Here is a 279,768-nt window from a genome sequence, read left to right on the forward strand (position 1 = left end):
TGACCCATTGCTCTTAATAGAGTCAGGTGCTTGGCAGCCTCTGGTCACAATATTTTTATCAACTGATCGCTATCTAACCTTGTTTATGTGTGTTTTCTGTTCAGGGACACCTTATTGAATACACACGGTTGCTTCATTAGCATTGAACTAACGGCCAACAGCACTATCATTCACACCTGAATGAAGTTAATCTAACACCTATATATTTTTCCCCCCTGGGCTCATCATGGCCTTCTTGCACTCAGGAACACGAGACAGCATTTCAGCGTTAAACTTGGGGGCACTTTCGACAGTGCCATCACTCAACAAAAAATGCAAAAACATGACGCTAAATAGATCCTCAGAAGGACGTGCATTTACAGCATGAGCTGAAGCAAGAAGGCAGGCCAGCACTGTGTTTGACCTCAGCTGGGATTCAGATTTTTCACCACTCTGTGCATGTCCACAGACGACCACAGATGTTCCAGGGGCATTGATTTGGGGTTACAAATAAGTGTTAGAGAGCAGGCAAACTTGCAAATACAGACTCTGGGAAAAAAATTAAAAGGAGGATAGACTGTATTTACATTAAAAAAAAAAACCCTAAAAGCCTACCGGGTAGATAAGGGCATCAAAAATGACATTAGCCTTGTGCATTGCTTTAGTGTTTTTTTGCAAGGAGAATGTCTTCGTACATTTCCAATCTATTTATAATTTTATATTTTAAAAAGAAAAGGGGGCCTGGGGCGCCTGGGTGGCTCAGTTGGTTAAGCGACTGCCTTCGGCTCAGGTCATGATCCTGGAGTCCTGGGATCGAGTCCCGCATCGGGCTCCCTGCTCAGCAGGGAGTCTGCTTCTCCCTCTGACCCTCCCCCCCGTCTCATGTGCTCTCTCTCTCTCTCTCTCAAATAAATAAATAAAATCTTAAAAAAAAAAAAGAAAAGGGGGCCTGGACTGCCTCTGGGTATCTAGAGATAACCTTAAAAGACTGGAAATGTTCTTTCTCCTGTCCTCATAGGCTGTCCTCCTCTGGCCTGGGGAGTGTGCTTTCCACTGATCTTTCAGGAACCAGCACTATGGATTTGCCGTATCAGTGTTGGTCTGCCTGTGCATGGACTTTTGGATGAAAGAGGAACGAACTTCTGTCTTTAAGTTGCTGTTATTATGGGCCTTACGACAACAGCGAAACTCATCTGCACAGATGGGGTTTATCTAGAACCATAGCTGTTAACCAAGACTGATGGGGGCTTTGATGGAAACAGTTTACCTGTAATGAGGGCTTTTGGACCTCAGACGCAGCACGCCGTTTGCCTTCTCAGTGCCCCTTTCTCTGGGAAGGTGTGAGTCTTCAACAGCTGTTGAACAGGGGGTCTGTTTTTATACATTCCCACCCCCCTCCAGACACAGAAGGTCGAACTCACATAACTAGTCAGAATTTGAACCCAGAACTGATTTCAGAGCCTGAACTTCTCCACAAAGGACAAAATGTTTGAATCTGCGGCCAAAAATCAGGACATGGGATGCTGAAGTGCTTTATTATCAGAACTTGTTGGGAGAGTTTCCAAGTTGCTTCCAGGAAGACCAGTTGGTTTGGGGACCCACTTCTTCAAACTTGTGAAGGCTTTTCTTTCTGATATCTCAGTCAGTCCTCTGGGGAGAAAAAAAATCTAATTGGAACCCACAAGATGAGATCTTTCTTCCAAAACAAGCAGTTCTTTATAGACCTCCCCAAAAGCTTCCCTGGGATCATGTCTTGAAGGTTCATAGGAATTCAGAGATCTGTGATGATCCAGTACGACTGGGGTCCTTGTTAAAAAAAAGGGGGCAATATGGACACAGGCAGGGCATCTACAAGCCAAGGAGAGAGGCCTCAGAAGAAGCCAACCAGCCAGTACCTTGCTCTTGGACTTGCAGAAAATAAAGTCCTGTGGTGGAAGCGGGTGAATCTGTGGTACTTTGTAGCTGCAGCCCTAGCAAGCTAATGTGAGTGAGTTGGCTGGGGGCCTCAGAAGACAATGATTTGACCACAAAAGGATTACCAGGGGCCTTTGGGACAACTGAAAATTTATTCTACTATCCACCTGCTCTTGCATCTAGCTGGATTCCCCCAAACCTATCAGTGACCCTGAGTTAGGGGGACTCCTCTGGATGAGACTTGGGGAGAGGAGAGGAACAGGGGTGGGTGGGTGGGAGTTGTTCAAATCCCCATCCCTTGCCCTCTGTGATGGGCCAACACACCTCATTCCTTGGGTCCCTGGCAAGTAGCACTTTTCCCCACCGAAGTGTCTGACAAAGGCCTGCTCCAGAGAAGCTACAGTATACCATGTGGGCATTTTTCTGGTAGAGAAAGCATGAGTTGAGACCAGGCCTAGAATCCCTGGCAACCAAATGTGCATTTGTGTGCAGTCTCTGCAGCTCTGCTCACAGACCCGCCTGCCACACAGGGGAGACCACCTCTGTTGGACTCGTTCAAGGCCCGGCCCAGCAAAGCCAATCTCACCGTTGGGACAGCCAAGAGCAGCTCCACCAGGGAAGTCAGTGGTAGAATTTTTCAATTTGCTTTTTGTATTTCTGGGTGACAAAATGTCTCCGAATCTTTGTCGCCGGACCTATCGAGAAAGAAGAGACCAGTTCAGATGTGGGGATGAAATAAAAGTCCACGTGTCCCGTGTGTGGGCAACAGGGTCCCGTGACTGGGGCAGCCCGGGGCTGGCTGGGGCTGGCTCTGCCATCGACTTCGTGGGTGCACTGCCTTCACCATCAGTGTGGGGATGATGGAACCCTCCCCTCGCCCCGGGCTGTGGGGTGAGGACTGTGTGAGCCGGCAGGCAGACAGCATGCCAAACTCTGTGCCTCATGTGGACAGTGCACCCCACAAAGGGGGCACACCACCCCCTGATTTTACAGGTGAGGAAACGGGCTCAGAGAGGGCCAGTTGCTCTGAGCTGACCCAGAACATGCAGGCAGGGGCAAGACTTGAACTCAGGCCCTGATCCATGCCCCAGGCTGCTCACAGGATCTGGGTCACCATGGGGTTCAGGCTTCCCCAGCTGTGTCCTGAGCAGCCCCACGAGGACTGCATTTTCAACTTGTGGTTGAAAGAACCAAGGATCGGAGGGACAAGTCGACTTGGAGGGGACAGGATTTGAGCCCAAGTTGTTGGAGGCTGTGTGCTTGCCGCCACTCTTAACTGCAATCCATGCCATCAGATTACAGCTGAGTGCAGAGAGCAAGCCCCAGAAAGGACATTGAGGGAAAGCAAGACCCCCACCCACCCTGGAGTGAGCCCTCCCCTCATGGGGCAGACAGACAAAGATCAGTTAATACGTAGGGTAATTTCAGACTATGATGTGTTACGGGGCAAGATGGCGGCAGTATAGGAGGTGGGATGGTGAGCTGCAGGGCTGCTCTCTTAAGGGCAATGGTGAGTCGCATTAGCCAGGATGGGCAGAGAAGGCCACTTGAGGAAGTGGCCTTTAGGGTGAGAAGGAGCCAAAGAATTGAGGGGGGAGGGCATTCCAGGCAAAGGGAGCAGCAGGTGCAAAGGCCTGAGGCGGAGCTGTGCCTGGAGAGTTGTGAGAACAGCACAGAAGCCTGTGGAGTTGGGGCAGAGTAAGTGAAAAGGAGAGGTCAACAGGAGAAAGATCATGCAGAGCCATAGTGAGGATTTTGGCTTTTATTCCTAGAGCAGGGGATGTGCTGCCCTGGGGAGAAGGGACGTGTGTGTGTGTGGGCGGGGGAGCTGTGCACCAATGAGCTGGAAGTGGACCCTCAGACCCCCAGAAAAGGGCACATCTCCTCAGTTCCCATGTGGCCCTGGACACTAGCAAGGGACCAGCCTCCAAGTGCCAAGGCCACCTGCTCTCCAGGCTGCTCACCCATCTCTCCATTTTGGACAGAAAAGTCCTTCTCCAGGATGACCCACTTATGGATCCTCTGCGCATTGGAAATGGCTTCCTGATTCACAGCATCTATGCCTTGCTGGATGGCCCTATAGACCAGGGGGTCCTGCAGCTCCAAAATCTCAGAGACGGTGGACACATGGCTTCCCAGGTTCCGGCAGAAGTGGATGGCCTCCAAGCTTAACTTGTCCAGTGGCTCTCCGTTCATCTCGTCGACCTCACACTGCCCAAGACACCCTCGTCACCACACCCAATGACCACACACGCTCCCCGGCCACACCTGAGGACCAGGAAGTGGGTCTCGAACCCACAGGGGTGCACCCTCTGGAGCCTGGGGCAGAGACCCCCCAGCAGGACAGCAAACCCTCCTTACCTTCAGCGTCAGCAGGATGCTCAGAAACTTTGCCCTATCTCCCACTAACAGGGCATTACTGATTATGGGAATCTTCTCTTTAACCAAGTTCTCAATGGGAATAGGGGCCACGTTCTCACCTCCGGCTGTGATAAGGATTTCTGGAACAAAGCATGGCTCAGTGAAGGTTCAACCGTGACAGTACAAAAGCCTTATCCCCTCAAGGATCAGAGGGGACAGATGCTGACACAGATGACTGCTCACTTAGAAAAACCCAGAAGCAGAGGAGGCCCCCTGCCCATGGCCAGAACTCCCACCATGCCCTTCTCCAAGCCACAGACCAAGCATCACTCTGCTCCTCCTCCCCTGTCTCCTTAAAATTCCCGTCAGATATCCAAAGTCCTATGCATCTCACTTGGACAGCACTGTATTAATCCTCTGCCTGTTTCTTGGTCCTCTGCACCCTGTTCCAAGCCCTCAAAAATCTTGCTTGGAAGATAGTGCAGTGCTTCTGGCCATGCCCCGTCTCTGTCTCCTGATTTTTCTACCACTTGGCAACCCCAGAAGAACCTTTAAGAGAATTGTGTCACTTTCCCCCCCAGCCTCTCAAATGCTCCAAGAGCTCCTCCTCCTACCCCAGATCTGTTCACTTGCTCTTTCATCTAAGGATGCTGGCTGCCTCCTATCCCATCCACCCAAACTCTCTGTGTCTTATCCCATGATCTTTCAACCATCCCTACTGTGGTGGGAAGGCAGTGGTAATTATATGATTGTGATGGACACCTGTGGTGGTGTCCGCCAGTGACTCAGGTATCCAGCCCTGCTGTTTGTTGGGGAACTCTTCCCTCCATCTCAAACGCTTGTGGTTTGGGCAAGGACTGCAAGGATGAGCATGTGACCAGGTCCGACCAGCCAGCACACTCCGTCTCTGCAGAGATTCATCTTGAGATGGGATCCAGTGAGATCCAGACCTAAAACTTTGGCTGTCCCTTGGTGGTTAGGGTGAGCCTGGGCTGTTGGCAGCCATCTTGTCACCAAATGGGAAAAGCCTCTCCAAGAACGGCCCCAACACCAAGGACAGCTCAGTAAGGGAAGGATAAAGCAATTCCTTTGATGTTAATTGGGCACCTGGGTCCAGCCGAGCCTGAAGTGAGACCTCTTGGACTTCTCCATTTTTGAGCCAATAGTTTCTCTTTTTCACTCACACCTATTTCAGAAGGCTTTTCTGTCACTTATCACGGAAAGGATACTAACCTAGCCCGCTTACTGAATAAGTTACTGCCTATGTCGGGCTCACTGCTGAATGCTTTGTCTACACGAGAGGTTGGCAAACTGCAGCCTGTAAATCAAATCCAACCTTCCATGGGTTTGTGTGGCCATGAGCTAGAAATGGTTTTTATATTTTTACATGGTTGGAAGGAAATCCCAAACATAATAGTATTTGGGACACGTGAGAATTATATGACATCAGTGTGGGCACATGGCCAGGTCCATTTGTCTATTAGGTGTCTATGGCTGCTTCTGTGCCACCCTGGCTGGGCTGAGCAGCAGTGACACGGACCGTATGTCCTGCAGATCCCCAAAATATTTACTCTCAGGCCCTCCGCAGGAAGAGTCGGCTATCCCTGTTCTATAGCATCTCATTGAATCCTTACTTGTTATAGTGCTGTGGATTATTATGCTCCCCGAGCTACAGGGGAGGAGACAGGTTTCAGGACTCGCGTGGGTATCTTCCCTAGGGCCCTTCTGCTGGGGGGCCAAATGCCGGGCCCAGGGGAAGAGCTGGATTCCCCGGAGGGCAGTGTCTCCGTGTATCTGTGTGGGGGCCCCCCGTGGAAGGTGGGGGGCCGGGAGCCTCAGTGCTGGTGCACCAGGCCCTTCAGCGTTCGGGGTGGGCCTGCCCGCAGGAAGCGCCTGAAGAGCCAGCCCCAGTACCTTTGATGCGGCCTGTGATGTAGAGGAAACCCTGGTTGTCCATGCGGCCCAGGTCCCCGGTGTGTAGCCAGCCTTCCTCATCGATGACCTCCGTGGTCTCGTCTTCCATTTCCAGATAGCCCATGAAGACGTGCCGACCCCAGATGCAGATCTCCCCGATGCCTTCCTTGCTCTGCTGGTACAGCATGTTCTTACAGCCAGCCATGATTCTGCCACAGCTGCCAGGGAGTGGGAGGGGGAAGCCAGGGCTCAGGAAGACAAGGTCACCCACCCAGGTCAGCCTGGGTCCGCAGCCTGGGCTCCCCCGCGGGATCTGCTGCTCTCACCCTCTCCAGGACCCGGTGGGCATGAGGAGGTGTACACGTAGTTCCAAGAAAAGGAAATACAAATGGGTTTGAAATGAATGCAAAGAGTTTTTTTCAACTTCACTCGTGACAAAAGGAACGTATGTGAAAGTTGTGTTGAGGTACCATTTTGTTTTACCAACTGGTTTAGCACCATGGATGGTGTGCATGCAAAGTGTTTGTTTTGGCGTTGTTTGTGGTGACCCATGATGGAGAATAAGCCATAAGTATCACCAGTAAGAGGACCAGTTAAGTAAATGATGGTGCGTGCACCCAGGGGGACACACTGCTGCTTTTAAAGGTGGGGCAGGCGCTTCCTATAGGGAACATTCTCTACAAGATAGGAATCTCTCGCCAGCCAAATGCATTTGATTCCTGAGCTTGGATGATGTGAATCAAGACCGATTGGAAGTTCGTATTACGAACCCGGATAATGAAGGACACGGGGTTATCTGACCTCATTTGGTTCCCGAGCTCCAGAGAGCAAGTAATAGTTCAGAGAGGATGAGTTCTGTGTTCGTTTTAACATGGAAAACGCTTTTATTGGGGAGAAAAGCATGTATGTCCATGCACCGCTTATGCCCCCTTAGCTCAAGAGCAATGGTGTGGTGGTTTGGCCTCTGGGAGGGTGTTAGGGGTTGAGTTGTGCCCCTCCCTCCCATCATATATGGTACTGCGAATCCCCAGCACCTCAGAATGTGACCAGATCTGGAAACAGGATCATTGCAGATATAATGAGTTAAATTAAGATGAGGTCATACTGGAGAAGGGTAGCCCCAAATCCAGGCTGCCTGGTGTCCTTACAAAAAGGGGAAGTTTTTATTTCAGACACACACACGGGGAGAACCATGTGAAGATGAAGGCGGAGATACGGGGGATGCGTCTACAAGGCCAGGAACACCAGAGATGGCCAGCAACGGCCACACGCCAGGGGAGAACTCGGGACAGATTCTCCCTCACCCTCTCATTGAACCAGCCTGCCCACACCTTGATCTCGGACCTGTGTTCTCCAGAATTGTAAGAAAAATTTTTTTGTTTAAGTTTTGGGGAACTTTGTTAGGGTGGCCTTAGCAGGCTCCCTGGAGGTTTGGGGTGGGAGGGAGGACGCTTTTCACTCTGTCATTTTATGCCTTCTGAGTTTTTGGACATGGACATGTATTCCTCGTTGAAAAACACTATTTAAAGTTGGAGGCTGGAGCTTATACCTTTCCTCCAGGGTTGGAGCAAGGTCACTTCTCTTTAGGAATTCTTTGGTTTTGGAAAAACTGCAGTGGGCATTTGGGTTATGCAAAAAATAGACCTCAGATGGGATGATGGAGTGGGGACGGGGGGACGCTGAGGTGTAAATCTCCCCCACAAGGCAAAGTAAAAGGCAGGAGATGGTTTTGCCATATTAGGAAGACTGAACTTAGTTTTCGCCAAGTTCAAAGGCGGTTGGAACCTGACCAAGCATGAGAGGAGAGCTGGACTTGGAATGTGCCAGCAGGGAGGGGGTCAGGGAGAGACAGTGGGAGGCCCTGTGGCTGTCAGACCCAAAGAGTGGAGCTCGTCTTTGGTATTCTTCCTGCTTCTGTGTCACTGGGCTCACTGCTTGCAGCCTGGAGCCAGGTGAGTTTGGGAGAAAGCTAGAAAGGGCCCGTGAATGTGTTTCAGATGGAGCATGGTGGAGATGAAGGGTCTCAGGAGGTGAACCTGGGGTAGGTGAGCCTGGGGGGGCCATCTGGAGGCAAAACTCACAGGTGACAATTGGGGAGACCCTGGAACATTCTAAGAGCCCTTGTCCATGGGCTCTTGGACAAATGGGGGCTTCCCTCGTTGTGAAGATTTAGGGCTTGGAGGCTGGAGAACAGGGGTCATTCTGGAGACTCAGGTCAGGCTTCACCTTAGCCCCGTGACTCGCCCACCCTCCCACCTTAAACCCCAGTACCCCATGTTGCTGGAGGGCTGGGGGTCTTTCCAGGAGGCTGGTACCTGTGAATCTTATAGTTATTCTGGCTGGGTATGGTGTGGGGTCCTGTGCTTTCAGTCATCCCATATATCTCGCTTATCGGCAAGTCCAGGCTTAGGAAGAACTCAGACGTCTCTTGGTCAAGAGGCGCAGCCCCGCTGATAGAAAAGTGGCAGTAATCAAGGCCAAGGTCACTCCTGACTTTGCTGAACACGAGGGCCTTCGCCATGCGGTAGCTCACGGGAGTGTCATGTATCCTGTGAAAAAGAATGCCAAGGGCAGCTCAGCAACCATGGAGCTGAACGGGGGTTGGTGGGCACCAGCTGGAGAAGGCTGAGCCCCCTTCCCCATGGCCCTCTCCCTGCCTATCCCCGCTGGACCCTCCACCTACCCCGACGTCCTTTTTGTATTGACCTTTAAGCCAATAACTCTTCCCCATGAAAACACCTTCTTCCTCAAGCTTGAGAATTTGATACCATTTTCTTTGATCATCTCCTGCATCTTCTCCCAAATTCGGGGTACCCCCAAGAAGGTGGTAGGCTTTACTTCCTGCAGAGTGTTGATCAGGGTACCCTGCAAGGGACCGAGCTGGGTTAGTCACACCTGTACCCTGCCTGGAACCCAGATGTCCGTCTCTCCCCAGCCTGCCAGCTCAGCCCCGGAGAAGCTTCTCTCGGCTGATGGGACCAGGGCGAGCGCCCCACCCAAGGGAGCCAACCCGCTGGTGGGCTGGTGGCCAATCAGATTTCACTCTCTGGGTGAAATCTAGGGATTTGGTGGAGAACACCCAACTGGTAACAAAGGCTGACCCAAGGACGCAGTGGACTATTGCACAACTGTTAAAAAGGATGTAAGATTTGTTCCCAGACAGATCTGTAGGTTCAGTGCAATCCCTTTCAAAATCCAGGCAGACTTTTCCATGGATTGACAAGGCCATCTCAACATTTATATGGAAATGCGGAGGACCTAGAATGACCCAAGCAGTTTTGGAAGAGAAGAACAAAGTGGGAAGAATTACTATCCGATTTTGAAATTTATTCTAAAATAGGGTGATTGGCCATCCTGGTTTGCTCAGAACCCGGGGAGTTCCTAGAAGGTGGGATTTTCAGTCATAAAACTGGGAATGTCTCAGGCAAACCAGGGCAAGGTGGGCATCGTGCCAGCAAGCCAGAGAAGTCCCACCAGTGCGGTTTGGATGTAAGGCTTGACATACGGTTCAACGGGACAGAATAGAAAATCCAAACATGAATCTCTACATTTATGAGCAATTCACAGTCAGTGAGAGTGCCCATGAAACTCAGCGGAGGGAAGGCTAGTCCTGTCCTGAAAAATAAAAGCAAGAACTCTGTTTAGTGTCTTCTCACTACAGGCAAAAGTGAACTCAGGATGGAGCCCAGACCCAGGCGTGAGAGCTAAAACCAGAGGCTCTGTGGGGCACATGACAGAGACCTCTGTGGCCCCGGGGCGGACAAGGGCCTCTTGCATATGGCACCACACTCATGAAAGAAAAGAGAAAGACTTCATCAGAGTTAAAAATGAAAAGACACGCCACTGGGAGAAGGTGTTGGCAAACGGATATTTGGTCAAGAGCAACCATAAGAAGAGATGCAGCCACATTGTGAAATGAACAAAAGGTTGGCACAAACACTTTTCTCCCAAAGAAGGTCAACAGCCGGCCACCAAGCCCATGAGGAGGCGCTCGCCACCGTTCGTCATGAGGGGTGGTGCCTCCCACCCACTTTGAGAAGCAGTGGCGTGGGCAGCAGCCCCGTGTCAATGAAGATGGGGAGGAGCCGGGCCTCTTACAGGCTCTGGAGGGGGAGGGGGGCATGAAATGGGGCAGCCACTTTGGAAACAGTCTGGCAGTTTCTTAAAACGTTAAAAGATACCTTTATCACCCGCTGCGTGTTCTGTTGGTCGTTTGGAAACTGTTGATGGTTTTTGGAGATGATAAGGGTATGGGGGGGGGAACTTCTCAGTCCCGAAGGTGCGTGGGTGCATGTTACACAATCAGCCAGAGAAGAACGTATTTATCGAGTGGCTACAACATCCCAGACACTGAGCACTGGGGTGGAGTGGGGGGGTGGGGAGAGGGTCCAAGGAGATACTGAAGCAGAAAACAAAATGACAAGGAGGAGATGTGGTTAAGGGCCTTGAGATGGGTTTGGTTTTTGGAGCTTTTTGGGTGCTGGGAATGCTGACTTAAGAAAAAAAAAACAAAAAACCCCCCACACACATTCTGCTTTCAATACCAGTCACATCTTAGTTTTGGATTGTTCAGTGCACAATCCATACACCCATATGTGGATGCCCTGACTTGGGTAAAGATAAAAACTAAAAGCATGTGGTCAGCTGTTTTCATTGCTCCTAAATGGAGCATAAGATGAGGAGAGAGAAGGAACCCCTGGATCAAGGGGCTTAACGGAACTATCCACTGACCCCAGGCTGCCCTCAGCCTTACTTTGAGAGCATCTGATTGAGCAAAGTAGGTGAAAGCTCCGATCTTCATGGGTATCCAGATATCCATCATTTGAGCTGCAATGTGGCTGAGGGGAAGGTAGCTGACCACCACCTCCTGCTTTTCTGAGGCGCAAGACAGGCCACTGTTCCTTGCCACTGTGCTCGCTGTCCACGTGATCTAGAACACAAGTCAGGCTTATGATCCAGGGGGGCCCCCCCATCTCGTCCTCGCTGGAGGGCCATTTAAATGCAATTACTTAACAAACACTTACAACACACCTACTGTGTGCTGGGCCCTGCTCTCATGATTTCCAAACATGAAGTCATCACATGCTGGGTCGGTAACTACGATCCTTTATACTTTACGGATGGAGAAACAAAAGCCCAGAGTGGTTAACGAACTTGCCTAAGGCCAGGAGGAACTGTAAAAGGTAGTGGGCAGCTTTGGGGGTTGAACTGACCCCCTTGGATCCAACAACAGAGCCTAGAATCGCAACGTCTATATGCACAGTCAGAAATCTAACGGATTCAGTAAGTGGCCCAGGATCCAATCCTGGCTCCACCGTTTGCTAGCTCAGTGACTGTGGGCTCTTTGCTCACCTGTAAAATGGGCACAGGGGCTTCTCGGGTCCGACAAACCAAAAGGCCACCCATAATCCCATCACACAAACACCCAACAATTAGCATATGCATGTTTTTCCTTCTCCAGCGCATGCCTCGATGTGTCGTTTTAGCAGCGGTATAATTTTGCAGTCTGTATTTCTCACTGATGTCATCCATCTTGGGCAAACGGTTACCTCATTAACCCAGCCACACAGGCCTCCACACTGTTCCTCTCACACACAAGGCATGGTCCTGCCTCAGGGCCTTTGCACAGGCTGTTGCCTCTGCTTGGACAATGCTCTTCCTCCAGCTTGCCCCGCGACTGAGTCTTTCTCGAAAGAACATTTCTGCTTGAATGCCATGCCACCTCCAAGAGGCTGTGTCACATCTCACAAACTGAAGTTGCCGTCGTCTAAGTCTCTAGGTGCCGTCGCCGCAACCCGCGTGGTTTTATTTGCTCGCTCCCTGTCTTTCCGAGGGCCCTGATTGGGCCTGTTTGGTTCAGTGCTGTGTCCCCAGCACGAAGTAGGGACTCGGACACGTTTTTGTTGACTGAGCGAGGAGACAGAAGGGCTATGTAAGTAGGGTGGAGTCTGCAAAGCGCCGGCCCAGAGCGAGCCCTCGGGACCAGAGTCACTTCTCCCTCTGGGCCTCAGGAGGGAGGGATTTTACTTCTCTCCCCGTAGCCCTGTCACTGACAACCAGTGCTCTGAGGCACCCAGCACCCGTTTGTTGAGGGAAGGGGCTTGGCGTGTGTAGACTGTGATGCATCCAGGGCTGTTGACGCTCCCGGGTTCGGGTCCTGGCTCGTGGACATGGAGCACGTCATTTTCCCTCTCTGAGCCTCAGTTTCCCTGTCTGTGACCGGGGTTAGTGACACCTGACCTCCTGGCGAGGGGTTTAGCGAGGGTAAACAGGTGCCTAGCTCAGCGTGGCGCAAAGCGCCCTGGGAACGGGAGCAACTTTGAACTGTTGATGCGCGTGGAGAGTATTGGGCTGGCTTTGACTTCCTGTCTAAAGATGGTGGTGCCTTACAAACACGAACAGCCAGCCCTGCGTGGCTCACTGCGCGCCGGGCGTTCCTGCTTATGCTGCGGGGTCCCCGCGACGCCGCCCCCCGGAGCTGGAGTCTGCTGTCCTCTCCCTCCATGGGGCTGTTTTGAAGGTGTGAGCCTTCAAAAGAAGGAGCAGGAGTGACCCTGGGTAGCTTCAGACATCGAGCCTCCACCTTTGTCTCGGGGGTGCTCGCTCTGGGCGGGGGGCGGGGGGCAGCCACCACATGAAGTTCCACAGCCCTGGAGCCCCCGCCCCGTGGGGGACCCTGGGCCACGTGAGACAGGTGAGTGCCGCCCTTCCGCTGGCCCAGCCCTGGCACCAGCTGGGATGGGAGAAACTCCCTGCTGAGCCCAGGCCTCTGCCTCAGCCCCAGACCCAGAAGTCACCCGCCCCCGGGCTTTAAGTCTTTGAGTCGTAGGACAGCTTCTTACGTGGCATCCATTAACCGACACAGGATGTGGGATCATTCACTCTGTGAGGCGGCTCTGAGAGGGCAGAAGCCATTCTCGTCTCCATCTTACAGATGGGGAGACGGAGGCCCAGAGAAGATGAGGAACTTGTCCTAGGTCACGCGGCTGGCAGGTGGGAGAGCTGGGATTCGGAGCCAGGCAGCCTTGCTCCAGGGCATGTGCCCGTCACCCTGACGGCAGGAGACTCTCTTACCGCCCATGAAGTCACTAGGAGGAGAGACGCCAGCCAGGGCAGGCTGAGGGTCTGATGAGATTCCTGTCATTCGTTTACTCGCTCAGCCGATAGAAGCGGATAGCGTCCTCCTGCGCATCAGGTGCTGGAGACACGGCCGTGACGGGAGCGACAAGCCCTGTCCTTGAGGAGCTGATGTGCTCGAGAAACAGGTGACTCTATAATATTGTCACGGTGAGAAAAGCAGCAGCCAGAGGGGGTTTAGAAGCGAACAGAGTGGTTTGTTCTTGTTTGCCCTTTTAAACATGGGAGTCCAGGAGGGCTTCATGGAGGAGGTAACATGTGAGCGGGGATCTGAAGGAGGAGAAGCAACAAGCCGGGCGGCTCTCTGGCAAAGGGAGCATGCAGAGGGAACAGCCAGTGCAAAGGCTAGTGTGTCCGATAACTATTAATCCAGGCTGGGAGGAGACTCCTCGTTGAAAAGCCAGCTATCTTTCTGAAGGAAAACCACTGTTGCCAGTCGGGTGCATGTCCTGCCGGACACTTTCCTGCTCTTAAAAAGTACGCATGTGCGCATTGCTTGCTGCCGCTTCTTAGTTTTTAATGAAAAGCATATTTTGCTGTGCGTATACTCCTCTGCAACTGACTTTAAAATGTTTGCATCGCATTGCCAGACAGTTTGACACATCAGCTGCGCAGAGCTACGGTGTCTTTAAAAATGTGCACTGTGAGGGGCACCCAGGGGGCTCAGCCGGTTACGCGTCCGACTCTCAGTTTCGGCTCAGGTCATGATCTCATGGGTCGTGGGATCGAGCCCTGCATCGGGCTCCACGCCCAGCGGGGAGTCTGCTTGAGGTTCGCTCATGCTCTGCCCCTCCCCCCACTCTCTCAAATGAATCAATAAATCTTTTAAGAAAGAATGTGTGCCGTGAAGCCAGCCTGCCTGCGTAGGTTCAGTCTCCAGCACGTTGCTCTCTCTGTGAGCGGGGCCAAGTTATAGAACCTCTCTGGACTCCAGTTTTTCCACCTGTAAAAGGAGCCTGGTAGAATCGGGAGGCTTGCCATGAGGATTTACTAAGTGTAAAGCTCTCGGAACAGTGCCTGGCATGTACTGAGCTGTGACTGTCTCTCCTGCTCTTTTTTTTTGTTTTTAACAGCTTTATTGAGGTGTAACTGACATACAGAGAGTTTGACACCCCCTGACATTTGTCTCCACCCGTGAAACCATCACCAGCCTCCAGATAGTGAACATGATGTCACCCCTCTGTCATGCCTCCCTTTGCCACCCTCCCCCCACCCAGGCAGCTCCGGGTCTGCTTTCTGTCCCTACGGATAAGTTTGCATTTTTTAGAGTTTTATAGAAATGGAATCTTTTAGGATCTGTTCCCTTATTTTTCTATAACAGTGGTCTAAAGTACTATCACCTGTGGACTCCATCCAAACATATATATGTCTTTCCCAGACATGCAGCCCTTCTTGAGTAACCAAAACATCAACTTCTGCTTTACTTCCAAAACACAGAATGTATATTCTGCTCTTTCACCTGCTTGTTTTATTATTGAACACTGTTCTGTGCTCTCTACAAATATATTAACTCTTTATTTTCAAAGCAGCCCAGGGGCAGGGACTGTCCCATTTTACAGATGTGCAAATGGAGGTTTGGAGAGGTTAGGTGTCTGGCCCAAGAACACAAGGCAGGATTTGAACACAGGTCTGCTCTCAAGTCCCTAATCTCCGCCCCTGCACTGTGCTGCCCTCTTGGAAGTTTTTGCATGACTCTCCGTGCTTTGCTGGCTAGGGAGCCATGGTGTGCCAGACCCCTGAACGCCACCCTGCCCACTGTGGGTCACGAATAGAAAGAGCCGGAGGGCCGCTGGCCCATGTGCAGGGACTCTGGGTGCTGCGAGGTTCATCACCATGGGCAGAGACAGCACTTACGTTGTCATGGCTAAGCATTACTCCCTTGGGATTGCCTAAGGTCCCAGAAGTGTAGATGATCATAGCGCACTGATTAGCCCTCTGGCTTTCCATGATCTCGTCCAGCTGGGAATCGGGGATGCTGTTGCCAAGTTCCATGAAATCATTCCACTGTGGAAAGAAAAGACAGGCAGAGGATGGGGACTTGGGAAGTGAGGGTAAGCCTCAACACGCCAGGAGTCCCCTTCCCTAGTCAGGTCTTGCACCATCAGCTTCTCTAAAGCATGATTGCCAGCAAGAGGGAAGGCTTAGGGTCACCAGTCCTGATACCTCTTACAAAAGCCTTAAAATGTTTGCTTCTCCTCCTTCACTTCCTGGCAGGCTACTGGGTCTGGACATGTGACCGCAGCTGGTCCAGTCATAGTGAAGGTCAGGGCTTTTGCTAGAAGTGCTGGGACTGGAATGAGTCATCTGGACATGAATGAGTCAAGATGTAGCCCCAGGAGTTGCCTGAGGTCACACAGCAAGTAAACAGGAACTAGCAGTCTAAACCAATATGGTCACACTCCGAAGCCTGTGCTCTTATTGACCTTCCAATACGACGCCTCAAAAGGAACTGTTGGGTTGTATGAACTGAGAATCACACAGGACCTGCGAAAATTCTACCACTGAGCCCCCAGCAAGTCTCTGGATGAGGGCAGTGCCCTGAATTCAAGATGGAGGGCACACAGCATCCTCCAGAAGTGGAACCGGGGTGATGCTGGCCCTGTGACATCAGGTCATGTCCGAGGGCATTTCTGGTTGGTTCAGCAGGGAGGGTGTTGCTGGCATCTAGTGGGTGGAGGCCAGGGGCGCCGCTCGGCATCCTGCAATGCACGTGACGGCCCCACAACAAAGAATTATCCACCCCAAATGTCCATCGCAATGAGGTTGAGAAATCCTACTCTAAGTAGTGTTGCTAACAAAGGAGTTCTTTTGAGGTATCCAAAAGACTTCAAAAAAGTCTTTGATTCTGATCAGTTTTCTTCCTTAATTATTCATCATCCTGGTTTTAATATTTGAGTGTTTTCTGGTAGGTACGAAAGCTGTCAAGGGTTTTGGTCGGCCAGAAAGGATCATGGGCACCTTTTGTCCCACCTGCATGGAGGGCAAACCAAATAAACTCTGTGACATTGCGGGACTTTTGATTTGAGTCGTGAGTTTGAGGGTCTCATCTCATGGACATTAACAGGAACTTGTCCTTGTCCCTCACAAGCCTTCCCTGGCTTCTGTGAGTTAATGCAGTGTATCCTTACACACAGAACCCCTATTCTGGCTAAAGTGGGTCTCTGTTGCTTGTACCGAAACATTTCCTGACTAAAACACCCTGAGGCAGGGGCGCCTGGGCGGCTCAGTTGGTTAAGCGTCTGCCTTCGGCTCAGGTCATGATCCCAGGGTCCTGGGATCGAGCCCCGCATCGGGCTCCCTGCTTAGTGGGAAGCCTGCTTCTCCCTCTCCCACTCCTCCTGCTTGTGTTCCCTCTCTCGCTGTGTCTCTGTCAAATAAATAAATAAATAAATAATATTTTAGGGGCGCCTGGGTGGCTCAGTCATTAAACGTCTGCCTTTGGCTCAGGTCATGATCCTGGGGTCCTGGGATCGAGCCCCACATTGGGCTCTCCACTCAGCGGGGAGCCTGCTTCTCCCTCTTGTGTGCGCTCTCTCTCTCTCAAGTAAATAAATAAAAAATCTTTAAAAAATAAAAAATAGAACACCCTGAGGCAGAGTGCCTTTTCAAAACATGATTGTGACAGCATTTATGGTGTCACACACTCTTCAGTGGCCTTGCCCATCCTTCAGTAAGAGGCGGTCTAGGTCCCCACCCCAGACCCTCCATTTCCCAGCAGAGCTTCCGGTCAGCCTTGATGGGCACAGTATGTCGGAAGCGATGGTGTGTGATTTCCAAGAGTAGCTTGTTAAAGGCAAGACACCTTCCACCTGGCCTCTCTCTCTCTCTCTCTCTCGATGTTCTCTGTAGAGATCTGAGCCAGGAGTAAGTCCAGAGAGCTCGAGGTCACCATGCTGGAGAGGCCACAAAGAGGGAGGGACAGGAGGAGCCCCAGCCGCAGGGTCCGGACCAAAGTGAGGACTAGGGACTTAGCTTCCGGTGCAAAATTCAAGGAAATGCAAACAACAAGATAAAACAAAAGGACAACAAACCTTTGGCAATCAAGAGAAAAAATATTTTAATGCAATATATTTTAAGTCACTAACCACGCCAAAAGAAAAAATCTATGATGAATGAAATATCAAAAAAAATTTTTTTTGAAATATCAAAAATTTAAATAAAGACAGGCTCTACCAGGGCAGCTGGTCTGAGCCATGGCAGAAATGCTCAGCCCCGTATTCATATTTGTTCATATTAAACAATGGTTCATGGTTTTAGTGACACTGTTATTGATGACATGGCACATATTAAAGCCAAAGGAAAATTATAACAAATTCTGGTTTGGATATCAAGTAAATATTTAAACCTAATGCTGTGGGTTTTCACACACCTAATTTTCAGTGATGTAGTATTTTTTCAGTTGCCTTAATGTTCTAAAAAAAAAAAATGATTTTTGTTGTCTTAGGCCACCAATTTTGGGGGAGATTTGTTTCACAGCAATAAATAACCAGAACAGACATCTTCCCATAAATCAGACCTTTCACGTCAGGAAGAAAAAGGAAGGCCCTAAAGGCCCCATCTGCCTGCCTTGTGGGGACCACCTTCCCCTTGACTCAGTGGCCCCCTCCCACACTTACAGAGTACAGGTTATTATTGCTCTCCTTCATTGGCAGCTTGTACTGGATGATCACCTTTAGGGTCTCCATTCTGCTCTGCGGAATCTGAAAGAAAGTTCCATGTGGGCCTCATGGCCTTGGGAGAGACTGAGGGTGGATGCCCTTCCTAAGCAATCTCCTACAGTGACCCCAGCCTCTTTTCTTTCCCCTGCCCAGGCCATACAACACTGTTCTTTGTCCTGACAGGACACGACCTAATTTTAGGATGGGGTTCTTTGTGCTCCGTATCAGTAGCCTCCAACACTTCAAGGCCTATGAAGACAATAGCCTCCTGAGTCTTGCTACCCTCACAGAGTCGTGGTTGTTGGTCCGTGAGCCTGCCCCTTGCACTGTGCACCCAGGATCCAGCTAACCTCCTAGCTAGAGTTAGGCAACAAAAATCCTCTGTGAAGGTGACTGGAACCTGGACAAGGTCAGGACTTTCTACCTATACTGAGGGCTCTAAGGTTCAGTTGACCACACCTGCAGGATTCTGGTACCCTGTTGATGCAAAGGAAGAGGGGTGCCTCTACAACATGTCTAGCCAATCCAATGACAAAGTCACTTCCAACATCCGGTATGGTAATTATAATTATAACCAAGTCTCCAGCGTGGCTTGAGAGAAGAGGACAGAAGCTCTAGTAATATTTGGACAGGAGGTTTCTAGAGAGAGAGGGAACCGACATCCAGAAAGCTTGGAGCAGGCAATGGCGAGGGATGTTTGAGGAATATATAAAGTCTCGGATGGCTAGGATGAGGATGGAAGGAGAGGATTAGGGATGGAGGCAGGAAAGGATGGTGAGGGCCAGGTTGGCCACACCTTGAAGGCAGTGGCAAGGAGTCTGGAGTTTATTCTAAGGAGGCAGGGAATCACTGAAGAGTGGAGGGCTGTAAGCCATGGGTATTGCCTAGAATAAAAGATTTCCAAGCAGAACTAAATATCCAGTTTGGGAGGAGCGTGTCAGAAGCCTGGCTTTGAATCTTGCATACAAAGTGTATGCGGTATTTTCCAATGGTGGAAAAACCCAAACTGTAAGCCAATATTTGGCAAAAAGGACCCACTCTTCACCCACCACCCATCCCACAGTTTGTCCTCCTATGAGCAGAAAAAATAGGGAATGACATGAGTATGGGGAACCGTAGAGGCTTCACTTAAGAAAGCACTTTCAGAAAGCTCAAGGCTGGAGGGAGAAGTCTCTTCTTCCTGAACCAGGACAGGAATTAGGTGTCCAAGTAGGCTTGGTGGCAGAGTGTTCTATTTCATTGAGTCTAGCTGGATTTCACGGGTCTGGAAAGTCTACCCTAACTTCAGAGATATTAAAATGTCGGAAAACATGACCAATGATGATTGGAGGATGCCATTGACAGCAAGACACATCTCAACTCCAGAGACATTAAAAAGTAGAGAAGTGTGTAACTCAGAAATACGATATTGATGCAACAGCCACAGGGCCCTTGGGCTGAATGGTGAATCTGGCCACCTAGGCTCACCCTCCTGAGGACTCCTCTCCCCATGGGATCCTCCTGCCAAAAGCTGGGTCAGGAAATTGCAGCTCATTCAAACACTAGTAACTGAAAAACTTTCTACAACATCCATATGAAGATACTACAAGAAAAAAAAAGGGAGTAAGAAGGGAGCCAAATTTTGTACGTAAAGAAAAGTCACCACAAAGCAAAGGAAAATTGCCACCCAACATTCCAACATAAGATTTAAAACATAACAAAGTAAACACAGCTGAAAAGGAAGAACACAAAGCAACATACAAGCACTGAGGGAAGAGAGAGCCATACCAGAAAGAGGTGAAACAGGAAGTAGTAGAACTTAGGAAAGAAATAGAAGAGAAAGCCAGAAGCATTTCAGAAATGATGACAGTTATTTTAAAAATGACAATTACAAGGGGGTGTAAGCCTCAAAATAATTACATTTCTAAAAGAAAATAAACAGTGGGCTATATATAAAATAATACATAAACACATTTTAAAAATAGAAGCTTACATGCTGGGCAGGGAGCCTACTTAAAAAAATTTTTTTAAATAAAAAATAAAATAAATAAAGAGCATTTTAAAAAAATAGAAGCTTAGGAGGAAATGAACTTAATACAAATTGGAAATTAGATCCCTGCCACTCCACCCTGCTCCCCCTAGTTATACCAAAGTAGCCGTGGAGGACAGACACTTACTGAACCCAAGAATGGAGCCAGCCCCACCACCCCACCTATCATTAGCATCCACCTGGGAGCAACAGGACAGGTAGTCAGAGCCCTGCAATCCCCCTGGGTGACTGGTGGGCAGTGTTTAGGTTTGGGCTTTACCGAAAGGATTTTCTTTAACTGTAGGTCATTCTCAACCAGCAGGACGTTCACTTTGGCATGAGTAATGACGTACTGACAAGCCTCCGCAGAGTTGGTGGCATAAATACCAACACAAAGACCCCTGGGAAAAGAAAACACATGTGCGTGTGCATGTGCACACACACCCACATCTTAAGGTGGGAATGTCCTGGAAGGTGGGGGGAGGGGAAAGCTCTATAGACAAGTTCTGAGTTTGCAGCCTTGGTACCAGCTTCCCTCCCTCCACAACTTAACCATGATGAAATGAAGCCACAAAATAAGGGTGATGAAAGCAGCAAGTCCTATAATGCCATTGTGATGGCCGATCACAGAGCCCTCACAGCATCCCATTTTAAAGATGAGGAAAGTGAGCCTCAGGGCAGTGAAGTCACTGGTTCAGGGTCCCATGGCAATAGATGCTAGAGGTGGGATTTGGACCCCCGCTCGGCCCTGTTCCCTTCATTTTGCTGCCTTTTGTTCTTGCCTTTAACCATTCTGTTTTTCAAATTTGCATTTCCCTGATGGTTAATGATGTCCAGCATCTCTTCTAGCGCTTGTTGGCTACTTCCCTTTGTGAGCTTTCTGTTCAAGTCATTTGCTTATTTAAAATCTTTCTTTTTTTTCTTTAAAGATTTTTTAAAGTAATCTCTACGCCCAACATGGGGCTCAAACTCATGACCCTGAGATCAAGAGTCACATGCTCTACTGACAGCCAGCCAGCTGCCCCTCCTTTTGTCTTTTTATTACTCAGTTATAGAAGCACCTTATATACCTGAGATGCTAGTCCTTTATCAGATTGATTGGTTGGTGTGTCTGTCTTGCCTTCTAACCTGGGGTTGCACCCGAAATCCCCGATCACATCTCAGTCAGAGCCAGCCCAGGGCTGCTAGCCCAGAGTAGCGGCTTGCCCACATTTAGAGTCAACCAAGCCCACAGTCTTACCCTGCTAAGATGGAACCAAGAGAAGCAATAAACCACTCAATGGAGTTAAACCCCAGGATGCCAACTCCGTGGAAACGCTGCAGGCCCAGCTGGGAAGGCAAAAACAAACAGAAAGCAGAAATACAAAGATGTTTTATTTCTGGGTGGAATCTGCTCACTGGGATGTGTGAAAGCAGACTCCAAAGCCCATGAGGTCACATTGGGAAAAGCCAGTGTTGAACCTAAAATTGGGGGTGTGATATTTTTGTGACTGTTGGGAGGCTGGTTTGCCTCCCTCTACACAACGTACCATTTATTTTTTCTTGTTTGTATGTATTTTTTTTTTATTGTGGTAAACTATACATAGCAATTTTTAGTGCACAGCTCAGTGGCATGAAGCACACTTACACTGTTGTGCAATTGTCACCACCATCTATCTCCAGAACTTTCCATCTCCCCAAACTGAGACTCTGCCCCTATGAAGCATGGACTCCCCACCCCCTGACCCAGCCCTGGCTCCCACCATCTCCTCTCTGTCTCTGTGGATGGGACTCCTCTGGGGACATCCTGGGACTGGGGTCCTGCAGCATATGTCCTTCTAGGTCTAGCTCCTCTCACTGAGCAGAGTGTCCTCAAGGTCCATCCACATTGTGGCAGGTGTCAGAATGTCCTTCCGTTGTTAGACCGAATAATAATTTGTTGTATGGATGGACCACACTGTCTTATCCATTCATCCACCAGTGGACACTTGATTGCCTCCACATTTTGACTGTAGTTAATAATGCTGCTGTGAACATTGTGTACAAGTATCTATTTGAGTCCTTGCTTTGAATTTTTTTGGGGAATTTTTGGGTCATATGGTAATTCTGTGTTTAATCTTTTAAGAAACCACCACACTGTCTTCCATAATGGCCGCACCATTCTACATTCCCACCAGCAATGCACAAGGGCCCTGGTTTCTTCATATCCTCACTGATACTTATTATTTTGTTCTTTTTTTTTAAGATAATGGCCATCTTAATAGGTGTGAATTTATTTTTATTTGTAATAACAAAAGTACTCCAAGAGTGAAAGCCTGAAGTGGTGATAAATTGCACTTTTAAAGGTGTAGCCTTGGGGCAACTGGGTGGCTCAGTGGGTTAAGCATCTGCCTTTGGCTCAGGTCATGATCCCTGGGTTCTGAGATCAAGCCCCACGTCAGACTCCCTGCTCCACAGGGAGCCTACTTCTCCCTCTCCCTCTGCCTGCTACTCTCCCTGCTTGTGCTCTCTCTGTGTCAAATAAATAAATCTTTAAAAAGAAATAAAGGTGTAGCCTTGATCTGAATGTATTTGAGGATGAACCAGGAAACCCAGACATGAAGGTGATCCTCCTTGGGGGAAGCCCAGGTTTTGACACACCCCAGATTTTAGGCTCAATGCTGGCTTTTCCCAATGTGACTACATGGAGTTTTGGGAAACTCTAACTTTGTTGGCTCTTTTAGTCATATGGGGCAAGGCTGGCAATGACCCACTGTTCTTGGGGAAAATGTAAGCATTTGGAAGATATTCAGAACATGATAACAAGTATTACGGCTTAGTAACAAACAGGCTATCTTCTTTGCAGGTAGACAGTCTCTATTAATATGTAGATAAATGGATTTATTACTGTTTAGATCCTTGAGGATTAGAAGAGCAGGGATCTTTGAATCCCCAGATCTAAGGACAGCCAAAGAGGATCATCTCTCAGGAGAGGTGAACTAATCACAGCACTGTAGTGGGGCAGACAAGCAGAAACTCAGTCCTAACAGTTCTGATGACAGTTCTCACCATCTCTCGGTGAAGACACATGGGTGTCAGGGGGAGAGGAGAGAGGAACTCAGGTCTGGGTCAAAATGTGACAGCATTTCCTATAAATCAAAACCACCAGGTATTCCCTTTTATAATAGGAGATACCTATCATATTCATTATCTATTGCTGCATAACATAGCACCACAAACTTAACAGCTTAAAACAACACACATTTATTATTGCAGTTTCCATAGGTCAGGAGTCTGGGGACAGCTTAACTGGGTCCTCTGCTTAGGATCTCCTGAATCTGCAGTTAAGATATCTGCAGGGAATCAGGCTCCCTGCTCGTCAGGGAGTCTGCTTCTCCCTCTCACCCTCCCCCCTCTCATGTGCTCTCTGTCTCTCTCATTCTCTCTCTCTCAAATAAATAAATAAAATCTTAAAAAAAAAAAAAGATATCTGCAGGGAGTGCTCACTTCGGCAGCACATATACTAAGATATCTGCAGGGACTGTGGTCTCCTCTGAAGCTTGAGGATCTTCTCCCACACTTTTGTGTGGGATTGTTTGGATTATTCATTTCCTTGTGGTTTAAATGGTCCTGTTTTCTTCCTAGCTGTCAGCTGAGGACTACTTTCCTAGAGGTGGTCTGTTGTGCCCTGCCACATAGCCCTGTCCACCACATGGCAATGTGCTTCCTCAATGCCAGCAGAAAAATCTTTCTTTTAATGGTTTTCCTGATTGGGTCAGGCCCACCAGAGTATTTGCTGTTTTGATGAACTCAAAGTCAGCTTATCAGGGAACTTAATTTCATCTGCAAAATCTCTTCACCTTTGCCACCACAGGAGGAAAATCCCATCATAGTCACAAGTCCTGCCCATACTCAAAGGGGGGACTCTGTCTATACAGTGTGAATATGCCAGGGGTTGGGAATCTGGTGGGGGGGTCATTGTAGAATTCTGCCTAACATACCTATCAAAGTAGACAATATGAACATTTTTTATAATATGATGTTGGCAAGAATAATAGGTAAGCAGATTCTCTCACACACTGTGGGCATATAGAGGCACTATTTCTATAAGAATTCATTGTTCAAAGAAGGTTCTCTGTGGCTCCGTATATGGTAGCAAAGCCTGGAAACACCATCAGTACCCACCAGTAGGGGGCTGGTTATGCCAATATTGTTACATATATATTTGCAGTCATTGAAAAGAGTTTGGATTTGTTTTTAGTGAATCAATGTGGAAGGATCTCAGAGTGTGGTAGCCAGCCTCCAAGATGGTCCCCAATGATTCTCACCTCTTGGGGTTTGTGTTCCTGTATAATCCCCTCCCACATTGTGTCAAGGCTGGTCTGTGTAACCAGTAGACTATGGAAGAAGGGATAGTATGTCACCACTGAGATTGAGTTATGGAAGCTATCAGAAGATATGGTTCCCATTTTGTTCATGCTCTCTTTTGGATCACTCATTCTGGGCTGCCATAGTCTGAGGACACTCAGCCCAATGGAGAAGGCCAGGGAACAAGGAACCAAGGCCTCCTGCCAATAGTGAGCCATGTAAGGAAGCTTACAAGTGGACCCTCTGGCCCTAGTCAAGCCTTCAGATGGACAGCTTGACTACAGCCTCGTGAGAGACCCTGCAACTAAATTTTGGAGTAATTTGTTATGCAGCAGTAGCTAACTAACACATAGAGATTTTAAAAAGCAAGATGTGGGGTGCCTGGGTGGCTCAGTTAGTTAAGCATCTAACTTCGGCTCAGGTCATGATCTCTGGGTCCTGGGATCAAGCCCTGAGTTGAGCTCCGTGCTCAGCAGGGAGTCTGCTTGTCCCTCTGCCCCTCCCCCTGCTTGTGTTCTCTTTCTCTCTTTCTCAAATAAATAGGTAAAATCTTAAAAAAAAAAAAAGGCAAAAAAATAGCAAGATGCAGAATCATGGGTAGAGTAGGCTACCATGTGTGTAAAAATTTGCATGTAGAGAAATTTTATAATATATACACACAATTTATTCCCCAAAAGGATTTACAAAAAACTGGCAACGTGGCTGCCTCCATAAGGGAAGGGGTCAAGGATTAAAGGGAAAATTCTCACTGGTTAACCTTCATGTCTTATGGTGTCTCGTGCATTTTATACCATAGGTATGTGTATGTAGAATGAATGATTGACTAAGTGATGAATGAATGAATGAACAACTCATTTACCTTGATCATGGCTCTTGCAGCCTTCCGACAAGCCTCATAGTACTGGTTGAAATTCAGAACTTCCCACTGCTCACTGTTCTTTGTTGCAAGGGCTGGATATGTCCCAAATCGGCTGACTGACTCCCGAAAAAATTCAGGGATGGTTACTGGGGTCTCGTGGCCTGGCCCATGTTTTGATAGTCTCAGAAGGACTTCTCCATCTCGATGAATGGTCCACAGTCCAGGAGTAACTGCAAACAGCCACCAGAGTTTGTGGCAAATGTCTTTATTAACTTTGGGGGAGGAGTGTCCTCTTTGGGCTTGAATGGCTGAGGTTGAATTAATCCCACTCGTCAGGTAAAGTCACATGGCCAACACCAGCCCATTCATGCTTTCTCTTTCTTACTTTTCCTTACCCACCCCCAACAATTTACTATGAAAAATTTCACACATACAAGAAACTTGAATGGCCTGTATAGCCAACATCCTCTGACTCACCATGTGGTTTCCACAGCGCTAGCATTTGCTCCATTTGCTTTATCACATCTCTGTCCAGCCAGCTCTCTACATCCATTCATCACTCCATCTATTTCAAAGTAAGCTGTGGCTATCTATCCATTTCACCCTTAAACACTTTAGCATGTGAATCATTAACTAGAGTTCCATATTACTTACAGATTTTTTTAAAGGTAAAATTTACATGCAGCAGACTACATATACTTTGGTCAGTGGAATGTGAGAAGTGGCTATTTTGTGTCTCTCCCAGGTGGAAGGTTTAAGAGCCAGTGTGTGACTCGCCGTACCCTATTCTCCTCACAAAAATGGTGCAAGCACATGTCAGGGAGGAACCCTAGTGCCAGATACACATAATGCAATCAAGAAACAAGCATGTGTTGTGTTAAGCTGTTGAGCTTTGGGGTTGGATGTTACAGCAGCATCACCCAGACCACCCTGGATACCACCACTTACGTGGAACTGGCAAAGGGGCTGACTCAAAACCAGTTTGTTTCCCTTCATCCCTCACCTTCTTTAAGGGTGTGAAATGGTTTACCCCTGGAAAGAAGAGAAGAGGGTTTCCTCTGGAGAGAGCTGGTGTGCAGTGTGTTGCTCATCACCCCCCAACCATGGGCCAAGTGAGAGAAGATTCTGGAAACCCTCTTGGGGAACTGAGGATGTGAATCTTGACTTTGTTGGACTGAAACTTATCCACTGGAGAGGTGGTGGCTGGAAATGGCCGAGTAGACAGCAGGGTTGGGAGAACACTGCACGTCTACCTGCTGTGGGACGTGGATTTTTCCCTGTGACTGACATGGACCTCAGGGAGGGGCTCCTAAAGGCTTTTGCCTGGAAGCCAGTAGAAAGAACCTGGAGATCTGTGTTCTGAGGCAGACACTGAGGAAAGTCACCAGTGGGCGCTGAGAAAAGAGCATGAACTATGTATTAGCTAGGGCTGCCGTGACAAAGTTCCCCAGACTGAGTGGCCAGAACAACAGAAACCTATTCTCTCAGTTCTGGAGATGTAAGTTTGAGATCAAGATGTGGGCAGAGTTGGCTCCTTTGGAGGCCATGATGGAGAATGGGTTCCATGTGTCTCTCCTAGTTCCTGGTGATTTGCTGGCCATCTTTGGAGTTCCTTGGCTTACAGAAGCATCACCCCAGTCTCTGCCCTCAGCTTCACGTGGCATTCCTCCTGTGTGTCTCTCTCTGTCCAACTCGACCCTTTTCATATGGACACCAGTCATATTGAGTTAGGACCCATGCGAATGACCACATCTACAATGAGCCCTCTTTCCAAATAAGTCACATCCTGAGGTGCTCATGTTGGGGCGTGTCTTCGTTCATGTGACTCTGCTCTAGCACAAGACAAGACATGTATAAATAACAGACACCTTTTTCTCATAGTTGTGGGGGCTGGAAGTCCCCACAGATTCAGTGTCTGGTGAGAACCTGCTTTCTGGTTCATAGTGGCTTCTCACTGCATCCTAACTTGGCAGAAGGGGTGAGGGAGCTGTCTGGGGCCTCTTCTATAAGGACATTGATCCAGTTCACGTGGGCTTCACCCTCATGACCTGATCCCCTCCCAAAGGCCCCACCTTCTAATATAATCACGTTGGGGTAAGTTTTAACATGAGTTTTGGAGGGATGTAAGTTTTCAGACCATAACAGGGGGAAACAGTTCAACCCATGACAGCCTACATCAAGGCAAGGATAGTTCAGAGGTTCCCCCTCACACCCCCCCAAGGAGAATTAGCAGTAGGCAGCATGCCAGCTTACAATGGGCAACAGGGGAAAACATCATGGAGGAGATGACAGAGCAGCACATCGGGCCTCCCCGCCCCCACTGCTCCAGGCATCCAGCCCGAAGCCCAGGGGAAGGGAGAAGCTTTAAATGGGACAAAAATGTGAAGGGGTGTCCCCTGCATCCTGGTTAGGGATATTTTATTGGCTATATTGGGTTGAATGATGCTCCCCCAAAATTCATGTCAGAATCTCAGAATATGACCTTATTTGGAAATAGGGCCTTGGCAGTGGAATCAGTTGAGGATCCCAAGATGAAATTCTGGATGTAGGGTTGGCCCTAAATCTAATGACTGGTGTCCTTATAGGAAAAGGAGAGAACACCAAGACACCCAGAGAAAAAGGCCATGTAATGGTAGAGGCAGAGATTGCCGTGATGAGTTTGTAAACCAGGGACCACCAAGGATTGCCCAGAGCCACCAGGAGCCCAGTGAGCATGGAACACATTGTCCATCACAGCCTCCAGGAAGAGCCAACCCAGCCAACACCTGGATATCAGACTTCCAGCCTCCAGAAGGAGTTGCTGTTGTTTCCACCACCCGTCCTGGGATACTTTGTTACGGCAGCCCTAGGAATCTGACCCAGTGACCAAAATGAGATTCTGAAGATTATTGTCACTTGAGAATGATTGTAGAAGCTGTCTTTCTTGCCAACATTTTATGCACTTGGAAGAGGGCAGCTGTGAAAGATAATGAAGACGCTCTATCTCGTGGTGCTCCCAGAGCTTTGTTCCAGCGGCAAAGTGGTTACAACATACAGATGAAAATCATTATCACACACCTGCACTATATGTATTTATTATATATAGATAATATAAATGTTAATATATAGTAGCATTTAATTACAATATATCTGTACTATATTATATATATTCGTGTCTGTACTATAGAAATATTATATCTGCATTATATACATTTTCAGTTGCATCTGCATTACGTATAATTGCATCTGCATTATATATATATGAGTACATCTGCTATATTATTACATCTGCACTGTATTATTACATCTGGCCTATATTACATCTGGACTATATATACATATATATATACACACAATTGCCTCTTGTATTGCATATATAATACACATATATATTGCATATATGCAATTGCATATAAAATACATATATATATATATACAATTGCATCTGTACTTTATGTATATATACACAATTATACCGACTACATGTATTATATATTATTACATCGGCACTATGTACATTATTACATCTGGCCTGTATTACATCTGGACTATATATATTACTACATCTGTACTATATATATACAATTGCATCTGTACTTGATATATATACACACCCACTATATGTATTATTATATCTATACTATATTTTATTACATTTGCACTATACATATTATTACATTGTATATACACACACACATATATATTTATAATTTTATCTATACTATATTTAATGGTTCCTTGGTGCTTTACCCACGTGGTTGTCCTAATAGGGAGGTGTTATGATCAATGTCCTGTGGTACAAATGATCCAAATGAGGTTTCCAAAGAGCAAGGCCCTCACCCACTGTCACAGGACTGGTCGAGCTCTGCTCAGACAGCAGCTTGTCTGTGCTGCCTGCATTCCCTATCCAGTGTAGGTAGGAGTCGCCTGTCCCTCCACCCCCATTTCAGGCACCTCAGCCAAAGCCAGGGGCCCAGGCAAGGAACAAGTGTGCCCTGACTCTCGGGGTGGGGGGTGCTCCTTTATGAAAAGGCTTGGCTGAATCCGTGCCCCTTTCTCTTTCCCATGTGCACTCTAGCACAACATACCTTTGTTTTTACTCATGTCTCCTTCAGGGTCCTTAATCTCCACTTCACGAGTCATGGGGTTTTCAGCCCTTTCAGGTCCAGAGACACCATGCTTCACAGCACTGCAAGGCACAAAGCAGGGAACTTAGCAGGACCGGCAAAGGGGCTGCAGGTCTGAGGCCAACTTCTGTCCACTGGTCACATCTGCCTAAAATCCTGGGATTGATTAGTCATGCTTGTCCCAGGCCTAAGAGGGGAGGAGAGTGGTGTGTGTGCCAGATCATAGAGCAGTTGTAAGTCCAGAGGGCATTCAATCTGTGAGTTTCCAGAAGAGTCTCTTAAACGGTTGGAGTGTAGCAACCAAGTCTATATGTGGTCCTGTGGGTGAGAAAACATTTTGAACTCTCCCAAGGGAAAGAAACCCACAAGAGAATTCTGTTCTGGTTGGTTGCCTTAAAGATTGTATGACATGAAAACCCAAAGGACGTAAAGGAAAAACAGAAAATCTTGCTACATTAAGAAGTTTTAATTTCCCACATGGCAAAAGGATACCATAAACAATCAAAAGATTCACAACAAACTGAGAAAAAATATGGGTAACATGTCTAATAGATAAAGGCCTGATTTCCTTTATATGTGAAGAACTCCAGTGGATCAATAAGAAAAAGTCCCCGTACCCCACAGGGGATAAATAGAAAGTTCCCAGAAAACAAATTTAAAATGACTTTCTCAGTCATGAGAGAATGCAATAGAAAATATTATGATGTATTTCACCTGCCAGATTAAGCTCAAAAAGGCTGAAAAATATATTAGTGAAGATGTGGGGAGACACACTTCCATACATTGTGAGACTGATGCAGCCCCCTTGGAAGACAGTGGCCAGTGGTCAGACTTCAGATCATGTGGTCGCTAACCCATCCTTGGAGGACAGTGATGATTCTGGCTGCTGCAGTCCTTACATGCTCATTAACTGGACTCCGTTGTTTGAAGCCTTTCGTGTAGGATGGGGTCAACCACCACTCCTTACCCTTGTCTGACTTTCAGTGTGTTAATCCTTAAATCTATTAAGCAACATTCTTTTATTTTTTTTTTTAAGATTTTATTTATATATTTGAGAGAGCATGAGAGCAAGATTGAGAGAACGAGTTGGGGGAGAGGCAGAGGGAGAAGCAGGCTCCCCACTGAGCGGGGAGCCTGACTCAGGACTCGATCCCAGGACCCTGAGATCATGACCTGAGCCGAAGGCAGCCACTTAACCGACTGAGCCACCCAGGCGCCCCTAAGCAACACTCTTTTAAACATTTACTTAACAAAAATTAATAGTTGTTTTCCTAGACAAAATTGTGTTGCCCCAAATTCATATGTTGAGGCCCTAACCCCCCAGTATGATTGTATTTGGAGATGGAACCTTTAGGGAAGTAATTCCGGTTAAAGGAAGTCATAATAGTGGGGCCCTGATCCAATAGGATTAGTATCTTTATAAGAGGAAAGGAAACTAGCTCTTGCTCTCACTCCGCCTTGTGAAGACACGGCTGTCTGCAAGCTATGAAGAGGGCTGTCCCTAGAAACCAGCCCCGCTGACACCTTGATCTTGGACTTCCAGCCTCGAGAACAGAGAGAAAATACATTTCTGCAAAGTAACCCATTCTGCAGTACTTTGTTATGGCAGCCCTAGGGAGCTAATCCAGTTGCATAAATATTTAGAAGATACTAAATCTTAAATGCCATTTAATGAACTTAGGAATTTAGCAAATCAAAATTTCTAAAGCATTTGAACATTGGCCACATGTTTCATTAATCAGATTTCCCTAAGCATGTAATTAAAACCACAAATCCAGTATGTTATTTTGTTCCAGTGCAAGATGTCTGCAGACAACATCAGCCTTAGAGGCCAGAATTGCTGGCTGACATTTGAAAACAGTGTGTCAGTGGTTTCTGTGAAGGAAAATCGTCTTTTCTTGCTCATGACAAACATTATACTTGATACAAGATTCAGGCAGTCCTAAATTCTAGATTTGCAGTTCACGTCCTGCAAGAACCTGATGATACACAGTCTGGCGAATGTAACCCCATAACCTGTGCACAGTTCTACGCTAGCAGATACTGGCTGTGTATTTCAGCGAAAATGAGTAGCTAGAAAGGCACATTATAATAGGAACTTAAGTGAGTCTCTGTGGCATTTATACACACAGGGTAGACCAATCAGTGGAGCAAAGCAAATAGCCAAACATAGCCGATCTGAATGAAGCTAGGAACATGCATGCAAAGACATTCATAAAGTGTGCCACAAAAGAAGAAACCAGGAAGTCCAAGGTCCTCCTAGAGCAGCTGGATCTGGCTCAGAACCTTGGTGTCCCACCTGATCTACCCTTTCACCTCCACTGCTCCCTCTCCCTCCCTTCCTTCATTCCATCACCCTTCCACACACCCATCCATCCAACTTTCCATCCTTCCCCCATCATCCATCCTTCCATCCACTCATCCACTCATCCATCTATCTACCCATCACCTAACCAACTTCCTTCCCTCCCTCCTTTATCTCTCTCCTCTCTTCTCTCCCTTATCTGTTTCCATTCTTCCTTCCTTGCTTCCTTCTGTCTCCTTCTGCTCTCCTCCCTCCCTCTCCCCCCTCCCTCCCCTTCTCCCTCTCTCCTTCTTCTCCCTCTTTCCCCCACATCTGGCCCATCCACAAATTCCATCAGCTAAGTCTTCAAAATAGGTCCACAAACAACTGCTCCCCTGGACAGGCACAGCTACCTGTAACCTGGGCTCCCTCCCATGAGCCAGAGGGACCCCACAGAAGGGTGGATCCCATCAACCACATTCAGTGCTTGGATTCCAGCCAGATCCCAACCCCAACAAGGCATCTGTGATCAATGAGGACTTGAACACTGACTGGATGTCAAATGACACGAAGAAAGGATGGTCACTTTTTAAAGTGTGATCATGGCTTTGGGACTAAGTTAAAGAATCTCTGTTGCTAAAGGATTCACACGTGAAATAACACGCTGTCTGGAGTTTGCCTTAAAACAGTCCAGCAGGAGCATGGCTACATGGAGAGAAACAAGGCCAGCTCCACATCGATAATTATCAGAGCAAAGTAATGGGCACAGTTGTTTCTGTCGTTGAGGGGGTGGGTCATGACACTACCAGCTCTATTTGTGTGTGTGTTTGAAATGTTCCATCATAAAAACTGTAAAAAACAAAACAAAACAAAACAAAACAAAAAAAACGAATAAAATAAAATGTTGGTCTGACCCTGTCCCTCCTCTGCCTGCAGCCCTCCAGGGCTCCCACCTCCCTCAGGATAATAAGCCCACATCCTCCCTCTGCCCACAAGGTCCTGCGCAGCTGCCTGCCCCTCTCTCCCCTCCTTTCCCCTCCCATCTCTGTGGTACATCCATACCATGGAATACCACACCTCAGAGGATGGAACTGTGGATGCAACAGTTTGAGCAAGTCTCAGAGGCCTGAGGGAAAGAAGCCAGATTCAAAAGGCCATGTGCTCTGTGATTCCATTTATGTGACTTTCTGGAAAAGGCAAAACCGTAGTGACAGAGAACAAATTGGAGGTTGCCAGGAGTTGGGGTACGAAGTGGGGTTGACGGTGAAGGGGAAACAGAAGGGAATTTGGGGGTGTGGTGGCAACAGTGACTGTGCTGTTGGTTATACGACTCCAAGTATTTGCCAGAACTCTAGAACTCTGCACCAAAAACATGAAGTCTACAATGTGCGAAGAAAGTATGCTGTGCACCTTAAAATGGACAACTGAAAAATGTTCTGTAGCTAATTCATTGGGTTTTCCAGTATCACTAAAGATAAAATGTAAGGAGCAAATAGCCTATTAGTAACCACTTCCCATTTCCCATCAAGACTTAGTTCTTGCCCATAGTATGCCAATTCTGTATTAATTGTTTAAAAGCCTAATCATGGGGCGCCTGGGTGGCTCAGTCAGTTAAGCATCTGCCTTCAGTTCAGGTCATGATCCCAGGGATTGATCCCTGTGTAGGGCTCCCTGCTCAGCGGGGAGCCTGCCTCTCCCTCTGCCCCAACCCCTCCCCCCACTCATGCTCTCTCTCTCTCAAATAAATAAAATCTTAAAAAAATAAAATAAAAGCCTAATCACTTTTCCAAGTATGTGTTACATGGTGGTAGCATTCTTTCAAGTTAGCTATGTTTTTATTCTATCAGTCTAAAGAGAAAAATTTCCTCCAACCAGTTAGTGTTTTATTAAAAAAAATATGTTATATAAAAAAGGGCTTCCTTTGGCAAAGTAAAAAAGAAAAGGTGTACTATACAACAAAATTATGTATCCCCCTTAAAAGTAAGACTTGGGATAAAATATAAAAATGAATAAGATCATAATAAAATATCTACCTCATGCAGGGCACCGTGACAAACATTTTGGGGTTACCATAAAGGACCTTGAGGACAGATCTGCCCAGAGTTCCAACCGGGAGTAGGACCCATATGAAGACAAACCAAAGGAGACTGGAGACACCAAAGAATTACCCACCAAGGGATGGGGATGGAAGGTGATAGCTTGATGTGTACAGAGTTTCCTTTTGGGGCAATGAACAATTTTTGGAACTAAACAGAAGTGATAGTTGCACAAGACTGTGAATGCACTAAATGCTGCTGAGCCAACCACTGGAAAAAGGTTAATTTTGTGTTATGTGAATCTCACCTTGATGAAAGACACACCCCAGAGAGGTTGGTTCATGGTTACTGAATTTGAATGTTCTTCAAAACAAGATATTAAATCGGAAAAGCAAGATTCAGGACAACATACAAAGAGGTGGCTGTTTGTGTAGGTGAATGGGTTTGTATACGTGTTTGTGACTTAGGAAAACACTGTTGTGTCTCTGGTCTAAGGAGTTGTGGGCTCCTTGGCAGTCATAAAGCAAAATGCAAGCAATCTGACCCCACCAGTGAAGCCTTGAGAAGGGGAAGATGATAGGTCTCAAGTCATAAAGTCCCCAGTACCCATGGCCGGGGGGCATGCCCTGGTTTCTTTCAAGCTTAACCATTATCAAGAATCTTTCCTACACACTCAGTGAGGGAGAAGGGCAGAGGTCGATCGTGGGATCCTACTGTTCTCTTCTCCCTGTATCTCCTGAGCATCTACTGTGTGCCAGGCAGAGCTCTAGGCAGTGGGCAACCTAATGGACAAAAATCCCTCCTTGAGCTGACATTCTAGTTGGAAAAAACAGCCAGGAAATGAACAGAGATCCATTTGGATAGTAACAGGATGAGCCGCAAAAACATCATGCTGAGTGAGAGAAGCCAGATGTCAAAGGACAGAGCATATGATTCTATTTATAGGAAATGTCCAAAACAGGCAAATCCATAGGGACAGAAAGCAGATGAGTGGGTGCCTGGAGCCAGGGACAGGGGTATGAGGAGTGACTGCTAATGGGCATACGGTTTCCTTTGGGGGTGATGAAAATGTTTTGGAACCAGGTAAAGATGGTGGTTGCACATCAGTGTGAATGTACTGAATGCCACTGAATTGTGCACCTTAAAGTGGTGAATCTTGTGATGTGTGGGTATCCCTTCAATTAAAAAAAATTCAGGTTGGTAGTGATCATAATGGGAACAACAGAACAGGGTGTTGTAATAGAGAATGCTAGGGTGGTCAAGGAGGCCTCTCTGAGGAGGTGTCATTGGAGTTGAGGAGACCTGAAGGAAGTGGAGTTCAACTGGGGTGCATGTTCCAGATAGAGCAGACTGTGGGAGCAGAGGCCGTGAGGTGGGAACTAGCTTGGCTGTTCCAGGTGCAGAAGTATGCAACTGGACTCTGGGAGCAAGGGGTGCATGGAAATAAATACGAAAATAGCCCTACCTCCTGCCATACCCCTCACCTCCTTAGCTCCAGCTACTTGGACCTTGTCTCCATCCCCACACACTCCAAGCTCCCTCTCACCTCAGGGCCTTTGCACATGCTGTCCTTTATGCTCAAAACACTGTTCTCCCTAATCTTCATCTATTGATCCCTCCCCAAACTCAGTCTCTGCTTGCAAGTCTGTTCTTCACAGGAATATCCCCTGTTATCCCAGGCTGAGCTAGACCTACCTCCTCTTATTCCACCCTTTCTTTCCCTTTATTGCATGATCTAGCTTTGTAACTAGGGGTGTGTGTGTGTGTGTGTGTGTGTGTGTGTGTGTGTGAGAGAGAGAGAGAGAGAGAGAGAGAGAGAGAGAGAGACTATCTTGTTGATCATTATATCCCTAACACATAGTATGGTGCCTGGCACATGAAAGGGGTTCAATCAATATTAGGTGAATGAGTATATATCTAAATATATTGACTCAGTAGACCTGTGGGTATCAACCAGGGGCCATTCTGGCCCCCAGGGGACATTTGGCAGTGTCTGGAGACATTTTGGTTGCCACAAGTTGGGGCATGCTACTGGCATCTAGCGGGTAGAGGCCAGAGACATTTCAATGCCCTGCAATGCCTAAGGTAGCTCCTCACAACTAAGAATTATCCGATCCCAAATGTCAATAGTGCCAACACTGAGAAACTCTGGACTAGACAAGGCAGTTACAAGATGCAGATGGCTAGCACTTAGAGAAGAGCTCCCATATTACTTTTCTGTGTAGAAAAGTAATATGGGAGCTCTACCCAGAGACATTTCCTTGTGATCTTGGACTGAAAGGATCCTGGTAAAACCAGCAGTCCTGTCAAGACCAAGACTGTTTAGGGGCACCCGGGTGGCTCAGTCGGTTAAGTGTCTGCTTTTGGCTCAGGTCGTGATCCCAGGGTCCCGGGATCAAGTCCTGCCTTGGGCTCCCTGCTCAGCGGGAAGTCTGCTTCTCCCTCTCCCTCTGCCTGCCACTCCCCCTGCTGTGTACTCTCTCTTTCTCTGTCAAATAAATAAATAAAATCTTTTTTTAAAAAAAAAGACCAAGACTGTTTAATACAGAACAGCAACAGCAAGCAAAGCAAGTAACAGATGGGTCTTTCCTATGCACCAAGCACTGTGCTGAAAGTTTTATGTGCATTAAGTCATTTAATCTTCACAATAACCCTAGGAGGTAGATACTATTAATCCCCATTTTACAAATGAAACTAGAACACAACAAGGTTAGTTTGCCTATGGTTACTGCATAATTTTTTCTTCTCAGTCTTGGGATCATTCATTCATTCATAAATAGCTGTAAGTAGAGATGGTATGACTCTTCAACCAAGTGAAGGTCAAATCCAACCATGTGTTTAAAGAATCTTTACCAGATGAAGAATGTCTGTGTATTGAGACATCAGAAAAGAGCAAATCAAGACAAGTCACTGACTGGGAGAAGATATTTGCTCTGTTCATATCCCAAGAAAGAATTTATATCCAGAATATGAAAAGAGCTGCTCTGGATTAAAAAGGCATAAGTAAATAATCCAACCGGAGATGGGCAAAAACATGAACAAGCAGTTCACAGGAAACATGAAAGGGCTATAAACCAGGACAAGAAGCTCAGGTTCTTTGTAATCAGGGAAATGAACATTAAATGAGATATTGTTTCATTCCTAGTAGATACAAAAATGCATACAAGTGCTGGAGAGGAAAGAGAATGGGGGCTCTCCTCCACTAAGGGTGGGAGCTAAAGATGGCACGCCCAATTGGCAAAGCCCTGGTGTTAACCATTAACAGTGAACATGTACATATCCCTGAGCTGGCATTTTCATTCCCAGGTATATATACACAAGAGAAACTTGCACATCTGCCCCAGGAGACATGGATAAGAATGTTCGCAGCAGCAGTATCCCTAAGAATCCCATACTGGAAAACCCCAAATATCCATCAACAGAAGAGTGGACATATCCATTATGTTATACTACACTGTGAAGAAAAATGCAGGAATATACGCAAAAATTTGGATGCATTTCCCAGCCATGATGCTGATAAAGAAGCAGGTTGCAGTATGATTCTATTTATATAAAGTTCACAAACAGGCAACATTAATTAGTATTTGTTTGGGGGCTAAAACTAAGGGAAAGTTTCTGCAGGCAATTCAGGGTAGTGGTTACTGCTTTCATGAGAGGGAGGAATATAAGAAAAAGTAGGACACACAGAGGACTTCCAAGTTACTAGTAACATTTTATTCCATAAAGTTAAGTAGGTATATAAACATTTATTGCTATTCATTAAATTTTCAGATGTTTTTGTATTATTTTATATGCAAGATGTTTAATAACTTTATTTTAAAGATTTACTTATTTTAGAGAGAGAGAGAGCATGGAGAGGGTGGCAGAGGGAGAGGGACAGATAGAACCTCAAGCAGACTCCCCACTGAGCATGGAGCCTGACACAGAGCTCGATCCCTCGATCCCAAGATCATGACCTGAGCCAAAATCAAAAGTCAGACACCTAACCGAGTCACCCAGGCACCCCATTTCACCATTTTAAAAGGCCATATAGGGTTTATTGTAACTGCAAAAATTATTCAACACTAAACATCTCATCAATATGAGTTACTGCATTTAAGGGACAAAGGGTGAAAAAACATATGATCCCTTCAAGATAGAATTTGATGAAATATCCACTGTTTATGAAAATCCTTAGCAAATAAGAAATGGAAGACATTTCCTTAACTTGATAAAGTATATCTAGCAGAAATATTCAATAAATATTATACTTAATAATAGCAACAAAATCACTGGAAGAATTTCTAAGAAATCAGGAATAAGACAAAGATGTCAGCTGTCACTGCTACTATTCAGCAAAGATGAAGGTTCTTAGCCAATGCAATAACCTAAGAAAAATAAATGAAGGGAATACGGATTGGAAACAGACAATGTTGTCATTTTGCAGATAATATGATTGACTACCTAGACTATCCAATAAACTGAGAAGCTATTATAAATAAAAATTTCTGTAAGGTGATTAGGCAATAGCTCTTTTGTACACCAGCAGCAATCAGTGAGAAAATGCAACAGAAAAAGATACTAAGGGTTTAGCTCCAGGCCAAAATGTGTGCCTGCGGTAGGACTAAGTCCTAGTGAAATATACTGCTGAATGACAGCCAGACACTGAATCCCAGAGGACCCCCACATGCCCCTCTCCCATACCACTGTCACTTGTCATGAGTCCTGGCCATCATGGCACGGCATTGGTTGCTGAGACATCTGGGCACTCAGAGTGTTTTCTTCTTCCACAAAGATGGTAAGCAAGTTGCCTCTTCTGGAAGTCTGGACATGTGCTGCAGCTTCCCAGACCTTGTCACCGTCAGGATCCAACCAGGATAGTAGTGGTGACAAGAGGCAGAAAGGTAGGCGCAGTATTCCTCCCCAACAGCCCTTCTACCCCATTCAACCTTCCAGAACCTTCCATCCCAGACACCTCTTGTGACATCACTGGCTGTCCCTGCCTCCCCACCCCACCCCCACCCCTGGAGGAAACTGCTTCTGGGGCAGGAGGATTGCTGTTCTCTTTTCACTCATTCATTTGTTCATGCATACATAAGTGCACGCATTGCACTCCTGCAATGGAATTTGTGAAATTTACATGGAGCCACCACACTTATGTCGGGCATTGTGCTAGATGCTGGGGACACAAAGAGGAGCAAAACCAGATGAGGTCTGTTCAGAAACCCAGCAGGAAAACCTAGAATCATACAAACGAATGCAAACTTACAATTGTGCGGAGAGACCCAAGTCAAGTGGGTTTGATGAAGGACCTGACACAGGGAGGTCAAGAGAGCTTCCCTGAGCAGAGACAGCAAGGATCCCATCACTTCCGATTCACTGCCCTATGTTATGTATCTTCAGTCTGCCTCTTCTTCTCTATGTCTGTTTTGCTCATTGCTGTATCCCTGGCAGGGCACAGAGTAGGTGCTCAACACATAAAGATCTTTTTACTCTTTTTATTTTTATTTGCATTTATTCTGCAGAATTTACTCCTGGGCCATAAGTTTTTGTTTCTTCAGTTTCTTCTGGGATATCTTTTTCTTCTGTGCAACCTCCTCTTCTGGTTTAGGAACAATCTGCTCTTTTTCGGTAAGGATCATCTCAATGTGGCAGGGAGAGCTCATGTATGGGTTAATCCGACTATGAGCCCTGAACGTTCTACGCTGCATCTTGGGGGCTTTGTTCATCTGGATGTGCTCAATGACCAGAGAATCAACAGCTAAACCCTTAAGTTCAGCATTATTCTCTGCATTTTTAAGCATGTGCAGTAAAAATTCAGCACTCTTCTTGGGCCTCCGACCCTGTGTCCAGCCCCATTGTTTGGCCTGGGCACACCTACCAACTCCACCATTGTAGCGACGGAATGGCACACACTGCTTCTGTAAAGTGACGTCTTTCAGATACTTGGTGGCTTTTCGGATATGCATACCCTTGATGGCCTGGGCAGTTTCACATGTATTCTTAAAGTGAACACAAAGATTTGAACCTCTTGATTTACATGATTTCATAGGGTTTTTTGGATCAAGCAAATAGCGAACCATTTTCAGAGGTCACCTCAGGCCGCTTAGGGGAAGAGCTCAATACATAAAGATTTATCAACCAAATATTCTGCCCTGCTGAGAGAAAACAACAAGGAGGTTCCATTGTCTCTGGAGACTTCTGGGTGGTCAGGTCCATGGCTGACCAGTGTTCACGTCACAGAGTACAGAGGTGGCTATGGCTGGGAGAGCCAGTATCCACCAATATCCATTTGGCTCCTTCTCTAGACCCCTTGCCTAATGACTGTGTTTCCCAGGCCCCTTGTTGCTACATGTGGTCATCTGGCTAAATCCTGACCCATGGGAAAGAAGTGATGGAGGCAACTTTGGGGTCATGCCTTTAATGGACGGGAGATGGTGTTCATGGGTAGGTAAATTCACAGAGACAGAAAGTAGAATAGAGGTTGCAAGGGGCTGGGGGAGGGGGATGGGGAATGATTGCTGATAGGTATAGAGTCTATCTTTGGGGTGATGGAAATATCTTGGAACTAGACAGAGGTGGTGGGTGCACAATATCATGAATGTACTAAATGCCACTAAGTTGTCCGCTTTAAACTGATCAATGGTTAATGTGAATTTTTCCTCAAAATTGTTTAAATAAATACATTATTCTGACCCTGTGACATGATTTAATATTCAGAATGCACTCCATTAGAGCAACTAAAGATCAGAGAGGCCAAGCCACTTGGCTGAGGTCACACAGGAAGCAAGTGGCAGAGGGGCAGAAGTCATGCCTGGCTCTGTAACTCTACTCTGTCCTAGCTCTTCACAGAACATGGCTGTGTGACCATTCCGACCAATACAACATAAGGGCAAGTCAGCTTCTGGAAAGAAATCTGCTTTAAAGGACAAGCAGGAAAGGAAAGATCACTGCAGTTTCCCCTCCCCCTCTCTTCCTGCCTGGAATGGGGATGTGCTGTGTGGAGCCACTGCAGCTATTTTGTAATCATGAAGCAACAGTAAGGGGCACAAGAAGCCAGCAGCTTAGGATATTAAGATCCTGGGCCCTTGATGGCAACAGTGAGTAGCTGAATCAAAGCCAGCATCCATTTACATGTAGATTTCCCATCTGCTGAGAATAAATAAGCCCTGTTTAAAAAAAAAAATTATTTATTTATTTATTTTGTAGAGCGTGAGCATGTGTGTGAGTCAGGGGTGGGGGGCAGAGGGAAAGAGAGAGAGAATCCTCAAGCCAACTTCCTGCTGAGTGCAGAGCCTGACACATGGTTTGATCCCAAGACCCTGAGATCATGACCTGAGCCAAAATCAAGAATCTGGACACTTAACCGACTGAGCCACCCAGGTGCCCCAAGCCCAGTTTTTAAAAAATATTTTATTTTTTTTAAAGATTTTATTTATTTGAGATAGCGAGAGCATGAGCAGGGGGAGTAGCAGAGGGAGAGGAAGAAGCAGGCTCCCCACTGAGCAGGGAGGCCAATGTGGGGCTCGATCCCAGGAGCCTGAGATCATGACCAGAGCCGAAGGCAGACACTTAACCGACTGAGCCACCCAGGCACCCCCCAAAATATTTTATATTTAGGTAATCCCTGTGCCCGACGTGGGGCTTGAACTCCTAACCCTGAGATCAAGAGTGGCATGCTCTACTGACTGAGCCAGCTAGATGCCCCAAGCCCCTATTTCAAAACCTGCTTTGGTTAGATTTTCTTTTAGATGAAGTCAAATGCTAACTGCTATAACCTTCAAGTGATATTTCTGGGCTGACTTGGAGTTAACAGTTTATGATGGACATAGGTTATCTAGCTAAGTAATTAGCCCCAAATTTCTCAAGACAAAAGTCTTAAACTCATTCATGGTGCTCCCATATACTTGGTAGCAATGCATCAGTGCAGCTCTGTTGAAGAACAATTTGGCTGTATTTGTCAAAAATTTAAAACATGTATCCTTTTTTCCCTGTCTCTGTATTGTGTCAATTTGGTATTCTATGGGTCTGACTCATTACTTTTTTATATTTAAATTAATTTTTTTAAAGATTTTATTTATTTATTTGACAGAGAGAGACCCAGCAAGAGAGGGAACACAAGCAGGGGGAGTGGGAGAGGGAGAAGCAGGCTTCCTGCGGAGCAGAGAGCCCAGTGCGGGGCTCGATCCCAGGATCCTGGGATCATGACCTGAGCCAAAGGCAGACCCTTAACGACTGAGCCACCCAGGTGCCCCTTAAATTAATTTCTAAAAATATTATGAAAGTAATACACATATATATTTTTTTAATTTCAAAATCTGATTAAAAAGTGGGCAGAGGAAATGAATAGACATTTTCCCAAAGAAGACAGGCAAATGGCCAGCAGGTACATGAAAGATGCTTAACATCACTCATCCTGAGGGAAATGAAAATTAAAGCCACAATGACCTATCACCTCATACCTGTTAGAATGGTCGTTGTCAAAAAATACAAGATAACAAGCATTGGCGAGGATGTGGAGAAAAGAGAACCCTTGTGCACTGTTGGTAGGAATGTAAGTTGGTGCAGCCACTGTGGGAAACAGTATGGACGTTCCTCAAATTAAACCATTATACTATATGATCCAGTGATTTTACTTCTGGGTATATACCCAAAGGAAGTGAAAATAGGATCTCAAATTGAGATCTGCACCCTCATGTTCATCACAGCATTTTTTACAATAGCCAAGATATGGAAACAACCTAAGTGTTGGTCAATAGATGGATGGATAAAGGAAATGTGAGATGTACACACGCACGCACACACACACACACACACGACTACTATTCAGCCTTACAAAGGAAGGAAATCCTGCCATTTGCAACAACATAGATGGACTTTGAGGACATTATGCTAAGTGAAATAAATCAGAGACAAATACCATATGGTCTCACTTGTATGTGGAATCTAAAAACAAGACAAAAGAAAAAAACCGAACTTAAGGATACAGAGAATAGACTGGCAGTTGCAGGGGTGGGGCAGTGAGCATGGGCAAAATAAGTGAAGGGGGTCAAGGGGTACAAACTTTCAGTTATAAAATAAGTAAGTCCCGGGGATGCAATGTGTAGCTCGGTGGCTGTAGTTAATGATACTGTATTGCGTATTTGAAAGTTGCTAAGAGAGTAGATCTTAAAAGTTCTCATCACAAGAAAAAAATTGTAAGTACATTTGCTGGCGGTAACAAGATTTATTGCGATCATTTTGCAACATATCCAAATAGAATTATGTGGTACACCTGAAACTCATGTTATATGTCAGTTATATCTCAATAAAAAATAGTAGTAAAATAAGATAACGAAGCCCCCCAAACACCCCCTCAGGTAGAGGGCCACATTTGGCCCACGGGATGGTGGTTTGGCATTCCCGCTGTAGACCAGCCCTGGTGATGTTCCATTTTATTTTTCTAGAGAAAATCTGTAAGTTTTCCCAGAGCTCCCCCTGGTGGGAGCTTCCATCTCTCTCTGCACCCCCTCCCGGCCGCCCCCTCTCCCACCCCACCGCTCCCTGGGGAGCATGAAGCCCTGCATCTGGGGTCTCTACCTACAGGTAACAGAGATGGACTGCCCTGACAGTAGGCTGCTGTGGTTTTTTTCTTTTTTCTTGAGTTTTTTTTTTTTAATTATTTATTTGAGCTAGAATGAGAGTGAGAGAGTAAGAAAGCACAAGCGGGGGGGGGGGGAGGAGGAGCAGAGGGAGAGGGATGAGCAGGCTCCCCACTGAGCAAGAGAGCCCGACATGGGGTTTGATCCCAGAATCCTGGGATCGTGACCTGAGCAGAAGGCAGACGCTTAACTGACTGAGCCATCCACGCGCCCCCCAGCTGCTGTGTTTTTTAAGTTTTAATTTTTTATTAAGGTAATACATATACATTGTTTCACCGTTGTTGTGAGTATCTGAAAGATCAGAAAGATTTATAACAAAGTAACAGACCCCTGTTCCACGTCAGCCTGCTTAAATCCCTTCCTCTAGTAACCAAACATTTTCAACACTGACTCTTTCCTCTTGTATTTTTTTTTTTAAGATTTTATTTATTTATTTGAGAGAGAGAATGAGAGACAGAGAGCACGAGAGGGAAGAGGGTCAGAGGGAGAAGCAGACCCCCCGCCAAGTGGGGAGCCCGATGCGGGATTCGATCCCGGGACTCCAGGATCATGACCTGAGCCGAAGGCAGTCGCCTAACCAACTGAGCCACCCAGGTGCCCCTCTTTCCTCTTGTATTAACCTCGCTTTCAGACATTATCTTCTTTAACTTCCTGTTATGGCCTTGCTCTCTGATGATGTCCTACATGCTTTAATATTTTTTTCCCATTATGTTAGCCTTAGGCCTACCAGTGGCTTTTTGTTTTGTTTTGTCTTTTTGTTTTGCCACGGGCTTAAACATCCAGGACAAAGACTGGCAAACTGCAAGGCTTATGCCAATCTGGCCTTCCGCCTGTTCATATAAATCAAGTTTTATTGGCACACAGCCATGCCCATTCATGTATTTCTTGTCTCTGGCTACTTTTGTGCTTTAACAGCACAGTGGCGAAGTTGTGACAGAGACCATATGACCCACCAAGCCAAAAATGTTGTTATCTGGCCCGGACAGATAAAGGTTGCCACCCCCTGATATAGGATAATCCATCTTTCTTTCCCTTCTTGGGAATCTTGGACTCTGAGCCCACTCTCCCCTTAGTTCCCGTCTTCCAGTCTGGTTGTTCATATGTGGGATGAAGTCATGCAGGATTTGGGTGAGTCCTAAATTCAATGACTAGCATCTTTATAGGACACGGACACACACACACACACACACACACACACACACACACATGGAGCCAGAAGGGGGCTCCGGGTGGAGATAGCTCCCGGCAAAGGCCCCAGTTCCCATATTCATGTGTATCACGTTCTTCTTCAAATATAATTTCACTTTTTGTAATTTGTGAATGGCTTGTAAAAAGTGGCTTATAATTTCCTATCACCTGTCAACTATAATTTCACCTGTTGCACGATTTGCAAAAGTTGTTTTTCATTTCTTATCAACTGTGCACACAAAGTTTTTTGCCAATTGTGTCTATCAAAATTGGAAACCAACCAAATGTCTGTCAACCCAACAAATGGGTAGCTAAATCCTGGTGTTTTCATACATTAGAATACTACTAACAGGGTGCCTGGGTGGCTCAGTTGGTTAAGCAACTGCCTTCGGCTCAGGTCATGATCCTGGAGTCCCAGGATCAAGTCCCGCATCGGGCTCCCTGCTCAGCGAGGAGCCTGCTTCTCCCTCTGACCGTCCCCCCTCTCATGTACTCTCTCTCATTCTCGCTCTCTCAAATGAATAAATAAATCTTTTTTTAAAAAAAGAATACTACTAACAATGTTTTTAAAAAGGTGAATGAGTGATGCACTCAACAATAGGGATGATGAATCTCTCAGACATAATTTTACGCAAAGAAGTCAGACCCAAGAGAGTACATTCACAAAAGATTGAGATACCTAAGGTATAACAAAAGGGAGTTCTTTTACAATTTGGGGTTTTTCAAGAGTTGCACATTTTTGTCTGTATCTTTACATTTCTTAATATCATTTTGGCCTGTGCTCACAACAAGATAAAATAAATATATCCTGATATGAATCAACAGAACAGCTTCTTTCCCCCGCTACCCGCCACTTCATATACCAAAAATGTACGATAAGACCAGACTCCACCGTAACTTTAACAATGTAAGGAGCTTTGTTCCATCTGTGCTTAAAGCCCAATGCCTGTGTTCAAAGTCCCTAAAATGGGTCTGTGAAACTTATGGTGGCCAGGCAGTGGGGTGTGGGGGGGAAGAAGTGTGTCTCAGCTTCTCCCCTGCAGGGCAGACTACTCTTCAAGTGAAAAGTAAATATTCAGGGGCGCCTGGGTGGCTCAGTCGTTAGGCGTCTGCCTTCGGCTCAGGTCATGATCCCAGGGTCCTGGGATCAAGCCCTGCATCAGGCTCCCTGCTCCATGGGAAGCCTGCTTCTCCCTCTCCCACTCCCCCTGCTTGTGTCCCTCTCTGGCTGTGTCTCTCTGTCAAATAAATAAATAAAATCTTAAAAAAAAAAAAAAGTAAATATTCAGAAACAATAGTGGTCTGGAAACAAAACAAAACAAAACATGAAGACGTCCACAAGAAAATGCAGGGGAATGCCAAATCCGAACATTTAACTCTGTCCGTGAATCCACTGGCATGGTTTATGATATTCCGTATTCTTTCCATATGGTTTCTTCGGGTTACTGATGAGCGGGCAGAGTTCATGCAGCGGTACCCCCAGTAACATGGAGAACCAGTGTCCTCTGTGCACGGGTGAATACGCTGTGAAGCTCACTGCCCACCCCCTTAGACTGCCATGCCAAAGTGTTAGCTCCTTATATCATTTCTTTTTTAAGATTTTATTTATTTGTTTGTCAGGGAGAGAGAACGTGAGCACAAGCAGGAGGAGCGGCAGGTAGAAGGAGAAGCAGACTTCCTGCTGAGCAGGGAGCCTGATGTGGGACTTGATCCTAGGACCCGGGGATCATGACCTGAGCCCAAGGCAGACGCTTAACAACTGAGCCACCCAGGTGCCCCCCTTATAGCATTTCTTTTTTTTAAAAAAATATTTTTTTTTCAAGATTTTATTTATTTGCGAGAGAGAGAATGAGAGACAGAGAGCATGAGAGGGAGGAGGGTCAGAGGGAGAAGCAGACTCCCCGCCGAGCAGGGAGCCCGATGCGGGACTCGATCCCGGGACTCCAGGATCATGACCTGAGCCGAAGGCAGTCGCTTAACCAACTGAGCCACCCAGGCGCCCCCCCTTATAGCATTTCTTAAAAGTCACTGATTTCCGTGCATGGAAGCTAGAGGAGTCACCCCACTGTTAACATCACAACTGGTGAGGTCACAAGTAAGCCAAGAGGCAAACATTCTTCGTTTCATGTTTCCAAAGCGGGCAGTAAGAATTCTCGACAGCTTTGGTCATTGAATTGTTTTAATTACCCTCCTTTTTAAAACCGCTCCCATGTTTTTTTCCTCTCTCCTCGCCTTGCCCCTCTGATTGGCGGGCCATGTGGAACCTTGGGTGGCATGGCCATCCTATACCCCTGCCCCCCTCCCCCGTTGCCTAGAAGTGGTTAAGACAGTTGGCTGGAAAAAAAAAATGGGACTGAAGAAAAAAATGTGGTTGAAGTGTATTCTGCCCGCCCTTTCGAAGGCTGTTCGAGGTCACAGCAGTTTGCTATGGAAATGATTCAGTATCGCGGAGAAATGTGACGGCCGACAGCCAAAAAGCCCTGAGAAAAATAAAGATCTTGGTGGCACACAGGTGCTCTCCACACAAAATCCACTCTTCTGAAGCTGCGTGATTATGGAAATTGTCCCTTTATGGCACCCTTGAAAGGATCAGATGCTCACGCTCAGGTCTGCGCCAAAAAAAGTGGCCCTTAAAACCACCTCCCCCGATGCATAAATAGCCTTTAAAGTTCTAATGGCGCTGGTTAATTAACAGTCATTAGTTAAATTAAAAACAGTCAATTAGGAAGAAGTCCGTCTGGGAGAAAAAGAAGTTTTAACAACCACCGAAGGGAAATCCTTTCAAGGAGATTTGGAAAGCTCCCAGAGAGATGTGTTTCGTACCATTCTGTACTCGAACTCATTTTTAGTGGTCCTGTGGTTTTATTGGCTAATTCTTTGCTTGTAAACATGTGGTTAAACCTTTTGTGTTGTCTGATTTTTATTTTGTATTTTAGCAGAAAATATCTTTTCATTTTATTATGCCTCTGGGGTTTTTTGACACCCCCGCACCCCAGAATCTGATGGGAGAAGTAATGCTTGGGCTTGGTAAATACAAAGACACACAGACATGCAGACAGACAGCGTCGACAGTACAACAGGATCTATAGAGAAAAGCTTAACCTTTCTCCTGGTGTGTCTATTCCCAGTTTATGTTTACTCCTTTCCAGGGATATTCTCTCCATACGCAAGCATGCTGTAGAGGAGCAGCGGGGAGAGGTAGTCCTGGGTAGAGGTCAGGTGCATGCTTGGTTCACACCCCAGCTCTGCAGCTCATTAGATAGCTCTGTGAGCTTTCTGCAAGGAACATCTGGCTGCAGTCAGCAAGACTGTGGGTCCGCAAAGGTAGCAGGGACTCAGTATCCATATCAGTCTACAACCCAGCCCATGAGTTGCAGTAGCCGGAGCGTTCCCTGGGACATGGAACTTTCAGGGTTTAAAAAAAAAATTTAGAGATTATTATTCAGATATAATTCACATAACATAAACTTCATCGTATCAAAGCATGTAATTCGGTGGTTTTAGTATATTTAAAGTGTTGTGTGGGGGCGTCTGGGTGGCTCAGTCGGTTGAGCATCTGCCTTCGGCTCAGGTCATGATCCCAGAATCCTGGGATCGAGCCCCTCAGTGGGTTTCCTGCTCGGTGGGGAGTCTGCTTCTCCCTCTCCCTCTGCCTGCCGCTCTGCCTGCTGTTCTCTCTCTGTGTGTCAAATAAACAAACAAACAAATAAATAAAATCTTTAAAAAAAGAAGTATTGTGCGACCATCCCCATTATTTAATTCCAGAACATTTTCACTACCCCAGAAAGAAAACCCAGCCTCTGTCCCCATTAAACAGGCCCCTCTCAATTCCCCCGGCCCCCTGACAGCCACTAATCCACTTCCTGTCTGTGGACTTCCCTGTTCCAGACGTTTCACTGACATGGAATCCCACACCACGTGACCCTTTCAGTCCAGTTCCTGTCACTGAGCATCATGCATGTCAGGTTCATCTGTGCTGTGGCAGGTGTCCATGCTTCATTCTTGATGGCTGCCTAATAGTCCATTCTGTAACCCTATCACATGTCGCTTATCCATGCAGCCCTTGATGGACATTTGGGTCCTTTCCACATTTTGGTTATTGTGACTAATGCTGCCGCAGACCTTCGTAGACAGGTTTTTGTGTGGACGAATGTTCCCAGTCCCTCTGGATGTTTACCTAGTTGGATTGCTGGGTCATACAATAACTCTGTTTCACTTTTTGAGGAACTAGGGGTTTTCAGTTCACATGGCAAAGTCCCAGGGAAGCCTGGATGCATTGGCCACACCATGTGAATGATTCCTCCTTGATGTCACGGGCCTGGAGCCTTAGTTAAGAGGGCGAAGCCAGCAAAATGCTGCCTTCCATACACCCCATTCCCTCCACCACTACCAACGTTTTTGCTCCTATGGCTTCCTGTACCATAGACCCTAGCTCTGCCATTTTCCCTAAACTGTTCCCTTATGTGATCCTCGAGAGCAGCGTGTGGTTCGAGTAGCTTCTTTAAGCAGGCAAAACTCTTTTGGGAACAGACTGTAAGCAGAGGGCACTAGGGGAAATGTCAGCCTCTCCTCAGTCCACTGAGGAGCAGAGGTTCATCCCTCTCCTTCCTGGCTGCCCCGAGCCCAGGACCAACAGGGACCTGGTGCTTCTTTGATGAGGGATTACTTGGACCTGGACTTGCATTGGGATCCTGGGAAGCAAAGAGTGACAAACAGAAGGTAAGTCCTGAGCTGAATTTTCCTGCAGGAAATTCACACCCGTCCCCTGCCCTAATGTGATCTATAACCACTTCTTGAGCCGGAGATTGTGGGATCGCGATGGAAAGCTGCAGATGATCTTGGAGCAAATCTTGTCTGTCTTTCGTGGTCTTGTCTGTCTTTTCGTGGATTCGAGTCAGAGGCTTAAAACCCTTCTGATAAACACAGAATTGCATTCTCTTCCTCTTCGTTCCCCTCGTGGACAAGCTTCCTCAAAGTTTCTGCCCATCTAACCTTGAGGGATTTGGGCAACAAAAATTTGAAAGCAGGGTCTCTGGGAGATGTTTCCACACCCACTTTGCTAGCAGCATTATTCACAATGGCAAGGAAGTGGAAACAATGCAAGTGTCTATTGATGGATGAACGGATAAACACAATGCAGTCCATCCACATGCAGGAATACGATCCAGCCTTAGGAAGGAAGGGACCCTGACACCTGCCATGATGTGGAGGGACCCTGAGGACACTGTGCTCAGCAAGAGGAGCCAGACACAGAAGGACACATCCCGCAGGATCCCACTCCCTGGAGGTCCTTGGGGGAGTCCCGTCCACAGAGCCAGAGAGGAGAGGGTGGGAGCCAGGGCTGGGGCAGGGTTGGGGAGTCTGTGCTTCATGGGGACAGAGTCTCCGTGTGAGGAGATGAAAAGTTCTGGAGATGGAGGGTGGGGGTGGCTGCACGACAGTGGGAGTGTGCTTCATGCCACTGAGTTTTGCACAAAAATGGTTAAACTAGAAAATTTTATGTATATTTTATCTCAGATTTTAAAAACTTTTAAAAAAGATAGATTTGAGCAAGTTTGCACCTGCAGGCTTGGTGACCTAACAACCATTTATTCAACAGTGATTTAGTGAGGAACAGCTGAGCTTCAAGCTTGATTCTAGACCAGGGTTTCTTAGCCTTGACACTTGACATTAGGGCTGGATTATTCTCTGGGTTGGGACCATCCTGTGCGTTGTAGGGTATTGTGCAACATCCCTGGTCTCTCCCCACTCCATGCCAGGAGCCCCTCTTGGTTGTGACAATCACAAATGTCCCCAGACATTGCCAGGTGTCCCCTGTGGGGCAGAATTGCTCTTGGTTAAGAACCTCTGCTCTAGGTGATGAGGATCCCGGAGAGGAGGTGGAAAAGGTCCCTGCCCTAATGGAACCTACTTAGCCTGGATGGGGTGGGGGAGAGGCAGTCCTCAGAAAAGCAGATGGAAACAGGGTGTGAAACTGGAATTTCCACCGGTGACAAGACACAAAGATCATGAACTCCCCAGTGAGATGCTAGCCGGACTTCAGGTTTTCAGAGGAAATCGCTGAGAAAGAGGGTCCCAACCCTTTGTCTGCACACCTACGCTGAGGGTGCAGAAGGGTGAGGGCAGGAGGGAACTTGTTCAAAGGGCATCTGGGCAGGGAGCTTCCGGGGTGCTGAGTGCTGGGTCCGGGGAGGGCCTGGTGAGGGCACCCCAAGGGCACACCTAGGGCGGGGTCTGTGTGCTGTAGCCACTGCGGGGAGGCATGCCAGAAACTGAAGGTCCAGTGATGTCTGTTTGGGCAGCCGAGGGAGGCAACCTGCTGCTAAATCAGGATGGGTCTGTCTGGGAAGAGGTGCTCATGAACAAGAGAGCTGGCGTGGAGGCATCTTCGATGTTCTCCTGAAACCTGTGCTGACTTCCTTCCGCAGATGAGCCAGCGGTCATTCCCGAATTCCTAGGGGCCAGGGAGAGAGTGAGATGGGCCAGGTAAAAGGAGCTGCAGGTGACAGCCCGCCGAGGTGGTGGTTGGGGGAGGAGGTTGTGTATCCAGGGCCAACCCCACGAGATCCCCCGTGCTTCATTTCATACTCTGCTGTCGCAGTCTTGAAACCCTAAATAATTGTCAAACAAGGAGCCCTTTTCTCCCCAGGCTGACACAGGCAGGGTGCAACTCAGCATTTCGTCTCCAGGGACTTTAGTTTTCTCCTTCTTCCGGGGGAGAAGCAAGAAGAGGAATGTGTGGTAGAGTTAGACATCAGCGAAGTGCAGACCTTTGCGTGGGACAGCCATGACATTGCAGGTTGCTGCTCAACTTCTGAGGATGTTCTCCTTCACCGCAGGGCCAAGGGCAATTAATTGGATTTTCTTGAAATGTGATGGGGCAGGATCCCCACTTTGTCCCATCTCTATGGAGGACAGCTGTCATGTGGCAAGCCTAAACCTCCTGCTTCCTCACATCAGACTGAAGTAACTTACTACGTACAGCCGGTTCTGCTATAAGGCAATATAGACCTTCCTAAAAATCATTGCCCTGGGCAGAATCGCCCAGCAAAAACCACAGGTCCGTGGTAAAATTGGATAAGGACATCAATACCCAAACACTTCGTCATTGAGTTACACGCTTAAAAAAGAATTAATCAATATGGTAGCCGAATTTTACAATAACTTTATTGAGCTACAACTCATATACCATAAAATTCGTCTTTTTAAAGCATGTAATTTGGGGGCTTGAGAATATGCACAGAGTTGTACAGCCATCACCACAATCAATTTTAGAACATTTTTGTCACTCCAAAAAAACCGCATCCCAATTAGCAGTTACTCCCCCATCCCCCTCCCCCAGCCCGTGACAACCTCTAACCCTGGTTTCTGTCTCTGTAGATTTGCTTATTCTGGAAATTTCATACAAATGGAGGCACACTTTAGTGTCTGACTTTTCTCACTGAGCATCATGTTTTCAAGGTTCATCCACGTGGTAGCATGAGTCCGTGCTTCACTCCTTTTTATAGCAGAATAATATTCCATTGTATGGGTTTACCATATTTCATTTATTTGTCCATCCATTGATGGTTACTTGGATTATCTTTGCTTTTGCCTGTTTTGGATAATGGCACTATGAAAATCCATGTACAAGTTTTTGTGTGGACATATGTTTTCATTTCTGTTGGGTATATATACTTAGGAGTGAAATTGCTAGCTTGTATGGCAATTCTATGTTTAACCTTTTAAGGAATCAACATACTGTTTTCCCAAGTGGCTGTATCATTTTACATTTCTGCTAGCATTGTATGAGTGTTATGATTTCTCCACGTACTTGCCAATGCTTGTTATTATCTGTTTTTTTTTTTATTATTGCCATCTTATTGGATATGAAGCAGTATTTCATTGTGGTTTTGATTTGTATTTCCCTGATGACTAACGGTTTTGAGCATCTTTTCATGGCTTATTGACCATTTGTATATCTTCTTTGAAGAAATATTTGCCCATTTTTAAATTGGGTTATTTGTCTTTTTATTGTTGAGCTGTAAGAGCTCTTTATATATTTTAGATACAAGTCCCTTATCAGATATATGATGAGCAAATATTTTCTCCCATTCTGTGGGTTGTCTTTTCACTTTAGTGATGGTGTCTTTTGAAGCACAAAAGTTTTTAATTTTGATGAAGTTTAATTAATTAATTTTCTTTTTTTCACTTGTACTTTTATGATCACATATAAGAAACCATTGCCAAACCAAGGTCATGAAGACTTACTCCTATATTTTTTCCCAAGAGCTTTATGTTTTAGTTCTCACATTGAAGTCTATGATCTATTTTTTTTTTTGAGTGATAGTACGGAGTTTATTGAGTGATAGAGTACAAAGCTCCAGAAGAGGGAAGGGACCTGAGAGGGTTGCCCAAGTCTATGATCTATTCTAAGTTAATTTTGTATATGGTGTGAGGTAGGGGTCAATGTTTATCCTTTTGCATGTGGCTATCCAGTTGTCCCAGCACCGTTTGTTTAAGAGACTGTTTTTTTCTCATTGAGTGGTCTTGACACCCTTGTCAAAAATTGACTGTAAATATGCAGATTTATTTCTGGGTTCTCAACACTATTCCATTTATCTGTATGTCTAGCCTTATGCCATTACCACAATATAGTTTTGTGGTATGTTTTAAAATCTGGTAGTGTGGGTCTTCCAATTTTGTTCTTCTTTTGCAGTATTCTGTTTGGGCTATTCTGGTTCATTGAGTTTCTGTGTGAAGTTTATAGTCAATTTCTGTGACATTGTCAATTTCTGTGGGAAAAAACAGCTGGATTTTGATAGAAATAGTCTATAAATCAGTTTGGGGAGGATTATCTTAATAATGTTAAATCTGATCCATGAACATGGGATATCTTTCAATTTACTTGGGTCTTCTCTAATTTCTTTCAATGATGTTTTTTAGTTTTCATTGTACAAATCTTGGCTTCTTTTATTAAATTCATTTCTCTGTCTTTTATTCTTTTTGGTGTTATTGTAAATGGAATTCTTTTTTAAATTTCATTTTCAGATTGTTCATTGCTAATGTATAGAAAAACAATTGAATTTTGCATATTGATCTTGTACTCTGCAACCTTGCTGAACTCATTTATTAGTTCTAATAGCTTTTTAATGGGTTCCTTAGGATTTTTGACATACAAGATCATGTCATCTGCAAACATAGTTTTCCTGCTTCCTTTCCAATCTGGGTGCCTTTTATTTATTTTTTATATCTAATTACCCTGGCTAGAACATCTAGTACAATGCTAAATAGAAGTGGCAAGAGCAGACATCTCTGCCTTGTATATATATACACTACATCTTCTTCATCCATTCATCTGTCTATGGACATCCGACTTTTTCCATAGTTTGGCTATTGTGAACATTGCTGTTATAAACACTGGGGTGCAGGTGCCCTTTTGATCACTGCATTTGTATTTTTGAGGTAAATATCCAGTAGTGCAATTTCTGGGTCATAGGGTAGCTCTATTTTCAACTTTCTTAGGAACCTACATATTGGGGAACCTACATAGGGGGAAAGCATTCAGTTTTTCACCATTAAGTATCATTGTCTTTGGTGCATTTGTAGATACCCTTTATCAGGCTGGGGAAGTCCTCTATTCCTAGTTAGTTGAGTGTTGCTTTGTTTCAATCATGAAAGAGTTTTGAATTTTATCAAATGCTTTTTTTCTGTTAAGATGATCATATAGCTTTTGTCCTCTGTTCTATTAAAATGATTAAACTTTTTTTTTTTTAAGTCCAAACAACCAACTTTGCATTCCTGGATAAATTCCACTTGGCCATGGTGGGTAAATCTTTTTATATATTGCTAGATTTGGTTTGCTACTATTTTGCTGAGAATTTTTGCATTTGTCTTCATAAGGGATAATGGTCTGTAGTTTTCTCTTTTTGTGATGTCTTTGTCTGGTTTTGGTATCAGGATAGGATAATATTGGTTTCATAGAATGTTAGAATGGCCGCACAGAGTATTCCCTACTCTTCTATCTTTAAGAATAGTCTGAGGGATTTGTGTTAGTTCTTCTTTAAACATTTGGTAGAATTCACCAGTGATGCCATCTGGTCCTAGGCTTTTCTTTGTGGGACGTTTTTGGATTACTAATGCAGTTTTTCTCCTTTCATGGGTTCACTCAGATTTTCTGTTTCTTCTTGAGTCATTTTCTAGGAATTTGCCCATTTCATCTGGGATATCTGATTTATTGGCATATAATTGTTCATAGCATTGCTTTACCATCTTTTCTATTTATGTAAAGTTGTTTGTGATGTCCCCTCTTTGATTCCTGATTTGAGTCTTTTCTCTTTTTATCCTGGTCAGTCTAGTTAAAGATTTCTCAGCTTTCCTGATCTTTTCAAGGAACTAACTTGTGATCTTCTTAATTCTCTTTATTGATTTTCTAATCTCTATTTCATTTATTCCCACTCTAATCTTTATTATTTCCTTCCTTCTGCCAGCTCTGGGTTTGGTTTACTTTTATTTTCCAGATCTTAAGGTGGAAGATTCAATTATTGAATTGAGGTCTTTCTTTCTTTTTTAACACAGGTGATTACAGCTATAAATATTCCTCCACTTTAGCTGAACCCCACAAATTCTGGTATGTTGTGTTTCATTTTCATTCATCTCCAAGTATTTTCTAATTTCTAATTTCTTTTTAAAAATATTTTATTTGTTTCTTTATTTGAGAGAGTGAGAGAGCAAGAACAGGGGTGGGAGCAGAGAGAGAGGGATAAGTAGACTCTGCGCTGAGTGCAGAGCCCAACTCAGGGCTTGATCCCAGGACCCTGAGATCATGACCTGAGCCGAAATCAAGAGTCAGGTGCTTAACTGACTGAGCCATCCGGGTGCCCTTCTTAATTTTCTAATTTCAAATATATATTTTTAAGATTTTATTTATTTATTTGTCAGAGAGAGAGAGAGAGAGAGAGAGAGCACAAGGAGGGGGAGCAGAAGGCTCCTTGCCGAGGAAGGAGCCCGATGTGGGACTCGATCCCAGGACCCTGGGATCATGACCTGAGCCAAAGGCAGTTGCTTCACGGACTGAGCCACCCAGGTGTCCCTAATTTTGAATATTTCTAATTCCAAAGTATTTTCTATTTTCTCACCATTTCTTCTTTGAGATAGCAGAGTTTTACATGTGTTAAAGGGTTAAGAAATACATAAAGATTACTGTAAATATGGCATCAAGTTGGGACAAATTTGCATTTTCAAAACAAGAGTTACAGCAGAATGGGCTATACAACATGGCCACAAGTCACCTCCCATCATGCCCTAAAATTTTATCACTCAACTCCCTACATCCTGTCCATCAGAATGTTCTTCAAGATGTACCTTCAGGCCACCCGCTCATCCCCACCCCCAGGTCCCTAAACCAAGCCACTATACTTGTCAGTCCAGGAGAATTGTAAAAGTCTCCTGAGTTCTCGCTCTGTCTTTCTTGCCTCCTACAGTCTGTTCCCCATGCAATGAGCTTCTTGAAAAACACAAATCACCAATCTGATTATATCTCCCTCCTGTTTAAAACCCTCCAATGGCTTCCCAATCTGATGAGAAACCCTTCCCATGGCTTATCAGACTTGAAATGAAATGATCCCCTCCATCCCCTGACTCACTACCCCCCACTGATTTATGACCTCCCCATTCTTTCTGCTCCAGCCATATCCAGTGACCCTGCTGTTTCTTTAAAATGAGTTTCCATCAAAATAAATAAAAAAATAAATAAATAAAATGAGTTTCCATCCCAGAGATTTTGAATTCTTGATATTTTCTTCCCTGTCCTCATTATTCCAACGTTGGCCCAAATGTCACCCTCTCAGAGAGGCCTCGAGTGACCAGCTCTTCCTCCGTGGTCCAGAAACTTCCCATATATAGCACTGAAAGCCTCAAGTCCTGGGAAACCCCATAATATCAAGCCACTGAGGGTGGTTGGTCACCCTTGAGAGACCATCCCTGGCTACTCTATCCAAAATAAGTCCAACCCAGTCATCCCCGAGTTGCTATTATATCACTTTTCCTATAAGCGTGTGAATTGTGTCCCTAGCACCTAGAATGGTGTCTGACAAATAGTAGGCACTTGATAAATATTTTTGACTAAATTAATAATTGAAGGAAAGGAACTGATTCCTGCAGTCCTAAGCTTAAGACTCCATCACACAAAAATCTGAAAGAAGCAACCTGTTAGAAAGTTGCAAAATCAATTCAGCAGATGACCATCAGCATTTTCATTAAAATGAATAGAATAGAAAAGATCAAGCATACTTGCCTAAAGTATCATGTTATGAAAATTTTATTTTAGTTATTTTGTGTTTGTGTGGACTGGGCCTTTGTTTGGGTCAAATGTATTTTTTGCTGTGGTGTTGTGGTCAAAAATGTTTGAAAACCACTCATCTACTTACTGGTCAAATGCACAGGCTTTGGCCCCCAGACTGCTGGGGTAGCCCTTACAAACTCTTTGGCACTGTGCAAACTCACTCATTCTTTCCAGACCTCAGTTTCTTGATCTGTTATATAGGGATACTGCATAGCACATTTCTCAGGATATGAGTGTGAGATTCAACTGAGTTAGCATACAAAAAAATGCTTAGATCAGTTTCTGGCACCTAAGAACAATTTAATCGGTGCTTACTAATATGATTACTTGTTGAGTGAATGAATGAATGGATGACTGACTGACTGACTGAATGAATAGGGCTGAGGTCTAATCTTCCGTGAAACTGCCCTGCCTGTTTCTTCCCAGAACAAGTTTTCTCTCCAGCCCCTTCTCCTGAATAACTATATATGTTATTTATTCTGTTTATTGTCAGTGTCCCGGCATTAGAATAAAAGCTCCAGGAGAGTGTGGGTTGTTTGTCCTACCTATAGTTGAACCTACCATCTGGGGATGGGGGGAGGGAAGAGGGTTGGCAAACATTTTCTGTGAAAGTCTGGATAGTAAATATTCTAGGCCCTGTTTATGCCATTCCATCTTTGTGCAACGAATTAACCCTTCACTACTCAACTCTGCCTGTGTAGTGTGAAAACAGCCCTCCACAATCTCTTACAGGATGGGCCTGGCTGTGTTCCAATAAAACTTTATTTACAAACACAGGCAGACATAATTTGGCCCAAGGGTGTAGTCGGCCAACCTTTAAAGATACTGAAAATACTGGATTCAGTAATACAAGAGTTTCACATAGTTTTCACATGCCACTGAAGAGTCTTCTTTTGCTTGTTTTAAACCACTTAAAAGATATTTTAAAACTCTCAGCTTGTGGTCCATGAAAAACAGGAAGCGGGCAGGACTGGGCCCGCAGGTCGGGGTTTGCTGACCCCAGACTCAGACTACGCCTGGACGTCCGGTAATCGTTCGCGGAATAAACGAAGGCCCCATAGAGTCGCCGAAATTTAGCCTTCCCGGAGCAGCGCCACCCACCGGGAGCCGCGCGCGCTTCCCGCTCGCCAACCCTCCGAGCCGCGAGCGCCTCCCGTCAAGCCACGCCCTCCTTCGCGGCGATTGGTCAAGCCTCTCCCTCATCCTCGCCAGGGACGCCCCCTCTGACGGACGCTGCGGGCAGCCAATGGAGTATCGCAGGGCCTTACACCCGGCCCTCCTCGCGCCCGTTGGAGGCGGGCGTAGGCGGGCCGTTGAGGGGTGGGGCGTGGAGCCTGGTAACCGTTGCCGGTAACAACGCCCCGCCCCATCGCGGCGGGTGGGCGAGCGAGCGGGCGGGCGCGCGAGGCGGGCGCGCGAGGCAGGCGGGCGGGCGGGCGGCGGGAGCGGGAGGAGGAGCGGCCGCCGCCGCCACCGCCGCCGCCATAGAGACTGTAGCCGTGGAGACTGTTACTTACCAACGGGGACCAACACGCAGCAGCCGCTGCTGCCGCCGCGGGAGCCGCTGCCCGAACTCCCGGCCCGAACTCCAGGTGACCGATGCGACCGCCCCGGGCCCGGCCCGACCCGGGAGTGCGGGGGGCGGCGGGGATCCGGATCGGGGGGTCGGGAGGCGGGCGGCACAGCCCTCGCCGGTCACCCCAAACGTCCGGGATGGCGCGCCCGCGGGACCCGTCTCTTCACCCCAGTTCCGCAGGCGCGGCCGAGTTTGGGGGAGTCTGGGAACCACCCCCCGACCCTTTACCCAAACTCGGGGGCAGGTGGGAACCCATCGCCTCACTTTTCAGAAAACTTCCTGAGTTGGGGGCCCCCGAGATCCCTGTCTCACTCTTACGCTAAAAGCCCCCGAATTGGGTGTGCCCGGGACCCCTCAAACTTTTATCTTCAAACTCCCTGAACTGGGGCTCCTGGGAACCTCTTTTACTTCCCCCCTAAACCTTAAGTTGGGGCGCCCAGAGACCCCTCTCTCACTTTCTCTCAACTTCTTGAAACCATCTCAAACCCTTGCCTTAAACTCCCAGAATTGGGGGCTCCTGCGAACCCCTCTTCTCTTTTACTCCCCAAATCTCTGCAACTGGGGTTCCCGGGGGCTCTACTCTCACTCCTAACCTCAGACTTCGGAATCAGGAGGGCCTGGAAGACTCGTTTTCACCTTTGCCCCAATTTCCTGGATTTGGGGTGTCTTGGGGACCGTCTTCTCTTTCTGACCCCCCAGAATTGTGAGTTTGAGGGCTCCCCTGGAACCCTTTTCTCACTGTTTACCCGAAAGTCGATGCGCTTGTCTTGGGAAAAACACCCCCCCCCCCCCGCACACTTTTTCGCCACAAACTCACCGAGAATCGGACTTCCCAGGGACCCGTTTCTCACCTCTTTACCAAAAATCCTCGCGGTTAAGGCTCTTCGGACACTCCTCCCCTCGCTCCCTTTGAACCCCACATTCCTGAGTTTGGGGGATCCTGGGTCCGCCAGTGTTTCCTCCCCGCTCAGGAAGCCCCTTCGCACAGCCGCAGCTCCCCCATTTGGACTGATCTCCAAGCGAGAAGAGTTTCACCAGAAGTTGTGTTTTTGGTTTTTTTTTTAATGTTATTTATTTTGTTTAAAGAGCCTAACTTGTGGCCCAAAACTGCTCGGTGACATTTTCTCCTGAGATTGTGTGAGTGCGTGTATGTGAATGTAAACCCCACCCCTGAACCCCAGCCCCCTCCAAAGCGCACTCCGGCGCACACACACACATACACACACACACAGATCCCCCCCCCCCCCCCCATACTCTGTTTCTTTCCTGTCCTGAGAAGCCAGGGGCTCCCTCCGGCTCGGTCCCCGTTGGCTGTTCTCACTGCTGCACTAGGAAAGTTAGGTTTCCCGATCCTAGTGGCTATTTCAAGGGCCCCTGGGGCCAAGTGCCCCTGCCATTCCAGCGGAGGCGGGGGTGGTTCACCGTCCTAATTTTAACCTCCTGGTTGCCCTGCAGGAATGAGGGAGGGAGTCCAGGTCTGCGTTCCCCATAGACCTCCTGCCTGCTTCTGGGTGTTTTCATTATGCGGCCCCCCAACACACACGCCTGTATTCAACTGTTTCTTGCCGTGTGCAATTGACCAGCAGTGCAGACTTTCCTGAGTTTTTTCCCCTCCCAGTCAGCTTTATCTCTGCAAATCTAAAATATCAAACCTTATACAAGACTCTCGGTTTCAACTAAGACTCCCCCAACTAAATAATTATGCTAATAATAATGACCCAAACAGCAACAACAGAACCTTAACTTTTTTCCTGCACATATTGTCAGCATGTTTTTATCCTTTGGCTTCATGCTCTGAAACATTATTTGTGTGCTTCTATAAAGACCCTTACCCTGCGTCCTGGGAGTATCAGACCTGGCTACCTGTTCTTTCTCCCACTCAAGTTTAAAAACGTGAACCCACTCCAGAATAACCTTAGAGATGGCTTCTCACCTACCCTTGCCAGAGAAGTGAGAGTGTATGGTGAGCACCTTCCCCTCCTTCTCCCCTCCCCGCCCCCCAACCCCCCGGAATCCATTTTCCTTAGTCACTGATCACTGCTAACTTCGCCACCCAAAGGGCCTGGTAAAGTGTCAGAGGGGAATTGGTCATTTTTAAAAAAGATTTCCTATACACGATGGACAAGCTGACAGCTTCTGTGATCCTGTGATATTTGGCTGATTTAGGCTGGGAATGAGTTCAGAAACAGTTTGCTTCTGCAGTAAAAGCAAAACTGAATTATTTAGCCTTTAGGTACATTCCTCTTTTGTGCCAGATAAACTGCCCAGACACTCCAAAGGGGCATCTGGGAGCAGGGGGACAGAGTTATTAATTACACCAAGGCAACAGAATGAGTTCTTTGAAATTCTGTTGATATTTGCATTCTGGGTGAAGGACATACATTACCTTTTTTTTTTTTTTTTTAAGATTTTATTTATTTATTTGAGAGAGAGCATAGAGCAAGGGAGGGACAGAGGGAGAGGGAGAAGCAAACTCCCCGCTGAGTGAGGAGCCCGCCACGGGGCTAGATCCCAGGACCCTGAGATCATGACCTGAGCCGAAGGCAGCCACTTCACCTACTGAGCCACCCAGGTGCCCCAGGACATACATTACCTTAATATTCGTCTTTTAGCCATGTTTATCACCGAAGCATGGCTGGGATGGAGCCATTCACCAGAAATGCAGATGCTGGGAAATTGTTTATCTGGATCTCATTCCTTTGAGCTAATTTGTAGTTCCAGATTTGAGTTACAGTTAATTTTTATTTGTCAATATTTAATTAATTGAACTTTAGTTATTATTACAGAGTCAAAATCTTGAATGTACCGGTGGGATTTTTATAGGCACTTGTGGTTGTTTTGCTCGTAAAATTCCAAGGCCAGTAGGAACCATATCTTACCATAATCTATTTGACTCTTTTTAATTAACTGCAAGGTGACCACTTATTTAAATAATGTGCCCCCCTCCCCCGACACCTACTTACTTGTAAAATGTGAACTATTTAAAAGGCAAGGAAAGTTCCCAGAGAAATCATCTTGCTAGTTGGGACCCTCGCCAAACTTGGGGGCAGGAAGGTGTAAATCCTGACCCTGTGGCTGAAGCCAGGGGTTTCAGATGCACCCAGCAAAGACATCCATATTTCCTCACCAGGCTGCATGAGTATTCCCACCAAATGGGTAGATAAGGACCAGAAACAACCTCAAGCCAGTTCAGGTCAGATTTTGTCTGTGCCACATTTACAAAAAAATTTCCAGTTTTCAGAGCTTTTTTGGATATCAGCATTGTTATAAGGGATCGTGGACTTCCGTATTTAAAAAGGCCTTTTGACTCTTTCTGTTATTTAAAGGATGAGTAGCTCCGTCACAGACCAAGTTCTCTAGACACGTGCCTGGCACAGAGGGTGTACTTAATTTGCTGAATGGATGAATGAGTGGAATATGCATTGGGAATTAGAGAGGAAACTGAAAACCACCTACATGCTTCTTGGAGACCACAAGAGCAGCAGAGGAATTCTTATGGGGTGGAGGGTGGGAGGGAGAAGAGAAGGAAGACCCAGACTCTTCCTTGAAGAGAGGAAGACCCAGAATCAAGGGTGTGTGGGATAAGGAGTAGGTGACGGAGGATGGGGAGAAGAGACAGGGAGAGAGCCTGACAGGTCTGGGGGGATCACTGGGGCCTGGGAGGTGTGGGCCTGCCCAAGAGGATGAGGAAGGTCTTTCTAGCAGAGAAATCTGTATGGCTACTCGCTGGACGCATCCAGGTGGACTCTGACAGGCAACCTAAACACAAAGTGGCCAAACTGAGCTCCCCGTGGGCCCCACAGTCTGCTCCTCCAGGCCCTGCACCCCCTTTGTGAGTATCAGCTGGCTTCTCCTTGTTGATCAGGCCAGAACTTTCTTGCAAGCCATGGGCAGAAGCTCCAACTCCACCGCATCAGTGGAGACGTAGGCTCTGACCATGCCTCATCCACCACCTCCACGGCCAGCCCCCGCTCCAGGCCACCAGCCCCTCTTGCCGGGATGATCCCAGCCTGTTTGTTAACCTGGCGGGGGTGGGGGTGGGGGGCATAATACCTTCTGTCGTGTCTCCCTCAGCTCAGAACCCCCCACGGCTCCCATCTTGCCTGGAACAAAGGCGAAAGCCTCTTCCCACCCTGGGCCTCTCCACCCCAATACTCTTTGGCCTCATCTCTGCCGCTGATCTTGTTCCTCACTCCACGTCAAGCCTGCAGGCCTTTTGGGAGTTCCTCAAGGTTTCTGCCTAGAAATCTCTTCACCCAAGTAATGGGGGGCTGGTCCCGCTCTGTCTTCAGGCCTTTCCTCAGATGTCACCTTCCCAGGCCTCCCACTCAAAAGTGACACACACACAGCCTCCTTCCCCACTCTTTCCTCTGCATTTATCACTCACATGCGCACATAATGACATAATGCGCGTTTACTTTATTACCACCATCCGGCCCCTCATTAGAAGGTCAGCTCCTTAAGGGGAGGAAGCACTGTGTGTTTTATTAACTTCTCTTTCCTCTGGGCTGAGCACAATTCTGACGCTGAGGAGGCTCTCAATCAGTATTTGTTAAATGAATAAATAAACCGTTTCCTGCCCACCTATGGGGGAGGCCCATCTAGAAATGGAGAGTCGCTGCTTACCTGCCATATGTCGCCGCCCATGTGTCTTGGGACAGCTTCGGTTGGACAGAGAAGGGCTCGCGTGCCGTGTCTCTGCTGCTTAGCTCGGGGGGCTCCAGGTAAGGTGTGGTGTCCGTGTACTAGGTAATCATACTGGCATGGCTGCTGTATTAAGAAATACTATTTTTTTTAAAGATTTTATTTATTTATTTGACAGAGAGAGAGAGAGAGAGAGAGCACAGGTAGGCAGAACAGCAGGCAGAGGGAGAGGGAGAAGCAGACTCCCCGCTGAACAAGGAGCCCAATGTGGGGCTCCATCCCAGGACCCTGGGATCATGACCTGAGCCGAAGGCAGACGCTTAACGACTGAGCCACCCAGGCGCCCCAAGAAATACTATTTATCATCGTGTGGCACTGGGCCTGGCCCAGAGTCGGTGCTCCACAAAGACTGGCTGTTTACTCTTCTATCACCATTGTTACTATTCGGGAGCAAATGAGCAGTAGCGGCCTGGGATCGTGTTCTTACTTGGGTTTTCCAACCCATGCAAGCATCGAGGAGGCATTCGGGAACTGTGTTTTGCCTGATGGAGCCGATGAGCCTCCACTGTCTGTCTGAGGCGGGGGAAATGCCCTTCCGTGAGTGTAGAAATTCCCTGGGACAAAGATATCATTCCTCAAGGGTAAGCGCTCGGCAAAAACACCAAGTGGCTGGAAGTCCCCCGTGTTGGTTGTGGCCAGGGCCCGTCTGCACCCAGTCCCCACACATCACCTCCTCGGGTGGGCTCTGGCAAGTGGCCAGCTCTGCCGGCAGGACTGACACACGAGAACACTTAGAAACTGGTTTCCCTTCTCTGTTATCACTGGCTCGTGGGTGCCTTCCTGGTCGGAGTCTGGAAATCGGCCACTCAGAGGTGAGACCCAGCCCACTCTTCGTGCCAGGACTCGAGTCAGGCCCTCAGGAGCCTATAGGCTGGCCCGGCTCCTGGCTGAGCTTCCCTTCGCTCTCCCCGAAACGCATTCCTGCCTTATGATACACAGGTTTCATGTGTTTGAAAACCTTGCTGTACGGCCTGGCAGCTCCTTTTTCTTATTTTCAGTTTTCTTGAATCTGAAGACTTTCTGGGAAGTGGAGTTGACTTCCCAAACCTGTAGGTGGTACACACAGCAAGGGGGTATCAGATGCTGTGAATCAGACCACACCTGCCATAGTCCGCGTTGAAAAAAAAATGAATCATACAGCCATTAAAAATATGTCGTACTTCATGGAAGGCCTGGTACAGTGGTTATTTTCACTTACTGTGTAATGCAGCCCAGACATGCTATCGGCAGTAAGCCTGTAAGACTAAGGTCTCTGTAGGTACTTTGAGCATGTGCGTGTGTGTAAGAACTAGGCCATTGGGCCCAGGATTGCCCTGCAGGAGGTGACATTTGCGCTGAGACTGAAATGAGAAGGAAGAGCAGCCCTGTGGAGGTCAGAGGGAAGAACCTTCCAGGCATGGGGTGGGGGTCAGGTGCAAAGGCCCTGTGGCTGGAGAACACAGCTGGGCCTGGTCAAGGCAGACAAAGGCAGCCATGAGGTTGATGCCTGGTGAGCAAAAGGAGGGAGGCAGAGGTCCCCAAAGGCCATGGGGGAAGAGTATGGATGCTATTCTGATTATTTAGATGATCTAAGTACAAATCAGATCGGTGGTGGCCAGCTGTTTACTGGACCTCTGACATCTGTTCATTCATTCATTCATTCATTCATTCATTCATTCCTTCTTTGGAGTCAAGCATGAACCTCTGAGGCTACAAAGACCAAGAGCAACTAGGAGAGGGGGACAGTCTCAAAAGTGGTTGTGCTAGACTGGGGCAGACAGTTGGGTGGGGACAGTGGTGGCGTGGCTGTGTTTTCAGGAACCTGCAAACAGCTCCTCCCAGCCGGGGAACAGGGTACAGGGAGATTAGGTGAGAGAGAAGAGCAAGTGTCAGCAGACTATGGCCCTCAGGTCAGTTCTAGCCTGTGCTGCGGCCTGTGTCTGTGGGTAAAGCTTTATTGGAACTCAGCCATGCTCGTTCATTTCCATACCACCTCTGGCTGCTTCTGCAAGACAACCGCAGAGTCGAGTATTTGTGACCGAAGCAAAAGGTGACCAGCAAAACCTAAAATATTTACTGTCTGGGCCTTTATAGGAAAAGTGTGCTGAGCTCTGGCTAAGCCGAGTAGGGCTTGTCTCTGGTGCTGGGCTGAGACAGTGGGGAAGTGGCTCTGTGATCGGGCATGATTTTGGAGGGTGTGTCAGAAGGCTTGGAGTCGAGTCTGGAGTCATAGTCCAGGTGAAGGGCGACAGGGGCCTGCCCGACAGCACGGGCCATGCGGGGACTTATGGACTCGCTGGGCCAAGGGGCGGGGAGGGTGATTCCCAGGTGCCTGACGTTGGGGAGCCGGCGGAATGTGTCACTGCGGTGAGTCAGGGACCACGGGAGAAGCTGGTGTCGGGCAGGGGAAGTAATGAGTTCAGCTGTGGCCTTGGCTGCCTTGAGGTGTCTGTGGGACATCCGGGTGGGGACTGCTTTCCAGTGGGCAGCTGGATTGCAGGGTCGGGAGCCGCCCGGCGCCCCTCCAGGCTAAGGGTTAGCCTCTAGGAGCCGTCAGCATATAGGTGGTCATTTCGTGGATGGAGCAGATGGAGGAGACCATCCAGGGAGACAGTGCAGAGTGAGAACAGAAGCAGGAGCCAACAAAGAGTCAGCAGAGGAAAGTGGTTTTTTTAAATTGTGGCAACATACTGTGACGGGCAATTTGCCATTTCACCCAGTTAGGTGTGCAATTCGGCGGTATTGAGTGCATTCCGATGGCGTGCGGCCATCCCCACTCGTTCCAAAACTTCTTTGTCACCCCACATAGAAGCTCTGGTCCCAATAGCAGAAACCCCCAGCTCCCTCTCCCACTCTCCCAGGCCCCTAGTAATCTTTGATCTACTTTCTCTCCCTCTGAATTTACCTCTTCTAGATGTTTCGCCGAATCATATAGAACTTGGGTCCTTTTGTGTCTGGCTTTTCTCGCTGCACACAACGCCCGCCAGGCTTATCCACATTGCAGTGTGTGCTAGATGGTGTTCCTCCTTATGGATGAGTGATATTCCAGGGTGTGGATGGGCCACACCGTGTCCCCCCACTTGTCCATCAGCGGACACTGTGACATTTGGCTACTGTGACAAATGCCAGACAGAGGAGATTTTGAAGGGATTCTGAGGCGGAACGGGGAGCAAGGCAAGGACCGCGCGCTCCAGGGAGAGCAAGGCTCATGGAGACCAGGAGGATTAGACAAGGACAGCCCGTGGAAAGAAAGGAAAAGGGCCAGTCCCCAGCAACAGACAGAAGGCCCGGCTCACGAGCGCCTGTCTCCCCGACACACTGTTGAAATCGTACTAGTGATAGAGAGTCCACTCCTAAAGTTGCGGTCACACCTAATTATGCTTATATTTTTACAGTGCAAAGTGTTTATCTTTTAGAAACGGGGCCATGTTTCCAGGATACGTTTCTGTCCAAAGGGTGGTCCGTGGGGTAAGGCAGCAGCCCCCAGCATTACCAGCCCCCAGATGGGTGCTCCTGCTCTACCCCAGCCAGTGAGAACTCAAGGACAGGGCCAGGTTGTGCTGCCCCCCCCATCCTCAGAACACACACAGATGTAGCCTGCTTTGAGGAAAAAATAGATTTGGAACCCCAGACTCAATGGAAAATAGCGTCAAGTATGTGCTTCTGATTTTTAAAAGGATTTTTCATTTTCTAGATGAATTCACTTTTGTGGGGACTTCTGTACGTGAGTTGATCTCTGGGGGTCTCGGTTCATTCAGCAAATATGTGCGGGCCCCCACATAGCAAGCATCTGAGGAGCTCGTGCTCGGTTGAGTACTTAAGCGTGTTAACGTAGCCTCCCAGGCGAAGTTAAGACAGCTGAAGATGCTACAGAAATTTGAAATGGTCAGCAGCCATTGGCAGCTGAGCTGTGGTTGAAGCATGAAGGGGAGACCTTTCAGGAGCTTCTCCGTTGTGTGAATCATGGCCTGGTTGTACTGGTAGCTCTTAAAATGCCCCACAGGAGTACATAGGAAGTATTTCTGGAAGCTCCGGGTGACTTGGTTCTTGCTGGTCTTTTTTTTTTTTTTTTTTAAGATTTTATTTATTTATTTGACAGAGACACAGCGAGAGAGGGAACACAAGCAGGCGGAGTGGGAGAGGGAGAGGCAGGCTTCCCACGGAGCAGGGAGCCCGATGCGGGGCTCGATCCCAGGACCCTGGGATCGTGACCCGAGCCGAAGGCAGACGCTTAACGACTGAGCCACCCAGGCACCCCGGTTCTTGCTGGTCTTACTTCACACCTGGGCTTGCATCTGTCAGCCTGACGGTGCCCTTCGGGGACACTGGGGGGTGGGGAGGGGGAAAGCAAAGGTTCCTTAATTGGCGGTGATTTAACGTAACAGACTGCAGGATGGGGGGTTAGAAGCGTGGCAGGGCAGCGACATGGCACCCCCCTCCTCCCCCAGTGGGGGCAGGCGCCCACCTTCCTCCCGCCTAGGTGGTCTGCACAAGCCTGGTGTCTGTCCTCCTCCTAGCTGCAGGGGTGACCGGAGTCCTCGTCCCTCCCCTTGCCATGGGCAGCACCCCCGTCCCCCCACAGCTCTGGAAGCAGTATTGCTCCAGCACCAAGGAGCAAGGCGCGCACTCCGCTGTCACTCCTGTCCGTGCACACAGCCGGGCTCCCCGGCCTCCGATTCTCCCAGCCTGGTCTCTCCTCCCACCTGCCTTCCCGGCTGCGTGGGAAGGTCGCATGGGCACGTTCTGCTCCCAAAGGCCAAACCCCCTGGCCTTTGCTGTAACCACGTGGTGCTCAGGTCTGCGTTCAAGGCCGTTTCCGGCCTCAGCTCCTTTTTGTCGCCTCGTCTTTCAGTCCTCAGAAGGGACTCGCCACGGCTTAACACGGGCCTCACGCTTCTGTCTGCCCTCTCTCTGAACTGTCATTTCTACTCATGAAAATCTTTTCTCTCAGGACCCTTCTCCGGGGCTCTCTTACCAGGGGAGCCCAAGACCTGGCATAGCAAGCCGAGGGGGCAAATGTTAGGACTAGGGCTAGGTTTCTCCAATCTCACCACTGTTGCCTTTGCACATTGCAGGATGCTGAGCGTCCACTGGCCTCCGTCTGCTGGTGGCGCTCACCCCTTCCCCCCAGGTCATGACAACAGCTGTGTCTTCAGGCATGTCCTCGAATGTCCCCTCCGGGGGCAGAGTTATCCCCTAGTTCAGGACCATGGGATTCATCGGCCAGAAGGGGCATGACTGCTGAATTGCCACAGCCCAAGTCTCCTTGGACACGTAGTAGTGATTTATGGAATGTTCTCGGCCGTAAGCTCCTGGAGGACAGGGGCAGTGGTGCCTGCCACACTTCCCACGGGGCTTCACATTCAGTGCGTGAGTGACTCAGACGCCGGAGCCCAGAGCGTTCTTCTGAGAGTGAGGCCTACATCAAGTAATGGCAGCCTTTGGTTTTAGCCAAAAGCAAACATCATGAAACCCTTGCCTGAGATCCGATAGCCTTAAAAATGCCATGTTTTTGATTCAGTTGAGATTAACATTCCAGTCCTTTCGACACGTAGCTTTCCTTTACCAAATCCCCAAAGAAATATATATATATATTTTTTAATTTGACAGAGAGAGAGACAGCGAGAGAGGGAACACAAGCAGGGGGAGTGGAGGAGGGAGAAGCAGGCTCCCCGCGGAGCAGGGAGCCCGATGTGGGGCTCGATCCCAGGACCCTGGGGTCATGACCTGAGCCTAAGGCAGATGCTTAATGACTAAACCACCCAGGCGCCCCTCCCCACAGAAATCTTAATCGAAGGCCCCTACCATTCATTGACTCCCCTCTTTGCTCAGCTAAAATTGCAAGTCACGTTCTTTTCCAGAAAGTGCAGGGGTCTTAGGAGGAAATGGAGCCCTAGAACCCAACCACAGCTGGGTCCGCTTGCCAGGAGCCATGTACACAGTGGAGAATATTAAATGTCTCATTCTGCATCTAAGCCGATCACAGCATCTTGATTCATACTTGTTTTGCTTTGGAACTTTTCAAAGATTTCACTTGGTTAAAAAGTTGATGTGAAACAAATCTGGTCATTATGCCCATCAGAATTGTTTCATCCACAAAAGGTGGCACTCACAATTTGTGCAGGTTTGAAAGCCTGCCCTGCTCTGCTAGAGGAAGTACTTACTGAGGATCAGTAGGGTTGCATAAAGTTGACTCACTTTGTAGGTAAATATGTCTTACCCTGGCTCGCTTCTTGAAAGATCCATTTCACCAGCGCTGTTCCCCAGCTCAGGAGCTGTTCCCATCAGGAGGTGCTGGTTCAAGGTCATGGCCCCCGGTGGCCGTGGCCGCAGTGGTGGACATGTGTGGGGTGAGTGTGACCGAAGGCACTCCCTTTCCTGTGGCCCCCTTTCCCTTTTCTCTTTTGAAAGGGTGAACATGAGCCAAGTACCCACCACACTGCCCAGGCTGGGGAGAGCCCCCGCTTCTAAATTTCTGCCGCGGAGCTCCAGATTCTAGTTAGATCGTCACCTTTCTTGCTGGGAAGAGAAGTAATTATTAACGCTGGTCAAAATAGAAACCAGTTACCAGACTGGGATGCACTTCACGGAGAGCAAGGTCCCCTTGTTGTTTGCCGGTAGAGACCCCCAGATAACTGTACGTTCACTTGTCCTGTTCCAAAGCTCTTAGCTAAAATGACACATGCCATCCTTTAGCGTGCCTTTCACCCTCTCAGAGACGTGTGAGACCTTCCAGTGCTGTAGGGGTTCTTGTCCGAGGGCGTTGGAGACCTTTGGATGCGGGAACATATTTTCAAGCGGCCATGGTTCGTGTGCTTCCGTGGATCCTGAGAGTTTCGAGTGAAGAGACTGTCTTCTGCAGCGGGGGTGGGGGGCCGGGCAGCCCAGCACTTCTGACAAATGCCTGTGCTTCAGCCCCAGGAAGGAGGGCTTTTCGAGAAAGGCAGAGGGTGGTGGTTGGGGCAGGGAAGAGAGAGCAGCCCTCCGGAGTGAGCAGCCAGGCTTCAGAAGTCGTAACCGTTAGATCCCAGGGTTATGTTTTAAAAAATAAAGGGTTGCCACGGCCTCACGCCCTGAGCACCTACCATATGCTTGGCGTTTTACACACATTCCTTCTAACCCTGGCACGGCCCCAGCAGGGTCAGTCGGATCAGCAGGCCCGGACAAGGGGAGAAATGCCTCCTGTGCTCCCCGGTCCCTTGGGCGGGTAGCGGAGGAATCCTTCCTCCTGCTAAACCCAGCTCCACTTGCTTTTCGGCCGCAGTGTGAGCTCCGTTGAGCTCAGTCAAGACTCCTCTTCTTTGTAGCTTTAGAGAGGCCTGGGTCCAGGGCCGGTGAGGACAGCAAGGCTGCGAGTGAAGGAGAAATGATTATCCTGGTACCGTCACCTCAGGGGTCAGCTTTGAAGGCTGGGGTCCCCCTGCCTTCTCCCCCTCTCCCGCACCCCACTAACCACTGCCCGCGTGTCTCCTTTAGCTCGCGTCCTTCCCATTCCTGCTCAGGCTGTTCTAGTTCAGATCCTCTAGTGGAGCTTCCGACTGCTGCCCTCGTCCGGGGTGTGGCGCAGACCCACTGTTCTGCCTTCTTCCCAACCTTCGATGCTCCCACTGCCCTCAGCAGTGGCCTTAAGCTGCTGGTGGTGGTGGTGGTGGTGATGGGGGGGTGACGCGTGACGTCTTTGTGTGACACCATGGAACATCAGTGCATTAAATTGACATACACTTGCAATATTTTTGTTAAATAAAACGTGATTAAATTATAAAATAGGATAGTGGTGCACAGGACCTGCCAAAGACATATGTCCTTTAAAACTTCTGTTGCCAAGTCTGGCACAACAGGCTGACCCTGTTCTACTTGTAGAGAATTTGTTGTGTTGTCTCCTGCGGGTCACTAGCAGATAAGAGCAAACCTGTACCAAGGGCTCAAGAAATATTTGGAAGGCAAACTGTCTTTAATTGGAGAAATATATCCATTACATATTTTTCTGCAAATCAGCAAAAGTGCCCTTACTTTATTTGAGCAGAGGAAGCCCACAGAATCTTGTAGGATTCCAAGAAGAGTGGGGCGGAGGAGGGGTTCGGCAAACATTCTCTATAAAGGACCAGATAGTAAATATGTTAGGCTTTGTGGGCCAGCCGGGTCTCTATTTACAGCTACTCACTCTGCTGACGACAACATGTAAATGAACGGGTGTGGTCACGTGCCAATAAAACTTTATTTACGGGCACTGAAATGTGAATTGCATACAATTTTCACATGTCACAAAATATTTTGACTCTGATTTTTTTTTTTTTTTCATAGCCATTTACGCATATAAAGACCATTCTTAGCTTGTGGACCATGCAAAAGCAGGCTCTGGACTGGGCGGGACTTGGCTGGGGCGTGGGCCGTGGTTTGCTGACCTCTGCCCCGTGGGATGGAGTCCAGGAGCTCCACCATTCTCAGCCTTTGGCTGGGTGGCCCAGCCTGTTTCCCCAAGAGCCCCCAGCCTGTGCCCTCTGCTCCAACCAGCTCAGTGTCTTTGCCCTTCTCCCGTCCCTGCGGGGGCACACACCCTGCTGTGCCCAGCTCCTGTTCTTTTTTTTTTTTTTTTAAGATTTTATTTATTTATTTGAGAGAGAGAGAATGAGAGACAGAGAGCATGAGAGGTACGAGGGTCAGAGGGAGAAGCAGACTCCCTGCCGAGCAGGGAGCCCGATGCGGGACTCGATCCCGGGACTCCAGGATCATGACCTGAGCCGAAGGCAGTCGCTTAACCAACTGAGCCACCCAGGCGCCCCCAGCTCCTGTTCTTGAACTAGTCCCTTCTCCCTCCTCCGTTTGCCCCACCCCACCGCTGCCAGGGTAGGTCCTGCCCCTCCCGCTGTAGCCACAGTGAAAAGGTAAGAACAGGTGAAGTTAATTGGAATAACGTATTTTATTTAATGCAGTATATCCAACAAAATACTGTTATTTTAACATGGGATCTATGGGAACACAGTTTTATTGAGACGTTTCGCAGTCTTGCGTGCCAAGTCTTTGAAATCCAGTGTCTGTGTTGCACTCACAGCACATCTCAGTTTGGACGAGCTACATGTCAGGTGCACAGTGGCCACAGATGGCCCGAGGTGTCGAAACGAAGACCGGCACAACGCTCGGGTCATCACTGTTCTTTTTAAAAGGTGCCCGCTGTTTGAGCTACAAACCGGCACTCGGATCCTTCCCAGCTCCCTCAGTCTTAGGTCACTCCCAAGGCGTGAGGAGCACAGGTCCACCTGACTCCAGAGTTTTCCATTTTGTAAAGTGGTTGCGGTTGGGCTTTGCACGCGGGTGTCCCCTCCAGGCCACTGAGCGGTTTGACCCCAGAATTCTGCAGTGACCCTCTCAGGACTTTGGGATCCTTCTGGCAGTCCCCAATAAGTCTGTTTCCTTCCTCTTTTACGTCAGGGAAATCTTTTCATTGTAAAGCCTCCAAAGAGTACCCAAAAATATAAAGGAAAAAAAGAGTCCCTGGCTTCCTTCTCCTCTCTTCCTCTGCCCCTCCCACCACTAACACAGTTCGGTGTGGATTCTTTCAGATATTTTGTATGCATATGAAATGTACACACTGACGCTTTATTATTTTTTAATTGAGATGTAATTCATATGCCATAAAACTCCCCCTTTTATAGTGTATAGTTTAGTGGTTTTTAGTATATTCACGAGGTTATACAATCAGTACCACTCTCCAGTTCCAAAACATTCCATCACCCCAAAACGAAACGCTTTCCCCATCAACAGTCCTCCCCCATTCCCTCCCCAGCCCCCCGCACCCACGAGCCCCCTTTCCATGCATGGATGAGCCTATTCCGGACGTTTCGCACACGTGGAATCACATACCATGTGGCCTTCTGTGTCTGGTTCCCGCCCTGAGCGTCGTGGGCTCAGGCTCCCTCCACGGGGCTGCGAGTGTTGGCACCTCGCTCCTTTTATGGCTGATATTTTTTCTTTTTATAAAAAAAAGGATCACATTATGCCCACTTTTCTGCACCTTCTCTCTCATCTAATACTTAGTCTATATCTTTCCTTATCACTCTCCATGTGTCGGCTTCATTCCTTCTGTAACTGCGTGAGATCCCACTGTACCGCTCTGCCCCGAGGTGCTTATTTAGTGCCTTATGAAGGGGCATCGGCTTTATCCTTTTTCACTTTACCAACAATGCTGCAGTAAACATCCTTGTCCAATGTATTTGTGCACATGTGTGGGATGTTTGCAAATTCCCGGAAGGCGACTTGCTGGGTGGAAGGGACTTCCTTCCCTTTGCATTAGATCTCTTTCACTCACGTTCATGCGCCACCCCTGCAGGGACGGTTACTTTGCACTGTGTCCTTGCCTCGCGACACGGTCCCCAGCATGTCCACTGCACCACCTCCTCCTGCTGCCACCCACGCCGTGGGCGCCTCGACAAGATGCCTGTCCTTTCCCCGCAACTCCCCGTCCCATCCGGAGAATAGCAGGTCACAGAACTTGTGGCAATCCAGTGGAGACGTGTGCCCCCCCACCCCCGGCACATGCACAGTGAACACACCCATCGTATTCTGTCTGCCATTTGGGAGGTCCTCACACCCCTTGTTGCCTCTCTCTGGACCAGCCCCTACTTCCGAAACTTGTTGTGCATCAGTTCAGCTCTGCCCAGTTCCCAGCCCACAGGTGGCTGACTCAGCCCCAGCCTGGCACCATGAGCTGCACATGCCCGCGTGTGCCTCTGCGGGAGGCCCAGCTGCCCGGCCGGTTTGTGCCCACACAAGTTCACGCTTGTTGCCCTGGCTCTGAGCTGTCTCTCCCACAGCAACGGCACTTCCCGGCGCCTTTGAGTTCCCCGCTGACCCACGGTTCCAAGTCCTTGCCACCTTGATACTCCAGCGAAGCGTTCATTCTGCTGCCCTCCCAGCAGACCTGTCCCCGAGGTCCAGCGCCGCCCCCCCGGCCCCCCTCCATCCATGACCTGCACATCGGGTCCTGCCCTCCGCATGCCAGCCGGGATCGAGCCCTGCTGCGGTGCTGCTCTTCCAGCTCAAGTGGGAAGCTGGCGCCTGCAGCCTCCGGAGCCTGTGCTCACACCTCGCGCTTTTTGCTGTGGTGCGGACACTTCCTCCTTGATGCCGTGCAGCTTGGAACCAGAAATCCAACGCCCTAATCACGGAGGTTATCCATCCTTCATCTGAGCTTTCCTCCCACTTGAAAGGCGATGGGTCATATTTTTCTTTTTACCTACCTTCCTGCCTGCCTGCCTGCCTTATATATTTTTTAAGTATGCTCCACACCCAGTGTGGAGCCCAATGCAGGGCTTGAACTCACAACCCTGAGATCAAGACCTGAGCTGAGACCAAGAGTCAGACACTTGACCGACTGAGCCACCCAGGCGCCCCATCTTTTTAAAAAAACATCCTTTAAGATTCTGAGACACTAACCTAATCTGATTTCTCTTTCTTCATGCTTCATGAGTGTAGAATGTTCTAGAAACTACTCGCCCTTTCTCCAGTGGTAATGTTCACATAGGGCCTGGCCAGAAATCTGTAATTCTCTCCACTCCAAAACTGGGCCCTATTCTCACTTCGAGTCCTGGTGGCGAAGCGCCTGCCTCCAGCTGCCCATTTCTCCCTTGTGCCCCTCCGCTGGGTCTGTGTATGCCACCTGTCTAACCAAATGTTTTGGCATTTCCAAAACAGACTTCCTTACACCTTTGGCTCCCTGTCACTGGAGGTTTCCAGACAGAAAGTCTCTTAGGGATTGCGTGCAAGAGGTGTTTTGCTTGTTAACAAAGTTTGTTTCTGAAAATTTTAAGAAGGATTTTGACCTGGGGCACCTGGCGGGCTCATTCTTGATCTTGGGGTCGTGAGCTCGAGCCCCACGTTGGGTGTAGAGATTACTTAAAAATAAAGTCTTTAATTAAAAAAAAGGGATTTTGAACTTATAAGTTCTCGGGCCTAATTTTCTTGTTGTTTTGAGTTGTATCACATTTCACTTCTTCTAAAGTAAAGAATATAGGGACAGTTTTAGTTTATATATCTTCTGTTTTTCTGCTTGTCTGGCATTTGCCAACCCATTTGCTGTGTCACCTTTCTTTAAAATTCACGTAACATAAAATCAACCTTTCTTGGGGGGCACCTGGGTGGCTTAGTCGGTTAAGCGCCTGACTCTTGATTTCAGTTCAGGTCATGATCTAGGGGTGGTGAGATCGAGCCCCTCATTCAGGCTCTGCACACAGCGGGGAGTCTGCTTCAGAGTCTCTCTCTCCCTCTCCCTTCACCCTTCCCCCCAGCTTTGCGCTCTCTTTCTCTTTCTCTAAAATAAATAAATAAATCTTTTTAAAAATTTGACCTTTTTAGAGGACAATTCAGTGGTTTTTAAGATACCTGAAATGTTACACAACCATCCTCACACCACCCTCTAACTCTAGAACATTTCCATGACCCCCCAAAAAAACCTATTCCATTAAGCAGTCACCCCCCCCCCCAGATCCTGGCCCCCACGGACCCCCTTCCTGTCCATGGATGAGCCTGTTTTGGATTTGTCATCACACACATGGACTCACACCCCGTGTGGCCTTCTCTGTCTGGTTCCCTCCCTGAGCATCGTGGGCTCAGGGTCCGTCCCTGGGGCAGCACGTGTGGGCACCTCGCTCCTGCTCAGGGCTGAATAGTATTCCAGTGTATGGATTGGCCACAGTCCTCCATTGATTGCTTCTACTTTCTGGCTATTACAAGTGATGCTGTGGTGAACATGTGTGGACAAGCTTTTGTGTGAACATAGGTTTTCGTTTCTCTTGGGTGGATACTCAGGAGTGGAGATGCTGAGTCATATGGTCACTCGTATTCAACTTCTTGAGGAACTGCCAAGTGTTTTCCGTGGTGCTGCACCATTTCCATTCCCACCAGCCATGTAAGCGGGTTCCAGTTCCTCCTCACCAACACACGTCACTTTCCCTTGTTTTTATTACAGCCAACCTAGTAGGTGTGCAGTGGTGCCGTGGTTTTTTACTTTCATTTTCCAAATGCCTGATGGTGTTGAGCATCTTTTCATGTGCTCAGTGGCCCTTTGTATATCTTCTTTGGAGAAGTGTCTCTTCAAAGGTGTCATCGCTCACAGTTTTCTGGCATCCACACATTTCTCTTCCTCTGTGAAATGCCCAAAGACCCTGAATCATGAAGGTGCAGGGCACATGTCAGAACTATAGCAGACAGCGGAGGGGAGGTGGGTCAGAATCGACAGGACGTGAGGGCTGTCCTCTCGCACACTCGAGCCGTGGCTCCAGCTCTCACCTGTGGACGTGCCCTTTTCAGAGACTTCCCACGCTCCTGCATCCTCATGCTTTAGGAGGGAGACATGACAAGGATGTCAGCTGTTACCCTCCGAGTGTCCCTGACCATTTGGGCACTGAGATTTCTAGAATGTTATTTGTAAATTAAATGTGCTGTTTGATACCTGTCTGTTTATCCAGAATTATTTTAGGCTCTCTTTTGGAGACACGAGTCGAAACATTTGAGTCTGGGACAGGTTCAAAAAACCAGCTCATGGGCTAAATCCAACCCACCACCTGATTTTGGATGGCCAAGAGCTAATAATGAATTCTTATGTTTAGATGGTTGCAAAAAATAAACCTCCAGAAGAGTAATATATTTTGGAACACATGACGTTATGTGAAATTTACTTTTCAGTATCCATAAATGGAGTTCTGTCGGCAGATGGCCATGCTCATTAGGGTACATATTGTTGGTGGCGGCCTTTACCCTACAATGGAGGCGTTGAGCAAGTCTCAACAGAGACCATCTGACCTGCAAAGCCTAAAATATTTGCTATTGGGCCCTTTATAGAAAAAGTTTACCAAGAGCTGGTCTAACAAACAGTCTGGTTATATTTGACTAGAACTAGTACTAGTATAACATCATGCGTATGTAAAGACGATGGTGATTTGGAGATACACGAACACCTTAGACTCTTCAGTAGTGATTAACATTATTATTATTATTTTTTTTTGCTTCCTCTAATGGCAAGAGGAATGATATTTACTTTATTATCTTCTCCTGTTTGCTGTAATTAAGAAGAGTCTTCGTCTGGCCACATCCATCTTACAGGCTGTGTCCCCTTTGCCTTTTTATGTCTCTGAGGCTGTGCCTTTTTTTTTTTTTAATTCCACAGCACCCTGGCCTTTTTCTCCATGGCATTCCTCCTTGTCTTTCAGGCCCCGGAGAGCCTGGGTCAGGTTTAGACCAACGCTTCAGAGTGGGAAGGTGCTCAACAGTTGGGAAGCATCAGTTTCTCTTCCAGTCTTTGGGCTCTCCAACACTCGAATGCTCTCTTTCCGCAGGTCGCCCCACCTCAGGGGGAATTTGGTGTGCAATCATGGCACCCAGGAGTGATTTCTGAAATGAGTTACTGCTGCAGGTGCAAGGAGGTGGGCTCCCGTGTGGGAGAAACTGATGTCTAAGCAGTTGTCTTTGTATTGGAACGCACTGTAACAGTGACTCATAAGAATAAAAATGTGTGGTGGCTCATCAGTAAGGAAGAAAATCAGTGTTTAGAGATCAACAAAAGCTATTTCCGCATTTCAGCCATTTCAGATTGAGCTAAAATCCCACCTAAAATGGATCCTGCATGATCTCGAAATCTTCTGTTGTAGCCGAGTTTTTAAGAATTGAGACATTCTAGAAATCACTGCGAGAGCCAGGACTGGTGTCAGGCTTCTCTGGGATAAGAGTAAGGGGGACCCTCGCCTTATTCTCCTTGCCGCGGGGCTGGTCAATGTTGGCTAGCAAAGACGGTAAATTAGGTCCGTTTCCTTGGTTCAGCTGGGGTAGACACTGTCAAAAACTGTGACTTCTTCCTTCCCTTCTCTATTCCCCGGTGGCAGATGTTTCTCTCTCAGGTTCCAAATCTGTGGCACTCCTGGGCTTGGTGGCCTGTGGGTTAATTATTGCCAAGGTGGTCATTGAAGCTATAGCTACTTATCAGCACAACCCATTCCTGGACTGTTTGAGTTCCTAAATGTGGGGTGGTAGGAAAGAAGACTAGCTGCCTTCAGACTGCGGCTTCCCGCTAGAGACCGGGCGTGTGACTCACTCGGCTCCTGTGGCGGTCACCTGGCCCCATGTTTCTGCTGTACGTGATTGGGACCCAGGGGCACCATCGCGCCCCTCCTCCAGGAAGAGAATTGTGTCACTTTCTTCTAAAGACCACCAACCTGCCTGGATTATACAACGAGGCTCGTCTAAACTGGAGTCCTCGAGTTTATAAACTTAAGTTAAAAAAAAAGACAAATCCACGTATCATGACAGCCCAGTCTTTCCTCAGTCTGGACCTCTTTCGGAGTCTGCTGAAAGTTGGGGATTTCTCCCCAGGAGAACAGGTATAAACACACGTGCCAGCACTTCAATTTCATATTCAAGTTCAAGTTCATGGACTCTCCGAAGTGTGATCCTTGTGAATCCACAGACGGAATTGTAAGATCCTGCTGTAGCTCTTTGAACGGGCACATTGCAGAGTTTAAGCCACTTCCAAAAGGGAAAAAATAAATAGGGATTCATGAAACTTAAAAACTTTTGTGCATCAGAGGGCACTATTAGAGTGAAAAGGCAACCCACAGAATGGGAAAAAATATTTGCAAATTGTATATCTGATAAGGGGTTAATATTCAGAATATATAAAGAACTCCTACAATTTCACAACAACAAAGAAACAAACAACCCAATTAAAAAGTGGGCAAAGGACTTGAGTAGACATCTCTCCAAAGAAGGCATAGAAATGGCCAACAATCACATGAAAGGATGTTCAACATCACTCGTCATTAGGGAAACACAAATCAAAACCACAAGGAGACCACTTTGTACCCTTAGGACAGCTATCATTTTAAAAACCCCAAACAAACAGAAAATTACAAGTGTTGGCAAAGATTTGGAGAAATCGAAACCCTTGTGAACTGCTAGCAGGAACGTCAACTATGCAACTGCTGTGGAAAACAGTAAGGCGGCTCCTCAAAAAAATTAAACATAGAATTACCATGTAACCCAGCAATTCCACTTCTGGGTGTATATACCCAAAGAATTGAAAACAGAGGCTTGAACAGATATTTGTACACCCACATTCAGAGCAGCAGGCTTCCCGATTAGCCCAGAGGTGGAAACCTCCCAGGCATCCATCCACAGGTGAATGGACAAACACAGTGTGGTTGGGTGGATACTATTCAGCGTAAAAAGGAAGGAAATCCAACACCTGCTACAATGTGGATGAACCTTGAGGACATTATGCTCAGTGAATTAAGCCAGTCACAAAAGGACCAAACACTGTATGATTCTCCCTCTGTGGGGGCCCTAGAGAAGCCAGATTCATAGAGACAGAAAGTAGATGGTGGGAGTCAGGGGGATAGGGGGCCTACTGTTTAATGGGGACAGAGTCTCAGTTTTTGCAAGGTGATGGTGGGGATGTTTGCACAACAACGTGAATGTGCCTAGTGCCACCGAACTGCGCACTTACAAAACGGTTCAAAGGATGAATTTTGTTCTCTATTTTACCACAATTAAAAAGAATAATAGTAGACACTCCAGTTGTATTTTCCGGGATTATGTTAAAGGAGGCACATTCTTCCATAGTTCATATTGCGGGAGTCCCACCTCACCTGCTGAATCCTAGGATCATAGCTTTAGTAAAGACCCTACGAATTTATCTTGTGCTTGTATACTCGTTGGACGATGAATACATAGTTAACTCCTTTGACTCGCGCACCCTCACTTGGGAGAATTACACTTCTGAGTCAGTGGTCCTAACTAGAAAGGAAAGCCCGAGGACCGATTCTGTAGCACACTCAGATGGGTTCTGCCCCAGATACGGATGTCTGGTGTTCTGGGTCTGGGTGCTGATGTGTCTGGGGCACCTGGTGGGTGAGAAGAGAATGATAAGTAACCTAAGCAGGAACTTCAGAAGGGAGAGAATAGGGCTCATTTGTTCAGAGTCATCTGAGTGCCAACTGGATAGCAGGTATTTTTCTAAGAATAGGAGGCTGAACAGACATGCTTTATAAACCGGCCTTCCAAACAGAGGTCAGCACACTATGCCCCCAGGGCAACATGGGACACGCTACCTTTTTTTTTTTTTTTCCTAAGTCCTGCAAGCTGAGAATATCATCTGCATTTTCAAATGGTTGAAGAAAAATCAAAAGAATATTTCATGACCCGTGACAATTACATGAAAATCAAATTTCAATGTCCATAAATAAAGTTTTATCGGACCAGACCGAGCGCCAGGACTAGGGTGAGGCAAGGGGGGCACTCACCTTGGGCACAAAATTTCAGGCACCCCAAAAACTCAGTCATCAAGATAGGTAATATTTTAATGGGGTATTTAAAAAATCAAAACAAATGCCACACACACAGAAAAATCCCTGATGAGCAAAATATCAACATTTTAAAAACAGGATCAGGATTGCTGATTTCCTTTGCCCCCGGCTCCAGTAAGGCGCTGAATGCAACCATGCTCATTCCTTTCGTAAGGGCACTGGCAGCTTTCTAGAAACCGTGAGGGTTGAGTAGTTTTGACAGAGACCTTATGGCCTGCGAAGCCAAAAACGTTCTCTGGCCCTTTAAAGAAAAAGTTGGTCAACGCTGATTGAAATCAGTGTACTGTATTAATCCCTACCAGTGCGTAACTATAACCAAACTATAAACTCAACGCCTTTCCATGTCCTCCGTCTATTTTTTATGTGCCTTTTTAAAAAATGAGTGTACACTTGTAAATTATTTAATTTTTGGATAATGGCATCCATAAGTCAATAGGGACAATTAACACTGAATTAATAAGCAAGCTGATGCTTGTGGGCTGTGATGATTGACTAAGTGTATAATTACCTGCATTAAAATTGTAGAGGCCATCATTTCCTTTCGTGGTGACTAAATAATTAGTTAACCCTTCATTTACTGGGCTATAATGTTACTTGGCTTCTTTATAAAATGATGTATTTCCTGTCCAGCTTCCATATATAGGTCTTAATAAGCTCAATTAAGAACTTAAGCATTAATTATTATTAAAATCTTAAAATAGTAAATGCCATGGGAGCTTCCTCCCTGGTTTTCCTGCTTTCAGTCCTTCTCCTAGTAGTCTAAGAAGAGTGCTCTTTGAAGAACATAAACCAGAATGTATTGCTCTGGGGCTTCTCTTGGGAACTGGAATAAAATCCAGACTTTTGACTAGGCCCTCAGGGTCTCTGCTGCTGCCTCCCGCCCCCTGCCCTCCCCTGCCACAGGGCCTTTGCACTGACTATTCCCTGTGCTGGGAATGCTCTCTTCCATCTTCCCATGTCTGGCCAGGTCTCAGCTCAGTGCCATCCTTCACAACACCCTTAACTGGCCTGGCGAAAGCTTGGGAGCCCCTTTCCATCACCTCTCCCCACCAGCTCTGTCCCTCTGCTGTGTCCTTTTGTCCTGGCCCAGATCTCTCTGAAATAACCTTGTATATCTGGTGATTGGCTTCCTGTCTGACTCCCCTGCATGAGGATGTCAGCACCCCAAGATCTGGCTTGTTCACAGAACCTGGAATAGTGCCTGGTACACTTTGTTCCTTTTTGTGTATTTATAGTTAACATTTACATACAGTCATATTTACCTTTTGGGGTGTACTGCTCTGTAAGTCTTCACACACACATAGATATCTATGTAACCACCACCCACCACCAAGAGGGCACAGAGCAGTTCCAACACCCCAGTGAATTCTCTTGAGCTGTCCCTCCGCAGCTGGACCCTCATTCCACCCTTGACCCCTAGCCACCATGCTCCGCTCCCCATCCCGTCACTCAGCCTGATGCCTTTGAGATTCATCGTGCTGTTGCATGATCGATAGCTTGTTCTTTGTATCTCTGCGTTGTAGTCCATTGTACGAATGCACCACTGTTGGTTTGTCCAGGAAATTTCCTCTTGGTGTTCAGTGTTGAATTCATATTAAAGCCTCTGGTCATAAGAATGGCAGCAGAGTGTATATAGATCAAGTGAGTTGAACAACAGTGGTATTCCCTGTACACACTGCATTCACTAGGTACAGTGTGCAAATTTATAAGAACTGATCTGCTCTCCAGTGCTTACAAATGTTACCACAATTTTTAAAATGATACGTAAGTAATATGAGTTGTATTCCTAAAAAGGACCATCATCTACAGAAGTCAATTAAGAAATGAAAAATTTTTTTAAATATTATATTTATTTATTTATTTATTTGAGAGAGAGAGAGCGTGAGCAGGGAGAGTGGCAGAGGGAGAGGGAGAAGCAGACTCCTCGCTGAGTGCAGAGCCCTGTGCAGGCTCGATGCAGGGCTCAGTCTCACTTCCCTGAGATCATGACCTGAGCCAAAAAATCAAGAGTCAGACGCTTAACTGACTGAGCCACCCAGGCGCCCCAAAAGCTCTTCTTTCATCTTCCTGTCTCCTTCACCTCCCATGAGGAAAGCACTGTTAGTAATATGATTTGTGTCCTTCTAGACCTTTTTAATGAATTTACCTATTTTATAACATGTATAGCTGTGTCTTTTTTACATAAATTTATTCTTGAAGTATTTGAGAGCCTGCTGTGTGCCAGGCATTACATATCTTGGAGATCTTCCTTAGAGAATGCACTTCATTCTTTCTGATGGCATGATGGCCTCATAGCAAGGATTACCATAATTTATTTAACAATATCACTGTTGATGAACATTGAAGTGATTTGCAGTTTTTTGTGACTTCAAGTGATACCACCAGGGATATGTTACCTGTATATCTTATTTTTACAGCTTTATTGAGATATATTTTACTTACCATAAAGTTGGCCCATTCAAAGTGTACAAGTCAGGGCGCCTGGGTGGCTCAGTCGGTTAAGTGTCTGCCTTCGGCTCGGGTCATGATCTGGGAGTCCCAGGTTCGAGTCCCACATCGGGCTCCCTGCTCAGTGCGGAGTCTGCTTCTCCCTCTGGCCCTCCCCCATCTTCATGCTTTCTCTCTCAAATAAATAAATAAAGTCTTAACAAAAAATAAAGTGTGTAAGTCAGTGGGTTTTAGCATATCTTCAGGGTTATGTAACCATCACAACTGTCTAACTCCAGAACATTTCCATCATTCCAAAAAGAAGCCCCATCCCCATTAGCAGTCACCCCACGGCCCCCTGCCCCAGGCCCTGGTACCCGCTAACCCACTTTCTGTCTGTGGATTTTCCTGTTCTGGACATTTCACATGAATGCAATCATACGCTATGTGGCCTTTTGTGTCTGGATCTCTCACTGAGCATCATGTTTTCAAGGTCCACACACTATGGTGTGAGTCAGAGCTTCACCCCTTACGGCTGAATAATATTCTATTATGTGGCTAGACCACATTTTGTTTAACCAGCTGATGGACATTTGCGTTGTTTCTACTTTGGGACTACCACGCATGCTGCTGTTAGGAACATTGGCGTATGCCAACGTGCTTGGCCAGTCGCCCCTTTGGACATGTGTGTTTCTCCAAGATAAATTCTGAGGGAGAAATGAAACACGGCTTCCAGCTAGCTCCTCATCCTCTGACTACGCAGGCTCAGACGTGACCTAGGCTTTGCGGGGTGCTCGGAGGCCGACCCTGCTTTGGGGCAGGAACCCTCCGCGTCCCCTGCAGCCAGTCTGAGGTCTGCACGGCAGGACGGGATCCCTGAGAAGGGAAAGGGGGCAATGATAAAATGTAATTTTTATAACTGTAAGGCAACGATATTAAGTTGGAAGGAGAGCTGCTCCATTGGCTTGATGTTGGGACAGAAAGGAGTATGAAGTATTGGCCAAAATGACGAACCCTACAAATATGCCCTGGAATGAACGTAGCGCACAGCACGAGGCATTCCCTGAGGAGTTTATCACGCTTGTTTGTTTTTGAAATCGCAAATAGCAAAGCGCATCACTGCTTTTAGAGTTTCAGACATTTAAATAGGCACAAATCGGCAGATGCTCTCCGTCACCTTAAAATGGAGCGAATTACAGCAACGGCATTAACAGGCGTTGGCTGACGTTTATCGAGCACTTACTGTGTGTGCAGTGAAACTCCACGCTTTGTCGGCTTCATTTTCTTTAGCACAGTGACCCACAGAGGCAGGCCGACTTTATTTTCTCCATTTACCAATAAAGAAATGGAAGCTCTGAAAGCCTTAAGCCACTGGCTGCCTGTGGCCAGCTAGAAAGGGGGAGGGTGTGGGAGTGTAGAAGACACGCAGGCCCTGGACGGTTTCCCCTGTTGCGCACTCAAGGGGAGGAAGGTGCTGGTCCGGGAGGAGAGGAGGAGTGAGGGGAGCTGCGTCAGGGAGGGCCCTGGCCCCTCGATGCTTCTCTCTCTCAGCAAGCACCCCTGCCCTAGGTGCATCCTGCCCTGCCCCCAGCTCCGCAGCTGCTCCCACCTGGGCCCAGCAGTCCCTGTTTTGGGGGGCCTGCTTTGGGCGGGGCTGCCCCTCCTCCATCTTCTGTCTGCTGGAGTGTTGACCTTGACTGGGGCGCTGCGCAGAGCCCCCCACGGCCTGGGGAGGTCCGTCTCACAGCCACAGGAAGTCCTCGTGTGGTTGGCCACGGTCACGCACAAGTGAGGACAAAATGCACACTTGGTGTCTGCTAGAGAGAAGCATCTGGCAGCTCTGCTGGTGTCCTGCATCCCCACAGATGCTCTCCTCATCAACCCGCGCTGAGCGAGACTGGGTAGATGCCTCAGATCCCCAGAGAGGGCCACTCAGCCCACACCACTGAGGTCAGCCATCCACATTTAACTGCATCTGAAGCATGAAATTTGCGTCGTGAGAGAGATTTGACTTTCCCAGGATGCCACTGCGTCTTTGTTCTTCCAGTCGGTAGTAAGCCTTTAGAGGGCTTTTTATTGGTTCAACCTGACTTTTTTCTTTATCCCAATAGTTTCAGATTTCATCTGGATGAAAATCTCTCAAATACATGTATCTTTTAAAAACTCACGCTGAAGTAGTAGTGAATGCTTCTCAAAAGCAGCGACGGTCAGGATCACCCAGCAGTTGGGTGACCTTAACCCCTGAGACTTTTAGAAAGAAGCAAGGAGGACTGGAAGCAGTGTTGGACCTGGGAAGGCTTGAGAGGGGGCTGGCGGTGGCAGGCAGGAGTGGCCAGGGGAGGCCGCTCACCGTTACTTGAGGTCCGTCTCCGAGGACTCCTCCCTGTGTCGCTCTTGCCACCGTCCAAGCAGAGCTAGAACATTTTATTCCCCTTTTTTCCAAAATTATCTTTTGCTCTGCTTCGGGAACTGACTTAATACAGAGCTAGGAATGGAGATCCAAAACCAGCAGCTCACGAAGTCGGGCATTTGTGCGGGACAGTGTGAGCGGCTCCCTCGTCTCCTGCCCCCCAGTCCTCCCCAGCCTCGCACCAGCCCAGAGCGTCTCCTGAGGAAGACGAGGGCCCGTCGCAAATCTTTATGCAATAGAAAAGCCAGTTAAAATATTTTCAAGGTTTTATGGCACCTTTTTAAATTAAAAAAAAAAAAATTTCCCCCAAACTTATCATTAGAATGTCTTTCTAAAATGGAATCAATTTTAGTGTATCTTCTTAGAATTAATTAGGTTTAAAAACCTGAAATATCTCCAAGATTTCTCTCTTTGGATTTAATTAGAATAATGAGTTTAACAATTTTTTTTAAGTTGTTTTGCATTGGGGTTGATACTTCCACGGCGACAGAAATAGAATGTCCTTTTGTTCTCATAGGATTGGATGGCAGAGACTAGATGAGGAGGGAGATGACAGGTTGGATAAACATTTCCAATTCTGCCTTTCGTTGCTTCATTTTCATTTCCTCAGTGATCCCTGGGTCCTGCTGATGGGATCTCGGACTAGATTCTCGGTCCCAGGCCCCTCGAGGAGCAGCTGTTTCCAGAGACCTAGGGCCCCTACCAGCATCAGGCAGTGCCCCCAAGCAGGCGAGAGCGCACCGTGTCACCGGCCCAGTGCTGCGAGCGCTCGTGGCCCCAGCTGCAGGCCTCTGCTTTTGCAACTCCCACGGCAGGATTCCTGGCCGCGCTTGTTTATCTTACATTAAATTTTTGGGTAATCTTGCATAGTTCAAGCATGACTTAGCAAGAAATACACTTTTGCTTTTCAGTGTGACTCTAGGACTTTTTCTTACTTAAACTTGCATGTTTGTACGTCGACATGGCAGAAAAATTTGGTGTATTAGAACTAATCTCTAGTAATGGTGGGGCATGGAAAGATCAGACGTTTTGGTGGATTTGAAAAGAGGTGTATAGTCATCCTAAAGGAAGCAATGAAAAGAGCCAATTGTGTGGGGGGCGCAACGTCAAGGGTGGGTTCTATAAGGCTGTTTGGGGAGTAGTCTCAGGGTGGGGGGGTGAGCATGGGGCTGGCCCAGTCCATTGTAACAATACCACAGACTGGCTGGCTTCTAAACCACAGAAATGTACTGTTCCCAGTTGGGAGATGAGGTGCCGGCATGATCAGTGAGGACCCTCTTCTGGGTCACAGACTTCTCGCTGTGGCCTCGCGGGGCGGAAGGGCGGTGGGGGTCGAGGGGGCTCCCTGGGACCTCTGTTATAAGGGCACTAACCCCTCCTCCTAACACCTTGGGCTTTAGGTGTTCCCACATATGAATTTGGGGGGAACACAAACTTTGAGACCCATGCATGGTCAGACGGGCTCATCCCCATGTCCAGCTTGCCCTTGTCAGCCTGGGCTCTGCTGGAGGCTCTGATGTGAGATCTGCAGACCCGAATCATCTTGCACGATGTCCAGTTCCCACTCCAAGGCTTCCAGCCTTCCTCCTCGCTGAGGTTAGAGGCCTCCCAGCAGCCTTGCAGGGGCCGGTGCTCTGGCTCTCCAGGGGAGGGCCCTGGCATCATCCCATGGGGATCCCTCGGCTGAGGGATGGGATTGGGGACTGAGAGCTCCTGAAGATGACTTGGTGGCACCGCACCTCCATGCATCTGGGTTGAGGCTCTGCCTTCTGTTCTGGGTTGATGGACCAATGTCCGTGTGCAAGTTCTGGCCAACCCCTCCTCTCTGCAAGATCTCTCCATCCCCTCTCTCTCGGGCACCCAGTCCCTCCCACTGGGTCCTGTCCATCTCAATGCACACCTGCTCTTACTTCTTCCATTTCAGAAATTCTCTCAACTGTCTCAAGAGCTGTGTGTGCCTGGGGTCTCCAGTTCCACAACTCTTGGTCACTCTTGAATCCATGTCAATCTCTGCGGACTTTGCCTATAGGGCTCCCCTGGGACTGCTCTATCATGCCACAGTGGTCCACCCAGTGGTCGATTCTCAGCCCCCAATTCAGTCAACGCTCATGACACCACTTGCTCGTACTTCTTTTTAGTCTCATTTGCTGGATTTCCTCGTCTTGAGGATCTCTAAATTGTGGGGAGCCAAAGAGCCCAGCCCTGGGCCTCTTCTTTGCTCTCCTTTGATGAGCTCAGCCAGGCTCATGGCCTTAACTAGGCCATCTATACACTGATGGCTCCAGCCCTTGTCACCTATACACTGCTGGCTCCAGTCCACATCCTGAGACCCTACACATCTACACATCTATATAGGAATACTCTAGCCCGGGTCATCTGTACACTGCTGGCTCCAGCCTTGCCCCTCAGGCCCTCACGTATGTTTCTGCTGACTTTTTCAGCATCCCAACTTAGTGTCTTAGAGCCTCTCACACCTCACACCTTTAAAACTCCACTTCTGAGTGCTCCCCAGGCCTGCTTCTCCTGCAAGTTTCCTGCTCTCATCCTTTCACTTGCCAAAAATCTTTGAGCCACTCTTGACTCCTTTCTCTCCCGCTCCACATCCAACCCATTAGTAACTCCTACTGACTCCACCCCCAGTATTTATCCAGATTCTGACTGCTCTGCACCCCTCCGCTGCTGTCATCCAGGCTTGGCCACGTCACCATCTCTCACCTGATCATCACATTACCCTCTTAACTGCTCTCTCTATTTCCGTCCTTTTCCTTCTTTGCCTCTCCTCAACCCAGCAGCCAGAGGGACCTGGTTAAAACCAAGTCAGTTCAGGTCATCCCCAGGCTGAAACCCTCTGATCCCTTCCACTTAACCCCAAGCAAAAGCTGAAGCCTGTATGATTGGGTGGGCCTTTTCCCCTCCTCCTTGTCTCCTGGCTCGCTCAGCTCGGGTCACCAGCCAGGCACGGTCCCACCTCAGGGCCTTTGCACTGGCTCTTCCCTCCACAGGAATGCTCTTTCCCCAGATATCTGAATGGCTTGTCCCTCACTTTCCTTGTGTCCTTCATGAGTCTTCTCGGGGAGGCATTCAGCAATCCTTTAAATATTGCAACCCCACCTCACCCCAATACTCCCTGCCTCTGCTTTGTTTCCCCCCCGGCATCTGGCGCCATCTGACATACTATAGATTTTCTTATTTTATTTACGGTTTCTATCACTCCCCACCCACCCCCACCACCTTCTAGAATATAAGTTCCATAAGGGAAGGGAATTTTGTCTGTTTTGATTACTGGGCAAGCCTGGCCCATGCTAGGCACTCAATATTTTTTACTGAGATCAATGAATAATGCACATAGGACTGCCTTCCGAGTCAATCCTCTTTCCAGAAGTGGCATTTGGGACCCTTACAGCTGTGTGTCAGAGCCTCCCTTCAGACAGGGTGTCCAGGCCGAATTGACAGTGTTCCCTAGGCGGTGGGAGCAGGGCTACTGGTGGTCTCATCTCCAGGCTGGAGATCACCATTACCACTTTGCCACACATTAATGGCCCAAGAGTCTGGCTTAAAATCCCACATCTCACTGGAGCCCAGGTTCAGATTTTAACAGTGTGGAATCTGCCTCCTCTTATTCTTAAGGAGACACATCCATTCCAACCTGCTTATTCTAAGAGCATCTCCTAGATGCTGTCTTATGAAAACAAGGTTTCTTTGTGTCAGTCGTGTCTGTCTCAAAGGCCGGGTTTTGTTATAAGGTATGCCTTAATCACGCACAAACCTGTTAGTGCTGGGTGCCTTTATAATAAAACCTGAAATGTGGACCCACTGTGGCTAGAGCCACGTGCTTCCCATTCTTCCAACATGTTTTAAGATCCTTGGCCATGCTCCCCTCCCCCAAATAAGACCATCCCCTTTGAACTCTGCCCTCCCCTTGTAAGATGGAGTGCTGTCCTCTTCCCTTCTAAGTTCCAAAGCCCAAACTGCTCTGGACACAGCCAAGGCTGGGTTGGCTTTGAGGTTAGCTTGTTTTTTTTTTTCCTCTGTGGGACAAGATTGGCCGACACTAGGGACCTCCCTGTCACCTCTTTGCGGGGATGTATGTCCCTGTGCTTCCCAGGCCTGGCTTCCTCTTCCTCTTCCTCTTCCTCTTGCTGAGTGGGCAGGAAGAGTAGGCACAGGGACGCCAGATGCTCTGGGTTCCTTCCCGCAAAGTCCCAGGAGGCATTTCTAACGATTTGGTTTGCAACCTATTTATCTGCACATATGACATTCTCAAAAGTCTTTTAACCTAGGTATCTACTCCTCTGTTCTTACATCTTTTTCAAATAGCTCAATCCCCAGTTTGTTTTAGTTTGTATAATCCCTGCCCAGAAAACCCGTGTGCAGCTATGAATATCCCACATTGTTTGCCCGATGATAAATAAATTCTTTCCTCTTGGAGAAAAAGGCACTTTCTCCTCCCGGCACCAGGAAGGACTGTAGAAGTCCCTGCTATGATGCTGACCGTGGGTAGAGTTGGTCCTTCTTGGGTTTTGTTATTTCAGAACAAATATGGTAAACTGTTTCCCCGTTGGTTACTATAGAGAAGAGATTATTTGCCTTTCTCTTAGGGCTTCTGAAAATAATAGATTACATATTTGGGAGGGTTTTTTTTAGATCTGGTTAATGTGAGATAGAGGGGATTGCTCCGGGGATGACATTGTTTGGTTTGGGAAGTATTCTTGTTGTTGCCCAGCAACAGGCTCTTAGAGACGGGAGTGGACTGCGTTGTCCCTGGCAACCGTTGTTACTCAGCAAACAATGAGGGCCTGCAAAGAGCGCCAGGACTGCGGGCTCCAGGTTTTAATTGAACATCTGCATATATTTTTCTCTGATGAAATTATGTTTGAGTTTGCTTTGCCACGACAGGTAGACCTGGGTCCACCTGGGATCTCCTTGGCAGAAAGCATGCTGTCATTTTGACATCTCATCCTGTATAAAGCAAGAGGAGCTGATGGAAGGGGAAAAAAAAAAACAACTTTCAGCCGTTTGACTATATCGTAGACTGCTCTCCGCTGGAGACTTATTCCAATCTTAAGTGGAATTTCTTTTTTGATCGAATTCCTCTTGTTTGTAAAATCATTACCTGGCCAGCCTCCTCTTGAGTGCCTTCCCGCATGACGTTTTCTTGCGGCGGCTGGAGAATATCAGAAAAGCCGGGACTTGACCCCAGTGGGCCACACGTGAAAACAGCATCCACGCATGAGCTTGGCTGGCGATGGAGACGGGACCCAGAGCCTTCTGGTTCTTTAATGTTCCTTGCTATTCCTGTTAAGAAGTTGGGAATGCAGGTGACCCTCAGGGGAAGCGTGCATATTACGCTTCTGCATATTACCGCCAGGAGTGGGACACCCTCACCCTGACGACGGGCACTTTGCAGCCACTGGGAGGATTCTGGCAAAACAGTGTCACTCCCCACCTCCTCCTCAGCGGGCCACAGATAGCGATTGTTTACCAGGGCTGGTTGCTTGGGTAAACACTGCCCCTGAACTTCATTCAAAGCCAGTGACACATTTCTTTCCCCGCGCTCTCTGCCCCGCCCTCCGTGCCCCGCCCACCCGCCAGGGCTATAAACCGGGCGTGTTACTCAGTGCAGGTTTTTGGCGGGGACTTGATCCTGCCTTGTTCGTCTCTCTCGAATGCAGTCTGACTAAGGCAGCAGCACCTGTATGGCCTGTATCAGAACACAGCTCCGTGGTGAGATTCGCTTTAGTCGCGCCGATTGGGTGTTTTTTGGTTTTTGTTTTTTCCAGCGCAGTTCACTCTGTAGCCGAATGCCCCACGAAAATGTCCGTGGCACTTTCGTGCCTGCATTCCAGCTAATGGCTCAGGACGGTGTTAAGTATCTGAACAAGCTTCCCAACTTTCTTTTGCAGCCAGAACGTGTAATGAGATGTCATTTGTGTTCTAGAGCAAATAAAAGCCAGTCATATATATATATGTGTATATATTATATATATACATATATATAATATATATACATATATGGCAAGCTTGTCAGCCACCAGCCCTATGAGGTATAATAACTAAGCTTCAGTTACGTCAAGTGTTCGTGGAATCAAAATGAGTAAGTTCTGACTTACACAAGGATTCCCCAGAAGATTAAGGAGAACACAGGATTCTTCCTGTAACCTGGAATAGCAGCAGGAAGGAGATCAGTTTTGTGCCGAGAAAGATCAGTCCCTCCAAAGAAATGCTACTCTGCATTCCAGGAAATGAGTTTATACCCAGTTCCAGTTTAGGCAAGTCATTTTTCAGGAATTGTAGCCTCATTTAGACATTTTCTTTAAGGGGATCATTTAAAAAATGTCCCCACAGAGATACCCCCCCCCCCATCAGGCCTTGCAGCTTGAACAAAGCGCTTAACATCTTTGGGTCCCAGCGGGCCTGGCTGGTCCGCAAGGGCCCCTTCAGTGCTGCTATGTTAGGTGAAGCTCCTGATTTCAGCTCGGCCCTTTCTCTGCTTTTGAAACTCCAGAGTAAGGGGTGACCAGAGAGGAACGGGGGGTCAGTTGGAAAGGCCCGGGGCATGATGTTGGCAGCAGGAGAAAAGCCAGCCTAATTTGCCTGAGTCAGCCGTGGAGGTCCTGCCCATTGCTTGTGCTTATTGGCCATTCCTGGGAACGGAAGTGCCCTTGTCACAAGGCAGGACCGCCCAGTGCAGGGTGGGGTCAGCAGGCTCAAAATCCGGCAGATGCCCTGGAGGAGGGAGCTCCTGGCTGGCCCCGGGGCCCCGCCTTGCTCCTTCTCCCTCAGGTTGTAGGGGGAGCTCCGAAGGCTTGGTTTTCTTGAGGACTGGCTGGCCCAGGAGCCAAATGTGCACAGCGGGGAGAGAGGAAGCAGAACCCAGAGCAGCGAGCGTGGAGAATGGCTTGGTTAGTTTAGAAATACCAGGTTTAGCGAGGACGTGGCGTTAGACCAGTGGTTCTCAAAGGGGGTGATTCTGACCCTCAGGGAACACTGGGGGATGTCATGTTTGGTTGTTGTGACTGAGGAGCGGGTGCTCCAGGCATGGAGTAGGTGGGGCCAGGGATGCTGCTCCCCCCTCCCCACAGTGCCCTGGGACACCCCACAGAGAACAGTCGGGCCCCAAATGTCTGGACTGGGGAGGGGGAGAAATGGTGGTTCAGAGCAGGGCTTCTTAAACTTTAGTGTGCATACAAATCTCCTGGGAATTTGGGTTGAAATGCAGGTTATAGTTTATGAGCAGTTCCAGAAAAGGCAAAGCCATGCATCTCACCCCCTGCTGACTTTGTCCCTTTGGGGGCATTTGGTTTTCACAACTGGGGGTGCTCCTGGCATCAAGCAGGTGGAAGCCAGGATGCTGCTCAGCCCCCCACAGGGCCCTGGACAGCCCCCCACAGCCAAAAATGACCCAGCTTCAGTGACCACAGGGCCGAGACCGGGGAGCCTGCACGAGATGCCGGGGGACTGGATGGCAGGGGGATGGCAGGTTTTAATCGCTGTGCACAGTGCTACTTGGGTCCAGTCTGAAGCTGCTGGTGGCGGCCCCGTGCTCCCTAACCCAGCCGTCCTCCTGCTCTAGCTATCATGGGGGGGGTGGTTCTCTGAGGGCCTCGGCCCTCTCCAGGCTAGCCTCAGCCGCCCTGTTCTGCAGCGTCACATCCACCCCATCCTGGCAGGCGCCCCCGGCCCTGTCCTCACCATCGCGGGAACACCAGTCCCAGCCTCCGGTGGCCCTCTATGCCAGAATGGCCGCCAGCCACCTTCTCACTGCCGGTCGGGACCACTGTAACCACGCCGGCCACCCTCGATTCTGCAGAGACGTGTATTTGGCACGGCCTGCACAGCCCCGTGGCCCGCACTCAGGCCCTCGGTCCCGCAGGCCTGGGCTCGGAGCCCGGCACATAGCGTTCCACTTGGATCGAACTGGGGGTGCCCGAGGGCTTGGGTAACCATCCCATTTAAACACTGCCCCCAAAGTGAGAGGAAGCCTGGCTTTCTCCATGGAGTGCCTGCGGAAGTGTATACAAAGCAGAGGCAGGGTGGGGAGGGCTCAGAGGACTGAGCGTGCCCAAGGGGACCGGGCGCGTGGACAGAGGAGCGTGTGAGGTTGGAAGAGGGCTGAGAGGCACGCGGACAGCAAGATGGACAGCAGATGGCCTCGGTCTCCAGGGGCAGGGAACATGCCCAGCTGGGTAGCGGGGCTAGATGGAGGGAAGAGTGTCGACGGGGCCATTATCGACAAGTCCCTTCCGGTTAGTGAGTGGCATAAACTTTGATCTCTCTGAGTCTCAGTCTGTCTGCTGTTGTTTCTAAAATGAGGGTGGTAGGCTCAGTCGGTGGAGTGTGGGACTCTTGATCTCGGGGTTGTGAGTTCGAGCCCCATGTTGGAGGTAGAGATGACCTAAATAAAAACATTTTTAAAAATAAAAATAAAATGAGGCTGATAACGGACTTGCTTCCTGAAGAGTTAAGAAGGGTCCCACGTGTAGCCTGCTTTGCCCAGAGTCTGGGGTACAATTAATGCTGAATTGCATTGCTGGCTTCTGCCACTGCAGATGTCCTTGGTGTTCTTGCTCCTCTCACTCCTTCCCACTAGGTCGTATTTTATTTATCAGGCACGAGCCGGGGTCCAACCCATCACTGCACTTCATCCTCCCCACCCCTTTGTCAAATAAGGAAACTGAGGCCACAGCCACGGCCACAGCGAGTGACAGAACTGAACTCAGTTGTGTCCGAGTCCACAGTCTGTGCCCGTTCGGTGTGCCGGCCACCGTAGTATCTGTTCCGAACTTGTGTCTGCTGTATTTATGTGATGAAGGCTGCTGGGTCTTTTCCGTGATGGAGTGGAGACGCAATGGCAGGCAGGGAAATAGGAAGGGAGCCAGGTGGCGGTTCCTGGGATGTGCTCCACAGAGCAGGGCTCTCAGACTAGCTCTGAGTAGACAGCCTTCATGTCAGAAGGTCTGAATCATCCAGAGCAGGCTGAGCTGCCTCGTGAGTGTGGAGGGCACGCCTGGAACCATCTGATGCACCATACTCAACCTTCTCAAGGACCCCAGACCCTTGTCACCGGAATGTTCCGCATACCACCCACCCTCTCAGTAGTGAGACTCCTGGTAGTCCTTGATTTAGAACATGCAGTGCTCCAGAATGCGAGGAGGAGGCAGGGGTCGCCCTGGGTCACTGGGAGGTGGTCCTCAGAGGAGACATCAGGGCTGGGTCACCACTTAGACGTGGCCTGGCAGCCAAGGGAGATGCCCAATGACTTGAACTAGTCCAGTGGCTTAGGAAACACAGAAGAAGCAGCAAGTTTGAGGGAAAGAAGTTGCCGTTTGGATTTGTTAGAGACTAAGTCTGGTGGCGTTTAAGTGATTACAGATAAGCAGTGGAATGGGGTTGCCTGCCAAAAGCATATTCGCTGGGTGAAAATGTTGGTGAAGGCTGGGTGGTTTTTTAATTCACGTTTCCCTCCTGAATCCATGACATTGGTTTTTTTTGTTTGTTTGTTTGTTTTTTAAAGATTTTATTTATTTATTTGAGAGAAAGAGAATGAGAGAGAGCACATGAGAGGGGGGAGGGTCAGAGGGAGAAGCAGACTCCCCGCCAAGCAGGGAGCCCGATGCGGGACTCGATCCAGGGACTCCAGGATCATGACCTGAGCCGAAGGCAGTTGCTTAACCAGCTGAGCCACCCAGGCGCCCCTGAATCCATGACATTGTAAGTGGCAACTAAAATCAGACCACATGTGAGCCGAGGTAACCATACCTTTGTTTGGACAGTTTTTTAAAGTAATAGTCAAATCATGTCTCTTTAAGAGGAAAGTAAGTGGGCGTTGCCCCATTACGATGGGGCGAAAGGCCGCTGTCCTTTGAGATCAGAGTAGCCTGTCCCACCGAGGAGACAGGAGGAGGACAGGAGCCTGCAGCTTCAGGGGACCTCACCCCCCACGTCCTGGCTGGAGCCCTGCAGACGGCCAACTTCCAGGGCTCAGGCCTGCTCCTCTGCTGGAGAGCAAGTGAACACTTGGCCACTGAGAACAAAACAGGAACGGAAGCCCAGTTCTTACCAACAGAAAAAGGAATTTGAATTCTGTAGATACTTTATTCCAGAGTAGCTCGGATCCAGCTCCGATCCTTCCAAGTCCATTGCTGCAAAAGAAAAAAAAAAAGTGAAAAATTAAGGAATGACAGGGCACCCAGATGGCTTCGGCAAAGAGGGAATAATGGGCCGCCCTTGCTGGAAGTTGAGACTTGATGGTCCTAGAGACGGTGGGTAGGCTTTCCAGGGCCCGGCCTTTTCAGCCTCTAATTCCAGCTCCCGTTGGGCAGACTGCAATGCCCTCTGTTATCCTTCCTGTTCCTCACCTGCCTGCACGTCCCTTTCACTCAAGGCCCGTCTGTCCAGCTCATTTCTCAGACATTGCACCCCAGTCAGAGCGGGGGCTCTCAGTTGGGGCAGTCTTGTCCCCCGGGGGACATTCACCAATGTCTGGAGACTCCGGGCAAAGGGAGGTTCCTGGCGTGCGGTGGGTGGGGGCAAGGAGGAGATGGACATTAAGTTCTCCAAACATACGAGTCTCCTCTCAGTGCCTGGTGCTGAGCAGGGCTATCCTGAGGGCCAAGCCCCAGCCCCAGGCCAGCAGGCACAGTGCGGACAGAATCTAAAGCTCACATCACCTGCTCCGTAGACCTTGCACTCAAAGGGAAGGGTATCCAAGAGAAGCAAATGGACATGATTTTTCTGGTCACCTTAATGCCACTTGGAATGTCAGTGCAAGTATCCGGGCAGACGCCGGGGTTTGGGACAACGGGTACTCTCTGAACGCATTCTGGACTTGTCCCTTCTTGTTCATGGGGAAAATAGGAATTGCTTTCTCGGAGGCCAAGGGAGCCTGGTGCCATCCAGGTGCTGCCCTGCGCCAGGAGAACATGAACCACTAGCTTTGAGGAGGCCATGCGTCTCTCCCCAAAGGAAAAGGAAAAGGCCAGGTGTCTCCCCAAAGCGGAAGTTAACTGGCCAATCAGAACGAAGGGAACTAAAACCCGCTGTGCTTGCTCTTTGCTCCTTACAGAGAAGATGACAAGATGCTTTCTAAATACCATGAGACCTATGTAAGGCAGGTGACCCCTCCGCTTGGCATATGGAAGAACAGGAATAGAAATGAGATTGCTTCAGGTCGCGGTGAGTCAGCGCCCGGCCAGGAGCAGGGCCCAGAACTGCCCTCAGCTTTTTCTGCGTTTCCTTTCCTGTCATTACTGGTTACTAGGCAACCGGAGTATTTTCCTGTAAACAGAAGCCTCTTCCCTTTGTGCCCGGGGCAGATCCATTCATCGGGTGTGATCCCCGCCCGTTGCCCCTCACTTACACTGGGGGAGGGGGGAATCTCGCACAGGCTCCCCCTGCTGAGTGTCCCGAGCAGCGTCCCCGGGTCCACTGTGCCTTCTCCACGATCCAGTGAGGCCTCGCTTGCCCACTTTATTCCTCAAGTGTGTCTTCATTTGGGACCAGATGGCCAATGAAATGTGCTAGGCTTACAAACAACACACTGGGTGTGTTTCTGAGCTCCGGGAGCTTGGGGCCAACCTCGCCAAGCTGGGCAATGGCTCGTATCGAGGCCTCTCTCCTTTTTATTGGCCATCCTGAGGCCCCTGGGACCCAGTCGAGAGTGGCCACAGATGAAGGGAGTCAAGGAAAGAATGCTCAGGCCCCAGCCTTGTGCAGAGAAACAGGAGAGAGGACAAATGAAGCTGGTCGAGCAAGCAGGAAAGACAGTCACTGAATGATTCCCACCCAGTTCCTGTTGAAGTTCAAGTTCAGAGCAGAAGCGCAGACCCGCACATAGACCTACGAGAGTGTGTCTAGGGCGTCTCAGGGGACTGCCGTCAATGAGGAGCCTGACCAGCAGAATTTAGGGATTCCCAAACTTCCCGCTGAATGTGGCTGGTTGGTGCCCTTATCCGCGGGGCCAGCCCTCTCGCTTCCCCTCCTGGCTGGCCCCTGTTCTGCCAGGTGGAGGGGTCACTCAGATCCGGCCTCACACTTTCTAGAGGGACCACCTGACCTACTCTTTTCATCTCCAAGGGCTGCTAGCATAGCAAACCAGAGCTTGTGGAGGAAGGCAGTGATAAAATATGCCGGCACGTACCCTTTGGGGCTGAAAACTGATTGCCAAGTGGGTTTTTTATTTAACTTTTTGGTATGGAAAATTCAAACATCTACAAAACCAACAAGGAGTATAATGAACCGGGTGCAGCTGTCACCAGGCTGTACACTTACCATCACTCTGCCATCTTGTGCCACTTACACCCACACACCCCCACCCTCCACTCCATGATCATATTTTTACACGGTTTTTCAGGTTAAAATTTACATACTGTAGATGCACAAATCTTGACTGTCTAATATTGACAAATGGGTATTCCATGGAATGCACACCCTGTTCTCATGGAGAGAAATCTACAATTTCTCATCTCCTCTCCTGACGTGGGCATTTGGGTTTTTGCACTTTTTGGCTGTTGTGAATAGAACTGCTGTAAACCTGTGTGTACAGGGATTTTTTTTTTTTTTTTGTAGACGTGTTTCCGTATTTCCCAGATGAACACCTCGGAGAGGAATTCTGGGCTAAAGGGTGGGCTTAACTTTCTACAAAACTGTCAAACCTTTTTTCTGACATGATTGTATCATTTTACATTCCCACAAGCATGTGAGAGATACGATTTCTCCCTGTGCTCACAACACTGTTTGTTGCGAGACTTATTTTAGCCATTCTAGCGAGGGTTTACTAGTATCTCATTGTGGTTTTAATTTGCATTTCCCTAGTGACTAACACTGTTGAGCACCATTTCATATACTTGTTGGGCATCTGGGTATCTTTGTGAAGAGGCTGTTAAAGTCTTTTGCCCATTAGGTTGTCTTTTTATTATTAAATTGTAGGAGTTTTTACATATTGTGGATAAAAGCCTTTTGTCAGATACACGTTTTGCAGATATTTTTTGCAAAGCCCAGACTGTGGCTTACTGATTTGTGTGATGTTGTTAAGAAGTTTATTTATGTAGGGGCTCCTGGGTGGCTCAGTCGGTTAAGCATCTACTTTTGGCTCAGGTCGTGATCCCAGAGTCCTGGGATCAAGCCCCGAGTCTGGCTCTGTGCTCAGCAGGGAGTCAGCATCTCCCTCTCCCTCTGCTTCTCCCCCTGCTTGTGCTCTCTCTCTCTCTCTCTCTTGCTCTGCTCCCTCTCTCAAATAAATGAATAAAATCTTTTTTTAAAGCTTATTTATTTATTATTTTATTTTTTATTTATTTTATTTTTTTTAAGATTTTATTTATTTATTTGAGAGAGAGAGCATGAGAGGGAAGAGGGTCAGAGGGAGAAGCAGACTCCCCGCTGAGCAGGGAGCCCGATGCGGGACTCGATCCCAGGACTCCAGGATCATGACCTGAGCCGAAGGCAGTCGCCCAACCAACTGAGCCACCCAGGCGCCCTATTTATTTATTTTTAAAGTAATCTCTATACCTGACATGGGGCTCAAACTAATGACCCCAAGATCAAGAGTCACATGCTCCTCCAACTAAGCCAGCCAGGCGCCCCTGATTTGTGTTCTTGAAGTCTTTTAATGAACAGAAGTTTTCCGTTTTCACAAATCTAACTTATCGAGTTCTTTGGTCATACTTACTACTTTCTGCATTCTGTCTAAGAAACTCTTGCCTATGCCCCTATGTTTTGTCTTAGAAGTTTTATAGTTTTAGTTTTTATGAGTAAGTCTATGATCTAATTTAAAATCATTTTTGTGTGTGGTATAGGATAGGGATTGAAGTTCATTTGTTTTCTTCTTCCCATGTGGATATATCATTTATTTAAACAACTTTCCTTTCTCTGTTGAGTTGCTTTGACACCTTTGTCAAAAATCATTTGAGGAGGAAAGGAGCTGGGGCTTCATTAGGGAAAAAAAGCAGTTGAAAATGTAAGTATGGGTTATTAGTTTTATATTGCTGGCTTTGATTTATTAATATTTTGTATCATTTTTGCATACATGTTCATGAGAGATATTGGTCTAAATACTTCTCTTGTAATATCTTTATCAAGTTTTGGCATCAGGGTTTTGATGACCTCCTAAAATGAGTGAAGTATTCCTTTCTGTATTTTCTGATGAAATTTGTGTATTAATTCCTTTTTCAGTGTTTTATACATTTAACAGTGAAAGGCTCTGTGCCTGAAGTTTTCTTTGTAAGGAGGCTTTCAATAACATATTCAATTTCTTTGCTAATATGGCATTCACATTTTCTATTTCATCTTGTGTCAGTTTTGTGTGTTGTGTTTTTCCCCAAAAACTGTTCATTTGATCTAAGTTGGTGAATTTATTGGCTAAAGCTGTTCATAAGAGTTCCTTGTGATTTTGGTTTCTATAAGATTTGTAATGGTGTACCTCATTTCATTTTTTATATTGGCAATTTGGGTTTTTTTTCTTTCTCTTACCAGTCTTTTATAGGGAGTTGCCAATCTTTTTTCTAAGACCTTATCTTTTTTATTTTTATTTTTATATATTTTTAAGATTTTATTTATTTATTTGACACAGAGAGAGAGAGCACAAGCAGGCAGAGGGAGAAACAGGCTCCTGGCTGAGCAAGGAGCCCGATGTGGGACCCAATCCCAGGACCCCGGGATCACGACCTGAGCCAAAGGCAGATGCTGAACAACTGAGCTACCCAGGTGCCCCAGACTATCTTTTTTAGAGCAGTTTTAGGCTCACAGCAAAATTGAAAGGAAGGTACAGAGATTTTCTGTGTACTCTCTGCCCTCACACACGCCTAACATACCCCACCAGAGTGGTGCATTTGTAGATGAGACTTGCACTAACATGACACATCTTCATCACCAAAAGTCCATAATTGACATCGGGGTTCCCTCCTAATGTTGTACATTCTCTGGGTTTGGACAGATGTATAATGACATGTGTCCACCATTACAGTATCACACCGAGTAATTTCTCTACCCTAAAAATCCTCTGTGCTCCACCGATTCATCCCTCCTTCCCCTTAAACCTCTGGCAACCACTGATCTTTTTACCTTCTCCATAGTTTTTCCTTTTCCAGAATTGTTGTATTGTTAGAATCATACAGCACATATGGATTTACTCTTACTTAATAGGATGAATTTATGTTTCCTCCATGACTTTTCATGGCTTTTATAGCTCATTTCTTTTTCAAAGAAATTTCAGTTTGGGGGAAATTTTGGTTCTGTTCATTTTCTCCATGGTTTGTGGAGTTTTATTTCTTTTTTATTATTTCCTTTTTTCTGCTTAAGTTTAGTTTGCTTGTCTTTTTATAGCTTCCTAAGGCTGAAAACTTAAATGATTGATTTTTAAACCGTTCTTTCTAATTTGTTTATAAAGCTAAACATTTCCCTCTAAGCACTGCTTTAGATACATCCCTAAATTTTGATATATGGTGTTTTCATTATTATTCAGTTCAAAATATTTTCTAATTTCTTTTATGGTTTATTCTTTGCCTATGGGTTATTTTAGAGGTGTATTTTAAATTTTCTAAGTATTTAGCATTTTTCTAGACATCTTACTGACCTCTAATTTATTCTCTTGTCAAAATACATATATGCTCTATATAATTCAATCTTTTGAAACGTATTGAGACTTGTTTTGTGGCCCAGAATATGACCCATCTTAGTGAATATTCCTTGTACATTTGAAAAGAACGTGCAGGTTTGGGTTGTTGTGCTCTATAAATGTCAGATCACTGTGGTTGATAGTGTTACCCAGATAAATCCTTCCTGGTGTTTTTGTTTAGTTTCTATCAAAATTACTGAGAGAAGAGTGTCTAAAATCTCTAACTGTGACTCTTTATCTATTTTTTCCTTTAGTTCTATTAATTTTTTCTTTGTGTATTTTGAAGCTATACTACTAGGTGCATACACATAATGATTATGTCATTATCAATTTATCAGGATGGAATGTCCCTCCCTCATTATTTCTAGTAGTATTCCTTGTCTTGAAGGAATTTTGTCTCATTATTACAGCCACTCCAGCTTAATTAGAGTTTGCATGGTATATCCTTTTCCATTCTATTACTTTCCACCCATGTGTGCCTTTGTATTTAATGAGTGTTTCAGGGTGCCTTGGTGGCTCAGTCGGTTGAGCATCCAACTCTCGGTTTCAGTTCAGGTCATGATTTCAGGGTCATGGGATCGAGCCCCACATGGGGCTCTGTGCTCAGTGTGGAGTCCGCTTGGGATTCTCCCTTTCCCTCTCTCTCTGCCCTCTACCCTAGCCCTGTCCACGCCACCCCCCCCCCCCCCCCCGTCGCTTGCATGCACTCCCTCTCTCTTTCAAATAAATAAATAAAATCTTCCAAAAAATTAAAAATAAAAAGAGGGTTTCTTTTAAAAATGCAGCATATCATGGGATCTTAGTTTTTTTTTTTTAAATTGAGCCTGACCATTCCTGTCTTTTCATTCAAACGTTTAATCTTTTTACACTTAATGTAATAATTAATGTATCTGAATTTAGGAAAGCCATTTTGCTATTTGTTTCATCTGGATTTTGTTCCTTTGTTCTTCATTAGCTGCCTTTTTTGAGGACAAATGTGTTTAGCATCTCATTTACTTGTAACTTCATTAATTTTTAAGCTATATGTTTTGGGGTTTTATTTATTTATTTATTTTTAGAGATTACCTTAGGGATTACATTATGTATCTTTAATTTATCACAAATAAGACTACTACATGTTGTAAAATACAAGAACCTTGCATGTCTAATTCCATTTACCCCTCCTCATTCCTTCATGCTATTATTGTTGTATAGATTCTACGTATGTTATAAAAACACACAATAGAGTGTTATAATTTTTTGTAAATAGATGTATTTTAAAGAAATTAAAAGAAGAGAAAGGAAACAATACAGTATTTTGTAATTACCCACATACTTATAATTTCAAGTGATCTTTATTCCTTCTTGCAGATCCAAGTTTACCATCTGGTGTTATTTCCCTTCACCCTGAAGAACTTGCTTTTGTGTTTCTCATAGTGTAGGCAACAAAATTTCTCAAGTTTTGTTTATCATAAAATGTCTTTGTCCCACCTTTCTTTTAAGAATAGTTTTGCTGGATATAGAATTCTAGGTTGACAGCTTTCCCCCAGCACTTTAAATATGTCATCCCATTGTCTTCTGGTCACCATTGTCACTGATGGAAGTCAGTTATCATTCATGCTATTGTTCCTTTTAATATAATATGTGGTTTTTCTCTGGCTGCTTTCAAGATTTTCTTTTTCTTTTTTTAATTTTAGCAGTTTAAATATGACACATCTAAGTTAGTTTCCTTTGTATTTATCATTCTTGGGCTTTGTTGAAATTCTTGGATCTGTAAGTTGATGTCTTTCACCAAATTTAAGAGATATATCTTTTTCCTCTCCCATTCTCTCCTTTTCTTCTGGGACTTCAGTTACATATATGTTAGATTGCATATTCTGTTCATTTTTCTCCAATTTTTCCCCTCTCAGTTCTTCAGATTGGGTTCCATTGATCTCTCTTCAAGTTCACTAACTCTTCCTTCTGCCATTTCTAATCAGCTGTTAAGTGTAGTCGGTGAAATTTCCATTTTAGGTATTGCACTTTTTAGCTCCAGAATTTCTACTAATTTTTTTTAATAATTTGTCCTCCCCCATTGGGATTCCTATATGTTCATTTATTGTGCATATAACTTCCTTTAAGTTCTTGGACATATTTTTAGTAGCTGCTTTATCTGTACCACCTGAATTATCATGGTTTGGTTATAATTGACTCCTCCCTTCTTTTTCTTGGGTATGGGTCGTAGCTATTTCTTCTCCTAGTTCATGGTCTTTATTGGGTCCTGGATATCATGAATGCTATGTTGTAGAATTTCTGGATTCTGTTGTGTTCCCTCTGCTAGTGTTTATCTTGGCTGGACTCAAACCCTGCCCCTCATGCAAATATATCTTTTTCAGCAGTAGCTGAAATCTCCTCTAAGTTTGTTCATCTTTGAGCTGCTGGTTTTTCTCCCAAACCCCTGGTGTCTTCCCCACACAAGTGTAGGTTAGTCAGTTGGCCAAAGATTTGGATAGACTGTAGGCAGATCTGGGGGCTTTCCCCCTCTGTGGCTCTCTCTCTTCCAGGACTTCCCCCTAATATTCTGAACTGTCTCCTCTCACACTTCAAGACAACCAGATTGCTGCTTTCCGCCACCTAAGCATTCGTGGACTGGGGCATGCCCCTGGCAAAAATTCAGAATCACTGGTCTGTGACAGAGGTCTTTCAAGGGTGGACTCCTGGGCAATGTCTGCCTGCTTTGATCAGCCCCCAATGTCTTTAAATAGGTGTGTGTGTGTGTGTGTGTGTGTGTAAGTGTTGTGTGTTTTAATATTTTGTCAAGATTTCTTAACTGTTACCTGCAGGAGGGTTGGTCCAGCCAGTCTACTCCACCATTACTGAAAGCCAGTGCTGTTGCATACCTCTTAAGAAACAATTTTTTAAAAAACCTTAACTTTGATGTGTTAGGAGTCCTGGATTAATGGACCCAGATAAAAAGAAATTCAGAGAAACAAAATTCAGGAAACCAGACCAGCTTATATGCAACGTATGACCTTGGTTATCTTAGATGGGTAGGGAAGGATTTCATGCCCTCGACATATTGGAGCAGCCAGGCTGGCCCCCATGGGTCTGTCATCTGTCTCTGATGCTAACATTAAGGGATGTGTTCAGGGCGAGTAGAACAGTCAGTCTCCAAAGGTCATTACATTTCCCAGAATAGTCCTACACATCCTTAAAATAACGAGGTAGACTGTAAATGTCCTGGAACTTTATGTAGACTCTCACTAGCTGAAACACTATATATCATCTTGTATAATTCAGTGTGGGCTGTAATACTAAGGAGACACTGAAGTATTTATTCATTTGGTAAATATTTATCAACTGCCCAGGTTGTGCACTGAAGCACTACCCAGAAGCCATTGCACGGGATGCTTTTGTCCCAGCTGTGCTGCTCATCGTATGGATCCCTGCATGAGGTCCCTGGGGCTGCCATTCAAAGTACCATAGACTGGGTGGCTTGGAACAACTGAAACTTGTCCTCTCACGACACCAGAAGGTGTCGGCGGGCTGTGCTCCCTCTAGGGAAGGATCCTTTCTGCCTCCTCCAGTTTCTGGTGGCCCCAGCCATCTTGGCTTCCTTGGCGTGTTGCTGCATCCCACCCTTTCTGCCTCCATCATCACGTGGCCTTCTTCCCCGCGTGTCCCATTCTGTCTGTTACAAGAACACAGTCCTTGGATTTCGGGCCCACCCTACTCCAGTATGACCTCTTCTTGATCCTTACTTTGGTTATCTCTGCGAAGACACTCTTTCCAGAGAAGGTCACATTCAGAGCTTCTGAGTGGCCATGAGTTGTGGGGGTCACTGTTCAACCCACTACAACTCCCCAGAGTGACTTGTCCCTTGTGCCCAAACTCCTGTCTTCAGTTTCAAGGGCTGTACCTGGCTCCTGAGGTTCCAGGATTTGGCGATTTTATTTGTGACTTTATAACCTTCAGGAGCACTGCTGTCATTTCAGACCAGATGATAATTCCATTTGTCTTTAAATGCCGGCAGCTTCATCCTCCTAACAGTTTGGGTCATCCCTTGTGGCCCCTCGTTCTGCCATGTTGGGGAGATGTGGACACAAGGACTCCACACTAGATCCAGGGCCCCTGGACCTCAAGGTTTTGATCCAGACAGTAACATTTTTCTACCCATCTTCCAAACCCACATCACTTCAGCAAACGCAAATTATACGAACCAAGGACCAGCAACTATGGTCTACAGGCCAAACCTGGCCTGTCACCTTTTTTTTTTTCTAAATGAAGTCTTATTAGAGCACAACCAGGATCATTCTGTGTGTGTGTGTGTGTGTGTGTGTGTGTGAGCAATGGCCACTCTTGTGCCAGGACAGCAAAGTCTAGTAGTTGTAATAGGACCAGGTGTACCCCAAAGTCTCTGGTCCTTGGCAGAAAAGCTTTGGCGACCCTTGGCCTAAACACCGTGCACTAAACACTGTGACAAACAGCACATGGCAAACAATGTGTTAATCTAGGAAACACATTCATGTGAAAACCTGGCACGATCTTGAATAACTTGCATTCTGGAAGTTGCATTCTGGCCACAGTGAGCCGAGCATGGGCTCACTGTCGAGCCTCACACTCTCACAGGCTCCCCTGGTTTTAATAAGACTTAGGCTTCGGAGCACTATTATTTCTGCCTGTGAACAAGGAACTGGCCTCTGAGTCAGCTTTCCCACTCTGTGACCAGTGGACTCTCTCCACAAAGAGCCCTAGTCCAGCGATTTCCTCCCACTACCACTGAAGTGACCCACTTCCTGGCTTCAGATTGGAACAAAGTAGTGTGTGGGGTGCAGATGACTGGTTCCAACGTTGGGGAAAATTGTAAATAAGACCTCGATTAAGCAACTTCCTACAGAATAATTCCAAAAGTCAGGGAATTATTGGGAAGGCAGAGAGTTGGAGACCCAGAAAATAAATACACGTTGGAAATTCTCCATCTCCTTCTTCCCTAAAAGAAGAAAGTGGGGGATGCCAGTCACCACGTGCCTCTGAGGACATCTAGTGGTAAGGACTAAGTCAGGGACCTGGGAACCTGCCATAGGCGCAGGCAACACATCCACGGATCCGTCCTGTGGCTCTCAGGGTACCAAGGGCTTTGGGAGGGGAATGGGAGTCCTAGAATATTCCTCGTCGGTGAAGATGGGGTTAAGCCAACACTCAGAGATAAACACCCACACACTGCTCTCTGCTTTCTTCCTTCGTTGTTAGAGGTGGGAGTTCCTGGGCTGCGGAAGCATGTGTAACGTTCTGGCAGTCCGTCCTGGGCACTGCGGGGCGTGGTGTGTGCCGTGCTGCTCAGGGCTCCCCATGAAGCAGAAGTGGGGAGACTCCACTTAACAGCTGGGGGGACATGCACAGGACAGGGGTGCACCTGCCCACAGAGCCACCCCCTCTCTGCAGTTCGCATATTTAACAGCTTCTCAAATGCCAAGAGCAGTCGGTTCTTAAAGAGTGAAGACCGTTTGCCCTTGAGCATTTTCATGGAATGATTTTTTTGTATCAGCTGCCACGTTGTCCCGGTATGAAGTGAGTCTTTTGGGGGTGCCTGCGTGTCTCAGTCGGTTATGCTTCTGCCTTCTGCTCAGGTCATGATCTCAGGGTCCTCGGATGGAGCCCTGCGTCAGGCTCCCTGCTCGGTGGGGAGTCTGCTTCTCCCTCTCCCTCTGCCACTCCCCCTGCTTTTGCTCTCTCTCTCTCTCTCAAATAAATAAATCTTTAAAAAAAAATGAGTCTTTCTGTATAGAATTTTTAAACTACCTATTTGAAAGATATATGCATCTGGCTGCAAAGAAATACACTTTTATGCTTTCTCATCGGCAAGGATCTCTAGGAACAGAAGGCAGCACTTCTATACAGCCCAAGATAAAATGCTTCTTTACTTCCACTGTGTATCGCCTTTTTCCTCCCTTGGACAGTGTCTGGAGATATTTTTGGTTGTCATGACGGTGGGGCGGGGCGGGGAGAGCGGCGCTCTGGGCATCTGATGAGCAGAGGTCAGGGATGCCGGGGTCCAAGTGAAGAACGATCCGGCCCTGGTGGTCCCCAGTGCTGAGGGAGAGAAACCCTGCTCTAGGAGGACGCCCTTGTTGTTTGGGGTACAGTAGCTCCCCAGATGGCAAGCATCCATCAAGAGCTTGTGACTTGCTGGATAAATGAGTAAACAGTTGTCTGAGCCCTGGGAAGTCATTCAGCCGGATCAGCCTGGCCAGGGGAGAAGCAGTTAGTCGTCCCAGCCAGCCATTGAGAAGTGCCTGCAGAGCTGAGTTTTGGTTTTATATTGGGAAAAACATTTCCTGCCCCACCCCCTCTCTTTCTAGGAGCAGCTGGGCCCCCGTTTCCCTGTCCTCCTTACACATTTGAATTTTGAAGACCGTAGGTAATAACCACTCGCCGATCTTGTGCGTGTCTGATGTTGCCTCTTGGGGTTTCGTGATGGCAACCCTGCTCCACTCAATCTCTCTCCACCTTTCTTTAGAACTGAGCATGCAGAATTCAGAGGGTGGATCCGATTCGCCAGCTTCTGTGACTCTGTGTCCGTCAGCGGCAGCCCAGGCCCCCGCGGCCCCGCCGGTACCAGCCTCCCCGCAGGTAACAGACCAGCCCGCCTGCTGCTTGGGGAAAACCGGCGTGGCCGGTGCAGGGGCGGGGGGCACATCCTCTTAGGTTTTGAAAAACACGCGGGTCAGCAGAGAGAGCTTTCCCAAATTAACATGTCAGTCGCTATTTGTTGAAAAGGTCCCACCAAGGACTCAAGGATACAAACACGAAAAGAAACCAACTTAGTCTCTTCCTCTCGTTTAATGGAAGTTTTCTCGTACCTGGGAATTAACCCTGTTACCCAGGAAGACTTTGTGGATAAGGCAAAAGATGGGTTAGAATTCTAGCATTAGAATGGATATATTCTTTAAGATTTGCAGAGAGAGGGGTGCCTGGGTGGCTCAGTCAGTTAAGCGGCTGCTTTCGGCTCAGGTCATGATCCCAGGGTCCTGGGATGGAGCCCCGCATCAGGCTCCCTGCTCAGCGGGGAGCCTGCTTCTCCCTCTCCCTCTGCCTGCCTGCCGCTCGCCCTGCTTGTGCTCTCTCTCTCACTATCTGTCTCTGTGTCAAATAAATAAATAAAAAGTCTTTAAAAAAAAAAATCTCTAAAATTTGCAGAGAGACTTTCCACATGAAGGCTCCTGACTTCCAGGTTTCTGCCATGGATGGAAATACATCATAGACACAAACATAAAGTTAGTGACATAAGATCACACAAAGCCGAGGGCAGTGGAACAGACTGGAAGCTTGGAGGCGTGTGCAGAGGCCCACTGCGGCTGTGTGACCCCCCACGAGCCGTATTCCAGAAGTCAGAAGCATGACAGAATTGATGAAGCTGAAAACGCCCCTTCATTCAGCAAAAACACAAAGGCAGACCTCAGAGAGGTTTATTCATTTTAGAAAGGACAATCAGACTTGTTTAGTTTCTATTTCCTGCAAATACAGCAGCCCCCACGTGGGCCTTGCCAGCCCCTCCCAGGGTGCCAAGGGGGCATGATCAGATTCAGTGGTAGCCTAATTGATGTGTTTCCCTGCCCGCTTGAAGCTGACCCTTCAGCCCTCCATCCCCTGGCTGTCTGGTGCCAGGGGCCCGCCTCCAGGGGCGCACCGTGGCCACGGTGTCCCTCCCGAGTTCCAGGCCTTCCATCCCTGCTAGAGACGCATCCAGCCCGCCCAGGTGTCTCCTCTGCTCCTCGAGCAGAGACTTCCTGCTGCTTACTCGGGGCTCTCCCTTTCCGGAAAGCTGCAAGCACTCATGCTCACGGGCCGCCCTGCCTTCCCTCAACAGCGGGTGCCTCGCTCCTTGCCAGAGAGAGGCATTCCTGCCGCCTCACTTAGCCAGGTGTGCGCCTCCCGCTTCACCTCCCCGCCCTGCGCCCTCCGGCCCAGCTTCCCACCACAGCGGCCATGTTCTGCCACCAGCCCCAGCTTGGTGCCAGGGCCGGGGGAAGGTGGTGTGGACAGCTGTCTAGAGGGTCCTTCTTTTCACCCAGCCTCTCAGCGTGGTGCCAGGGACAGCCCACGTCACCTTGCAGAACAGACCCCAGGGAGGGAGAGCTGCTGGGGGCAGGTGAAGGTGCGTGTGCTCGTGCACGTGAACGAGTGTGTGTGTGCGTGCGTGCGTGCACACTGTCCTGTCCTCCTGTGAGTCCTGCTTATGTGTCTGTAAGGTGACAGTGGAGAAGGTAGCAGGGCTCTGGTTGTAATCTGTGTTTGTTTTAAGGGCTAAACTCTGACTAAAGTCTAAACATCCTTCTCTCCTTCCCTTTTAGAGGGTGTTGGTCCAGGCAGCGGGCTCGGCTCCCAAAGGGGCCCAGATGCAGCCAATCTCCCTCCCCAGGGTCCAGCAGGTGCCACAGCAGGTAACCACAGCACAGGGGACATGGGACACGTTAGCCCTTAGCGATCTGGAGCCCTCTCTGAACGAGGCATCCTTTCCTCTTGTTGCCGTTCCTTTGTCTTTAATATCTTCAGTTCTTGACCAGAAGGTTCTTTCGGAAGCTATGTTTAAAAAAAAAAAAAAAAAGAATCTTTTACTGCAGAGAGTTTGCAACAGGCCAAGAACGCTGACGATCTTTCATTCATCCAGAAATTCAGCATTCGGGGTGCAAGCCAGCACCCCGGTAGAGCACTGGGGTACCGAGGTGGACACGCAGACAGAGAAGCCCAGTGTCTGGGTTGAAGGAATGTGGAACTTGCTGGGGAAGCAAGTGCCGTACCCTCAGACCAATGCCATGACCCAGGAAGTGCTTCTTGTGAAATCCAGTGATCCCGGAACAGAGCTTCAGAGCGAGCGCTCCCCAGGCACACAGCTGCACAGATCAGCAGCTCGACAGAGTCCGGGTGACCTAGAGCAGCGGGGGGCAGACCTTTTCTGGAAGAGGCCAAACAGCACATGTTTCGGCTTGGCGGGCTAGCGGCCCCCGACACCACTGCTGAACTCTGCCTCTGTCTTGAGAAAGCAGCTGTGGATGCAAGCGGCGGGGCGTGGCTGTGTGCCCGGAAAACTTTATTTGCAGAAAGAGGCAGGCCAGATTTGGCCCGAGGGCTGGAGTTTGCGGACTTGAGCTCTGTAACACGCTGAATTAAAATCAGTGCAGGCTCTTGGAACCAGGACAGACGGCACACCCCTCTGCCCAGGGGGTTCCGGCTTAGATTGCTGGTGTGTTTAGAGGCGCTTGTCTGGAGGCAACTGGGGCAGGTTTCGGGGCCATGGGAGAGAAGCAAAGGCTTCTGGCAGGCCCAGCAGGGAACCAGCGGTTCTGTCTCAGCTCCTTGAGGGAGACACGAGCAGTGTCATGATTCCAGAAGCTTCCTCTCTGTGGGGCCGGGCCTGTCCCAGCCTTTCTCTCTGGGCAGCTTGGACTTGCAGAGTGACTTCTGCATCTCCCCCAGCCCCCTAAGGCACAGCCCACCCCTAGCATGTTAGTCCCCGGAACCTTCTCGGGCATGCTCGCTATTCCAGGGGCTTGTGTGTGTGCATCATGCACTGCGTTGGGTTGTCCTAGGAGGTGGGAATCAGCCCCATCCTGCCGCTCCACGAAAAGGCTTAGAGAGAGGCCACGATGAAACCCAGCCCCTGACTCTCTCACCCCAAAAGGAGGTTGGATGAGGCGTCCGTTAAGTTTCCCTCTGTGGTGAGGGTGTAAGGTTCTGTGCGCGGAGCTCGGGCTTCCACCACCTGGGCCAGCGCCCCTGTCTGCTGAGATGCTGAACTGACGTGGCCACAGGTGAAGGCAGGGGCGCGGCAGGCCGAGGCTGGGGGCTTCCCAGTGCCCCTCTCCAGCTCCCACTCCATTCTGCTCAGACTGAAGGTCTCCCTGGTGTGCCTCCCAGGACCCCCGCCCCTCTGGGGAGGGGTGCCAGGGCCACCCAAAGGGGACGTCAGGGAGGCCATGTAGAGTATGACCAGCTCAAGCCCTCTGCCCTGCGGGGGGTGAGGGGTGTCCGACCCCCCCAAGGTCACGTTCTGTCCACAGCTCTGGCTTCTCCTGTCCAGCGGGACCCACCCCTCTGCCCAGTGGCTGGCGGGTGGCAGGGACCGACCGACCCAGCTCTGCTCTGCAGCTTTGCTCCAAGCTGCGAGCTGGGTTCCCCCCGACCCGCCACAGAATGGGGGCCGCCCACCTCGCTCCCCTCGGGCTCCGCGGCGGAAACGAGCCGCCGTGCCCAGAAAATGCAGCAGAGCTGTGGATCGGCAGCATCTCCATTCCCGTGGGGCCTTTTGGTGACCAGTTCTCCTGGTTTCTGGGTTGAAAGCGCCGGCTGGGGAGGGAAATCTGACACGTAGGAGTCACTGTTCGCAAAAGGCACGAGAAGACGCGCCCAGCCGGCCCCTCCAGGAGCCCGCCTTGCCTCACGCCCGGTACCTGCTGTCGTTCCAGGTGCAGCACGTGTACCCCCCGCAGGTGCAGTACGTGGAAGGCGGAGACGCCGTCTACACGAATGGAGCCTTGTACGTGGGTTGCCTCTCCGCCCGGAAGGGCCCTCCTCGCAGACAAGCGTGGGCCGCGTCCAGAACCTTCTCTCACGACTCCCCACACCCCTTCCCATTTGGGGCTGTGTGTGTGGAAACTTCTCCTCCTCCTCCTCTGGGTGATGTTGGAACTGTTACAACAGTTCTAGGACATCAGAGCCCTGTGGAGATTTCAGAAATCACAGGCCTTGGTAGTTCTCACTGCCGTAAAAGGCAGCCTTTCCAACAAAGCAGAACGCGAAACAAAACCCCAGTCCAGCTTTTAAGTCAGAAGATTCAGTCTTCACAATCCAGGCACCATTTCTGTCTCTACCTTCTCGTCCTTGCCTGTGTCCACCTCTGGCTGTTTATGATGTTGCTAAAACTTGATTTTCCATTTGTCAAGGACTTCTAGAGCATTCTGCCTTCGAACTATGTGGTGTTCGGGGCAGAAAATGATACATTTCCCATGAAGCTCATTGCGCTCAAGACGCGAGCCCTTTGGCTCATTTGATTTCCACGACCTCCTTCCAGAAGTTCAGGGATGGGGCATGAGAGTTGGCCACGGTGATGGCCGGAGCTGTGCGAATCTCTGCAGCACAGCCCCGAGGCGGTGCCAGACATACGCAGATGCACGTCAGTGCCTGGACAGCCCAGGAAATCTGAGCAAGGTCTGTAGGTCGCCCCAGCATCAACGTCCTGAGCTTCATCTTGTGCCACAGTTAAATCGGCTGTCACCCCGGGAGGCGGGACAGGGGTGCAGGCCTCCTGGAGGCCAGTCGGAGGGGCCTCGATGCCACCCACAGGGAAGCTCTCGAGACACACCACTAAGCTTCAGGCACCGCCTTTTACTGGGGCCAGCTCTACACGAGCGAGCAGAACCTAAAAATTTGAGTCGCAAACCACAGGGTGAATCATTTAATCCAAACGGTGAAAGAATATCAGACAAATTCTTGGTATCGCTTAGTTCTTTTTATTAGGCAATTTCATTTTGCAAACACTTTCTGTTTTGAAAGAATCACGGACTCTCAGGCAGTTGCAGACTTAGGACCAAGTCCCGTGTGCCCTTTGCCCCGCTTCCCCCAGTGGTGACATCTGTGGCCATAGCACAATACCAGGAGATTGGCATTGCGATGGACTGTCAGCTAGCCCGCGGGCCTAATTCACACTTAGCAGCCTACATGCCATCGCATGCGTGCGTGCGTGTGTGGTCTAGGCCATTTTACCCCGTGTGCAGATGGCACGTAACCGCAGTAAGATACAGAATCGTTCCATCTCCTCAAAGGAGCTCCCCCATGCAACGCCTTTACACACTTAGAATTTTTCAGTGATAGTTTCAATGAGTCATCCTGTGATCCTTAATATTTCCAGAAATGATCACTTTGAACTTTGCACTGCCCTGACATTTCATGTCTGAATGACCCCGTGTGCTTGGTGTCGAGGGGCTCCAGCTTTAACGTGAAGTCTTGCTGGATTCCCGTGGAGACTCAGACGAGGCCCTTCTCTCTTCCTGACAGACGGACTGCCTATGCCTACAACCCCGAGCCTCAGATGTACGCCCCCAGCAGCGCAGCTTCTTACTTCGAGGCCCCGGGCGGCGCCCAGGTGACCGTGGCAGGCTCCTCCCCGCCAACGGTCCCCTCGCACAGCATGGTGGGCATCACCATGGATGTCGGGGGGAGCCCTATTGTCTCCAGCGCGGGAGCCTATCTCATCCACGGGGGGATGGACAGCACCAGACACTCCCTGGCCCACACCTCCCGCTCATCGCCAGCTACGGTATGTACGAGGCTCTCGGGGGCAGCAGGGTAGACCCTGAATAGACCCTCCTCAGCAGCAGGAATGCTGAGTGGAAGGCAGCCTGGGGTGCTGGAGCCGGAGCCCTGCCACCTGGAAGGGCGTGTGATCCGAGGCAAGTGTCCACCCCTGGGAACCAGATACTCTGTGGTAGACAGAGAGGGCAGAAGGGCCCTCCTGGGCTGCTGTGGAAATGGCATCTGAGCCCAGCATCACCGTGATGGGGGGGTACCCCCACCATTGGCATCGCTCTCCCAGAGGCCCCGGGCCCATCCATCCGTGTGACTGCTGGAGCGAACTAGGCACAGGGCAGTCCCGCTTGGGAACTGCACCCACTCATTGCCGCCATGCCCCTGCCCCAGACAATTCCCGACCTGCTTTAAAACTGTGTCTGCTCTTAAAGTCTATTTTCCGTGCTTACTTTTATTTCATTTGGAAAATTAACACAGAGTAAAACTGACCCATTTTGGCATGCAGCCCTGAGGTTTGACGCAACGACCTCGTGTCACTGCGGCCACGGTGAGGGTGCAGAGCGGCTCCTCACCCTAAAATCTCCCTCCTCCCGTGACCCACAGCCCCTGGCAATGCTGATCGGTTGTCTGTCACTCTAGTTTTGTCTTTTCGGGAGTGTCGTATACACAGAACATACAGTCGGTGACCGTCTGAGGCCGCCTCTTTCACTCGCGGTGGTGCCTTTGAGACCCATTAACGTTGTCATGTGAATCAGTGCTTGCTTCTTCTTTGCTCCTGGGTAGGGTTCCGCCATGCCACAGCTCCTCCATCCAGTCACCATTTGAGGGCCATTCGGGCAGCTTCCAGTTTTTGGTGATTATGAATAAAGTCTCTATAAGTACTCATGTACAGGTTTTTGTATGGACATATGTTTTCCTTTCTTTTGGATCAATACGTACAAGCAGGATTGCTGGTTCACACGGTAAGTGTATGTTTAACGTTATGGAACACCACCAACAGTTTTCCCAAGTGGTTGTACGGTTTTGCGTCTCCCCCCATCCCCCAGTGATGTATGAGTCCCTGTGTCCCACCTCGTCACCAGCACTTGGTGTTGTCAACCATTCTTCATTTTCGACGTTCTGATGGGTGTGTAGTGGTATCTCGCTGTGGTTGTGATTGGTGTTTTCTTGATTGCAAATGATGTGCTTGTTTGCCTTTCATTATATGCTCTTTGGTGACCTCTTGGTTCAAGTAATTTGCCTAATTTTTTAACTGGATTGTTTGTTTGCTTACTGTTGAGTTTTGAGAGTTCTTTATATATCCTGAATATAAGTCCCCTGTCAGATATGTGACTTGCAAATATGTTCACCCAGTCTTTAGAGTGTCTTTCCATCCAAAATTGTGTAGAGTGTTTTCTCTCACTTCACCATTGTGTTGGCGATTTATATAATTTTAGAATTTTCTATATAAATTTTAGGTCATTCTATCTATGTCTACAAAAAATTCATAGTAAGATTTACATAATTTTAGAATTTTCTATATAAATTTTAGGTCGTTCTATCTATGTCTACAAAAAATTCATAGTAAGATTTTGATTAAGCAGCCTTAGACCTATAGATCAATTTGGGGAGAACTGACGTCTTTCCTATGTCGGGTCTTCCCATCCATGAACATAGTATTTTTTTTTCCCATTTATTTAGATCTTTGATTTCTATCATCAGCATTTTGTAATTTTTAGCATGCAAATTCTGTATGTATTTTGTTAGATTTATGCCTTAATATTTTATGTTTCTGGAGCTATTATAAGTGGTATTGATTTTTAACTTCAGTTTCCAGCTGTTGATTTTTGGCTGTCGGCCTTGCATCCTGTATCCTTGCTGAACTCACTTGTAAGAGCTGCAAGAGTTTTTTGCTCTCTGCAAATAGGAACAATTTTATTTTTCCCTTTCTAATCTGGATGACTTTCATTCATTTTTCTTATCTTTTTGCACTATCTAGGACTTGTAGTACAGTGTTGAACAGGAGTGGCAAGAGTGGACATCTGTGCTTTGTTCCCAATCTTAAGGGAAAATCTTCAGTCTTTCACTGCTAAGTGTGATGTTGACTGTAGGTTTTCTTAGATGCCCTTTTTCAGGTTGAGGAAATTCCCCTCTATCCCTCGTTTTCTTCAAGTCTTTATCATAAATGAATATTAATTTTTATCAAATGCTTTTTCTTCATTGATATGATCATGAGATTTTTTTTCTTCTGTAGACTGTTACTGTGATGGATTACATTGGTTGATTGTCAGTTAGAAAATAATTTTGTCTTTTGGTGTGGGGCTAATAATCTCCTGAAATAGAAGGTGATGATCTTGTCTCATCCCTGTCCTTTTGGTCCTGATGTGCTTTGGGGTCACCTGACATCAGAGAGCTTCCCGCCCCCCACCGGGTCTTGCTGTCCTCTATGTCCAGAGTGCTCCGCAGGACCCAGTTCTGTGGGCAGGATGGGGAGAAGTCACTTGCTCTCCAGAGGCTGTAACGCATGGGGCAGTGCCTGGTGTACCAGCTTGCACCTCGCCTCACTCAGTCCCTGCAACCCACCAGGGCCTAGGTACCCACAGGCAACCACACATGTCCTTCCTTGGACGACTGGCCGAATGGACATGAGTTTCAAGCTGGTATCGATGAGAAAGCATTCCTCACAGACTACATTAACTGTCACAAACACGACAGGTTCAATGTTAGCAAATTGCATCAGTGCATAATAACAGCATGTACTAGGATCACAGGTCACAGATCTCCTGAGAAACCACAGCGTTCTCTATGGTCCACACTATCCTGTTGCAAAGAAAGGTGCAGCCCAGACCCCGGGCAACCCGGCTACTGTGGTTTGTCATCTGAGTTGCTTCAGAAGAATCGTATTTTCAGATCCATTGGGAATCCATGAATGGGCTGTGTTTATAGCCCTCTCTGTGCAAGCCCAGGAGTGTGATCATCTCAGAAGGCGGTCTGATTCCTGACCCTGCCCGCACTGTGGTCTATCGACTTGCTTTGGCATGAGAACATCTCCACACATGCAGCAGAGATCTGTGGGGTTTTCCAGGAGCCGAGAACAAGAACAGCCTTGAGACTGCCCCAGAACTAAAACAGGGCTCCAGCATCCGACACTTGAGGCCTCCAGCTTTTCCTGTCAAGAGTTTTGGGACTTTAAGTCGGTTCTGAAAGCAGAGCATGAAGACCAGAGGGAATCACCCATACAGCCTCAGTGAGAGGTTTCAGACTTCTGGGGGCAGATTTTCTTGAGTCTTTATTTCATCAGTATTACATAAATCTTAAAGCTGAATGGCCCACATGAGGAGTTTTGGATAAAACCTTTTGCTGTGGTGCTTTTATTAACCACACAGAGCACAGGCTCTAAACCCAGAGGCTTGCTCTTGCGGTTTGGGTCGTGTCGAGGGGAGGCTGGGGGCTCTCGGGCTGCACCAGGTAGAGACCCTGCCACCCCGGGCTGCAGGAGGCCATGCTGTGCAGACAGGGGGCCCCCACGGGCCACACAGCGGGGACTGAGGAAGACAAATGTTCTAACCAGTTCTTACAATAATAAAAATACAGCATTCCTGCCCATGGGGAGACATGCCATTGCAGTGGTTCATCAGGGCCTCAAGGTCTAGCCCAAGTGAAGGATAAGCTGACCCAGGGGTCAAGTCCCCCCTCTGAGTGGCATCTTTGTGAACTCTTTTTTTTTTTTTTTTTTAAGATTTTATTTATTTATTTGACAGAGAGAGATACAGCGAGAGAGGGAACACAAGCAGGGGGGGTGGGAGAGGGAGAAGCAGGCTTCCCGCGGAGCAGGGAGCCCGATGCGGGGCTCGATCCCAGGACCCTGGGATCATGACCTGAGCCGAAGGCAGACGCTTAGCGACTGAGCCACCCAGGCGCCCCGCGTCTTTGTGAACTCTTTGTTTCCAGGAAATCGGAGTCCTAGCTCATCGGTAGTGGTGGCCCTGGCTACGCAGATCACGAGATCGGGACAGTGTCTGCCCTGGCAACTCCGCTTGGGATCGCCACGCACCATCAGCACATGCTGCGCTGAAGCCAGAGGGGTGAGGAGTGAAGTCACCTCGGAGAACAGCGGCGAGGGGGTTCTGAGCTTTCTCGGGCTGCGTTCCGCTACCTAAAGAGCTTGCATCAGCTTCGTGGCACCTGAATGTGACTTTCAAATATGCCTAGGACTGCACCATCGATTTCTTCCTCCGCCAGATAAAGAAAAACCCTCATGTGTTGGGTTTGAGAAGCCAGAGTGTCAGCAGCCCAGCCCCTTGGGACACTGAGTCTTCTTCTAAAATCCCGAGATCTGGTTCCCAATATTAAAAGTCATAATATAGGGCTCTGGACTGATGGATTCAAGTTCTACAACATATAACCCGGAAATATGTGACTTGAAATCACAGGAATTTCTTTACTGGTGTCATCAGAAACTCAGCTCCTGCTTTCAACACATAAGGAGCATCTTGCCCCTGACCACCAGTACACGTGGGTTCAGAAAAGCCAAATCTTGTATTCACTATCCAGCTCATCAGCACCGAGTCAAGCCGGGGAGACTGTGAATGGACCGTCTGTGGCTCCCTGTGTGTGGCCTGGCTTCCCACACGTGCCCTTCCAATCTCACGGCCACCCTTCCAGGTGGCCCAGGGCGGCGTGCCACCCACACAGGTCAGAGTTCACGATGGATCATTAACCGCAAAACATGTCTTCTCTGTAGCCTGTATTTCCAGCGAAGATGCAGAATATCTCGACTGTACTATGACCTCACGCATGTGCCAAGCATTTGCTAGAAGCTTCCTCATCCTCTGCACATGAGAGCTTTTGTCCAACTGTCAGAGCAAAAACTTTGCAGGCATACGCACATTGTTTGAGAAAGGAATTTTGCCAATAGCGCATCTGCTTTTTTCTCTGACTCAAGTATTTATCATCACTTTTTTCTTTAACTGAATAGACCCCCCCTTTTTTTTTAAGCGCCACTTTAGGTTCACAGAAAAATCAAGCAGGAAGTCAGAGAATCCCCGTAGCCCCCCAACACCCCCACACTCACACGGTTCCCCTCATTAGCCTTTCACGGAAGTTTGGTATGTTTGTCACCGTCAATGAGCCAATCTGGACACACGGTTACTATTAACTAAAGCTCCTGGTCGACATTAGGGTTCGCGCTTGGTGCTATGCGTTCTCTGGGTTTTGACAGACATTCAGTGATATCATCACTTCTGAAGCTGGTTTTGCATGTTTCTTTGTGAAGGTGGGAGCAGTACCTGGGTTTACTCGGGAGCACTGCTCTGAAAGAGAGATCTGAGATTTTCATCTCTCTTCCGCCTCCAGTGACAAAGCTAAAGAAGGAGAATGTCATCCTGGAAAGAAAGCACTCTTTGGCACTTACTCGGAGAAGTCGCAAATAATTTACCAGGGAAGTCGTTCCTGTTCGGGGTAATACAGACCCGCTTAGAATGTCAAGGGCGAGTGTGGACAAATGGGCCGTTCGTTGATCTGATAAAATCCTCTTCCACTCTTCGCCCATTTCTCATTTTCTGGTACTTTCTCTCATTGCTGTGTATGCAAAATGACCACAGTGTGTGTCTCTGGACTGGATCCTGGTCCTGAAAAAGGACACCAGTGCAGTGGTCATCACATTCAAATGAGATCTTTCATTGACTCATCGTGGTGAATGGGGGTTGATTTCTGGGTCTTGATCCTTGTGCTGAGATCATGCGAGATGCTAACATCTGGGAGGGCTGGCTTAGGGTATACAGTTCTTGGTGCTATTTTTGCAACGTTTTTGTAAGTCTGGAATTATTCCAAATGAGAAGTTCACATTTTTTTTAATTGAGTAGACCTCTATTGTTTAAAGCTCTAGGAATTACGAGAACTGAGCACGTCAGCTGCTAAAAATGATTACCAGTAGCACTTAGGACACTCACAGTATCGTGCAGCCAGCCCATCTATACCCATGTCATTTTTAAAAATCGGTTTAACAATAAGGTCTAATACATCCGTAATGTGTAATTCTTGGTAGAATTATGGGGCAGCGGGGAGCAGCAAACTACAGCCCCGCAGCCAAATCCAGCCAGCTGCCTGGCTTTGTAAATAAAGTTTTATTGGCACACGGCCACACCCATTCCTTCACTTGTCTGTGGCTGCTTTCCAACTACAAGGACAGAGTTGAGTAGTCGTGGACAGAGACTGGCCCACAGAGCCCAGAATATTTACTATCTGGCCCTTTACAAAAAAAGTTTGCCAACCCTTGAGCTATAAGAACTGGCTCAGAAAGATAATCACAGAAGATTAAGTGATAAACACAAGTATCAGAACTGAATACGTAGCACAACCCCAACTGCAGAGAAAATCATGAAAGCCCATGTAAATCTGATAAAATGCACCTGAGAGGACCCACACCAGGCTACTGGTAAAGGCTTCTCCTCCTATGTGGGAGTTGGGTGGGGCTGGGGAGAAGTTGAGGCAGGGCTTGAATGGGGTGTGCCAGTCCAGGTGCCCAGGGCACCAAATTTAAGGAGGTATTCACCTCCACCTGCCAAGCTTGCCCTGACACGATCTTGAGGATGAGCACCTCCTTAAGTCTGGAGCCCTGGGTGCCTCGTTGGCCCCACCGCAGTCCTGGCCCTCAGTGGAGACTGTTCTCTGTTGTAATCAGATTTTCCTACAGCAAGCATGTAAAATATTACTTACATATTCTTAAAATGTTTAATTAGCAAAAGAAAAGTGGGCAAACAGATTTACAATGCCCTGTTTTCTCAAGCCAGCCTCCCCGTCCCCAGGGGTGAGCCCCAAGATTCTCTCCACCTGGCCCTTCACTGCAGGCCGTTTCCTTTCTGCATGCAGAATTCTGTGATTTATATCCCTGCCCTCAAAGTTCCAGCAGTGTCTCTTTCTTTCTTTTTAAACTACTCTCCATGTTCTTTAAAGATCCAAAAGGGTTGCTCATAAAGCATTTATACTTGTATTTTCTCTATGGTCACATAACTAAGCTAGATCTGAGGATGCAGGGTTAACCCTAGCATCTTTCTGTCCTTGTCCCCACTCCTCCCTGGCCTTTCCAGAGACATCCCTTCCTTTCCCACTGCTAGCTCCTGGAGGCATGGTCCCGATGTCAGATTGCGGCAGACCCAGTCTGGAGATGCCGCCGTTGCTTCAACAGTGGTCATTGCTGGCCCTTGGCAGGGGCGACCCCTATCTGGTGGGCCCGTTTAATGAGATTATTATGTTATAAATGGAATGGCCACTTGGGCATACACTCGTGAACTCAGAGAACTAACCTCCACCCTCCATTAGGAGGCCCCAGTACAGTCCTTACATCTTGGTGGATCTTGCTAGATTATACATGAAAGGAGAGGAACTTTCTAAATAGTTGGCTTATTTTAATATACTTGGGAGCTACTAAAACTTGTCTGCTATCTGCTATTACATTAGGTTCTTGAGACACTATATCTTTGATCGCGAGTCCTTACATATTTTCTGCCCTCCTTCTGAACAAGCCCTTAAAGCACGATATGCGTCCGTTCCCCCCCCCATATTCTGTTAATAATTCATGTAGCAGAAACAGATGATATTAAGTGGCAAGGAATACTGCTGCAGGGCATCGAATCAAAAATAAAAATTAAGCTCTTGATAAGTCAAGAAACAGATGCAGGAGCATATGCACAATACCAAGATGGAAGGAAACTGCGGAAGTTCAGAAACCGGAAATGATTTTCGCGAAAGCTGCCTGGGCCTGGGGTGGGGTGGGGCACCACTACGTCCGTCCTTGGCTCCTCCTTACTGTTTGATATGTGGGCCTGTGGAGATAGCACCCTGATAAGTATCTTTAAATAGCAAAAAGTTAAACTCCGGTCAAATATAAAATCAGTTTTTATTTTAAACATATTTAAACACTAACTTCTCCAGCCACTGAGGGGACTGAACAAAGCGTTTGTACTTGTGCAGTGAGAGTCGCTCTGGCAAGTGTGTAAGGAAGACTAGGACTTGAAGTCAAGTGCAAGATGCTCCTTGTCCACGGATGCAGGGCTGGGAGGTGGCGCCATGGCGCCCTCTGCTGGACAGACGCGCGCACTGCGCCGTCAGCGCTGACTCCGGGGCGGTAACATCCCCATTTGGCCTTGGGCGACGTGGGGGGATGGTTTCCTGACCTTCACCGCCTACTGATGTTTACGCGAAGATTTAATTTTAAAACAGTGAACAACTTGGGAGGTTCCACTGTGCATTAAATTAATTTTCTGCATCCATGGGCTTGATCGGACCCTATTTAATATCTATGGGTTCTTCAGGATGATCTTATGCAGCAAGCCTTAATTTGTGTTCTTTTCCACAATACTCTACGGTAGTTTTTAGCAGGCAGTCCTAAATATGTCTGGCACTCCTCTGGGTGTCCCCAAGACCCTCCCAGGGGCCCCACAGGGTCAAAACTGTTTTCATAATAATACCAAGCCATCAGCCGCCACTTTCCCTGTGCTGACATTTGCACTGACTGCAAAATCAACATCGATGAGCCCCCAGGGCACAAATGCAGGTGCAGAGCGAGGCGTCAGACTCTCCCAGACGTCGCCATGGTCTTCCCCACCCTGCGCTCACAGTGAAAAAGAAAAGAGAAGCTGAGGATGGGGTACTGCAATTTCCAGTTAAGGTTAACCTATGGTCCTTGGTGGAGCTGTTAATTGCTATTTAATTGTATTAAATCTCAGTCCTGGAATTCACATCTTTCCAATATTCTGTGTGACAAAAGGCACTTCTGCCAACGTATGATGACTGTCCTAAGGAAAAGCCGCCGGCAAATGACTGTGAGCTGAACCAGCCATTTTTGTCACGAAACGCTGTTTGCTTGAAGGAGTAACAGACAAATGATGATTATTCAGACTTGGGGAATTGGCAGACATTTTCTCAAAAATGAATGGTGCGAGGTGGATGTATCCAGGAAAACAGCCAACTAATTTGGTTGCCAATACATTTTCAACCAAAAAAGAATTAGAATTTTGAGCTTGGTAGTGATACTAACAAATGTGATTTTTCAGTACTGTATAATGAAAGCATGTCAACATTTGGAACATCTGCAAAATCAGTGAACCAATATTTTCCAAGTGACTGGTGCAGGAGGTTACAAAACCACGCATTTGGGGAGAAGATCCATTCAAATCGCAAGGGAGAATAATGGGTTTTTTAATTAGTTGTATATTTTTTATCAAGGTCAAATTCACATAACATAAAATGCATCATTTTAACCACTTAAAAGTATATGATTCAGCGGCATTCGGTACATTCTCAGTGTTGTACAACCATTACCTTCTTTAGTTCCAGAACATTCTCATCACCCTGTAAACTGGTAACCCTGACCAGTTAGCAGTCACCCCTCCCGCCAGTCCCTCCTCCTTCAGCCTCTGGTAACTACTCTGCTTCCTGTCTCCACGGATTTTCCTGTCCTGGACATTTCATATAAACGGCACCATACACTCTGTGGTCTTTTGTGCTTGCCTTCTGTCACTGAGCATCATGCTCTTGAGGCTCATCCACATTGTAACATGTATCACTACTTCCTTCCTTTTGGTGGATGAATAATATTCCATTGTGTAGATACACCGCATTGTGTTCATCCAGTCATCCGTGACTGACACTTGGATTTTTCCGCGTTTTTGCCATGGTGAATCACGCTGCTATGAACATTCACGTACACGTTTTTCTGAATACACCCAGGAGCGGAATTGCTCGGACGTAATAGTTTAACTGAGTTTATGTATAACTTTTGGAGGAACTGCCAGCCTGTTTTCCACAGCAGCTGCACCATTTTATATTCCGCCAGCCGTGTGTGAGGGTTCAAGTGTCTCCGCATCCTCGCCTACACTGGTGGGTTTTTTTTTTTTCTTTCCTTTCTTTCTTTTTTAATAGCCGTACTAGTGTGTGTGAAGTGGTATCTCCCTGTGCTTTTCGTTTGTATTTCCCTAATGACTAATGATGCCAAGCATCTTACCATGTGCTTCTTGCAGACACGTCTGTTCAAGTCCTTTGCCCATTTTTCAATTGGGTCGTTGGTCATTTGGCTGTTGAGTTGTGACAGGTCTTTATATATTCTGGACACAAGACCCTTATCAGATACACAGTTTGCAAATATGTTCTCCCATTCTGTGGCTTGTCTTTTCACTCTCCTGATAGTGTCCTTTGCCGTACAAAAGTTTTTAGTTCAGGTGAAGTCCGATGTATCTTTGTAAAGATTTCTTTTATTTGTGCTTTTGGTGTCATATCTAAAAATCCATTGCCAAATCCAAGGTCAGGAAGATAACCTTATTGTACATGACTACCTTATGTTTTCTTCCAATCATTTTATAGTTGTATCTCTTACATTTAGTTCTTTGATTCATTTTGAGTTGATTTTTGTATATATTGTGAGGTAGGGGTCCAACTCCGTTCGTTTGCATGTGGAAACCCATTTATCCCAGCACCATTTGGTGGAAAGTTTACTCTTTCTCCATTCAGTGGTCTTGACACCCCTGTCAAAAATCAGTTGACCATAGACATACGGGATTATTCCTGGATGTTTAATTCCATTCCATTGACCTGTGTACATCTATGTCTATCCTTATCCCAGTACTGCACTGTTTTGGTTACTGTAACTTTGTAGTAAGTTTTGAAATCGGGAAATGTGAGCCTTCCAGATTTGTTCTTTTTCAAGGTTGTTTTGGCCTAACACCATATGAATTTTAAGATCAACTTGTCCGTTTCTGAAAAAGCAGTTGGAAGTTTAATAGAGAATTTGGCTAAGGATTGCACTGATCAACTTGGAGAGTATTGCCATCTAAATATTAAGTCTTCTGATCCATGAACATAGAATATCTTCTGTTTATGTAGGTCTTCTTTAATTTCAGTCAGCAACGTTATAGTTTTTAATGTAAGTATTTTACCTCGTTGGCTAAATCTGTTCCTAGGTATTTTATTTTCTTTGATGCTGTTGTAAATGGGATTGTTTTCTTTATTTCATTTTCCTATTGTTCATTGCTGAGAAATATAACTGATTTTTGTATGTTCATCTTGTATCCTGCAACTCTGCCGGGTTTGTTTATGGCATTCATTATTTTTTTGTGGCCCCTTCAGGATTTTCTATGTCTAAGATCATGTTATCTACAAATAGAGATAGTTTTACTTCTTCTTTTCCAATATGGATGTCTTTTATTTCTCACTCTTGCCTGACTGCCCTGGCTAGAACTTCCAGCACAGTGTTGAGTAAAAGTGGTGACGGTGGACACCCACGGAGCAGTCGGAAGAGGTGATGGGCAAAGCAGAACCCTCTCATTCCTGCACTCGGGCCCAGGAGCCCCGTCCAGCCGTTCTTTCCAAAATACGTGTTCCACCTGCTTTTTGCACACACACTGCTGAAGTCTGCCTTCCCTGCGTGTTTGAGGAAGGTCAGGGTGTGCATTGGGTTACTTCCTTCCATTGCTGTCCTCTGCCTGTCGTGGTGGGCTCCAGCAGATTTCCCATTTCCACTTAATATGCACAAGTGGGCGTCAAATTCGGCACGTACGAATGTGGCAGGAGCCGCACACAGCCGGGTGTTTGCTCCGGTGCGTCGGCCTGCTGGACCACCTTAGCTCCCTCCCTCTATGAGGTCCTCGGAACCCAGTTCAGAAGCCCCTTCCCCCAGGAAGGCGCCCTCTTAGCTCCCTGTGACTTTGCCCAGCTCACGCTTCATAAACACTCAGGAGTGTGTCTCTTTGGCATGTCCAGTGGCCCCAGGGTTCGACGCCGCCCTATGGCAGGGCCAGGGAATTGGCCTGGTTCTCCCTAGCAACTGATAACGGGTCCAGGGGAGCAGCGGGGTGATTATTCTGCTGGCTTTGCTTCTACCTGAACTTGCGCCTCGGCTCAGTAGTCATGCTACGCAGACGTGAAATGCCACAGCGGGTGTTTGCAGATGCTCCTTTGTGCTGTTGGCGCTCCCGCGCTCGCCCGCATGTCAGGAGTCATGCTCCCCTCCCAGGCCACAGCTTTTACTCGCCGCCTAACCGCGCCACCCGCCCCCCCAACCTGCGTCAAGCCTTGTTTTTATTTTGTAGGCGCTTGAATCATTATTTGGATATTAATAAAAACAAATCTTGGCTGATGCTAACCATCTGATTTCCTTTTTTTTTTTTTCCGTTTTGTTTTGTTTCTGCACACATTTTCTTTAGCTTGAAATGGCGATTGAAAACCTCCAAAAAAGCGAAGGGATCACTTCACACAAAAGCGGTTTACTCAACAGCCATGTAAGTGTGTGTCGACCCGGCGGCCTGCCCTGCCGCACTCGTAACCTTCGTAGGCATCTTACAAACAAGCGAAGACCGTGAAATGACGCCTCTCGGGTGCTAAAAGGTGGCGGGGGGCGGGGGGAGCCAACCTAGGATGCTACATCCAGCAAAAAAAAGAACAACCTTTCAGCAGCGTGAGGGAAAGGGTCTTGCATCCGTGCAGGTGGCTGGTAACAGCATGTACCCTCCCGGCGCTCGCGGAGGGAAGAGCGAGACGCGTGCTCCCTGCAGGGCCCGGGAAGGCAACGGGCATCACAGATAAAGTGATACTGAGAGAGGCAGCAACCACAACAGAAAAGGCAGGACTGGGGGCACCTTAATGACTCTCAGCTGCCTTTCCTGTCTGTGGTCAGCTCTTTGGGGGAAAAAAATAATAATAATAGGAGAAAAGTGCAAAGCAACACATTTCTACTGATTTTAACTGTATAGGATCTTTCTCCTTCGCTCTCCTCCTGGGGAGACCTTGATGGTAGCTTCCGTGCCAGGAGGCAGCAAACGTCCCTGTCTCTGGGCAGCTTCGTGGGGCAGGATGGGACTGGAGGAGGTGACCAGCTAAGAGTCTTTATTTCCTAACTAGGGCCCTGTCAAGACTTTGGTACCGGCCGACGTGCCAAGTGAGGTGTTGGCTCAAAGGGCAGTGATGTTGGGGCAGAAACCCAGCTAGGGAAGGTCCAGAAACTTCTAGGTTTCTGGATTGGCACAGGTGTCCTGGGCTGCTCCAGGTACACGTAATGAGGGCCATGCACTCCTGGGCCTCAGAGGCCCAGTCACTGGAAGGGAGAGCAGTCTCACACCCATCATCTCAAAGCAATAAATATATGAATAAACAAGAGAGCATCAGGCCCCTGCTGAGTGCCCCCCCCCCCCCCGGCCCTCAGACTAGGTGGCTCATGGCCTCCCTGTCTCCAGTTACTGCTAGACAGTGTCAGCCCCATGGCCGATCTGGGGAGGGAACAATCGGCAGGGTGTGCTTGCTCAGTCTTAAACTCAGGCCACTGTGCGGGCACGTCTGCACAGTGGCCCGCTCTGTTCAGCAGGGCCCTGAAGCAAACACGCATGGCCTCAACACGGCCCGCAAGCCCCGGCCCCGGGTCAGCCCCGAGGAAGGCAGAGTGTGGGGCACAAACCCCAGGCAGGCAGGGCTCCGCAGGAAACTTAAAATGTCTGTGGGGAAACGCATGAGCCGCTTGTCTCTGGCTGCAGGGGTGCTTCTGGTTTCTAACACGTTTCCTTTGGAAGGAGACACCTTTGGCTGCTTCCCTGCTGGTTCCGTTTGCGAGCGGGAAACACTCCCTGCGCCCGTTTCTCCCTGGCCGTGTGTCGTGTGTCGTGGAGCTGTGAGCAGCAGGGTCTGGGCTTGGTGGCTCAGAATCAGAGAAGAGAAATTATCTTTCTGAAGAGTCGGCCCCACGCACAGGTGAAAGCCTCCTGGAGCCTGTCCAGCCGATGTGAGAGCCAGGAGGGGAGGGAGAGCATGGGTCCTGGCCCCTAGGTGGGGCCCTGTGTCCCTGCAGCGGCCGGCCATGCTCGCTCATGATGCTTGTCACCCTGGCCGCCCACAGCTGAGTGGGCTCCGGTGCCGAGAGACACTGGCCGAGTCCCGGCTCCTTTGCCAGCCCGGCCCTAGGGCAGACGAGCCGGACTGGGGGCTGTGCCCCACGGACCCATTTTCCTGGTGGCCTCCCAGCCGACCCTTCTCCGAGAGCCAGGGTCGCGGCGTCCCACCCACACCAGAGCTGTGCTGAACACAGGGGCAGAAGGAACAAGGAGAACTCCCGCCCGGGAGCTGGAAATGCGCAGGCGGTAGCCCAGCGGCTGTGAGAAGGCGCACCCAGGTCACACCGAAGTGGGCACAGAAGCCAGCCGTGCAGGTTTTCCGCTGGAGCTGGTTCTCATGCTCTGCGGAGTTTGCTTCCCGACGACAGTGATGGCGACGGGCTACCATGGGGTGGTGTCCAGGGCTAGCAAGATGCCCTGAGCCTGGGAGGCGAGACAGTGCCTTCCAGCCCCAGCTGGTGTCGGGGTCTCCGGGAATTTCCCCAGCTGCCCTCGAGGGGCTGAGTGAGACCCAGGGGGTCTGCAGGTGGAAGGAACCTTCCAGTCTGGGGCCGAAACAGGCTGGAGCAGTCTCGAAGACGGGGATGGGCAGATTTGGTGGTGTGAAAACCAGGGATAGCTGCTTGCAGGGAAGGAGGCGAAGCGCTTGCCCTGGGCAGGAAAACGCCTTCCCCCACCGCAGATGCAACCACCGTGGTGCCTGGTCTGGGGGGACTTCAGTCAAGGTCCCCCGCCTTGAGCAGGAGAGGGGCCTGGGCTCCTCCCAGGGCTGCCCCTCAGCCGTCCCCCAGATCCCTGCACAGAACAACACCCCCCCATGCAGGGACCCCCCCCACCAGTGGTTCACGGTCACTGTCACATGGGGACAGCGTGGTCTATGTAATAAACAAACCCTGGGAGGAGGACCTGCTTGTAGATTAATTGTATTTAGATTCTATGACTTTTTTTTTTAATTGAGGACCACAAATTGCCAAAGATCACGTGGTCTTCAGTTGGCGGCAGACTGCAGGCCCGTGTGATGACAAAGCATGCCGTGCAGACCAGGGCTGGGGCCTGGCTAGAATCGGCAGCTTCCTGGGATGGGTCCCTTGTCCACAAGTTGCTCCAAATTATCGTGGCAAATGCCTCCAGCAGTTGTCGTGGTCGGACTGCTGGTTTCTTTCCCGAAGCCTCCTCCCCGCCTTGCTGACCCCACCCTGACTCCCAGTGCAAAGGCTGTTTCCCCGGCGGCCCCACCAGCTGGCCTCTCCCACCTGCTGGCTCGGAGCTGCAGCTCAACGCGGCACGTCCAAAGCCGAGCCCCGACTGCCCCTCTGGCCCGAGCCTCCCATCCTCTGCTGCTCACCCTCGCTTCCCAGACCCCACCGCCAGATGCTCGTGACCTCATCTTCAGAACCATCCCGAAGCAGACTTCCCCTTCCTCCACCACCACAGCCCCCACCATCTCTCCCGTGGAGTGTCGTGGCCACCACCTAGTGAGCCCTTGGCAGCTGCCCTCCCCCAGCTTCCAGGCCCTTCTCACAGCAGCGGCCACAGTGATTCTCCTGAAACCAAAGTCAGATCATGGCACCTCTCTGTCCAGAAGCCTCCAGGTCCCCCATCACACTCCAAGTAGAAGCCAGCATCATCAAAACAGCCTCCGGGGCCCTGCCCGACCGGCCCTGTCCCCTCCTTCCCCTCCCCTTCCCCTCCTCTCTGGTCCAGCCACACAGGTCCCCCCTCACTGTTCCTCCAACACGCTAGGCCCGCTGCTACCCCAGGGCCTTTGCACGGGCTGTTCCCTCTGCCTCGAATGCCTCCCCATGGCTCCCTCCCTCAGCTCCGTCATGACTTGACTCATTGGTCACTTGAATCAGCTTCCCCTCTGTTGCAAAAGGGGGAGAAAGTGTAACTGATTGTTCTGGGGACTGTGAGAGGTGTCAGCTGTCTCTGGAGTTACTTCTGCTTGGGAAGAACTTGTCGAGATAACCATGCATCATTGTTGTCAATGCCAACATAATTATCCAAGTAAAGAGATCCATTTTTCATTTCAACCACATGGGGCTGGGGGATGGTGGTAAGCCGAAGCGATCATTCTTCCCGAGCACTTCCTCATACATGTGAGCCAGTCCTGTCGAGGGCCCCCTCCAGCCCACCACCTATGGAACCTGATCTCACCCTTCTCGCCTGAAAGTCCGTGTTCCTCTCCTGCTCCCTGAGGATTCCCTAAGAAGCGGCGCTCTGTGCTCCCGGGGCCGGGGGGCAGGGGAGAGGGCAGAGAGAGAAAATCTCCAGCTTCTGCACCCTGACCGTTGGCTTTCCGCATGCTGGGGGCCCCTCTGCATTTCAGGACCCCTTCTCTTGGTCCGTTGCACCTCCTGGGGGTGCAAATGTGGGCAGATCTGGTTCCATCTCTACCTGCCTGGGGTTCTCATTCCAGTGGGGGAGACGAGCAATAAATAGATAAAATGCACCTGCTAGCTTCAGAGGAGGAAAGTTCTCTGAAGAAAACCCCGGGGCTCAAAGGACCCCCTCAAATACCAGCCCTTCCTCACCTGGATCCCAAACTGAAAATAAGAGAGGGTGGCAGCCAGGGAACCCAGTTACCCCTGCCCCCGTGCCTTGTCGCTGGGGGCGGGGGGGCAGCTTCCCGACGCCGATGGGGCTGTGCTCACCCCCTGCCCCTTCCAGATGCCCCAGACCTACCGTACCGCAGCCTCCCCGAGCCCAGGCGGGCAGGGGTGCTCAGGGAGGGGAGGAAGGTGCACCCCGAGGGTCAGAGGGCATTGCCACGCTGCCGTCACAGCTTCCGGCAGCAAGGGGAGAGGGGTCAGGGGCCAGGGAGGACCAAGGAGGCGGCTCCTGGGCCAGAGCAAAACTCTGGAGAGAAAAAGGTGGTAGAAAAAGCACATTTAAGGAGAGTTGGAAAACTAAGTATCGAGTGAGGCGACAGGAAGTTCTTTTCGCAGAGGGGCGGCTGAGGGGGGTCAGGTGTCCTTCCTGGGTGCCGTCCTGTTCCCCGGGGCCTCTGCCGGGGGCTGCGTCCACCCTCCTCCCCCATTGCTCTATGCTGTCTTAACTGCCCCTCAGTGGCCCCGCTGCTGAGGCCGGGAGGAGGCCACCTGGGGTTCTCCAACACTGGGACGCTGGGCGGGTGAGGGGCCAGCTGTCAGCCACGCAGGCCCTCAGCTTGGGACAGGAGGGCACAGGGCCACGCGGGCCACACGGGGAGCAGGCCGGCTTCGTAGTGACCATGGTGCCAGGGCCCAGGGAGAAGCAGGAGCTGCGCCCGGTCCCTCCCTGAGGAGGCTCCTGCAGCTCAGAGACTTCTCTGCAGAAGCCTGTGGGGAGGGAGCCTCTCCTGGTTCCCTGGGCGGCAGGGCAGCAAAATATACTGGGCCTGAATGCTAGGCCTTCCGGCCACTCTTCCTCCTCCTCCTCGGGCCCTACGTGAGTGAACACCCTCTCTGTGCGTGCCCCCGGAGACCCCGTCCTCAGCCTTGGTGCCCCGTTAACGCGCCTGCGCCCAACCTCTGCCCTGAAGCCGGCCCAGCAGTCAGCCGACCTCTCCAAAGCAGAGCCCACGACCCCAGCCCTTCCTGACGCCCCATGTCTGTCCTTCTGTTACAGGACTCTCTGCTCTGTCAGTCCCCCACGTGTCCCTTCACTTGGACCTTTGGCCTGTGGCCCACCTTCATCCCGCACATGCAGCCGTGCCCACCTCGACCTCTGAACCTTTCCTTGCCCCCCGCCGGCCCACCACCCGCCTCCCACTTGGCCCTGCGCTAGATCAGGGAGGTCCAACAGAGGCAGGAGGCGGCAGGTGGGGCCCCGAGCTGACGACTGTAGAAGCAGGGGTCAGTTACACTGGTCTCTCTACCTCTGTGCCTGTTAGAACCTTTCCATAATAAAACTATCTTTGAAAGGGGAGACTCCAGCCGACCCCCCAGCGTGCGCGTGTGGGGCCGAGCAGGGCCACAATGGCCTGCGGCCAGCTGTGGCTGAGCTCTCCCTGAGCAGACACTCACTTCGGGTCCAGAAGGGTGCAAAGGGTGTGCGATGTGCTGGGGCCCCCACACCCAGGTCCGCGGGGGGCCGGGAGCCCCTCACCCTTCCCACGCAGGATCCTGCCTCAGGCCTGGGGCCCGGGCACGGCTCCTGCCCTTCTCCAAATCCCCAGCACGTTCAGGGCTTTAGTATTCACACATCAGACCTCCCTTGATCAGAGAACAGACGCACTCTGCTGGGCAGGCCTCCTCTGGGCCGCTGCCCGGTGTGGGGGCTTGACTGTGGGGACAGCTCCTGCCCTTCTGACCCGATGCTGAGCCCGGGGGGCGGGGGTGGGGGCTGCTGGGGGCAGCGACTTGGCTGCCCTCCGGCCTGGGCCCAGAACCTGGCGCGGAACCTGGCGCGGAAGCCTCTTCAGTACTGTGTCCCGTTTCTGCGTACAACCTCTCTCTGAGACACGAGGAGAGGTCAGTCCGCCTCTGCCCGTCGTCCTGTTTTTTGTTTTCTTTTGTTGTTTCCGAAAGAAAAAGGAAAAGCTTTCCTGAGAGAAAATACACCACACATTCCAGAGTGTATGGTTTCCAGGCCACTCAGCCAGCCCCCCAGCCGTGAACACAGACCCCTCAGGAGGCACACACGTCCTACCTCAGGGAGGAAGCGCAGTCGCTCGCATCGGGTCTGAGAGCTAAGAAGAGGGGCAGGGGGAAGGAGTGTCTGGGAAACCTTCCACTCCTCCCTTCCCAGCCTGTTCTAGTAGAATCTGGTTGCCCCAGGGTGCAGAATTCCTGGTTGGAGCCATGGATAGTAGCACAAGCAATAGGGCAAGAATTCAACCAGCGATGAGACAGGTGGCCGAGCCCCAGCCATCTTAATCCTTAGACGAACGATTTGTCCCTCAGTCACAAGATGTCAGGAGGTGGACAAGCTCTAAAGGCCCACGTCGCCCTGTTTAATGCCGGGGGCAGTGCTGATGGGTCCGCCGAGCTTTCTTCAATCTTCCTCTTCATCTTGACATTCCTGTAAGTTTAGGAGACATGGTGTCTAAATGATTAGGAAGACACCCAAGAGGTCTCAGTCACTTGCAGGCTTTTGTAAATTAAGTCAAGGAATCTGAAAACCAGGCTGAACGTTGAAGGAATAAATACAGGAGTGGAGAGAAGCTGTTAATTCATGTGCCCGGAATCTCTCAAATCCAAATCAGCGACAGTGGCTATGAACTTCCCCATCATGTTAATGGAGAGAAAGCATGTGCTTCTTGAGGCCATGTTAGCCTTTCAGCATTTGGGGGGATCCTGACGAACGTGAGTGTGTCTTTCTTCATCCAGCTCCAGTGGCTGTTGGATAACTACGAAACCGCAGAAGGCGTGAGTCTCCCCAGAAGCTCTCTCTACAACCATTACCTTCGGCACTGCCAGGAGCACAAGCTGGACCCTGTGAATGCCGCCTCCTTTGGGAAGCTGATCCGCTCCGTGTTCATGGGCCTGCGGACGCGGCGGCTGGGCACCAGGTGGGTACATGGGGGTGCCCGGTAGCCCCACGCCCACCTGTCCTCCTGCGTCCTCTATACAGATATTGAGCTTTTGGAGAATGTGGTCTTTCTCCTTCTGCCTGCATGCCTCTGGGTGAACTTGGAGTTGTTCTGAATTGGCAGCACGGGCCTGACCAGCCCGAGGCGTTGGCCATGGGCCATCTCTCTCCTGATGACAAGAACAAAGGCTTTGCTTCAGCACTCAGTGCTTCTTTAAAATTTTCCATAATAACAGGTTTTCTTAAAAAGCAGCCTCTGGATTATCAAGTTGAGTTGGATTTATGATTTCTTGGTGCTTTCTGCTCTGCCTGGACCAGTCCACCACAGCAGCTCGCCCTTGGCCTGCAGCAGCCAGGGACTGCCATATGCTGCAGACTTACCCAGGCAGGAAACGAACACTCCTCCCACTAGAAAACAGCAGCCATACTCTATTCAAAGTGGGGGGCCTAGAGCACACAGAAGGGGCCAAGAGAATGCTCTCTGCCACCCTCTGATCCTTTACAGAGAACATCCTTACAGAGCATCAATGGATAGAGGAGGGAAGGACAGGGGAGAAGGAGAGGAAGCCCCTGGTCTCTGGGGACACAGCCACCACTGCCTTTGGGGCCTCTCCAGACAGCTCATGCATGGCCTCCACCATCAGAGTGTCCTGGATGCTGGCCTTAGGATTGGGGCTTTTCTCCCCCCTGCTTTCCAACTCCTCCTGGCACCAGCCAAGCTGCTACCTCATCCAGAAAGGACCCATGCTCCGCCCACTTGTCCCTATTGCCAGACGCATGTCTATCCTTCACTGCTTCTCTCCTGAGGAGCCCTTCTGGCCTGTTTTCTTAACCAAATTGTCTAAAGCCCTCTGATCATTCATTTCTCACATAATAAGCTACGATAGTGTTTCCCAAAGCGTTACCATTTCCTAGATCATGTTGTCAGATGACTAGGGGTCGGGGGTGAGGATGGTGATGCTGATGGTGGTGATGGTGATGATGGTGAAGATGATGATGATGATGGGATAGTGATGACGGTGGGGATGATGATGGTGGTGATGGTGACGATGACAGTGATGATGGTGAAGATGATGGGATAGTGATGACAGTGATAATGGTGATGGTGGTGGTGATGATGGTGATATTGGTAATGATGGTGATGTTGGTAAAGATGATGATGGTGATGATGGTGAAGATGATGATGATGGGATAGTGATGACAGTGGTGATGATGGTGGTGATGGTGACGATGACAGTGATGACGGTGATGATGGTGATGGTGGTGGTGATGATGGTGATGTTGGTAAAGATGATGATGATGGTGGTGATGTTGGTGATGATGGTGATGTTGGTGGTGATGATGATGATGGTGGTGATGGTGATAATGATGGTGATGGCGGTGATGCTGGTGATTGTGTTGATGGTGATGATGGTGACAATGGTATGATGATGATGATAATGACGGTGATGCTGGTGATGATGATGGTGGTGAGGCCATGCCAGGTCAAACAAAGCTGGACTGCTTTTCCCACTGCAGGACTTCTCAGAGCCTTTAGAATACTAAAATGCAAGGGGGGGAGATCTCCGAGAGACGGATGCCCAGTCCAGAATTTCCTAAACCCCTCTCTGATCATGGAACAGCCCGTGAACATTTCCCACATGGTCCAGGAACACTGAACCTGAGCACCCAAAATGAAGGGCCAAGATAGAGCACTTGTCTTGTCATTCAGAACATCTGCAAGGAGAACTGACCCTGAGATGCTTGGTTCCTAGGGGCAACTCCAAGTATCATTACTATGGGATCCGCCTGAAACCAGATTCACCCTTGAACCGGCTGCAGGAGGACACCCAGTATATGGCCATGCGGCAACAGCCCATGCATCAGAAGCCAAGGTGGGTGACCTGGCCCAAAGCCAGCCTGAGGACTGACTTTCCTGCCCAAGGCAAGGGTTGGGTCTGAGTTTCACTTGGGAGAACATACAGAAAAGTGTCTCTCAAACATTAAATACATAGGGAGGAGGGAACTCTCCAAACTGTGATGGAAAAAATAGATTCCTATGAACCTCTGTCTCCAATGTCCTGGGAGAGCCAAGGCACAGGAAGCTGGGAATGCAACCTCATTCAGCTAACAGAGCCTTCGGATCTTTCTCTTTTTAAAAAAAAAAATAGACATTATTTTTTAGAACAGTTTTAGGTTCCCAGCAAAATTGGGTAGAAAGTGCAGTTTTCCGTATGTCCCCTGTGCTCAATGCACAGCCTCCCCCCCATCAACGTGGCACCAGAGCTGTGTGTTTGTGCCAACTGGCGAACCTACATCGACATATCATTACCACCTCAAGTCCATACTGGACATTAGGGGTCACTCTGGGTGCTCCATTCAAATGGGTTTGTACAAATGTATAATGACATGTATCCAGCATTACGGATCACACAGAGTAGTTTCACTGCCCTGAAAATGTTCTGTGTCCTGACTATTCATCCTTCCCTCCCCTCAACCTCCGGCAGCCACTGACCCTTCTACTGTCCCCATAGTTTTGCCTTTTCCAGAATATCATAGAGCTGGAATCCTAGATCTTTAATTTTCAACTCTGGGGGTGAAAAAAGAGAGAACACTGAAACTAACCCAAGAAGCCTGGAGAAAGAAGCTTATATACTTAAGTTGCTGCTTCTTCCTGACATTCTGATCCAATGGCTGGAAAGGCCTGGTCATTTTCTGGAATGTTCTCTTCTCTATCCATCACACACTGACTCATCTTTTAAGGCAGGGGTCAGCGAACCTTTCTGTAAAGGGCCAAAGAGCAAATATCTTAGGCTTTGCAGGCCACTCTGTCAAGACTATTCAGTCCTCCATGGTAGCATGAAAGCCGGCACAGGTGATACAGAGACCAATGGGCGTGGCCGTGTGCCAATAAAACTTCATTCACAAAACAAGGAGCAGCACTGGCCCTCCACAGCTGGGATTTGCAGGCCCCTGGTTCATGGCCCCACTCAAATGTCACCTCCCTGGCAGTCCTGCAGTCACCTCTCCTTTCCTGCTTCCCTCTGTCCCTGGCTCCTCTCCAGAGTCCAGACTGCTCCACGTGGCACCTTCATAACTTGGCCCATCCGTGTGTGGCTAAGAACCCACTTTAGTGGCTCTAAGGCCATCCCAGGGACTCCAAACCACACGTCCAATCGCAGGAGTTGGAGGTCACAGAAGAGAGTCTCCAGGACATTCTCCAGCAGCCAACAGATAGGAGTGGAACCAACAGTCCATCCTGAAGCTATCTGTCCAGACATGGACTCTGCAGCTTCTTGTTGTTGTTTGGTTTGGGGTTTGGGCCCCTACAAACACCCGTGAATCACGACACCAGGCAGAGTATTATCTTAGGAGCAGTTGTACATCTCATGGCGACAGGCTCGTGCCATTTGCGCTTGGAACCACCGCCCGAGTCAGGCAGTCCACACGTGTCTGAGAGGCTTTTCTCCGTCCTCACGGGAAGCCTGGCCCCACTTTCCACAAGGAAGGGCGCTCCCCGCTGGAGTTGGGTCCCCCCGCTCTTCCCACAGCACCACCATCACCACCTCGCAGCCGCCTGCTGGGCACAAGGCACGCCGGGCCCTGGGGAGCCCTTCTCGGGGAATGTTTCCCGTTTGCCGCCAGGACAGGCTGTCCACTGCTTTCTGGCTCAAGGCAAAAAAAGTCCCAGAATTTCCTTTGAGACCATATAATAGTAAGATATTTGTGATTCTATATAAAGAAGTTGACTTATCTTCTAAGGGAGAAGTATTAGGGGGAAAAAAAATACACACACACACACACAAGCAACCCTGAATATCCATCAGCGGATGAATGGATACGCCAATGTATCCATCCAGACAATGGAATGTTACTCAGTCTTAAAAAGGAAGGACGCCTGACACCTGCCACGACTCAGAGGGACCCCAGGACACTGGGCTCAGTGAGAAGAGCCAGACCCAGAAGGACACATCCCGCAGGACCCCACTCCCAGGAGGTCCCCAGAGGAGTCCCGTCCACAGAGACAGAGAGGAGAGGGTGGGAGCGGGGGCTGGGGCAGGGGGTGGGGAGTCCGTGCTTCATGGGGACAGGGTCTCCGTGTGGGGAGATGGAACGTTCTGGAGACAGAGGATGGGGGTGGTCTCAGGACGGCGTGAGTGTGCTTCACGCCACTGAGCTGTGCACTTAGAGACGGTTACAATGGTGAATTTCATGTTGTGTGTATTTTACCACAAGTTTTTAAACATTACACACACACCCACACACACACACCCCCACACCCCCACCCCAAACTGAATCCTGCTCAGTTCTGTGCTCCTTGAGCCCCCTTCGGGCCGTACAGCTGGGGCCTCGTGATGGCGCAGTGTCCCCTGCCCAGGTACCGGCCAGCCCAGAAGACAGACAGCCTCGGGGACAGTGGTTCGCATGGCAGCCTGCACAGCACACCAGAGCAGGCCATGGCCGCGCAGAGCCAGCACCACCAGCAGTACATAGGTGAGTGCCCCCCGCCCCGCGGGCAGGGCCTCCCGGGGAAGCTCCCGCGTCCACTCAGCTCTTCCGGGGCTCGCGGGTTTCAGCACCTGCAGCATCTGCAGGGGTGCTTGAAACAGTTGGCCTGTAGAATACCTCCTGACGTAGAAATGTTCTAGATCAACCTTTGTGGCATCCCCAAGATTTTAGAATAGTCAGCACATGCCCCCAGAATGAATGTGTAAAGTGACCATCAGGAAAAGAAGTAAAGAAAAGGAAATGCCCATCGGAAAGAAGACTGGATGCATTTTAAAACCTGTTGCCTCAGGACTTGGCTACCCTCCTCGGGTCTCTTCCTCGCTTCCCTGGAGCATTTGCGATGCTCAGGACTCCTTAAAACTGGCTCTCCCGGGGCGCCTGGGTGGCTCAGTTGGTTAGGCGACTGCCTTCGGCTCAGGTCATGATCCTGGAGTCCCGGGATCGAGTCCCGCATCGGGCTCCCTGCTCGGCAGGGGGTCTGCCTCTCCCTCTGACCCTCCCGACCCTCCTCCCTCTCATGCTCTCTGTCTCTCATTCTCTCTCTCGCAAATAAATAAAATCTTAAAAAAAAAAAAAATTTTTTTTAAAAACAAAAACCCAAAAACTGGCTCTCCCCTCCTGCTGGCCTGACCCACGGCTGCCTGGCCCTTCCCTGGGAGAGCCCCTCCCCTGCTGGTGCCACGGCCGCCCCGGGGAGCGCCTGCCTCGCAGCCTGCCTCATGGGTCGCGCCCAGGGAGGCTCGCTGCGGTCATCGTCCATGGGCACACACACCGAAGGCGTCAGTGGCCTTCATCTACGTTTAGTGTGTTTTTGCAGCCCAGACAGAACCCTTCAGGGAAGTAACTAGGGAAGCCACGGCTGGCCCCCTCCCCAGATTCACTGCCTGGGGTGGCCCCCACGCTGGGGTGATGGGAGCGCCCGCTGAGTGCCGGGGCCTGGGCTCAGGGCTCATCTGCATATTTACTGTCCCTGGGAGATGACAGTGTTTTCCCCATTCCGTCCCTGAGAAAACCAAAGCTTAAAAGTTGTGAGACCCAGGGCTGTGGAGCAGTCACTGGCAACCCTAACCCTGACCCTAATCCCCCAGCACATGGGCCTCCTACACGTGGCCCTTCTGCAGCTCCGCTAAGGCCCGTTTTCCTCCCAGATGTCTCTCACGTCTTCCCGGAGTTCCCGGCGCCCGACCTGGGCAGCGTCCTGCTGCAGGAGAGCATCACGCTGCACGATGTCAAGGCCCTGCAGCTGGTCTACCGGCGGCACTGCGAGGTGACTGCCCTCCCCCTGCCCCGCCCGGGGAGACCCTGGGGTCCCCCCAGGGCCGGGGTTGGAGAGCCGAGCGAGCCTGCCCTCCCCCCACAACCCGGTGAGGCGGTCAGCCTCCCGCGTCGCCAGAACCGCCAAACTCTCCAACATCACCAGGTGTCCCTGGGTGACCTGGAGGAGGAGGAAGAGGCAGGAGCGGCCCCCTGCTTCCTCTCGCCAAGTAGATAGACTCTCCCCCCTCTAAACCGTGGCACGTCCGTCCCCTCTTGGGGTCTCTCTCTGGATTTCAGGGGACCCCACTGCAGCTCTCCACGCTGCCCGCTTGGCATGTCCCGACAACACGTGATAGGCACACTTTTTAACACGCACACCCGTGAGGTCGATGGCTGTGTTTATTCGCAGGCAACTTTAGACGTCGTGGTGAACCTCCAGTTTCACTACATTGAGAAGCTGTGGCTTTCCTTCTGGAACTCAAAAGCCTCCTCGGGCGATGGCCCTGCCTCTCTACCTGCCAGGTAACTGCCCTCGCCCTGCCCCCGCCCCCAGTGGCCACGGAGCCACCAGCTCATTTCCCAGGACCCCGGCGCTAACCTGCAGGCTGCGGACACCCACACTGTGACCCACAGACAAATGCGTCCCCTTTCCAAGAATCGGCGCTCAGAGCCCCCTTCTGTGTGTGTGTGTGTGTGTGTGTGTATGTGGTTTCCACACTGACTGTGTTGCCCATTCCCTTGCTTCAGCACGAGACACTGTAGAGGGGACCCCATGCCGGCCCAAATAGGGGACGTGTCATCCCCCGGCCACAGGCAGGGAAGGGGGTGGCGCGGGCCCACTGGGGAATGAGAGGTGGGGCGAGGTCTGTCCCGGGGGCCCTCTGCCACCCTGCGGGCCGCGGCTCACCCCGGCTGTCCCGTCCCCCACAGCGACGGGGAACCTGAAGGCGCCGTCCTCCCGAAGGACAAGCTGGTGTCTCTGTGTAAATGCGAGCCCATTCTCAAGTGGATGCGGAACTGCGACCACATCCTGTACCAGGCCCTGGTGGAGATCCTCATCCCCGACGTGCTGCGGCCGGTGCCCAGTAAGCAGCTCTGTGGGCTGCTGTGCCCCCCCCCCGGCACCCCTGTGCTTTCCCTGCCCCGCCCCCAGAACGAGGCCAAGCGGAGGGCCAGCTCGTGGCTCTGGGGAGGCCCGTCACCCTTGGGTCACCGCCCGCCAGCACTGGCCCGGGCTTTGGCGTGCTTGGTGCTGCGGGGCTCCCAGTGACACTCCAGTCTCCAAGTTCCTCTGGGGCCCGGGATGCCCCCCAGGAGATCCCCAGAGTGGGGCCGAGGTCACGGGATAGCCCTACCCCTCCCTGTCTGCACGTTTGCTGAAAGCCCTGGGAGGGTCTCGACCCGCTGTGCCCCTCTGCCTCCAGGGCCTCCCCGCAGGGGGCATGCCCTGCCAGCCCCTTATAGGCTCTCCCTTGCAGCCCCCAGGGTCCTGAGGGTAGAAGCCCCGGAGTGAGGATGCTGGGCCCTGAGGCCTCGCGCTTAAGGAATGACGGCGGGGGGGGGGGGGGGGGGGGGGCTGGGTACACCTGGTGGTGACCTATCGGTTTTTGTGCCCTTTGGCACGACGGAAACTTCGGTCTTTCTTAATGAACTGGTCTGCTGCTTTTGTGCCACAAAATGGGAAACAGCCAAACCGTTGCGCTTCTCCTTTGGGCTTGCCCGCCCCGGAGCCCTTCACCGCAATGCGCAGTTAGAGTCTCCTTGTTCAGGTTTGGGTCGGGGTATATTTGCTTTTACATTTTTGAAGTTTTTTCTTTTTAAACAGTCTGATTTGTTTCTTATTTGCCAGCCACCTCACAATAAACTCGGAAGTTGGTGGAAGATCTGTACGTGCATACGTGTGGGTCAGGGCTTCTCCTCAGCACTGTGGACTGTTCTCTGTAATGGGGGGCCGTCCTGGGCACTACGGGGGGGGGTTGAACCCAGCCCCCACCCGCTCAATGCCGGAGCTTCCCCCACTGGGACGACCACAGATGTCTGTACACACCCCCCAGTGTCCCCGGGGGCAGAGTCGCGCTGGGTGAGGGGACCACTAAGGCAGGAGGCAGAGGAACAGAGATGAAGGCACTGGGTGGCCCCAATTCTCACCCGGCGCCTCCCTCACTAAATGCCCTAGGTTCTCCCTGGTCCCTCGTCCATGTGTGCTCAGCCGCCTCTTTCTCTTGCTCCAACAGCTTCATTGCATGTGCGCCTCTTCCATTCCTGCTGATCCTGATGGGGATCAGGACTGCCTTTCTCACTGTGTCATGGCTTGTGTCCCCCAGGTACCTTGACACAGGCCATCCGTAATTTTGCCAAGAGCTTGGAAGGCTGGTTGACGAACGCCATGAGAGACTTCCCACAGCAGGTCATCCAGACCAAGGTAACCGCTCCGCTCTGGGGGGCAGCTGGGAGGGGCTCAGGGAGGGGCTCTTGGCCCCATGCCCAGGCAAAGCAGGCCGCTCCCGAGGGTCCTGAGGACCATGAGTCCCCGCCCCCAGGAAGCCTCGAGGATGCTGGCGATGTGGGACGGACACTCACAGGGAGGGGCACGACAGAAGCTGTCATTTGCTGTGATGCATTTGGGTGGATTCAAAACAGATAGAATGTTTCTGTGCACCTCATGGGCGGGAGGGTTTAATCTCCTTGCTGTCACCCTTACTGCAATAGTCTTGGCCGCAAAGCAGAATTTAAAATGTGGAGAGCGGGCCTCCGTGCGCAGAAGAGAATGACGGCTGCTCTCGCAAGCGCCGCTTAGAGACCTGCGCACAGGTGAGGCCACGCTCCGAGCATCGGGCCGCCCTGACCGCGGTCTGGAACAATCTGTTCGACCAGTGACTCAAACCTCAGGGTGCGGGGCGCCTGGGGCTCAGTCGGCTGAGCGTCTGCCTTCAGCTCAGCTCCTGATCCCAGGGTCCTGGGATCGAGCCCCATGTCGGGCTCCCTGTGTGTGAGCCCCTGACAGAGTCACCAAGCAGGGGGCCCTGCACAGCAAGAGCTCTGACGCCATGTGGCCCAAGCATCCCAGAACCAAGCTGGAGGTGATGTGTGCGATTCTGAGGGAACCCTCGAACCATAAATAAATAAAATCTTAACAACAACAAAAAGAAACATAGCCATGCTTATTTAAAAAAGACAAAAAAAACTCAGGGTGCATCGGAGTTCCCAAAGTAGTGGGTAAAATCGCAGATTCCCAGGCCCTGGCCCCACCAAGCTTGATCCAGTGGCACCCAGGGATCCGTATTCCCCCGCCCCGGCCGCTCCAGAGAGCCGAAGGAATTCTAGAAACAGCGGCGTCAGCACCCTGTCCTGGGTGCTAACTCAGCGACACTATGGCGTCTGCTCTAGATGCCGAGATGCCTCGGGAGGTTCGTGTCCTTCGCTTATTCTCACTCTTCGGGTCCTTGAGACCGTCGGAAGGGTGGGTCCCCCCTCCCTCCCCTCCGCACTGTCTCGGAGCCCACGATCCCCTCCACGGAGAGGAGAGAACGCGCTCTCCCCCACACCTCACCGTCTGCACCTCCCTCGGCCACAGGTCGGCGTGGTCAGCGCCTTTGCCCAGACCCTGCGCAGATACACGTCACTCAACCACCTCGCTCAGGCGGCGCGCGCCGTGCTGCAGAACACCTCCCAGATCAACCAGATGCTCAGTGACCTCAACCGCGTGGACTTCGCCAACGTGCAGGTGACTTTCTCCAATGCAATTCCCCACGACCTGGGATGGGGCGTGGGGACCGGGCTGCAGATCAGTGACCCCCACCCCGCCTTCTAGCCTCGAGAAAAAGGCTCAAAACCACAAAATGCAACCCGCAGCAAAACCCAGTGTGCGTGAGAACAGGGTCAGGGCGGAAGTGCCCTCCCTGCAGCCCCCCAGGCCTCCAGGTGCTGGGACCCACACCTTGGGTCACCCTCCTTAAGAATCTACCTTCCTGCTACCATTTTCACAGCTCTCTCCTCTGGGCTCAGAAAAGTGCAGGCTGTGTTCCTGCGCGTCCTGCCTCAGTGATACTCACGCTGAGTTCAGGCTCTGAGTTCATCCGCTAAATAAACACACACACCTTTAGAGAAAGGAGCACTTAAAACACCACAAACACACGGTGTGTGGTCTGAGCTTTGGCCCCAGGAAGCATGGGTTTCCGCGTTTGGAACCAGGGCAGGCTCCCTCTCTGGCTGTCCGTCTGTCCGGCTCCACCCCGGGGGCTCAAGTGGCAGCCGGCAAAGGCCCGGAGTGGGTGCTGGCCCCCATGCCACCCCCGCACCCCACACGGCGCTGGTCCGGGGCTGGGGGGCCACCCTGACCTGCCGCCCACGCCCCGCAGGAGCAGGCCTCGTGGGTGTGCCAGTGTGAGGAGAGCATGGTGCAGCGGCTGGAGCAGGACTTCAAGCTGACCCTGCAGCAGCAGAGCTCCCTGGACCAGTGGGCCAGCTGGCTGGACAACGTGGTCACCCAGGTCCTGAAGCAACATGCCGGCAGCCCCAGCTTCCCCAAGGCCGCCCGCCAGTTCCTTCTGAAATGGTCCTTTTACAGGTAAGTCCGGCTTGGTTTCCGAGAGCACCCAGGGAAGGCGGGCATGGGGGGCTCCGAAGGCCCAGCGGCCCGCTCGCCAGGCTCCCGGGGCAGGCACCGTGTGCTGACGGAGACAGCCTGCAACTTTTCTTTCCAGACCTGTGCTCTCCTCTGGCTGACATGAGGCATTCGGGAGAAGGGCTGGCGCAGCATTAACGGCCAAGCCACGGCTCCCCGGGTGGGGGAAGGGAGCACGCAGAGACATCCCCCTCCACCCCCCCGCCCCCCGCCGGGGACCCAAAATCCGAGTTCGCTTGTTTACCTTTAGGGGGCTTGGCCATACAGAGCCAAGGAGCTTCTGAGGAGAAAAGAGCCCAAATCCCAAGCCGTTCCACTCTGTCCACTGACTCGGCCTTTGGGTTCACACACGTTCAAGCGACCTTTGCTTTCCACATGCTGGTCTGGACACGGTGGTCAGCACCTGGCCCCCCTCCCTGGCTGCCTTTGCTAAGCCGTCTCAGACCCACAGCCTGCTAAAGCCACCTCCCCCCCCGCCAAACCAAGTGCCTTAAGGGTGCATCTACGCGCCGCCCAGGAGGACGTGCGAAGCCCCAAGTATAATGCCATCAGCTGCTCTTACCGACTCACCTGCACACCCCATCGTTCCCACACAAGCACAGAGTGGCAGCCTGTTAAAAAAAAAACAACAGGGCACACTAACATTTTCAAAAGTTGACTGGAGCAGCCCCAACCCGCAGGTGCTCAGTGAGCAAGGGGAGAGGTGTTTACAGAGAATTTGCGGGAGCAAAGCAAGGAAATGAGGTGACTGGCTTGAGCTTGAGCTTCGCTGCTGCCACCGTGGAGGGGGGAGCCTGGCCCTTCGTGGCTGGTGGTTCGAGGGTTCCCTCAGAATCGCACACGTCACCTCCAGCTTGGTTCTGGGATGCTTGGGCCACACGGCGTCAGAGCTCTTGCTGTGCAGGGCCCCCTGCTTGGTGACTCTGTCGGGGGCTCACACACATCTCCTCCTGCCTTGTCCCCTCCTGGTTCTTTCGCTACCACAGCGATGAGTGGGGAAGCTCTGAGGTGGGGCGTTTGGGGTCGGGTGCCAAGTGATCTCATCCCTTTAGATCAGGGGCTGCTTTTTCTGTGAAGAATCAGATAGTAAGTATTTCCAAGAAATAAACTTTTATCGGCACACAACATGTAAATGAACAGGCATGACCAATGTGCCAATAAAACTTTATTTATGGACACCAAACTGTGAATTTCAGGTACTTTTCACGGGTCGTGAAACATAATTCTTCTTTTGACTGTGTCTCCAACCACTTAAACCTGTAAAACCCATTGTTAGTTCGCGGGTGGTACAGGAGTGGGCAGTGGGCTGGATCTGGTCTGGATTTGGGGCCATACGTCCCCAGCCCCTGCTGCAGATGAAAGAGGCGGAAGCTCCCTGAAGTTCTGTCTTGTTTTAGGCACCTAAACCACTGACTGAGGAGCCAAGGCTGGATGGGAGGGAATCCCAGGAGGAGGGAAGGCTGGGAAAGGCTGCCCGCCGTGGGCGAGTCGTAAGGGCACTACGACTGACCACAGGCCATTGGCTAAGGCTTGTGTCAGACAGAGACACAATGTCCCGTCTCCACGGCCCCCTGCTTAGAGCTGACCGCCCCACCCGCCTCCCCTCCACCCCCGCCTGTCACAACGGACACAGGGGCGGTCTGGGTGGCTGGCAGGCCCCTCGTGGGATCTATGGGCCCCCCCCCCCGAAAAGCCTGGCCCGACTGCCTGCCTGCGAGTCCATGCTCCCCGGAAGTCCCCAGCCTCTGTCTGCCCATCCCCCCAGCTCCATGGTGATCCGCGACCTCACGCTACGCAGCGCCGCCAGCTTTGGCTCCTTCCACCTGATCCGCCTGCTCTATGACGAGTACATGTTCTACCTGGTGGAGCACCGTGTCGCCGAGGCGACCGGAGAGACGCCCATTGCTGTGATGGGAGAGGTGAGGGCCCCTCCTGCCCTGGGGACCCCGGCACGCCGTGGGCAGTGTGTGTGACACAGTGGACGGCCCAAAGAGAAAACACTCACAGGAGGCCTGTGGGTGGGAAAGCGCTCGCAGGCTGGAGCCCACTGGCGTGGGTTCAGCCCTGGCCCCTCCGCCTCCTAGAGCGTTCCTGCCCCTGAAATGAGACCTGGAACACCCGGCCCGTGGGAGGTCTCCTGTTGGAACGGACATATAAAATGTACCATTCTGGCCATTTTAAAGTGAACGATTCAGTGGCATTTAGTACAGTAAGAGTTGTGCAGCCACCACTTCTAAGTCCAGAACATTCCATCACCCCAAAGGCAAACCCCACCCCTATCAGCAGTCACCACCATCCCTCTCCCCAGGCGCTGGCACCCGCCACCCTGCTTTCTGCCAGGATCTGCCTGTTGTGGGCGCCATACCCGGGTGGAATCATACGTGGGTGTGGCCTTTCTTGTCTGGCATCTGTCACTCCTCATCATCTTTGCAAGATGCAGCTGCACTGTAGCGCGGATCATTGCCTCACTGCTTCTGTGGCCAGATAATATTTCCTTGCACGGACAGTCCACATTTGGCTTTACCTGTTCATATGTTGATGATCACATGGGTTGTTTACAGCTTTGCGCTGCTGTGGGCACACATTCTTGTTTGGGTACATTCCTAGGAGCAGAACTGCCGGGTCATGTGGGGTTGTTTTGAGGAAGAAATGAGGTGATGCCTAAAGAGCTTTTAGTACATAATAAGCCTGTCACCTTTAAAGGCCACAGTCCCTGTCCTTTCGGTGGCCTGAGCAGTCAGCGCCCACTCAGTCCTCCAGCAGCTCCCAGGCAAGACCCAGAAGGTGCCAGAGGGGACACACCAGCATCAGCGCCACTTCTCATGGGGGAACCACTCTCCTTTACAAGCGAAGCCTGTGTTAACTACAGATAGAGGACAGTGCTGACATTCACCAGGACCAGGCCCCTCTGTGGAGGCCCCTGACTCTGGGCTTCTCTCTTTCAGTTCAACGATCTCGCTTCCCTATCGCTGACACTGCTCGATAAAGGTGGGTGTGTCCGTGGCTTTTCCGTGAGGCTCTCCCAGGGGCTATTCCTCCCACCCTGGGCCTAGTAGACATCGAGGCAGCTCCCAGGGTGGGTTTGAGGGCCTTCAGGAGCTGGCATCCAGACAGGCTGGTGAGGCCTGGGCAGCAGCAGGTGTCCCAGTGATGCTTATGTGGGCCTGGCCCCTGCTGGGGCTCAGAGGAGCAGCCCTGCACCTCCTTCTTGGGTGGGTGCTTTGGGATGCCATCTAATCCTGCTCCCCAGGCACCTCCACATCAGGCCCAGGAGCAGGGCCACAGTCCCGGGCTGCCTGCATCCACTTGCCCCTACCCCAACCCATTCCCTGCCCCACGGGGTAGGGGGCACCAACTGCTGAGGGGGACCCTGCCAGGAATGTGACCCAGCAAATGGACACTGGTCAAGGGAGCTCTCCAGGAAGAAGGCCTCCCTGGGCACTGCAGGGCAGTGTCCACACCTGTGCACCTCTCTGAGAATGTGCTTCTCTCTCCCTCTCCTTCCTGCGCCCACACTCCTCATCCGCAACGCTAACCCTGCAGATGACCTCCGCGAGGATCGTGGCCGTGAGGCCAACTCTGACGCCCGCAGCCTGGGCGAGCCCCTGGTGAAGCGGGAGCGCAGTGACCCGAACCACTCCCTGCAGGGCATCTAGCTCTGCGGTGCCTTCCCCAGGCTCCAGACCGGGCCCCTTGAGCTCTACTGTAATAGTGCCTCTTAGTTGACGTGACCTTTGCTCTGACTCACGGGGGCGCCCTCCAGAAGAAAAACCCTCGTGAACCACAACAGAAGGTCACATCGGGTTCCCGAGTGCCTGAGCTGCTCACCCGGTGCCTCCTGGGTCATCTTTTCCTTCTGAGTGTTCTTCTCTCCTCTGCCGGACCATGAACTTTGGTCCAAGTCTACCCATCCCGCCTGAGAGCTGAAAGGGGCCACGCTGGACGAGCGGGCACCTCCACATTGGGCTTCTCCTCGGATCAGCTGCTTCCAGCTTCCACCATTATTTTTTAAAACTCAGATCCCAGGAGGGAAGGGGTGTCCTGCAGCTGTTGGGCAGTCCCGAGCTGACCGGTGTCCACAGAGCCCCCTGCCTTGGTGCCCTGTGGTGGGAAGGGACCTTCTCCGTGCTGTGCCCAGGGCCTCCTGCCCTGCCGGCTGTGCTGAGGCGTGGAGGCCGGCCCACAGGCCCACAGGAGCCCCATCTGCAGACACCTAACGTCCCCAGAAGCAGCTGTCTATCGCCATGGCCCCATGTGGCCCAGAGAACAAGTCACGGAAATGGGCCGCCCATGCCAAGACATAGTGGTGTCTTTAAGAACCAAGACCAGAAGTTTTATCAGCAACTGGAAGGATTTGGGTTCTGTCCAAGGTCACAGCCAATGTCAAGCCAAACTGCCAGGTCTGGAATGAGTTTGTTCCAAGGAGGCTGGGTGGTGGGTGTTTCAGTGGTGTCTTCAGAGAGCAGCCATCGGGCCAAGCCTGCCTGGCTCCTGCCGCGTAGAATCTTCTGGAATGCCTGCCTTTGAATTAGCAATCCTGGAGCACTTTGACCTGGGGCAAGTCCCATCTTGAACTGCTCAAAGTCAACACTCTTCTCTGGGCTAAATGAATCCTGAGGACTTGCACAGCCCTTGAACTTTGAACACTCCGGATCCAGATCCGCTGTAACTCATTGCACTTGGTTAGCTCCATGCAAGAGTCCTGCCCCCAAACCAACTGCAAAGAAGAAAGACAAACCTCTGGTCTAGGAAGCACCATCTTATGAAATGCAATAGTTTCTCCTTTTGGAAATATGTTTATACCAATAGTTTTGTGCTCTAATTGTTATTAGAACGTTTCTTATGAACATGTATATTGTAGTATATTCAGTCCCCAATATTTTTTTTCTCATTCACGCAGAAGGTACTAATGTAAACTCACGTGGCCTTTAAAAACCTTACTTCCCAACAAGCAGGAGCGCTGAGCACTCCTAGGCCCACGCCAGGTGTGCAGGGGAAAGACAGGAAAGCTAGGCGCTTATCTTAGAAACCAAAAGTCTATCCTAATCACAATGTTTCTCTGGTTTTACAGTTCAAGACTTAGATGAAATCAGACGGAAAGAATGTCTTTAAAATATATATATCTCCTCTCCTGGGAGACATTTAAGCTTACGGTTCTCGGATTGTAATGGCCTGCCTTTTCTTCCACGGGGGGTGAGCAGTACAAACCGGGTTTCCGCCTTACGCTCCTGCCTTTGCAGGATTCCACAAGGAACAACACAAATGACGGTAAAGACACGCGCCTTCCAAGCCCGTTCTTGTTTTTCATGGCATTGAACACACGCGATCCACACTCCAGCTTCTCCCCGACAAACACACGCGCACACACACACACACACACGGTGGCCTGGGAGGATACAGGCCTCCCTTCAGGCCAGTCCCCTGCCCTGGACAGCCAACCTGGCCGGGCTCCTGCCCTGCGAGGCTCCGAGGAGAAGCAGTGGCCTCCAGCACTTTGTTCTTGACTCTGGGGAGTGTTCCAGAAGCAGATTCCCTGAGCTTCATTTGGCAAGGCCAGCTCTGGGCTAGAGATGACAAGAAAACAATTCTCAGCCCAGGATGGTCAAGACTATTTGTAAGCAGACTAGACTTACTCAGATATGGCAGAATAAGCCCCGGCTCCAGGCACTGATGAAACCCACCGGTTGTTCCCAGGGCTTATTCGGTAGATGGGTGGGGGGCCAAACTTGGGACGAATCACTGCACGAGCTTGTTCTAAAATGGCCAAGTCCTGGGCCCCATCCACAGAGAGGCTGCCTGGTGGGATTACCATGGGGAATCCGAGTTGTTTGGACTTCCCCTCTGGGGGGGTTGGAGGGGCTCTGACACAGGGGATTACAGGACTTTGAAGAAACCCTGCAGAGGAGACCAACAGGCTCAGGAACCAGGAACGGGCCACGGATGGGAAGATGTTCCAGAAATGTGGGACACAATTCCTGGTCAGCCACCCCTAAAAAGTTGCTCCTCCGTGCCAGGCCAGTGCCCCACGTGCCCCAGGGATGCTCAGCCCTGGCCCCAGCCCAGGCCCATCTGTCCCCAGTAGAGGCCCTGAGGCCCCCAGGTGACACTAAAATCGTCTACTACTTTCCTGGGCTGGGACCTCCAAGGGCCTGCACGTGGCTTAATGCTCTGCCATCACAGTCTTGAAATTCTTACTAGTTTTTGAACAAAGGGCCCACGCTTTCATTTTGCGCTGGGCCCCAGTGCAAATTTTGTGGCCAGTCTTGGGAAACTCCCAGGATACAACCATGCAGACTCCCCTTCAGCTGGGCGGCCAGGCCCTGTCTCTGTGGCGAGTCCCTGCCAGGCTCTGAGAACCCAGCGGAACCCTGACTCGCCCCATCCGCTCGTGGTTCACGACTGCAGGCCCTCTCCAGCCTGAGACCCCTGAGCAGTGCCAGCCCTTGCACCAAGCAGCAGCCACCCCCAGCCCGCCCTGTCTGAGAGCCAGGCCCGGTGCTGGGGTGGCAGGGTCCCCGGAGAAGGAGAGCCAGGCCCTGCTCATGGGCCAGAGTGGCTGGTGACGGAGTGAGCACAGGTGATGCCTCCATGACCACCGTCCCAGGAGCCAGAGAGGAGATGAACAGGACAGACTGCTGAAGGCCCACAGGCTATCAAGTCCCTCAGGGTAGAGGGCCAAACAACAAAGGGAACCTAGTCCCACCAAGAGCCTCTGGGAGGTTCTAATCACAATGGCTCCACACTAGATGCTTCTGTCCAATCTCCTCTTTTTGATAGTAGGTGTTACCCACACTGTACACATGGGAAAACTGAAGCTACCTGCTGGAATGCAGATATGATCGCTGGAGCATCAACAGCCATTTTAGACCTTGAGGTGGACTCCTATAATAAGGATGGCAAAGCAATGAGACAGAAGGAGCCTGGATCCCTGGTGATCATGGAGCTGCATTACAATCCTGATGACCCGCAGAGTTCAGTAAGCTGCGGGGGGGGGGTGGGGGGGGGGCCGGGGCAGGGGAACCCACAGATATTCTGCCTCTGGGAACTCTCTGGTAGCAAGAACTCTGAAGCAAGCTGTGAGGTACACCCCCCCCCACACACACACACACTCCAGCTGTGGGTGTGCTAAGAAGGGAGAGACTCCCTAGCTGAGGGTGTCACCCCTCCACCACTTTTCCTCCCACAGCTCAGGCTGTTGCCCATCTGCTCCCAGCTCCCACTCCAGAGCTTCATCCTTCCACACCTTCTGTGACCTGGTCCATACCCAAATGGAAATGCCCCTCCACGTGCTGCTGACTTGCCCCACAGTGGCCCAGCCCACAACTGCTCAGAGGTGTGTGGGTGCCTCGCCCTCCACACAGCAAAATAGGAGCTCAGCATCTGACCGTTCAGGCCTCTTCCTCGTGCCTCCATCACAGCGCTGCCCACCATCCATCCAACCACCCAGACCAGAAACCCAGGGCCACCTTCATTGCCCACACCCCTCCTACTTCCCCAAAACGCCCATAACACGGTCACTCTCTCCTTCCTCCTTGCCACTCCCCAACTCCTCCTGGCCGGGAAAGGAAGCATGGTAGGGGAAATAGGGCTAGGCTATGCAGGTTTGAGTGCCAACTCCACGGTCATGGGCTGTGTCCTCAGGTATATTACAAATGACCCTTCAACAACATGGGGGTTAAAGGCGCCAATGCTCCTTGCGGCCAGAAAGTGCACACATATAACTTTTGACCCCCCAACAACTTAACTAATGGCCTACTATTGACTGGAAGCCTTACCAATAAACAGTCAATTAACCCATGTTTTGTATGTTATAATGTATTATCTACTGTATTCTCAAAGCAAGCCAGAGAAAAGAAAATGTTATTAAGGAAACCATAAGGAAGAGAAAATAACATTTACAGCACTGTACTGAATTTATTGATATAAGTCTGCATATAAGTGGACCCACGCAGCTCAAACCCATGGTGTTCAAGGGTCAGCTGTACTTAAATCAGTTTCTCCATCTGCAAAAAAAGGTAATAAAAATACCTACCTCACAGCCTTGTGAGCTTTAAATACATTAATACTTAGTACTGGAGTAAGCATTCCACAACTGTGTCTCGGCCTCGGCACTGTGGACGCTTGGGACCAGACCATTCTTGCTGGTGGGGCGTGCTGGGCACTGTGGGATGTGGAGCAGCATCCCTGGCCTCACCCACCCCCTGCCAAGCGCACCTTCCCTCCCCCAGTCATGACAATCACAGATATCTCCAGATATCACCCAGTGGCCCCCAGAGTGGGGCAGAACGGACCCCGGGTGAGAACCACTGGGTGAGAGCACTATCGTGATGACCAGTTCCCTGCATCTTTTGTACCTTGGCAACCACATCACTTATCACTTATCTTTCTCTTTCCACACAAACCCTTACCCACTCAATGCTCTTATTTCTTGCTCTTGGAACTCAGCCCACGATCTCATCTGGGGCTCTTTCACCTTCACTGGACTTCCCACCTAACCTCCACGCCTTCACGCACACACCTGCCTCTTTAGTGCTTCTCTTGATTGACACCTCCTCCAGGAAGCCTTCCTGGAAGCTCTCCCACTAGATTAGGATCCTTTATATCCCGCCTTTCCCATAAGCACTGTGGGTGAGTAGCTCTCGTCTGCCTTGCTTGCTCAATACCGTATCTCCCCAAATCTAACACAGTGTATACGTAGGTTCAGCAAACATTTAGTGACTGAGTGAAGAAGGTTTCTGGGAGAAGGTGCTATTCATGGTAATCATGGGAAGGTAGGGGAAAGGAGGAGAGAAAACACATGGAAGAACACTAAGGAATGGCCAAACGAAAGAAAAATCCATTCAGAAGAGGCCACCACCAGAATTTTTTTTCCTTATCGGAACTGGGCTTTAGAAAAATTTATTCTGGTACAGTGGATTATACATAAGCGGGAAGCAAGGAGGCCAGTTAGGTACTTGATAAGATGGCACAAGTGAGGGGTAGGGAGTGGGGGTAGTGGAGACAGGGTGGTGGAGACAGCAGGGGAGGGGAGCGGGCAGAAGCAAGAGGTCCACTAGAGCCCCCCCCCGCCCCCCGCCGTGCCTAACAGCAGATCGAGTGGGTTATGAAATCAAGTTGATGGGTTATGACCAGTTTAGTCTTTTTTTTTTTTTAATGGACCAGGATATTAGTAGAAAACATGAGAAGTATTGATGGGATAAAGACAAACCTAACTTTGTAAAGTTTTTGTTTTAGTATTATGTATTACGTGCGTATACATACACAGATGGCATTAGGCCGCCACATAAGCCTCATGTACAATGTACTGGATTCATGAAATATACCGGATACGTATATGTGTCAAAAGCCACAAGTACTAACCAGTAATTCTCAACCTATTTTGCGGTCATGGGTCTCTTCTAGAATCCTCTGTGATAGATGTTTGTGGGGTTTTGCCATCCAGCATCCATTCCACCTTCTTTTGGAATAACACCCTGATTTCCTTTTGAGGAATGACCTTTCTCCCATGAATTTAAATACTACCTCTACGTGGGCACTGGAGGGAATGGGCTTAGCATATGTGGGGAGCAGTGAGACCAGTATGGCTGGCTATAAGGTGAGTGAGCAGGGCAGGAGGGAGACATGGAGGGCTTCCTAGATGCTAGCCAGGACTTAGGGTTTCATTCCAGGAGTGAGAGGCCCATGACCTCAAAATAGATTGAGAGCTCCTCTCCATCAGCTCTCAGATGTATGACTGCCCACCCAACACCTCCACTTGGATATCTCGAATGGCAAATGGCATCTCAGACCAGCAGCTGGGCACCTAGAAGAGTCGATAATAAATAGTTGGAGGCATAAACTGGATAGTCATAAATTGGATAGATGGGGAAAGCAGGGTGGGGGGCACAAGGTAATAAGTGCCCCACCATGCTGGACCCATCCAACACTTTCTCCTATTAGTCTGAATTATGAGCTGCATGTAAGACTGAAAGCAACAGAAGTGTGGGGGTTCTCCGAGAGGTGCCCCACCCACCCTGCTAAACTGGCTGTCAAGACCCACTGGAGCCTGCCCAGTTTCTTCTTTTCCCCTTCATCTTAGGAGCATCTTCATAACTTTCCAACAAATTCTCCCTTTGCTTAAATTTGCCAGAAGTGTTTTTGGGTTTGCAACCAGATCGACACACCCTCAGTACCCATGAATTTTGCAGTCAGATTCAGAAGGGATTCTCTGACCTCCCCGAAGTCCTCCCAGGATGGAGAGGCACTGTTTCAGAGGCCGACTGGAAGTATAGGTGCAGTGCAACCAAGACAGGCTCCGTCTCCGCTGGTGCAGCCAGCACCTACCAGACCTGGTTCATGGAAGATGCCAGACCCCCAACTGAGACCCCCCCCCCAACTGACACAGAGCCTGAGTCCCCAACAAGTTCAGTTACTTAAAAGGAACTGAACAGCTTCCCAATCCTCTGCCGCCCCCCAGTGGTCACTGTGTGACATGGCCTCTTCCTTTTCCCCTGGGGGGACACAGAGCTGGCATTTTTGCCTAAACTGGAGGCAGTTTTGTTTACTAAATTGCAACAATGCAAGATAGGAAAGACCACAAGCAACAGATTGAATGAGCTAGCTTCCTTCTTTCCCTCTTCTGCCTCCCCTTCTCTTCCTCAAATATTCCCTATTTATTTACATAGATTCAGAGTATCTCCCCAAGAGATACTCAGTAATTACAATGGGAAAAGTAGTAACTTGGCAGAGGCTATCTAAACCAAGTGATCTGAATTATCATCACGAATGGTACAAACACACTGACAGACACATCACGCCTGTGCTATTCCTGCCAAAAAATTGGTAATCTGAGTTTAATCATGAGGAAACGTGAATCAAACCCAAAATTAAGGGGCATTCTACCAAATAACTGGGAGTACTCACTACCAGTGTCACGGTCAAGAAAAAAGACTGAAGAACTGATCCAGACTGAAGGAGACTGAGAAATGATATCTCAATGCAACGTGGGATCCTGGACTGGATCCTGGGACAGGAAAAGAAATCATTAGTGATGAATGGTTGAAATTTAGATAAGATTTGTATATTAATGAATGGAATTGCATCAATGTGAATTTCTTAGTTTTGGTCAGTCACTGCACTGTGGTTATGTAAGATGTTAATATTTGGGGAAGCTTGATGAAGACTCAAGTAGGAAAGACGTTAGGGTTCAAAGCTGACAGCCAAGAAAGAATTCTTGAGATGTCTTTGGTGCAAAAAGGTGGTTTTATTAAAGCACACAAGGACAGGACCCATGGGCAGAAAGAGCTGCACAGGGGTCATGAGGAGTGGCGCATTATATACTTTCAAGTTGGGAGGGGGTTAGGGATAGCGTCAAGTCTCTAAGGAATTCTGGAAGCAAGGTTTTCAGGACCTTGGGGGGGTAGCTATTGTTAGGAAAAGGTCATTTATTACTGTCTAATAAAACCTTAGTCATGAGACCCTTCAGATGTATATTGATGGGTCATATGCTTGGGGAGTGACTGCCAACATGTATCTTGGGGTGGGGTAGAGATAAAGGAAGTTTTGAAAGGAATTTTTTTTAAATTTTATTTATTTCTTTAACAGAGAGAGAGACAGCAAGAGAGGGAACACAAGCAGGGGGGGTGGGAGAGGGAGAAGCAGGCTCCTCACTGAGCAGGGAGCCCAACACAGGGCTTGATACCAGGACCCTGGGATCATGACCTGAGCAGAAGGCAGACGCTTAATGACTGAGCCCCCCAGGAGTCCCGAAAGGAATTTTTATATGTTAAAGTAGACATACAAGATCCTGGGGTCGGGCTAAGATTGCCTTTTGCCCTTAGCAAAGTATTAACATTGAGGCAGTTGCATCCCTAGAGGAATGTCACCCTGCCTGTTTCAAGGACTTGTCAATAGGCTGTAAGTAGTAAGGAAATTTAGTAATTTTCTTTTGCCTTTGTTTACCACATCAAAGACTATATGGAATTCTTTGTGCTATTTTTGCAACTTTTTCATTTAAATCTATATTTTAAATTGAAAAGTTAAATTTGTAAAAATTATAAGTAACATAGAATAAGTATTTCCTCCCAATTCCATACTATATTTAACTGCTGCAGAATATGGGAGTGAGGGAAGCTGATGCACCCAGCTTGGGTCAGAGGCCCCCCCCATCAGCATTAGCATCGGCCACATCGGACATCCTCCTGTCATGAACTCCACCTGTGGACTGGGGGAGGACAGGGAAGGGTGCTGAGTGGAGGAGGCAACCCAGGATGACTCCCCCTGCCCTCACTTGACTCTGAGCTCCCTGAGGGTGGGGAACTGTGTAGCTGATTAATCTCTGGGGCCTCAATCTCAGCATGGGGCTGGGCACAGAGCAAATACCTGCCCATGATGGGAAGATGAGAACCTAATTGCAGCTGTGAAGGCCCTTTTTACTGGAGACCAACTACAGAAGCCATTAAGAACATGGCTGTGAAGGGAAGTTCACAGTTCTCAGAGCACAGCCAGGGCTCAGGCAGTCCTCGAACTTGTCTCTTGGTGAGCCAAGGAGGAAGCAGGCAGCTGAGAAGCCAGTCGATCAGCAGTTTAGGGTAAATCATTTGGATCCTTCCATTTCCCACTCCCAACCTTTATATTAGGAAAAACTCCAAACTCATTGCTGTGGCTTACAAGGTCCTACATGCCCCCTCCCTGACCTCATTTCCTCACTCTGCCCTAGCCACACCAAACTCCTCATGGCTCCTCCAGCTCACCAAGCTGGTTCCTGCCTCAGGACCTTTGTACTCGCAGATCTTCTACTAAGTGTCACCTCCTCAGAGAGGACTTCCCTGACCAGCCAATCTGAAGTATTCCCTTTTTCTTTCTTTCCTCCCTTTCTTTTTCCCTAAGTAGGCTCCTCACCCAGCACAACGTGGGGTTTGAACTCACGATCCTGAGACCAAAACCTGAGCTGAGATCAAGGGCAGGACGCTTAACTGAGCCACCCAGGCACCCCAATATCCCCTTTTTCTATCACTGTCACAATATGCTGTTTTATTTTCTTTGTAGCACTAGCTAGTCACTATCTCTTATTACCTTGCCTGTCTATTGTAATCTCCTTACAAAAGAATGCAAAACTCCATGAAGGCAGAGTCAAAGGTCCATGAAGCCAGGGTCTTTTTCAGCCTGGGCCCCAACATGCAGAACAGTGCCTAATGCACAGTAGTGCCATGGATATATATTTCTGTGTAACACCTGTCTCCTAGACTTAAGGGCTTGTAATAACAACCATCATTTAATTTATCTCTCATGGTTTCTGTGTGTGAAGAACAGGAAGGGCTAGCTGGGCAGTTCTCTCAGGGTTTTGTGTATCTTTGGCTTTCTCACAGCATGGAGGCCTCAGGGCAGATGGGACTATTTACATGAAGACTGAAGATTTTCAGGTTTGCTGTTCCAGCAAAGCAGATGAAAGTTGCATCCTCTCTGTTCTGACCTAGCCTCATAGGTTACAGTGTCATTTTCACTGTGCTCTATTCATCCACCACTAACGAGTCCACCTCCACGCAAGGGAAAGGAACAGGGACCTCATCTTTTTTGATGGAAAGAGGGTCAAAGAATTTGGGACCTTATTTCCAACTACCACCAAAAAGTGATAAACAAATATTGATTTAATAAATAAATAAATATTGACTAAGTTACCTCGTTAGAGGAGACCAGATAAAGCAAAAACTGGCCTAAGGGGCAATTGTTGGCAGCCATTGGCACTTTGGAAACAACTGTGAAACCAGTGGAAATTTGGTTGGCTCATCAGACTGACAGGTTTAGCATCTCTCTATGTCCCTTGAAAAACCACAACTGGATTATATTTAGCAAGTGATGACGTGTTGCTGGGAGTTGCCCCAAGTGTGGGATGAATGTGGTCTATGAAATGACTTTAGGAGACATGGCAGACATAGCATCAGATGACACCGAATCACATGATTTACAGCTATCCCGTTTTCAGTTCTCTTTTGGTACTTCTCATACTGTCGAGTTTCCACTGAGTGATCATATGCCTCTACTGACCCTCTAATACTGTGCAAATCTCTCTTTACATCAAAGAAAAAGCAGGCTTGGGCTTAGCACCTTGGCAGACAATATCAACCCAGAATTTAAAAAACCTTGTTTTGTTTTCATGTTTATTTTTACAATTTTCTCCTACTCATGGGTTAGTGGTATTTGGATAGTGATATACTCTATTTAATGTAAATGTAAACCAATAAAAAGGCCTGTAAAAAAAAAAGTATTAAGTTCATTAAGGGTCATAGAGTTTAGGCACATGGCAAAAGCCAAGAAGACCTACCCAAGAGAAAGTATGTATAAAATGAAATATAATGAATATAATGAAACCAACAAACTAGAAATGAGAAAACCTAAGCCTACACACTGCTGGTGAACCAGATGGACTCAATGACCACCACCATCCTTTGCAGCATTGATATTCTAGCTATTCCTAGAGAATTTCTAATTCAAGGTCTGTGGCCTGTGTTTATATTTTGATGGCAAAATCTAGGGCAGGAGAATCAAGGCATCTATTAAATAAAGTTAGTGTAATTCTTGGGGCGCCTGGGTGGCTCAGTTGGTTAAGCGACTGCCTTCGGCTCAGGTCATGATCCTGGAGTCCCAGGATTGAGTCCCGCATCGGGCTCCCTGCTCAGCGGGGAGTCTCCTTCTCCCTCTGACCCTCCCCCCTCTCATGCTCTCTCTCTCAATAAATAAATAAAAATCTTTAAAAAAAAAAAGTGTAATTTTTAATAGTATTAACCATTTCTCACCCCTCCCCCCCAAATAAATGAAAGTTTCTGAACAGTGCTTCTCAAGGTCTGACATGCATAGGAAGCCCCAGGGTATCTTGTTAAAATGTGGATTCTGATTAAGGTCTGGTTTAGGACCTGGGATTCTGTATTTCTAAGAACCTTCCTGGTGATGCTGTTGATTTGGGAACCACACAGAAAAAAAGAAAGCTCTAGGGCGCCTGCGTGGCTCAGTCATTAAGCGTGTGCCTTCGGCTCAGGTCATGATCCCAGGGTCCTGAGATCGAGTCCCACATCGGGCTCCCTGCTCGGCGGGAGGCCTGCTTCTCCCTCTCCCACTCCCCCTGCTTGTGTTTCTGCTCTCGCTATCTCTCTGTCAAATAAATAAATAAAATCTTTAAAAAAAAAAAATCTCGGAACATATATAGTGTGTTCTGAGCATCTCTTCCTAGCTCTGCAGTTAGTGAAGTTCACATTAGTAGACTGAAATTAGCCATGGTTGAAGAATTTACACCAAGAAAATCAGCACTACAAACCAGGGTTCGTTTCATTGTTTTATTAATTATGTTCTAGCCTTAAGTGATAAGAAAATATAAATAAAATTTACAATAGACTACCCCACAAGCACACATATAAATACATATACATACACATACTGACACACACAATCTCCCCCAGAGAAGCAGCTGTTAAACATTCGTCAAGCCCCGTTTTTCAGTTCTCGTAGAGATGCATACAGGGCAACCACGTAGATTAGGGGTTGGCACACTTTTTCTGTAAAGACCCAAGTGGCTAATATTTTTTTAAAGATTTATTTAGTTAGTCGGGGGTGGGGGGGACAAGAGTGAGGGGAGAGGCAGAGGGAGAAGCAGACTCCCTCCCCGGCAGGGGGCCCCAAGCGGACTCAACCCCAGGATCCTGGGATCATGACTGAGCCCAAGGCAGATGCTTGATCTACTGAGCCACCCAGGGCCCTCCAAATGGCAGATATTTTAAGTTTTGTTGGCCAGTCTCCGTTAAAAAGGAGTCATGCAGCCACAAACAATACGTAGTGTGACTATTTTCAAATAAAATTTTATTTGTGAACACTGAAATTTAAATTTCATCCAATTTTCACATGTCGTGAGATATTCTTCTTTCGATTTTTTCCAACAATTCAAAGTGTAAAACCATTCTTAGCTCACAGGCCAGATGCAGCCAACAGGCTGTGGGACCTCTCTGTCTAGATCACAATGGAAGAGGAGTGGAGCTGGGACTCACAAGGGACTGGACCCGGGACACAAAGCCCCGGCAGAGGGCTCAGCAGGTGCAAAGACCCGGAGGCTGGAAGGAGTTCGGCCTGCTTCAGGCCGGAAAGACCCATGTGGCTAAGCCGCACTGAGCAAGAGGGGAGCATGAGAGCACAGCGTAGGGAGCTTCGTGAGCCTTAACGAGAGATTTAGAATTTACTCCCAAATTCAGGAGAAAGCTCTCTGGACGCGCGGAGGAAAGATGGGCCCTTGATCTAGTTTAATTTGGTTAAAGACTCCTCTGCCTGGCGCTGTGCGCGACCGGAGCGCAGAGCCCCCCAGGAGGCGGCGCGGTCTCCCCAGGGGAGGCGAGGCTGGCCTCGCGTGGCCTGTGTCCTGGCAACAAAGCAGAGCCAGGAATGCGTTCAGACCGACTCGGGGCAGGTGAGCAGAGGCGGCGAGGCGGCGCGGGCGGGCGGGACACCTTCCCTCAGCCCCCGGGCCGGTCCAGCCCGGCTCTCACACCCAGACGCTCGAGGCCCCGCTCCGCGCCAGGCGCCGTCCCGGGGCTCCCACCCCCGTGGCCCCCCAGCCCACAGGGGCCCCTCCCGGACTGATCCCTCCTCCGGCCGGCGCCCTTCGACCTCTGACCCCTCCCCAACTTCCCCCCCGCCCCACGTGGCCTGAGGAAAACGCAGGCCTGAATAACTGGGCCCTCGGAAGGGGAAACTGAGGCCGCAGGTGACGGGGCGCCCCGAAGGCCTCTGGTCAGGCCTGCGCATGTGGACGGCCCCCCCGCCCCCCACAGATCCAGAGATTCACCTCGGGGAAGGCTTCAGTCGCGGCTCCCTCGGCGGCTCGCGCTCCCACCTCAAGGAACTCCTGGAAAACGAGCAGAAATCCAGGGCGTCGAAACCCAGCCCCCTCCGCGCCGTCTCACCGAACGTTCGTTCCCGCGTCGCCGCTGACGCGCGCCAGGCTCATTACGCATGCGCCCTGCGCTGCCCACGCCCCCTTGGTCGGCGGGAAAAGGAGGCGGGGGAGGGTGCAGTTAGTGCGCAGGCGCGTGCTCGGAGCTTGGCTGGGCCGGGACGGCCGGCCGGAGCGCGACTCCGCGCCGGTCTCAGCGCGCAGGCGCGAGCTGTCGGCCTCGCTCGGAGTCAGCTCGCGAAGTGCGCACGCGCGGGAGTTTCTGGCAGAAAGCAGGCGAGCCCGGGCCGGCGCGGGGCCTTGTGGGAGGGCTTAAGGAAGTAAAATGGCGGACCTGGCGAACGAAGGTAGGGGAGGCGCCGTCGGGGGCTAGCTGGCGGCCAGGGAACGGGCGGCGGGAGGCCGAGGGGCCACAAGCCTGAGGGGTGAGCACCCCGGAGTGCGGGGGACCGTGTGTTCCGGGACGGCGGCCCAACGGGCCCCACAGCCGCCCCCCATTGCGTCCCCTCAGGCCGGACTCACCGGCCCGGCCCATCACTCCCGGCAGCCTCGGCCCTGCCACGGTCCGGCCAGAGGGCCCGGGAGGCCGCTGGAGCCATGGCTCTGAGGCCCTTCTGCTCCCCGGGCCAGGTCGGGGCCCGAAGGGGGCGGGAGGCGAGGCCTCAGCGCTTTGGCCTCAGATGTAAATAGACCTCCGGGCCTGGTCGTCGCCCAGCGCGCCACGCTCCCTCCTGCGCCCCCTCGTTCCCGGGGACCGGGCTTGTCCCTTTCCTCGTCCTGGCGCCGAGGAAGCCCGCCCCCGAATCCTGTGGGGTTCTCATCCTACGCGGGCCCGCTCCATGCCGAGTATGGAGGACACCTGGTCTGTTCTCCACCCCCCCGCACTCGGCCCCCAGTTCCCGCCAGTTGCCCCGGATCCTTAGTGGCGACCTGAGAGTCGCGCCTCGTCTCCCTGCATTTAGGCCTGGCCGCAGGATGTGGACTGCTGAAAGCCCCGGCTGCTTTTTGGCCCTTTTTCGCTGCACTTCCAGAGAGGGAGACAGACAGGCTGTGCGAATCCCCTCCTCCCCGGAGCGCTGACATCCCACCCGAGCGTTTTCGACAAGGTTAGGGTTCTAAATCCTCTTGAGAAAGCACTCCGTAAGCTGATGTCTGTTTAAATCAATAGTGGTGTTGGTATCGCGGTAGCCTCAGGACTTCCGAGGCCTATTTTTAGCTCCCTCCGTTTCTAGGTGCACAACTGTAGTTCTGGCAAGCTGGCTACCTGCCTGGTCCTCTTCCCCCATACCATGCTCCCTGCTACCAGAGGGTGTCCTGAGGTTTCCATGCCGAACTGTAAGAATGCGTGAATGAAATAACAACCGCCCCCACCCCGGCCGAGCGTTTGGGGGTAGTACCGTGTACCGTTCAAAGTCTTGCATCCTGTTGTCTTGTAATACTCCTCACAAAAGATCCGTGAGGTAGGTACTGTGGGCCTGTTCTCTTGGTGAGGAAACTGAGTTAGAGCGGTTAAGTTACTTGTCCAAGGCAGGTCACCCAGCTCTTGAGCAGGAGAGATGTGTGAATTGGGTCGTCTGGCTTCAGAGCCCAGGCCCCCATATGCACACCCACACCGCCTGCCCTTTTGTGCTGTATCTCTTTTCCAAGATAAAGGAGCCCACCGAGGGATGAGGCATTCCAGTTTATAAGATCCAATTCAAGGCAGGAGAGGGAGTGGATAAATGGGAATCAATGTGACATACTGTATGTATTTACAGCTTTGGCGCATTCGGTTTCTGGACTTGTTGATCTTAAAAATAATACTGTCAGCTATTTTACTAGCAAGATGGGCTTATTCAGGAGTGACAGAGAATCGCAATTTAAGACGAGCAAGCGCTGACAAAACCATAGGCAAGTCTCACAAGGAAGGACAGGAACATTATTTTAGGGAGGGGGGAAAGTTGCTGGAGAACTTGTTTTGAATTGGAAGTCTGTTGGAGAAAAGCAGCGGTTCAGGGTGATGACAGTTTCTCATTGGCTAAGTTACAGGGGTAGTGGATTTCTTATAGAAGATTCAATGTACCTCCTCTGTCAGGGCCTGGAATTGATCTTTCTTTCCTGTTGATGTTTCTTCTTTTGGGGGCTATAACTGACAGTTCTCCCCCTAACTTCTGCTGCGTGGTAAGGCAACCCCTTTTGGCCTCCCTTTCTAGCCCCCCCCCAAGTCTGCTTTAGTGAGGCTTTTCCCATTATTAATTTTCACAAACTCAAGACTCAATATATCTAACATCATAGTCAATATTTGCATTTAAATGTCTCATGGGCACGTCGAACGAAATCCCTGTCTTTGCCCGCAACACCTGCCCACTCCACAGTCTTCCTCCCATTTGTAGTAAATGGCAAGTCCATTCTTTGAATTGCCCAGGTCAAAATCCTTGAGGTTACCCTTCACTCCTCTCTCTCTCTCTCATATGCCACAGCAAATCCTGTCAGTTCTACCTTAAAATATCTCCGGAAGTGACCACTTCTCACCACCAATGCTGGTTTCCACCACTCGGGCCTCCCTTCCATCTTTACCCATCTAACAACTCAGCCCTAGAAGGGCCCCCTTCTACCTCCCTTTCCTCCCATCACACCACTCTCTCCCTGACTTGCTCTGCTTGAACCACTCTGGTTTCCCTGGTGTCCCTTGAATGGACTCTGCACACCCTCCTTTATGCCTTTGGACCTTCCGGTTCCCCTGCCTGAAACAGTCTTCCCCCAGATATCCCTATGGCTCACTCCTTCACTTCCTTCAGGTTTTTACTCAAACATTATTTATGGAGCACTTTTCTGGCCACATATGTTAAATTGGATCCCCATTCCCTGTCCCCTTTATCCTGCTTTATTTTCCTCCCCAGCACATATCATCATCTGACATGCGAAGTTTACTTGTTTGACTATCCCTCTAGAATATAAGCTCCATGAGGGCAAGGATTTCTTTCTGTCATGATCACGGATGGATTCCCTACATCTAAGCAGTGCCTGGCACAGAGTAGGTATCCAAGAAATGTTTGTGGAATGAATGAATGAATTCATCACTGAGGACCCTTATTGTGAGGTATACTTTTGAGCACAAAGGGAAAATTATGGATTCCTGTTTTCCAGGGATACCATTTCTACCATATGGGCTGACACGTGAGCTTTTGATTGCTTAATTGAACGGTAAGTATAAAATAGAGAAATGGAATGGTTTATACTTAAAGTTTTTGCCTAATAAATGCCACACTCACTCAGTACTTTTGCCTCTGACACTAGTTCTGGCATAGTTGTCCTCAGGACATAAATCTTAGTGGCTTTTTGGCTTGTACAGCGTGCTGAGATGTTTAATTTATTATCTGCTATGTAAACTAGGGCTTTCTTGCCTATGCATTTTGTAGCTTTAGGGACTGCCCCATATGTGTGCTTTTCCTCCTTCTGTTTAAGCTCCAGTCAAATGCCCTCTTAGCTTCTGTTTTTCCAGAGTGGTATTCCAAGTAGTATTCCAAGCTGGTCCATCTTCACCTCCGACCCTTCTGTCTCCCTTCCCTGGGCCATTGCCACCTCTCTCTGAGTCTGAGGCAATGACTGTGCACCTGGGCTGGGCATCAGAATCACCAGGGGAGCTTTCTTAAAACCACAAAGGCTCAATCCCCACACCCTATCCATTCCAATTCTGTGAGATGTCGAGTGGGCCCTGGGCATCTGTACAGTGAGAAAGCAGCATGGGCGATTCAGATGTGCAGCCAGGATTGAGAACCATTGGCTTGAGTAGTGCAGGTTAGGTGTGCTGTGCTTGTTCACAAAGAAACGTTTCCAATTGTGTATCTAATACAGCATCTTGTTGGCCTTTGTTGCCATGGTGATCTCTTCAGGGATGGTGACAGCAACTCCCACAGCCCTTTCTTGGTACTCCTATAGTCTGTGACTTTTAAAGTCCAGTTGGAATGCTTCTCTTCTAGGAGAGAGAGAGAGAGAGAGAGAGAGAGTGTGTGTGTGTGTGTGTGTGTTTTACACTTGTGTCCAGGGATATTCTCTCCTGCTTGGCATTTTGCTATTGATATATTCCTAATTCATTAATCATCCTATCCCTGAAGTTACTCTGCATCATAGATGGATGTCAGGATTTGAATGCAGAGTTTTGTGTCTGGAAAAGGTAAAGAATGGGCGGGGGTGAGTAAAGTGTATTTGAGCTATAGGATATCTTGGATTCCAGATCCCAGTGTTTAAAGATAACCACGTACATATAAATCCTTGCTGGCCTGTGGACATGGTATAAAGCAGTGTTCTCAGCTTTGGCCCTACTGACATTTTGAGCCAGATAATTCTGTTGTGAGGGCTGTCCTATGCATTGTAGGATGTTAGCAGCGTAGCACTGTCCCTAACTCTACCCACTGTATCCCAGCAGCACACACCCTCCCCTGCACCCCTACCCCAGGGGTCATGATAACTAAAAATGTCCTCAGACATTGCAGCATGTCCCGGGCAGGGGGTGAGGAGAACCACCCCTGGGGTAAGACCCACTGGTGTAAAGTAATGGCAGGGCACAGGCTTTGCCATGCAGAGAACTGGGTTTGTGTTTTGACTCTGTCATGTACTCTCTGAATGACTATGAGCAAATTTCTTAATGCCTTTGAGCCTCGGTTTCCTCACCAGTGAAATGAGAATCATGGGTATTTCATGGCTGCTGTGAGCATTGGATGAATTAATGCATATGAATTATTTAATACCTATCTGCACACACAGTAATAAACAGTCAGTAAATTGTAGCTATTTTTTACTACGGTGGACTCATCGTGGACTGGTTTGGCATTAAGTGTTCAGGAGAGAGAGAGCACAAGAAATGATTATGCATAGTGCAGGTGAATCTAGCCCACTGATGAGATGGCCCCGGGGTGAGCCATGATGGGAAGCCGCCTGGAGCTGAGCTGTCAGCCCTCCTGGGTTCTGTCTTGCCTTTCACATGATAACCTCGCCCAGGGTTCTCAGCCTTGACACTATAGACGTTTGTGGCCAGGTAATTCTTCGGCATGTGTACTGCCCCGTGCCTTGTAGGATGTTGATCAGCTTCTCTGATCTCTTCCCTCTAGATGCCAACAGCACCCTCCTCCCTCCCCCAGTCATGACAACCAAGAATGTCTGCATGGGGCGCCTGGGTGACTCAGATGGTTAAGCGTCTGCCTTCGGCTCAGGGCATGATACCAGGGTCCTGGGATCCAGCCCCACATCGGGCTCCTGGCTCAGCGGGGAGCCTGCTTCTCCCTCTCCCTCTGCCTCTCCCCCTGTTCATGCTCTCTCTCTGTATCTCTGTGTCTCAAATGAATAAATAAAATCTTTAAAAAATAAAAATAAAGTAAAAAAATGCAAGAATGTCTACAGACATTGCCCAGTGTTCCTGGGGTTGGGGGGGAGCGCAAAGTTACCCAAAGTTGAAAACCTCCCATCTAGCCTGACCAAATGTCACTCTAGAGATTTTCAAGGGTGGTTTGGCTTTTCTCAGTTTTCACCTTACTTGTTGACTTAAAACTTAATGCCTGAGAGAATGAGATACAAATGAATTAGTTGGAATCCTCAAATCACTAAATTCTCACCATCCCCTGCCATAAACTTAATTTTTAGGATGAGTGAGAGACCACTGTTTTAAAATTTGTCATGAAGTTATGGTAAACATTAACTCTGGGATTTGTTCTGAGATCAGAATGTGTACATGTGACCCTGTGGTGCCTCTTACATCTGTAGCGGATGGGCCTGGTGGTAGCTGGGTGGTGTCATGCTACCTCCGAGGCTGCAGAATCTTTACACATTTTGAAGAAAATTTAAGTTTGGGTTCTGTTGTGTAGACCGAAAAGGTCGTAGTTCTGCAAAACTTTTGGACCATGTCTTCGGCCTGCCTCTTGGTTAACTGGAAAATGGGATTACCCCAGCAGTCCTGTTACCGTCGCACATTCATTGGGTGTCAGGGCTAGTGGGGATCTGGTGTCTTTATACTATACTGTGGGGGAGTGAGAGTGAGTGGAAGCAATAGGAACGAATTGAGGTTAGAGCAGCCAAGCTCAGATGGCATTTGGAAGACTGACAGTGTGTAGGAGTGGCAAAGGGGGCATTTTAGGTACCAATTCAATTCCAGCCTAGTTAGTGAGTTCGGGCACAGAGAATAGGCCAGGGTAGAGGCCTCATCTCCTCAGAGGAGATGAGGGCCATTTGGGGGATCTGAGAAGGCCTTTCTTCTGTTATGAAGATGAGGGAGATGAGGGCCATTTGGGGGATCTGAGAAGGGCCTTTCTTCTGTTCTGAAAACCCCGAGTAAGGCAGGCAGCAGAGGTGGCTGGTGTTAACTTGGCCCAGCCTTGGTAGCTCTCCATGGTACTTGGAAGCAATCTGGAGGCAGGTGGGTTTGCGGCGTTATCTGTTCAGGATCTAGTGGAGCTGATGGAGGTGGCAGCAAGCAGCAGGAGTTCTTTGTTTTGTTTGAAGGGATTTGTTTTTGCCACCTATGCACATTATCCTTCCTGGGTCCCATGGAGTCTTGTTCATGGTCGGTGGGACTTTGTACGACTTGGTAGAAAGCCATATAGCATAGGGCCTCAAGAGAAAAGCCCCCTGCCTGTCCACAGTTTGCTTCATCCTTGGCAATCTTGACACTCGGTGCTATTGCCTAGTACTTGTCGTGAGTCTTAGCCCTGAGTGCATTCCATACTTGTTTAAGGAGCCTGTTGAGGAAAATAAAAAGTGACGCCTGGGCCACCCCATCAGTGATGGTGGCAGGAGGTCCCCAGTGTCTGTAGTTTTAAAAAGCTCCACAGATGTTTTACGACATGAAGCCAGAGTCAAAAACCACAGGCAGAAGTTGCAAACTTGCTTCAGGGGCGAGCAGATGTGTTTAATTTGGCCCATTTAGGGATTTTTGTTTGTTTTTAATTAGGAACCAACACTTAAGAATTCTGAGATTTCAGGGGGGGAAATAATCTAGGTTTCTGATTTCTCTTGGAAAGCTGGAACCAGCCTCTTCCAGTGGTCTTGTGCAGTAACAAGTCTCCAGGAATGGAGGAGCAGCTGCTGCCCTTAAGATAGACTGTGTGCCCCAAATTATAACGTTGAAGATACAGCCAACACATGAAATGCATAAGAGAGAATATTAGATGGAAATTGTAGACATACTGGTCACAAATATGTAAGATGTGTCTGCAAATAAATAAAAAGACTTGGAATGCTCAAAATAAAATAAAAAGATAGATTGTGTGCCCTCCAGGACACCCTGAGTAGTTTGGGACCTGGCCCACTTCCTTCTTTTCCAGTGCCTGCCCGACCTTGGTTGGCATTTGGGTTTCAGCCCTGTTGTACCACCTCTTAGACGCAGCTGTCTCTGCACGTTAGCGGAGAACCTCAGCGAAAAGCTTTTGACAGTCTGTAATGGATTCAGGATTCACTGTCCCCCGACTGCTAGGCCTCAGCAGCATAGGGCAGCAGTTCTCCAGGATGGTCCAGGGGACCCTGGGAGTCCCCAAGACCTTTTCAAGGAGACTGCAAGTTTAAAACTGTTTTCATAACAATACAAAGACATTGTTTGCCCTTTTCACTCCCATTCTCTTGTGAATGGACAGTGGAGTTTTATCCAAAGGTTGTAATAGTGTGATATAGCAACAGATGGACTGCAGAAGCAGATAAGTGACTCTAGCTGTCTTGTCTTAAGCCAGACATTAAAGAGATTTGTCAAAATGCAAAATAATGCCACTATTCTCACTAATTTTTTTTTAAAAAGTTATTTTTCATAAAATTTATTGTTTAGCTAAGCCTTTGCTATTATTATCCTAAATAAGTTAACATTTTGGTGTTTTCTTAGTTTTAATTTCTAACCTGCTAAGTATCAACAGCTGTAGCCAACAGTTACAAAAGCTCTTGGAGAGTCTCAATAATTTACAAGTGTGGAAAGCGGTCTCGAGACCAAGCAGTTTGAGAACTGCTGGCATGTGATAGTGGAGCCCCATTGTGAGGAGCCTGAGTGGAGCCTGTAGTGAGATCGGCGCGGGTTTCATCCCCATCTCTCCAGCCTGCGGGAGTTTTAACCTGGGACTGACTGGAAGGCTCCGGTTGACTACTCGGGGCACAGTTGGAAATGCCTGGATTGATTGTCCTTGGTTTGTGTCTTACCTCTGCCACTTACTTGTCCAGGATCTTGGGCAGGATGTTGGACCTCTGTTCCTGCATCTGTAGAATAGGGAGGACGCTAATCACGTCTGAAGGTCATGTTCAGAGAGAACATTTGTCGGATAATTGACCCACTGGCAGGTGCAGATATACTGTCAGTTACTAGTGGATGTTACTCTTCTGATTGGATGTCTGAGTGGAGAAAAAGCTTCTTCTGGATTATAGCTGTGTTTCTCCACCTCAGCGTTACTGACATTGGGGCTGGTGGGGGCTGTCCTGTGCATCGTAGGATGTTTAGTGGCATCCCTGTCCTCTACCCACAGGATACCAGTGCCACCCCCCCTCCCCCAGTCATGACAAGGAAAAATGTCTCCAGGCATTGCCAGATGTTCCCTCAGGGGTGGAATCACCTGAATTTAAGAACCCCTGGGTTAGGAGAGTCCAATGACCCCCCAAGAGACTACATTCCCTGATCATCTGACCTGTGGTCCTAGGATGCTACACACATTTAAACACACAAAGTGTGGGGAGGGAGAGAAGAGGTGACTCACAGAAGCTAGGGGGTCACCCCAGTTTGTACTGGCTGACCCACTGGGAACTTATTTTGGTGTATAATGTGAGTAAGGCATCTAACTCAATCTTTTTCCAAGTAATTAATGCAGAGTTTCTCAACTGCAGCATCATTAACATTTAAGGTTGGTTAGGGGACCCTCCTGTGCACTGTAGGATGTTGATCAGCATCTCTGGTCTCCATCCACTAGATGCCATTAGCAGTTCCTCTGCATTGTGATAACTGAAAATATCTCTAGACATTGGGCAAAATCACCCCTGGGGGAGAAGCACTGGGTTATGAGATTAAGTAAAACTATCCAGGAATAGATTATTTGCCAACTGGAATTTAGGGCTCACCCTCCCAGCCTCCTGTTCCCCCTGTGGCCTTTTGGCAGATAAGGAGGCATCATGGACTTCATATCCCTGCGATGGAGGAACAGTGTTTCCATGACCTTCAGCACTGTCTCAGGTTCAATGTAAGGACCTTCAGAGAAGCTCTGGGTCCAGGCCATTCCATGTCACAGGGGCTGGAGCCAAAGGCCACGTAAGCAGGGAGTCAACTGGTACAGTGCGCCTGCTTCCAGCCATAGAGCCTGGGAGCCCATGCTTATCCGTTCTAGTGGATCAGCAGCACTGACTTCATGGGCACTCGTTCTCCTCCGGAAAACTGACCCATGTCGGGCCCTGTACCTGGCTGTCACTCTCAAAGAGAAATAGATATTTGCAGAGACAGTAGGGGTGCCTCTGTGCACACGTAGAAGGCAGGCCTTGCTTTGTGCAGTAAGTCTAAAGTGCTTTTGCTTTAGTTAAACTCCCCCAGGTTTGCCACACAGAATCTCGGGAATTCGCTGGCCCAGAATGAAGACCTGTGTCACGTTTGAAATAGCAGAGCGAGAGTGGGGCACATGGTTCTCGAGAGTTTGGCTTTCTCAGGTCAGGAGTGTGAGGAAACAGTCTACTCTTTACTCAGAAGGGAAAGGATGTCTTGTAGCATTGATGGTGGTGGCCACTGGGTGTCTGAGAGTCCAGGGCCTGGATCAGTCCTTATCAGCACCTTTGGAGGTCCCCCCCTGTTGTGGGCTTTTATTGCCAGACGAGCGGGACTTGTTTTAGTTGACCACATCTGCCCCTGAGAGAGTAAGATGGACTTTCACGGCCCCAACCTCACCTCCTGCTTTCCCCCATGTTAGCCTCTAGGTTCTTTCTGTCCATAGGACTTTCATACTTGGGATTCTCTCTGCACACTATACTCTGCCTTCACCTGCCTTACTCCTTTATGTCTGAGATTCAAATGACACCTTAGAGTGGCCATACTTAACCACTCACTCTGCAGTGCCCTTCTCCCCGTACTCTTTCCCATCACCCTGCTTTATCTTCCTTACGGCACCTATCTCTGTGTATCTTTCATCCTGTCTCCAGTGCCAGACACAGTGCCTGGCACATGGTAGGTGCTCAGTAAATCGTTCAACTGCAAGCGGGGCTTAACTGGTTGGCCTTCCATCAGATCAGGCTTGAGGGATTCTGAGCAACTGAGCATGTGAGTTGTCCCGGCATCTGGGCAGCTTTAGACGGGGCCAGATTTTGAGGCACTTACCATTGTTGGGGACCTAGGGGTTGGAGATAGTCCTTGAATCCAAGACTGATGCTTTAAGGTGGCATCAGTATTTTTGCAGTCTTCTGGGTACAATTATAATAATGATAATAATGCCCAGGTGGAATTCCTGCTGTGTGCTAGCCATCTCCCAAACACTTTGTCTGCATCATTTCATTTAATCCTCCCTAGAACTGCCTGGGGTGTAGCACCATTCCTGTTGGACTGTCAGGGAACAGCGAAGGTTCCTTGAGTCGCCCAGGAGCCCAGCCATAAGTGCTTGAGGCCAGTTTGAATGCCCATAAAAACCAGAGCCCACGTTTCCTCAGTTTTGGTCTGCTGCCTCAGCGGAAGTTCTGTGGTCCTTAAGATTTCCTTCCTGGTGGGGGGGGGGGGTTGATTTCCGTTGTCTTTCCTGGAACTTTCCCCCAGTCGTCAGTCCCTTTGATTTCACCTCTTGGCTCTGCCAGGTCGCGCCACCTAGTGGCAGAACATAAAAGTGCTACAAAGCTGGCTCCCTGAATTTCTTACTTTCAGGCGAAATTGCTGACTTTGTAGGATTTATTTAACAAGTTTGTGGGATTTCTCTTGGATTCAAGGCACAAAGGTGCCCAAAGCGCAGGTTCTGTCACGGCCACTTATAGTCTGGGCGAGTGGAGCCAGGTGGGGTGGGGGGGCAGGGATAGGAGGATTTGACTGCGGGGCCGATTTGTGTAGAAATAAAGAAGGCAGAATGGGACTTGGCCTTTAGTGGGACCTCAGGGGACCTGAAGCACCCAGCTCAGAAGTCAGACTTAGGGTCCTGGTCCCAGCTCTGCCACTTATCAGCTTTGTGACTTCAAGCAAAGCACCATCTGTCCAAGGCCTCTCTGTCTCGTTTCGTGATTCACAGATCAGAGATGATAAATAATATGTACGTCACAGGGATGTGATGACATTAAATGAGACTGGGCGTCCAAAGCAACTACCGCTGGTTCTAGTAAAGACCATTCAGCAAATGTGAGTTGCTTGTTGCCCCTCTTGCTTGAGGTATAGGGACACAGCAGTTAGAGCACTGAAAAGCGGCTTGGATTTCAGTAGGTAAAGGTAATGACAGGATGAAGAGCATTCCAGAAAGAAGTGCGTAAAATAAAAGATACCATCATCTCCAAAACTATGCCCCCTATAATCTCCCTGAGACCAGTTGAGAGTTGCCTGGGGGAAAACATACTCGAGTACCGAAAAAGGAATTAAGGGGCCCACCACCTCTACTAGCGGGGTTGGGTGGCCACTGAGCATTCAGGACACTAAGATCAAGAGAGGCATCACCTAGCAACAGCATGTTTGAGATCACTTCCATTCTTTACCAGAGAATTAGTTTGCGAATACATTTGACACATCAATGACACATTCACCTTTGTGTTGCTGCACAGAACTGTTTATAATAATTCCTGAGAAAAGAAATGACTTGAAGGGTTGAGATACTAAGTGTTGTAGGATTAAAGCAGTTGTCACGTCTTAACAGACTGTTATTTGTGTTGCCAAGATGCTTTCCATACTTTTTGCACAGATAAGAAGATTAAGACACATCAGCCCAGGATTAAAGCTCATTTTACACAAGTATCTTGCTGACATTTTGGTCAAGAATTCCAAGTGGCTTTCCAGATGGGGGCCGTTTCCTGGCAGGTGTTTGAGTAATCATTTAGGAGGGGAATAAACAGAACAAGCCAAGATATTCCAGATTTGCTTCTCTGTGTGTTTTCCTGAGCCTACATAGTTTCTTCTGTTTAGTTTAACGGGCAATCCTGAGAGACAAAGGTTGGAGGCAGCCACTGGGAGTGTCCGAGCTTGTTGCAGGGCAGGCCTGCCCGTAGTATTTGTGTACTTTTTACTCCTTCCACAGCGTGGAGAGAATGTGTGTGTGTTCAGCCTAGATTCTGATTATGTTCTGCAGGACATTGTGTGGTTAAAACTTTGAAAGATGGAGACAACACATGTTTCACCATAGAATGTCCACATCTTGGGATGTGTCTTCATTCTGTCCTTGACAATCCTAAGGATCCGCTGTTGGCCTAATTGCACCCTTCTCGGAGGTAGAGGGTCACATGACTTGAAAGCCTCAGGCCCACCCCAAAACTCATCATCATTCACCCTCTAGTGTCCTTTGTGCTTTTCTGGAATGATAACTGACAGCTGCTTTTTTCCTGATGTTACTTCTCAGAAGAAAAGAGTGTCTAGATCTTAGCTTCAAGGCCCAGCTGGGCAGAAAATGGGAGAAGGAAGCAAGCTGGAGTCCTAAGTTCTCCTTCTGGCACTTGTACGTGGATGGCAGCGTAGCTCAGATGCAGTGGAGACCTGGCCCCACCTTGGACAAGTCACTCACCCTCTGAGTCTCTTGTTTCCTTTTCTGTAAAATAAGGACGTTGGTATGACCTCTCTCCAAAAGTGATTGCGAAAAGTCAGGGAGATGAGGCGTATAAAGCATGGAGTGCCTACCCAGCCCATAAATACATACTCGCTGACTGCTGGCCCAGGTAAGAAACCATCGGGCAGTTTTGGGAAACCCCATTTGGGAATATCCTTGCTGTCAGTCACATGACACAGGCTGGGATGAGTCTAAAGCCAGGATCCCAAAACCTCTGTTATCCTAGAGGTCGAGAAGCATTCTCCTCTGTCCCGGGGCCCCCTCTGGGGTCCAGGCCAGTTCCTTGCTCTCCTTCCCTTGCTTGCAGCAGGGACTCCACCTCCTGTCCTCACATCTGGTCAGCTGCCATCACCCACCCTGCCCCCAAGGGGTTCTTCTTACACTGGCTTCCGTGTAAAACATTCTTGCAGTGCCCCTTTCCTTCCTCCATTCTTGCTGCCTCAGAGATAGACACATAGGTCCTTTGCTTTTTAGGATTTTGCCACCAATCAGTCTCAGGGCAAAAAAGACACAAAACCCTGAGTCCTCGTCCCTGGCCTACTTATAGGGGTGGTCCGGGAAGCCTAGTGTTTTAGTTCTCTCAAGTGTGGGACTGTTTAAAACTCTCCTTCTCCTTTTGAGCCTCCTTACCACTATTTAAGGAGGTATTTTATGGGCTCTTCCCCTAACACAGACATCATATACCAAATTATGGATGTTACTTTTGGGTGAGGCCTTTTTGGGACTTGCCACACCTGTACCCAAGGCATCTGAGGACTTTCTCTGTGTCCTGGGGCCCCAGCTCAGTTCTGCTTTAGGAGAAGGGCCTTCCTCCGTGGAGCCCCCTGCTTCTGCCCAGAGACTTACGTTCCCTGTACGGAGAATGTAAATGGTCCCTCGGGTCAGGAGGGAGCCTGCGTATCAGGGACCCCTGCCTTCTTTGGAACCATCTTTAACTCATTTCCTCAAGAAAGGAACTGCCTGAGTGATTGGCGCTTACCTTGCAGGAGCTTCTACACTAGACCTTGCAGGTATAAATGTACAGACCTTGGATCCAGCGAAGGGAGGGGGCGCACTCTGCTCCTATGGCCCTGGGCCTGGGTGGTCTGTTTCCCTGCCTGTCCTCGAGGGTCTGGAGTCAGCTGGTACGTTCAAGCATTAGTAAAGTTGCAGGCACACAGCAGGTGCCACCTTGGCCTTCTTTGAGTTCTTCCAGGGCGCCTTGCTTTCTGCTGCCTGTTCTTCCCGTTCCTGGTCACCTGGCTAAATGCAGCTGTCCTTCTGCTTAGGTGGCACCTCCCTCGAGAAGCCTTCCTGGATCCACTCCTTTTCCACTGCCTCACCAGGTTGGACGCCCCTGCTCTGCACTCTGAGTCCCTTTTGTGCTTCTCCCGTGTTGCAATGTCCAACTAAAAAGTAATGTCAGCTCTTGGCAGGCAGGGGACATGTCTCTCCATGTCACCACCACACCCGAGAGGCCAGCATGAGGCCTGGCACACAGGGGGCCAAATTAATGTTATGATTGAATCTATGAGCATAGCAAGATAGGCAGCTGGGGGATTGGTTCCCAGGCTCCACTGGGTGTAAAGTGCCTTTCAGTGAGGCCTGTGTCATCAGTGCCTCCAGGAGCAGGGCCTGCATGAGGATGGGTTAGGGGATGTGTGTGGAGAAATCCCAGACATCTGGCAGAGGTTTGAAACAAGAGCCGAAATCTGCAGCCTTTCTGCGACTGGGCTTGCCTATCTGTGTTATCATCAGGACTGCAAAGACGAGATCCAGGACAGTCCCTGGCCTTAGGGATTACAGCTGGACTGTCCCATTTTGCATCTGTACCCCACAGTTGGGTGGAGGGTGGCAGGGGACAGGAGGGAGAGCAGGCCCTGTGGGCCAGATGTCACGGGGGCTCACTCCTTTCAGCTCCTGGCCAGTGTCCTCACCCCTGCTATTTGCCTGAGGGTTGGGGGACTTTTCCCGCCTGCGGCCTGATCAGCACCTGGGATCACACTGGGGCTCAGGCTAGGTGTTGTCTGGAGTGTGTGAGCTGAGCGGGGGCATGTGGAGGAGGGTGAGGGAGGCTTTGGATGTAGCAGCAGCCACCTTGGACTTGGCGTGCAGCACCATGGAGAGCTGGGATGAGGGTGAAGCACCTCCCACGAGCCACCTAGAGGCCGTTGTAGTTTGAGGCCACTTGGCTCTGAATCCCACCCCACATCACACACCAGTGTTGGCCACAGTCTTGCACAGAATACAGTTCTCAGGCCTCATGTCAGGGATGAGGAAAGAGGGGTTCCCTAGTCAAATAACTTTGGAGAACATTTGGTTAAACAGGTTTCTTTATTGTTGATTTTCTTAACCCTCACTATGCAGATGTCTTGAGCCAGTGCCCCAGGAGGGCTGCTTTTTCACAAACTGATTCAATCAGAGAGCATTTTATAGGAACAAAACAAAACACGTGGTTGACAGAATCTGGATCAAATAGTTGGGGGTCTCTCTAGAAATCTCTGGTGGTAGTTTTCCCTTCACTTGTGACAGACAGACTGGGCTGGGAATTCAGGCAAGTTACAGAAGCCTCAGTGCTCTGTCCCCTGCTCATTCCCCAAACTTGGGTTTCAGCTGGCTGAGCAAAGTCTGCTTGTCCAGTGACAACCAGAAGCAGTTTGATAGGAGCCAGTTAAGAACGCCGGCTGAGGCTTCTGGGGCGAGTGTGGAGCAATCCTCCTCGGAATGGGGTGCGCTCAAGTTGTCCTTTTGTAATGTCAGTGCTAATTTGCAGCTCATGAACTTCGGCCCTCCTGGAGCCCAGCAGAAATTAAATCTGCGTGACCCTGGTGCTTTGTGTCTTTGGTGGAGAACTGACGGAAGCTCATTGCTACATTTTAGTTAGTGTGGTGTTTGGGTTTGTCATAACCGCCAAACCATCCATGAGTGAGGGTCCTGGTGGGTCCTGACCTCACCGGTCCTAGCCACATTTCATCGGCTCTGACTTCTTGTTGAGCGTCCGTTATGTGTGCGGCTCTGAAGGTACCACGGTCAACATAACAGAGGCTGCGCTCTTCTGGGGCTCATGATCCAAGGGTAGATGCTGCCAGCAAGGAGATGAACAAATAACCCCCCACAAGCTCCAGGCCATGTGCACAGACACACCCATCGCTTTTTATCAGGTGTTTGACCCCAAGGTTTTCTGCCCCGACTCCTGTTCCCCATTTTTCCTGTAGAGCCTTGCACAGAATGAGGGCTTAGTAAATATTTATGTGAGTACACAGCAGCTAGTGCACATGTGTGAGGACCTGCAGAGGGGGTTTAGTTCAGACATTTATTGGATGGTTCTTTGTGGTTTGCACTGGCTGCCAGGCTGGGGCGCAGAGCTGTTCTGATGCTGGATCCGTGGTCTCTCAGCCTCGTTTTGACCCATGGTGGGGAGGAAGCCAAGAGCATGCCCTGGGGGCACTGGGGGCAGGTATGTAGCTCAAACTGGGAGCTTCCTGAAGGATACGGTGCCCGTACCTGAATGAGTGTTGGCCACAGAAGAGAAGGTGAGAATGTGTTCTGGGCAGAAGGCCACAAGTATGACAGAAGCACAGGGCGTGCAGGGGGCAGCGGGCCTTTCGGTGCCACCATAGGGGTCAGGCCAAGGTGGCCTGTTGGAAGGAGCTCCGACCCTAGTCTGGGGGAGCGGTGCTGAGTTTTAAGTGTGGGTCTCACACCAGTGGCTCTGGCTGCTGTGCGGAGGCTGGATTGAAGAGAATGAGAACAGAGGTGGAGAAAGGAGGGTCTTAACTACAGTAGTGGTGGCCTGCAGGCAGGAGTTAGTGAGGGAGTCTCTGCGTGGGTCTCACCCAGAATTCCAGTTCTTTGGGAAGCTGCTTTCAGAGCTCGGACCCCATGTCCCTTCCGTGGCCTCCGTCTGCCCCATGTCCCTTCCGTGGCCTCCGTCTGCCCCCAGCTGAGCACCGTGCCCACTTGCAGTGTCACTGTTTTTCCAGCAGATGGGATTTTCCCAGCTCCGGCCTGGACCCTGCCCTGTGTCTTTGTCCTGCCCCAGGGACCCAGAGGCAGCCCGGGCTTCTCAGGTTTGCCCGAATCTCTGCAGCCCCTTCTGGGAGCCTGCAGATCAGCCAACACAAGAAAGCTCTTCCCCTACCATCCAAATGGTTCTCCCTCTGTTCTCGTCCTTTTTCAGTGGCCTTCCATCCATTTCTCCAATACCTCCTTGCCCTTACTCCTCCCTCCATCCAGTATTTATTGATGCCAAGTACTGTTCTTGGACCACGGGGCAGCCAGGGAAACGAGGCGTTCTCCAATCTCATGGATTTGATGTCGTAGTAGGGGAGACGGCATAAACCCATAAATCCCTAGTGTATCTGGTGGTGGTACCTCCTGTGAGAGAAAGTGTCTCTGCTTCACTGTGAGGCCAGGCAAGGTTTCTTCTACAGAGTATAGTGTGTGTCTAATTAAGTCTACAGTGGCTAGGCCTCACCTCTCAAGCTGGAGTTTGTTCGAGAAAGGACAGAAACAGTTAAGACAGGCTTAAGCAAAAATCAACATTTGTTGGCTTAACTGAAAAGTCAGTAGGGGTGGGGTTAGCTTTGAGCAGTGTCTCCAGGATTCAGTTTCCTCCTCCATCTGCAGCTCTGCTTCCCACTGGTTTGACTCTGCTTCAAGGTCCCTTTTAGTGACGTGACTGCTCCCAACCCCAGGGTTACCTCCCACCAGCCCTGCTGCCCCAGCAGAAACAGAGCACCCTCTTCCCCAGGAGTTCCAACGAAAGTCCTAGACCTGAGTCTCATTCACTGTCAGTGGCCTGGCCTTACTCACATGCCATGGTGTCCCCTGGGGCAGGAGTACGAAGTACTCTCCTCTTCAGACCTAGAGCCAGGGGCAAAGGAGAGATGGTCCCCTAAAGAAATGGGGGGCTGGAAGGATGCTGGGCTGGGCCAAACTCCCAGCTCCTTCCCGTGTGCCTTTACTCTTTGCAGCTGGCTGGGAGTCGAACACAGAAGTAAGCTTCAGGCCTGGATCTATAGCCCCGGATGCTGGGCTCATGAGGTGAGGGGTAGGGCTGGAAGCTCTCTGGGATTCCCCGAGGCAGAAATGGTGTGGATCAGCCGCTGCTGTCCAGAGTCCCTCCTGCACCCCTTTGCTGTCATTTATTGTCTGGCACAGGCACTTTCATTCCCTCCTTCATCTGGGGGTGACAAACAGCACCAGCCCTGGTGCACGGAGAGGGCTGCTTAGGGAACCACGGAGGCCTCGTCGGCAAGCCTTCCGCCCCCCCCACCCTCCTCCCTTGTAGTGCTTTGGTCTCATACAGGTCGTTTACCCCAGTGTTTGCCTTGGGTTGTGCGTGGTGAGGACTATCACAGTGAATCAGACTCAGGGACTCAGGTGCGGCATGGCTTCAGTGTGCACAGCGGAGGGAATGGCTACCATCAGTGGGCTGTTGCCCCAAAGTCAAGACCGGTATCTGTTCTACTTCTCCAAGGAGTGGGAATTTGGTGTGATGGGAGTGGCACCGTGTCCTTTTGATTGTCTCAGTCTTGGCCCTCTTTCTCCTCAGACCTCCTCCCCTCCCCGGCTTTATTGTGGGTGATCGCCATTCCCTCCTAACTGGTCTGTCCATATTGCCCCCTTCTCCAGGCTGTTCTCTCTTTGAACCTGAACCCAGCTCCTTCTACAGCACTTCCCTGAATCCTTAGCATGGTGATCATCTGCCCCCAGGATCCCTGTCACTTTTACAAGCTGTATTTTCACACCTGCCGCTCCCTTCCGGGCTCTTTTCTTTGGACTTCAGCAGCCACCTCTTCTCAGGGACATTTCCCTGACTCTAGACTAGCCGCTCTGACCAGCTCCCCACACGAGTGCACTCACAAACCAAAGATCCTCTCCCCTCCCACGGAGCAGTCCTGCTGGGTAAAGCTGTGTGCAAGTGCAGGTTCCTGGTAATCTTGGCTTCCCAGGACTGAGGGCTCCATGACAGCAGAGCGGTGCAGTGCTCCCCAAATTTGTGATCCCCCTTGCTTCCCATCCACTGTATGCTCTCAGGACTTTGAATGCTGAAGGGGGCCCTGGGCGCACCCCATAGGATTCATGCATGGACCCAGAACCACCACACCCAACCTCAAGGCAGTGAGGCAGGCAGCATCTGGGCCTTCCCCCAGGTGAAGGTCATCCTCCTCCCCGAGGGGCTCCCCGAGCTGCCCTCCACCCAGGGGCAAGTGGCAGAGGGCTGTAGATTTGGCTGCCCCTGGATAGGAGACAAATGGGGCTGCCTGGGAACAACAGGTGGCACCACCCTGGGCTTGTCACGTGACAGAACATTCCAAAGAGTTTCTTCAACAACCACTGTGTAAGATGGACTCAGATTTTTCTCAACTCCTTAAATTCTTTTTTTTAATGGGTAATCTCGCTTCGAGATCCAGGTGGAATGTCAGGTGACTCAACCAGGGTAAGCTCTCCAAAGAGCATGAGCTCTGTGGGCAGAGGTTGCAGTCTGGTTATCCCCAAGCCCCCGCTGGCCTAGAAGTTCAAAAAACCTAAACTAGTCTCCAGAGTTTGAAATTGGGGACATGCCCTATCTGACATCTCTGTGCCTCGTTCCTGCAAGGCCACAGTTGGTGGCGCTGAATCCGAATGGTGGCAGCGCCTTTGATGCCCCGCAGCCCCCCGCACTCCCCCCCCTTCCCCGCCCAGTCACGGACATGGCTGTTCTAAGTGAGTCTTGAAACCTTTTTCTTGGTGTATAATATGCACACAGAAGAGTGCACATACCCTAACATTAGGTGTCGGATTTTCACAAACAACACGCCCACGCAGCTACTTCAAGAAACCGTTTTCTAAGTGATTTGATGTTCTTTGGAGTTACTAGTTTTATATTGGGTTTGTTTTTTGTTTTTAACCTATTACAAACAAAAGTAGCTTTGTTTACTGTATGACTATAATGTTGGGGGGAAAAAAACCAGTTTTTCTTTTTGCAGAAAAACCTGCCATTGCTCCGCCCGTCTTTGTGTTTCAGAAGGATAAAGGACAAAAGGTAAGGGGCCGGTATGTTCTCTCTTCACATGTTTACTCTAATTTGTTTTCTCCCAGAGGGCTCTCCCAGGTTACATGGCCAAGGGTGCTTCTATCTTTTAAGCCTCCACGCGGAGCTTGAAGAGGAAAGGTCCTGTGGCTTTAAGTTACCATGGTGAGAGGTTAAGACGGGTGTGTGTGGAAAGGGCTCAGAAACCTTGCTTTTAACAGTGGCAGAAAGATACTTTCTAATTCCTAATGCTTCATTTTAGAAATAGTGTACATTAGAAAGAGTAGGAGAGAAAAGGTAGAAGGAAGGAGGGAGAATAATGGTGGTTAAGGGGGAAGACAGGATCTTTAAAGATTTTAGGGAGATATTCTGACCCCCAACCAACTTGGCATAAATGCATTTAGAGTAATTACTAGTTGGCTTACATGATGTATTACCATCCATCTTCGTTACTCGTTGCTTCCCCCTCTTGGATTTTAAATGTCTTGGTTGCCCTGACGTTGGAAATACTTTGCCTAACTCGTAGCAGTGAGCTGGCAGCTTGTTCAAGTCCTGATCGGTGTGGCAGTAACATTCCGATGTCAGGTGCTGCCGTTTACCTAGAAGTCGTTGATTTTGTGTCTGTCCTGACAAATCAGTGTGGAAGGTCGGGATTGTGTCCAAAGTTAGTTGATGTTCTGTGGTTGATGCTTCCCAAGCTTTTATGAGGATTCTGTTTGTCCAACAAATGGACAGTCTCTCCAACCTCTGCCCCAATCTTACCCACTGCAAGATTTCAGAGTGAGGGACCAAAGTGCCGCGCTGGATTTGGTGTGTTTTGAAATCCGTTTGCATCTTGTTGATAAGAACAGCATTTGAGAGAATGCTCTGGTAGATTCCCAGTCCCCCGTCAGGGTGGCCAGCTCTGAGGTTGGGGGCTGCTGGTCTGGCAAATTTGGGACTCCTGGCAGCCCAGCTGCTGCTCCTAGAGCCCATCCCTCGGTCAGAGAAGAGGCCAGACTTCTGTGTGGCCCACACTGTCCTGGACTGCGTTTCAGTACTGTGCCAGGAAGAGAGCATGTGTGTGTGCGGGGGGGGGGGGGGGGGTCAGGAGGAAGAAATGGCTGCCCAACACATACCCCCTTTCAGCGTACCTTCTGTGTGAGCCAGGGCTGATCTCCTAGGCTTACCCTCACATTAAACTTTCCCATTGTTAATTCTTTTGCTAAAGAAAGAATCACAACAGCCGAGGAAACATTCTTTCTATTTTGTTTTGGTTTTCCAGGTGGTATTTTCAGGACACAACAGCCTCTGCGGTCTCCTCTTCCATGGGCCCTGACCAATACATGTAACTTAATTACGTGTATTTTTATCATTTGTCTTTCGGAGCTTCAGTCACTGTGAAGGAGCTGATGCATTTCTGCTAGCTTTTAGAAATGCCTGTGTTCAATTTCTGTTTTAGATACCAAAGTTGATTCTCTCAGGATTTTCTAGAATTCTGAATTTTATTATTATCGTTTGAACCACTTTTAAAGGGGTCAGCAAACTAAGACCTGCCATCACCGCCTGTTTTTATAAATAAAGTTTTTTTGGCACACAGCCATGCCCACCCTGTTCCCAGTAGCTGAGGCTACTTTCCCACTGTGACAGCAGAGTGAAATAATTTGGATGGAGACATGGCCCACAAAGTCAAAAATATTTAGTAGCTGACCTTTCACAGAAAAAGTTTTCCAACCCCAGACTTAAAACAAGTAATAGGAATTGATAACTCTTTAAACCTAAGACTTTCAGACGACCAGCAGGATGAAACACTAAAATGTAATATTTGTTTGGCCGAATTTTTCAGTACTGTTTTCACAGCTGAGGTGGTTCTTGTCTGTTGCCTTGTAATTCAAAGGCTAACTTGCATGTATTACCTCCAGAAGGTTGGGGTGAAGTTGAATCAGAAGAGTAGCTAGGAAACTGCTCATCGTCACCTTAAAATGTGCAAATGTAGTTCTTATCAAAATATTGACTCAGAGCCAACTCTAAATGGGCTTCTAAAAATAACTGATATCCAGCTCTTCAGGGTTCAGCTCTCCGTTCCTGTCATGCCTCTGGGACAACATCACCAGCAGGACACAGGGAACCTCTGCGTGTTTACAAAGGAGGAGCCTCTGTAACTGTCCGCGAGGGCAGCTTTCGGGGCTGCGGGTGGAGATGGAATCTTCCTTTCTTTCTCTGCTGCTTAGGACAGTTCGGAAGTAAGGCAGGGAGCAAGCCGCGTAGCTGAGACAGCCAGGTCCGTGGCTTCCCATTTCAAGGGAGACAGGCAGGCAGAGCTGCAGGGAGCAGCTGTGGCACTTCGGACGGAAACGGGAGTTTGAGCCTCTTTCCGGTCCCGTCTCTCTCACCGACCTCCTGCCCGGCTGCCCCTCACACTGCAGAGGCAGAGTGGGGAACAGGCTACATGGGTTGCTACGGCCGGTCGCTCCTTTTCTCTTCAACTTCATTCAAGTCCTCAGAGAAGTTGAAAGAATGGTACCGTGGACACTTCGGTGTCCCTCACCCGGCTTCGCCAGCAACATCTTTGTCGTAAATGCCAGAAGCGCCCGACTGTAAGTGGCGCCCATCTGATGTTTTTCCCCTAGATCCTGCTGTAGGCGGCACCCGGGACTAGGGCCGTTCCTCTCCGTGGCCCCACTGCTATTGTCACTCCTGTGAAAATGATTGTGAAGTCAGAAATGTCCTTCAACATATATAGTCCATAATTATGTTGTCTTAACTGTCACCAAAATGTCCCTTCTAGCTCTTTTTTGAGCCATTTCTCGATCCACAAGGATCAAGAAGTCCCATCGTCAGCTGTGGGACCACTGACTTCCCTTTCAGTGAACAATCTCTAAACCACCCAGTGGGCTGCGCTTCAGAGCTCGTGTCCCCCCTGACAAAGGAGAGCACTCCACAGGCCGCGCTGTTATTACTGAATCATGATTGAGGTAAAAAGATTTGAAATCGAAAAGAAAAAAATGAAGCTGTTAGCCCAGGCGTTTTTTGTTTTGTTTTGTTCAGTAGCAAAGCCACATGGCGTTTTCTGTCCTTCCCATCCAGGGCCCAAGTGGCATTTACAGCAGGCTGCAGATTGGTGGCGGTGGCCCACCAGTGGCATCGCTTGGTCTCAGGACATGTCAAACCCCTTGTTGTTCCGGGTTTCTGGTTGGAGAAAGCGGTTGTCGGCTTCAACTCCAGTCCTGATGCCTAAAATCCAGGCCAGAGCCCGGCTGACAGAGCACAATTGTCTGTCCTTCCTTCCGTGTTCTCACACTTCCTCAGGAGGGCGCTCCTCATAAATTGCATTTACGCATTTCTGGTTTTAGTGGCAAAAATGAATCTTTTTTTTCTTAACTGCCTTGCATGGAGACAGTTTTTTTCTTTTTGATGTGAAGAGATTTCAAGTCTTCTTAGAAGGTGGTGGTCTCATTGACTCTGATGACTGTTTCTTTCAGATACTTCATCTTCCAAAAGTTTATTCATCTGAACAGGTGAGGCTTTGAGGTCTCCCTTGCAGGGTGATGTCTGTTTGGGAGAAAGAAAGCTGTTGCAGAAATGCTGTTGAGCAGGAAGTAAAGTGTCCCTGAAAGTGCTGTCACAGTATGTTCAGACCTACTTTTGAAGCTTACTGTTGCTGTAACAAGCCCATCCTGTGTGCACGTGTTTGTTTTTGGGTTTTGTCAGCCATGTGTATTTTAGGATGATGTCAGAGGCTACGAAAATCTTGATGTCCAATTTTAACAAACACGTTGAAGAACTACAGGTCCTATCTTGGTTCTCTAGAGCTCACTTTTCTTGTCCAGCAAAAACACTCAGACCCAAGTAGAAAATACTGGGATGGCATATGTGTTTCTTTTTGGTCCTTCAGTTTAGGCTTCATTTCCAGTTCAGTGCCTCCAGGGCACTTGAACACTTATGCTCTAAAAGCAGGGGTTAAAAAAAGAAAGTCCTATGTGGTTCCAATTGGAGATAGACCATTTTCCACAGAGCTCTGGGTTTAATTTTCTCTTATCAGGTGTTGGCGCGTGGACCAACCTTTATGTCCTGAGCAAGTTTGAGGAACAGCTTGAGAAGGAAGGCCTTTGTGTGTGTGTGGATCTCCCCTGGATAGGAAGAATCAATTTTGGTGATTTTTTAGATGTATGGATGAGTTAACATTTTGTTTCTTTTGCCTTCCTCAGCATGTTTGAAAGTTCTCTTAAATTCTCTTTACGGAGTTCCTTTCATCCATCAGGCTTTAAGAACTAGCCCCCAAGCCCTATCTAAAGAGATTTTAGTCACTTCACACTCAGAAGAAACGTGGCCAGGTCTGTGGAAAGACAGGGTAGCCACTTAGTTCACAAAGCGAGAAAAATGGCTCCGTGTTATGAACAATGCCAAGCAGGAGATTTGGGGACCAGAGCCCATCTGTTCCATGACACCAGCTTTGTAACCCATTCCTCAAGAAGAGAGTCTTGGCCACAGAGCTCTGGGTCCACGGGAGCCCCCCCTAGAATCCCAGGAACCACCTCGAAGGATGCCAGGGGTGTTGTACTTTTAAGGACAAAGACTTCCAGAACCAGCTTTCTCTTGCCCTGGCTATTTTCTAAATACACCCTTGCCAAGGTGTTTGGGGTGAACATGGGAGAATCCTAGGCCAACTGAACTCCTACCCATGTGATACAAAACCAGCTCTCCGTGTCTCTGCCAGCTGGTTTGGTCACCACACATCTGCACTCACTGAGGCGAGAAAGCCTTTCCTTGATCTCAGGTTTAAGCAGAACGAATTGAAAGGTGCTGGAAGCACTCTAGCAGAATGCAGAAGCCTGTGAACCCTCTTACACCCCGTTTTGTAGCTGTATACTATTCCAGGCCTGCCTTCCCCACTGTAGTGGACAGAAATGGTGCTGAGGGCCAACTTCCCTCATCAGTATTCTTGCAGAGATGGGTCATTAACCTCTAGGGATGATCAGACATAGTCGCCCCTGTTCCCCTCCAGTAGAGGCTCTGCCCCCATTTTGGCCACCAAGAGTGTTGTTCCTCACTCACAGCCTATAAGCTCTGTAGCTCCATGCTGCCTGTTTTGAAAATGGGGGCCCAGGCCTCCTGCAAAATTAAACCTCAGCCAAGCACGTTCATTTTCCATTCTTTCATTCTGGAGGGCCAGTTCTGTTGAGCAAAACAAAAGCATGTACCAGCTTTCTTGGCTCGTCCTCCTAGGCGGGAGCGGCTGAAGTCTGAGCGTCTCCAGCCCTTTGATCCCTGCCCACCCCTGTCCCACGTTGCAGCCTTTATTTACATTGAAGGAAAATTGTCTTTTTTGCTCCCAGTCCTCTGCAGAGCAAAAAGACTTGTCGGATTCGGGAGAGGAGCCTCGGGGGGAGGCTGAGGCCCCCCACCATGGCACGGGTCACCCCGAGTCAGCTGGTGAGCATGCCCTAGAGCCTCCTGCCCCCGCTAGCGCTTCAGCCAGCACTCCTGAAGCCCAGCTTCTTCCTTTCCCGCGAGAACTGGCAGGGGTAAGTCCACCTCTACCCAGCACTCCACAGCCTGGGGGGCCCAACCCAGATCGGCCCCTTTCCCTTCGGGTGCCTCCGATTCAGACCCTAAACCACAAGCAGCTGATGAGAACTGAAAAGGTGCTCATGATCTCTGCAGCTCCCTTTAATTCTTGCTGCCAAAAAGTCAGGAAAGATTGAGTCCCCTTTTACACTGAGACTTTCTGAGTGGGGGAATTTGTATACACCCATAGTGAGAAGCTAATCCTGTTTCCTGGAAGAGACATGAGGGGTCAAAAGAGGGATTGAAGAATGGGGTAGAACCTTCCAAATCAAATTCGACCCCCTCTCCGTCCTTCCATTTTTCTTTCTCCTCTCCCTGATTGGGCATTCAGGCTCAGGGTCTTAGAAACACCAGAAGCCCCGATTTCCTTGGTCCAGAGGAAGAGGAGGTGTCTAAGGCAGACTGCCTTGCAAGACCGATTGTGTTTGGACTGTGGTTAGGCTGTGAACCGCTTGTCTTCAATCAAAGCAGGAAGAAGAAAAGACTCTTCCTTTGAATCCAGAGGGAACCCCTTGAGCCCTTTCTCTTTGTGTTGAGAAGGCTTTTGAAGATTATAGGTGGAGAAGATTGTGAACTCTCAAGAACAAGGAATGTCTTGAGTGTTTGGAGGTTGATAAAATGGGAAAGGTAAACATCATCCTACATTCAGGATTGAAAACTCCATGTGGGTACCTAAGCCCCCCCCATTCTCGTGGCAGAGTAAAATGGCTCTCAAGCAAGGAAGCAAGGGACCCTGCTCTGCACACCAAGCACTGGGCAGCCATCCAGGGCGTCACAATCCCAGACTTTAGTGATCCCATGTGTCATATCACCAGGCCCCTGTGTTCTTAAGGAAATCATTAAAATTCAGTTACAGCCACTAAACCCTGGGACACACAGGAAGAAGTGATATTCAGCAAAGGTGAGGTTGGAGGCCAATTTTAACATTTGGGGAGGAGTCAGTGTGTGGTGGGAAAAGAAGGAACAGTTTTTACCACGTGCCAGGTGGGAGTGACAGGAGGCAGTCCCTCATGGCACACAAGTGGGTTTGTGGGCCCAGTAAAGATTCCAGCCAGAAGGCACTCACACCAAAGTGTTCTAGGGGCGCAGCCCTCATGAGAGCACTAGAGCTGACAGAGTAAGAATGAGGATGTGATCACTTTTTCGGTTGGGAGCCAAGCAGCTCCTGGAATCTTCTTCTGAGTCGGGTATTATGAGTTATTGTGCCTTCAGCCTTCACAAACACAGGAAACCATGTTCTCAGTTCCCTGAGTTCCCAGTAAAGATGACCTTCATGTGGATCTGCCCAAGAGGCTCCAGGGCCTTTTGCGGCTGCCTGGTTTGAACAGCAAGCTTATAGAGCAGCCTCTAACTGAAGGGGCTGAGGGTTTTCAGTTGAGACTAGCAAATGGGTAGGTCACAGAGGATGAGGCACAGCAGCTGCTCCTCCAGAGGCACCTAGGGGGGGTCTCACCTTCTGCTTGTGGCCAGGCCAGATGTGGATTTCTGAGGCCTGGCCAGTGGGACTTGATGTCTCAGTTCTTGTGGACTTTGGGTCAGAGGCTCTAATCCCAAGAAATTCAAACCATCCCCAGCCCGGCCCTGCAAGGTCAAGTGTTAACAGTAGGGAACCTCAGGATGGGTTGTGGGTCACTGTGGGAGGAAGTCAAGTCTTGGGGGAGCAGTTGATGAATGTACCAGCAGAACAGCGAAGGCCACGCACGTGACACACACATGTGCTATTTCGTTTTAGCACTTGTAACTATAGGAATCCCCAGTTCCATCAGAAGTCCCAGCAGGGCCACTGTTGCATCATTTGGTGACAGCTCTGAGCCAACCAGGGCTAGCACAGAAGACTCCAGCTTGTCACCTCTGGCTGCCATTAACTGGCTTTCTTTAGTGATTGGGCGTGTTCAAGGCAAAGTAAACATTTTTTTAGGTCAGTTAGGGCATAAATCAAGGCAGCTTCCTCTTGGGCTCAGGTGGTTCTTTGGTTAGCTAGGAGTCATTGCTTTTGCAGCCAAACAGATTTGGATCTTTCCCGGTACCACACTGGAATTCAGGAAACTGCCCACCCTTACCCAGCCAGTCTCGCCCATCACGTTTAATCTGTTCTTAATTGCATGATCCCTCGAGGGTATGTAAAGCTGCGAGTTCTTTATAATAAATAGTGGCTCGCTGAATTGTTGCTTAAAAAGGGCCTGCTCGTCTTTCAGTCTCCCCAGACTCTGGCCATCGAAGACTCAGTACCGGGAACAAGCCTCTATATATCAGACTTACTGGCTCTCAGAAGACAGCTTGGAGAAGACCAAACCACATCCAGATTAAGTTCTCTGATCCGGAGAAAGCAGGCAGCTCTTAGTGCTTACTCCAAGCCTGGCTTAAGTCCCCTGGACTGAAGCTCAGAGCCAAAGCCCTGTGGAGCCTGAAATGTGTTTATTAGACCCACCAGGAAGCTTAGACAGGTTCTGGAACCAGACCCCTGGCTGGACAGCTTCCCTCATCTTCCAGTGTCTGCACGGGATTTGACCCTTATTCTGCTCCCACCCAACATTCAGACTTTTGGGGGCCACAGCTCTTTTTCTTTCTTCAGTGTCTGCCTTTTTGGTAAGAACTTCTGAGCTGGTCACCTCAGTAGCAGAATAAACAGCATGGAATTGGCCAGTAGTCCATTTGAAGACAAGGACGAATCAACAGGCTCCTCCCTTGATTGATTTTTCATCCTGGGCATCCATTTTCCTGCAGCCACAGACAGCGGGCTTTATAACCGGTCAGTCACATTGAAATCACTGAGGCCCAGGCAGACCAAATGGGTGTCTGGCGTGGTCTTGTTTTCTGGTCTTTTCTGAGAAGTCAGGAAGGCCAAGAGTGCTGTTCGTTCCTGCTTACTCTACCTGTGTGTCTGTGTGTCAGCTTCTGGGACACAGCGGCCAGCTCCATTCCTTCCCCTGGACTGGCCTAGCACCTTTGTCCGCCTTGAGGCCAACCAGGCAGCCTCATGAGAGCCATGTTCTTCCGGGGCTTTGAGGGGGGCGTGCGGGATCCTTGATAAATGTAATGATCGTAAATTTTCACTCTTTCATCCTTTACAAAGAACTGAAGCTTCCCACATCTACAGTTCCAGGGTCCCATTCTGGGTTAGACGTTACCACCTGTTTTGTACTTGGCAAGGATGTGCACACCTCACAGAATAAGCACCTCCCCGCGAGGTTCCTGTGGCTCTGAGGAGAGCGAGATGCCACTCCTGCCGTTCTTCCCACCCGTCCCTAGCAGCCACCATTGGGGGGGCTTTGCATCTTCTGTAAGCCCACTTCACTCGTTCATGCTTCCTGCCACCAGGGAAGTGAATTGAAGGATTCTCTTTGGGCCTCTTTCTTTTCTGCCTCCTTATGTAAGTGTTGATTTGGGATATGTTCGTCGTGGTGTCCCAAATGGGCACTGACCCCAGTGTCGCCTAGGTATCATCCTGAAGCCCTGATCCTCACAGAGGTGGATTCTAGTGTGGGAAGAGGCAGAGGAGGAAATGGGACATTCACACCTGCTTCTGCCCTGGCTCCTCCCCAAAGAGGAATCCCGGAAGCCTGCCCTTAGAGTCCTCCTCACATGAGTCCCTGTGGCAGTGGCTTTGGATGCAGACTTCCGGGGTCCAAGGAGTTGCAGCTGCAGGGCGCACCCCTATGTGTGTCCCAGCCATTGTTCTCAGCTGATCCGTGAGTGGCCTCTCCCTTGGTTGGGGTGAGGGGCGGAGGCTGCTGTGTTTGCGCAAAGTGTGTGTGGAGCTGGCGTTGGCCTCGTTTTGGGCCAGGGTGGCTTAAAGGGGAGTTACTTCACCCCAGACCTTTCCCTGTGTGGGGAGAAGACAGCACGAGACAGCCAGACAGCAAGCTCAGACCTTCAGTGCAGTTGGGGGGTGCAGACATCAGGCTTCTCCTCACGCTGGCCACTGTTGAGGATTTCTGGAAGAGTCGGCATATCCAAAGGCAAGCAGAAGTGACTTCCTCATACATTCCGTCTCCTTGCTTCCTTGTGCTAGCTCCTATTGAGGAAAGTTGCTGGCATCAGTTTCCTCACTGCTTCTGAGTTGGCTAGTTCAGACCCCGCAGGAGATTCCAGCAGCTTCTGGAAGGTTATCCCTGGTGGTGTAATTTCCTGTGTTGTCCTCCCCTGGCCGTGGCCTCTTAGCCTTTCCAGGACCAAGAGGCCAGTCACATGCCTCTTAGAAGAGATTTGGGGTGTGGGTTTGAGGGTCTCCTGCATCTGAATCTTGTCTGGCCGGGCACTTTTCTTCAGGTCCCTGAGGGGGCTATGATCAACTCAGGCTCCATTTGTGCAGTGAATACCTGCTGATCGTCTTTTGTGCACAGCATCCTAGGGGTTGTGTGAGCTGTGAGCAGAACAGCCAGACGGACACATTAGATCATTTCCAGCTGGTACACAAAACAGGGTAGAGGCCCGAGGGAGGTAGAGGAGCAGCTTCCGCTCGCTGGGTGGTAGGGCAGCAAGTGAGACGGGTTCACCCTGGGGGAGGCTAGGAAAGGCCTTGGCGAGGCCACACTGAGTGGACCTGCAGGAAGCGCGTCCCAGGCCTGGGGGGGCGGGGCAGGCACACACAGAAGGAATGTTGAGGCAAGAACAATGTTGGCGTGTTTCAGAAAACGGGGGAGACAGGCTGCACCGTGACAGCAAGGAGGGTTGGTTCAGGACAGACAGCGGGGTACCCGGAGGCCTCAGCTCCTGGTCTGGGCCCACTTCTGGGGAGGGGCCCCGAGCACTCATCAAACTCTAAAGGAAACTCAGATTCCTGAGAGGTTTGGGGTGTTGTTGGCATAGATAAGAAAGTTACGTGTCTTTAAGACCCCCAAAATACACAAAGCAAAAACGGACAGAACTGAAGGGAGAAGAGACGATTCGGTCATCTTGGAGAGCTCAGCACCCCCCCTTCAGTAGTCAGTAGAGCATCAGGACGGAGGATGGAGGAGAACAGAGAGGGCCTGGACAGCACTCTAAACCCACCTGGCCTAGCGAGCCGTCTGCCCTGGAGAACGTCGAGGGCACTGTGCTGCAGAGTGCCCGGGACGTCCTCCAGTGCAGACAGACCATTTGCTAGACCACAAAACAAGTTTTGATAAACTTAAAGTGACTGAAATCCTGCCAGGTCTTTTCCAGCCACAGTGGAATGCAATTAGAAATCTGTAGACTTCTGGAAATCCACACACGTGGAAATGAGCCCAGCTAGCCAGCAGGGCAAAGGGAAGGTAGGTGTGGAGGCCTCTGTGGGACTGCGGTGGTGGCGGAATACCCTTTTCGGCAGCTGAGGAAACAGGAAGCAGGGCGTGTGTAACACAGGGACACGTGCCTTAGCGGCTTCTCTGGGGCCCACTGTGGGCTGAGGGCCACTCCTGGGACTCAAGCTAGTGGGGACCCAGGCACAGGTGACACAGAGTGAGAGGTACAGAGGGGTGCAGGGGGCAGGGGTTCTCATGTGAGAAGCCAGGGAAGAGCGAGGAGAGTGAAAAGAAGCCAGCTGATGAGGGAGCAGCGTCTGCAAGGCCATTTCCAGATCCCAGGAGTCGCTCTCCAAGCGGAGATCCCATGGGATCCGAGAGGCTGCCACGCGTGGGGTTGGTGCAGCCGGAATGCTTACTGAATGACAGGAGAGAGGCCAGGAGCCACGGGACCGGAGCTGGGAGTGGGCCCAGCTCCTGTGAAGGAATAGGAAGGAGGTACCCGTAGTCTGCGCCTCCGTGATGTCACCCAGGGAGGGGGATGGTCCCAGGAGAAGAGGCCTGCTGTGCCCGCGGCTTGGCTTTGCATTTTTGGACGCCACCCCAGGCCTGAACCCAGTGAAAGGAAAGCGCTGCCGGAGTATGTGTCTCAGCAACACCCCCAGCGCTTCGCCCTGGGCTCAGGACTCAGTCCCCCACCCTGACCCCTCATATGGCTGCCCTGGGACATGAACCCTCCTCTTGTCATGCCCTTCCCAAGGGCATAACATCCAGCAGAAGCGAGCTTGCTGGGAGAGCCCCCCCCCCCCAAGTCCAGGTGTCAGCCTTGGCCGGGTGTCGGGTCAGACCAAGGGCTGCCTCACCTGCTTATCTCGCTGACCCCTTCCATCTTCCTGTGGGGGAGGTGCTGGCACCCCCATTTCCCAGGGAAGGAAACCGAAGCCTGGGCGAGGGAGAGGATTTGCCCAAGGTGTGGCTTTAGGAGGTATCGGAGCTGGGAGAAAGTAAGCTCTGCGGGCCTCCCAGAGGGGTTGAGCACCTTCACACTTTGCTCTTGTGGTCCGGCCGCCGGTTTGTGCCCATCTGAGGCCTGCCTGCTTTCCTCCTCCGGTGTTCCACTTCATCTGGGGCCCGGTGGTATGTTCACGGTCGCCCCGAGGACTGTCGAACCCCTCTTGTGTTAAGAGGGGTTTGTTTCCCAAGCACTTTGATGGATGGCCTCCTCGGAGCCTCCTGAGCACCCGATGCAGGCATGGGGACAGCAGTCCTCCTGGCCCTTTCACAGAGACTTGCAGGGAGCATTTAGAACGGACTTGAGCGAGAAAGGCTTGCATTTCTAATTCAAACCCAAGTTGTGGGCCCACTCGGGAGGAGAGAGTTCAGGTTGGAATCCTTTTCTCTACTGTCTCTTAGGACGGGGTCCACAAACTCCGGCCCTCTGTCTGCAAGCTAAGGTGGTAGAGTATGCATGTGGCCCGAGAAGCTGAAAGTCTTCTGTGGCCCTTTACGGAGAAAGTCCTGCCCAGGGCCGGCGCCCCGCTCACAGCCCATTATTTACGTTATTTAGGGCAGTTGCCACCTTTCCACCCCGCCCTGCAGCTTGCAGAGCACTTTCCCAGGCAGGCCTCCTCTAAGCCTTAACGGCTCCTCAAGGCAGGTGGTCCTCGTTTGGCTAAACTTGACCCCTAGGGACTTTTCTGAAAATAAGAAAATTGGCTCCTCTGCTTGCTCGCACATAGGTGCCCCAGGAGGAGGGATGTTTACCCCTCAACGTTTGCTTCTGGCTGCTCGGTTCTGGAGAGTTGCAAGTCTGTGAGGGAGTGGATATTACCTGGGGGTGGGAGCGGGGCTCATCTTAAGGCTTCTTGATGGCTAGTTCACATTCTAAAACTAAAGGTTGTTACAGAGGAAATTCTTTGGCCACCTTCTGTCTTAGCTTGTGATTTCTCGGTAGGTTGTGTGGTCAGCAGAGTTGTCACGTTGGACAATTATGTTCTGAACACTTTGCAGCAGACTTAGATCCAAGGCATGGAAGTTCTCTGTTGCTCTGGAAGTAATGGTCCACCTTGAAACAGGGTTCCGCGCCTTGGAACGGGCCAGGCAAGGAACAGAAATTGCTGCGACCCGGTGTTAGGCCACATTTTAAATGGTCCTGCTGCCCTCCAGAGTGGAGCGGGTCGCTTGCCAGCTCTTGGCAGAATGAATTTCAGCCAGATAGCGTTTCACTGTGCTTGAGTTGAGGGGGCGGCACGAAGTTAGCTGTGACCTATGGAGAGACAGAGAAACCAATCTTTGTGCAGTAAATGCGTCCTCAGCCTTTAGGAGGACTCCTCGGCCCATGGCCTGGTAAGGCAGACACAGAGCGTTCCTGGGGGGCATTTTTGAGCGTTAGGTTGAAAGTCCGTCCGACCTGGGTGTCTGAGCTCAGGGAGTTGGCCCCCAGCGCCGCGTTTCAGGATGAGTTCATGAGGGAACTCAAGCTGCTGGGTGCTAGCTGGGCAGCCCGGCCCTCGCTCACCGCCCTGCCGTGTGCTCTCATTTCAGAGGCCAGCTGGAGGCTCCAGCCCCGAAGGTGGAGAAGGTGAGGAAATCTCTAAAACGTCTCGTTCTATTTGGTTGTAAAAGTGGAAGCAGCCTGATTTTCTCCTCCTCGTTTTCTGTAGATTCCGACCGAGAAGATGGAAATTACTGCCCTCCCGTCAAGCGAGAAAGAACGTCCTCTTTAACCCAGTTCCCACCTTCACAGTCAGGTAACCGTCACAGACCTTTGCCGAGCATCCGTGCTGATGAGTCCGCTGTCCCCCTGTGGTGCCTCACACTCGGCGTCTGTCTCCTGCCCACAGCCAGTTAGAATCGATCTGAGATTCTGTTTCTGTCAGGAATGAAGCTGGAGGTGCCCGCCTCTGGAATCAGTAATACTTAACAGAGGGTCGTGACCTAGTGGACTAAATTAATTACATGTCCTCCTTCCCAGGTTTGTGGCTGTATCTCTAGACTGAAAGTGTAGGAAGTGGGAAGTACAGTGTCCTCCTGACCCTTCAACCATGTGCCTAGAGCTTGGCAGTCTGGTTGAGAAGCGCAGACACACACACAGTACATATCGAACCAAGTGGCCCCAGAACACACTTTGATGATGGAATGTCAGGAGCCCGCAGAGGAGGAGGGCTTGGTGGAACCTTGAGGGGTGGGCCAGGCTAGGAGCCTGTGGAGGCTCTGGATGGGGCCTTGGCAGACCAGCCCGGGGGCTTGTTAAGAAGACCCGTGCAGCAAAGAGGCAGTTTCCCAGGGTCGAGAGAGTTGTTGGGGCTATTTGGTGGGAGGTGCTGTGATCCCCGGGGACAGCCTTATAGATTCAAGGGTAAACACTGCCTCAGGGCTTGCCCCCACTCCTCCTGATCTTGACTTTGTCCCCCCTGGCATCATCCATCTTCTCCGTCTTGGCTGTCTAGTGCAGACTTAGAGATGCACATGTATTCAGAGAGGATCTCCGGTTACCCAACTTGGCGTTCCTTCTTGGGAGGTTTATGTGAAGCATTTTATACCTGTGACCCTAAAGGACAGCACTTTAAGGGGAAAAGACGCCCTGGAAGGTTGTTTCTGCTTACAGAAGTGATGCAGACGTGACGGGGGGCACCATGTAGAGAGTGAGTGTCCTTTCGAGATCATCCCTGCAACACACTGGATTTCACTCCTGTTTCCCTTAACACTCACTGTGGACATCGCCACACCCTTTCTCATGACTGCTCGAGACCCTCCTGAATGGATACACTGTCCTTTGCTAAGCAGGCCTTGAGGAACCATCAGGACAGTTAGCAGTCGGGCTTGGGGAGCCCTCCTTTTCTCCCTTGTTGCATATGGGTGTTCCTAGGAAACAAGGGAGCTTCTGCCCCATGGTGATCGTTTGTGCTCCTTCCCGTTCACCGCGCCCTGCTGCGCCACGCCCTGTGCAGAAGGTGCCTCAGAGGAGGAGAGGTGATTTGTGCTGTGGCCATAGGCTGTAGGGACAAAGGACAGCCGAACATTTCCCTTCTGCTCTGGCTCACTGGCATAGGAAATAGCTCTCCGGCACCAGGGGTGGAGACAGGAACGGAGCCGGTATCTTGGAAGGCGTGGTCTGTGCCCTGCATTCTGATTCTGCTTAGCTGTGTTCTGTCTACCCGGTTAGTTCTTCAGCTCTGAGGCCCATTGCATTACTGCCTGGCCCACACCCAGGGAAGCAACTGATAAGTGTAAAGTAAGATCCTAAACAGGTGAGGGGCTGGGGGTGCAGCCAACCAGCAAGCCTCTGGCAGGTGACAAAAAGCAGGGCCTGAGGCTTGGAACATCCAGTTCATTCTGCTTCCCTCCTCGCTGCTCCCATTGGGGCCCACAGTGCCACAGAAAAGCCAGGGGCACGAGGACAAGATAGGCGGCCACAGGAGACCACAAAGGCCTGGTTCATAATGCTGAGCCCCCTACAGTGCAGCTTAGCGATCGAGCCTTCGTGTGGGAGAGGTGATCGGGTGCGTGTGTGCCCTGCCTACTCACACTGTTTTTCCTCTTGTTCCCTTCCCTGCCCGTACCTCCTTGTCCACAGTATCAAAAAACAATGTTTTTATGCCGTCAACCTTCTGCGAGCCATCTGCAGGCAATTCTGACTCAGAACCAGGTGAGCCCTCATGTCCCCTTGCCTTTTACTACCAGTCACTGGGGGTTTTCCTGGGTTGAAAAACAGTTGATATTGTAAAATAAGATCTTAAACAGGAATAGGCAATTTGAAAACCGGACTCTTTTTCAGCTCCTAAGTGTTTTCCCAAATCTTCAGCTCATAGACTTGGAATCCACTGTGAGGCAAGCTTCATAAGCCCTTAATTTTTTGTTTCTGCAGGAGGGCCTGGTCACAAGGAGTCTTTAAGGTGTTGGTTGATTTTTTTGTTCTTTGGTTTTCGTGGGTTTTTTTCCCAAAAACAAAAGCAACTGTAAAGAGGTGTATTGCTTGTTTTTCAAAATTGTACACAAGTAACACGTTCATGCCACTTTTTAAAAAAGGCAAATGGGAAATACATAGAGTAAAAGAATCTGCCTACCCCTCTCCCTCTCCCACCCCAAGGTAACTGTGTGAGGTCGATGGAATTTTCCAGACCCCTTTTCTGTGCATTAGAGTCTCACATTAATCAATATTACTTAGACCTGTTCAGATAAATATGTAAGCATATTTAATCACAGCATATTAAACCTTGAAGTAAAGTAGCTTGCTACCCTCTGAAGACTATGGAGCCTTCCTTTTTTGGTCTTTTGCTAGAGATCCAACTCCAAGGTTTCTTGAAAGTTTCTCCCACGTGGCTGAAATTCCTCATAAAAGAGTTAATGAGCAAGTTCAACTACCCGAATTCTGTAACCCAGTCTGCCTTATATAAATTCATTGCTGACTTCAAAAGCATTGCGAGATAAGTCACACTCTGGCAGGAGGGCAATGTTTTTATAACTTAGGGGATTGGTTCAATAGCACCATTTCAAACAATAGAATTCATTCTGACTCTGAAAGCAAACTGTTTTGAGCTGACCCCCTCACTAAGTCCTGAGGAGAAGTTTGGTGTGTCAGCGTCCGTGGGAACCCCTGGAGTGCTGGCTTAGCAAGTAGCACTGTGAACTGTAGGGGCGGTGTTAGCCGAGGTGATCCTGTTATGGTCTAGGGGGCCAGTCGCTGAAGCTGCACGTCTAGATCGCCTCGTGCTGTCAATTTCCATTACAGATCTCAACACCATCACCTCTAAGATCTGTGAGTGATGGCCTCACTCCCCTCTCTTGCCCCACAAAACCTTTATCCCGCAGCATTGAGAGCAGGGCCGCCCTGAGAAAACAGGGTTCCCAGGCCTGCTGAGGGGCACCAATGCAGCCTCGCTTCCTGGTCCATGAGGCAGGTTGGAGTCGTATCAGTCCTCTTCTGTCCTTGCCTGTCTGCCTTTTGTTTTTTAGCTTTAATTTTTTGGGGGGGGGGGGGTGTAGATTTTTAACTTATGGAAGAATTTTATAAAGCACTTCCATATTCCTTTACCCATTCAATTTTCCCCAGTCGTCCCAATGCTGTCCTTCATAGCAGAGGGGTCAGATCCCGGATCATATACCCCATATCTCCCTTTCCATCTAGAATACTTCCTCATTCTTTGCTTGATGTTTATGGCCTGGAAGATTACAGGCCAGTGAATTTGGAGAAGTTTTTCTGTCTGGGTTTGTCCAGTGATTCCTGGTGGTTCTGTCCAGGTAGTGCCTTTGGGGCTCGAATTCCACAGAAGCAAAGCTGTGTTTTTCACGCTACCCCGTCCTAGGTGGCACGTGGTGCTTACCTGTCCTGGTACCTGTGGGGCTAATTTGGCTCACTTGGTTAGAGTGGGCTCTGTCGGTTTCTCCGCTGTGAGATCATCCCCTTTTTTTCTGGAGAGAGAAGCCCATTCCTCTCACTGTTCCCCTCCAGTGTCCGCCTCCACCCATGTTCTCTTGCTCGGATTAGTCATTACGGTGACGATCCATCACCAAAGGCCGGGGTTGGGGGGGCGGGTCCTGCCTTCTCTGTTACTAGTACGCTTCATTGGTGTTCTGTAAGAGAGCTATTCTTTCTCCCCACTTAGCCCCTTGTTCTATTGTACAGCAAGATCGATGCATGGATTCCTGCTTTAGTCAATGGCTTACATTCTGTCATTATTAGTACAGAATTTCTTTTAATTGTCCCAGATTTGGCTAGCGGGAGTCCCACCGAGCAGGTTCCTGTGCCCTTTTGCCACGGCTCATTATTCTTGTAAGCACTTTCTTCTGTCCTAACAAGAGGCTCCAGACTCATCATCGTCTCTCACAGGGGTCCTTCTCAAAGGGCTCCTTCTTCGTGAAGAGTGGTCTCCAGAAACCAAGATCTGCATGCTCAGCAAGCCCACCGCTGCTGGGACTCTCACACACTCCCGTACCTATGCACATACCTATGTGTACACGTACACGCGTTTCTTTGTCTATATCTGTCTGCATGTGCGGGTAACCCTGGGTTCACATGTATACTTCCAATCCAGCACCAACAGGGTTCACCTGAGCCTCCCTGCTTCTTAATTCTACCTATCTTTCTGACAGAAACCTGGCTCCCTTTGTCTGCAGGGCGTGTCCCATCGCTCTACGCACCCCCCTTGCCCCCGTACATGCCAAGCACCCTCCCACCTGCCCCGGCACCACCCTTGCCCCTGCCCAGCCCCCGCCAGGCTGTCTCCTCTTAGAGCCTTTTCAACCTCTGGCATACACCAAGTTGAAGTTCCCCTGGGGGTGAGCATTGTTTCCCGCAGATGTCACTTGGGGTCTTCCCAAGGCAGGGCAGAAAGCACCCTCAAAGGAGCCCGCTTGCTTTAGACGTGATTAGGAGGAAGGCGAAAGCTGCTTCAGAGGGAACCACCTCTTACCCCAGTGAGCTCACAGCGGGGCACGTGTATGCCCTCAAGAAGACCCCGGGCCAGTCACTCGTGCACCCCAGTGACCCTGTCATGTGTGCTAGGGCTCTGGCCATCAGCAACAGCTTTTCATTGCACCCAGGTCATGTTGTAGGTAAAGTGAGTTTCTTGAGGCCATGAAAAGAGAGCGTCTATTTTGGTGAAGATGGGGCCTGCAGGCATGCCTCAGCTTGGCTGTCCTGTGAGCACACCTCCCTGCTGCCTTGGGCTCCTTCTGTCCCCAGTCCTCAGTTGCCATGACAGGTGTGGCATGCCTTGTCTGTCTTGTCTGTCACCTGTTCACTGCAGCATTCAGCGTGATTTCTTGTGCGTCTGCAGGGCGGGCCGGGTGCCAGGCCCCGTGCTAATGGATGCTCCGTGGCAGTGATCATCCACGCCTGCACCCCCACTGGTCAGCCTAAGCTGGCTGCAGAGGTCAGTTGCCGCTGGCGCTGCTCTGCACAGAGCAGAGAGGTGGAGATCAGTCGGTAGCCACAACGTAAGCATTGCAAAGCCAGCTGTAAGGCCTCTTAAAAATTATCTCAATTGTGAATTCCATCTCAAATTTTTTTAATGCTTGTAAATTGCCAGTCATCTTCTGAATAGTCCTGAGCTTTGGAAATGTGATTCAGTATTTCTCTCCTAAAAAGGAACATCTGGCAGCATGTCTTCCCCTGCATCTGTGGTGTCTGATTCTCCTGAGCCTGGTTTTTATGACCGCTCTCTTAGGGGAGAGACCCCAGCTCCGCTAACACAGGCCCTTGGAAGCCTGGTGGACTCAACTCCTTCCTACTAACTAGCAGGGAAGAGTTTTATAATCCTGTTTTTGCCCAAGGAGATCAGTTTGGCTGACCAACCCCAGACAGCAGGAAGAAGGCTTTCCTGCTTCGTTGAGAATTCTGTTTGACTGTTTTATGCCTCAAGAGTTTGGTCTGAGAAGTCATTTGTGTTGTTTCAGTGTACAGTTGGTTGGTTTTTAGTGTATCCACAGAGTTGTACAGCCATCACCATAATTAATTTTAGATCATTCCATCACCCCAAAGAGAAACCCCATCCCCATGAGCAGTCAGTCACTCACCGCCCGTGCCTCCCCCACCCCCTGGCAACCAAGAATCCACTTTCCGTCTGCAAGGATTTGCCTGTTCTGGATGTTTCATGTAAATAGAATCATGTACTGTGTGATCTTCTAAGACATTTTCCCATTTGTTTGTCTTTCTTCCAACGATGTTTTAGAGTTTTTGTTGAATTTATTCCCAAATACTATTCTCTTCGGTGCTATTATAAATGGAATAACAGGTTTTCATAACTTCATTTTTGGAGTGTTCATTGCTAGCGTATAGATATACACAATTGATATTTGTGTATTGATCTTGTTCCCTGCATCTGACAAGGGTTTTTTCAGATGAGTAGGACCTTAGCACAAAAGCGAGGTTGCCTCTGGTGGCCCAGAATGCTGCCATCCCTGTGCTGCCCCAGGAACTGACCTAACTGTTGGAGTCACAAGGCTTTTTATGCTGATCCTTCCTGTCAAAGCAGATTAGACTGTCCCCACTCCCCGCCCTTTATGAAATCAGCCACCTCACCCGCACACACAGATGACCAGTATGGACCAGTGGCCCTGTTGAAACCAGGTTTTGAGCCATCGCCCTGCTTCCTCCCCCTTCCTTGTCCTCGGCCTTCCAGTGTTCTCAGCAACAAGGTGAAGCTCTCCAAGCACATCCGGAAAGAGAGAGCAAGCTGGCCATCTGCCACCTTTGATCTTTCACCACAGAAACGTGTCTCATTTCCCAGACATCTGCTGGTAGTACAGAGGCTTCTCCTGATTACAGATGCATCCTCTGACCAGACAGGTCCTCTGAGAAAGGGAGACCGGTCCCAGGGGCCTTAATGGGGTGGCTCCCTGACATTCTCCAGGGCCTGGGAGCCCAGCACAGCTCCTGGCAAGCCGTTGGGTGAGGTGGCCCAGGGGCGGACCAGCCTTGCACTCACTGTCATTTTTGTCTCTCACCTTCGACACCCCCCGGTCTTTCATTATCAGCACCTTGCCTGGAGCCAGCACTCCCCGCACCTCCCTGGCTCCTCCTCGTCCAGGCCGCCTTATAACCTTGGTGGTTGAGCCGGGCTTTGGCATTCCGTGTTAACTCGGAGGCAGCTCCCTGGTTCTCCAGGCTCCTGGCCACTGAGATGCAGACCTAGCGTCTTCCCCTGCCCTTGACCCTCTCGGCTTTGCTGCTGCCCCACCTCCACCTCCAGGCGGCCTTGCTTTTTGTCTTTGTCTTCTGCTTGTAGAGGAAAAGAGCAGTGGATTCCGGTTGAAGCCGCCAACACTGATCCACGGCCAGGCACCCAGTGCCGGTAGGTGCCCGCCTTTGAGGAGGAAAGTGGAAGGGCCGTCTCTCTCACGCCCTTCCTGCCCCTGCAGCATCTGTTTGCACAGCTGCCTTAGGCAGCCCAGCCGGCATGCTTCAGGCTCACCTGCTCTCTCAGGTCATCTCAGTTACCTGGCACCTGAGTACTGAAAAGCCACTTTAAGGAGCCCATCAGACCAGGGAAATCCTCCCCTCTGTGAGCCCTCCGCCACCCTGAGGAGGGGGGGGGTGGTGAGGGAGCAGACTTGGCTTGGTGTGGGGCTCTGTGCCCAGCGATAACACAGTTGGTTCAGGCCATGTCTCCAGAGCATCCCAGCCCCGGAATGCCGCAGAGGAAGCCCGAGCACAGTGGCCATGATCCAGCGGCGTGCCGCTGGGGAGCAAGGCCTGGCAGTGGTGCAGAGTTGGAAGCATTCTCTTGTGCTTCTTGCCCAATTTGTGTTTGGCAGATGGATTTTCTCAGCGTGGCACTTTGAAAATCAGGTGCAAAGGGTATTTTTATGTGAGCCCGAGCAGAGTCCTAAACTCAGGGGGGCTGCCTCTGGCTCTGTGCTTTCCCTGCACCATCTGTGCTTGATCCTTGAGCCCAGCACTTGAGGACAGCTGTCCCTTGGTTCCCCCTATAGCATTACTATACTCAATGAATTAATTTCCGGAAAGCCCCTGAGAGCCCGTACGGGGCTGTGTGTTTCTGCCTACTGTGTCTGAGGGCTGTAGGCAAGCCGACCTCTGTTCTCAGGTCTGCCGAGCCAGAAGCCCAAGGAGCAACAGCGGAGTGTGCTTCGCCCGGCAGTGTTACAAGCCCCACAGCCAAAGGCACTCTCACAGACCGGTAAGAAATGGCCCTGGTGCCCAGGCTCGAAGTTGGCCCGGGATAGCTGTGTCTTGACACAGGTGACTTGGCCATATCTGCTGAATGCACTCAGAAATAGAGTACCGGGGGGGCGCCTGGGTGGGTGTCTGCCTTCAGCTCGGGTCATGATCCCAGTGTCCTGGGATCGAGCCCTGCATCCGGCTCCCTGCTCAGCGGGAAGCCTGCTTCTCCCTCTCCCACTCCCCCTGCTGTGTTCCCTCTCTCCTTGTTTCTCTCTCTCTATCGGATAAATAAATAAAATCCTTAAAAAAAAAAAAAAAGAAAGAAAGAAAGAAAGAGAGTGCTGGGGAAGCAATCCTTTAAGTCCCTGGTGAGCCCAGGGAAGACAGCAGGCCCAGGTGACCGCCATGCTTTCTGCACACGCTGGCTTCATAAAAGCTGGCTCCCTCCCGAGTGTCTCCAGTCCATCCCAGCATGTTTGCAGGCAAAACTCAGCCCTGTGTGTCTGAGAGACTTGAGGGGTCATTTTGGTTATGTGTGCAATTTCATCTGATCTGCCACCCTTAAGACCTAACTCTTAAACCATATTTCCATGATCTCTGCATAGGTCATGGTGTTCAGTTGACCCTTAATTTCTTAATACTAATGACCTTTTCTTGTTTTCCTCTTTGTCTCTCCCTATAATTCAAAAATTCTTCATCAGAAGCAATCCAACATCCCACATGAGGGAAATAGTATTTCTAAAGAGTTTCAACAGGAATGCTTTTTTATAAGCTATGCCAACCAATCAGCCAGATTTAAAGCTGTGCACATCATGTGATCTCAACTATTCATAGGGCGAAGTGCATAGAATCAAGATGTTATGAGTAAAAGTTTGTTTTATAAAACTCATAATTGCTCCTTATTCATATATATTCTTTTTCTCTTTTTTACCTTAGTTAGCAGTATCACTTCTAAGTACCCTGAAAATTCATACAATTCTTTGTGGAATAAGCAGTAAGATATTCTCATTTCTGCGAGGTTTTAGTTCTGGGTTCGCTTGGGTTTTTTTAATGTAAGAATTTGTGATTTTCAGTAATGATACCAGATCCTTTTCTTTAAAAAGGAGAAATTACACAATGGGTCTAAATGGTAGAAGGGAGCGCTCGAGGTCCCACACTAAACCCCCGTGACCCCCCACTGTCCTCTTGTCCCGGCAGTCCCGAGCAGCGGCACCAACGGGGTCAGTATCCCAGCAGACTGCACGGGGGCCGTGACAGCGACATCACCCGACAACCCCGCACGGAGAAGTCCCTCCGATGAGGTGCGAGCACTTGAGGTGTGTCTGCCGGGCAGGGAGCACGTGAAACTTCCCGGAGCTTCGCTGAGTGTGTGGACAGTTACCTGCTCTGAGCAGCGCCAGGGTGGGCCCGCGTTAAGGCTTTCTGGATTTGCTCAGCACTGTGCGTGCGCAACGGCAGCTGATGTCCATAGTTGCTAGAATGCCAAGGATGGTCTGTCCGCCGTTCCAGACTGCTGCACTGCCCGGGCCCAGCACCTCCCCGCTGCAGAGGGGGGCTGGCGTGCCCACGGGCACTCTGCCCGCCGGCCTCTGGGACGTCCCTAGGGCCGGAGGAATGGCTGTCATTGATGAGGTCTTGTGCCGTTTTATATGGAGAGATGTCTCCCCTCCCTGTTTCCACACCTGAACAGCTCGGGGATTCGTATATGTGGGCCCGTTCTAACTGAAGAAAGCTGCCGGGGGGGTCAGCTCAGAAATTTTTTTTTTTTTTTTTTTTTTGAGCAAAGTCTAGGGTTCTGAGATTTCGTAGGCCAAGAGCATGTGTTTCCTAGCAGTATTGCCCAGCTGCTGACAAACGAGGGGCGTGTTCTGAAGAGCCTGCGTTTGCGGGTGGCAGAGGCAGATTTGACATGCGAGTCACAGCACCACACCAAGGCTTCCGGACACAAAGCCGAGCTGCACGCGTGTGTTTATTTCTACTCGGCCGTTTTGGCAGCTAAACTGCTGCCTGAGGTTCTGTACCCTCCACCTCCCCCACATCCCCCGGAGATGTTGGAGCGCACATGGTAGAAATGATCGGCTACAATTCATTTTTAGAACATCCCTGAGCCCACCACGCCCCTCCCCCCGACCTTCAAACCAATTAGCAGAATTAAAATTAGGAACCATCTCTGCAGCCTGCTGCTGCTGGGAAACTTGGATAGCTAGGGCGGCCAGCGCAGCGGGTCCGCTGCACGGCTGTGAGCTGGAGGGACGCCGAGAAGCGGCCCGGCCCCGCCACCTCCGCATCCCTGGTGATGCGAGGGCAGGCCAAGCCTGGGCAGCAGCCGCCGCCCGGGGACCCGCGCCACAGGAGAGGCGGCAAGCAGATGGAATGGCGGGAGATGGCCCATCTCGCTTCTCGGGGCTAACCTGTCACTTCTTTTCAGTTGTCGTCTTGTTTGTGTTTCTAACTAGGAGAAAGAGCCCCAGAAAAATGAGTCTAGCGATACTTGTGAGGAGGAAAACTGTGAGAAAAAAGAGCAAGTTGCACAGCAGGCGTTTGTGTTCGGGCAGAACCTGAGGGACAGAGTCAAGGTGTGTGATCAGGGGCCTGGATGAGCGCTGGCACTCATGAGTCGGTCTGTTCTGCCTCCTCCGGGTTCAACAACGGGAACTCCGCTTTTCCTTACAAAGGGCGGGGAGGTGGAGGCAAAGAATGTGCCTGTGGGCTCCTGTGGCTCGTGGTGCTTCCGGTGGCTTCTTGTTTTGCATGCCTTCCATGCTGCACTGCTCCGCTCCCGGCACACTCCCTGGCAGGCTCCCTCTTTCTCCCGGGAGCAGGGGACAGGGAGGCAACCGAGCATGCCTGTCCCTGAGAACCAGCGTTTTCGTAGCAAAGGAGACAGCATGATCCGATGCTTTCAGCGTCGCCGGAGAGATTGTTGTTGCCTAACTCGTGGGCTTCTCTGTCCTGGCACTAAGCAACATTTAGACTGGCTCATTCTTAGTTGTTGGAGGCCTGTCCTGGGTGTTCTAGGATATTGGGCAGCATCTCTGGCCCCCACCCTCCAGGTGCCAGGAGTATCCCCCGCCCCCTGTTGTGGCAACCAAAAGTATCCCTTAGTAGTGCTGAGGGTTCCCTTTGGGACCAAGTCACCCTTAATTGAGAATTATTACCTTATTTTTTTAAGGTAGGGCAGGTGGGAAAGGAATTTTTCTCTCCCACCGGAGGCAATAGCCTCTGTCCCCTCCTGGCTGCCCTCAAGGGCTATTGGTGTAGCCTGGGGACTTTGAGTCAGGGGGGAGAGCATCTGGCGGTGGCGGGGAGTCTGGGCTCTAGACCCCGTGCGCTGGCGCTCTGGGAGACCAGGATGGAGCAGCACTACCTTTCCAGCCACCGGGATGGAGCGTCCCTCTGTGCCATTTCCAGCAGAGCAGCTCGTCTGGCAGGAGCTCCTTTAAAAGCCTGAGAGAGAGCATCAGTGGCTGCATCTGGGGACGTCTGTGGTTGTCACAACTAGGGTGTAGATACTACTGCCATCCGGTGGGTGGAAGCTGGGGATGCTGCCCAACACCCCATGGTGTCAGGGTGGCTTCCCCACGGAGAACAATCCAGCCCCCACGTCAGTGATGCTGAGGGGGAGAAACCCTGCAAAAGGGGAATGAAAGTCTCTCCGGCACATAGAAAACATCAGGCTGTGCCATTTGTTTTCTCCTTTGGTGCTCACTGTCCAACAGAAACACAAATCCCCAGGGGTGAAAAATAGGCATTGCTGTTGCATGGCTTTAGCCAAAGCAATGAGTCCCTTGGGGGCTGCTTGCTCCAGGGAGGAGGAAACGAGAATGAAGGGCCTTGAGATCCACCCGTGCTGGGGAGCAGGGGCCTGGCCTGGGCCGTCAGGTCGATTCTGTTCCTAGAGCTTAGGGGGACGGCTGCCTTGAAATTGGGATGGGGGCCACATCTTAAGGAGGCCCAGGGCTCATGTGATCTGTGGTTTCACAGTTACATGCCAGCTTCTTGGTGGGGGAGACTTCTTGGCACCCTGAGCTTCTGCTTTCTCACTCATAGGATGAGGTGAATGATACCCACCTCTCAGGGTTCGATGATATATTTAACAGAGCTGGCGCGGCAGTCAGCTGGCATAAAAGAAGCCCTCGAGAAACGATGCTTTTATTATATTTATAATAAACCCCTTAAAATACCAGATTTGGAAGCGTTCTGTGACCTCATTACAGAGTATTGGTGGAAAGGGCAAGATGCCAACCTGAGGGTTTTGTCGTTTTTTTTTTAACAAGGCAGAAAAAGTTTCCTGATGCCTTATGAACTGCTTTTCTATCTTAACTGTTAAATGGTGAAGTTGATTACAGCCCCCCCACCTCTGTGTGTACGTGTGTATACACACACACACACACACACACACACATGCTGTGCCATGTGGCCTAGGGGTACAGACAGGCTGAGCTGTAAAGGTCCTGAACAGGCGGTTGTCTGAGCAGTAAGTGTTGCCTCTCTGTTCCCCAGTTAACAAATGAGAACACTGAAGTAGCTGACATGGAGAATGCCGGACACCCCAGTTCAGAAACGCCAGCTGCGACCAACTATTTCCTTCAGTATATCAGCTCCAGGTGTGTGTCTTGGGCCTGGTGCCCAGCCTCAGAGCAGCCCAGGGCCGTCCATCGCTTTGAGCTTGGGGCCCGGGGAGGAGGCAGCAGCTGGACCAGGAGCCAGCCTGGTCCTTCGTGGGGGGGGAGGGGGAGGGCAGGATGGAGGTGGGGGTGGGAGGAAGCCGATTTCACCAGAATCCTGGATACCCCTGGCTCCTCGCTTTGTTCCCAATCTGGGCACAGCTGTGGAGTGGCCAGGATGGCATGCTTCAACAGACAGACAAGGCAGGACCCAAGTTCTGCTTGGCCTCAGAGTGACCTCTGTCACCCAGATCTCATGCCCTGAGCAGAACCCAGCGGGCCAGTGGCTGCTTAGCTGCCTCCTGTTACCTGCCAGGTTCCGGCCTGTGGGGACCCCTTACCCTGGATTTGGGCTCGCTGGTCGTTAACACTGCTGGTGGTGGTGCTCACTAATGGCCTGGGTGCCCCATGGATATTTCAGAGAGAAAGTGTGTCCCTGCCTAGGAGACAGGCCAGTAGAGTGCATAGAACTGGGCGTGGACTTCAGAGAGGCCTGGCATGAATGGTGGTGACCTCACACTTGGCTCCCTGGACCCTGATTAGCAAAGTACATTGGATGTTGTTTTAAAGACACGTTTTTTGCACTGCAGCATTTCCCAAATTGGGATGCACTTAGAGCTGTGACATCTTAAACTGGACGAAATGTGATGGTGACTGCAGCTCCAAGGTCACCCAGTGTTACCTGCCGGTGGCCCAGGGGTGGGCGGTGTCCCCTCCTTTGTGCAGGCCAGGGACTGGTGGGTTCTCTCGGGGAAGTAGGTGGTGCCTGGTCTGACCTCTGTGATCAGCCTCTCTCAGGTGCTGTCCTCATGCACCCCGATGGGGACACCCGCCTCGAGGAGCTCGGGGATGACAGGTGGCCGTCAGGCACGGCACGTAGTGCCCGCCCACATGCAGTGGGCCCCTGGCTCCGAGGCTTGTGAGCACCTGTCCTTGGCATGCCGGGCCCCTCCCCCAGAGGGGAGGCTGGGCAGTGCCCACAGCTGTGCTTTCTGCCTTACCCACTCTGACCGTGCACACGTGTGTGCAGCTCATGCGAGTGTGCCCACTGCCTTCCCCTCTCCCACGGGGTGCCCACACCCACAGCGTGCCTTCTCTTCAGTTTAGACAACTCGACCAATAGTGCCGACACCGCCAGCAACAAATTCGTGTTTGGCCAGAACATGAGCGAGCGTGTGCTGGTGAGTGGCCCCTGTGGGGACTGTTTTTCCTGGGGCCCCAGGGCAAGGGACATGTGAATATGGCTGCCACCTTGTCTCCTATGAATGGGGATGCTTCCAGTTGCAAGAGAAAGAAGACCCAGCTCAGACCTGGGGGGCAGCGTTGTTGCACCAGGAGGCTCTCGAGGGCTGGTGTTCGAGCTTCCTGCCGTTCTTCTCTGCCAGCTAGCTTAGCCTCATCCTAGGACAGGCTTCCCCTTAAGTGGGGCCATGCTTCCTCCTGGCTGAGGCCAGCTGCAGTGATAATCATCTGACTGGAATCCTGAGCCACCTCTGGAGCCAAGGGAGTTCAGCACCCCTGTCCCTGACCATGAGGCTGCAGCATGGAGGGGCTTTGGGGAGGTGGCCTTGGAGGGGCCCCTGCAGAGTGTCCCAGGTGTCTCCTGCACGCACCATGGCCACGCTGTCTCCCCTCCCAGAAAGCCTGGCCAGCTTGGGATGGGGTTCTGGAATTGTTTACCTGCTTCCTTATTTTTGTTCCTTTTCTTTCCCTGTCGAATGCCTAGGATCCCTTTGTGTCCTTTGTGAGTGTGGTTAAGGAGCTGTTTCATCCCACTTCATTATTTCCGTCTTTGTCTCAGTCTACATTACATTAAGGAGCTTCCTGCAGCTTTTCTCGAGCATCAATACTGTCCTTTTCCTGTTACAACAAAGTGGTCCAAGAGCTGCCTCACACAGAGATAAACAGCTGGTGGCACGTACCTCCCCGAGATGTCGGGGGAGGCCCCAGTTGGGGACTCGGAGGGCAGTTCGTCTAGAGCAGAGAAGGGTGGATTTGGGAGGGCCAAGCTGCCTGCATCGTGAGGGCGCTTTTCTGTAGGTTTTACCGCCACATGATGCTCGAGGATCGTTGTGTGGAGACGGCCCCAGGCTGGAACGCACCCCCTGCGGAGGGGTTATCTAGTCTCATCTGCCGGGTCTGGGTGGGTCCCCAAAGCCGCGAAGGAAAGGCCCTCTGCAGAAAAAAGCCCTCTGCCCGGGAGACGGTGCCGAGAGCCGCCATCCCAGCAGAGGGGCTTCCTGTTCCACGGCAGCCGACCCACCAGGAGCACCCAAACATGCTCTCCTCCCCGTGTGCTTCCGTCTCCCTGCAGAGCCCACCCAAATTAAATGAAGTCAGTTCAGATGCCACCAGGGAAAATGCAGCTGCTGAGTCCGGGTCCGAGTCCTCATCCCAGGAGGCCACCCCTGAGAAAGGTATGCTGCGGTCCCACCACCTCGTGGGAAGGGTACCACGTGACGGGCACTGTCCACCCACACCCCCGCCCAGGAGGGACATGGGCCCCAGCTCGTGGCAGCCACCGGGGCAGAATTGGAAAGCCAGGGGCGCTGGTTTTCAGCAAGCAGAGAGGGGACATGTTCATCCTAAAACAGAGAGGCCGTGGTGCTTCAGGATGACTCTGGGGATAGGGCTGTTGAGGTGGCTGTCCCTCTCTTCCTTCTTGCCCTGAGGTGGGGGAGGGGAGTTTCCCTTCGGTGCTCTGTGGGTGGACTCTCTCTGCTGTCCTCCTGTCCTCTACCGAGTGAATGGCAGTGGGAGATCTGGAGCCACGCTGGCTACGAGCTCCCAGATGGTCTCCCCACAGCATCCGGGGCCAGATTGCTGTTATGTTTGGGGTCCGTTCCACATCCCAGGAGCCGGCACCCTTGAGGCAGAGCCAACCCCTTTGTTCTGTCTCCTGTGACGTACATACACACACACACACACACACACACACACCGGCAAATAAATAGTCAATGTCGTTTAGCTAATAACATTTCAGAGTCCCTGGCCGAGTCAGCAGCCGCCTACACCAAGGCAACAGCACGGAAGTGTTTGTTGGAAAAAGTGGAAGTCATCACCGGGGAGGAGGCGGAGAGCAACGTGTTACAGGTGAGGCAGGCCTGGCCGGGGGCATCTGGCTCTGGTGGGCCTCCTGGCCCTCAGGTGGTGGTGTGAGAGGCCAGCCGTAGCCCCCAGCCTCTCTGTGCACCACCCTCCGGGACCTTGTGGCGGGGCCTCCAGAGTTCAGTGAGCGCTAAGGGCCTTCGAGTCTCGCTTTCTTTTTGAGAAGGATCTGTTTTTGAGGCATTCTCGATAGTTCTGGGAGAAACTGTTGTAAATGCACCCAGAATGAACGGCTGTGATTGGTCACACTGGCACCCCATGGTGTTTTATTAGGGAACCGGGATCCCAGATGCACCCCAAACTTGTCCTGCCTTTCCTCTGCATCTTGGGGCAACACGTCCACTTCAGTGGGCCTCATTCGTCTGCTTTGCGTTGTTGTGTGCATGCATGTGTGTCCGTGACCTGCATGTGTAGAGCACTGGAGAGTTTCTGATGTGGCATTTTTAGAAGTACTACTGCTTCTGCCCACTCAGCACTGCTGTGAAATCCATACGAGCAAAGAGAGTGACTTGGTAAAGATCTGCACACTCTGAAGGGCCAGGCGTGGTCTCTGTTGCGTATTCTTTTTTTATCTATAGAACAGCTTTATTGAGATAGAACACGTATACTATGGAATTCCCTCTTTAAAGTGTGTGTTCACGTAGTTACGCTGCTGCCACCGCCATCAGAAAAGAACATTTTAGTCCCCAGAAAAGAAACTGCCATCGGCAGTCATCTCTCATGCCCTCCCCGGCCCCTGCGAGCCCCCTTCCCATCGTGGATGAGCCTGTTCTGGACGTGTCCCCATGTGGACTCACACCCCGTGTGTCCTTCTGTGTCTGGTTCCCTCCCTGAGCCTCGTGGGCTTGGGGTCCATCCCCGGGGCCGCACCGAGTGACGTGCGTGGAGGGACATTCAGGTTTCCAGCTTTTAGCTAGTATGAATCGTGCTACCGTGGACGTTGTGTACAGTCTGGTGTGTGCAGATGCGTGGCATTTCTCTTGGGTAGATCTTTAGGAGTGGGGTGTCTGGGCCGCACGGCGATTCCACATGTAACACTGTGAGGGACACGTTTCCGCGGCAGCCACGCCATGTGTCGTTCCCCCCCAGCCGTGTGTAAACTGACTGTCCACCAACCGCCCGCCCCCCACCCCCCCCCCCGGGCACCTGCTGTTACCTGGCTTGTGATGCCATCCTAGTGAGTGCGAGGTGGTATCTCATGGGTATCTGGTTTTTATCTTCGTTTCCTTCCTGATTCTTTCGTGCTCCTCTGACAATGTAAAATTCATCTTAGGTGGAGGACAGGACACAAAACTGGCCAAGGGCTAGATGTGCCCCCTGGGCCATCGTTGGCTGACCCCTACCTAGTAGTTCACTCAGGCTAGATCGAGGCTTCCCAGAGTTTGTCCACACCAGTGTCCACCCAGCCAGGGCCCCGCTTACCCAGAGGGCCGCCTTGTGTTCCAGATCCAGTGTAAGCTGTTTGTCTTTGACAAGGCCTCACAGTCGTGGGTGGAGAGAGGCCGGGGGCTGCTCAGGCTCAACGACATGGCATCGACTGATGACGGGACGCTCCAGTCCCGACTAGGTGAGCTGCAGTGCGGGGTCTCTGGAGAGGGCCCGGGATGGCACAGAGTTCCCAAGGCCCAGGAGGGCAGGATCCCCACGCAGGTCCCCACTGGAGAGCCCCAGCACTGGCGGCCTGTAGGCGCAGGCCCTATCCCAAGGCTCTCGCTGCCAGCTCTTCTGTGACTCTCCTCTTTGTGAGTGTGACAGTAGATGAAACAACTCAGAGCTCTTGAACTTGTTTTCTAATAATCAAAGTGCTGGTGGTTTTATGGTGGAAAGGGAAAATAAGAAATCAAACAGCCCTATACAGCCTGTGGTCCTTGTCATAGACCTTCCCCCAGCCTGTCCCAGCTACTCCACGTGTGCTTTGGAGGTGGGCCCATTGGGCACAGAGGGCTTGGGGAGTGGACACAGGGAGATCTGGTCAGTTGGAGCCCAGGACCCCACCCCGCAGCCTCCCTGAGCTGGCCCATGCTGCTCCGTCTGGGGCCATCTGGGGGCCCAGGTTGGGATGGGGAGAAGTGGGCTGGTGGGAAGACAAGGTGTCACCATGTCCACAAGGTCAGGGCGCTTGCGGGGAGGATGAGCTCTGATAAACCAGGCAGGCTGACGGCAGCTTTGGGTAGATGTGATGTGTACTTCCAGAGAAGGAAGAAGGTCTGTACCCTCTTTTTCTCCACCATATGTTGCTCTCGGTCTCTTTGTCTCCCTCTTGGGAGCTCTAAGCAGCCATTGGGCCTCAACCTTTTTTCTAAGAAAACTGCAGAGGAAGGGCTGGGCTCGGCCTGTGAGTGGGGCCAATCAGGGGGCATCAACTTCTAGGCAGTGTGTCATAAAGAAAGTGCACACAGCCCCCAAATGTCACTCTCTGGCCCTGCCTCCAACCTAATCATCCCCCTTCCAAGGGAGCCACCATCCTGGCATCTCCCCGTGATGGACGTGGCCATGGGGGAGCTGGGTGGTACAGGGCTGGCCCCCAGTGTGGGGCATGCTGTGGCTCAGCAGACTGGTGGGCAGCTTATGTGGACCTTGAGAGAATTGTGGGATTTCACCCTTGTGGTGTTTTCATTCCAGAATGTGTCCGTTCTCATAGCTGGCTGTGGGGTGGGGGTCAGGGGCCAGGGCTGAGTGGCCTTGTCCGTTGCAGTGATGCGGACCCAGGGCAGCTTGCGACTGATCCTCAACACCAAGCTCTGGGCCCAGATGCAGATCGACAAGGCCAGTGAAAAGAGCATACGCATCACAGCCATGGACACTGAGGACCAGGGCGTGAAGGTTTTCCTGATCTCAGTGAGTAGCCCTGGGGCCGGGACAGGCTACTACCGACCTCTTGGGGAAAGGAAGTGCCTGAACAGAGCCCTGGACAAGCGCTGTGCCCTCCTGAGCTCCCACAGGAGGGAGGTTCCCGGGCACACGCAGTCAGGCCACTGTGGGCCTGCACTAAGTCCTGCCCCTCTGGGGGGTGCTCTGTGGTGCAGCGGTCGGCACTCTGAGGGCGTGGGCCAGGGAGCGAAGAGGGAGGCCTCTAGGCCGGCCAGTGTCCAGACGGATCGGTGGCAGAGAGACAGGAGTGGGCCTGCATCACCGAGTGCCATCCCAGCTGCAAGCTCTGCAAGCCGCTGGGAAGGACGGTCCCTGGGGCCCCAGGAGCTTCAGTCTGCTGCCCGTGAGCTTGTTGAGGAGAGAGGGTCGGGCTCTGGCCCAGACACAGCCCGGGGCTTATGGCTTCCACCACAGGAGGGCAGCAGCCACCCTGACCAAGAGATCTTCCAACCCACCACTTCCCTCTGCCTGCCCCAGGCCAGTTCCAAGGACACGGGCCAGCTGTATGCAGCCCTGCACCACCGCATCCTGGCCCTGCGCAGCCGTGTGGAGCAGGAGCAGGAAGCCAAGATGCCTGCCCCTGAACCTGGGGCAGCCCCGTCCAACGAGGACGACAGTGACGAGGACGTCCTGGCTCCATCGGGGGCCACTGGAGGCGGTGAGCCAGTGGTCCCGGCCCTGGAGGGGATGGGGAGCCTGACCCAAGGGGCTGGGGCTCCACCCAGGGTGGGGACCTGACGGTGAGGCCGCTGCTTCCCAACAGGTGCTGGCGAGGAAGGGGAGGGGCAGACGGCCGGAAGCACATAGCGCCGGGAGCCGGCTGCCCACGAGCCTGCTGCTTTGTCCGTCTGTCTGCCCGCCCGCCCGCCCCGCCCCGCCAGCAGGGTGGAGGCGCGGGGCTCGGGAACCACACTCCCCGCTGGGTTGGCCACAGTTCGGATCCGCATGTCCCGTTCAGAAGCAGACTCGGGAACTGCCTGAATGTGGTTTGGGACACGAGACCTCATCATATTGATGAGCAAAACGAAAAAGAACATTTCTTCCCTCCCCTCCTTTGAATTGAAATGGCACATTAAGACTTGTCACGGCTTCTCACTGGGACTGGGACACCTTGTTTCTTCACCCCTCTCTCCTCATGTCCCCGGCCTCTCTGCCGCCGCCCATCCAGGCCACCGGGTCTGTCCACACAAGTATAAACACTGGGCCTGCTGGATGCTCTGTTAACTACCGTATTTCCAGTTTCCCACACTCTGATTTGGGGCTTATATTTTTAGATTTTTTTCCCCCAAGGCTTTGTGTTTGGTTTCTTAGGTTCAGACTCTCCTGTGCATTGAGTGGGTGTAGCTCTGTCCTGGGCCACATCTTCCTCCTCCCTCCCGGGCTCCTGGCCTCTGTGCTGGGGTGGGAGTCAGCCCCCCCCCCACTTTGTTCCCCACCCAGGGTTGCTCCAGGCCCAGTCGTGGGGTATTGAGGTGTTGGGCCCCAGACCTGGAAAGAGCTTATCTAAAAAAGGGTCACTGGACCTAGGTGGGTCTCCACCCACCCTCCTGCCTTTTCCCATCATGTCAGTCACCCATCATCTGGCACCGAGAGGCAAACCTTCCTGCTGCTGGCCATTCCTTGCCCAGCCCTGGACGACGTCACTGCCCCCAAGACCATCCAGGACCAGGGGCCCCTGTGAGAGGCAGAGGGGGACCTCAGCAGGACCTTCGAGGAGGGGGCAGGGGGCTGGTTCCAGGCAACCGGCCGTCTCCCACACTCACAGCACACACAGGAGTGGGTGCCGTGCCCACCACCACCCTGGAGCATGGCCAGGAGCCAGCCGGGCTTCACCCACCTGGGGCGGCCTGTGAAGAAGGGCCCTGTGCACAGGGCTCCGAGGGATTTCCGAGCAAAGTGCCCAGCCCCGCCCTCGGGGTGAGCGGAAGGCCTGGTCTCCACAGCTGTGCCACCCACACCTCGGGTCGGTTGTGTGCAGCGTGAGCCTGAGCCGTGGGAAGACACCAAAGGCCCTCCCAGCAGATCCAGTCACACTTCTCTGCTTTAAGCCTTAGCCAACTAGTGACAAGTAAAACCAGATAATGCCCATGTGTTTTGGAACATTTATGTAAGATTGTCATATGAAATGTATTTGGGAACTACATTAAAACTTTTAACTAAAACCCTGGCCTCCTGCATGCCCCAGGGGCCTCAGGAAGCCAGACAGACTGGCCAGGAACAGCCTCCACGTCCCAGAGCCACCTGGCCTGTCTGCGGGCCCCTGGCCCCTGCCCCACACTCCACGTCCGGGCAGGTGACCAAACTTGGCTGCCTTCCAAGACTGGCCGCCTCCCTGCTGAGCTTTGCTTCACAGAAGAGCTGTTTGCTTCCCTGCCAACACTGGCTCCTGGGGGGAGGGGGGAGGGGAGTCTGCACAGAATGGACAGGGAGGGCCTTGCTCCCGGGGGTCCTGAACCAGTGACCCATCCTTGGAAACTTTGTCCCACTTGTACCTGGTGGCCAAGCTGGGTCCTCGGAGACCTGATCCAGCCAGTCCTAGGGCCTCCACCTCAGGGGCTGCCTGGCTGGAAGCCCAGGTGAGAGAGGACCTGGTTCAGGGGGGGCCAGGGTGGGGGTCCTACACTACGGGGGCGGGGCTGGCTGAGCAAGTGTGCACAGCTCACAGCTTCCAGGCGCTGGTCATCATGGCCACAAACTCCTCGTCTGTGTCCACGGAGGCGCTCACGCCGCTGTAGTAGTCCTGGAATTCAGCCAGCGTGACCTGGGGGCGGACAGGCTCTAAGTAGGGACCAGAGACCCGGGCAGAGGGGGTGGGGGGGTGTCTGTGGGCACCCACCTGCCCGTCCTTCTCAGAGGAGTCAAAGTTGTCCAGGAAGCGGCGGAGCACCTCCTCCTCGGTCCACTCCCCACTTCGCACCCTGGGGTGGGCGCAGCCACTGTACACCCCCCGGAGGTCATCCACGGTCACCACACCATCCCCGCTGCGGTCCAACTTGGCAAACGCAGCTGCAATGACCTCCTCCCGGGCCTGGGACATGGGGGGCTGGAAAGGAGCAGGTCATGACTGGGGGGGTCTAGTGCGGAGCACCAGGGCTTCCAGGCATCCAGGGTCAGCACTGACATCAACAAGCCCGCGGAGAGCTCGTCAGCACCCCCCAGACAGCAGGGCAAAGGGCCTCACCCGCAGGGCCCTCAGGAACTCCTCCAGGTCCAGCATCCCGCTGCCATCACGGTCCCAGCGCCTGCACACGCCCTCCGCTTCGGCAGTGTCCAGCACCAGCCCCAGCTCAGCCAGGCCCCGCTGGAGTTCCCCCGAGTCCAGGGATCGGCTCCTGTCCCGGTCCAGGCGGCGGAAAAACCTGAGGGGCGTGGGGTGCAGTTAAAAAGTGGCCCCTGGGGCTGGGGCTCAAGAAGATTCAAGGGGACAGCTCACCTGGCCAGGCCCTGGATGCCCAAGGCCCCTCGGGACAGGCACTGTGCCCGGAGCTTCTCCACAGTGGCGTCCGCAGCATCCATGCCGGGTCAGACTGGCTGGGCAACTGGCTGGAGGAGAGTTCGAGGAAGGACTCCGACTCGGCTGACCAGGCTGTGGTCCGGTGCCGCAAGCCTGCCCTGGCCAGCTACCTGCTCACCTGGCCTTCAACTGTACTGGAGTCCAGACGGCCACTCCTCTGGCTCCTGCCCACTCTGCCCAGCGTTGGCAGCGCGTCCTGCCTAGCAGGCCTGTTGCTAAGGGACGGTGGCTCAGGAGACTGGGAGGGGCCCCGGCCGTAACCCACACTGTGCCAGTGCCTCACAGCCCCGGGGGGCAGGGGGGCAGGGCCGAGAGGGACAGGCCCGTGTTTTGCTGGCGCCACTGCCCACCCTCTGCCCTGCTCACCCCCAGCCTCACAGTGCCCAGGTCTGGGATAGAGCCAGACCCAGATGGGGACTGGCGGTGGTCCCCTCCCTGGCCACAAGAAGGAGGGGTGGGCGACAGCCCTAGATGGCCAGAGTGCCCCTGACGGAGAGAGGCAAGGCCATGCCGAGGAGGCTTAAGACCCAATTCCTCCCTGGGCTCCACGGGTCCCCTTGCCTGGTGTTCAGACCAGTGTGGCTGAGCCAGGACGCAGCAGTCTTACAGACTGTTTCAGCATTAAGTCCGACAAAGCAGTTCCTGGTAGTTATTTAGGGGCCAGTGTGGGATTTCTGTCAATGTGGGTCTTTCGGTGGTTGGTTTCTCAGTTCTCAAACCACACTTGGTGGTTTTGCTCCTAACAAGCTGGGGGAGCCAGGGGACTGCAGTACCAAGTGAAGAAGTGGCCCTGGCCCCCGACGCCATCCAAGAAGCACCGAGGCCATCATCACAGAAGGCCTCTGATCAAGACATCGACTAAGCGTTACACCGAACGACAGGATTGAAAATGACGCTGGATTTCCCAGGGCCTAAAACGTGGGCCCCGTTTGGGGACCCATCTGCTGCAGAGACCCAGAGGTCACCAGAGGCTTTCCAAAGCCTGGACTTAGACACTGTCAGTGTTAGGAGAAACTGCAGTGACATTCTGGCGGCTCACTGCAGTCCATAACTTTTCGAGTAGGCAGAGAACTACTCCATTGTGTTTTTCATGAGGATTACAAAAATCAGTTTTTTCCATAGAAAAGTGTGAAATATAACCATAATTATTGTAACTGTTTTGGCATCTCCTCATCTTGAAGAGAATCAGAATGTTAACAGTAACCCCTCCAGAAACTGGAAGTGGCCCAGGCCCTCCCGACCCCGAGGCCGGTTTACTTCACCCCCCTGAGCCTCACTTTCCATAGCTATAAAATGGGGCCAGCCTGGGCGGCAAAGACTAGACACAAGCGCCTGTGACTGTAACTGTGTCTCCCCGCCCAGCAGGGCCCCACCAGGCCACCTCTCCAGCTCCCACACAGGAAGAAAGGAGGAAGGACCAAGGCCAGGAAATCATCCGATTTATTCTTAAGCTCAGACAGGCCTCAACCTGCCTTCTCTTCGTACAAGCAGCCCCCCTATTCATCCAGAGAAAATGGGGCCATTGTTACTGCACTGAGGGGTCACTGTTAGATGCCAGGCGGGCAGGCTGCACCATCCTGAGGGCTGGGCACAGACCCCGACCTTTCCAGGCCAAAATGGGCCCTGCCCCTCAGTGGTTCCTGGTGTGACAGTTCCCTGAGTAAGGAGGTGGGAAAAGGGCTAGCGTGGGACCAGGCTGGGCACTTCGGCTGGGCAGAGAAAGGCACAGGGTTCCCTGGTTTGATTTAAAAAATAATAGCACCCTGAATGTCTCTGGCCAAGAAGGGCAGCATAGAAATAAGGAGTTTAAAAATAAATTCTCTAGGGAATATAAAAAGGAGCAGGCTGCTTGCTACAAAAGCTGAACTGGCTGGGGCCTCATCAGATGTGCTAGGGGCTCCCAGCTCCCTTCAGGGCCCACAAACCCCATCCTGTTCCTACCGAGGCCCCAGGGTGCACCTGGCGCTGGCGATGAAGAAAAGCCCTGCCTCAGGTAGCTTACACTCTGATGACAGGACGTCCCGTGAAGAAAACAGAATGGGTAAGAGCAGGGGACGGGGTTACTTCCAATAAGGTAGGCAGGGAAGCCCCCCCCCCCCCCGAGGAGGTGACATCTGAGCAAAGATCTGAGTGACAAGGAACGGGGCATGTGACATCCGGGGGAAGAGCAGTCTAAGCAGAGGGAACAGCCAGTGGAAAGGCTGAGGGATGCCTGAGTTTTCCCTGGGGCAGCACAGCCTGGCCGCCAGCATGTCAGCATGTCTCACACGCACGCTCTCCCTTCTGGGTTAAACGTTGAGGGAAGGACAGAGTTAGGGGAAAGAATCTAGGATTCAAAATCCATCTTCATACAGCCACTGCAAAACAGCACAAGGCTTGAGGTTCCCAATTCTGGTCTGGGATGAAGAATAAGAAAAAGCTTTAGCCTAGGATGAAGGATGCTTCAGAAGGAACGAAGATCAGGGCAGGGGAAAAAGGGGGAGAAAAACTTGATACATCTGCCCCCACGAGCAAGAGAGATCTCAAACTCAGATGCTTCAGGGGCCAGACATCCAGCCCTAAGAGAGATGAGGGAGCCAACTGGACCTCACACTTTGGCTAAAGAGGGTATCCTGAGCTCAGATCCAAGCAGGCATGGCCAAGACTGAAGCCAGAAATCCGGATTTTTGTAAAATGTTGCCAATCTTTCAACAAGTTGACTGATGTAAAGTTTTGTTTAAAAAACAAAAAACAAAACAAGGGGCGCCTGGCTGGCTCAGTTGGTAGAACATGCGACTCTTGATCTCAGGATTTTAAGTTCAAGCCCTACATTGGGTGTAGAGATTACTTAAAAATAAAATCTTAAAAAAAAAAAAAAAAACCTGTCCAGGCTAACCATATGCCTTTGGCCCTTGGGCGGCCTGTTTGAAACCTATGACTTTTTAGCAGGTTTGATGCTTGGAAAGGATTATGGTTCTGCCACGGGGTCCCTTCTGGGACACTGGTGACCCCCGAGGACACCCACAGCAGTGGAACTCTGTCTCCATTGTGAAATCTGTGCTCCAGGGCTCACACAGTGGTCCCAAACACTGCAGGCTGGAGGTGGTCCCTGTCTTCCTCTTCCCCAGTACTGTTGGCAAGGCGTGGACTGGGCCCACCAGGGAGTGGGTGGCTGGGGTCTCTGGTTGGCAGGGGCCCCAGGCGTTCAGCCTCCGCCAGGGCAGCCAGCAGCCCGGCCAGGGGTGGCCGGCGACGGCAGATGTCCTGCAGCAGCTCCGCCCGGGGCTGCAGCTGCCCAATGAGCTCATCCCTCTGACGCACAGCAGCCTGCAGGCTGTGGACAGTGGCCTCGGAGGTCAGCAGCTGCTCCTGGAGAGCGGCAAGCTCACTGGCAGAAGGCAAGACAGGGCAGTTATGGTACTGCGGGGACCAGCGATTCTCCTCCTCCCTGCCCCTGACTTCCCGGGGCTCCCCGTCACCATCAGGATAAATGCCAAGCTCCTCACCACTGCTTCAAGACCCCCTTGTTATGGACTGAATGTGTCCCCTCAAAATCTTATGTTGAACCCCTAGCCCCCATCCCCAGTGTGATGTATTTGGAGATGGCGCCTTTGGGATGAGCTCATGAGGGTGGGGCCCTCATAGAATTAGTGCCCTTGTGAGAAGAGACACCAGAGAGTTTGCTCTCTGGCCATGTGAGCACACAGCAAGAAGATGACAATCTGCAAGCCAGGAAGAGAATCTGTCACCAGGAACTGAATCTGTCGGTTGGACTTTCCAGCCTCCAGAACTGTGAGGAGAAAATTTCAGTTGTTTAAGGCCCCCAGCCTGTGGTATTCTGTAATGGCAGCCAAAGAAGACGAAAACTCTCTAATCGCTCCCCTGCAATTCCCTTGTCCCCTACATCTTTTCCTATTTGTTGTTCAGCTTAGATGGCTCCCCTTCCAGGAAGCCTTCCATCTAGGCCCACTCAACCCTATGTGCCCTTCCATCACGACCCCAACTACCCCACGTTGTAACTGCCTAGTGATGTGCCTGCCTAAGGACTGTGCTAGTAGATCTCACTTACGTGCTCTAGCGCCCAGCACAGTGCCTGACACACAGTAGGTACTCAGTAAAGATGAATGAATGAATCCAACCAGCTCCTTTCCCACCTGGGCCCCTGACCTCCCTCCTCCCTGGGCGCTTGTCTCATCCCTTTCAATCCTCAGCGCCTCTTCAAAACTAGAGGGGTTCTTCAAAAACGGCTGGTATGATCCCATCCTCCCCTGCTCCAGAACCTGCCATGGATCTCAATGCCTAGGAGGTCGGTGACCCCTGCACCACTCGGAAAGAGCCGATTTTGCATTGTGGAAAAATGGGTTCTGTTTTAAGTTAGAAATCCGCACTTGTGTGACACCTCTTAACTTAGCATGCTGGTGACTAATTCGAGGTTTTGGGTGTTCTTTTTTTTCAATCCCACCAGTAGTCCAGCCTACACGTGACTGCACGCGGTTCCCGCGCCTCTCCTCCCCTTCCCATCTCCGCTCCGCCTCCGCCCACCTCCCAGAAGTCCACCCGGCCGGCCCCGGGCCTCACCAGTCCTTGGCGCGGCCCAGCTCGTCCAGGGCAGCGCGCAGCTGCTGGTCGTGGCGAGCCAGGCGCTCGGCCTGGGCGCGCACGGTGCGCTCCGCCACGTCCAGCCGCGCCTCCAACTCCGCGGCGCGCCGGTGCACAGCCGCCAGGTGTGCGTTCGCCTCGCGGATCTGCAGCGGCTGCGGCGCCGACATGGCCCCCGCGCGGTCCCCGGCGGCCCGGAACCGGCCCCGGCCCCGCCCCTTGGCCCCGCCCCCGATGGGCCCCGCCCCCAGAGGCCCCCCTCAGGACCTCGGCGCGATTGGCCGCGGCAGGATGGGTCGCGCCCTCCTCAAACCCAAACACCCTCACTGGTCCCGGCACCTCGAGACTCCGCCCCTGAGCCCGGCTTAACTCTAAGATTGGCCAAGGTTCTGGCAAACCACGCCCCCAGGTGGGCCTGAGTCCTCGATGGCGCTCCCTGTTCAGGCTCCCGCAACGGGACTGGTCACTCCTTCGAGACAGGCCCCGCCCCACTGAGAAACCAACACCAGCAGCATTGGTCCGGGTCCTGCGGCCCAGCAAGCCTGGCCACGCCCCAGGCTTCGCCTCTCTCAGATCCACCCGGAAGGCCACGGACACGCCCCTTAAGCAAACGCACAGCTCCGGTTCGGCCAAGTCCTTTTCGGGGCGTGTCTTCGGCTCTGGCCACGCCCCCAAGTCTAGCGCGGACCTCCTCCGTCCCAGGGCTTGGACAAGCCAGCCACAAGGTGAGCACGAGTGGCGTCCCGTAAAATCCTAGCCCTGGGATCGGTACCTTTGCCCGCCCTCGAACCTGGCCACGCCCCAAAATAGTCGCACGCGGTTCAGACCCCCAGACTCACGCAGATGCTGGTGCTGGGAGCGGTCACATTTGCGCTGTGCCCCGCCCCAGGGCTACATCTTGCTCCTATCAAGTGGAGCCCCGCCCCGCGCCCGAATCTGCGCTTGGAGATAGGCCTAGTACCGGTCATAGTCCCGCCCCTGGATTAGGCCCCACCTCCGGGCGTCAACCCTTCCTAACCTAGGACCTTCTGAGTTGGAACTAGTGAGATCTGCCTTCACTGGTTCTGGCTCACCTCAGTTTCTCGTTCTTGAAGGCGGCTGGGGGTGCACGCGCGCTTCCTTTACGCCAGTCCCGACTCTGCGCGTGCGCGCGACCGTGTCTGTGTCCGCGATGTTCAATAAAGTTGCACGCTTGTTGTCGGCCCCTCCGCACGAGAGGTTGCGCGCGCCGCCCAGGAAGTCTCGCGAGAACGAGCGGCGGCTGCCCTTGGACACCGGTGCGGGGCCAGGGGTGTGCAATCATGGCGCGGACGCTTCTTCAGCAATACCTGGACATACCCGATGGCACCGAGTGCCACCGCAAGACCTACGCCAGCACCACAGTCAGTGGTGCCGCTGGTGAGCACCTCGGCCGGGTCCCGAGGGCAGAGGGCGCAGGGAGGTCACAGAGTCGCTGGGGGCTGTCCCAGGGCGTCCTGGGGCGCTGGGGATCTCGCAGGTGCCGTAAGGTTGTCGCCGGGATGTCTGGGGCGGCCCTGGGTCGCTGGGGAGCTCTTGTACGGGATAGACTTTGTGGGGGTGTCGGACTAATTCAGAGGGCGCAGGAAGGCGACAGGGTCACTGGGAGCTGTCCGAGGGGGTCGCAGGAGCGCTGGGTGACACGGGGTGACACGTCGTCGTGGGGATGTCTGAGGCGGCCTTGAGGACCTCTTGTGTGAAGGGGGTCCGACAGGGTTGGAGGGCACCGGGAAATGGTACACGTGACAGGGGGGCCACTGGGGTCGTCAGAAGCGGTTGCTGGGGGCTGGGATTTGGGGGTTCCTGTTGAAGCTAACCCCAGGCTCTGGGGACGTCTTTGAGTGGCAGAGGGCCTTTACTGGGTGTCGAAGGAGCTGGGGATTCATGAGACTTAACAACAGGGTAAGTTGAGGTTATTTGGGGGGATCATGGCTGTGTCTCGGGGGTACAGAAGTTTGAGAACGTTCCAGTGTGAGGTGAAGTCTTTTTAGGGTTCAGGAGAGCGGGATGGTTAGGGGTGTCTGAAGCTTTTATTGGGACCACCAGAGGGGCCGTAGGGGTGCGGAGGAGGTCACAAGTGAGGTGGGTCAGGGGCTACTATAAGGGTAGCCTTGGGAGGGCATAAGGTGACTATGGCCCTAGCACTCTTCTGCATGGGACACCTCAGCATCTCGCCCCTTCCAGTCTCTCTTGAGAAGTATGAATGATGGTTTGGGCCACCTCCATATCTCCAGCTCCTGAAACGAGGCCTGGCAGAAGTTGAGTCTCCACTGGGAGGCATTTGGATCAAGGTAAACCTAATCATCACTCCATTCTCTGAGATCAACGATTATCGTGCCCATTTCTCAGAGGTGGAAACTGAAGGTCACAGAGGTGTGTTAACTATCCCAGGGTCTTTTCAAGCCAGTATGCAAATCCACGTCTCCTGATCTGCTCCTGAGGGTGGCTGGGGCAGGGACTGTGCGTGCAGGATCCTTGTGGAGGGGCCTCAGGAGAGAGGGTGGATGGGGAGTCCCTGCGGATGAATGATGTGGAGTCTGCTTGAGTGGCGAGTTGTTGGGACAGTAGAGGTGCGTGGCAGGGTCTCTAGGGGGCCTTTGGAGAGGGTTGCGCAGTGCGGGGTTGGATCACTGTAGGGGGAACTTATTCGGGCACATTCTTATAGGGAAATGCTGACATTGGGGAATGCCTGGCAGGACTTTGTGGAGGCTCATGGTTGTGTCTAAAGGGGAATTAAAGTAGGAGGAGGGGGTCGCCTGAGGGGCACGTGGGGCCTTCAGGGAGATAAGGGGAAGTGGATGGTTTAAGGGATTTTGAATCTGAGAAAGACATTAATGTTGGTGTTTCTGAGTGGGAGTGCACATGTGATCACAAATGCACAGTTCACGGGGATGGACTGACATCTCAGGAGGCTGTTGGGGGAGACTGAGCACATCTCAGGAGTGGGGTGCTGCTGAGAGTGAGGAGCCTCCAGGGTGGGGGCGGGGGCTTGCTGAAAGGTCTTTGAGAGAGTGTGGGTGGGAACTTTGACAGAGGTGCCGTGTCAGGCAGTCACTGAGAGACTCGGATTTGTGGTGGTCTCCAGCTCCTGTGAGCCTTCGAGGGTATCGCTGTGTGTGTGCGTGTGTGTGTGTGTGTGTGTGTGTTGCTTCCTTCGCCCGCCTACATTCTCTCTCACTGGCCAGCTCCACTCAACGTGCAGGACTTGGCTCCTGGATCCTCCCTTACCTTCCCTGCCTCCCCTCAGGCCTCACTGAGAGAACACTCTTGTTTCCTGTCTGGCTTTCCTGAGATGGTGAGCCCCCGGAGGGCAGGGAGCCTGGACCCCCTAGCATCAGCACCCTGTGGGCACACAGTAACCCTGAATGAATGAATGAATGAATGGATGGATGGATGAAGGCACCTAGTAACTCTTGTGGATGGGTGGCTGGATGAGTGAATTAGGGCATACAGCAACTGAATGAATGTGTGAGTGAATGAAGTAGCTGGATGGATGGAAGAATGAATGGAAGAATGAATGAATGAATGGATGGATGGATGGATGGATGGATGGATGGATGGATGGATGAATGAATGAATGAATGAATGTGGGCACACAGTGCCTGTGAAAAGGAATGACAACCTGCAGTCACTGTGAAGGAAGGAATGAATGAATGAAGGGTCGAGTGTGCACTGTATCTGGAGGTCACTGCTGGAGGCTGAGAGAGAGCCAGGAGCAGGTGGGAGTTGGGAAGGGGGCCTTTTGCAGGGTGATGGGGGGCCATAGAAAGGTCCGAGTCAGTAGAGATCCTCATGTGCTGGGGGTCGCAGGATGTGGGGAGGGTGGGCTGTGGCAGGTCACCATATTGGATGATTGCTAGGAGACAGTTCATCCACTCCCAGTTCTAGGATTTCTGAGGGGATTAGGATGGCGGGGGCACGGTCTGTGTGCAGCGTGGAATGTGAGCTGGCAGACAGATTGGGACGGGCTGGCCCTGGGAGGTCCCTGTGGTGACTGGGCCATGCGGGGGTTCTGTAGGGAGAGGAGGGGTGTGTTGTCTGCCCTGAGCAGGGTCAGCTGGAGGATCCGGGGAGCTCCGTGTTGGGCGGTTCCTGGTGATTCGGAGCCAGCCAGGTGGGCCCTGGCCTGCCCCCCCACTGAGGAGGGTCTGGTCGGGGCACCTGCCCAAGGCCTTGCCTTGGCCTCACCCCAGACCCACACAGCAGCCTGGGCCAGTGTTTGCTCAAGATGCCCCAGGATAGAGCCTTGGGCCTCACCACCCACCTGGCGCTCGGGTCCAGGCCCAGCCCCTGCCGGGCCCCTCATGCGCAAGAACCAGTGTCGGGCAGGGAGGCCAGGGCGAGCAGAGATGGAAAAGCTGACCAGAGTGGCGAGGCCGGGTGGGCGGGAGCGGCTGCTGAGCCAGCCAGGTGTGAGGGATGGGCCCAGGCCCAAGCTGCGAGCAGGGAGGGGGCCCAAGGGTGACGAGCAGCAGGCCTTGGCAGCCCCGGGAGCCAAGTCTCCGCCAAGGAGCCCTGGGCCCCATGGGAGAATGCAGCCTTGGCTGGGAGTGGGGAGCAGGGCCTGGGTGCCAAGCCCTGTGGGGCTCAGCTGTGCTGTCTGTGCTGGCACGTGAGGCCAGAGAGCAGCCCAGCCACTTGGGCCCTGGGCCTGTTCTCGTGTCCACTGCAAGCTGGACCGGTGCACTGTGGAGAGCGAAGGCGCCCCGGGCAGGCCTTGGGCAGGCCTTGCGGAGGGAGGCCTGGGGCCCGGAGGTAGGGGTGAGAGCCCAGGGTTTGGACCAGCAGACTGGGTTGGAATCCCACTGTGGCTGCTCAGCAGCTGTGGGGCCCTGGGTAAACCTCAGAACAGTCCCTTCCTGGGTGAAGGGGTGGTGCTAGGAACCTCCTTCTGGGTGCCATGGGGACAGAGGGAGAGAGGGTTTCTCTGATAGTGGAGGGGCCTCCCCCCCACCAGGGCCCCTCCTGGTCTCAGCGCCCAGGTCCTGGTCCCACACACCTCACCCTCTCTGGTCCCACAGGCCTGATCTTCTCTGCCTACAGTGTCACGCTCCAGCCCCCGGACTCCTTCCTAGAGGGAGTGGCAAGGACAGGGCGATACACATTTACTGCAGGTGAGCGAGCCTTGGCTTTTCCTTAGGGGCCCTCCTGGCACTGGCCCCTGGGCCCTGACTCAGCGCTCACCCCCGCACCCCAACAGCTGCCATCGGCGCCATATTTGGCCTCACGTCCTGCCTCAGCGCTCAGGTCCGAGAGAAGCCCGATGACCCCCTGAACTACTTCATCGGAGGCTGTGCCGGAGGCCTGACCCTGGGAGCACGCAGTGAGTGAGCCCCCCATTCTGACCTCTGCTGACCACAACCCCCCATTCTATCCCAGACCAGGGGCCAGGAAGGGGCCAGGTGTGTGGGATGCTCACCCCAGCAGAGGAGGGGGCAGTCCCCGTGAAACCTTCCAGTGCTTTTGAACCTCTGCCACCAGCCAGTTCAGTAATACTAAGAGCTGCTTTGCTTAAGCACCTACTGCATGTCTATCTCACCAAGCCCGTATACCCCCCTGTGGCTTGCTGTGGCATTCAGCCTGGCCCACAAGGCTCTGCACAACCTGCCACATCCCCCTACCCTCCCCTCCTCCCTCTCGCCCCCTTGGTCACTCTGTATAAGCCACACAAGCCGCCTTGCTATTCCTCCAAGCCAGGCCCAGTCCTGCCCCAGGGCCTTTGCATGTGCTGTGCCCACTTCCTGGAGTGCTGTTCACCCAGATGTCAGCACAGCTCCCTCTTTCACTGTCCAAACCCACCTGTGGATGATCTGGGACCCCCCGCTGCCCTCATTCCTTATCACTCTCCTTTTCTGCACCTTGTCAGAGAACACAAGGCCACTGTCTGTCTCTGCCCCATGAGCATGGAGAAGGTGCATGGTCCTTGCATTGCCGTCCCTCTCCCAGCACCCAGAGCCCTGATTGGCCAAACACACAGCCCTGCAGGGGAGCTACACTCACCATCCCCACCTGGAGATGCACAGACTAGCTCAGAGAGGGGGCTTGGGTGGTGCGAGGTCACCTGGGAACCAGCAGAGCATGCCTCCCTAGTGGGAGGCAGGGCGGGGGCCCCACACCAGCCTGGCACAGTGCAGCCACCTGGAACCAGGAGCAGACTGCTCTTTCCACCTCCCGTAGCCTCGGAGCTGGCAACTGCCCTGGCCCACCAGTCTGCCAGTGCTTGTTGGAGGGTTCCAGTCAGGCAGAGGGAGGGCACGGTGGAGGGAGGCCCGTGCATCCTGGGGTTTGACACACACCCCCAGCCCGCCAAGGGGGTGAGCCCTGCACACGGCAGGCCCGCCTCCCTGCCCAGCGACAGCCCTCGGACAAGCAGGGCCGTTCTGCGCTCCCGTGTTCACGGTCCGCAGAGCAAACACAGGGCCTGGCGCCTGCGGCCAGCGCACCGGCCGAGGCTCCACCGAGCGCGGGGTCCCCCTCCCTGGACCCGGACTGACAGCCTCGGTTCCCGGGTTTCCACACACATCTTCAGCCAGAGGGGCCCCTGACTTAATCCTCGGGGCCCACAGCCCCGAGCCCCTAAGCCTGGCGGGAAGGCCGTGTTCTTGGGTTCCCCGGGGAGGCGGGGGTCGGGGGGAGCCGCCCGGCGCCTGACGCCGCCCTCCCAACTCCGGCAGCTCACAGCTACGGGATCGGAGCCGCCGCCTGTGCGTACATGGGCATGACAGCCGCGCTGCTCAAGATGGGCCAGCAGGAGGGCTGGAAGGTGTTTGTGGCGCCCAAGGTGTAGCCCGCCCCCCCCCCCCCCCCCCCGTCCGCGGGCAGGCTCAGATGCGACTGAAAATAAATTCTGTGTGTATTCTTTGTGTGCGTCTCCCTCCCCTCCTCTCCTGTTCTCTGGGAGGAAGCCCCGTCCCTGGTGGGCTGGGTGACTGACGTGCCAGCAGCAGCCCAGCAGGGGAGTGGGCCTGCGGCGCCAGCTTGGCCCTGAAGACCGGAGCCGGGCACCGCCCCCCACAGCCCTTCCTGCAGCGCCCCCTGCAGGTCACAGGCCATCCCGTCTCTGGGCGCCCCCCGCCCCAAAGCCAACAGCATGTGGAAAACACACCCAGGGCCCACGCACGGCCTGACTCCAAATTCTTGGGCATTGGAGCCGAGCACCCCCGACGGGCTGGCCCAGGAGCTTTGTCCCCAGGCGACAGGTGGCTGACAGGCCACCAGGAGTCTGCAGAGCAGGGGCCTGTGGCGGGGACCAGAGAAGAATCCTGATCCTCGCCGGCCGCCGCCTGTCGGACCCAGTGATTTAGGCAGCCTCAGAATGCCGGCAGGGCCCTGGCCCCCGGCGTGCCGCGGAACAGGCTCTGGCTCGGTGCTCTGGCAGCCGGAAAGGAAGGCTTGCTGCCGCATGTCGAGGTGGGCCATAAATTAGGGCTCTCCGGGCTTTACCCTGGGGAGCGGGGTCGGGCATTGGAAGCGGCCTGGAGGCAGCAGGAGCCGGGCCCTGAGGCCCCTTCTCGCCCCATCCCTCTCCCTTTCTCCCCTGCAGCCCACCCAGGTGCCGACATGGTTGGAAGCCAGACGGAGCCTTGCTCTCTGTCCACCCCGGGCCGTCACTTGGCCGGGTGTCAGGCAGCTCGGATCCAGCATGTGCGGAGCCCGGGCCCTGCAGGCTGCGGCCGGGCTGGCCTCACCAGCTCACTACCCCATAGCCACTCCAGGTCTCCCGCCACAGTGGGCACCGGCTCCAGCTCAGGGTCGCGGCCAGGCCAGAGAAAGGCTGGGAGGAGCTGCCGAGCCCTGAGAGCGCTCGGGTCCCAGACCTGCACCAGCGTCCCAGCTCTTGGTTCTTTACTGGTTTTATTCTCAGTGGCAAGTGGGGACAACGGGGTCCCTCCCTCAGCAATGTTCCAGGAAGAAGGAAGCCCCCCTTCTGTGCTTTCTGAGGGGGAACAGGTCCTTAGGCTCCTGCACCAGGCTGGTGTGTCCCTGCTGCAGCCGGCAGGGGGCAGAGCCCACCGATGCTTGGCCCCCTGACCCCCAGCCCTGTGGGGTGAAGGAGTCGGGTTGTATCCCTGCCCCTCTCCAGGCCACTGTCCTCTCCCTTCCCCTCCTCACTCATCCTGCCCGCCACAGCCAGCAGAACGGGGGCGACAGTAAGAGTCGTTTCGACGGACCTTGTGCTGCAGGTGGGGCCTCTGGTCACCGAGGGCTGAAAGGGGGACCTGGTCAAGGCTCAGCAGTCGGTCACTTCTCAGCTGGATCTACCCAGGCCTCCCCTCCCCATACACCCTTCTTCAGCGCCCTGGTTCTTTTTTTTTTTTTTTTAAGATTTACTTATTTTATTTTAGAAAGAATGAGCATGACTGGGAGACGAAGAGAGAGAATCTCAAGCAGACTCCACACTGACCACGGAGCCCGACACGGGGCTCGATCTCATGACCCTGAGATCACGAGTCGAAACCAAGAGTCAGGCACTTAACTGATGGCCACCACCACCCCCCAACCCTGGCTCTTTGTGAAGCCCAAGCCCCAGAGGAAAAGCAAAAATTCACAGCCAGCCAGTCCCTTCCTGCCTCCTAGCTTCGGTTTCCCCTTTAGCTGGCTCAGACCAGGGTTGTGCCGGACACCTACTCAGCCCTCTCTGGGCTGGCCGCCAGTGTTGGAGCAGGCCCCCCAGAATGGGGCAGGAAGGAGTGGCTGCCTGCTGGGCTCCAGGGACCCCCCAAGTCCAGACCCCCTTGCCCATAAACATTTATGAGGCTGTGAGGGACTGACATCATACTGCCCCACGCAGAGACCCCAGGGGGGCCGGCCTTGTTTATAGTATCCAGTCCCCACACACACACTTTGCCTGGGACCCCACCTCCTGCCCCAGCGGCCCCTGCTTGGGGTAGTGAAGGACCTTTCCAGAGTACAGTGGTCCCCCTGTCCCCATCCTGAGCTTGATGAAGCCATTTCCAGCAGTCTGGTCTGGAACAAAAGGAGGAACTCAGAAAGGGCCTCCCCAAGGCAGGGGACTGGGGAGAGCAGGAGGGCTTCCTGGAGGAGGACAAAGTGAGGTAGAGAAGCGAGAGTCTGAAGATCCGAGGATGAGATCTTGCTAGATGTGCGTGAGGGGGAAAGGCGTCCTGGGCAGAAGACAGATCAAAGTCCTGATGGGGAGGACAGAGCAGGGCCAGTGAGTGAGAAAGGGCCTGCTGTTCCTCCCGGGGCTGACCTCTGGGGCAGTGGGGCACACGCTCCCCAAAGCCCCCATCCCTGGAGACACCCTGCCCAGTGGGGACAAGTCTGCAAGGACTGACAACCCTCCAGGCTCTGCTGCAGGGTCTCGAGCTCTCTATAAAGCCAAGAAAATGTGAGCGGGCTAAATCCGACCAAGAAGAAGAGCTGGGGGAGCCTCTCCCCACCGCCAGGAAGGTTCAGTTGTTACTTACTGTTAGGTCATCCAATCCTTGTAACAGCCCTAGGTGGGAGCTGCTCTTGCTGGTCCTCTTTTACAGATGGAGAAACTAAGGCCCAGCCAGGAGGCTTCTCGCAGCAGGCACTCGGCCTTAGTTCTTTGGTGGTCATTAGCTATCGCGGGGCAACAACCTATCTGGAAGGCTTCCCAGGCGGTCTCAATTGGAATCCAGTGGGACAAGGCCAAGTGATCTCAAAAGCTACACCCCCACGGATTCCTTTAAAAAATTACATGGGAGGAGTGCCTGGGTGCCTCAGTCGGTTAAGCACCGACTCTTGATCTTGGCTCAGGTCTTGTGAGTTCGGGCCCCACGTTGGGTTCCACGCTGGGCATGGAGCCTACTTTAAAAATAAAATAAAAATGAAAAATCACCTTGCATGTGGGTCAGGGTGGGACACACCAGTCTGTGGAGAAGGGCGTGTGGGGCCTGAAGGGCTCATCCTTCTGCCCTCTAACCCTTTTGTGAATCCGCCTTACTTTAGACCCTGTCCTGGATCTACCCACTTCTCCGTCCCTCCACGGCCCCAAGCGGGGCCAGCCACCATCATCACCCTCCTGCCACAACACAGTCTCCTCCCCTGACCTGCCACTCCCACCCTGCAGTCTGTCTTCCCTGATGCAGCCACCAGAGGGTGCCCATGAGCATCTGGGTCAGGTCCTGCCCTCTGCCCACAGCCCTCCTGGGCTCCCACTTTCCTCAAAGTCCAAGTCCTCCCTGAGGTCCACAGGCCCTGCATGACCTGCCTGCCTCCTCCCTACCTCCCCCTCCTCCCTCTCTACCCCTCGCTCCCTCTGCTTGCTGTTCCTTCAACACACCAGGCCAGTGCTGCCCCCAGGGCCTTTGTACTGCCTGTGCTCTCTGCCTGGAACACTCTTCCCCAGACAGCCCCACAGCTACCCCCTCACCTCCAGTTCTCAGCTCAAATGTCACCTCCTCATTGAGGCCTCCCTGACACCTCACAGAAGTGACATCCCACCCGGCCAGCACTCCCTGCACACCCTCTACCCACTGCCAGTTTTGCCCACAGCACTTAGCAGCTTCTAGATCCCACGTCATCGTCACATGCATTTTCTCACGGACCGTGTATCTCCCTGAGGGCTGGGACATATCCTGGCTGTTACACCCTTGGGTCAACAAGCAGCCGAGGGACACAGCGGGGTTCCGTAAATCTGTGGCCCAGCCCTGCTTCCTGGGTGCAAGCTCTGGGCAAGGTCCCATTCATGACACCCCCATTAGATGATGGCCGGGCAGGGGGGCCACGGGGAAAGAAACCATCCATAAACCAAAGCTCAAGTCAAGACTTGGAAGGCACAAGTATTTACTGAGAACCTATGTGTGCCAGGCATTGTCTCGGGCCTGGGGTCACATCAGCCAACAAGACCAACGACATCCCTCCTTGGTGAAGGCCCTGAGGCTGGACGGAGCCTGATGCACCACCACCCCACCCCCTCCCCCTGCAAGGAGGCCATGTGGCCGGGTGGGGTGCACCATGGGGTCCCTGTGAAGTGAAGGAAGGGGCCAACGTCAGGGCCTGTGTTACCAGGGGACACACAAGTCAGGGTGGGGTTTGCTGTTGTGGGGGTGCTGACTGCTGGGGGACCATGAAATCCAACCTGCTTTCCCTGCAATGCTTCCAGTATTCACTTCTGAGTGAAAACCTTTCCCTTGTCCCAAGGGCTGCTCTGGGAGGGGGCCTGGGCCCCGAATGCCTTGGGGCACCAGACAGCTGTGCCCACAGGGTCCTCCCTACAGAGGGGCAGGTGGGGGTCTTCTGACTGGGTTCTGGTGGGGAGCCTCAGCCCAGAGTCACCACCTCAAAGCCTGAAGCCAGATTAGTCATTACTTCAGGGTTCTGGAAGTGGGAGGGGGGGCAGAGCTTTGCCCGCCAACCCCCTGTCTGGCCTGACATCCAGGGCTCAGAACCCAGCGGAGCCCCCAGTTCTGTGGATACAAGTCAGCTCCGGCGTCCACAGCCGGAGAGTGATTTGCCGGTGGGGAAACTGAGGCACAGAATAGTCACCCCCGCCAGGACCCCTGGTAGTTCCCCTGCAGTTACCCCTCACCCTTTTACTCTGGTCCTTTTTGGACTGGGAGCAGAGAGAGGCCTGGATTGGTCCCCAGCCCCATATCCTTCCTCAGAGCCAGCCAAGCCGCCTGGGGGCTTCACAGAAGGCTGGGTGGTCGGCCCCGGCCCAGCCCAGCCCCCCGCTCACCTCCAGGAGCCCCGCTGGGCTCTGAGCAGTCCCTGAACCAGAGCAGGAAAGGTGTGAGCCAGGGCCAGGGCAACGGTCCGGGGACTGGACAGGCAGGAGGGCTCTCAGCCCAATTGGAGGGGCTGCAGGCAGACCCACGGCCTGGCCTGAAATTCTCCCTCCTTTCTGAAAAACCCATCTACATGCTTTTGCTTTGCCATTTTACCCCCCACAGCAGCCTTGCTTAAAATCTATTTTACAGGTTTTTTTTTTTCAATAGGTAAAACCGACTCAGACCTCAGAATTTACAATATGCCAAAGGGTGTTCAGAAAAAAATACCTCTCTCCCCAGCCACCCCCACCCTGCCACCCTCCCCAGAGGCCACCAGCCCGGTTTCTTGTTTCTCCTTCCAGCAATGTTCCACGCCGAAGCAAGCACGTCTGTATATTTTCTTTTCCTCCTACAGAAAGTCTATCCCGCTGTCCCTGCTGTTTCACAGACCTGAGTCCGGTTTCCCGACAACAACACATTTTGGATTTCTTCCTGCACAATAAAGACCCATCTCTTGCTTTTAACGGCCGCATAATATTCCATCCTGTGGCTGTACTGTCATCCCCATTAAAGCACCTTTCTCGGGGCGCCTGGGTGGCTCAGTTGGTTAAGCGACTGCCTTTGGCTCAGGTCATGATCCTGGAGTCCCTGGATCGAGTCCCTGGATCGAGTCCCGCATCGGGCTCCCTGCTCGGCAGGGAGCCTGCTTCTCCCTCTGACCCTCCCCCCCTCTCATGTGCTCTCTCTCTCTCTCTCATTCTGTCTCAGATAAATAAAATCTTTAAAAATAAAAATAAAAATAAAGCACCTTTCTCTCTTCCCAGGTTTTTTGCTACTAGCAAGAGCTCAGCGATGAAGAAGGGTCTGTTCTAAAAGCCATTTTGCACGTGGGTGAATATACGCACACGCTTCCTGAATTTTTTTTTTTTTTTTTAATTAACGACCTGTATTTTTTAGAGCAGTTTCAGGTGTACAGAAGAATTGAGCAGAGAGTCCGGAGTTCCTATACACCAACTTAGCCCCCCACACAGTGTCCCCTTTCATTAACAGCTCCCATCACTGCGCTACATTTGTTACAATTGGTGACCGCGTATCGATACATTGTTAGAAACTAACATCCATAGCTGACATTAGGGCTCTTCCTTGCTGGTGCTGTACATTCTGTGGGTTTGGACAGATGTAGCATGGCCGGTACCCACCTCTACCGGATGAGAGTAGTCTCACTGCCCTAAAACTCTGGGCTCTGCCCATTCATCCCTCCCCACCCACTGCCACCGATCCTTTGACTGTCTCCAGTTTTGCTTTTCCAGAATGTCACAGAGTTGCAATCCTACGGTGTGTATAGCCTTTTTCAGACTGGCTTCTTTCACTTGATCATATGCATTTAAGATTCCTCCATGTCTTTCTGTGGCTGGATGGCTCATTTCTTTTTGGCGCTGAATAACATTCCATTGTCTGGATGTCCCACAGTTTATCCATCACCCGCTGAAGGATGTCTGGGTCGCTTCCAAGCTTTGACAATTAGGAAAAAAGCTGCCATAAACATTCCTGTGCAGGTTTTTGTGTGGACATAAGTTTTCAACTCCTTTGGGTAAATACCAAGGAGAGCAATTGCTGGATCGCATGGGAAGAGGATGTTTACTTTTGTAAGAAACCTCCAAAAATGCCTTCCAGAGTGCGCTGGACTATTTTGCATCCCCACCAGCAGCAAATGAGAGCTCCACATCTTCGCCAGCATCCGTGTTGTCTGGAGCTCCAGATTTCAGCCTTTCCAGTTAGGTGTATAGCAGGATCTCATGGTGGGAGCCAAGCATGATTCCAATATCATGGTTTTTTTAAAGATTTTGTTTATTTACTTGAGAGAGAGAGAGAGAGAACACCCGGGGATCATGACCTGAGCTGAAAGCAGATGCTTAACCGACTGAGCCACGCAGGCGCCTCTCCAATATCTTTTTTTTTTTTTTTAGATTTTATTTATTTATTTGAGAGAGAGAATGAGATAGAGAGAGCATGAGAGGGGGGAGGGTCAGAGGGAGAAGCAGACTCCCCGCCGAGCAGGGAGCCCGATGTGGGACTCGATCCCGGGACTCCAGGATCATGACCTGAGCCGAAGGCAGTCGCTTAACCAACTGAGCCACCCAGGCACCCTCCAATATCTTTAATACAAAGTGATTTCTTTGCAATCCAGGCTCAGAAGGAGGTGGTGCTAGTACCCCATTTTACAGATGGAGAAACCAAGGCTCAGGGAGGGACAGCTACTTGCTCAGGGTCATACAGCAAACGAGGGCAGAGCCAGGGCCTTGTGATTGACTCCAGAGCACCTCTGCCTGCAGTGTCCCGGGGCCCCAGGCACTGGGGACACAGTAGTGACCAAGGCAGGTCCAGTCCAGGGGATCTGGACTCTCCTGAGGCTCACAGTCCAGTGGGGGAGACAGACATGCGAGCAGGCAGTTACAACTCCGGCTGACCAGGACCGGTTTTGACTAGGACCGTAATGGGGTTGAACGGGCAGAGAGGGGCCCAGAGGAATCACCGGGCCTGGACGTCCAAGGATTCAGTAAACTCCCATGGGTAACAGGCTCAGCTGAGGCTGGCACGTGGGGAGCCAGAGGGTGGGAGGAAGCTGGGAAAGCCAGAGCAACCCTCCATCCCTGACCCAGGAGGAGACTGCCTGGCATGGGGTGGGGCTGCAGAGATGCGCAGCCCTGGTCTCCCGTCTCCACGGGAAAGGAAATGGCAGGGTGGGGATGGGGTCTGCCTCCCGCCCCAGGCTGGCCCCCTGGTGGGCCAGAACACCCCCCTCCTCACCCCCACTCCCTCTCTAGCCCCATTAGTGAGGCCACCTGCTGCGGGGGCCTCAGTCCTAGGCCTTCCCTGCCCACACTCTGCCCCAGTGACCACCATTAAAAATGAATAATGAGCCAGAGCAGGCAAGACCTGGAGGGGGTGGTGTGGGGGCAGAGAGGCCCCCTGGGCCCCCTCCCCATCTCTCTTCCTTCCACCCTCCACTCCAGCCCCTGGGAAACTCATCAGGAGTCACCTTGCTGAAGGGCCATCTGAGCACCTTCTGTGGCTTAGTCAACCTCTTCATCACCTGCCTGCCCTCCCTGTCCCTGGACGCCCCTTCCTCCACCAGTGAAGGTTGTCACATGAAGCAAACAAAAATACAGATGGCCAGTTAAGTTTGGACTTCAGGTAAACCACGTTTTAGGGTATGTTAGCATATGTCCCATCCAATTTGTGGGACACACTTATACTAAAGCCTGATCCACTGTTTATCTGAAGTTCAGATTCAGCTGGATGCTATCTGGCAGCATTTTCTAGTCCCACCGGGATGGGTAGTGGGCCTCAGTTGTCCTTCCTGCATTATGGGTGAGTACCCGGATGCTGATCAACATTGGCCAGTCAGAGGGACCCTGCCCCCAGGAAATGCTGGGGGCTCCCTTCAGGTGTGTCCCCCCATTTAGACACTGGACTTGGGCCTCCAGGGGGGGCCCAGGATAGAGGCCCAGGTGGGATGGGAGAGGTTGAGGCCACATCTATCTGCCAACTGCAATGGTCGTATTTTAATTTGGATGCAGAAATTGTGACTCTGGAGAGAGGTCCCTGGGGGAAAGGAAAGGAGGGGCCCCATGCCGCCTCCCCCGAGTACCCACTGTGTGAGATCTGTTATCTCCTTGACCTTCGCACAGGCCCGATGGTGAGGGCACAGTCCCCAATTCCCAGATTTGAATCCCAGCTCTGCCCCTTGCGAATTGTATGACTTTGAACCAAGTGTTCTCGCTGTGCCTCAATCTCCTCGCCTGTAATATGGGGACAATACTACTACTAAGAATAATAGCACCCAACTCTCGGGGCCGTTGAGAGGATTAAATGCATTCATATATTCAAGGAGCTCGGCCTGGCACAAAGTTAGCCCACTTAAGTGATGGCCTGTCCTGGCCTCTCTCCCGGCCCCAGAGGGAGGGACTAAGCGGGAATCAGGCTAATTTTAGCCCTGATGACACCCCCTGGCCTCCTGCCTTGTCCAAACATCCTCAGCCAAGCGTGAGGTTCAAAGCATCACACACCCCCCCCCACCCCAGCCAACCTCTGACATCCAAGGAGCCTGTTTATTCATTCCTGTTGGCAAGGCATTCCTTGCCTGTCTGCGCCTGCCATCAGGCTCCATCCCCATGTGGCCTGCCCTGTGTCACCCAGGGTCAGGAACATCTCACCTGTAGGCCGCTTGGAGACAGCGAGGGGCAGGGCAGTCAGGGTGGGGGGCAAGGAAGAGGGTGGGTGAGGGTCACTCCTGCTCCAAAGTCCCCCTGAAGTCTTCATTAATCATTTCCCAAGATTCCAAACTTCTATCTGGGTTGACTCACAAATGCTGTAATTTATCTAACACCTGTTCACAGAGCAGCGACTGGGTGCCAGTTCCTATGGGGGGGACCCAGGTGCTGTCCCACGGGGCTCCCAGTCTAGGGGGAAAGGCAATGACAAGCCAAGAAACAGGAGAATTTTCCAGCTGTGCTTAGTACTTGCAAGACAGTACTAAGTACCATTCATTCATTCGCTTGTTCATTCATTCATTCATTCATTCATTCATTCAAGGTGTGTTTATTGAGGCCCTCCTGTGTGTCCAGCACTGTTCAGGGTGCTGGGGCTCAGCGGGAAACAAAGCAGAGCGAGATCCTTCGTGGGGCTGACTTTCTGGTGGGAGAAAGGCAAGAGCGAATGATGCCAATAAGTCGAACACATGGTCTAGTTAAATGGTAGTCACTGTTGTGGAGAGAAATAAAGCAGGAGAGGGGCTGGGGAGTGCTGGTGGGGGCAGTTGGAAAGACAATGATTCAAGGGAGCCATATCTGAGGAAGCCACGTGGGTATGAGGGAGAGAGTGCCAAGCTGCGGGAACAGCACATGCAAAGGTTCTGGGGTATGAACAGTGAGGAGGCATGTGGGGAGATGCGGCAGGACCTGGGGGCTTTGCCGCTAAGATTGATGACAGCCACGGGAGGGTCTTGAGCAGAGACGTGGCCCGAAATTCCACCACCGGGCTCTACCTTTGTTCCCAGGCCAACCCCCAGCACAGGAACCCTCCAGGTTGAGGGCAGGGCCAGGGGCCGCAGCTGGGCCGGGAACCTGAGTGGCTGCAGGTGGATTCCGACTGTAAATTCAGGCATATTCAGAGAGCCTGGGTAGGGGGATATTGCTGCTTGCCAGTGGGGATGGGGGCAGGGACAAATTCTGGGCACATCCTCTGCACGTGGCATCTCCATCTGCTCCCCGCAGGGCCAGGCCCGGTGCCCAGGTCACTGGCATTCCTGGCCCAGATTTTTGCCAGTGGAGGGACAGGTGTCTTAGAACGCTGGAAAACGTCCTCCAAAAACAAACCAACAAATTCTATGCTTTTCTGTTTCCTTGTCCCAACAGATCTCTGAACCGCTTTCTGTCTTGCAAAACACCTTCGCTGGTTTTTCTGATTCTAAAACTGCCACACGCGAGCGAGCTCCACAGAGCCTTTTCAGGGTGAGAGGAAAAAGGGCTCTTTGTTCCCCAGCCCCCAAGTCTTCCCTGGAATCTTCTATCTCCCGCGCTGGGCAGCGGCGATGCACCTAGGCACTGATGTTTCTTCACATCGAGTTTTGCAATGGCTTTTTTCCACTCGACAATAGAGGGCCCCACAGCTTTTATTTCCAGAAATTGGAAAATGAAGCGTGTCCAGCCCCCCCTGCTGCTCACCCACCACGGGCTGAAATTTAAGCCACGTGAAGTGGCCGGGCCGGGGTGCCAGGGGCGGGCAGACCCCAACGTGCCAGGGGGCCCGGGTGAAGAAAGGCACGGGGCAGGCAGCTCAGGGATGCCAGGTTTCTGTCACCTGGAGCTTCCCCCCTCGCTCTCCCCACAGCAGCCCCCAGCACCGTGACGATGGGCAGGAAGAGGCAGCGTTCTTAAAGATAACCTAGGAGGGGAAACTGAGGCCCAGAAAGGGCCAGGGGTCCAGGCCTGAGGATTTCCAACCCCCTGCCCACAGTTCTGCCCCCACAGAGCCCCTCAAACGTTGCGGGAGCACGAGGGAGACGCACCAGGTCACCTGAAGAGGGTGCCAGCGTTGGCTTCCTTCTGAAGAGGAGATGACTGGGACCCAGAGAGGTGACGTAACTCACTGAAGGTCCCCACACAGCTGCCAGAGGTCAAAGTCTGTTCCCTGAAGCTCTTGTGGTCAAGAGCTCTGAGGTCAGACAGACGGGTCCAGGTTCCAGCCCAGCTCTACAGCTCAGGGGCTGCAGGGTGGATTCTGACTTTAAATGAGGCCTTCCGGGACATTCTAGAACATTCTGGGGGTGGGGCAAATTGCTGCTCTCTGGAGATAGCAAGAGCCAAGGGAGACTGAGGGGTCTTTTTGGTGGTGTATGTGTGTGTGGGGGGGTGAATTCCAGACACTCTGTGTGCCTCAGTTTCCCTGTCTGCACAGTGGATACTCGGTAATCCCTGAAGTGCCTTTGACTGGGGCCGGGTGGGAGGATGGAGGGGCACCGGTGGGTGAGGGTGTGGGGGGCCTGGAGGGCCTCTGCCAAGCCCACCAGTAACCCCAGAGCTGAGCCAGCCTCACTGGGCGCATCACTCACCTGCCACCCACATCACACACCTGGGGCTGCTCTCCTCACTGGCTGGCTGCACGCCAGGGGTCCTGGGAGGCCAGGCCAGGGCTGCCTTGCAGGCTGGGGCAGGGCCAGTCCCTGGGGTGGGGGGCACAGAGTGCAGCCTAGGGACCTTTTGTCCGTAGGGTCACTGCCTCCAATTGAACTGATGTCTGAGAGCTGAACATCTCCCTCTTTCTGGAGGTTTCTCCAAGGCTCAGAGAGGAACCTTCCTTGGCCCCTGGCCACCTGGGCCAACATCAGGGAATGCTAGGGTGACCGCATCATGCCCAGGCACCGTGCCTGCACCCCCATCACCTTTTCCTGTGCCTCAAATCACATATGTGGTTCATGTCTCACCCATCCCAGCCCAAGGGGCCCCCTACCTGCCTCCTGAGCCACCAGCCACCCTTGGCTCACAGCCCCGAGGCCCCAGGGGGAAAGAAATTTCCAGCAGGCTGGCAGAGCCTGGAGCAAGGCACTGGGGGGTCCGATGTAGCCAGAGACCCCCGCTGGGGAGTACAGATGGTCCCGTCTCATCCCACACACTGGTGCCAGCTCATCCTGAGCCTGAAGGAGGGGGTCCCCCCAGTCTGGGCTCTGGGACCGGCTTCCTTCCAGGGAGGCCTGCCTGGCATTGGTTAGGCAAGCCTTGCCCAGAGAGGGTCAGGCAATCTCTCAGGTCACACAGCAAATCCAGGACAAGCACCAGCTCCCTCTGGCTTTGGGCAGGAAGGGTCCTCTGACCCCCAAAGGCTGGACCCCAGGGGTTGACTTTTGGTCCACCTGCACATCCTAAGGCCAGTGGGCTCAAATCCCAACCCCCCCTCCCCCGCCCAGTCCTACTTCCCAGCTGTTGGAAGTAGACAATAAAAATAGCAATAGAGTCTGAAATAAAATATTAGGCAGAACAGGTGGTTTGAGGCCGTAAAACAAAATGAAGGGAAGGACCATGGCCAGAGGTCCCCGGGGGCAGGTGGCATGTTGAGAAGGAAGAGAGTAAGGGCAGGGTAGGGCGTGCCAGGTGGAGGGAACCGGTGCGAAAGGCATGAGGAAGGAGTCAGGGTGGGCACGGTGGCTGCCAGGGATGATCACTTGCCAACTGGGGCGGTTTGGGAGGTGACCTGCCCCCTCCCAACCCCTGTTATACCCAAGGGTTTCATTCCCAGTCCCTGTCGAGCGCCAGGGCTCAGAGGGAGGGGGGTGAGTAGGCAGAATTGGAGGGACCAGGAGCCCCGCAGGCCTCCCATGAACCCCAATCACCATCTCCCCCTTCTCGGCCGTTGGGGCAGCCTGGAGTCGGGGGCTCAGCCTGGCTGCAGTCACTGACCCCAGGAGCACCTCCAGCCTCCTGGTGCCCTATGGGGCGCTTGGACAGTCAGCTTTGGGGGGCTGGTGCGTGGAACATCCCCGTCAGCCCCCTAGCCTCGCTGCTCCTGGTCCAGTCCACACCCACCTGTGACTCAGTGACAGATGGCTAGAGCTCCGGTGGGGTCTGAGGTACCGTTGTGCATGGGGACCCTCTGGGGACAGCACCACCTTCATCACCTCTCTAGCCACGGTGACAAATGGATCTGAGCCATCGGACCCAAGAGCAGATGGGAGAGGAGGAACACGGCTGGGGGGGTAGGTCTCCATCTGGCTGCCGTCCCAGCTCCCGGGAGCTTCCGCTGGAAGCCTCTTGGAACCTTCCTGGCCTGGCCCCAGGGCGGATAAAGTGCCTCCTGGCTCCTCTGGGGCATCTCCAAGTGGTGTGGCGCTGTGACTTCCACAGCAGAGCCTCCCCTAGACAGGGCACTCACTCCCTCTGGAGACAGTAGCAATGAGCAGGGCCAGAGGTGCTCGGGCGGTACGGGAGGGACAGCGGGGCACCTGGTCCCGGATCCCTCAGGGAGTGAAAGGCAGGGCCAGGGCTCCAACCCGACACACTTGCAGACACAGCCAGCCAAACTTTGATCACACATGTGCAATAGACAGAACCTCATGGCCCGCCACTAAACACCTGCTTGGGTTTGGGTTTTTTTGTTTTTTTTTTAAGATTTTTTTTTTTTTAAGATTTTATTTATTTATTTGACACAGAGAGAGAGAGCACAAGTAGGCAGAGCGGCAGGCAGAGGGAGAGGGAGAAGCAGGCTCTCCGCTGAGCAGGGAGCCCGACGCGGGGCTCAACCCCAGGACCCCAGGACCCCAGGGACCACGACCTGAGCCGAAGGCAGCTGCTTAACCAACTGAGACACCCAGGTTCCCCCTAAGATTTCATTTTTAAGTCCTCTCTGCACCCAGCGTGGGGCTCGAACTCACAACCCCGAGATCGAGAGTCACGCGTTCCACCGACGGAACCAGCCAGGAGCTCCTAGGTTTTTAAATCCTTGAGATACAACCTGCTTTCTTACTCTCTCTTCCAGCCTCTCTGGTTCTTCGGCTTTTGCGTCCCCATGGGGCTGTCGGCCCAGCAGAAAAAGTGACACAGTGTGGCCAAAGCTCCCGGGAGGACAGATCTGCCCTGAGCTAGGGTGTAACCAGGGGCCAAGGGGCAAGAGTGTTTCGGGAAGAGCTGCTGGGGTCACTGGTGGTCCCTCAGTGCGCTCGAGATGCCAAGTGACCTGTGGCAAGGAATTGCCCTCGGGACCTCGGTCGCCATCATCAGCAGGGTCGCTGTGGGAAGGCTGACGTCTCGCACCTGGCCGTGGGCGGGGACACAGCAACATAATGACCGACAGCTCCATGAGTTATAATTTAATAAGTCACCAGATAATTCCTCCTGCCAGAGAGTGAGCCGTGAGTAGATCTGGGCCACCCTCCTGTGTCAATGCCCGGCCCTAGGAGACCCCCAGCCTCCCGGAACCCCCACCGGCCCGGAAGAGCTAGAAACGTCAAGGCTGCGGGAAGCAGCCTCTCACAGAAATGGTATCCCAGCTGGGGACAGGGTGACTCCTGGGAGCTGGACTTCAGACTTTGGCCAGCCTGTAGCAGCCTCTTGCTTCCTAGTCTCCCTGCCTCTGCTCTGTCCCCAGGAGCCTGTCCCCTATATGGTGGCCTGAGAGAGTCTCAGGATGTGGGGACGGCTCTGTCGGAAGCCGCACGTGGCTCCCTATCCCCCCACCCCATTGCTGACCATAGGCAGACATGGCTCCGTGTGGCCTGGCCTCCATGCCAGCTCTGACCTCATCTCCTGCTCAGGAAGACCCAGCCTTACCGAATTCCTCCATCCCTCCGTTCCTTGCTGCCTCAGGGCCTTTGCACAGGCCTTTCCTCTGCCCAGAAAGCTCTTCTTCCCTCCCTTTTTTTTTTTTTTTTAAGATTTTATTTATTTATCTGACACAGAGAGAGACAGGAGAGAGGGAGCACAAGTAGGGGGAGTGGGAGAGGGAGAAGCAGGCTTCCCGCTGAGCAGGGAGCCCGATGTGGGGCTCGATCCCAGGACCTTGGGATCATGACCTGAGCCGAAGGCAGCCGCTTAACCGACTGAGCCACCCAGGCGCCCCTTTCTTCCCTCCTTTTTATGAAGAGAATTCCTCTGGGGCTTTAGCTCACAGATCACACACCCAGGAAGGCCAGACCAGGTCCCATCCTCCTCACTTGGTACATATTATAATTTTACATTCACTTATGACTTCTTGGTGTGTTCTTCTTTTTTTTTTTTTTTACCCACTTGCTTCCTGCAATATCTTGGGGGCCCAGCACATAGCTGGTAGTCAAGAAATGTTTGTTGACCGACTCAACACGGGAGTAGGATCTGGTGGAAGTGAAGGTGGGTAGCTGGAAATTCTGCCCACCGGCCCCTTTCCACCCTCCGAGGAACCCCTGCCCACCCCTGAACAGAACCCACTTCGAGAACCAGCAGTTTCAGTCATCCTTTTCCCTTGATGGATGGGTCAGCTGCATGCCCAAAGCCACACGAGCCTCAGGGTACTTGTCCTGCCCGTGATGGGGTCTGAGTGCGGGCTCACCGACACCGACTCTAACGTTCCCAGACCCAGTTCCAGTGTGGGGTTGGGGTTCCCACACCCACAACACCAAGCAGTTCTAAGGGAATTCAGGCCAATGCCAACACATTTCTGCAGAGATAGCATCAGGTCCCGCAAAGTTAGGGCCTCACTCCTACAAGCCTGCCACCGGCCCCCACCTCAGAAGCTGGCCGCAAGCCCAGGCCATCGCCTGTGCTTTCTTCTTTTTAAAGATTTTATTTATTTATTTGAGAGAGAGAGTGAGAGAGAGAGCGCCCGAGCGGGGGGAGGGGCAGAGAGAGAAGCAGGCTCCCGCTGAGCAGGGAACCCAGTGTGGGGATCCCAGGACCCTGAGATCATGACCTGAGCCGAAGGCAGACGCTTCACCGACTGAGCCACCCAGGCGCCCCCATCACCTGCGCTTCTGACACCCAGATACAGAGAGGAGGTTCCAAGGACCCACTCCTTAGATTTCATTAATTGGCTAGACTGGCTCACAGAACTCTGGGAAATGCATTTACCAGATTATTAAAGGACATGATACATGATATAAATCAACAGCCAGGCGGAGAGAGGCACAGGGCAAAGTATGGGCTTCCTCACCTTTCCAGGCAAACAATTCTGCCAGCAGCCACCTGCTCACCAACCCAGAAGTTCTCTGAACCCTGTCCTTTGGGGTTTTATGGAGACTTCACACATAGACATGGTTGACTTACTCACCGGTCACGGGCTGATTCAACTTCCTGGCCACCAGCCCCAGCCTTGGGTGGGTCCAAAAGTAACCTTCATGACCAAGGCACCCATTTCACGTTTATGGCTCTGAAGCCTTTTTGGGAATGAGGGATGACGACCGAATACATCCAAGAAATAGATTTGGGGAATATGAATGACCAAATACACGTGCAGTTCTTATAAATCATTATATCACAGCAGAGGCGGAGAGGGTCCCACAGGTAGATTTTTGGTGATGGCTTAGCTCCTGGGAGTGGACACCTGGGTCACCTGATGGCAGGTGTGGGGGTTGGGCTGAGCCATGCAGTAGCGACAGGCCATGGTATGGTCTAATCCACACCTGAGAAACATGTGCCTTGGTCCTAAACTTCCTGGTCAACTGCTGGCTACCCCCTGCACGCCACCCCTCCCCAGGTAAGGCCTCTTGGGGCAAATTTCCCCCCTCCCACAATGCAGTGGGTGCCCCCTGGGCAAGGCCTCGTGACTGCCCTCCTGGGGTCTTTCTGGGTCCAGGTGGGCCCAAGGTGGAGTGGGGCATGGGAAGCTCCAATTTAGGTGCCAGACCACAGGCGTAGAGCCCCCAGAGCCCTGGCCTCCATGGGCACCCCAGAGCCCTTCACAGTTCCTGACCTTGGACTCTCTCTGTCCTGTCCGTTGGGAAAAGGACTTGCAATACAGAGAGATTTGTGTTTGGTTTTGGTTTAGTTTTTTCTTTCTTTCTTTCTTTCTTTCTTTCTTTCTTTCTTTCTTTCTTTCTTTCTTTCTTTCTTCTTTCTTCTTTCTTTCTTTCTTTTTTAAGATTTTACTTATTTACTTGAGAGAGAGAGTGAGTGAGAAAGAGAGAGAGAAAGGGAGAGAGCATGAGTGGGGTGGGAGACGGAGAGGGAGAGCAGGCTCCCCGCTGAGCAGGACCTTGAGATCATGACCTGAGCCCAAGGCAGATGCTTAACCCACTGAGCCACCCAGGTGCCCCAGTATCTTTCTTTTGTTTTATGGTTTGTTTGTTTTTTCCCCCTTATCTTTGCAGCATTCCAGCACAGTGGCATTTTTCATTCTGTTTCTAGGGAAAAAAATATCTTGGGTTCAACATCGCTGGGATCCCACATCCCCCTAAATCTGTGCTCTTCAAGGTCACTGCCAAGGACCTCCTGGCTCCTAGGAGGGGCTGCCATAACCCCAGGGCCCATACTGAAAAGCGTAGACTATATTCATTTTATATATATATATTTTAAGATTTTATTATTTATTTGACAGAGAAACACAGCGAGAGAGGGAACACAAGCAGGAGAAGTGGGAGAGGGAGAAGCAGGCTTACCCTATGGAGCAGGGAGCCCGATGTGGGGCTCGATCCCAGGACTCTGGGATCATGACCTGAGCTGAAGGCAGACACTTAACAACTGAGCCACCCAGGCGCCCCTATATTCATTTTAATTACATTTCTATGTATTAACCTTTCGTGTGTGGCCACCAAGCCCTGAGGCAAAAGCAGCAAATGGTCAAGTTTCAGCCCCCTTCCCACTCCTGCATCGGGCTATCTCCTGGAGGGTCTATCTGTTGGTTCTCCTTCCAGAAGTTTTGGCACCAACGCGTAATTCTGCGCTCCACTCCTCGCGATCATTGAAGGCCACCCTCCAGGTGCCGCACCCCGCTCCGGCAGCTTTACCCAGCTCTGCCCCTCAGCCTCTATGCCATCTCCCAGAACAGCTCCGTTGAGATATAATTTGCAACCCATAACATTCACCCATCTGTACAATTCAATGGTTACATTATTTTTAAATGTAACATTGAGGGGCGCCCGGGTGGCTCAGTCAGTTAAGTGTCCCAACTCTTGATTTCGGCTCAGGTCATATGATCTCAGGGTCCTGGGATCCAGCCCTGCGTCAGGCTCTGCGCTGGGCGTGGAGCCTGCTTAAGAGTCTCTCTCTCACTCTCCCTCTGCCCCTCCCCGTACTCACGGGCGCTCTCTAAAAAATTAAGTAAATTAAAATAAAATGTATCATTTAAGAGGCCCCTGGGTGGCTCAGTCAGTTAAGTGTCTGCCATGGGCTCAGGTCACGAACTCAGGGTCCTGGAATCAAGCCCCACGTGGGGCTCCCGGCTCAGCGGGGAGTCCGCTTCTCTCTCTCTCTCCCAGTCCCTCTCCCCTGCTCATGCTCTCTCTCTCAAATAAATAAATAAAATCTTTAAAAATATAAAAAGAAATAAAATGTAACATTTAATAGTTTAAATGTTGCATTACTGGGGCACCTGGCTGGCTCAGTGGGGCCCCATGTTGGATGTGGAGCCTACATAAAATAAATAAATAAAATAAAATAAAATGTTGCATTTTTGTAGAACTTGTAGCAAAATACATGTAAGGGCAATTTGCCGTTTTACCCATAGTTAAGTGTGCAATTCGGAGGTATTAAGTGCATTCCGATGGCATGCAGCCATCCCCACTATTTCCAAATCTTCTTCATCACCCCAAATAGAAGTTCTATTCCCAGTAGCAGAAACTCCCCGTTCCCTCTCCCACCCTCCCAGGCCCCTGGTAATCTTTAATCTACTTTCTGTCCCTCTGAATTTATCTCTTCTAGATGTTTCTCAGAAGTGGAATCATAGAACTTGAGTCTGGCTTTTCTCACTGAGCCCAATGTCCTCCAGGTTCATCTTGCTGTGGCCAGTGTCAGAATGTCCCTCCTTCTAATAATAATAATATTCCAGTGTGTGGATGGACAGCGTTCTGTCTATCCATTCCTCCGTCAATGTGGATCTGGGTTGTTTCCAAAGTTTGGCAGTTGAGAAACAGGCTGTTCTGAGTAGAGGTGTACAAATAATTGAGGTCCTGCTTTCAGCTCCTTTCGGTAGACCTCAGGTAGTCTGGGTACAATGCTAACTCGAGGTCCAGCTTTCTGAGAAGCAGCCAAACTGTTTTCCCACATGTGTGATTTTCAATGTTCTAGCAGCTATATTAAAAAGAATAGAAAGACACCAGAAAAATTAATTCTAATGATATATTTTATTTCACCCAATACATCCAAAGCATCATCTCAATATGTAATCTATAGAGAAGATCACTATGGGATATTTTACATTCCATCCTGTGAAGTCATTACAATCCGAGGTGCACCTTACATGTTAAGTACATCTCTGGATACTAAACTCTCACGGCTACTGGAAAACCTGGATCTGTGTCAATACAGTGGCTTTATTCACTCTTCGAGCTGCCTAGTATTTTACTGTAGTGAGAGACCCCAGTTTGACCAGTCCCACATTGGTGAACACTTAGCTTGTCCAAAATGCCCTGCCAAGCACATCTGTGGCATTTGGGCCAATCCCTCTGGCCAGAGGTTGCGTACATTTTAAATTATGATGCTCACCAGTTTTCCTTTCTTAGAAATTCTAGAGCAACACATACTTTTTTTTTAAGATTTTATTTTTTTTACTTATTTTTTTAGAGAGTGAGAGCAAGTGAGTATGAGTGGGGGTGGGGGGAGTGGGCAGAGGGAGAGGAAGAGAGAGAGAATCCCAAGCAGACTCTACACCCAGTGGGGAGCCCATCATGGGACTCACCCTCATGACACTGAGATCATGACCTGAGCTGAAATCAAGAGATGGATACTTAACTGACTGAGCCCTAACCAGGTGCCCTAAGATTTTACTTTTTAAAGTAATCTCTAGGGGCACCTGGCTGATTCAGTTGATTAAGCAACTGCCTTCAGCTCAGGTCATGATCCCAGGGGCCTGGGATCGAGCCCCACATCAGTCTTCCCTGCTGGGCTAGGAGTCTCCTTCTCCCTCTCCCTCTGCCCCTCCTCTCACTCATGCTCCCACCCCCCCACCCCCGTCTCTCTCTCAAATAAATAAATAAAATCTGGGCGCCTGGGTGGCTCAGTTGGTTGAGCGACTGCCTTCGGCTCAGGTCATGATTCTGGAGTCCCGGGATCGAGTCCCGCATCGGGCTCCCTGCTCGGCAGGGAGCCTGCTTCTCCCTCTGACCCTCCCCCCTCTCATGTGCTCTCTGTCTCTCTCATTCTCTCTGTCTCAAATAAATAAATAAAATCTTTAAAAAAAAAAAAAAATAAAAATAAATAAATAAATAAATAAATAAATAAATAAAATCTTAAAAAAAAAATTAATCACTGGGCGCCTGGGTGGCTCAGTTGGTTAAGCGTCTGCCTTCAGCTCAGGTCATGATCCCGGAGTCCTGGGATCGAGTCCCACATCGGGCTCCCGGCTCAGCGGGGAGCCTGCTTCTCCCTCTGACCCTATCCCCTCTCATGCTGTTTCTCTCTCTCTCTCTCTCTCTCTCAAATAAATAAATAAAAAAAATAGTAATAATCACTACACCCAGTGTGGGGCTCAAACCCGCAATCCTGAAATCAGAGTCCCAGGCTCCACCAGCTGAGCCCACCAGACACCTGAACCGCACAACAGGCTTTCAGTAGAAGCCACACGTATACTTAATATTTTTCTAGTAGCCACATTTTCAAAATTGTAAAAAAAAAAAAAAATGGAGAAATTAATTTTTTAAAAGACTGTCTTCAACCCAATAGATCCTAACTTATATTATTTCCATGTGTAATCAATATAAAAATTGTTGAGATCTTTACATTCACTCTTTGATCCTGTACCTTGGAAATCTGGTGTGTCTGTTACACTTGGTATGCCTCAAATTTGGACACTCGGTTTTCATCAACGATCCTTGATCTGCATTTGGACTCCATAAGATGAACAGTTGAAGAAGCAGATTTGCACATCCAGGATGTTCCAAATATACTTCGAAGGTTTGCAATCATTGAATTGACTATCTGAGGTTGCTTTGGGTTCTGTTTGATCTTCCTTTTTATTTAAAGACTTTAAGTCATCTCTGCACCCAACGTGGGGCTCGAACTCACAACCCCGACATCAAGAGACGCACGCTCTGCCGACTGAGCCACCGGGTGCCCTACTTTCTATTTTTGAAGTTGTTTTTGATTCAGAGAAGAGAGTATCAGTTTTTAAATTTAAATGAGCATAAAAAACGCTGATTCTCAGACGCAAAGGCCACATTGCAAGGACTCCATGGCCTTACAGGGCAGTGGCGGCCGAATCAGATGGTGCAGAGACAGAGCCTTTCCCCGACTGCAGAAAGCCCCGGGGGATGGTGCCTGCTGTGTGCGGAGCTCCACCTGCAAAGCGGCAGAGGAGCTCGGGGTTAGGTCAGAGAGGGAGACTTTAGGTTCCGGATCACAACGGCTCTAGCCGGGGTCAAAGCCTCACTCCAGGGCACGGGGGACGTCTGGGGAAGGCTGGGAGGGGCAGGGTCAAGGTGGGAGCTGAGAGCCTTGGGACCTACCGCAGCCCCCTGGAGACCCCTCCCCAGATACAGGGGCTGTGCCGCCTGGCGGCTGGGGAGCCTGGGCTCTGGGGCTGCGATTCCAGCTCGGCCCTGTCTCCCGCCGAGTCACGTGGCCCCAGCGTGCTCATCTGTAAACTGCCAAAAAACAACAGTGCCGACCCCAGGGCTCACGAATGTCCTGTTGGAAACCTAGGTGTGGCCGCAGGCGGGGGCTGTCGCGTTTCTCATCAGTGATGCTCTCTCCACTGTCGCCCCTCTCCCCACTCTCTCCAAAGTTTTACCTAACTTTCGAGAACTCCCTGCAGCCTGACTACGTCACGGAGAAGCTGTCCATGCAGATCCTGCTGGAGGAGGCCTCCTGGAGGCCTGCGCCGTACCGTGGTGCTGGGTCCGAGCAGGAGGAACCACGAGAAATTCCTGCCTCCTGACGCCTTCATCCACGTCAACGACTTCCAGAGCCCCGAGGAACTGGCCCAGTCCCTGCTGCCCCTGGACAAGGACCACGCCCTCTACCTCGGCTACTTCCGCTCGCGGGAGACCCTGCGGCCTCGATCCTTCCACAGGGCCCTGATGTTCTGCAAAGCCTGCTGGCGACTGCAACAGGAGTCCCCCTACCAGACGGTGCCAGCACAGCCTCCTGGTTCACGTGAGCTGGCCAGCCTGGGGCGGGGGCTGCTCCAGACACACCTGCTGGGGACCTCACTGCCAGGGTGGTGGCTCACTGATTGCTGGGGAGCTCACTGAGCTGGGGCTTCACCTACTGAGCACCTGTGTGGCCAGGAGATCAGCTCTAAGGGATCCTACCTCCCAGGAGCCTCACCTCCGGGGGTCTCACCTGCTGGGGACCTCGGTTATTGGGGACCTCGCCTGCCTGGGGACTCACCAGCTACAGGAGGGGCGTCCTCACCTGCTGGGAATCTCACCTGCTGAGATCGCATTTACCTGGGACTTCACCCACCCACACTATGCTGCCAGGACATCGGCTCTAGGGCCCTTAGCTGCCAGGGGCCTCACCTCCTGAGGGGCCTCACCTTCGGCGGTTGGGGACATCACCTGCTGGGGATCTGAAACAGGTCATCTAGCCTCACTAGGACACACCTGCTAGGAGCCCCACTGAACTGGGGTGTCACCTGCTGCAACCCTCACCCACTAAAACTCCCCTTGGGGTCCCGCTCACTGGTGAGGGGTCTGCCCGATTTGCTTGTGGTTTCGTTCCTGTTGCTAACTGCCCGCGGGGTACGCAGAGGGACAATACTGACACCATTCTCTGGATGGGAATGCTCCGAGGAAAACCCATGTCTTCTCCCTGATTTTAGAACAGCGGTCTGCCTGCCCGGGCACACTCGGCAAAGGCTTGGGAGGCTGGTGGTTGGCACAGCTGGAGATGGGCTGAGAGCATCCAGTGGGTGGGGGCCAGAGATGCTGTTCAACAGCCCACAGGCCCAGGTAGGCCCCCCAAAACCAAGAATGGCCTGGGTGCCAATGTCAAGAGGTGGAAAAACCCTGGAGGCCAAGCCCCACAGTGGGTGGGAGTGGGGACCAGGCTGTCTGGGGGTCCATGGGGGGCAGGGCTGGGACAAGTGTAGAGGGAGGGCAGGAACTGCCCACGAAGGAAGGGGAGGAGGGCAGAGTGGGGTGCCCAGCACGTGTAGCCCTGAGACTGTGTGTGACAAGTGCTGACCACGGGGGCTTGGAGACCCCTGGCGAGAGATCCCACTGGGTGTGGCCAAACACCACGTGGTGTTGCACATGAGAGGGTGCGCAACACACACACACACACACACGCACATAGTCAGGCTTCAGGGACCACAGACCTGGGCTCCAAGATCAATTTTCCCAGGTGTGGGCCGAACAACTTCCGCCTCCGTGGCTCAGGGCTATCTGGGATGGGGAAACTGAGGCTTGGCTTCTGCCCCAAGGAGAAGGGGACAACGGCTTCCCTGCCACGGCTGGGCTGAGTCAGCCCAAACAGAGGAGGAATCCCCTACCCCAAACCTCAGAAGACTGGGGGGGTGGGGACCCCAGATGGCCTCAGCCCTGAAACTTCCTAACAAGCAGACCACCCGTGGGCTGGACCCTGGCTGCCCAGCCCTGCTCTCAGGACTCCGGGGAAGTCCTGCCTGTTAGCTGCCTCAAGTGTCTCCAGCTGCAGCCGGGGACCAGGGAACAGGGGGTGTTTCTGCTGGGCTGGATGATCCTTTCTGGGACAGCCGCTGATCTGGGCCCTCCAGCGTCGGGATGGGGACTAGGGCTGGGAGGGCCATGGTGTTTAGATGGTGGCCCTGAGCTCAGATGTGTGGGAAAGAGGGGAGAGGGCCAGTCTAGGGGAACAGTGAAGGAGAGAAGGGGCTCTTTCCGTGGGAGCCCTTGTGGAGTTGGGGGTGAGAGAAGAAGAGAGGGGACCACGCCCTCAGGAAAGCTGTCTGGGGTGAGAGGGGCTTGCACCCTCGAGAACCCCACTCTGAGGTGCAGGAGGGGAGGGTCCATACCCACTGGTCTCCAGGGTGTCAGCCTGGGGGCAGGGCAGCGGCCCCCCGCCCTGCCCCTCCTCAGACCCTGGGATGTGCAGACCTCTCCCCAGGGTCTGAGAACCCAACCCCCTGCGCTGTCCTGGGCCTGCCAGGCATCAAGGTGACACCGCTTTTTCTGTCCTCCGCGGGGACGCGTCGTAAATCCCCCCAGGAGCTCGGGCCAGGGATTTTATGCGCCCAGGACCTAGGTCCCTGAGGACCCAGCTCTGCCCCAGCAGGCGCCGCTTTCGGGCTGGACAGGGCTGGCGCCCGCCCCAGACCTATCCCCACAGGGAGCTGGGCAGCGCACATATATTTTTAGCTACTGAAAGGAGATAGTGGCTCGGCGGGGGTGGACGGGGCCTGAGGAGGCCCTTTGGGGGAGGGAGGCCTGGGTCCACCTGGACCTCAGACTCCTCATCTGCATTTGGCTCCCTCTTCCCATCCCATCCCACCTCATGGGAGGTGGCCGTGGCACGCGGCAGGAAGGGGTACAGGGACCTGCAAGAAAGTGGGAAGGACGGCCCCTGCCGACATTCCTCCCACTCACACCGCTTTCCTTCGTGGACCACGGGAAAAGGACCCTCTCTGCGCCCAGCACGTGGTCCCCGCCCCGTCCCCCCCCCCCCGCCCAGTGCGGCTGGCGCCCCCACCCCACACAGGCTCGGGTCCCTCCGAGAGGTAGGCACCCCCGGAACGCGGAATCACGACCCAGGATCCATTTTCCACTCTTTATCTCCGTGCAGCTACTGGAGAGTCCCGAGGCCGGGGCGGCACCTCCTGCGCACGCGCAGTCTGTCCGCCGCGGGCCTTGCCAGGCGGGACGGTGGGCGCCGCGGCGCGGGGGCCGTGGCCGCCGTCTCGCCGGGCCCCTGAGGTAGGGTCAGACGCAGGCACACTCGCGCGCCGACAGCTCGTGGACCGTGTGGTAGCGGCTGTGCGCGTCCAGGAAGGACACCTCGTCCTCGTAGGCCGTCGGGCGGCAGCAGGGCTGCGCGCGCACCCGCTCCCGCCGAACGCGCCGCCGCTGGCGAAGCCGCCGCAGCCCCAGGTCGTAGACGCGCGCAGCCGCTTCGCAGGCGCCTGCGCAGTAGCGGAACAGCACCGTCTCGTCGGACGCGTAGCCCAAGCCCAGCTCGCTCACGCGCACTTCCAGCTCGCGCAGCCCGCACGGCCGCGTCCCCGCTCGCGCGCGCGCGCGCCTCCGCCGGAGCCCCGCCCGACGGCGCGGACGCGGGGGCCTGCCGGCCCAGGGCGTCAGCTGGCGCAGCTCCACCGCGTCCGGGGCGCCCTGCAGCAGTGCACGATCTGCGAGGAGAGAGAGAGAGAGAGAACCGGGTGGGTCGGTGGGTGACTGGGGGCGAGTCCCCGACCCCCGCTGTTCCCCTCGGAAAACAGCCCCTTGGTAGCGCACCCTCCCGAGGCGGCTTCTCAACTCCCTGCTACATTCCCAAGCGTGTTCCCTCTCTGGGCGCCGTGGGGGGTGCCTGTGCAGAGCCCCCGCGCTGGAGCCCCAGGACTCCCAACAGCCCTCTCTGGACCCTACCGCTGTGGTGGACGCTCAGAACCTGGCTCCTCCTTGCCGGTGCCCTGGAGCGCTTTCCAGCCTGCCCCACGTTGAGCTGGGCTCGCCCCGGGGTCTCACTCCCTCTGGTCATCCCCACGCCCACATTCTCCGTGGGCCCTGACCCTTTGTTCTGCTTTCGCTGAGCTGCTCCCACCTCTTTGCAGAAAAGGAAGGGAGGGCTCAGCTGGGGCTCCCTGTCCCCGTGGGCCCCCAGCTGGCCCCACCCCTAGGCTGGGATGCCCCTGGTAACTGGCACCCCTTCTGTGACCAGTGTTGGGGAGCTGCATCCCATGCTTCAAGCACTCACTCGTTGGTTGAGCTGATAAAGAGTCTCTGGCTCACTCTTTGGGGGCCCCACCCAACGCCCCCCACCTTATCCCTCCTGCTCCGCCGCACGCTGGGACTCAGTTTCTCCACGCACACTACCAAATCGGGGTGTTTGGGCTGTTCAGAACGCGCGGAGGATAACACCAGCAGGCACGGAGGCCCGCATGTGAGGACGGTGGGGGGAGGCAGCAGGGAATGTCACGGCCTCCCCCGTGTTACAGGTGAGACAACAGGCATCCATTAGGGCAGAGACTGGCCCAAGGCCACAGTACCAGCAGGTGGCAGAGAGACACAAGCCCAAACAGCCTTGTTCCCGCCTCCATCGTGTGCCCAAGTTTGGCCCACGTCCAGTGCTCTGCTCCCACGGTTGCCAGGAGGTGCCCGGAGTCACAGATTCCCAGGGCCCCGGAGCCTAAATTTATTTCCCAGGCGGCTGGGCTGCCCCAGTACTCTGCAGCCTCGGGAGAGCCTCGTAGACATGCCAGTGGCAGGTGGCGCTGAGAGTGGAACTGCAGGCAGGGGCTCCTAGTCTCTGAACAAGTGGCAGGCATGCTTGTGGTTGGGAGAGGAGACCCCGAGTTTATCGCCTGCATGCCCCCAAGCCTGGCACCCTTGGCTCCCAAAAGAAATAGCTTATAGGCAGACGCGAGGGAGAGGGTGTGTCCGTTTCCACAGGGGGTCTCAGGAATCAGACAAACCCCAGTTGTGAGTCTTGCTCTGCCACTTTCAGCCCCGTATCACTTCAGGCAGGTGATGGACCTGCTCTGTGCCTCAGTTTCCCTATCCGCTCAAGGAGGCTTGCAGAGAGTTCCCCTCTGGCTGAGGCTGGGACAGTGGAAAGTGGGGATCAACTGAGCAACATGTTTCCAGTTCTTGAAGTCCAGGGGCAGGACTTGGTGGCCAGCACCGTCTGCTCTGGGGTTAGGTTCCAGCCTACCTCACTTATGGTGCCTAAAATTCCACCATGTAGCGTGCCCGCCCCTAAGGTATACATCTACACAGAATTCGGGGGGGGGGGGCCGCGGCGGGGGAAGATGCCAGATAAAGTACAGATGCCCAGTAAATTTGAATTTCAGACAAACAGTGAATAATCTCTTGGTATATGTGTCCCTGCCTCCCTCCAGCAGGCCTGGCCACCTGCACAGGGTCTGGAACACAGAGATGAGATCAGCAATAGTTTCCCCCACCCCGATCCCCATCCCCGCACTCCCACCGCCCCAAGCCTGCAATTCCACCATCAGCGCATTGGTCTCAGGGCCTAACACTGGGACACTGGAGGGATCAGCGGCCACTCCCTTCCCTTACAGGACTGTGCCCAGGGACAGGATGCAGGGTGGGCAAGCACCCGCCCAGGGGCTGAGACCCTTCCCGGTGACTGAGATCCCACGGTCGGTGTTGTGCCCCAGGTTGTAAGCACTTGGTTCCCCGCCCCTCCTCCACCCCCCGGGACCGGGACCGGGTTTCTGGAACCCCGTGTCTTGGGAAGGACTTTGCCGCCTGCAGGAGGAAGTGGCGGGCGGAAGTGGAGCCCGTGCCTGAGGCCACCCTTGTCCATTGTAAGGACAAGAAAGGAAGATTGTGTGGGCCGGCAGGACGGGCGCGGACTTGCACACAGGCTGCACGCAGCGCAACCCCGCGGGCGCCATGCACGCGCCGCGCCCGCGCCCGCGCCCACACCCCGGTCGGCGGAGCGGCGCCCGCGTGGACACGTGCGCGCGCACAGGAGGTCGGGACCCGCCCCCTACCCCGGGCAGGCAGGCGGGGCAGCGGGCCGGCGCCAGGGAGGAGTAGGGAGTTGGGCCGCGAATGGGAATGTTTCCACATCTCCACTGCAGGGCCTTTTCCCGTGTCCATCTCTCCCAAACTTGTGTCTGTCTGTCTCTGTCTCTGTTTCTCTCCCCATTTCTACGTCTCTCGGGGTCTCCGCTTCCCCTCGGTCCCTGTCCACGGGGCAGGTCAGTGGGGACTCGGATCCAGCCTCCCTGTCCCACACCATGTGCTGAGCACGGGAGCCCCCCCGGGGAGGATGCCCAGATCTAATCTCCATCTGGACCCCTGACCCCTGAGGGCCAGAGCCTAATTTCTAGTGACAGCTGAGCCCAGAGACCCCTGGCTCCCAGCGATCTCCCTCCACCCTCCGCCCCACCACAACAGCTTTCCACCCCTGCCATTCCGTTGGGGGGATTTGCACCCTCTCCTCACCCCATCCAAATTAAGCCTCTGTGGCCCATGCATGAAATTCCACCGTTGTGGCCGCCCCTGTATTGGGGCAGCTGACCCAAGTCGGGGCCCGGCTTACACTGGGCCAGGCGGGCGATCCGGGCGTCCAGGGTGCGCGGCGGCCGGCGCAGTGGGGTCAGCGAGGGTCCCAGGTGGTGACTGAGGAGCAGGCCGTCCCGACACATCCAGATGGAGAGCACTGAACTGCAGAGCACCGAGGCCAAGGCTGCCGCCTTCCAGCGCTGCATCCTCGGCCTGCGGGCATGCGATGGTCAGCCCCACGGCCTCCGTCTGTCTGTCTGTCAGGCAACAAACGGGAACAGGGCGCTGGGCCAGGCACCGGGGACACGGTGCGGCCCCTGATTTCCAGCCACTTCTGCTTAATGATCAGTAATAACGTAGACATGATTCATCAAGGAACCCTTGAACAAGGTTGCGAAAAAATGCTGCCCAAGAAAGGAGTGGGCACTGTACCAGGAGTAGCAGGGGACCCATCCCCATCTGGGGGTCCCAGAGTGCTTTCCTGAGGATTGACGAAAGTTGAGCCTTAACCAAACATAGAAGTCGGCCAGGCACAAGAGAATGGCATCTCAGGCAGGAGGAACAGCCAGTGCAAAGGTCCTGAGGCTGGGACCAAGGTTGGCCATGCAGCCAGGAGGCTGGAGTGGCTGGAGCCCAGTGATTTTGGAGGGGAGCCTAGAAGGAGGTGAGGGCACTCCCAGGAGGGGGCACTGTGGGAGTGTGGCATGGAGAAGACAATGTGCTCTGATGTGTTCCTAACATATTGGGGCCCTCGGGAGTGACGTCCTGCCCCTCTCTGAGCCTGGGTTTCCAGACAGAGATTAAACTGATGCCCAGAAGCGGGCATCGATGGATCAAAGCTGCACTGGACCCACCACCCCCAGGCCTTTGCACAGGCCGGTCCTCCCACCCAGCACATTCTCTTCTCCTCTTCCCCACTCCCCTCCCTCTCTCAGTCTCAGCTCCGGGCGTCTTCCCCAGGAAGCCTTCTCCGGCTGCTCCTACTCGCGCCCTTCCTCCTCCCCAGCCCCGGGTGGGCGCAGGTGTGCACCCTCTGGGCCACCACAATGGCCTGAGCTTCTCCCGGTGAGGGACTGGTGACTCAGTGCTGGGACCGCCTAGCCCCGGGCACTGTGTGCACATAGTAGGTGTTTCGTAACGCATGCGCACTCCCGCTCACCCAGTCAGAGCCCCTTCCCGCCGCCGGGCGCCCCCGCCCGGGTTTACATTCCCGGGCCTGGCAGCCTGGTGGCGGTCCGCGCGGGGTTGGCGGTCCGCCCGGTGTAAACATTTACACAGAGCATTGAAAGCCGCGCTGGATGCCGGTCAGCGCCTGGGCTCGGCCGTGGGGTGCCGGGCGGCCCCACGCGCGCCCCTCGGGCGGCTCAGGCTGGGGGCCACTGTGCGGAGCCGGCATTTGCGTGCGATTTGCATTGCAGTTTTGCATGGACCCCGCACTGGCGGGTTCGGCGCAGTGGGTCTGGAACCGTCTCTCCCCCCACCCCACCCCCTCCCATGGGAGCGCTGGCGCAGAACCTACAGCCTCCAGACAGTAGCCGGGGACGTTTATTAAGCGCCTGCTGTGTACCAGACCGGTGCGGAACCCACGAAGAAGGCAGCATGATCTCCATTTTACAGCTGGGGAAAGTGAGGCACAAAGCAGGTAGGGGCTTATCCAAGGTCACAGCTGGACAAGCATCTGGGATTCGAACCCGGCTGCAGGCGCTGCGCTGTGCTTGGCAGCCTTGGAGTCCCCCTGAGGACTTGCCCCGCTTGGGGGTGTTTGGATAGGGCCGTTTGGGGGACTGCTGGTGGCGCTGGCAGAGAATGAGTTCCCCCACACGGGGGCGTGAGAGAAAGCCGGGCCAGCCTGCAGCTCGGAGGGCACTTGACCGCGCCTGGCGTGCTGCAGGAACACTGGTGGCCCATGAGGCTGGAACAGAGTGAGCGAGGCGGAGGGAGGGGAGGGCAGGCCGGGGGGGGGGGGGCGGGGCAGGTCACGCAGGGCCTTGGGGGCCGCGGGGAGAACATCTCATTGTCAAGCTTGTGCAGCAAGGGGAGGACAGCCCCCGAAGTTGTCAGGTGTCCAAACCCGCCCCTTGGCTCTAAAGGAGCCCCTACTTTATGCTTTGGGGGCCCAGAGCCCTCCCTGCACACGTCCTGCCGGGGTGTGCCTCGGTTTCCCTGTTAGGCTGGAACGAGGCCCCTGCGCCGAGCCAGGCTCTGGTCCTGGGTTTCTGCTGAGGGCTTCGCATGGGGGCGGGGGGCTGAGAGGCTGGATGGGCCCGGAGACGGCCTGGCCACGGGAGCCCCTGGTGTCCTTGGAGCTGCGGACCCCCCGGAGCTCTGATGGGGGGCAGGAAAGCAGAGGGCCAAGGGTGGAGGGGGCCCAGTAGGTGCGGCTGATAAGCGTCTGTTAACAATGGGCCTTTCAGTAAGGGGGTCACCCAACTGGTTTGTCTGTGGCAAGGACCTGACCCAGAGGGGTGCTGCGGGTGTGGCGCATGGCGCGGGGAGGGGGCCCGGGGTGCACCATGCGCGTCTCTGGGTCCCGGAGGCCCCCGGTCCTGGGGAGGCGGACGCACAGCACACGTGGGGGCGCACAGTCACTCGCACTCGGCCTTCTTGTCCTCGGTCACACACTTGGGTGCTCTCACTCCCCTGCACACCCAGACAGTCCCGACCCACACCCTGGGACACGCTGTCGCTTGCACGCTCTAACACTGTCCCACTTACACTCCCTGTTTTCATACTCACCAACTCCAGCTCGACGGGGCTCGCACACTCAGGGGTTTTCCCACGCCCGTGGGCATTTTCACACATGTTGGAAACACCTACCTGGGTGGGTGTTCTCACACTTCCATCCATATAGGAGCACACTTACGCACGAGGTCATTGGCACACACGGACTCCCAACATTATCTCATTCGTGTCCTGAAACATGATTAAACGGACACACTGGAACTCAATCACACGCACACAACTCAGCAGTTGCACACCCACGCACTGGTGTCCTGCACTCACATACAGGGGCACTCACACCTGGGCATATTTATCCTCACACTCACATTATGACTCTTGAAGATGAGGATGTTCACACATCACTGTATTTCACAAACTCACACTGTCATACTTGGGCATTTTCCATGACATTCACATGCTGTTACACGTGAATAAGTGGATTTTTAAAAATTCCAGGATAATTAACATACAGCATTATATTAGTTTCAGGTATACAATATAGTCATTCGACAATTCTGTACATTTCTGGGCATTAGGATCCCAATCCCCTAACTCCCCTATCCCCCCACCCTCCTCCCCTCTGGTAACCACCAGTGTGTTCTCTGTAGTTAAGAGTCTGTTTCTTTGTTTGTCTCTCTTTTTATTTGTTTTGTGTCCTAAATTCCACATCTGAGTGAGTGAAATCATAGAGTATCTGTCTCTCTCTGCGTGACTGATTTCACTTAGCATAATACCCTCTAGATCCGTCCATGTTGTTGCAAATGGCCACATTTCGTTCTTTTTTATGGCTGAATATATTCCACTGTATATACGCACCACATCTTCTTTATCCATTCATCGATCAATGGACACTTGGGCTGCTTCCATCATTCGGCTATTGCGAATAATGTTGCAATAAACATAATGGTGCACATATCTTTTTGAATTAGTGTGTTCGTATTCCTTGGGTAAACACCAAAGAATCATATGGTACTTCCATTTTTAATTTTTTGAGGAACCTCCATACTGTTTTCCAGAGGGGCTACACCCGTTTGCATTCCCACCAACAGTGCATAAGGGTTCCCCTTTCTCCGCATCCTTGCCAACGCTTGCTGTTTCTTGTGTTGTTGGTTTTAGCCGTTCTGACAGGTGTGAGGTGATATCTCATCGTGGTTTTCATTTGCACTTCCCTGATGATGAGGGACGTCGAGCATTTTTTTCATGTGTCTGTTGGCCATCTGGATGTCTTCTTTGAAGAAATGTCTGTTCATGTCTTCTGCCCATTTTTAAGTGGATTGTTTTTTGTTAGTTTGGGGTTTTGGTGTTGTTTTGTGTTAGTTCCTTATATATTCTGGATATGAACCCCCAAGCAGCTATGTCACTTGCAAATATCTTCTCCCATTCTGTACGTGTCTTTTAGTTTTGTTGCTTGCTTCCTTCACTGTACAGAAGCTTTTTATTTTGATGTAGTCCCAATAGTTTATTTTTACTTTTGTTTCCCTTGCCTCGGGAGACCTATCTAGAAAAACGTTGCTATGGCTGATGTCAGAGACATTACTGCCTGTGCTTTCTTCTAGGATTTTTATAGTTTCAGGTCTCACATTTAGGTCTTTAATCCATTTTGAGTTTATTTTGGGGCATACTGTAAGAATGTGGTCCAGTTTCTTTCTTTTGCATGTAGCTGTTCAGTTTTCCCAACACCAAATGAGGAAGAGACTCCCTTTCTCCCCATTGTGGTTTCTGGCCTCCTTTGTGGAAGATTAATTGCCCATATAATCATGGGTTTATTTCTGGACTTGAATCAGTGCCTTTATTCACTCTTCACAGCTGCCTAGTATTTTATTGTAGCAAAAGACCCCAATTTGACCAGCCCCACATTGATGGACATGGAGCTGGTACAAAACACCCTGGTAGGCACGTCCCTGGCATTTGGGCCAATCCCTCTAGAGAAGGTGGGTTCCTTTTAAATTATGATGCCCACCAGTTTTCCTTTCTTAGAAACTCTAGAGTAGCCTAGACTTTTGATAGAAATGTAACAGGTCACACATATACTTAATATTTTTCAGTAGCCACATTTTCAGAAATGCAAAACAACAGTGAAATTAATTTTAATAAGGCTGTCTTCAACCCACTGGATTCTAACCAGTATTATTTCCATGAGTAAAGGATATAAAAATTATTGTTATTTACACTGTTTCTTTGTACACCTTGGAAATCTGGTGTGTCTGTTACACTTGGTATGCCTCAAATTTGGACACTCGGTTTTCATCAACGATCCTTGATCTGCATTTGGACTCCATAAGATGAACAGTTGAAGAAGCAGATTTGCACATCCAGGATGTTCCAAATATACTTCGAAGGTTTGCAATCATTGAATTGACTATCTGAGGTTGCTTTTGGTCCTGTTTGATCTTTCTTTTTATTTAAAGACTTTAGGTCGGGCGCCTGGGTGGCTCAGATGGTTGAGCGTCTGCCTTCGGCTCGGGTCGTGTTCCCAGGGTCCTGGGATCGAGTCCCACATCGGGCTCCCTGCTAGGCGGGGAGCCTGCTTCTCCCTCTGCCTCCGCCTCTTTCTCTCTCTCTCTGACTCTCATGAATAAATAAATAAAACATTAAAAAAAAAAAAAGACTTTAAGTCATCTCTGCACCCAACGTGGGGCTCGAACTCACAACCCCGACATCAAGAGACGCACGCTCTGCCGACTGAGCCACCGGGTGCCCTACTTTCTATTTTTGAAGTTGCTTTTGATTCAGAGAAGAGAGTATCAGTTTTTAAATTTAAATGAGCATAAAAAACGCTGATTCTCAGACGCAAACGCCACATTGCAAGGACTCCATGGCCTTACAGGGCAGTGGCGGCCGAATCGGATGGTGCAGAGACAGAGCCTTTCCCCGACTGCAGAAAGCCCCGGGGGATGGTGCCTGCTGTGTGCGGAGCTCCACCTGCAAAGCGGCAGAGGAGCTCGGGGTTAGGTCAGAGAGGGAGACTTTAGGTTCCGGATCACAACGGCTCTAGCCGGGGTCAAAGCCTCACTCCAGGGCACGGGGGACGTCTGGGGAAGGCTGGGAGGGGCAGGGTCAAGGTGGGAGCTGAGAGCCTTGGGACCTACCGCAGCCCCCTGGAGACCCCTCCCCAGATACAGGGGCTGTGCCGCCTGGCGGCTGGGGAGCCTGGGCTCTGGGGCTGCGATTCCAGCTCGGCCCTGTCTCCCGCCGAGTCACGTGGCCCCAGCGTGCTCATCTGTAAACTGCCAAAAAACAACAGTGCCGACCCCAGGGCTCACGAATGTCCTGTTGGAAACCTAGGTGTGGCCGCAGGCGGGGGCTGTCGTGTTTCTCATCAGTGATGCTCTCTCCACTGTCGCCCCTCTCCCCACTCTCTCCACAAGTTTTACCTAGTTTTCGAGAACTCCCTGCAGCCTGACTACGTCACGGAGAAGCTGTCCATGCAGATCCTGCTGGAGGAGGCCTCCTGGAGGCCTGCGCCGTACCGTGGTGCTGGGTCCGAGCAGGAGGAACCACGAGAAATTCCTGCCTCCTGACGCCTTCATCCACGTCAACGACTTCCAGAGCCCCGAGGAACTGGCCCAGTCCCTGCTGCCCCTGGACAAGGCTCATGCCCTCTACCTCGGCTACTTCCGCTCGCGGGAGACCCTGCGGCCTCGATCCTTCCGCTGGGCCCTGACGTTCTGCAAAGCCTGCTGGCGACTGCAACAGGAGTCCCCCTACCAGACGGTGCCAGCACAGCCTCCTGGTTCACGTGAGCTGGCCAGCCTGGGGCGGGGGCTGCTCCAGACACACCTGCTGGGGACCTCACTGCCAGGGTGGTGGCTCACTGATTGCTGGGGAGCTCACTGAGCTGGGGCTTCACCTACTGAGCACCTGTGTGGCCAGGAGATCAGCTCTAAGGGATCCTACCTCCCAGGAGCCTCACCTCCGGGGGTCTCACCTGCTGGGGACTCGGTTACTGGGGACCTCGCCTGCCTGGGGACTCACCAGCTACAGGAGGGGCGTCCTCACCTGCTGGGAATCTCACCTGCTGGGATCGCATTTACCTGGGACTTCACCCACCCTCACTATGCTGCCAGGACATCGGCTCTAGGGCCCTTAGCTGCCAGGGGCCTCACCGCCTGAGGGGCCTCACCTTCTGGGAACCTCGGCGGTTGGGGACGTCACCTGCTGGGGATCTGAAACAGGTCATCTAGCCTCACTGGGACACACTTGCTAGGAGCCCCACTGAACTGGGGTGTCACCTGCTGCACCCCTCACCCACTAAAACTCCCCTTGGGGTCCCGCTCACTGGTGAGGGGTCTGCCCGATTTGCTTGTGGTTTCGTTCCTGTTGCTAACTGCCCGCGGGGTACGCAGAGGGACAATACTGACACCATTCTCTGGATGGGAATGCTCCGAGGAAAACCCATGTCTTCTCCCTGATTTTAGAACAGCGGTCTGCCTGCCCGGGCACACTCGGCAAAGGCTTGGGAGGCTGGTGGTTGGCACAGCTGGAGATGGGCTGAGAGCATCCAGTGGGTGGGGGCCAGAGATGCTGTTCAACAGCCCACAGGCCCAGGTAGGCCCCCCAAAACCAAGAATGGCCTGGGTGCCAATGTCAAGAGGTGGAAAAACCCTGGAGGCCAAGCCCCACAGTGGGTGGGAGTGGGGACCAGGCTGTCTGGGGGTCCATGGGGGGCAGGGCTGGGACAAGTGTAGAGGGAGGGCAGGAACTGCCCACGAAGGAAGGGGAGGAGGGCAGAGTGGGGTGCCCAGCACGTGTAGCCCTGAGACTGTGTGTGACAAGTGCTGACCACGGGGGCTTGGAGACCCCTGGCGAGAGATCCCACTGGGTGTGGCCAAACACCACGTGGTGTTGCACATGAGAGGGTGCGCAACACACACACACACACACACGCACATAGTCAGGCTTCAGGGACCACAGACCTGGGCTCCAAGATCAATTTTCCCAGGTGTGGGCCGAACAACTTCCGCCTCCGTGGCTCAGGGCTATCTGGGATGGGGAAACTGAGGCTTGGCTTCTGCCCCAAGGAGAAGGGGACAACGGCTTCCCTGCCACGGCTGGGCTGAGTCAGCCCAAACAGAGGAGGAATCCCCTACCCCAAACCTCAGAAGACTGGGGGGGTGGGGACCCCAGATGGCCTCAGCCCTGAAACTTCCTAACAAGCAGACCACCCGTGGGCTGGACCCTGGCTGCCCAGCCCTGCTCTCAGGACTCCGGGGAAGTCCTGCCTGTTAGCTGCCTCAAGTGTCTCCAGCTGCAGCCGGGGACCAGGGAACAGGGGGTGTTTCTGCTGGGCTGGATGATCCTTTCTGGGACAGCCGCTGATCTGGGCCCTCCAGCGTCGGGATGGGGACTAGGGCTGGGAGGGCCATGGTGTTTAGATGGTGGCCCTGAGCTCAGATGTGTGGGAAAGAGGGGAGAGGGCCAGTCTAGGGGAACAGTGAAGGAGAGAAGGGGCTCTTTCCGTGGGAGCCCTTGTGGAGTTGGGGGTGAGAGAAGAAGAGAGGGGACCACGCCCTCAGGAAAGCTGTCTGGGGTGAGAGGGGCTTGCACCCTCGAGAACCCCACTCTGAGGTGCAGGAGGGGAGGGTCCATACCCACTGGTCTCCAGGGTGTCAGCCTGGGGGCAGGGCAGCGGCCCCCCGCCCTGCCCCTCCTCAGACCCTGGGATGTGCAGACCTCTCCCCAGGGTCTGAGAACCCAACCCCCTGCGCTGTCCTGGGCCTGCCAGGCATCAAGGTGACACCGCTTTTTCTGTCCTCCGCGGAGACGCGTCGTAAATCCCCCCAGGAGCTCGGGCCAGGGATTTTATGCGCCCAGGACCTAGGTCCCTGAGGACCCAGCTCTGCCCCAGCAGGCGCCGCTTTCGGGCTGGACAGGGCTGGCGCCCGCCCCAGACCTATCCCCACAGGGAGCTGGGCAGCGCACATATATTTTTAGCTACTGAAAGGAGATAGTGGCTCGGCGGGGGTGGACGGGGCCTGAGGAGGCCCTTTGGGGGAGGGAGGCCTGGGTCCACCTGGACCTCAGACTCCTCATCTGCATTTGGCTCCCTCTTCCCATCCCATCCCACCTCATGGGAGGTGGCCGTGGCACGCGGCAGGAAGGGGTACAGGGACCTGCAAGAAAGTGGGAAGGACGGCCCCTGCCGACATTCCTCCCACTCACACCGCTTTCCTTCGTGGACCACGGGAAAAGGACCCTCTCTGCGCCCAGCACGTGGTCCCCGCCCCGTCCCCCCCCCCCCGCCCAGTGCGGCTGGCGCCCCCACCCCACACAGGCTCGGGTCCCTCCGAGAGGTAGGCACCCCCGGAACGCGGAATCACGACCCAGGATCCATTTTCCACTCTTTATCTCCGTGCAGCTACTGGAGAGTCCCGAGGCCGGGGCGGCACCTCCTGCGCACGCGCAGTCTGTCCGCCGCGGGCCTTGCCAGGCGGGACGGTGGGCGCCGCGGCGCGGGGGCCGTGGCCGCCGTCTCGCCGGGCCCCTGAGGTAGGGTCAGACGCAGGCACACTCGCGCGCCGACAGCTCGTGGACCGTGTGGTAGCGGCTGTGCGCGTCCAGGAAGGACACCTCGTCCTCGTAGGCCGTCGGGCGGCAGCAGGGCTGCGCGCGCACCCGCTCCCGCCGAACGCGCCGCCGCTGGCGAAGCCGCCGCAGCCCCAGGTCGTAGACGCGCGCAGCCGCTTCGCAGGCGCCTGCGCAGTAGCGGAACAGCACCGTCTCGTCGGACGCGTAGCCCAAGCCCAGCTCGCTCACGCGCACTTCCAGCTCGCGCAGCCCGCACGGCCGCGTCCCCGCTCGCGCGCGCGCGCGCCTCCGCCGGAGCCCCGCCCGACGGCGCGGACGCGGGGGCCTGCCGGCCCAGGGCGTCAGCTGGCGCAGCTCCACCGCGTCCGGGGCGCCCTGCAGCAGTGCACGATCTGCGAGGAGAGAGAGAGAGAGAGAACCGGGTGGGTCGGTGGGTGACTGGGGGCGAGTCCCCGACCCCCGCTGTTCCCCTCGGAAAACAGCCCCTTGGTAGCGCACCCTCCCGAGGCGGCTTCTCAACTCCCTGCTACATTCCCAAGCGTGTTCCCTCTCTGGGCGCCGTGGGGGGTGCCTGTGCAGAGCCCCCGCGCTGGAGCCCCAGGACTCCCAACAGCCCTCTCTGGACCCTACCGCTGTGGTGGACGCTCAGAACCTGGCTCCTCCTTGCCGGTGCCCTGGAGCGCTTTCCAGCCTGCCCCACGTTGAGCTGGGCTCGCCCCGGGGTCTCACTCCCTCTGGTCATCCCCACGCCCACATTCTCCGTGGGCCCTGACCCTTTGTTCTGCTTTCGCTGAGCTGCTCCCACCTCTTTGCAGAAAAGGAAGGGAGGGCTCAGCTGGGGCTCCCTGTCCCCGTGGGCCCCCAGCTGGCCCCACCCCTAGGCTGGGATGCCCCTGGTAACTGGCACCCCTTCTGTGACCAGTGTTGGGGAGCTGCATCCCATGCTTCAAGCACTCACTCGTTGGTTGAGCTGATAAAGAGTCTCTGGCTCACTCTTTGGGGGCCCCACCCAACGCCCCCCACCTTATCCCTCCTGCTCCGCCGCACGCTGGGACTCAGTTTCTCCACGCACACTACCAAATCGGGGTGTTTGGGCTGTTCAGAACGCGCGGAGGATAACACCAGCAGGCACGGAGGCCCGCATGTGAGGACGGTGGGGGGAGGCAGCAGGGAATGTCACGGCCTCCCCCGTGTTACAGGTGAGACAACAGGCATCCATTAGGGCAGAGACTGGCCCAAGGCCACAGTACCAGCAGGTGGCAGAGAGACACAAGCCCAAACAGCCTTGTTCCCGCCTCCATCGTGTGCCCAAGTTTGGCCCACGTCCAGTGCTCTGCTCCCACGGTTGCCAGGAGGTGCCCGGAGTCACAGATTCCCAGGGCCCCGGAGCCTAAATTTATTTCCCAGGCGGCTGGGCTGCCCCAGTACTCTGCAGCCTCGGGAGAGCCTCGTAGACATGCCAGTGGCAGGTGGCGCTGAGAGTGGAACTGCAGGCAGGGGCTCCTAGTCTCTGAACAAGTGGCAGGCATGCTTGTGGTTGGGAGAGGAGACCCCGAGTTTATCGCCTGCATGCCCCCAAGCCTGGCACCCTTGGCTCCCAAAAGAAATAGCTTATAGGCAGACGCGAGGGAGAGGGTGTGTCCGTTTCCACAGGGGGTCTCAGGAATCAGACAAACCCCAGTTGTGAGTCTTGCTCTGCCACTTTCAGCCCCGTATCACTTCAGGCAGGTGATGGACCTGCTCTGTGCCTCAGTTTCCCTATCCGCTCAAGGAGGCTTGCAGAGAGTTCCCCTCTGGCTGAGGCTGGGACAGTGGAAAGTGGGGATCAACTGAGCAACATGTTTCCAGTTCTTGAAGTCCAGGGGCAGGACTTGGTGGCCAGCACCGTCTGCTCGGGGGTTAGGTTCCAGCCTACCTCACTTATGGTGCCTAAAATTCCACCATGTAGCGTGCCCGCCCCTAAGGTATACATCTACACAGAATTCGGGGGGGGGGGGCCGCGGCGGGGGAAGATGCCAGATAAAGTACAGATGCCCAGTAAATTTGAATTTCAGACAAACAGTGAATAATCTCTTGGTATATGTGTCCCTGCCTCCCTCCAGCAGGCCTGGCCACCTGCACAGGGTCTGGAACACAGAGATGAGATCAGCAATAGTTCCCCCAACCCCGATCCCCACCCCCGCGCTCCCACTGCCCCAAGCCTGCAATTCCACCATCAGCGCATTGGTCTCAGGGCCTAACACTGGGACACTGGAGGGATCAGCGACCACTCCCTTCCCTTAGCAGGACTGTGCCCAGGCACAGGATGCAGGGTGGGCAAGCACCCGCCCAGGGACCGAGACCCTTCCCGGTGACTGAGATCCCATCGTCGGTGTTGTGCCCCAGGTTGTAAGCACTAGGTTCTCCGCCCCCCCCCCTCCACCCCCCCGGGACCGGGTTTCTGGAACCCAGTGTCTTGGGAAGGACTTTGCCGCCTGCAGGAGGAAGTGGCGGGCGGAAGTGGAGCCCGTGCCTGAGGCCACCCTTGTCCATTGTAAGGACAAGAAAGGAGGATTGTGTGGGCCGGCAGGACGGGCGCGGACTTGCACACAGGCTGCACGCAGCGCAACCCCGCGGGCGCCATGCACGCGCCGCGCCTGCGCCCGCACCCGCGCCCGCGCCCGCGCCCCCGCCCACACCTCGGTGGGCGGAGCGGTGCCCGCGTGGACACGTGCGCGCGCACAGGAGGTCGGGACCTGCGCCCTACCTCGGGCAGACAGGCGGGGCAGCGGGCTGGCGCCAGGGAGGAGTGGGGAGTTGGGCCGCGAATGGGGATGTTTCCACATCTCCACCGCAGGGCCTTTTCCCGCGTCCACCTCTCCCAAACTTGTGTCCGTCTGTCTCTGTCTCTGTTTCTCTCCCCATTTCTACGTCTCTCGGGGTCTCCGCTTCCCCTCGGTCCCTGTCCACGGGGCAGGTCAGTGGGGACTCGGATCCAGCCTCCCTGTCCCACACCATGTGCTGCGCATGGGAGCCCCCCGGGGAGAATGCCCAGATCTAATCTCCATCTGGACCCCTGGCCCCTGAGGGCCAGAGCCTAATTCCTTGTGACGGCTGAGCCCAGAGACCCCTGGCTCCCAGCGATCTCCCTCCACCCCTCGCCCCACCACGACAGCTTTCCACCCCTGCCATTCCGTTGGGGGGATTTGCACCCTCTCCTCACCCCATCCAAATTAAGCCTCTGTGGCCCATGCATGAAATTCCACCGTTGTGGCCGCCCCTGTATTGGGGCAGCTGACCCAAGTCGGGGCCCGGCTTACACTGGGCCAGGCGGGCGATCCGGGCGTCCAGGGTGCGCGGCGGCCGGCGCAGTGGGGTCAGCGAGGGTCCCAGGTGGTGACTGAGGAGCAGGCCGTCCCGACACATCCAGATGGAGAGCACTGAACTGCAGAGCACCGAGGCCAAGGCTGCCGCCTTCCAGCGCTGCATCCTCGGCCTGCGGGCATGCGATGGTCAGCCCCACGGCCTCCGTCTGTCTGTCTGTCAGGCAACAAACGGGAACAGGGCGCTGGGCCAGGCACCGGGGACACGGTGCGGCCCCTGATTTCCAGCCACTTCTGCTTAATGATCAGTAATAACGTAGACATGATTCGTCAAGGAACCCGTGAACAAGGTTGCGAAAAAATGCTGCCCAAGAAAGGAGTGGGCACTGTACCAGGAGTAGCAGGGGACCCACCCCCATCTGGGGGTCCCAGAGTGCTTTCCTGAGGATTGACGAAAGTTGAGCCTTAACCAAACATAGAAGTCGGCCAGGAACAAGAGAATGGCATCTCAGGCTGGAGGAACAGCCAGTGCAAAGGTCCTGAGGCTGGACTAAGGTTGGCCAATGCAGCCAGGAGGCTGGAGTGGCTGGAGCCCAGTGATTTTGGAGTGGAGCCTGGAAGGAGGTGAGGGCACTCCCAGGAGGGGGCACTGTGGGACTGGGGCATGGAGAAGACAATGTGCTCTGATGTGTTCCTAACATATTGGGGCCCTCTGGAGTGACGTCCTGCCCCTCTCTGAGCCTGGGTTTCCAGACAGAGATTAAACTGATGCCCAGAAGCGGGCATCGATGGATCAAAGCTGCACTGGACCCACCACCCCCAGGCCTTTGCACAGGCCGGTCCTCCCACCCAGCACATTCTCTTCTCCTCTTCCCCACTCCCCTCCCTCTCTCAGTCTCAGCTCCGGGCGTCTTCCCCAGGAAGCCTTCTCCGGCTGCTCCTACTCGCGCCCTTCCTCCTCCCCAGCCCCGGGTGGGCGCAGGTGTGCACCCTCTGGGCCACCACAATGGCCTGAGCTTCTCCCGGTGAGGGACTGGTGACTCAGTGCTGGGACCGCCTAGCCCCGGGCACTGTGTGCACATAGTAGGTGTTTCGTAACGCATGCGCACTCCCGCTCACCCAGTCAGAGCCCCTTCCCGCCGCCGGGCGCCCCCGCCCGGGTTTACATTCCCGGGCCTGGCAGCCTGGTGGCGGTCCGCGCGGGGTTGGCGGTCCGCCCGGTGTAAACATTTACACAGAGCATTGAAAGCCGCGCTGGATGCCGGTCAGCGCCTGGGCTCGGCCGTGGGGTGCCGGGCGGCCCCACGCGCGCCCCTCGGGCGGCTCAGGCTGGGGGCCACTGTGCGGAGCCGGCATTTGCGTGCGATTTGCATTGCAGTTTTGCATGGACCCCGCACTGGCGGGTTCGGCGCAGTGGGTCTGGAACCGTCTCTCCCCCCACCCCACCCCCTCCCATGGGAGCGCTGGCGCAGAACCTACAGCCTCCAGACAGTAGCCGGGGACGTTTATTAAGCGCCTGCTGTGTACCAGACCGGTGCGGAACCCACGAAGAAGGCAGCATGATCTCCATTTTACAGCTGGGGAAAGTGAGGCACAAAGCAGGTAGGGGCTTATCCAAGGTCACAGCTGGACAAGCATCTGGGATTCGAACCCGGCTGCAGGCGCTGCGCTGTGCTTGGCAGCCTTGGAGTCCCCCTGAGGACTTGCCCCGCTTGGGGGTGTTTGGATAGGGCCGTTTGGGGGACTGCTGGTGGCGCTGGCAGAGAATGAGTTCCCCCACACGGGGGCGTGAGAGAAAGCCGGGCCAGCCTGCAGCTCGGAGGGCACTTGACCGCGCCTGGCGTGCTGCAGGAACACTGGTGGCCCATGAGGCTGGAACAGAGTGAGCGAGGCGGAGGGAGGGGAGGGCAGGCCGGGGGGGGGGGGGGCGGGGCAGGTCACGCAGGGCCTTGGGGGCCGCGGGGAGAACATCTCATTGTCAAGCTTGTGCAGCAAGGGGAGGACAGCCCCCGAAGTTGTCAGGTGTCCAAACCCGCCCCTTGGCTCTAAAGGAGCCCCTACTTTATGCTTTGGGGGCCCAGAGCCCTCCCTGCACACGTCCTGCCGGGGTGTGCCTCGGTTTCCCTGTTAGGCTGGAACGAGGCCCCTGCGCCGAGCCAGGCTCTGGTCCTGGGTTTCTGCTGAGGGCTTCGCATGGGGGCGGGGGGCTGAGAGGCTGGATGGGCCCGGAGACGGCCTGGCCACGGGAGCCCCTGGTGTCCTTGGAGCTGCGGACCCCCCGGAGCTCTGATGGGGGGCAGGAAAGCAGAGGGCCAAGGGTGGAGGGGGCCCAGTAGGTGCGGCTGATAAGCGTCTGTTAACAATGGGCCTTTCAGTAAGGGGGTCACCCAACTGGTTTGTCTGTGGCAAGGACCTGACCCAGAGGGGTGCTGCGGGTGTGGCGCATGGCGCGGGGAGGGGGCCCGGGGTGCACCATGCGCGTCTCTGGGTCCCGGAGGCCCCCGGTCCTGGGGAGGCGGACGCACAGCACACGTGGGGGCGCACAGTCACTCGCACTCGGCCTTCTTGTCCTCGGTCACACACTTGGGTGCTCTCACTCCCCTGCACACCCAGACAGTCCCGACCCACACCCTGGGACACGCTGTCGCTTGCACGCTCTAACACTGTCCCACTTACACTCCCTGTTTTCATACTCACCAACTCCAGCTCGACGGGGCTCGCACACTCAGGGGTTTTCCCACGCCCGTGGGCATTTTCACACATGTTGGAAACACCTACCTGGGTGGGTGTTCTCACACTTCCATCCATATAGGAGCACACTTACGCACGAGGTCATTGGCACACACGGACTCCCAACATTATCACACTCCCAGCAGTTTTCACAATTCACACCCTCAAGCATGATTACACTGAAAGACAAATACAATCAACTATCTTGAGTGTGTTCACACTCACAACTTCCAACCTGATTACGCTCACATATTTGAACACTATCACACACTCAACTATTCTCACAATACACACCTGATCACTACCACACTCATCCTAGTGTCCTGCACTCGCAGGCTTGAACCTTCACACTTAGGTGTGTTTACCCTCACACTCACGTTTGACAGCCTTGTTCACCTGCTAGTGTAATGCATGCTCACACATGCTCACACTTGGGCTCACACATGGACCACCCTCATAGGTTATCATATTTGAACACACCCCTGCCCCACACTCGCATGTTTTCACACTTGTGCACTCTCACATAGCATAGACCACCTGCCTTCCCGCTTTGGAGCTCTCACACTCCCAGCCATTCAGGTGTTCTTAGCCTCTTGCACACTTGGGAGTTCCCACACAAGCGTTTTCACACTCACGGAAAACACGCACTGGCTCTGGCACGCTGGCCTAGAGAACAGGCATGGCCGTGCAGGCATGCCGCTCCCAAGCCCTCCCCTGAGCACTCGGACCCGTGCACACTCAGGGACACACACCTGCAGGCTCCGCGTGTCCTGCTTCGTTCATGTGCTTGGCCTGAGGCCGAGCCGGGCCTGCCACCTGCTTGCCTCTGTCATTCTCACATCCTGGCCACACATTCACACACACGGGGACACACTGGTGCGTGGCCCAGTCCCCTTCTGCATGCATCTCCGGGGTTTCCCGTGCTGCCCAGACAGGGCCTTAGCCAGTGGTCTCCTCTCAACTCTCAGAAAACATCCAGACCCTGGAGAATCCTCACTTCCCGGGAAAGGAAGACCCCTCCTTTCTTGGGGGCCATGACAGCCTGAACTGCAGGAAGTGGGATCAAGGAGAACCTCACTTCTAGCTGGAGGCCACAGAGTGCCCAGGGCTGGGATGAAGCCCAGAGAGGGGTGATGAGTAACCCAGAGTCACACAGCCAGGCAAGCCCTTCCAATCTTCCAAGGAACACACAGGGTGAGGGTGTGTGCATGTGGGTCTTTCTGAAAGCTTCCTTGATAGTGCCAAGAAACTCTGCTCATTATCCTGGTGCCCAGGCAACACCCTGAGGCTCCACCTTTCCATGGAGCCTCCCAGGAGACAGAGGCCAGGCATACCTGTTCTTGAGGTCAACAGCCTCCTTCCCATAGAGCTCCTGGCCTCAGGGAGGCGCCGGTTTTGTGCTCATTCCCAGAGAGAAGAAGGATGGGAGGGGGCACTTCCCTCCATCCACTCATCTCTCTAGTCTGAGGGAGGCCTTGAATTGGGGCTTGCCCCCATCTGGTAAACTCCTACTCATCCTTCAGAGCCCTACTCCTATAGGCCCTCCTCCAGGAAGCCATTCCAGCTTCCTATCTTGGATTCTCAGCTGCGGGTCCCTCCCTCTTACCCAGCCCTGTTGGCATAGTATCTGGATCCAAATCTGTCTTCTCTGGACTGTGGGATTTTGGAGAGCTAGCCTGGGCTGGGTCCTTTCAAGGCACGGACAGGCTTCTAGAATTCTGTTCACAAAGGTATGAGCTTGGGTGCCTCGGTGGCTCAGTCGGTTAAGCGTCTGCCTTCGGCTCAGGTCATGATCCCAGGGTCCTGGGATCGAGCCCCACGTCGGGCTCCCTGCTTGGCAGGAAGCCCGCTTCTCTCTCTCCCTCTGCTGCAGCTCCCCCTGCTTGTGCTCGCTCTCTCTATGCTTCAAATAAATAAAATCTTTAAAAACAAACAAAAAAAAGGGGGTATGAGCTTGCTGCAGCTCCTTGGTCTCCATACTTTTGCCCGTGTGGTGCCTCCCTTCACGTACACCCTTCTCCTTCTCCACCTCACTCCTGGACACCTCCTTGGCCTTCCTACAGGGGACCTCCCTGAAGGGTGCCACCCAGCCCCGTGGGAACACGAGGGACGACTTGGAGGAGCTGGACGGGCGGCTTGTGGGGCTGTCGGCACCGCCCACAGGCAGAGCGAGCCAGGCTGAGAAGCAGTGAGGGCAGCTGTGGGGGTTGCGCGCGCCCATGTGGGTGTGAGCGTGTGAAGAAGGGCTCATGTCTGAATCCCGCAGCACCGGGGTTCTAGATGGCTGCCTTTGAATCCCGGCTCTGCCTCTTCCTTGCTGGATGACACGGGGCAAGCTCCTCCCCCTCTCTGAGCCTCAGTTTCCCCATCTGCACAGTGAGCTGCCTGGGACACCCCTGCCCGCGTTTGGGGGGCCAGCTCATTCATTCGGTGAAGTCCTGAGGGCCTGGCCGGTGGCAGCAGGGGCCGGGCCTCAGACACACGTGCCGGCCCACCTCCGCCATCCATGCTGACAGCCGCGGGGCTCCCTGCTCCTCTCCTTCCCCCTAGATGGCCCCTGGAAGTTCCAGTGATGGGGAAACTGAGGTCGCAGGAAGGGCAGGACTTGGCCTCCATCGAGGCAAGACTCAATGGTCCTGCAAAACAAGAAACAAATTCCACAGCCCACAAAAATGTGCCCCCTCCCTGGGAGGCCCCAGGGCCCAGCCCCGCCCCATGGTGGAGATGGGGAGTCCAGGGCAGCCGTGAGCCGGCGACACACATCTGGGGGTAAACCAGGAACATCTGGCTAGCGCAGCCGGTTCTGATGCCGCGTCTGCAGGGGCCTCATGGGGAGGGGGCTGCAGTCACAAACACCCCCCAGCCAACCTTCCAGGCCTAGCCAGAGGTGGGGGCCCAGCCTTTCCTCTTCTTCTCCCCACGCAGAAGCTCTCTGTTGCCCAGTTGCTAGAACCATCGCCTGCTCCCTGCTACTCTGAGGATCAAGTCTGAGCTTCTGAGCTTGTCTGAAGGGGCTCTGTGTCTGTCTTCGCCAGAGTGAAGCCGAGGGGTGTATAGACAGAGTGGCTCTTGGGGAGGACTGTGCTGGCTGCCCCGTGACAATAACAGTAGCAAAAATAATAATAATAACTAACACTAGCACTGACGCACAACTGTACTAGTGCTGTTCGAAGCACTTTACACATAGTAACTCATAGCAAGGTATGGACTATTTTATCTCCATTTTGTGGGTGGAAAAACCGAGGTCCAAAGAGGTGAAGTTATTTGCTCAAGATCAAACAGAGTGTAAGTGGCCAAGTTGGGATTCGAAAACAGATAGGTGAACTCCTACTCATCCCTCAAAGCCCCAGCCCCAGTACCCCCTCCACGTTCTTAATCACTGTACCATATGGCCTCTCTAACAACAACAGTAATAACATTAACACCCCCACCATGTTGGCTATTACGTTTATTTAGTGTGAAGCACTGTGCTAAGTGCTTTCCCCATGTTTAACAGTCCCCACGGTCCCTGGAAAAGATGTCGTTATTCCCCACACAGTCGGTTCAGCGTCCGACTCTTGATTTCAGCTCAGGTCATGATCTCGGTCGTGGGATTGAGCCCTGCCTCAGGCTCTGCACTCAGCGGGGAGTCTGCTTGAGATTCTCTCTCCCTCTCCTTCTGCCCCTCCCCCCCACTTGTTCCCGTGTACGTGCTCTCTCTCTCTCTCTCTAAATATAAATAAATAAAATCTTAAAAAAAAAAGAAAGAAAGGAAAAGGAAAAGAAAAGAAAAGAAAAGAAAAGAAAAGAAAAGAAAAGAAGTGGCCGGGCTGAGGTTGCACCTGGGTCTGACTCCAAACTTGTCCTCTCAAATGCCTCCACAGTCCCTGGGTCCAGAGAGGCCAGGGTCATGCTGAGGGTAGGGGAGCAGCGGAAGGGCAGGATAGGTCCTGCCGTTTGGGAGAAAGGGGGGCTGACATCCACAGAAATGAGGTTTTCTCAAAGAGATGCAGCAGAGCAGAACCAGCAAGTAAATAAAGTGCCCACATGGCAGCAAGCCCAGTGTGCCAGGCTGAGCTCCGCCCCCAACACATCAGATCAACACTTATTGAGTGCTTACTGTGTGCTGGGCCAGGCAGGGAACTCAAGATGACCATGGCCAATCTGGGCCCCACCCTTGCCAAGCTCCCTGTCCAATCAGGGAGATGGATAAGAAAGAAGAAATAAATAAGGTAATTTAGATGTTGGCAGTAGGACAACAAAATAAAACAAGGTGAATTCATAGTGACCAGGGGAACCTTTTAAGGTGAGCGGCCAGGGGGGCTTCTTAGAGGAGGCAGCATTTGAGTTGAGACCAAGTGAAGATTTGGAGAGAGGGTTCTAGGCGGAGGGAGCTGCAGGAGCAAACGGAGTTGGGGGTCACTGTGGGGAGATGAGGTAGGGGAGAGATTGGGCCACATGACCTGCAGGGTCAGCTCTCCATCCCCTCGCCACCCCAGCCCCCCCTCCCCAACCCCGCCAGTGCCTGGAGCTCTCTCTCTGAACCTGATGCTGGGAGGGCGTGTTCTTGGGGAGGCTGGACTGGGGAGCGTGCGGGGCAGGGCCGCCAGCTTTTCAGACCCACCATTTCTGGCCCAGCCCTCTGCGGCTGGCCTGTAAAATTCTCACCTTGACCTTAGCAGGCTGGTCTGCCTAGCCAGGCTGGCCTGGGGCTGGCCTTGCAGGTGTCTGGGGCGGGCAGGAGGGGGCTCCCTGGGGTGGGATAACAGGATCAGCCTAATTAAGCCTGGCATGGCTGAGCAGCTGGTGTGGGACCCAGCGGGTGGCACAAGGGATCCTCTGGGAGCAGCCAGGAGGACACCACGCAAGGCTGGCCATGGGACAGAAGGGGGAGCAGAAGCACAGACCTCGGGTGTGACTCAAACCCCACCATTGGTTTCCTGGGGACCAGGGCACCTGAGTCATCTCTTCTACCTCCCCAAGTTCAAATTCTGCCTCAGGTCCCCAGTGCACTGAGCTTTTTAGGCACGCTCTCTCTGGGTCTCGGTTTCCCCAACTGGGAAGTTAGACCCCGCCCTGCTGCAAACAGGAGCCCCCTGTCTGATTTCTTCCAGGACCAGCCTGAAGCCTGGTTTCACTCGGATTTGAAGGGAAGATTTTTTTTGCTCCTGAATACCTTTGCTGAAGTGCCCCATTCTCCCCTCAGGCTTCCTTTGTAGCTGTTACCTCCCCTGAAAGTAACCTCTCCTGAAAATAACCTCCCACAAATATTTGTTGGACAGTAAATGGTGTGGCCCCACACTGGGCTCCTGGGCCTTGTCCTCCAAGGAAGACAGACTTGGACCCAGGGTGGGGCCCTGAGTGGGGAACAAAGGGTCTACCTCAGGGAAGAAGGGTCGGAGGAGACTTCCTGGAGGAGGGGCATTGGGGCTGGGGCTGTGAAGGATGAGTAGGAGTTTTATAAGTGAGAACAGAAAGGGCAATCCAGGTAGGAAGAACTACACATGCAAAGATCTGACTGGCTGGCTTGGGAGACTCTCCTCCACTCCCTCACCCACCCCCAGGTGTATCAGGCACCAGGCCCATCTTATCCTGTGCTTCATCCTAGCAGAGAGCTTGGCATGTAGTAGCCTGATGCTTAGGAAATATAAGGGGCATGAAGGAAAGATCCCTCCGGCTTGCCCAGTCTCAGTTTTCTCAGCTGCAGACTGGGGAGAACCAGCCTCCTGCTGGGCCCGCCCCATGCTTACTTCATGCTTACTAAGCAGAGGTAGACCCCATCTGGCCCTCCATCTCCCCATGTGGGCCTTCCCCCAGAGGCCCAGACCCCTCTGTCCTATCTTGGGGACCAGGAAAGATGCATTTGCAGAGGAATCTACAGTCTCAGCAAAGAAGGCTGGGCCCAGTGATGCCAGACACATTAAAGACCCGTTCCTCTCTGCTCTGTGTTTCCAGCCCTAACCACCAGGAATCCGGCCCTGAATGCCCCAGCCCAGTTTTCCCTCTGCCAACCTCTCAGAACGGTCTCCCCCCACCACACTCACCCAGACACTCTGGATTTTCCAAAACCAGTCGTGTTATTACCTGCCTCCAGATCTTTGGATGTGCAGTTCCGGCTACCTGGAATGCCCTTTCTTTTTCCACTTAGAAAACTCCTATTTATCCTTCACAGCCCCAGCCCCAATGCCCCTCCTCCAGGAAGTCTCCTTCGATCGTCTTACCCAGAGGTAGACACTCTGCTCCTCACTCTGGGCTCCACCCTGGGTCTAAGTCTATCTTCCCTGAAGGACAAGGCCCATGAGCCCAGACACCAACAGTCAACCACACCATCACCATCCAGCAAACATTTGTGGGAACAATCTCTTGATTGTATCCTTGTGCCTGGCTGCAAACTCATTCCTTCTCCTGCCCCAGACTCTTGAAAGCTACATTCTCTGCTTGTTTCCCGAAAACTGAGGGACAAGCCCTGATGGTGGAATTTCAGTCACTGTGCCCTGCCACTAGGGGGGACGTTTTGTTTTCTTCCCTGTACCCCTAGAACACTTGCCACTAGGAGTGGTCTATAAGGCCCAGGGTGGCTTTGGAACTCTGAACCTCAGGAGTCCTAGGATGACGGGAATGAGGAGGGGTGTCCAAAGGGCCCCAAGGCAAGGGGCTGGCGGTGGGGGGGGGGACACTGGCAAAGCTGGGAGTCTTCCCTCCACTGACATCCGCCTAGACCAGTCACGCCCCATTGGGGCTTCCTCAGCCTGCGGCACTTGAAGACAGACAAAGAGTGTCATGGAACACACAGAGAAGGATTGAGCAGAGAGAGGGCAGGGCAGGCAGGCAGGAGTGAGGAAAGTCAGGGGTCTGGCCTCCAGCAACCCCCCTCCCAGGACCCTGGCCCTGCTCCCCAGATCTGGGCTGGGGTCCCAGACTTGCAGGTAACCACAGGCCCAGAGCCCAGCCAGTGACACCACAATATATACTGTTGCTTCTTGGGGGAAGGGATGGTGGTACCACCAACCCCTGGGAGGGACCATTTCTCTCTCCAGTCCCACCCCAAATCTGCCCACTGTCTGCATCCACCTCTGCCTAATGACTCCTAACCCACACACTCCACCTTCTGGGAGAATTCTGAGACTGAGCAAGAGATGCCTTTTTTTAAAAAGCAAGGAGGCACAGCCCCCTCTCCTTCAAATCTACTCTTTGCCCTTAAGGGACTACCCTCCCCCCAAAATGGGTTTCGCGCCCTCTTGTGGCTGAACAGGCGGCTCCCGGAGCCGAGAGAGCCGGGCCCTTACCGGAGGACACCGTGTCCCCGGAGGCGGCGGCGGCTGGAACGCGCCACTGACAGATGTTTACTTCTGCGCGCAGCTGGGCCGCGACGGCAGCTCCACGGCTGGGGTCCGCGGATCCGAATGCCCCCCACAGCCCCTTGTACACCACAAGGCAGCGCGGGTGTCTGGGTCTCGCCCTCCTAGAGGCTGGGGAGGGGATTCCGGCTGCCCCCGCTTCCACCCCTGTTCAGACGCACACTTGGGGGTCCAAGGAGGCAGAGGCGCGCCCGTCCCGTCAGACAAGGACCCGGGCCAGATCCTGGCTTGGAGAGGCGCGGAAGATCGCCCTGCCCACCTCTCCCCTCCTGCCGTGCGCGGACCTGTCGCCCCCTAGACCCCACCTTCATACACATGCCGGTTCTGGGCTAGAGGAGGGAAGCTACGGGTCTATCCGGAGCCCCCGCAAGCCCCCAAACCTCCGTCCACGGGGCCGGTCCTCCCCCAGCGCCGGTCCCCTGCGGGTCCCCCGCCTGCCCTTGCTTACCTGCTCGGGGTGCCCGACTACCCGTCAGTGGTGGCCGCGCCTGCCGCCCGCGCCGGCCCCAGCCCCTGCCCCTGCCGCCGCGACCGCCATCCCGGCCGCCTGGGCCCGCGGCGCCCGGGGGGGCCCGGGCCGGAGGGGGCGGCCGCGGGGGGGACGCGGCGCGGGCCGGCCCATGGGGCCCCCCCGGGCTCGATCAGCCGCGGGCTGCGGCCATCCCGGCCGGGCTGGGGCTGGGGCTGGGGGTGCCCTGGACGGGCGGCGGCTCGGAGGGCGCGGGGCGCGGGGGCGCACGGACGGCGCGGGCGGCCTGGGCGCGCGGCGCTGGGCTCCGGGGCTGCGGCGCGAGGGGCCCGGGCTTTCGGAGCGGCTCCACGGCGCGCTCTCCCGCCGCCTCCGCCGCTCCCGCCGCGGACGGCTTGGCCGGCTCCGGGCGGGGGGCGGGGCCGGGGGCGGGGCCAGGGGCGGTGGCTCGGGTTTCCCGGGACGGGAGCCGCCCCCGCCCAAGGAGAGGGGGGCGGGAGGAGCGCAGGTGACTAGGGTGCAGGGGCCACGGCTCCCCCTCTAGAAGGTCATCTCCCCGGGCCCCTTTAGGAAAGCCGGGGCCCCAAGACGCCCCCTCCCCAAGGGCCCCCTTCTGGGTTAAGAGGCACAGCGCCCCCGACGCCAGTATCCGCGGCCTTCAGCGCCCCACGCTCTATTGAGGATCTGGTTTTGCTGCCAGACTCCTGGGTCCTGCCCGGTCCCCTTGCGGAAGGCAGGAGCCCAAGAAGTACCCTCACCAAGGAAGCCCCTCAAGGGAACCCCAGCACAGCGCCCCCCTAATTAGCTGTTTCCCACCCCTACTCCAGAGACCCGAACGGCGCATCTTCCAAAAGTCTGGGGCCCCAGGAAGCCCCTCCCCCAGATTCCCCTCCGGGGAATTAAGAGTTACAGCACGACCCCAGACGGCGGTCACAGCGGCCACAGTCTCCTCCTACCCCACTGAAGATTGCGGGGTCCTCCTAGTCCTGCCCCAGGTCCTCTTTCCACAAAGCTAAAGAAGCCCCCCGTGACAAAGCCATTCTAGAGAACTGAGACCCAATGTTTTCTCCTAAGACAGTAAGTGATACCCTGAGACTGATGATCCCCGCTGCCCACAGAGCCCCCCATCAAGTGGCAGTTCTCCCCAGGCTGGCCTCAGAGCCCTGCGAGGGATCCCATTCCCACCCCTGGCTCTCCGCGGCGCTCTCTGGGTACCAAGACCCCGCGTTGCCTCTCCCGCGTTGCCTCTCCCGCCTGCGCGCGTTGCCTCTCCTGCCTGCGCGCCCAAACCCACCGCGCCCCCTCCCCGACGGCTCCGCGTTCCTAAAGCGCCCCCTGGCGGCCCCAGCCGACTCCGGGCTGGGTGGAGTGGGCGGGGCTGGAACTGCCGTGGCCCCGCCCTACCGCGGCCTAGTTACCGAAAAACACCCTCCTTACCTCCCAGCCCTCGGCCCCCGCATCGGGCTTTTTCCCGCGCGGTCCCGGCCGCCGCCTGCGTTCCTGGGGCCGGGTGCTCTGGTTTCTCTCTGCTGCCGCCTGATTTCTTGCGGCCTCCTCACTCTGGCCCAGGCCGCCTGCATTCCTCCGATCCCAGCAGCCCTGGGATTCGTATGGGTATTAGACCTTCCTAGGACCACCGCCTCTCCCCGCGCCCCCTCCGGGCCCTCAACACACCCCCTCCCCCCCAACGGCCTGTACAACTTGCACTGCTATGCAGTGTGCGCGGTGACAGGAGACACTCAGGTCGTCTCACCCCCTGTGCTCGGGCGCATGCGGGTGGGGGACGTCGGGAGCACGGAGGAAGGACAGCAGGAAGGAGTCCGCCAGGATGTGAGCTTGCGGGTAGGGTGGGGGCATAACAAGGAGCAGGTATCAGAGAAGTGGCGGCGTGGGAGCTGCCTGGTCCTGGACAGGTGTCTGCTCTGTGCAGCCTTGGGCCGATACTTCTTGAATGTGCCTCAGTTTCCCCATCTGTAACACGGGGTATTATGAGTCGATTCTAATAGGGTTGCCGTAGAGATTAAGTAAATAGGAGTAACCGTCCCTGGCTCGTGGTGAGCGATGCCCGAGTGTCTGCCATTATTGGTGTCACCCTGTGCTCCCTCCCGGTGACACGCTCACCCTGGCCATTCGCACACAGACCCCCAAATCTCTGATCCAGGCAGGGTCACACCCGGTGCCATCCTTGTTCTCACACACACTG

At 52.0% G+C, this 279,768-nt stretch overlaps 9 protein-coding genes and 2 long non-coding RNA genes across 38 annotated transcripts; 4 read left to right on the forward strand and 7 right to left on the reverse strand.

Annotated features, from left to right (window-relative positions):
• Positions 1–1,497: 1,497 nt before the first annotated feature.
• Positions 1,498–59,402, reverse strand: LOC123834191 (long-chain-fatty-acid--CoA ligase ACSBG2-like). Its single transcript, XM_045863213.3, has 15 exons — positions 59,140–59,402; positions 29,224–29,324; positions 25,157–25,386; positions 21,212–21,300; positions 20,252–20,372; positions 17,922–18,005; positions 15,160–15,309; positions 10,922–11,098; positions 8,852–9,033; positions 8,484–8,717; positions 6,169–6,386; positions 4,255–4,394; positions 3,858–4,104; positions 2,480–2,588; positions 1,498–1,629 (listed from the first exon to the last, which is right to left on the reverse strand). The coding sequence occupies exons 2-14, from the start codon at positions 29,276–29,278 to the stop codon at positions 2,515–2,517; spliced, it is 2,001 nt and encodes a 666-aa protein (XP_045719169.1). The 5' UTR covers positions 29,279–29,324; positions 59,140–59,402; the 3' UTR covers positions 1,498–1,629; positions 2,480–2,514.
• On the reverse strand, positions 39,060–39,661 carry LOC123834190 (large ribosomal subunit protein uL22-like). The gene has a single exon (XM_045863212.3). The coding sequence runs from the start codon at positions 39,642–39,644 to the stop codon at positions 39,090–39,092; it is 555 nt and encodes a 184-aa protein (XP_045719168.1). The 5' UTR covers positions 39,645–39,661; the 3' UTR covers positions 39,060–39,089.
• Positions 58,104–147,491, forward strand: RFX2 (regulatory factor X2). Of its 9 annotated transcripts, XM_064572489.1 has the most exons (19): positions 58,104–58,304; positions 107,084–107,142; positions 107,242–107,354; positions 109,076–109,165; positions 111,188–111,258; positions 112,776–113,037; positions 125,204–125,278; positions 132,190–132,371; positions 134,146–134,265; positions 136,749–136,864; positions 137,968–138,146; positions 138,546–138,658; positions 139,067–139,221; positions 140,461–140,558; positions 141,711–141,860; positions 142,495–142,703; positions 144,526–144,679; positions 145,706–145,748; positions 146,304–147,491. In XM_064572489.1, exons 3-19 carry the CDS (start codon positions 107,250–107,252, stop codon positions 146,414–146,416), a joined length of 2,235 nt encoding a protein of 744 aa, XP_064428559.1. In that variant the 5' UTR covers positions 58,104–58,304; positions 107,084–107,142; positions 107,242–107,249; the 3' UTR covers positions 146,417–147,491. The 9 variants fall into 9 exon arrangements, with proteins under 9 accessions (XP_064428559.1, XP_054360973.1, XP_064428572.1 ...); XM_054504998.2 differs by lacking the exon at positions 107,084–107,142; XM_064572485.1 differs by lacking the exons at positions 58,104–58,304; positions 107,084–107,142 and adding an exon at positions 90,386–90,880.
• LOC135361777 (uncharacterized) lies at positions 147,340–159,737 on the reverse strand. Its single transcript, XR_010405731.1, has 3 exons — positions 159,562–159,737; positions 148,200–148,324; positions 147,340–147,477 (listed from the first exon to the last, which is right to left on the reverse strand). It is a non-coding gene; the product is annotated as an uncharacterized LOC135361777 (long non-coding RNA).
• Positions 159,738–159,878: 141 nt separating this feature from the next.
• RANBP3 (RAN binding protein 3) lies at positions 159,879–212,457 on the forward strand. Of its 20 annotated transcripts, none has more exons than XM_054505002.2 (19): positions 159,889–160,016; positions 160,632–160,775; positions 179,312–179,367; positions 184,671–184,859; positions 192,651–192,687; positions 192,770–192,856; positions 194,683–194,754; positions 199,835–199,900; positions 200,654–200,746; positions 201,928–202,031; positions 203,187–203,306; positions 205,234–205,337; positions 206,500–206,578; positions 207,712–207,814; positions 208,366–208,490; positions 209,952–210,072; positions 211,201–211,343; positions 211,854–212,034; positions 212,140–212,457. In XM_054505002.2, the coding sequence occupies exons 1-19, from the start codon at positions 159,995–159,997 to the stop codon at positions 212,181–212,183; spliced, it is 1,890 nt and encodes a 629-aa protein (XP_054360977.1). In that variant the 5' UTR covers positions 159,889–159,994; the 3' UTR covers positions 212,184–212,457. The 20 variants fall into 20 exon arrangements, with proteins under 20 accessions (XP_045719172.1, XP_045719182.1, XP_045719177.1 ...); XM_054505000.2 differs by having other exon boundaries at positions 159,890–160,016; positions 201,928–202,046; XM_054505001.2 differs by having other exon boundaries at positions 159,891–160,016; positions 201,928–202,046; positions 208,381–208,490.
• On the forward strand, positions 161,136–167,998 carry LOC135361778 (uncharacterized). Its single transcript, XR_010405732.1, has 3 exons — positions 161,136–162,682; positions 162,796–162,852; positions 164,757–167,998. It is a non-coding gene; the product is annotated as an uncharacterized LOC135361778 (long non-coding RNA).
• Positions 212,458–213,466: 1,009 nt separating the features above from the next.
• CAPS (calcyphosine) lies at positions 213,467–220,674 on the reverse strand. Its single transcript, XM_045863227.3, has 5 exons — positions 220,542–220,674; positions 214,810–214,919; positions 214,558–214,735; positions 214,213–214,419; positions 213,467–214,137 (listed from the first exon to the last, which is right to left on the reverse strand). The coding sequence occupies exons 2-5, from the start codon at positions 214,890–214,892 to the stop codon at positions 214,036–214,038; spliced, it is 570 nt and encodes a 189-aa protein (XP_045719183.1). The 5' UTR covers positions 214,893–214,919; positions 220,542–220,674; the 3' UTR covers positions 213,467–214,035.
• VMAC (vimentin type intermediate filament associated coiled-coil protein) lies at positions 214,915–219,694 on the reverse strand. Its single transcript, XM_045863229.3, has 2 exons — positions 219,448–219,694; positions 214,915–218,257 (listed from the first exon to the last, which is right to left on the reverse strand). The coding sequence occupies exons 1-2, from the start codon at positions 219,636–219,638 to the stop codon at positions 217,939–217,941; spliced, it is 510 nt and encodes a 169-aa protein (XP_045719185.1). The 5' UTR covers positions 219,639–219,694; the 3' UTR covers positions 214,915–217,938.
• On the forward strand, positions 220,668–226,346 carry NDUFA11 (NADH:ubiquinone oxidoreductase subunit A11). The gene is made up of 4 exons (XM_045863230.3): positions 220,668–220,866; positions 224,508–224,600; positions 224,687–224,809; positions 226,161–226,346. Exons 1-4 carry the CDS (start codon positions 220,770–220,772, stop codon positions 226,271–226,273), a joined length of 426 nt encoding a protein of 141 aa, XP_045719186.1. The 5' UTR covers positions 220,668–220,769; the 3' UTR covers positions 226,274–226,346.
• Positions 226,347–248,556: 22,210 nt separating this feature from the next.
• On the reverse strand, positions 248,557–255,884 carry LOC135361779 (neurturin). Its single transcript, XM_064572598.1, has 2 exons — positions 254,516–255,884; positions 248,557–251,630 (listed from the first exon to the last, which is right to left on the reverse strand). Exons 1-2 carry the CDS (start codon positions 254,682–254,684, stop codon positions 251,206–251,208), a joined length of 594 nt encoding a protein of 197 aa, XP_064428668.1. The 5' UTR covers positions 254,685–255,884; the 3' UTR covers positions 248,557–251,205.
• A 7,244-nt stretch (positions 255,885–263,128) lies between these two features.
• On the reverse strand, positions 263,129–277,681 carry LOC123841602 (neurturin). The gene is made up of 3 exons (XM_064576863.1): positions 277,545–277,681; positions 267,027–267,246; positions 263,129–264,119 (listed from the first exon to the last, which is right to left on the reverse strand). Exons 2-3 carry the CDS (start codon positions 267,193–267,195, stop codon positions 263,695–263,697), a joined length of 594 nt encoding a protein of 197 aa, XP_064432933.1. The 5' UTR covers positions 267,196–267,246; positions 277,545–277,681; the 3' UTR covers positions 263,129–263,694.
• Positions 277,682–279,768: the final 2,087 nt, after the last annotated feature.

Source organism: Mirounga angustirostris, unplaced genomic scaffold (genome assembly GCF_029215605.1).
Source record: "Mirounga angustirostris isolate CCGP_5_RB_7025 unplaced genomic scaffold, mMirAng1.0.hap1 SCAF_1, whole genome shotgun sequence".
Taxonomy (NCBI): Eukaryota; Metazoa; Chordata; class Mammalia; order Carnivora; family Phocidae; genus Mirounga; species Mirounga angustirostris.

What these genes read in the sequence shown, in the direction of transcription:
- LOC123834191 (XM_045863213.3), bottom strand. Translation starts at nt 29,278, where the DNA reads ATGACTCGTGAAGTGGAGATTAAGGACCCTGAAGGAGACATGAGTAAA. An exon ending in CTTGGTTCCATCTTAGCAGG is followed by an intron (nt 20,373 to 21,211) that starts GTAAGACTGTGG and finishes TTCTTTTCCCAG; the next exon opens with GGGTCTTTGTGTTGGTATTT. An exon ending in CTCAATCAGATGCTCTCAAA is followed by an intron (nt 9,034 to 10,921) that starts GTAAGGCTGAGG and finishes GGTCCCTTGCAG; the next exon opens with GGTACCCTGATCAACACTCT.
- LOC123834190 (XM_045863212.3), bottom strand. Translation starts at nt 39,644, where the DNA reads ATGGTTCGCTATTTGCTTGATCCAAAAAACCCTATGAAATCATGTAAA.
- RFX2 (XM_064572485.1), top strand. Translation starts at nt 90,853, where the DNA reads ATGGCCTGTATCAGAACACAGCTCCGTG. An exon ending in TATCAGAACACAGCTCCGTG is followed by an intron (nt 90,881 to 107,241) that starts GTGAGATTCGCT and finishes ACCTTTCTTTAG; the next exon opens with AACTGAGCATGCAGAATTCA. An exon ending in TCTACCGGCGGCACTGCGAG is followed by an intron (nt 138,147 to 138,545) that starts GTGACTGCCCTC and finishes GTTTATTCGCAG; the next exon opens with GCAACTTTAGACGTCGTGGT.
- RANBP3 (XM_054505000.2), top strand. Translation starts at nt 159,995, where the DNA reads ATGGCGGACCTGGCGAACGAAG. An exon ending in CAATTCTGACTCAGAACCAG is followed by an intron (nt 194,755 to 199,834) that starts GTGAGCCCTCAT and finishes TTCTGCTTGTAG; the next exon opens with AGGAAAAGAGCAGTGGATTC. An exon ending in GACGCTCCAGTCCCGACTAG is followed by an intron (nt 210,073 to 211,200) that starts GTGAGCTGCAGT and finishes TGTCCGTTGCAG; the next exon opens with TGATGCGGACCCAGGGCAGC.
- CAPS (XM_045863227.3), bottom strand. Translation starts at nt 214,892, where the DNA reads ATGGATGCTGCGGACGCCACTGTGGAGAAGCTCCGGGCACAGTGCCTG. An exon ending in GGCATCCAGGGCCTGGCCAG is followed by an intron (nt 214,736 to 214,809) that starts GTGAGCTGTCCC and finishes CACGCCCCTCAG; the next exon opens with GTTTTTCCGCCGCCTGGACC. An exon ending in AGTTCCTGAGGGCCCTGCGG is followed by an intron (nt 214,420 to 214,557) that starts GTGAGGCCCTTT and finishes GCTCCTTTCCAG; the next exon opens with CCCCCCATGTCCCAGGCCCG.
- VMAC (XM_045863229.3), bottom strand. Translation starts at nt 219,638, where the DNA reads ATGTCGGCGCCGCAGCCGCTGCAGATCCGCGAGGCGAACGCACACCTG. An exon ending in CTGGGCCGCGCCAAGGACTG is followed by an intron (nt 218,258 to 219,447) that starts GTGAGGCCCGGG and finishes GCCTTCTGCCAG; the next exon opens with TGAGCTTGCCGCTCTCCAGG.
- NDUFA11 (XM_045863230.3), top strand. Translation starts at nt 220,770, where the DNA reads ATGGCGCGGACGCTTCTTCAGCAATACCTGGACATACCCGATGGCACC. An exon ending in CACAGTCAGTGGTGCCGCTG is followed by an intron (nt 220,867 to 224,507) that starts GTGAGCACCTCG and finishes CTGGTCCCACAG; the next exon opens with GCCTGATCTTCTCTGCCTAC. An exon ending in GCGATACACATTTACTGCAG is followed by an intron (nt 224,601 to 224,686) that starts GTGAGCGAGCCT and finishes GCACCCCAACAG; the next exon opens with CTGCCATCGGCGCCATATTT.
- LOC135361779 (XM_064572598.1), bottom strand. Translation starts at nt 254,684, where the DNA reads ATGCAGCGCTGGAAGGCGGCAGCCTTGGCCTCGGTGCTCTGCAGTTCA. An exon ending in GATCGCCCGCCTGGCCCAGT is followed by an intron (nt 251,631 to 254,515) that starts GTAAGCCGGGCC and finishes CTCTCCTCGCAG; the next exon opens with ATCGTGCACTGCTGCAGGGC.
- LOC123841602 (XM_064576863.1), bottom strand. Translation starts at nt 267,195, where the DNA reads ATGCAGCGCTGGAAGGCGGCAGCCTTGGCCTCGGTGCTCTGCAGTTCA. An exon ending in GATCGCCCGCCTGGCCCAGT is followed by an intron (nt 264,120 to 267,026) that starts GTAAGCCGGGCC and finishes CTCTCCTCGCAG; the next exon opens with ATCGTGCACTGCTGCAGGGC.